Source organism: Myotis yumanensis, unplaced genomic scaffold (genome assembly GCF_028538775.1).
Source record: "Myotis yumanensis isolate MYYU_CA2020_CCGP unplaced genomic scaffold, mMyoYum1.0.hap1 SCAF_7, whole genome shotgun sequence".
Lineage (NCBI taxonomy): Eukaryota > Metazoa > Chordata > Mammalia > Chiroptera > Vespertilionidae > Myotis > Myotis yumanensis.
The window spans coordinates 68829542-69105195 of NW_027223758.1; the positions used below are offsets into that span (position 1 = coordinate 68829542).

At 47.4% G+C, this 275654-nt stretch overlaps 21 protein-coding genes, 2 long non-coding RNA genes and 2 pseudogenes across 33 annotated transcripts; 11 read left to right on the top strand and 14 right to left on the bottom strand.

Annotated features, from left to right (window-relative positions):
- The first annotated feature begins 568 nt into the window (after positions 1-568).
- On the top strand, positions 569-20576 carry ZNF335 (zinc finger protein 335). 3 transcript variants are annotated; one of them, XM_070420828.1, is made up of 28 exons: positions 569-652; positions 1310-1560; positions 2894-3134; positions 3972-4049; positions 4297-4602; positions 4703-4843; positions 5940-6086; positions 7292-7544; positions 7628-7805; positions 8724-8836; positions 10263-10281; positions 10389-10505; positions 10591-10667; positions 10753-10913; positions 11666-11898; positions 12777-12870; positions 12995-13089; positions 15560-15819; positions 17433-17544; positions 17625-17990; positions 18679-18821; positions 18902-19056; positions 19196-19299; positions 19391-19468; positions 19667-19750; positions 19836-19901; positions 19985-20066; positions 20151-20576. In XM_070420828.1, the coding sequence occupies exons 2-28, from the start codon at positions 1360-1362 to the stop codon at positions 20276-20278; spliced, it is 4032 nt and encodes a 1343-aa protein (XP_070276929.1). In that variant the 5' UTR covers positions 569-652; positions 1310-1359; the 3' UTR covers positions 20279-20576. The 3 variants fall into 3 exon arrangements, with proteins under 3 accessions (XP_070276929.1, XP_070276930.1, XP_070276931.1); XM_070420829.1 differs by having other exon boundaries at positions 4706-4843; XM_070420830.1 differs by having other exon boundaries at positions 4709-4843.
- On the bottom strand, positions 19395-29244 carry PCIF1 (phosphorylated CTD interacting factor 1). Of its 2 annotated transcripts, XM_070420832.1 has the most exons (15): positions 28714-28856; positions 28499-28623; positions 27234-27371; positions 26939-27069; positions 26659-26813; positions 25853-26000; positions 25680-25763; positions 25331-25430; positions 24131-24293; positions 23287-23459; positions 23057-23143; positions 22792-22976; positions 22020-22113; positions 21751-21926; positions 19396-21665 (listed from the first exon to the last, which is right to left on the bottom strand). In XM_070420832.1, exons 1-15 carry the CDS (start codon positions 28835-28837, stop codon positions 21425-21427), a joined length of 2124 nt encoding a protein of 707 aa, XP_070276933.1. In that variant the 5' UTR covers positions 28838-28856; the 3' UTR covers positions 19396-21424. The 2 variants fall into 2 exon arrangements, with proteins under 2 accessions (XP_070276932.1, XP_070276933.1); XM_070420831.1 differs by having other exon boundaries at positions 19395-21665; positions 21751-22113; positions 28714-29244.
- Positions 29245-37846: 8602 nt separating this feature from the next.
- On the bottom strand, positions 37847-48120 carry LOC139014095 (uncharacterized). Its single transcript, XR_011472188.1, has 4 exons — positions 47820-48120; positions 41983-42098; positions 40949-41650; positions 37847-40216 (listed from the first exon to the last, which is right to left on the bottom strand). It is a non-coding gene; the product is annotated as an uncharacterized lncRNA (long non-coding RNA).
- On the top strand, positions 42546-43298 carry LOC139014283 (ubiquitin-conjugating enzyme E2 N-like; annotated as a pseudogene).
- On the top strand, positions 47156-57730 carry PLTP (phospholipid transfer protein). 3 transcript variants are annotated; one of them, XM_070420836.1, is made up of 17 exons: positions 47159-47237; positions 47713-47736; positions 47826-47942; positions 48026-48125; positions 49196-49324; positions 49607-49762; positions 50916-50979; positions 51059-51122; positions 51828-51919; positions 52879-53055; positions 53144-53203; positions 54785-54952; positions 55050-55117; positions 56519-56561; positions 56663-56726; positions 56808-56884; positions 57297-57730. In XM_070420836.1, the coding sequence occupies exons 3-17, from the start codon at positions 47837-47839 to the stop codon at positions 57426-57428; spliced, it is 1500 nt and encodes a 499-aa protein (XP_070276937.1). In that variant the 5' UTR covers positions 47159-47237; positions 47713-47736; positions 47826-47836; the 3' UTR covers positions 57429-57730. The 3 variants fall into 3 exon arrangements, with proteins under 3 accessions (XP_070276936.1, XP_070276937.1, XP_070276938.1); XM_070420837.1 differs by having other exon boundaries at positions 47180-47293; XM_070420835.1 differs by having other exon boundaries at positions 47156-47227; positions 47713-47942.
- On the bottom strand, positions 57545-63422 carry CTSA (cathepsin A). The gene is made up of 15 exons (XM_070420838.1): positions 63326-63422; positions 62971-63155; positions 62686-62797; positions 62409-62459; positions 62234-62320; positions 61850-62005; positions 61449-61540; positions 61001-61085; positions 60357-60448; positions 60197-60275; positions 59974-60113; positions 59217-59292; positions 58442-58531; positions 58165-58269; positions 57545-57889 (listed from the first exon to the last, which is right to left on the bottom strand). The coding sequence occupies exons 1-15, from the start codon at positions 63377-63379 to the stop codon at positions 57806-57808; spliced, it is 1488 nt and encodes a 495-aa protein (XP_070276939.1). The 5' UTR covers positions 63380-63422; the 3' UTR covers positions 57545-57805.
- NEURL2 (neuralized E3 ubiquitin protein ligase 2) lies at positions 63409-65475 on the top strand. Its single transcript, XM_070420839.1, has 2 exons — positions 63409-64473; positions 65238-65475. Exons 1-2 carry the CDS (start codon positions 63732-63734, stop codon positions 65351-65353), a joined length of 858 nt encoding a protein of 285 aa, XP_070276940.1. The 5' UTR covers positions 63409-63731; the 3' UTR covers positions 65354-65475.
- A 2026-nt stretch (positions 65476-67501) lies between these two features.
- SPATA25 (spermatogenesis associated 25) lies at positions 67502-68570 on the top strand. The gene is made up of 2 exons (XM_070421599.1): positions 67502-67556; positions 67939-68570. Exons 1-2 carry the CDS (start codon positions 67502-67504, stop codon positions 68568-68570), a joined length of 687 nt encoding a protein of 228 aa, XP_070277700.1.
- A 645-nt stretch (positions 68571-69215) lies between these two features.
- ZSWIM1 (zinc finger SWIM-type containing 1) lies at positions 69216-72249 on the bottom strand. 4 transcript variants are annotated; one of them, XM_070420844.1, is made up of 2 exons: positions 72183-72249; positions 69216-71241 (listed from the first exon to the last, which is right to left on the bottom strand). In XM_070420844.1, exon 2 carries the CDS (start codon positions 71094-71096, stop codon positions 69726-69728), a length of 1371 nt encoding a protein of 456 aa, XP_070276945.1. In that variant the 5' UTR covers positions 71097-71241; positions 72183-72249; the 3' UTR covers positions 69216-69725. The 4 variants fall into 4 exon arrangements, with proteins under 4 accessions (XP_070276945.1, XP_070276942.1, XP_070276941.1 ...); XM_070420841.1 differs by having other exon boundaries at positions 72029-72200; XM_070420840.1 differs by having other exon boundaries at positions 72022-72200.
- Positions 72250-73747: 1498 nt separating this feature from the next.
- On the bottom strand, positions 73748-90126 carry ZSWIM3 (zinc finger SWIM-type containing 3). The gene is made up of 2 exons (XM_070420845.1): positions 89972-90126; positions 73748-76169 (listed from the first exon to the last, which is right to left on the bottom strand). Exons 1-2 carry the CDS (start codon positions 90124-90126, stop codon positions 74237-74239), a joined length of 2088 nt encoding a protein of 695 aa, XP_070276946.1. The 3' UTR covers positions 73748-74236.
- A 407-nt stretch (positions 90127-90533) lies between these two features.
- ACOT8 (acyl-CoA thioesterase 8) lies at positions 90534-98413 on the top strand. The gene is made up of 6 exons (XM_070420847.1): positions 90534-90714; positions 91992-92128; positions 93589-93814; positions 95685-95842; positions 96290-96484; positions 98167-98413. Exons 1-6 carry the CDS (start codon positions 90596-90598, stop codon positions 98283-98285), a joined length of 954 nt encoding a protein of 317 aa, XP_070276948.1. The 5' UTR covers positions 90534-90595; the 3' UTR covers positions 98286-98413.
- SNX21 (sorting nexin family member 21) lies at positions 96812-103983 on the bottom strand. Its single transcript, XM_070420846.1, has 3 exons — positions 103428-103983; positions 102792-102949; positions 96812-99490 (listed from the first exon to the last, which is right to left on the bottom strand). The coding sequence occupies exons 1-3, from the start codon at positions 103687-103689 to the stop codon at positions 98816-98818; spliced, it is 1095 nt and encodes a 364-aa protein (XP_070276947.1). The 5' UTR covers positions 103690-103983; the 3' UTR covers positions 96812-98815.
- Positions 103984-108020: 4037 nt separating this feature from the next.
- Positions 108021-111071, top strand: LOC139014100 (troponin C, skeletal muscle-like). Its single transcript, XM_070420848.1, has 6 exons — positions 108021-108128; positions 109811-109862; positions 110009-110152; positions 110248-110362; positions 110494-110630; positions 110898-111071. Exons 1-6 carry the CDS (start codon positions 108126-108128, stop codon positions 110927-110929), a joined length of 483 nt encoding a protein of 160 aa, XP_070276949.1. The 5' UTR covers positions 108021-108125; the 3' UTR covers positions 110930-111071.
- Positions 111072-112252: 1181 nt separating this feature from the next.
- LOC139014102 (uncharacterized) lies at positions 112253-122131 on the bottom strand. Its single transcript, XR_011472189.1, has 3 exons — positions 120752-122131; positions 115803-115871; positions 112253-115689 (listed from the first exon to the last, which is right to left on the bottom strand). It is a non-coding gene; the product is annotated as an uncharacterized lncRNA (long non-coding RNA).
- Positions 119779-122736, top strand: TNNC2 (troponin C2, fast skeletal type). Its single transcript, XM_070420849.1, has 6 exons — positions 119779-119887; positions 121319-121370; positions 121517-121660; positions 121756-121870; positions 122001-122137; positions 122563-122736. Exons 1-6 carry the CDS (start codon positions 119885-119887, stop codon positions 122592-122594), a joined length of 483 nt encoding a protein of 160 aa, XP_070276950.1. The 5' UTR covers positions 119779-119884; the 3' UTR covers positions 122595-122736.
- A 2668-nt stretch (positions 122737-125404) lies between these two features.
- LOC139013505 (small ribosomal subunit protein eS1-like) lies at positions 125405-128033 on the bottom strand (annotated as a pseudogene).
- A 634-nt stretch (positions 128034-128667) lies between these two features.
- On the bottom strand, positions 128668-132170 carry UBE2C (ubiquitin conjugating enzyme E2 C). Its single transcript, XM_070421600.1, has 6 exons — positions 132010-132170; positions 131545-131572; positions 130742-130828; positions 129934-130138; positions 129547-129606; positions 128668-128916 (listed from the first exon to the last, which is right to left on the bottom strand). Exons 1-6 carry the CDS (start codon positions 132108-132110, stop codon positions 128858-128860), a joined length of 540 nt encoding a protein of 179 aa, XP_070277701.1. The 5' UTR covers positions 132111-132170; the 3' UTR covers positions 128668-128857.
- Positions 132171-132993: 823 nt separating this feature from the next.
- DNTTIP1 (deoxynucleotidyltransferase terminal interacting protein 1) lies at positions 132994-150264 on the bottom strand. The gene is made up of 13 exons (XM_070420851.1): positions 150101-150264; positions 149410-149480; positions 148079-148175; positions 144218-144316; positions 141145-141213; positions 140848-140904; positions 140536-140594; positions 139370-139415; positions 137338-137396; positions 137189-137249; positions 134915-134986; positions 133456-133511; positions 132994-133348 (listed from the first exon to the last, which is right to left on the bottom strand). The coding sequence occupies exons 1-13, from the start codon at positions 150203-150205 to the stop codon at positions 133210-133212; spliced, it is 990 nt and encodes a 329-aa protein (XP_070276952.1). The 5' UTR covers positions 150206-150264; the 3' UTR covers positions 132994-133209.
- A 4348-nt stretch (positions 150265-154612) lies between these two features.
- WFDC3 (WAP four-disulfide core domain 3) lies at positions 154613-166255 on the top strand. Its single transcript, XM_070421601.1, is given in 7 exon segments — positions 154613-154752; positions 155438-155569; positions 156268-156325; positions 156327-156391; positions 161874-162005; positions 163182-163355; positions 166116-166255. Coding segments are annotated over 7 exon segments (666 nt in total). The 5' UTR covers positions 154613-154673; the 3' UTR covers positions 166142-166255.
- Positions 166256-191847: 25592 nt separating this feature from the next.
- SPINT4 (serine peptidase inhibitor, Kunitz type 4) lies at positions 191848-193528 on the bottom strand. Its single transcript, XM_070419515.1, has 2 exons — positions 193414-193528; positions 191848-192029 (listed from the first exon to the last, which is right to left on the bottom strand). The coding sequence occupies exons 1-2, from the start codon at positions 193526-193528 to the stop codon at positions 191848-191850; spliced, it is 297 nt and encodes a 98-aa protein (XP_070275616.1).
- Positions 193529-204538: 11010 nt separating this feature from the next.
- WFDC13 (WAP four-disulfide core domain 13) lies at positions 204539-218269 on the bottom strand. The gene is made up of 4 exons (XM_070421602.1): positions 218182-218269; positions 215857-216007; positions 214595-214656; positions 204539-204698 (listed from the first exon to the last, which is right to left on the bottom strand). Exons 1-3 carry the CDS (start codon positions 218267-218269, stop codon positions 214617-214619), a joined length of 279 nt encoding a protein of 92 aa, XP_070277703.1. The 3' UTR covers positions 204539-204698; positions 214595-214616.
- LOC139014650 (protein WFDC10B-like) lies at positions 218022-225313 on the top strand. Of its 3 annotated transcripts, XM_070421603.1 has the most exons (5): positions 218022-218100; positions 218209-218287; positions 223683-223777; positions 224214-224355; positions 225068-225313. In XM_070421603.1, exons 4-5 carry the CDS (start codon positions 224265-224267, stop codon positions 225199-225201), a joined length of 225 nt encoding a protein of 74 aa, XP_070277704.1. In that variant the 5' UTR covers positions 218022-218100; positions 218209-218287; positions 223683-223777; positions 224214-224264; the 3' UTR covers positions 225202-225313. The 3 variants fall into 3 exon arrangements, with proteins under 3 accessions (XP_070277704.1, XP_070277705.1, XP_070277706.1); XM_070421604.1 differs by lacking the exons at positions 218022-218100; positions 218209-218287 and adding an exon at positions 218489-218556; XM_070421605.1 differs by lacking the exons at positions 218022-218100; positions 218209-218287 and having other exon boundaries at positions 223616-223777.
- Positions 225314-243655: 18342 nt separating this feature from the next.
- WFDC9 (WAP four-disulfide core domain 9) lies at positions 243656-246151 on the bottom strand. Its single transcript, XM_070421606.1, has 3 exons — positions 246067-246151; positions 244275-244416; positions 243656-243746 (listed from the first exon to the last, which is right to left on the bottom strand). The coding sequence occupies exons 1-3, from the start codon at positions 246149-246151 to the stop codon at positions 243707-243709; spliced, it is 267 nt and encodes an 88-aa protein (XP_070277707.1). The 3' UTR covers positions 243656-243706.
- Positions 246152-256127: 9976 nt separating this feature from the next.
- On the top strand, positions 256128-257274 carry LOC139013507 (WAP four-disulfide core domain protein 10A-like). The gene is made up of 2 exons (XM_070419516.1): positions 256128-256186; positions 257184-257274. Exons 1-2 carry the CDS (start codon positions 256128-256130, stop codon positions 257272-257274), a joined length of 150 nt encoding a protein of 49 aa, XP_070275617.1.
- A 3207-nt stretch (positions 257275-260481) lies between these two features.
- WFDC11 (WAP four-disulfide core domain 11) lies at positions 260482-266324 on the bottom strand. The gene is made up of 4 exons (XM_070421607.1): positions 266231-266324; positions 262600-262755; positions 261448-261584; positions 260482-260524 (listed from the first exon to the last, which is right to left on the bottom strand). The coding sequence occupies exons 2-4, from the start codon at positions 262703-262705 to the stop codon at positions 260507-260509; spliced, it is 261 nt and encodes an 86-aa protein (XP_070277708.1). The 5' UTR covers positions 262706-262755; positions 266231-266324; the 3' UTR covers positions 260482-260506.
- Positions 266325-275654: the final 9330 nt, after the last annotated feature.

Sequence of the window (275654 nt, forward strand, 5' to 3'; positions counted from 1 at the left end):
TCCCAAATCCTTTTACTTGAAGTGACCTTGGACCAGCCACATCCCATCCCAGGACCTCAGTGCCCCCACCTGCACAACAGGAATTACAAGTTCCCCATCTGCCAAGACACATCAAACCTAATCGAGAAGGTTGCGATTACTAGTTCGGTGAGAGTATTCAGTAACCGGCAAGAGCCAGGAAAAATGACTGATAACACTTATTTCTCCACCTCCAAGTCAAAACCTCCCGGTCGCTGCAAGCTTTTCTGAGCAGTTCCGGGAAAGGCGTGGTCAGCCACTGGGAGCCACGCCCCCGGGCAGCAGGGCGGCCTTCGCCGCGCCCAACTCTGCGGCCCAAGGTAGGAACCCAACAGTGGGACGTACCGCTCCCTTTGTAACCCTCCACCAAGAGAGGAAGTAGTCCCCCGACCCGTAGCGGGCTCCGTCACCCATACTAGGCGACAAATAAATCCTAGCCCCTCTCCAGACTCAACTATGACTTTGTGCCCTCAGGGACACCTTCCGGCACACTGGAAACCGGTCTTTCCCCAGGTCGCCGTAGGAAGTAGTTCCGGCTCAAGCTAAGCCGATGGGTCCCTCCGCAGCAGGCAAAATAAGATGGCGACCTCGTCGATGCCGGAGTCGGAGAGAAACGCGGTCACGGAAGCGTCAGGTGAGCGTCGGGTAGAGTCAGGTCGCCCCACTGCATCCTGCCGTGAAGTGGACCCACACTGCGGGAATACCCGGCAGCAAGGTCCCGGCCGGCGGGGCTGTCCGAACAGGGCCCTGGGGTCCCAGGCCCTTTGGTCGCTCTCGCAGTTGCCTGAGCGGAAACCCGGCGCCGCCACAAGATGGCGTCGGGCCTGGAGCGCAGGCAGCGCCGGGGACAGCCCCGAGTCGCCAGGCCCCGGGACCGTAGCTGTCAGCCCCCTCCGCAAGGAAGTAGGGGAAGGGGGAGCGAGCCACTGACCAAGGGGGCCTGTGGGCTGTACCACCGACCCTGCACCCGGGGGAACTCGGAATGCCGAAGGGCGGAACCACTGAGCCCTGACGGGACCCTTAGAGCGACCCACGCCGAGAAAATCGTGGAGGGGAGGAGAGAAGGGTTATACCGCCATTGACCACCCTCCCGGGGGTGGGGAAGGGCCCTGGGCTGGGAAGCAAGGCTTCTCGGTCCCGTTTTCCCGAAGCTTCCCTCTCTACACACGAGAAAGACCCGCCCGGTCGGAGACTCAGTCTGTTCGTCAGCGCAATGGGCGCACGGGTGCCGCTGGGTGGGCCGTGGTTGCCGGCGGCAGTGACGGGGCCCACCTGTCTCCTCTTCTCTCAGAGTGAAGGCCCCGGACCCTGCGCACCCTGGTCGGGCGGCCCCCCGAGCCCATGGAGGAAAACGAGGTGGAGAGCAGTAGTGACGCGGGCCCGGGGCCTGGCCAGCCCGAGGAGCCCTCTGAGAGCGGCTTGGGTGTGGGCACCTCGGAAGCCGTGTCCGCCGACAGCAGCGACGCCGCGGCAGCCCCGGGGCCGGCGGAGGCCGACGACTCGGAAGTGGGGCAGAGCTCGGACCGCGGCAGCCGCTCTCGGGTATGGGCCGTGCTGGCCGGCGTGGGTGGCGGCGGGGGCCCCGGGCCGCAGTGCCTGGCAGCCGGGGGGAGGCAGCCGGCGAGGCCGGCTTGTAAGGAACATGTGGTTTGGGTTGACTGGGAGTCCCGAACGTGGGTTTGCTCGTTTCCACCTCAGACCTTGTAGAGCACATACCACTCTCTCCCACTTCGTACAGAAAAGGAATCGGGGCACCGAGTGCTGGCAGAGCCAGGACTCAACTAGAGGCTGTGGTCTGACCCGCTGTCCTCACTCTTTGGGAGCCGGGTCTCCTGGTTCAAGTCTTGCCTCTGCCTCCTGTTTACGGAGCATCTCTTTGAACCTCAGTCTGCCTGTCTGTAAAACGGAGCAGGAATGCCTACTTCGGAGCGTGCTCTGTTTTGAGCTCCCGCCAGACATTCTCTTGGAAACACTTTGTAAGACCATTTCCTCCCGGCTCGGCCACTTCCCCAGCCCCCTCCCTAGTGTGATCTTCAGCAAGCTGCCCAATTTCTTGATCTCAGTTTTCTCACCTGGAAAGTGGGAATGATGAATATACCTACCTCAATAGGGTTTTTGTAGGGATTAAATGAATTAACAGTTGCAAAGCTATTAAAACAGTGCTTAGCACATGATAAACACTCAAGTATTAGCCATTACTGTTGTTGTTATCTGCAAGACAGTGACCAATTTCAAGACATCACATTATAGAGGTGCACAACAATGGCCCCCCTTTGGGGTCCAGGGTTTCATTAATTCAGCAGAGATAGGCCCACCATGTGCCCAGCTTGGGTTGGATCCTGGTGATACAGCAGGAACAAGACAGATGTGGTCCCAGCCCTTATAGAGGGTACAGTCAGGCCTGGGAGGTGTTACACTACACAGTAAATGGTGATGTGATGTGGGGACACAGGCGACTGCAGCACTGAAGACGGAGAGGTCCTAACTTGGCCTTCAGGTCAGGGTCAGCCTCCAAGCAGAGGTACCAGCTAAATGGCAGGGAGCAAGCTGGGTAGGATGTAGCTGTGGTGTGATGCTGGGAAGCCTTTCAGGCAGTGGGAATAGCTTATTCAGAAGTGCAGTGGAAATAGCTGTGCCTGGCTGTTGTGTGGGGTATGTGGGGACCTTCATCTGACCAGAGCCAGGTGCTTGGGACTTGTTCTTGGGGAACTCTGCAACCAGAGGGCTTCTCTCACTAGTACTCAGTGGGGCTGAGGGTGTGGGTAACTCTGCTCACCATGTCCTTGGGCCTAGGAGCTCTACCTAGCAGGTGGCAGCCTGCCCTGCCCCATCTCTGGCTCCTAAACACCCTCTTTCCCTGTTTCCTATCCCCCAGGAGGAGGTATCTGAGAGCAGCTCAAGCACGGACCCCCTGCCCCATGGCTACCTCCCTGATTCATCTTCTGTGTGCCATGGGCCAGTGGCAGGGGTGACAGGTGGCCCCCAAACTCTCGTGCACTCCAGCGCACTCCCAGACCCCAACATGCTGGTGTCCGACTGCACGGCTTCTTCCTCAGACCTGGGCTCAGCCTTTGACAAGATAATCGAGTCCACCATTGGGCCAGACCTCATCCAGAGTAAGTCAGGGAGAGGGTGGCAAGAGTCAGCCCCCTGGGGCTTCCCTGCAGAGTCCAGAAGAACCATCTCTGCTTATCCCAGCTGTGCAAACTCGGGAAAATAACTCTCCTACTCTGAATGTGTCACATGGCAACAGTAACTCCTGCCTCATAGCAGTAAAATGGTGTGAGGATTTAATAAGGCAGCACAGTAAAGTTCTTAGCATAGTGTCTGGCATGTAATAAGTGCTCCTTAAATACAGAAACAGTAACACCTAACTTTATACTGAGGTCTGTTCTAAACACTTGATATTCAGTAGCTCATTCATCTTCCCAGGAACCCCAAAACGTAGGTGCTATTATGATCCTTGCAGTATAGATGAGAAATCTGAGGAACAGAGGATGTAAAATAATTTACCCACAGTCACTAGAAACTGTTGGGCCATGAGCTCAGACAGTCTGATTCCAGAGCTCATGATTTCCCAAGCGGTACCTGCTATTAACGATGCGTGTAAAGGAAAAGCCCTGGGATGGTCTGGAAAGCCAGCCCTGAGGAACTGGGACTGGAAGCGGGCCTTAACCTTGGGGAGGTTCAGAGAGGAAGGAGGGGGACTCCAGGTTTAGTGGTCAAAGGTGGGGCAGCTGGGATAGCCATGGCATCTGTATGACTGTAGGTCATCATGGCATACAAACCAGGCTTTCCAATAGTCCTGCCCTGGGTGGATGGGGAGGGGGTAGGCATCTGAGGCTCAGAGGGATGATGCAGCTGGTTTGCGGTCACCCAGGTGAGCCAGAATGAATTGGGCAATGACAATTGTCATTGTCAGCTGGGAATTCCCTCCCCACATCTCTCTCTAGGCTGCATAACTGTAACCAGTGCTGAGGATGGTGGGGCCGAGACCACACAGTACCTGATCCTGCAGGGACCAGATGATGGTAAGACGCCAGGCTCCAGACCCAGGAAGCCCTGCAGTGGGCTGGACTAGGAGAGGAAGGCTTAGCCACAAACTCACTGTGTGATCTGGCCAGTTTAGCCACTGCTCTTGGCCTCAGTTTCCCCATTGTTACTCTTGTAGGGAGTTGGGTTCTAGGATCCCTGGGCCTGCCTGAGAGGGACAGCTGTAGCTCATGGCCAGCCTGCCCCTCCATTTCCCTTCCCTCTGATTCCCTCACCAACCCCCAGGTGCCTCCATAGCATCGCCAATGTCCAGTTCCACCCTAGTCCACAGCCTGGCAGCCATTGAGGCCCTGGCCGATGGCCCCACATCCACATCCACATGCCTGGAGCCATCTGAGGAGGCACGGGGTTCACCCAGCTCCCCAGCACAGCCTCCCCCAGCCTCTGGCACCGAGGAGCCAGATCTACAAAGCCTGGAGGCCATGATGGAGGTGGTGGTAGTACAGCAGTTCAAGTGCAAGATGTGCCAGTACCGGAGTAGCACTAAGGCCACACTATTACGCCATATGCGGGAGCGGCACTTCCGTCCAGGTACGTTGATAGCAGCCTAACTGGCTGGGACTGCATAGGTGGGGATAGGGTGCCGAGAGGCAGACATGGAAGCTTGTCTTACCTCCCCTCCACCCCCAAGCAGCAGCAGCAGCAGCAGCAGCTGGTAAGAAGGGACGTCCACGGAAGTGGGGTACCTCGACCAAGACCCAAGAGGAAGAGGCACCAGAGGAGGAAGACGATGATGACATTGTAGATGCCGGTGCCATTGATGACCTAGAGGGTAGGCCACATGGCTCCCAGGTCTGCTACCTCCACCCCCATCAACAAATACTGGGCTCCTCTGGCCCTCATGGGGAGCCAGGAAAATAGAATTGGCACAGATGCAGCCACAGGTGCTTCCATATAAGACAGAGGAGTTGGGTTCTGGGATCAGAACCTCTGTGTGTAGTTGTGTAGGCTGTGCACTGAAAAAGCACCAACCACAACTAAGAGGGCCACGTTCACATTTATCCAACAGAAACAGAATGCAAACCACATATGTACTTTTCTTTTTTGTAGACATTTTTTGGTTAATCTCCCCTGATGGATATTTCTTCTATTGATTTTTAGAGAGAATCGGGGCGGGGAGAGGGGGAGAAGAAACATCGATGGGAGAGAGATGGGCTGGGGAATGAACATGAACAGGCAACCAGCAATCAAAAGAGGCTGACACTCTAACTGCTGAGCTACACTGACCAGGGATGGATGGATGGATGGATGGATGGATGGATAGATAGATAGATTGATTTTAGGTAAAAAAGGGTGGAATTAAGTTTAATTTTATATTTTATTTACCCAGTATATCTAAAATATTATTTCAACATGCAATCATTATAAAATATTATTAGTTGTTTTACTTTCTTTTTTTATATACTGATTTTTAGAATCTAGTGTGTATTTTACACTATGCCTCAGTTTAGGCTAGGCACATTTCAGGGGCTTGATAGCCACATTCGGCCAATAGCATCTGCATTTTCATAGACTGTATCTTGCACAGTCATAGTGTTTATAGACTCGAATGTTTATTTCAACTATTTCTTAACAGTGTCTGTAAGGTGTCTTTAGGAAGTGGTGCCTTTTTCTAAATCATGTCAAAGTGCTGTATAAGCCAATGGTAGGTGTCAGGAAAGGTGCAGAGGAAGGACTGCAGGAGCCTGGAAAGGGATGTGCACAGTCAGCTATGGGGAGGGCTGTCTGGAGGAGGCATCACTGGTGGGCATGAAGGAGGAGTGGGCAGGTATGGGGACGTGGGCCTCTTTCCGGGGGAGCAGGGCAAGGGATCAGAGCTGAAAGGGTGGGTCCAGCATGATGCCCACCTTCTCTCACTGTCCCCACAGAGGATAGTGACTACAATCCAGCAGAGGATGAGCCCCGCGGCCGACAGCTGCGGCCCCAGCGCCCCACTCCCAGCACACTGAGACCCCGAAGGAGGCCTGGCCGGCCCCGGAAGCTGCCTTGCCTGGAGCCCTCAGACCTCCCAGAGGGTGAGACTTGGTCGTGGAAGGGGCCTTGAGGGTGAGGCTGAGGGGTGACCTCCTTTCCTGCTTGCCTCTATGGAGTCCTGGGGACAGTGTACTGTGCAGAGCAGCATGGCTCAAACCAGGGTGGCCAGCTGGCCTCCTGATAAAGGGGAAATCCCTCTGAGACCAGGCTTGAGAAACCCTGAGTTAAAAGGTACCTCAGCTTTATGAAAAGATTGTTCGGTGGTACGTTGTCACAGAGCAGGAGGAGGTTGAGGCTTTATAGCTGAACTAATAAGATAAGTTTTAAGTATTATTATTGAAATAACAACAAAGTTGAGGCCTGAGACTGTCCAAGGAGCACAAGCTTAGAGCATCACAGCCTGGGGCACCTCATGGGCATTCATGCCAGCTCTGCCATTTACTGGCTGTGTGACCTGTAGCATGTTACTTCGCCTCTCGAATCCCCTTTTTGTAAATGCAGGTGACGGCACCTGTCTTAGGATTGCTTTGAGGCATAAGTATACACAAAAAGGCACATGGTAGCTGTCTTTTTACATGCAGTTTGGAGGAAATTGTTTTATTTTTTAGTCTCTTTTTAAAATAACTTTTTACTGAGATATATGTTTGGAAAAGCACACCTAAAGTGCATAACTCAGTGAATTTTCAAAGTGAACACACCTGTATAACCTAGCACCCCAATTAAGAAACAGAATGTTACCAGCATTGTCTGTATCATTTTTAATTTTTAAAACATTGTATTGAGATATTGTTGATGTGTTTGAATATATAATACTCCTGTCTGCCCTCCAGCCACCCTAGAGAAACCAATGTTAAAGTGCTGCTGTTGCTTCCCAGACTAGAATGTTCTCATGAGGTCACTAGATAAGCAATTATCATCTTCATTTGCCAAATGGGGAAAATGAGACACAGAGAGGGACTGGCTTTGCCTAAAGATACACAGCAAGTCAGTGACAGAGCTGAACCTAGCACGCAGGTCTCCTGACTGATAGGTCCCCCGGTCTCTGACTGCTGCCCCTGACGGTCACACTTACGTCGTGCTGTGCTGCACTCTAACCACCTGCGGGCTGCGTCTGTGCTGTGACCTGACATGCCCATTAGTGGATGGTGGCCGTGTGTGTGGGGAAATATTTGGCTGGCCTGTGTCACACCTGTCCACCTCTGTCCTGGTGTGTTGTTGCTGATCTGTGATCTGGCATGTCTGGCAGGTATGGAAGGAGAGCCTCTAGTGAGTTCCCAGAGTGGACAGAGCCCTCCAGAGCCACAGGACCCCGAGGTACCCAGCTCCTCAGGCCCAGGACACCTGGTGGCCGTGGGCAAGGCCGATAGGGTTCCTGTGGAGCCCAGTGTGAGCCAGTCGGACGCAGAGAACGCAGCACCCACCTGCCAGGAGGAGCCCGACACCCCACCCCGCCGACGTGGCCGACCCTCCCGGCGCTTCCTAGGCAAGAAATACCGCAAGTAAGGGGAACAGAGATGGGGGTCAGGGACGCAGCCAGACAGCCCCAGCCCAGCCAGACCTCTCCTCAACACCCTCCTGGCAGGTATTATTACAAGTCACCCAAGCCGCTTCTGAGGCCCTTCCTGTGCCGCATCTGCGGCTCCCGCTTCCTGTCCCATGAGGACCTGCGCTTTCATGTAAACTCCCACGAGGCCGGAGACCCCCAGCTCTTCAAGTGCCTTCAGTGCAGCTATCGCTCACGCCGCTGGTCCTCGCTCAAGGTGCGCTGCAGCTGGAAGGGGAAGGGGAAGGCACAGGGCACGGGAGGAAGGGAAGCTGGATGAGAGAAGGCAAGAGGGAGTGGAGGTAGAGGGCCTTCCCAGGCACCCTCTCCTGCTGGGCACGTGTCTGGGCTGCCACGGGCGGTTTTGCAGATCACACACTGCCCAGCAGCATGGCATCTTCAGGTGTGCTGTTTGTGTAGTGGACTTCATAGATTTGCTTGTTTACCACCATTGCCAGCAGGTGGCAGTAAAGTTGGTTTTATCTAATTCAGTGTGTTAGGAAGTTTTCCAGCAGATGGCAGTAATGTGTCTCATGAGAGGGGCCCAGGCCTTGCAGGCCACTCATTTCATCTTGGGGCAGCCCGAGGAGGTCCCTGGTAGGTGTCAACAGTCCCATTTTACTGACCAAGGAACCACAGCTTGGCTGGACCAAAGTGAGGCAGCAAGTTGGCCATCATTGGGGGTGGGGGGTCCTCAAGGAAAAATAGCCAGAGCCCCTGTGCTTTCTGCACACAGCGCTTCCTCAGACAGGGACCTTTGACCTGGAAGTTTTCTCTGGAAACCCAATGGTGGGGGCAGGGGTGGCTACCCCATCTTGCAGTGGGGAGGGCATAGGCTGTGGAGTTGTGCTGCCTGTGTTCAACTTCAAGTTCACAAGGTCACTGTGGGACCTCAGCAAGTCACTTCTGTCTGAGCCTGTTTCCTCCTCTATCAAGTGGTCAGCAGAACAGGGCCTGGTGCAGAGCAGGTCTGCTTGTTGGGGTGGGTCCCCAGCCCTCATAGGCCCCAGCGCTGGCAGCACTCCCTCTTTCTTCGAGCCTGCTCCCACAGCAATTCTAGAGCTGTGGGCACAGGTGAGGTGTGGCAGGAGGGGAATCTGAGCCCCAATCCACTATCCCTATGCCTCTCTCCCAGGAGCACATGTTCAACCATGTAGGCAGTAAGCCCTACAAGTGTGATGAATGCAGCTACACCAGTGTCTACAGGAAAGACGTCATCCGGCATGCAGCCGTGCACAGCCGGGACCGGTCAGTGGATGTGGGTGGAATGGGGACAGGGTGGGGAAGTGGGAGCTCAGAATAATAGTGGTTCCAGTTAGTACCAGCTCAGGGCCAGGCCCATTCACAGCACATTGGGAAGGCAAGGCGATTTATCCCTGATCACTTTTCTCAGACAGAGCAGGAGCAGGGCCTTGAGGTTCCTTATTTAGTCTCTTCCCTGCTACAAGCTTTAATTTCCCTTCTATAAAATGGAGACAGACATTATTGAGGGGATCTAAAGATTTTCAGACTCCTGGTCAACACTCACCTTTCATGGTACTGAGAGAGCAGACTTAGGACAAGTACATGGCGAAACAAAAAACCTTAGGAGCCTAGTGATGGCTCGCTGAATTAAAATTAGGTCTGCAGCTTCAGGAAGTTAGCTTCACAGGAAGGAGGACCCGTGAGCAGAGGTTGGATACAGGGATTCACTAGGTGGATCTGTTAACAAAAATTCCAAAAATTAATGAAGAGATACTTTTATTGTGTATGATTTGCAAATCAGAGAACACAGTCCTCAGTATGAACCAAAGACTTGCAGGGTTCTTTAAAGGAGAAGGGTTGCCCTAACCTGTTTAGCTCAGCAGATAGAGTGTCGGCCTGCGGACTGAAAGGTCCTGGGTTCCAGTCTGGTCAAGGGCACATGCTAGGGTTGCGGGATCAATCCCCAATAGGGGACATGCAAGGGGCAGCCAATCTATGAGTCTCATCATTGATGTTTCTATCTCTCTCTCCCTCTTCCTTCCTCTCTAAAATTAATAAAAATATATTTAAAAATAATTTAGAAAGTAAAATAAAAGGAGAAGGGTTGCTAGTGAAACAAAATTATAAACTTAGATTATTGGTTTTGTTTTTTCATATTGATATATATAAATGTGTCAAATCAACAGTTTCCCCATCTTACATCATTCATTTTTTGATCAGTCATGGCAACTGGATTTTTCAACAGTCAGCTGACTGGTCAGCAAGTGGGGCTGTGATGCAAAAATCCAACTGTGGGGCCACATATTATGTTGTAAAAGTTCTTACAGGTCCTCAGATCTGAAACCATGTGTGTGGGAAAGCCAGCTCTCCAAGGTGCTTACAGATTTTCTTAAGACAATAAAAAGGAAGGGGAGTTCTGTCCAAATAAGGTTGGGGACACCAGGTCAACCGACTAGTACAATAGCATTCTTTCCTGTGGGACTTCTCAGAACTTTAAAATGCAAATGTATTTTGTGACAGAGGAAGAATACACCATTCCCAAATGTAGTGAAGTGCAGACCTTATTTACAGTACCCTCAGCATTTCCCCCAGCAAACTAAAAGAAAGGGTCTTGGGTGGATAGTCGGGACACTCAGGGCTGAGACTGGGTCTAGGCGTATTGGGTGGGCTTGGAGAAGCAATGGTCTAACTCCTGTGCTTTCTTCTCCAGGAAGAAGAGGCCAGATCCCGTAAGTCTGGGGCCCTAGCCTGGGAAGGGAGCCTGCTACAGAGCTGCTGTGGGGACGGGGCCAAGAAGCCAGATCTCACCATCTGGCTCCTTCTTGTCCCTCCTCAGACCCCGAAGCTGAGCTCCTTCCCCTGCCCCGTGTGTGGCCGTGTCTACCCCATGCAGAAGAGACTCACACAGCACATGAAGACACACAGCACTGAGAAGCCCCACATGTGTGACAAGGTAGGTGGGGCCACGGGCTGGGCAGGGGTGGGGGCAGGAGGCCTTCCTGGGTGATCCATCACCCAACTCAGCCCATCCCTTACAGTGTGGAAAGTCCTTTAAGAAGCGCTACACCTTCAAGATGCACCTTCTCACACATATCCAAGCTGTCGCCAACCGCAGGTATGTCCCTTGGGAGGCCTCTGGGGCTGGAGCAACCCCCACCTCCACCCCACTGCTGAGCTGCCCTCCCTCTGACCACCCCCAGATTCAAGTGTGAGTTCTGCGAGTTTGTTTGTGAGGACAAGAAGGCGCTGCTGAACCACCAACTGTCCCATGTCAGCGACAAGCCCTTCAAATGCAGCTTTTGCCCCTATCGCACCTTCCGCGAGGACTTCCTGCTATCTCACGTGGCCGTCAAGCACACAGGTCAGGCCAGTCACCCCTCCCTGTCAGCCCTCACCTTGCCCTGGTCCTCAGTCAGACCTCTTCCTCCTCCCCTGCAGCCACATGAGCAGCTGGAACCCCTCCATTGTAAAGGGAATCCCCTTTGCGGGGGCCATTCTAACCTCAGCTCCAGTTCCAGCTCAGCTCACTGCTCTCAGGGTTGCCCTGGGCCGTCACTTTCCCTCTCTGAGCCTTTCTTAGCTGTGAAATGGGGGAATAGAACTACCGCTTGGTGGTTATAAAAGTGAGTTCCACTTGTTCCCTGAGCCCTGTCTGTGCTGGGCGCTGGGCTAGAAACGGGTCTTAGAGAGGCCCTGCCCTCAGGACATGAAACAGCAGAAACAGCGTCAGTCCATGCTTGCCCCGTGGAAGGTGTACAACAGTTAGTTTTTATTCTCCTTGGTTCCCAGCCCTCTGGCAGGCACCCTAGGGAAGATTAGAGAAAGGAAGTCAGGGGCTCCTTCACCAGATTTCTGTCTACCTGGGAGCTGGTGATACACAAGAGGAGTGTGTGATCATATGACCTTGAAAGTAGGCACTGGCAGGAAGGCTTGAGTGCAGAGGGCGAACCAGGTTTGTTTCTGTCCTGGCTCACCACCATGGAAAGCGCATGTGTTTGTCTGAGCTCAGGAAGGAATCCGGGAGTTGGAGAGGTCCTTGGGGTGGTGAAGGTTTCTCTGGGAGGATGGGTAAGGGGGTGGGTAGGCATAAGCATCCCCCACATGTGCCTACAGGGGCCAAGCCCTTTGCTTGTGAGTACTGCCACTTCAGCACACGGCACAAGAAGAATCTGCGCCTGCACGTACGGTGCCGGCATGCAAGCAGCTTCGAGGAGTGGGGGCGGCGCCACCCGGAGGAGCCCCCCTCCCGCCGTCGCCCATTCTTCTCTCTGCAGCAGATTGAGGAGCTGAAGCAGCAGCACAGTGTAGCCCCTGGACCAACCCCTAGCCCCCCAGGACCTCGCGAGGTAAGCTCAGCCAAGCAGACAGCAGACAGAAAGGGCTTGGGGCCTTCACCAGGATGACAGTGTGATGTCACCTCTCCCAGCATCCTCATTTGCACAGTGGGCACAACAAAGTGATCCCTGCTTCTCTGGATTGTGATAAAGGGCAGCTGAGGCGTAGACATGCCAACCCTAAGCTCAGAGTAGGGGTGGCTTTCCAGTGCTAGTAATAGAGAGGGAAAATAGCAGCAGCTCAATTGTGGTGATAGTTTATTTTCTCGTATAAAGGAAGTCCAAAGATCAGGGCTGGTGTGGCGTCTCCATGGTCTGCCATCAGGGACCAAGCTCTCTATTAGGAAAACCCCTTCCATCTTTGTGGTTGCCTCATGCTTCATTAAAGCTGTAGGAGCTCCAGCCTTCCTAGCCACATCCTAGGCAAGAAGCAGAGGAAAGGATCGGGGAAGGGCAAAAAGGATGTCTGCCATCTATCCACGTGTCTTCCTTGTGGACTTTACCAGAAACTCCTGTTCAGCCATGTGACCACACTTTACCTAACGGCAAGAGAGGCTAAGAAATAGTCCTGTAGCTGAGAATGTAGCCTCTTCACTCCCCCACCCAAAGATGGACCATCACAATGTGCTGATAGAACACAGGCTCTGGAGTCAGTCTTGTGTTCAAGTCCCAATTCTGCTACTCACTAGCTGTGAGATCATAAGCCAGATATTTCACTTCTCTGAGCCTCAGTCAGTTCATCTATAACATTGAGCTGTTAATTTAAAAGTGGTTGTGAAGATGAAACAAGCCAACATATATAAAATGCTCAATACAAAGGAGGTGCTCGGTACATGGCACTGGAATCTGAGCTGCTCTCTCTCAGGATTGGCCATATCCCCACCCTGCAGGTTCCCCCAGAGGTAGCCCCTTTCCAGTCACCTGAGACCCCCCCACTGCTCTGTTCTGACACCCTGGGTGGCGCCACCATCATCTACCAGCAAGGTGAGCTCTGAGGAAGGGTGGGAGCCTGGGTACTGGGCATGGGCAGGGCTCATGCTAGAAGATGGGGGAGGGTGTTGGTGCCAGTTTTCCAGCCTTTTCTAAGTCTCAGGTCCTACCAACCCAGGAGCTGAGGAGTCAACTGCCATGGCCACACAGACAGCTTTGGATCTGCTGCTAAACATGAGTGCTCAGCGGGAGCTGGGGGGTGCCGCCCTGCAGGTGAGCCACCTGGGGACCTCCTCTTCACTAGACATGGGGAGGAGAGGAGAGTGATGAAGCAGACATGCCGCACCCAAAGGGAGCTCCCAGTTAGTGGGTGACACCCAGCGGGCACGTGCACAGGAGGAGCAGCAGCTATGCCAAGGAGGCTTCAGGAGGGCAGGGAGGTCAGAGGATCTCCCACTCCATTCTCCAGAGTCACGAGCAACCTCTGCAATACTGAGCCGTGTTCACTGCTTCCCATGCCTTCTGTGGTCCTGTTCTCCTAGCTCTGTGGCCACCCTGTTGTGCCTGTGAGTCTGAACTAGCCTCCCTCCTAACCGAGTGCCCTCATTCATGACACCTCCTACAGCCTGAGGACTCTGGGGCTGTCTCCATCTCAGACCTCTGTCTTGTCCATGCACCTCAAGCCCACACTCTCCCCTGAGTTCGTCATCTCCTTCCTCTTTCATCCAGCTGCTCAGGATCCCCTTTCCCCCATCTCCTCTCCCTCTGCACCTCCTCGCACTTCTACAAGGCAGGGAGAAGTTTGTGTGCCTCCGTCTCCCAGCCTCTTGAAAAGATGTAGAGTATGTATTTGAGATGATAAACTTCAATAACTTGGAGCAATAACATGCTGCTAGGGGCTGGGAGACAGACAAAACTCCATGGAGGAGGGAGCCTGGTGTAGGATTTAGCTTGAGGCATTTGGGGGTGTAGAGAAGTTTTACATTTTTATATAGTTAAGTGTATCAGTCTTTAATCGTATTTGCCTTTAGTATTCATCCCTAGAAAGGCCTCCTTCACCCCAAGACTATATAAAATTCATTTGGACTTTCTTAGGGTTTCATTTTTTCACTTAAATCTTCACTCTATTTCATTTTTGGTGTATGCAGAAAGGTCGGGAACTAACTTAATATTTTTTCCAAAAGTTGTCCAGTGCAGTATATCAAATAATTTTCCCCAGTGGTTGGAAATGTCCCCTTTATCATTCTCTAGATTCCCACACACACTCGCCTGTCTGCTCTTCTCGTGCCAGTATAATCCATTTTTTAAATTACAAAACTATATGCTGTAAAAAAACAAAATGAACATTATGTTCTACAATAAGGTGAAAGTTTTTAACATTCCTCCCTTCCCACTGTTAGCAGGTTAATAAGCATTTCTCCAGTTTTGTCCATGTGCACACTAACAGACTTTTTGTTCCTTAAAAAATGGGATCACACTGGTCATCTCATCAACAGCCTGTTTTCTTCACTCGGCAGTGTGGGGGGCTCAGCCTGACAGGCACATACAGGTCTTCTCAACATCTCCACATCCTCCCATCAGACAGGTGTCCTAACATTTACCTCGTCATTCCTTTATTGGTTGGGTTGTTTACAGTTTTTCATTAACTCAAGGCAGTGCTTTAGTGCACATACATTTTCATGTACTCATAACCTTTTATTTAAAAAAACAACAACAAAAAACCTCCTAGAAGTAGAATTGGTGGGTCTGAAGGTATAAAGCCTCACAAAAAGATATGCCAACTTATATGACCACCCCTAGAGCATGTTTCTCTACGCTCCTGCCAACACTGGGCATCATCAGGCTTTATAAATTTCTTCAATGTAATAGAATTATACTTCATGGTCATAATTTATAATTTTGCAATCATAAATGAGATTGAACTTCTGTATGTTCATAGACCATTTTATTTCTTCTCTGACTTACATGTGGGTGTCCTGTATCAATTTTTAAATTAAGTTGTTAGTCTTTTTTATTATCGCTTTGCAAGAGCTCTGTATGTAAAAGAAGTCCACCTTTTATCTCTCATATGAATTGTTAAATCCCAATCACACACACTCCAATTTCTTTGTTTCCTGATTTCATTTTATGATTTGTTTTATTGTAGCTTGTAGCATATTTCTTTCATAATTAGACAAATCTCCCTACCCCAGGATTATAAAATTATCCACATTTTTTCTTCACATATTTAGAGTTTTATTATTATATTTAGTCTTTAATCCATTTGAAGCAGACTTTGGAGTGAGATCTAAGATCGCACTCTGACTTCATTTTTTTTTCTTAGAGTGGTTTGCCACTTGTCCCTCTACCCCAAGATTTCTCAACCTTGGCACTTTGGGCCAGATGATTCTTTGTTGCAGGGCCATCCTGAGCATCCTGGGATGTTTAGCAGCATCCCTGCCCTCTACCTGCTGGATTCCTGTTGCACCCCGCCTGCCCCCAATTGTGACAACCAAAAAATGTCTCCAGACATTGCCCAATGCCCCTGGGGGGCAGTATTGCTCTACCCTGTTCTTCTTAAGTGTAATTCCAATAGCTGGGTGGGATCTGGAAAGGCAGACTGTGTTTCGGTAGGAACACAAAGTTGGGGTTGTGCAAATGAGTACTAGCAGCACTGGGTCTGCCCAGAGCCTGGGTGAGCTTTGAGATAGAAAAGAGCCTTGAACACTAGCTTACCTGCTCAGAATGCATTGTGCCGTTGCAGGTGGCTGTGGTGAAGTCAGAGGATGCGGAAGCACGGTTAGCATCCCCTGGTGGGCAGCCCTCCTCAGCAAGTGCAGCTCCACAAGTGGTAACCCTCCACGTCGCAGAGCCGGGGGGTGGTGTAGCTGCCGAGAGCCAGCTAGGCCCCTCTGACCTACAGCAGATCACCCTGGCACCCAGTCCGTTCGGTGGGGCTGGGTACAGTGTCATCACAGCACCCCCTATGGAAGAGGGGACATCAGCTCCTGGCACACCCTACAGGTAAGGCCTGCCACCTGCAAGGTCCCCTTCAGCCAGTTGTAGTCATGCTACGGGGAGTCAAGAGGTCCCTGTCCATTCACGCCTAGTTGGCAGGAGGTAAAAATCCTAATCTGTATATATAAAAAGCCAGTGGTCAGAATGCTGTAACGACCAGAACAACCGGTTGCTATGACCACCGGTCACCATGATGCCCACTGTGGCCAGCATACCGGCCTGATCATGGGTGGGGCTGGCAGCCAATCGCCTGCGGCCCCTCCCCCTGGCCAGCCCCGCCCCTGATGAGACCCCTACCCTGATCAGGGGCAGGGACGGCCAGCCAATCGCCTGCGGCCCCTCACTCCAGCTGGCCCCACCCCTGATCACCCCACCACCACCACCAATTGGGGTTGGGGCTGGCCAACCAACCACCCACGGCCCCCCCCACCCTCCCCCGCCAGCTGCTGGCCCTTGATCAGCCCCCACCACCCCTATCAGCCTGTGCCCCCACCCCCAGGCCAGCCCCGTCCTGATCAGCCTGCCACACCAATTGGGGGTGAGGCCAGCCAGCCCATAGCCCCTCCCCATGGCCTGCCCTGCCCCTAATTGGCTGCCCCACCCCAATCAGGGGCAGGGCCCGTTGGCCAATTGCCCATGGCCCCTCCCCCCGGCCAGCCCAGCCTTGCTTGGGCACTGATCAGGGTGGGTGGGCCGGCCGGCCAACCTCCCACTATCACCCGGCCCAATCCGCCCCAATCATCGGCTGGACCCCACCCATGCACAAATTCGTGCACTGGGCCTCTAGTGCATACATAAAGTGATTGGACCATAGGGGAGTCTTATCTTTCTCAGGAGGTCAGAAGTGATCTTTTGGCTCCTTAGATGTTCCAGGCACTTGAAATTTGTGAACTCACCTATACACCATTCCTGTGAGATCCACATTTCCCTCGTTTTACAATGAGGAAACAGGCTAAGGAGGTTTAACTCTCCTGAGGTCAGCCACATAAGTGAGGATTTTAGCCCTGCTCCCTTTGGTTCCAAAGTCCTTGTGCTCTTTGTTCTGAACGATTCCTGAAGGTATTTTCCAGTTCTGACCTTTGGAATGAACTCAGGCCCCTTGCTGGCATTGGAGGCCTGGCATCTGCTCTTGGCTTCCTCCACATTGAGCGAATTGGGGGCAGAAACGTTTATATTTCATATGTTGACCAAACCCCTGGGCAATCTGAGGAAGCCCTGGATCCAAGCACCAAACTGTGTAGTTGGGATGGGAGTCTGGATAGCTAGGCCTGCACCTGGGCAGTTGTCTCAGCATCTGCCCTCTACTCTTGGGCTGTGGGTCCCTGTCAGCCCCGCCACTCCAACTGGACCAGATTTAGGCTGGAACCCTCAGGCCATCCACCCCCCCCTCCCCACCATGCCCATCAAGGGGCAGGATTACCAGTGGTGAGCAAGACAGTACTCTGCACACGGCACAAATGACAGAAGAGACAGTAGAGATTCGGCTGGCAAAGGGCGGAGCCAGGATTTAATCCAGAGGTCCATCTGTGGTGCAATCACCCCTTGGTTGATGACTTTGTTGGGGCCCTCCATCCCCTCCTAGTACCCTGACTCACCGCTCCCCTCCTCTCTGCCTACAGTGAGGAGCCCCCAGGGGAGGCAGCCCAGGCTGTGGTTGTGAGTGACACCCTGAAAGAAGCTGGCACCCACTACATCATGGCAGCCGATGGGACCCAACTGCATCACATCGAGGTGAGGCTGTGTAGTTCACCACGCCCCATTTCCTTTCCCATCTCTCCCTCCCTCGGTGCCTCATGTTCCCGTCTCCACAGCTGACTGCAGATGGCTCCATCTCCTTCCCAAGTTCTGATGCTCTGGCCTCTGGAGCCAAGTGGCCTCTGCTGCAGTGTGGGGGTCCACCCAGAGACGGCCCTGAGCCCTCATCTCCAGCCAGAACCCACCCGGTAGAAGACCCCCAGGGCTCTGCCTCCCCACCTCCTGCAACTAGTAAAGCCCTGGGCCTGGTAGTGCCCCCTTCCCCACCATCTGCAGCGTCAAAGAAGTTTTCCTGCAAGATCTGTGCCGAGGCCTTCTATGGCCGAGCTGAGATGGAGAGTCACAAACGGGCCCATGCTGGGCCGAGTGCCTTCAAGTGCCCAGACTGCCCTTTCAGCGCCCGCCAATGGCCTGAGGTCCGGGTAGGTGCTGCTCCCTATGCCTCTGTTGTCACAAACCTTGACTGAGCACCCCTCCGAGCCAGCCCTCTCTAGTCAGAGATGACTCAGCAAGTTTCTCAGGCTGCTCAGTCTGGGGGAAGACCAGACATGACTAATGCCTGACAGTGTCCCCAGAGTGAACGATGCACGTGTCCTGGGGACTTGGGATGCTAGGAGATGTCATGGAGGAGGTGTGCCCCCATGCGTCATGCTTAGGGAAATTCGAGTCATTTAGAATATGGAGGGTGGAGTTCAGGGGACATTCTGGGGCAGGTTCATGATCCAGTTTGGGGGCCTCCCTCCCAGAAATCCCTTCACCCAAGGATTTCGTTTTCAGATCCAACCATACACTGAAGCCTCACACTACCTCAGTGAGGGAGCAGGGCCCAGGGCCCTAGAATGTCAGGGCTGGGAGAAGTGGTCAGAGGTCCCTTCGTCCGTACCTGTACACTAGGGGTAAGCTGAGTCTGAGAGCAGGGACAGGATTTTCACAGTGACCTAATGACAGAGCCTCTGGCTTTCCCCAGGTACACAGCACCAAATCTCAGTCTGGTTTGTACTCTTTATCCAGTTCCTCCCAGATCCACCTCAGAGGATAGGTTCCCTGACCGCTATCTGTGGAAGCTCTGTCTGGACCCAGCTGATGCCCCCTACTCTGCCCCTTCCGCAGGCCCACATGGTGCAGCACTCAAGCCTGCGGCCCCACCAGTGCAGCCAGTGCAGCTTTGCCTCCAAAAACAAGAAGGACCTGCGGCGGCACATGCTGACCCACACCAACGAGAAGCCTTTTTCATGCCACCTCTGCGGGCAGCGGTGAGGCTGGGTAGAGATAGGCTGGGGCTGCTGGGCATGCATGGTAGGGCCACCCCTGAGCCTTCGTCCTTCCCCTGCAGTTTTAACCGGAACGGGCACCTCAAGTTCCACATCCAGCGGCTACATAGTCCTGATGGGAGAAAGGCAGGGACCCCTACTGCCCGGGCCCCAGCTGGGACCCCCACCCAGACCATCATCCTGAACAGTGATGACGAGACACTGGCCACACTGCACAGTGAGCTGCCCCAGGGGACCCAGGGTAGACCAGGGACTTGAGCCACTGCCCTAGAAAGTACCCTTGGGCCATGGTGGGGCCAGGGCATTTCAGACTTCCCGGGAGCCCCTGAGTGGAACATCCTCCCCTCTCTGCCCAGCCGCACTCCAGTCCAGTCATGGGGTCCTGGGCCCAGAGCAGCTACAGCAGGCACTGGGCCAGGAACACATCATCGTGGCCCAGGAGCAGACAGTGACCAATCAGGTGAGAGCCTGCACTGGGGGCCCAGCCTGCAGGTCAAGGGAAGGGGTGGGCACATGGAGAGCTGAGGCTAGAGCTGGCTTGGCTGTGGCAGGAGGAAGCCACTTACATACAAGAGATCACCACAGCAGATGGCCAGACGGTACAGCATCTAGTGACCTCCGACAACCAGGTGAGCTACTGCTGAACACCTCCGCTGTGAGTGCCCCTCGCCAGACCCCACATTGGGGAGAAGCAAGACTTTCCAAACCACCCTTCCCGGGATGAGTGTTTACAACTGCCAGTGGTGTCCCTGGCCCCCCTGCTGTACCATCCTCACTGAGCTCCTGATGAGCAGGGCCCTAGCTCCTGCCTCCTCTCCACCTTTCAGGTACAATACATCATTTCTCAGGACGGAGTTCAGCATCTGCTCCCTCAGGAATATGTTGTGGTCCCAGAGGGTCATCACATCCAGGTAGGCCAGGCCTAGGGTGAAAGTGGGATGTGAGGAGGATGGACAACCTCCTTCTAGGATCACCAGGTTGGCTTCCTCTCTCCAGGTACAGGAGGGCCAGATCACACACATCCAGTACGAACAAGGAGCTCCATTCCTTCAGGAGTCCCAGGTAGGGCCCTTGGGAAACCAGGTGAAGCTGGGGCATGGGTAGAGCTCTTCCAAGGCCACGTCTCATTGGCTTCTCCCCTCCAGATCCAGTATGTGCCTGTGTCCCCAAGCCAGCAGCTCGTCACACAGGCCCAGCTAGAGGCTGCAGCACACTCAGCTGTCACAGGTATGGTGCTGGACCCTGAAGACCATGGGGCCCGGGCCTAGCTTCTGGGGCCTCAGCTCACCATCCTTTCCCCTCCCCTGGCAGCGGTGGCTGATGCTGCCATGGCCCAAGCCCAGGGCCTGTTTGGCACAGAGGAGACAGTGCCCGAACACATCCAACAGCTGCAACACCAGGGCATCGAGTACGACGTCATCACCCTGACCGATGACTAAGCCCCAGGGGCACAACACAGACCATGGATATTGGGGCTAGCCCTGTTGGGGGTGGAGGGAATCCACCAGGACTCACCTCCCTGCTCCACGTAGGATCTCCAGATACTGAGCAGCCAGCATCCTGTCACTCCAAGGGAGCCAGACCTGTGCTGTGGGGGTTGGGGTGGGGCAGCTATGGGCACCAGCCAGGACATGCTGGTTGCCCCAGCCTGCAGGCAGGCTTTGGGAAAGAAATTTATTTTTGTTTGGATGGACCCACTGGCCTTACTCTCAATAAAGGGACCAGAGTCCAGCCCTAGCTGGCTCACTTTGTCCACTTGCTGCTACAGCCTGAAGCAGGCAAGGACTTGGGGAGAAGGAAAGGTGGAGCCTGTTACAGCCACAAGTGGGGACTGAGGTGGAGGCAGCCTATCTGCAGTGCGTCCAGCCTGGCCTCTGTAAGTACAGTGGCCCCACACAGCCCGTGAGGGCCCCCAGCTTCTCCCCCTGGGCCCCGAGGAGCAGCCTGTGATGGCTCTGAGCTATGTTTCCTCCGGAACCTTGACTTGAGTGTAAAACACACCTGGCTGCCCAAATACTGTGGTGGTTCCAAGGCCAGCAGGGGTCTAACTTTCTACCTGGGCATAGCTGCCAGCCCTCAGCTCCCCACATAGATCAGCACAGGCTCAGTTCTGGGAGTTAGGGACTTACCAGATAGATGGTGCAGGGCTCTGGACTCCAGACCTGCTGGGCACGGGCTGAGGCCACCAGGGCCCCAGTTGTGGGGACAGCAGGGTGAGGAGTTAGACCCTGGAGCCCTGGGGTGGGGTGTTAAGGCCCAGGGGTCATGAGGTGAACCTGGACGTACAGAGGTGTGATCCCAGAAGGCTCCAGATTCCTCAGCTTTCTCTGCCCTCAAAACCCTCACTCGTTCTTACTGGAGGGTTTCTATATTTACTTTTACAAATGAAACAAGGTGGCACAGAAGGTGGGGAGAGGTATGGGGCCTATTTACAGGGGACTTGGAGTTTGAGGTGGGAAGTTGGGGCAGGGGGGCAGGGAGGGGGAGCCTTGGCAGAGCCATAATCTTCCTATGTCATTGGCAGCCCAAGAGCCGAGTCCCAGTCCATACTAGCACCCTGGGGCTCCTCCTCCCCGCAAGATGTGTTAGGTGGGGTGGGACTCGCGGCTAGGGCCCTGCTCTCGGCCTGAGTCCCGGTCCTTAGCCTCCGAGGAGGAGGAGGAGGAGGAGGAGGAAGAGCTGGAGCCATGGCTTCGGCCTGACTGCCGGTAGGCGGTGCTCAGCTCCTGCAGCTTCTCGGCAGTTGGCCCCCACTTGGCAAAGCCAGGGTCGTTCTGCAGGAAGAGCACGGCTGTGTTGTGGACCACCTTGTAGTGCATTTCTTCCCTGTGGGCAGAGGCAGCAGCTCATGGTAGGGCTCTGCTGGCCCAATCAACCCAGCCTTCTCCCCCAGCCCTCCCTGGAAACCCACTTCTTGCAGACGTGTTGGGACCCACTGCGGTACTCATGCTCAAAGGCGGGCAGGACCAGCTGGTGGCGTTTGAAGCGGCTCTGCTCCATGCGGGTGAGCGCCGGTGTTGGGGGTTCCCGCCACTCAGGGATGAACACGATGAAGGACAGGGGCTCCGGTGAGCTCTCAAGAAGTTTCTGTGGGAGGTGGCACGGGGTGGATGTCAGCGGCTGCCCTCCAGGTGCTGGCAATCTTGCTTGCCATCCCCCACCCCCGAACAGCATACCCACCTCGAAGTGAGAGACCATGGCATCCATGAGCTCCTCGCAGAATGGAGGGTTGGCCTCAAAGGAACCACTCAGCGGGGAGAAGTCCAGGCAGGGCCTGGGGACAGAGGTGAGCATTCTAAGTCCCAATCCCTCAGCCAGAAACAGGTGCTGCCCCCACACTTAGGCAGCCACATTGAAGAGATGGCCCTGATGAGGCCAGAGGCCAACATTCGTCCTTAATTTGTCCTGGGGCAAGATGTGGCCATATCCATCGAACATCTGAGGACAGAGGCTCAGGTTTGGTGACCCAAGTCCACCAAGCTGATTAGAGGAGGAGCTGGAGCTCAAATCCAGCTCTGACCCCACTGCCACCAGAGCACGCACCACACCCAGGAATTCCCTAGCTGCTGAGCTTTCCTTATTGCTGGCATGGCCCTGTCTTCCTGCTGGAGACATCATCTCCTGTGTTCACCACCACCCCACCCCCACCCCCCCAATTAGTCTGTAAGGCTTCTGAGCTCTGTATCACCATTTCTCTTTCCTCCCAGTATTCCAAATATGGGCTAATTGGCTAAGAAACCCACAGGCTTGGTTGGGGGTAGGGGGTTAATAGGCTCCCAGAGGTTCAGGGATATGTCCAAGGTCACATATCTGGTGTGGTGAAGGCAGGGACTACCCCGAGACTGCCTGACTCCAAAGCATTTAGAAAGCAGCTAACCAAGGTGGGATCTGCACTGTGACTGACAGTTTCCCAGGCCTGGGCAGGAGGGGCCCAGTAGTCCCTGGCTCTCACCCGCGGGAGCCAAAATAGCCATCTGTGTCGGGGAAGGCAGAGCAGTACTGGCGGAAGTAGCAGTTGAGGGGTGAGGCAAAACACTCAAAGCTGACACTGAAGAGTCGGTGGAGGGCCTCGAAGACGTGCACTGGCAGCGATCCCTGCAGGCCTGTCCCCTCGTAGAGGCCCACGCCAAACATCATCTGCAGAGTGGCCACAGTCAGCATCTGGCGCTCAGTCTCCCCGTCCAGAGGAGCCCTCCCCTGCTACCCCAGACCTATACCTGGTACCGTCGGAGCAGACACCAGACTCGGGGCAGGAACTTCTCAAAGGCAGAGTCATCAATGCAGCTATAGCGGTAAAGGAGCCACTGTGGGACAAAGCAGGGGGCTTCAATTGAGCGCAGGTGCCTCCCTTGTCACTGGCCTCTTGCTGAGGACTCTGGGTCAAGAGAGATCCAGCCCTCCCTTCTCCCACCTGTGGAGACCCGCCTCCCCTTCCCCCAGCTCTTACCAGCTTACTGAAGTAGTTGCGGCTGACCTTGACCATCTCTCCCTTATACCGGATGCAGACCACATTATTCTCTATATGCATCTCCACACTAGGCATGGGGGGCGCAGACACAGCTAGCCGTACTGGGTAGCAGTATACCAGGCGGGGCTCCACCTCTGGGGCCTCCACCTCCTCTGTGGACGGGGAGAGCAATGAGGGGCCACCCTGGACAACCTGTTCCAGTGTGCCAGGGGCTGCCCACCCCATCCCAGTGACCAAGGGAGGTACATCCCACCCCACTGAGGAGTAAGTGCAGCTCCGACAGTTCAGTAACAAAGGACACGGCCAGGTGATTAGTAGGGGCAAGCACTGGTGGCCTGTGTCAATGTGCTCTGTACTGTACTGACGACGCAGGCCCCCAGTGTGCCATGCCTTGGGGCCTGGCAGGCAAGCAGGCTCAGATGCCATGCGGAAGTAGAACTGCATCACCCTCATCACAATAGTTACAGTACCTCACTTAGGGGTCTTTGGGGGCCAACCACTTTAAGTTACCACTGAATCCTCACATGATCCTACTGGCCAGGTATCATACCTCAATTTGAGAAAACGGGCTTACAGAGTTGAACGAAGGTCCAACTAACTAGTTAGCCCCTGCCTGTCTCTCTCTCCCACTTCTCATTACTTCCTCGTTTCCTAGAAGAGTGCTGAGAACCCTGGCCAAAGGACACTGCAGGTCATGTCCCAGACCCTGCTGGAGGAATGAGCCACCCCAAACCAGTTATGCCTTGAGGCTGTCTCACTTGTCCCTTCAATCAGGGCCTAGGATAGAGCTGATGGATACGGTCCCTTCCACCTGGCTTCCTACCTGGGATGTTGTTTTCCTTGAGGATAGCAAGGTGCTTCTCTCGGATCCGTTTGACATAATCCAGGGAGATGTGGTAGATCTTACTGCAGATGCCTTCCACAGAGTCCTTGGCCGCGGCCGAGACGTGGGGGCCACACTGTTTGCGCAGATGTTCCAGGCGATCCTGGAGGAGACAGGGCTCTAGTGAGCTGGCAGGCAGGGGAGGGCTGCTGGATTGCAGCCGTCCTCATTTAGAAACAGGCTCTGCTACTTTATTAGCTGTGTCATTAGGTCTCGGAATCTTATGTCTCACTGTTAAGGGTACATGAAATACTTACCTAGCAAGGCAGTTGGACTATTAAATATGGTCATTCCTGTTAAGGGCTTAACAAGCCCCTGGCATATAGCAAGTGTCCAATAAATGCCATAATTTAATGTTGGGGTTACACTGTGCCAGATCCCATGCTACTTGGTAGGGAAACGGACAACTGGGCATAGTCCCTGTTTACAAAGCATTTGTAGTCTATTGGGGAGAAAGAACATTATAAAATGGGATCCTTCCTTGATTATTGTAGATTTGAAATTTGAGCTTTTAATAACTTGCAAGAATAATTGTGGGCATTTGTAATTTTGCTGAGTCACATGTGAAAGTCGGATGAGTGAAAATGAGTCACTCTGGCTACTGAGCACACACCTACCTTTGTCAATCTCTACGTGTCAAGTACACAGTTACTATCGTGAAGTGCGAAACCTTGTCTCTTGTGAAAAATAGTCCTGAAAAGAGAGCCCATTGCTAGTGCTGATGGAGAATTAAAGAAGAGATGGGTTTGGGCCAGGAAAAAAAAATGTTTTGGACACATTAAAGTAGGGAGTTGAATTGAATCTTGTGGTAGCTCTTAAATATATGAACACACACATCCAAGAAAAGACCGTTTGTCAGTCTGTTTCCAAAAGATGTCAATTGTTCATTAAGTTGTAAAGGCAGCCACTGATGGTAGCCAAGCACAGAATTCCATTAAGAATCTTAATGGAAATGTTCTTTGGGAGAAAGCCAGGAGCCTAGACAAACATTTCCATTCACATGAGTTTGGGGACTGATGAGTGTCAAAGGTCTGCTGAGCAGGTTGCTGTGAGGCCCTGCCCAGCCTGGGCAGGCAGAGTGGGCTTCTGGGAGGAAGTGGCCACAGAGCCTTTCCACTGACCTTACCCAGGGCCACTCACCATGTAGTCCTCCTTGGAGGCTGAGTGGTCCTTCCGCAGCCAGCTGAAGGTGTCCTCCACGTTCCACTTGACCACCTTCCTGCTGTCAGGGGATGCACTCCTGCCAGGGGGCACGTGGGGGACCAGCAGTTAAGGGTCTGCTCCAACCTCCTTACTCCTCTCATCCCACTTCCACCGGCATTCAGCCATCAACTCCTGGACTTACATCACAGCCTTTCTTTTGCCTTTAGGAGCTAACCCCACTTCTGCCACCAAAAGCAATGACAGCGCTGTTGAGTGAAAGCCAATGGCCTGTGAAACCAGCCCCCCATCACAGACCCATCCTGCTGGGGGCAGGGGAGAGCCAAACCTGGACTCGATGAGCCGCCTGGCCGCCTCTGCGTATTTAAAAAGCAGGCGCTTGGCTTCCTCCCGGAACTTGATTCGGGATAACCTAGATTAGAGAGTGGACAAGTTAGAGCCCTTCTATACAGAACTGGGCACAAACTAAATAGCCCTGGGTCATCAGCTGTGGGGCTATACCTGATGGGAATGTCATTCATGATTTCACGAAACATGGAAGGCGACACAACTGGCTCACAGTTGCTTGGCAACATGGGGTCAGAGCCTTTGTCCACGACCTTGCGTTCCAGCATCCAGCGGTTGAAAGATTCCCGAGGGGGCTCAATGCCTGCAGAACAGGAAGACTGATGATGGTCTGAATTCAGGAGGCATTGTGTGGGCATTGGAGGTGCAACAGGAAATAAGACATGACTGTTATTACTGTCAGGGGCTTCCATTCTAAGCAACATCTGACAATCACTAGTTTTTTAAAGTATGTTAATAAGTGTTACATAAGGTAAGAAAGTGGAGGGGGGTTCTATATTTCAGCAAACTTAGGCAGATTTATTTACTAATTAAAACTACCATTTATTGCGCACTTTCCATTCCACTTACTCCTTACAGTAATCCTGTGAGGTACAGTTACTCTTTTTTATGTGCTTTTACGGATCATAAAAAGGCTCTGAACAGTGCCTGGCAAATAGTAAGCATTCTGCAAGTGTTAATAATTGTTTCTTGCTTTGTTACTGACCTCAGCCACCCTTTATGTAGGCACTGTTATTGTCCCTATCTTACAGATGATGGAACCCAAGTGCAGAGAGGCTAAGTGATGAGCCCAAGCTCACAGAACCAGCACTTAGTGGAATGGACTCCAACAGGTCTGTCCCCCTACAGCGCATGCTCTCGACCACTGGGCTCGAGTGCCATCCCCAAGCCCAACTGGCCAACCCCTGCTCCTGCTAAGGGTGGATGAAAACAAAGGAGGCCGTGGCCCAGGAGACAGCTACCTTCTCGCTGCTGGCACAGCTCCCGGTAGTGCTGCCGAAGCTTCAGGATGAGCTGGGAGCGGAGCAGCTCCACCTCAGGATGCGGGGGCAGCACCTCTGAAGGGCCCCGGTGCTTGATGACAGCATTGGTCTGGATATCTAGATCCCAGTACACCCTTGGGGGATGGAGAGGAGCAATGAGGAAAGTAGAGAAAAGGGAGGAAGGGCACCCTGCCGTCACCCCAATCTCAGTCCCAGGCACCAACAATGGGTGCCCTCAAGCCAATCAACAAGGACTCACTCAGTGGGTCGGAGGAGAGCTGCCTGCTGTTTATCTTCAGGGGATGTTCCCCAAATCTTCAGTGTTGGGGTTCCTGGGATGCTGGGGGAACTGGGCACCGATGGACCTGTGGGTGTCACAGGGATTTCGATCTGGAGCAAAAGAGTCAAAGGCATCAAGTTAGAAGAGTTGGCTGATGGCTCCAGCGCTGTATACACTGGGGAGCTGTGCACTGGGCTCCCCTCCTGACTAACCTGACAGGCCCAGCCCTTGCAGGGAACCTGCTAGCTGCCTACCAGGAAGCTGAGACACTCACCTTGGGCTTCTTCACACCATTGCCGCTTGGCTGCTCTTCTGAGAGCTGCCGCTTTCGGGACTTGTTCTCAGCTGGAGGGGTTTCCACCAAGCTTGAGTCTTGGGGCAGTGGGGTCGCATTCAGCCCCAAAGGGTCCGACTGGAGGAGGGAGACCAGCAGAGTTGCAACCAGAGCCAGCAGCTTAGGAGTCCCAGTACTGCGGAATCCTGATGGCCCCCCACCCCCTGCTCCTACTCCTCAGAGAAGAACAGGGGGCTGGGATGCAGAACACTGGGTACTACTCCTGCCTGCTACTTGCAACTGTGTGACCTTGGGAGTTACTTCCCTTCCTAATTCCCTCACCTTCAAAATGGCCATGATACCTCACCACTGAGATGATGATTAAACAAGTCAATGAATATGACCAGCTTAATGTGACATCTGGCATGAGGTCAGCACTCAATGTGTTAGTTTTTTCCTTAAGAACCAAAATGAAAGTCAGGAATGAAGAGAAAATTCAAGAGATGCTTGTTTTTTAAAAAGCAAGGCCCTGTGGTGGAACTCCTTTGGTGACAGAATATGAAAGTGATGGTGGGCAGTGGGGCCCTGAAATCACACCAGGTACAAATCCTGCTCTGCCTCTTACTGGCTGTGAGGTCCTGAGCCAGTCATTTCGCCTCTCAGCCTCAATGTCTTCATCTGCAAAATGGGAATGCCAACTGGCTTGACTGTTTCCAAGAAAAGAAAGGCTGCCCAAACTGACAGATTCAGAAGCCCGTGCTCCCACCAGACTGCCCGTGCCTCCCTTACCACAATGACATCGAAGTTCCTAGAATGCACATGCCCTCCCCTTACCACTTTCCCTTAACCAGTCTTCTCATCTTAACCACTAATTCAGAGAAGCATTCAGAAAACCCCACCCCACCCCCAGACCCAGTCAGGATCCCTGATGTACCCTAACATCCTCCTTCACAAAAGTGCCACGTTGTAATCCTACTAGTCCCCTCCAGTAGATCCCTGAGTTCAAAGGCAGGACCATGTCTATCTTGTTCACCCAGCATCCCAAGCACAGTGCCCAACATGTAGTACAAGTTCAGTATCACACACTATTCTAGTCAGCTGTTTATATGCCAGTTTCCCTATATGAGTCTAGGTTCCATGAGATGGGACTGTTTTGTTGTCATTGTACCCCCAGAACTAAGCACATAATAGTGTTCAGGGTACATTTGGGGAAGATCCAGATGCCAGAGGCTGCTGTGAGACCCCTACCCGAGGCTGGAACTTACAATAACGTCATGCTGGCCCAGCACAGGCATCTCCCATAGAGACTGGTTGGTGAATCTGTTAAAGTAGTAGGGCCGGTTCTCCCTCCTGCTCCAGCACTTCTCCCAGCCCGCATGTACCAGCTCCTCTGCAAACAAGTATGGAACCCAGCCTGGGTCAGGGCTCCTCCTGGGGCACCCTCTGACCCCGCCACCCTGCCACTGCCCCTTGCCAGTACCTGGGAGGTCCTGCACCAGGCGGATGGGCTTTGGAGAAGAGGGCTGGCTCTGATTGGAGGTGCCCGGGGAGTGACTCAGCAAGGATGCTTCCTCCCGGGGGCTGCCGTGGTTCTCATTGGCCATCTCAGCACCCACACCGGACCTGCCACACAGAGGACCAAAGGGTGTCAGGGCCATCAGGGCATGGAGGTCACTTCCACCCACCACCCAGCAATTACAACCTAGAGGGCCCCAGTGACCTCCTGCAGATGTGGAGATCAATCCCGTCCCGTCCTGGAGGGCCAGCATGGTGCCCTAGGAGCCCTGGAATCTAGGCTGCAGTTTCCTCAACTGTAAAATGGGGTACTCCTATTGCTCCTTTCACCTGACATATGCTTTCTCCAACTGTCTGCCTGCCTTGCCCCTAGGTTCTCATCCTCCAGGAAGCCTTCCTTGACTCTTCCCTCCCCAAGCAAGGCAGTCAGAGCCCCTCCTCAGGGCTATAAACATCTACATTGTAGCACTCAGAGCCTGTGGTCTATGAGCTGGGTTTTCCTCCCCATTAAACTGTCACAGCTCCCAGGACTGGGAATTGGGTCCAGTTTAGCGCTCTCCAGAGTGCTCAGCAGGGTACCTGCACCCCGCAGGAGGTCTATTTATTCTGAAAATATTTACAAAGCAGCAAGTGACAAGACAGAACAGGGTCTATCTTTGAGAAGCTGTTCCCACAAGAAGGAACTGTAACTCCTCTTTCCGCTCCTATCCAGTAAAATCTAATTGGCACAAAGCACAGCCCAGGAAGGGATATGACATCTAAATAGATGCTTCATTTTACACTACAGGGTGGGAAGCAGGAAGAAATCTGTTGCTAAAGACCCAGTGGAACCAAGAAGGAATATTGAATTCAGTCCTTCATAATCTCCAGGTGAAATTTTATTTCAATACCAGGAAGGAGGTCAGCTCCTTCAGATGTGTATTATCTACTAACCCCACCCAAAATACACCCAATACATGTCTTGATGAACAAGTAGTTCCCAACCTGGCCATTAGACTCCTAGATGGCCAACTGTGACCAGACTGGTGATCCTCATGGTGTTTTCAATATGTCACAATACCCCAAAGAAATCAAACATACCCACCAAAAGACCACAAAGGCACATTTAAACATCAGTTATCTTTGCTTGCTGAAATTTTATCAATTCACTGTGGTCACACTGATTATCTCATGCTGATCAGAAGCTCTGATTGGCTGTTGACAACATCATAGGAATCATTGGGACATTGATTTTATTGTACACTCAGTCGTAGACATCTTTTGTTAATTTGGAAAGGGAAAAGTAAATGGTTGTTTCATTGGTACAGTTTGGCAAATAAAAATGCAGGAAGCAAAAGGACATCCATACAACAAAAAGGGGCCATGATAACAAAAAGGTTTGGAATCACTGACCAAGGGGAGAAAAAGCTGTAGTTGCCTTGGTTCTCTGTGGAAGAGGGGTTCCTGGTGCCTTGGGGCTGAGCCCACAGGTCTCAAGGCTGAACGAGTTCCCTCTTTTTCTCACCCTCCAAGGTCTGCAATACTAGCATGAGAGGATTTTCTTCTCCGGCCGGATGGACCCCGAGTCACAGGGTCCCACAGAGGCAGGGAAGAGGCCTGCAGAAAGGCTCAGCACGTGGGTGGGCTGGTCAGCAGTGGAGTGAACGGGGGCCCAGGGAATTCCTTGCATCAGCAACTGCAGAGCAAATAGAAGAAAAGAGTCACAGACCTGTAAACACTGCAGAGCAGGGACAACAACAAGATGGGCAAATTGGAAGCCTCCAGGACAGGGTAGGACACACTGTGGGAGAGCTGGGGACTCGGGGAATAAAAACGGTACTTCTCAAGCTTTCCAGCCTAACAGGTTAGACATGCAGTCTATAGTCGCATAGAGCTCCGTGTTGATGAGGGCCCTGGGCCTAATTTAATGTTCCACTGTCACTGTCTTAAAATTTTTAATAAATTTTTAACAAGGGGCCCACATTTTCATTTTGCACACTGGACCCTTCAAATAAATTTGAAGGGCAAATAAAAGTATCCTGCCAACTAAAGTATCCCTAAGACGCCCTAACCAGTTTGGCTCAGTGGATAGAGCGTCGGCCTGTGGACTTAAGGGTCCCAGGTTCGATTCCGATCAAGGGCATGTACCTTGGTTGCAGGCACATCCCCAATAGGGGGTATGCAGGAGGCAGCTGGTCGATGTTTCTCTCTCATCAATGTTTCTAACTCTCTATTCCTCACCCTTTCTCTCTGTAAAAAATCAATAAAATATATTTTTTTAAAAATAAATAAATAAAGTATCCCTAAGACAAGAGAAAAGTGAACAACCACACATATCACAGATTGAGGGCAAGTTCAAAGCCACCCACACTTCTTTGAACTAAGTCTTTAACGAACACACACACATGCAAATGAATTATGTAACAGTGTGTTCATCTTTATTGAAAACTATTTTCCCCAAGAAACACTGTGTGATACTGATGCACCAGTCACATTAACTATGCAGAGGCAGCACAGCAGCACAGCTTAATGAAGCCAAATGGGGACACTGCATTTGGCAGTGTTCCCAAAACTGGCTATGCATAAGAACCACCAGGTGGCTTGTAAAAAAAAAAAAAAAAAATCAGATTCCTGTCCCTCACTCCACATCTCAGGAGTCAGAAATGGGGAGGGGAGGTACACAAGAATTTGTGTGTGTTTGTTTTAAATGAACGTGAAGAGCAGGAATGAGAAATGGGATGACCAACCTTTTTGCTTTATACCATTTCAAATCTTTAGCAATTCTTTACAATTAAAATTTTAAAAAAATAATAAAATAAATTTTTTTAAAAATTTCCCAGCTGATTTGGATGCAGCAGATCACTTATCAAAGTACCAGTGGGGCCCGACCGGCATGGCTCAGTAGTTGAGCATCCACCTATGAGCCAGGAGGTCACAGTTGGATTCCTGGTCAGGGCACATGCCTGGGTTTCTAGCTCCATTGTGCAGGAGGCAGCCAATCAATGATTCTCTCTCATCATTGATGTTTCTATCTCTCTATCCCTCTTCCTTCCTGACAGCAATAAAAAAAAATTTTTTTAAGTACCAGCTGGCGTTGGGCAGACCCACGTTCCAGAACCTTCTGCTACTTTCCGATTTATAAGCCGCACTCAACCTCTATGGTCTCTATGCCTAGAGTCTAGCATATTTACACTCTCAGTAAGAGACAAATATTATTAAGATGGCGTTTTTAGCCAAAACCGGTTTGGCTCAGTGGATAGAGCGTCGGCCTGCGGACTGAGGGGTCCCAGGTTCGATTCCGGTCAAGGGCATGTACCTGGGTTGCGGACACATCCCCAGTGGGAGGTGTGCAGGAGGCAGCTGATCGATGTTTCTCTCTCATCGATGTTTCTAACTCTCTATCCCTCTCCCTTCCTCTCTGTAAGAAATCAATAAAATATTAAAAAAAAAAAAAAAGGTGGCGTTTTTATTGATTCTGTAGCTCGCTGGCCGCCAGCATGCCGCAGTTTGACGGCCAAGCAGTTTAAAGATAAACTGTATCTACGCAACCAAAGAAACCCATCGGAACATAGAGTCCATTCCAGGATTGGAGAAAGGTGGGGCGGGATCATCTCAGTAATACACCAATCAGAATCCTCCAGCCCAGTAGGGCGGGGTCAAAGGACTTGCAAAGTGCGCAGGTGCGGGGGGGCGCGCGAAGGAGGGGCGACCCCCAGCGCGCGCGCACACCTTCCCCGCTCCCCCCACCCCAGCGGGGGCGGGCTGTTTGGCCCGCGCGCGCCGGCCCATCTCCCGGGCTCCGCCCCCCGCCCCGCCGCGCGCTCCCGCCCCCGGGCTGAGGCGACTCAGAGTCAGAGCCCGACACAAAGGCGGTGGCGGCGGCGGCAGCGGAGGGGCCTTAGAGGCCGCTCCGCCAGCGCTCTCCGGGCCCACCTCCCTCACCCAGGCCACCAGCCCGGCCGCCCACCCTCAGGCCTAAAATGGCGGCGGCGGCAGAGACGAAGCAAGCGGTGGCCCCGAGTGAAAAGCGTCGGAGAGGTCACCACCGTCCGGCTTCGGACTCCCGGATCCTGGCACGGCTCGCAGCGGTACCATGGCTTCCTGGCGCTCTTACCTGCCCGAAGCGGACTCGAGGGGATGCGGCTATACGTTCTGCTCGGCCGCCCGTTTTGCCGCCTCCGCCTCTCCCTCCCCAGCGCCGCTCCCGCCATCTTGTGTCCCGGGCCGGGACTCCGCGCTGCGCATGCGCTGGTACCGCCTCTGAGGGACCTCGCCGCTCCCGGCCGCCATCTTGAGTGTGGCAGGACCGTCCGGGTCCTCAAACCCGCTTCTTTTCGGCCCCCTCCTCTACCTCCCGTGTTTCCCTGCTCTTCCATGCGGGTCTGAGGAGGGGGAGGCAGCTTTGCGGGCCCTGGGGTGTGGATAGAGGACGCGACGGACTCACAGGCACGCTCCCTGCCTCAGTTTCCCACGCGGGCACGCCCGCTGGGCGGAAGGACCCGGGTGGACGGCGCGCCGGCGGGAGCGGATTGAGTGTGCGCACCAGGGGGCGCGGGCGGGTTGGAAACCCACGGAGGCGCCGGCGGAGTCCTGGTGACGTAGGCTGTGAACGCGACGGGGCCCGGGGTCCTAGCCCCGGGGCTGCTCTGCCACTTCTGCCTGTCGCTTGCCCTCTCTGGGCCTCTGTTTCCAAATCCAGGAGGCATGCACATTGAACCTCCCATAATGAGGCTGCACAGCTTATAAGTGCCTTTGACTAAAAGAACAGCTGTGGGAGATAATAAAGATGGCTTTGCTGGTTGCAACTGGCTTATTCTATATAAAAGTATTTGACACTGTAGCCCGGCCGGTGTGGCTCAATGGTTGAGCGTCTACCGTCTACCCACGAATCAGGAGGTTCATGGGTTCCCCGTCAGAGCACATGCCCGGGTTGCGCTTGATCCCGGTAGGGGGCGTGCAGGAGGCATCCGATTGATGTTTCTCATCCATGTTTCTATTCTGCCCTCCCTCTCTGAAATCAATTAAAATATTTTTTTTTTCTCTTACACTGTAAAATAATGGCTTTGGACAAAGGTGAGAAATTGTCTACTAAATGCATCTTAGGGACATGCCAACACTGACAATTATGGTCACTGGTTGCTTTGCAAATCTTCACTGAGACCAGCTACTCAAACGAGCTACAGAAGGTGGACGGACCATCAGGAGACTAGCGGTTACTAGGTCCGGCCCTCAAACCTGTCCCATGCAGAATTCTTCCGTAGAGGCCCGCAGGCTCACTGGCTCCACCTTCTGGTCCCAAGTGAGCCGACTTGGCAGTGGAAGACAAAACGGCCGCCTGCTATTGTACTTGAGCTTCTCATCTGGAGCCAGAGGCTGCAGACACCCACCTGGGCAGCCTTTCTGGTGTCCATAGTGTCTGGCCCCAGGCAGCTTGGTGAGGCTGGGAGTGTCAAAACTGGAGGCAGTAGTAGGAATAGTAAATAAGAGCTAGGTTTCTCGCCCTAGCCAGTTTGGCTCAATGGGTTAAAGTGGCAGCCTGCAGACTGAAGGGTCCCGGGTTGATTCCGGTCAAGGTACAAACAGGTTGCGGGCTCTATCCCCAGTAGGGGGCGTGCAGGAGGTAGCTGATCAAGGATTCTCATTGATGTTTCTCTTCCTCTCTGAAATCAATAAAAATAAGTTAAATAAATAGATAGCCCAAGGCGGAGTGGCTCAATTTGGAGCATTGCCCCATACAACAGGGTGGAGGTTCCATTTGGTCCGGGCACATACCTGGGTTGCAGGGGACAGCTGATTGATGTTCCACTCACGCTGATGTTTCTCCCTCCTTCCTCTCTCTCTAAAAATTAAGTTCTTTTCAAGAATAGTATATACACAGCCCTGGCTGGTGTTGCTCAGTTGGTTGGAGCCTTGTCCTGTACATGGAAAGGTCATGGGTTCGATGCCCAGTCAGGGCATATATCTAGATTGCTGGTTCAGTCCCCAGTTAGGACGCCTGGGGGAGTAAACCAATGTTTCTCTCTCTCCTCTCTAAATCAATAAACATGTCAAAAAAAGAAAAAGAATAGCACACATACAGAAGTGTGCACAAAACAGAAATGTAAAACAATGTGCTTGTCACAAAATGAACAAAGTTATTGTCAAGCAGAATCCCCCAATGGGGCAATCTCCCCACTATTTCTGTGATAATCACTTCCTTGTGTTTACAGGTTTGTCACCTAAGCCAGCACCCTAAACACTAATTTTGTTTGCCTGTTTCTTCAACTTGATATAAGTGGAATTATACAGTCCTGTTTTGTGCCTTTTGCTCAACATTGCATTTCCAAGACCCATCCATGTTGTTGCATGTAGCTATGATTAGTTCATTTTCATTGCTGTGTTTTGTCTTCCACTGTACATCTACTCTACTATTGGGGGTATTTGAAGCTTTCTACCTCATGTCTGTCTTCTGAATTATTATGGTAGTCTCCCAGCTGGTCTTCTGTTCTTCCAGCCTTGCTTCTCTCCTAGTGCATAATCCACCCAGCAGTCACAGGGCTCTTCTGTTTGATCATATTGTAAATCTGATCAGGTCACCCTGGGCTTAAAACCTTTGAGTGTCTCATCAATGACGGCGGGATTGTCCCAGACTTGGCTCACAAGGCCACAATTACAAAGAGATACCATGTCCGTGCGTTTGTGATGGGCTGTGCCAAGCACTTTACATACAGTCACGTTATTCACGACCTAGACCTTCAAGCCATCTCCTCCGTCCAGTCCCAGCCATCTTGAACTACCTCGGTGTACCAGGTTGTCTCTTGACCCTGGGCCTTTGCATGTGCTCTTACTCTCTTCGGTCTCACTCAGCCTTCGAGTCTTAGCTTACATGTCACCTCCACCAGGCAGCCTTCCCTGAACTTAACCTCCACCAAGGCTAGGGCAGGTCCCCTCTTCTGTACATCCATATCGACCTGTGCTCTGTGTCTGTTGCTTTTTTTTTTTTTTGAGAGAGAAGGAGGGGGCAGCGCCGCCGAAGCCTCGGTTGGCCTCGGATAGCCAGTCCCCCGCCGCCGCGCGTAGAAAAATAAAATAAAAAAATAAAGAGAGAGAAGGAGGGAGACAGAGACAGAAACATCGTGAGAGAGTAATATTCATCAGTTGCCTCCAGTACATGCCCCAACTGGTATGTGCCCCAACTTGAAATTTAACCCGAGACCCTTTGGTGCATGGGACGATACTCCAACCAACTGCACCACACGGGCCAGGGCTATGTCCATTTTCTTCGTCCACTAGGCTGTGGCAGCTTAAGGGCAGGGCCAGGGCTAGTGTTCCCCTTTGGCCTCAGGCCCAGTGCCATGCCTGACACTAAATCTTTGTGGACTGTGGGCAGACTACACTGGGTTGAGTCTGGGTGACCTTTTCGGGTACCCCCGTTTCTATTCCAGGCTCTGGTTTCTGTGATGGGAACACCAAGGCAGTGCCCTTTGGGATGCCAAGAAAAGCATGAGCTACCCAGTTTGGCAGAGTCCCTGTATCCTCCACTCCTGAAATGGGGGTGAGCAGTTGAGCAAAGATCCTGGGGCTTTCAAGCACTCTGTCAACTTTTCTGGACTAAGAAGCCTCTCTGGAGAGCAGGGCTGGGTTGGGAGAGATGGTTGGAAAAGCCAGGCTTCTCCAGCGATAGCCAGTCCTGGCTGGGAGCCAGCCTCAATGCAGGACAAAGCAGAAAGAGAAATGTACAGGCTGAGGCCACCACATATCTTCACATATCCTCGGTGCGGAAGGGGAGCACCAGCATGACCCTGCTCCAGGCTGCCCCGTCCAGGCTGGCTGAGCCCCATACAACCCGTAGGCCCTGCTCTGCAGTTTCAGTTGCATGAAGGCAGTTTCCAAAGGGAGTGGGCCTGGCTCCAGGAAGGCGATGGAAGAGAGGCTTCCACCCCAACTGTGGTTTCTGCAGGGAGTGGCTCGCTGGCCATTCTGGGGCCACATGAGAGAAGCCATTTAGGCCACAAATAGATGAGGGGAACGGGGCGTCTCCTCTGGTCTTGCGGCCCCTGTCAGTGTCTGATGTGGTGCCCTGCTCCCTTTCACTTCCTCGCTGGGCTGGGCCCGATGTGTCCTGGAACCTTGAGAACCAGCGCTAAGTAAGGCAGGCTGTTCGCCCTCAGGGAGTCCACACAGGAGTGGGAGAAGCAGACACATAAACTCTTAGCTGCAGGGAGTCTGTCCAGGGGGTGGGCATGCAAAGGAGACTTCACAAGAGGTGACTGGGAGCTGGACCTGCTGAAAGAATAGGATTTTCCAGGTGGCAAGGAAGGGGGAGGAGGCGGCCTGCGCCAGATCCTGGAGGTGTGGACAGGTACCGTATGTTGGGAGAATGAGTGAGCCTGAGCACAGCCAGGGACCGGAGGAGGTAGAGGTCAAACCAGGGCCTTGGAACCCCAATACAGTTTCTGTCCTGGGTTAGCGCTCAGCCTCCCCAGGTGGTGGTCAGCACATCTCAGGATCGGGGTGGAGGCACCTGTAGTGTCCCGCCATCATCCTGCCCACTCCCTCTGACGCCCACTCCCTCTGACGCCCATTCCCTCTGATGCCCATTTTTCTATTTTTGGCAGAGTGACCACGAGCCATGATGTTTACACCCATATGAGCCGAGTCAGCAGATTTAAATTTCAGACTTCTTCAAAAAAGAAGTCAGGGTAACAGCTAGCAGCTTCCTGAAATTCTGAGATCAGAGGAAATATTGACTTAGAGCCCTAGTGGGGGTTGGAGGGAGGATACCAACTGAGCTGGGTCCCAGTTGAGGGGTTCCTAGGACACTTGGCTTCTAACCCAGAGATCTCAGCCCTGGCTGGGAAGAACCTTTGAACAGCTTTATTGGGATGTAATTTGCATACCACTAGATTTGCTGTCACCAAAAGACAGTTCAGTGATTTTGAGTAAATTTACACAGTTGTGCAGTCATCACAACTCAGTTCTAGATTCCCGTCACCCAGAGCTCTTGTGACTGTTTACAGTCAACCCCTCTCTGCATCCACCGTCCCAGGTTAACCACTAACTGCTTTCTGTCTTGATAGAATTGCCTTTGCAGACCTTTCCTATGAATGAGATCATATAAAATGTAGTCTTTATGTCTTGCCTCTTTTATTTTGCATAATGTATTTGAGATTCATACATGTGCATAGCATGTATCAGGAGTTCATACTTTGGATATTGTTGGACAGTATCCCATTGTATAGATATATGCATTTTGTTTATCGGTTTACCAGCTGGTGGACATTTGGGTTGTTTGCACTATTATGAATAAAGCTGCCATGAACATTCCCGTACAAGTGTCTGTGTGGGCATACATTTTCCTTTTTGTTGGGTGGACGATACAGGATAAGGATCGGGGCACCTTATCGGGACCTCGGAGTGGAATTGCTGTAGAATAAATTTATGTTTAACTTTATAAGGAACTGCCCAATGTTTTCCAAACCCGTTGTCCTATTTTAACATTCCAAGCAGTAGAGTATGAGGGTTCTCGCCAATACTTGTTATTGTTGGTCTTTTTTATTATGTCCTGCTGAGGAACTTTTTTTTTAAAGAACAGTTTATTGATTTTTTTAGAGAGAAACATGGGTGTGAGTGCTCAACAACAATCAGCTGCCTCCTGCACGCCCCCAACCAGGGATCGAGCCAGCAACCCGGGCATGTGATCAGGAACCCAACTAAGAACCTCCTGGGGCACCAGCGAGGGCCTGCTGACAAACACTCACTGATACCCGGGCTCCATCAAACCAATTAAACCAGAATCTTGGGGTTCGGGGCCCAGGCATAGGTATTCAAAACATAACAGAACAAAGCCAAAGCCGCACTACCTAAAAGCTGCTCGTGTGCAAAGGGTTGAGAACCAGTGGCCTAACTTTAGGTCTGATTTCTGTCCTCCGGGCACTTAGGGGAGCACATGCTGGCCAGCGGCCTCTCCCACCCCAGGAAGGATATGGGCTTGGGGTGGGAAACAACCTGCCGCCCAACACCACAGGCACAGGCCCCGTGCAGACGCCCCAGAGGAAGGGGCCTGGGATTTCCGCGAGGAGCCAGCGGAGATCCTGAGGGGGAGGGGTGTCTCCCACGACCTTAGGATTGTTCAGGCTCCAAAAGAGATTAAGAAAGTATGACATTCCTGGCTGCAGACCAGCTGCAGATAACCCCAGAGAAATGCCAGGAGATGGTGGTGCCAGCAGGAACTACAGGAAGCTTAGAGGCTCAGGGGATCCTCAGGCCAGGGCCACACAGTCTGGGATACAATCTCTTCCTTTCAAAGGGTCTGCAGATAATAACCACCATGTTCCATGGACCAGACCCTGCGCTGGGGCTAGGGATACAGCCATGGAGAAGTGTCAGGCTCCCACCCCAGGGGGCTCACAGTCTCCTGGAAGAAGCAGACAAAACAGAGTTGAACAGAATGCCGGGTAATGATGCTGGAAGGCTCTCGGTGGGGGCTACATTTAAGTAGAGGTCTGAGTGAATGAAGAAAGCTAACTGTGCAAAAATCTCTGTGCAAAGGTGTATCTGGTAGAGGGAAGCGTTCATGGAAAGCTTGAGGCTGAGTGAGTTTGGTGGTTTCCAAACAGAGGTAGAGGGTGGAGTAGTAAAGAGGGAGGAGCTAGCTAGACCCTTTCAGCGGTCATGGCCAGAGTCCAGCTTTTATTTTGTGTGCAATGGGGGGAGGGGGCAATGGAGGGTTTTGAGAGGGGTGGTAAAATGCTATACTTTCTATTTTTAAAGATGGCTTTGGTTAGTGCAGGAAGACTAGAACTATAGGGGCAATAGTGGGGCAGGGAGGTGGGGCCAGTTGTCCAGGTAAAAGATGAAAATGGCTTGCACTAGTGCCGTGGTCGGCAAACTGCGGCTCGCGAGCCACACATAGCTCTTTGGCCCCTTGAGTGTGGCTCTTCCTAAGCCTTAGGAGTACCCTAATTAAGTTAATAACAATGTACCTACCTATATAGTTTAAAAAATTTGGCTCTCAAAAGAAATTTCAATCGTTGTACTGTTGATATTTGGGTCTGTTGACTAATGAGTTTGCCGACCACTGCGCTAGTGTTGGTGCAAATGGAAGAGAAGGTATAGATGTGGGACATCTTTGGGAGGTGGAGACACAATTATTTACTGACATGTGGTAGAAAGAAAACAGGAGTTAAACATGACTCCTATTGTTTTTGACTCAATCGAGCATCTGGGTGGAGGGTGTGCCATGATCTGAGATGGAGAAAACAGAGAGGAGCAGAATTTAGTACTGAGGGTGCGGTGGGAAGGGGGTGATGAATTATGGATCTAGCTGGGTGAAGAGAGGAGGGAAACTGGAGGGCTAAGATGTCCTCATGATTCCTGGATGGAGGGCTGGCAGTCCTTGTCAGATCAAAGTCTGTTTATGTCCGCATTTGTGTAGTATTAGAGCCTCATGGAAAAATTTTCAAGATGCTGGGACGTGTTGGGTGCTTCTTGCAGTCGTTAGGAAGGCCCTGCAAAAAAAAAAAAAAAAAAAAGAGAGAGAGAGAGACACACACTCAGGCTGAAGATGGTGGCCCATTCTTCTTAACAAAAGAAAAAGTCATGCCCAGCTGGCATGGCTCAGTGATTGGGTGTTGACCTGTGAATCAGGAGGTCACGGCTCTATTCCCAGTCAGGGCATATGCCCATGTTTTGGGCTCGATCCCCAGTGGGGGGTGTGCAGGAGGCAGTCGATCAATGATTCTCTCTCATCATTGATGTTTCTATCTCGCTCTCCCTCTCCCTTTCTCTCTGAAATCAATAAATATATACTTTTCAAAAAGAAAAAGTCAGACCTCTTGCTGCTCCCTCCCTTCCTGTTACTTGGAAATGTTATTACTGGCTTATGAACATCTAGATAGCATTGTTACAGACCTTCCACCCCTTCCTCAACGTAAGGAGAAGCTGGGAGCCCCATGCTGAGTGAATGACTCATAAAAACAAAGACGGGAGGCTGAGAGGGCCATCTCCCAAGGGGCCCCATGAGTGAGAGTCTGCTAGCAGGCAGGCTGCAAGGGGCATAGGAACTGGGAGGCAGGTGGAGTGTAAAGAAAACAGGAGAAAGAAATCAGAGAGGCCAGTGAGCTGATGGAGGTCAACATGGGAGCTGAGTGGTAGAGGTGCCAGGAGCAGGGCTTGAAAAGAACCCAGGAGATGGGGAAGCCACGCCCTGTGAGAAGCATTAGAATTCTTGAGTTTCAAACCTGGAAGGGCCTTCGGGGACCAGGTGGCTGTCTCCTTCGACAGAAAAGAGGAACTGGTCTGCAAGGAGGAAATGGGAAAAGGCAAATGGGAAATGGGAGAAGGCAAAAGACCAGGTCTCCAAGGTTTAGACGCCACAGAAAGCTGTCAACAGCTCTGAACTGAACTCAGAAAGCCATAGCCCTTTATTTCCCGTCTCTCCATTTGGTAAATGTCTGCCCCCCAAGGGGAGAGTTCTGTCCAGCTGCTTTCTTGAAACAAGTGGTCATTCCACCTGTTTGGGAGATATAATCTCCTAGCCTGAATCTGCCCCCTCCCCAACCCAACACACTCCGCCCCTAGTTCTAACTGGGTCCCCTATCACAGGTGCCCAGGCTCACCCATGCTGACCAATACAGGCACATGCATTGCAATGCTCATGGGCTCAGGCAGAGGGAGAGGGTGGAGGTCAATTCCTGAGGGATGGCCAGGGTGGGTGTTGGGGGTGGGAGAAAGGTCGGGATGGGAGATGGGCTGACGCAGCTTCTCCAAGCTATGCAGAAATCCAAAGAAAACACAGCTGGAGACAGGGCGAGGGAGTGGGGAGCCAGGCGATGCATGTTGACATCTTGGGCAGAAATCCAACTTGGTGTCCTGTGGTCAGTGGAACCGTGTTTACTTGCTTAGACCAGTTACTTCCTCCTGCTTTATCTCAGTTTCCCAATCTGCAAAACAAGGGCCGTAATAGCTATCTCAAAGGATTGCTGAGGATTAAGTGGGATCATTAAAGAAGAGAGTCCAGGGGAGTGGTTAAGAGCATGGGCTCTGGAGCCAGACTGACTTGACCAAATTAATGTCTCTGGGTCTCAGTTTTCTGGTCTGTACAATGGGATGATGATACCTACCTTATAGGATGTTATGACATTTAAGTGAATTAATATTTGTAAAGTTTTTGTTGTTAAAAAACTAGTTAAGCTCTGGTAGGTGTGCTCAGTGGTTAGAGTGATGGCCTGTGCACTGAAGGGTCTCAGGTTCTATCCCAGTCAAAGGCACATACCTGTGTTGCAGTTTCATCCAGGTTGGGGTGCGGGCAGGAGGCAACCAATGCATGTCTGTCTGTCTGTCTGTCTATCTCTCTCTCAATCTCTCTCCCCTCCCTCCATTCCACTCCATCTAAAAGCAATAGAAAAACATCCTGGGGTAAGGATTGAAAAAAACACACAAAACTAGTTAATAGTAATAACCAGAGACATGTACTGAGCACTTTGGTGTGCTAAGTACTAGGTTCAGCACTTTATATACTTTATTACATTAAAATTTCCTACCAGAGAGGTAGGCAGGCACTAGATCATTCCCACTTACAGATGTGAAACCTGAGGCCCATAAAGAGAGTTACTTTTCTTTTAATGTATTCTTTTTTAAAATCCTCACCTGAGGATATGTTTACTGATATTAGAGAGAAGAAGGGAGAGAGAGAGAGAGAGAGAGAGAGAGAGAGAGAGAGAGAAAGAAAGAGAGAGAGAGAGATTGGCTGCCTCTCACAGGCACCCCAACAGGGGACCAAACCCACAACCTGGGTCTGTGCCCTGCCAGGGAATTGAACCCACAACTGTTCAGTGCATGGGACCTTGCTCCAACCAACTGAGCCACACCAGCCAGAGAAAGAGATCCTTCTGAGGTCAGAGGCCAAAGCTGGGACCTGACAAGACGGCCAGGCTGCCCCGCAGGGTTACCAAGGAAGCCCAGCGTTTGCTGGCAGAGCCAGTTCCTGGAATTAAAGCAGAACCAGATGAGAGCAACGCCCGTTATTTTCATGTGGTCACTGCCGGCCCCCAGGATTCCCCCTTCGAGGGAGAGGCTTTTAAACTTGAGCTATTCCTTCCTGAAGAATACCCGATGGCAGCACCTAAAGTACGTTTCATGACCGACATTTGACATCCTAATGCAGACAAGTTGGGAAGAACACGTTTAGATATTTTGAAAGATAAGTGGTCCCAGCGCAAATTCATGCCGTTCTGCCATCCATCCAGGCTGTGCTCAGTGCTCCCAATCCAGATGACCCAGTAGTCAATGACGTGGCGGAGCAATAGAAGACCAACGAAGCCCACGCCATAGGAGCAGCGAGAGCAGGGACTACCAGGGGTCCTCAAACTACGGCCCGCGGGCCACATGCAAATACAAATATTGTATTTGTTCCCGTTTTGTTTTTTTACTTCAAAATAAGATATGTGCAGTGTGCATAGGAATTTGTTCATAGTTTTTTTTTAAAACTATAGTCCAGCCCTCCAACGGTCTGAGGGACAGTGAACTGGCCCCCTGTTTAAAAAGTTTGAGGACCCTTGGACTAGGCTATATGCCATGGGAAATATTTAAATAGATCTGACCATCAAATGTGCATCACTTCTGTTCTGCCAAGATTTCTTCCTGTTTTGTTTGCATTTAATGGACACAGTCTTAGAAATATTACAGAATCAAAGCCCAGACATCTTTCAGTCCTTTGGTGACTAAGTGCACATTAGCAAATCTAGGTCTTGTCCTGATTCCCTGTTATTAAGCACGAGCAGAAGCTAAAAGTGCCATCTGGATTGTTGTGAAGTGTTTACAAGCAGTGAGCCCTCTCTGCTTTTATTCACTTCCCCCCATCGTGGTTTAGTAGAAAGCACTGTGAATGAAGGTGGCTGCCAGGGCTAGCTGCAGGGGGTGGGTGTTTTTCTTTATTTTATTGTTGTTTTGAGGGGGAAAGTTGTTTAATTTTACCTTTATGAGCTCCTTTCCCCCTGTTTATGGTGATCTGATTGCACTGGTTAAAAGCAGCTAACCAGTTCTTCACAAGAGGCCCTAACCATGTCTCACTTTATTTAGACGCTGTAGATGGACAAGCTTGATTGTTTGAACCAAAAATGGGAACATTAAACAAACACCAGGGCCCTCACTAACCACACTGTGACTTTGCTGTCAAATGCGGAACCCTCCCTTCAAGAAGAGTTTGTGACCATTTTATATGGCTTGTCTGCAAACTTCTGTAAATCTTGTGTTTTAGTAAAATATTTTTTGTTAAAAAGAAAAAAGAGATTTACTTTTTAATTGACTCTAGAACAGGGAGTGGCAAACAGCCCATTGGCTGAATCCAGCGAACAGGGTGTTCACTTCAATATTGTTGAGGGCTGCTTCCACACTACAATGGCAGAGGTCAGCAGCTGTGACAGAGACTGTAGGGCCTGCAAAACCTAAAATATGCTCTCTGGCCCTTCACGGGAAGAGCTTGCTGACCTCTGCTCTAGAAAGTGACAGTTTGCCTGGGACTGGACTGAACCAGGTCTGTCTGGTTCCAGAACTCCTCGCTGCTTTGTATCCTGTTTTTGGTTGTTTCTTTGTTTGCAATATCCCTGTGCTGGCTGCACAACAATAGGCTTTCTTTCCTGTCCCTTTGAGGGAAGTCTCCCCTTCCCTCTCCGGAGCCAGGAGTGAAAGTGGAAAGGGGTTTGGAGAGTCTGATCTCTCCATCTTCAGGCAAAGTTTTGGGAGAACAGAGAAACCCAAATAAGGGAGAGAGGCAGACTGAGTAGGCAAGTTCCTGGAATCAAGGTCAGTGACTGCACCTTGTTGTCCCTCGGTCCAGGCCAGGGCTGTGTTTAGAGTCAGCTGGCCTGAGACTGCCAAGGTGCAGGAGTTGAAAAAGAATCCCAGGCTTGTGTAGGTTTCACCTGCTCCCAGGGACCTTTGAGGGCTCCAAACCAGTTCAGTCACTCAGCAAATACTCAGTACCGGCTCTGTGCCAGGCCCTGTTCTAGACACTGGGAATAAATAGAGACTCGGATCCCAGCTCTCCGGAGACAATGTCTCCATTAGCCAGTAACTTAATAAACCAATATTAAATTGTAACAAGATCTATGAAGAAAATAAACCAAGCTGATACGATTGAGAGTAACTTCTAAGTGGGCAGGGAGGGCCTCTCTGAAGAAGTGCCATTTAAGCTGAGACCAAAAGGGCTAGGGGCGAGCTGTGGGGTGATTAGGTGGAAAAGCATTCCAAGCAGCAGGAGCAGCAAATGCAAAGGCTGTGCGCAAGAATAACTCAAATTGCGTGTTCAAGGAACCAAAGGCCAGGGTGCCTGGAGCAGAAAGAAAAAGGGTGAGAGTGGTGCCAGGAGAGACGGGGTAGGCCCTATTACATGTGGGGAAGTCAGGGCAAGGAAGACGGAGTTTATTCCAAGTGAGATGGAAAGCCACCGGGTGGGTGATGGCTAATGATGCTGATGATTGTAGCTAACATTTTTAAATTTTTTTAATTGATTTCAGTGAGAAGAAGGGAGAGTGAGAGAAGGATAGAAACATCAATGATGAGAAAGGATCATTGATTGGCTGCCTCCTGCACTCCCCACACTGGAGATCAAGCCCTAAACCCAGGCATGTGCCCCAACCAGAATTGAACCTTGATGTCCTGGTTCATGGGTCAACACTCAACCACTGAGCCACAATGGCTGGGCTGTAGCTAACATTTTTTTTGAGCCCTTACTCAACACTAGGTGCTTAGTAAGCCCTTTAAATGCATTAACTCATTTAATCTCATAAGCAATCCAGATGAGGAAACAGAAGCCCGGAGAGGTTAGACCATTGGTACAAGGTTACATAGCTACATTTATAGCCCGCTGGGGATGCAGCGGGGGACAGTCAGTTGCAAGGGATAAGATCTTATACGAGACAACAATGACACAAAGACAGAGCTTGCGCTGCATTTAATGAGAGAAAAGAAAACTAACATCCACCAGGTTTCCTCCAGGAAGAGCGAGGGTTACTAGAGTTCAAACGGACTTTGCAGTACTTCCTCCTCTGGATATCCTTAGCACGTTCTCTTACACCCGTTCTGCCTTGCTTGCTTGCTGTCTGTCCCCTAATCATAACAGCTGGCATGATGTGGTGCTCATGGTGTGCCATGCGTCATGCCCAGCACATGCACTATGCCCACTGAGTTTATTCTTGCAATAAGCTTATCGTTTCCCTTTTAGAATGAGGAAATTGAGGCTCAGAGCTGCTTACGTGAGGAGTCCAAGACTTGGTACTAAGAATTTATAGCCTAGGATTTGAACCCTGGGCGGTCAGACACAAGAGTCTAAGCTTTTAGCTACTGGGCTATGATCACCCACCTCCCACCTTTCCCTGAACAGTGAGTCCATGGGTTCCCGATAGAGGCCACAGGATGGCCTTCACCTTTAGTTGCCTGAGGAGGGTTAACGATAGTGCCCATGTCACAGGTTCAGAAGCCAAATGAGTTCATGTGATCTAGGGAGGCCAATGTTCTGGTTCGCCTGGGACTGGAGGGGTTCCCAGGAAGGGAGACATTCTGTTTCTTTCTTTTCTTTTAGAGAATTTTTATTAGAGTTTATTTAAGCCACGCTGATGACATCCTGGGAAGCAAGATCTCAAATGCAAGTTGGGCATGAGCGCTTGTCGCTCAATACGTATTCAATGGATGTTAGTCATTATTACTTCTCCTTTCCTCTGTGATCAGTTTGACAATCAAAAGGTAGCAAGCACCTACTCTGCCCTGTCCTAGGAGCTGGGAACACTGTAGGCGGTAGATCTTCAGAGGGAGATGGGGGCGGGGATGTTATTGTTCAGAGAACCTAGCTCCAAAGGTTCACACACAAAAATTCACAGTTCCCGGGCAAATGCCAAACCTTCTGGGGTGATTCCAGCAGCCTGTGTGGACTTGCTTGGACCCCGTGGGAGAGGTTGCAGGGCCCTTTACGTCCCCAGGTAGTGACACAGAGACAGTTGGGGGATTGTGGGTGGACAGGAGGAAAACATGTGCCTTTGGCATTGACTTTCTGGCTTGCCCGGGGCTGTAATAAGGCCTAAGGGGCAGTTCCTTTTATCACACACATTTCGCTACAGAGGGAACTGACTGCCCCGCGAAGTGACTTGCCCAGGAACATGCAGGAGGAGATGGGCAACTGGAATCTGAACCAGCGAAGCAGGGACGGCTGGTGCCGGTGCCAGCGGGCAGACCCCTGCACTTGCCTCCATCCACCCGGCTTGGGTCCCCCGCTTGTCTTGACAGCGGCCGGGCTTGTCACGGGGCTCTGTACAGCTCTCTCCACTCTCGGGGCTGCCAGCGTCCCGCCCCATCCCCTCCCAGCCCACGAGCGGGGAGGAGAGAGCGGGAAGGGGAGGGGGGTCAGAGGGCCGGGCTTTATAAAGGCGGCTGGACCCGCGCGGCCAGCCAGACCCGCCGCCCAGACCTCCAGCGCTGACCGCCGCCCCACGTGACCGCGCCGACCCTCCCGTCCCAGCTCCACAGCAGTGAGTTGGGGTGCGTCCCCATCCACCCCCAGACCTTCGCCGAGCAGCGCGGTCTACTGAACCCAGGTGGGGAGGAGACCCCATGAAGGAGGGCGCTGAGATGGGGGTCACCAGGCAAACTCCTGATGGTAGGGACTTAGGACCCAGGGGAGCTGGCAGACCCTTCCGCCCCGCTCCCCCCTCCCCCGGCCCCCCAGGCTCGGGGTCATGGAGACTGCAAGCTACCCCCCAAGAATGCGCGTGCAGCCGTTCCCATGGTAACGTGCTAGCCGTGCCCGCCCTCCGCTAAAGAAAAGGAGAGGTTGTTGGGGAGACGCGGGACTGTTCCCCGGAAGGTCCAAATTCGTCACGGAGCGGTTGCACGAGGGAACCAAGGATGCCCGCCCCCCCCGCCCCCCCCGTGCCCCACATCCTCTGGAAGCCAGAGCGCCAGTCGCTAGCCTCTCCAGCCTCACTTTCTGCGTCTGTCAACACTATTGGCCCAGGTTCCCCGAAGAGCCATCTCGAGGGTAACGATCCGGACCAGCCCCGCCTCCGGTTGGACCTCCGAGGAGAGATTAGGGACCTGGTGACTCCCGTGACCCCACCTTACCCCCAGGCCCGCTCGTCATGGCCCGCTTCGCAGCCCTCTTCTTGGCCCTGCTGGTGGGAGCTCACGCCGACGCCGAGATTCCCGGCTGCAAGATCCGCATCACCTCCAAGGCGCTGGAGCTGTGTAAGCGCGGGGCGGGCGGGGGCGGTGGAGGGTGGGGTCACCCCAAGGTGGGCGCAGGAGCCAAGGCCTTGCTTCTGCCTCAGTGAAGCAGGAGGGACTGCGCTTTCTGGAGCAAGAGCTGGAGACCGTCACCATCCCGGACCTGGGCGGCCACGAGGGCCACTTCTACTACAACATCTCCGAGTGAGCAGGGGCCACGGGGCGGGGCTGCGAGGGTGGGGCGGGGCCAACGGGGAGGCGGAGCCTAACAGGATGGGCCAAGTCGATGAAGGCTAAGCCTGCCGGCATTGGTGGGATCAAGCAGGTGGGCGTGGCCTAGGAAATGTGAGCGGGACCAGGAACAGCTAAGTCAGTGGTGCTCAACCTTGGCTGCACATTAGAATCACCTGGGAATCTTTTTAAAATCCTGATTTCTGGGCTTCATCCTCCGGAAAGTCTGTTTCTTTGTTATGGGGTGGGGCCACAACATTAGTAACAAAGAAACAGAATTTCCGGAGGACGAGGCCCAGAAATCAGGATTTTAAAAAGATTCCCAGGTGATTCTAATGTGCAGCCAAGGTTGAGAACCACTGAGCTAAGTGGAGCTGAGGCGTGGTCAAAGAGCACCAGAGGAGTCTAGAAACTCGCCAATGGATGGGAGTGGGGTTTAGGGCACCCGGGTGGAGCTAATGGGAGAGGTCCGGGGAGAAGAGGAAGGCCTGTAGTTTAGGACGATGGCGACAGGTGGATTGGATCTTAGGTGATGGAGACAAAACCCAGGGTGTGGGCGGGAAGGGAGTGCCAGCAACAAGGAGAGATGAAGCTCACTTTTTTAAAAAATGTATTTTATTGATTTTTTACAGAGAGGAAGGGAGAGGAACAGAGAGTCAGAAACATCAATGAGAGAGAAACATCCATCAGCTGCCTCCTGCACACCCCCCAGTGGGGATGTGCCCGAAACCACAGTACATGCCCTTGACCGGAATCGAACCTGGGACCCTTCAGTCCGCAGGCCGACGCCCTATCCACTGAGCCAAACCGGTTATAGCTTGAAGCTTACTTTTAACACCTGAGTCAGGAGGAGCCCATCTTTGAGCTACGCTAGCCCAAGTTGAGCCACCCGAGTCCAGGGTGGGCACGTGAGGAGCAGTAGGATAATCCATTCCACCCATCCCAGTTTCCCCAGGCTCGGACTGGAAGCGGAGGGGCTGAATTTCTCGGGGTTGGGCGGGATCCCCTCTTGGCTTTGAATGTGACCCTGAGGCCTCCTGCAGGGTGACGGTCACAGAGATGCAGCTGACATCCTCTGAGCTCCATTTCCAGCCAGAGCAGGAGCTGGTGCTACAGACCAGCAATTCCTCCTTGGGGCTGCGCTTTCGGAGACAGCTTCGCTACTGGATCTTGTGAGGACCTGGCACCCTCAGGGGAGTGGCAAGTGGATCAGGAGGGCTGGGGATGGGGGCTGTGGGCAATCCCTTAGCCTTTCTGAGTCTCAATTTTTTAATCTGTACAATAGGGACAGTCATACCCACTTCGTAGGGATTGATAAGGTTTGGCAGAATGGTAAATGCAAAGGTGAAGCCTTATTAAGAGGTATCATGATGTATGGGGGTGGGGAGCAGGCAGTGAAGGCCTGGTTGACTCCAAGGTTGTGTGAAGGTTAACCCTGCTCCCCCTCCCGACAGCTATGATGGGGGCTATATCAACGCCTCTGCCCAGGGCATATCCATCCACACCGCTTTGCAGCTCTCCCGAGATCCCACTGGCCGGATCAAAGTGGCCAACGTCACCTGCCAGGCCTCTGTCTCCAAGTTGTATGCAGCCTTCGAAGGAACTTTCAAGTAAGCCCCATTCCCAACCCCAGTGCACCCGTTTTGGGCTCCACAGCCCATCCACCTAGTGCAATGCAAAGCGCACAGGCTTGGGAGTCAGACCAACTGGGTCCAAATCTCAGAGCGCCATCATGCCCTGGCTGTGTGACCTTGGCAAGTCCCTAAAGCTCTGTGCCTCAGTTTCCTCATTGGTAACATGAGGATGATAATCAAATCTATTTTATAAGATGTTGTGAGGCCTGTTTGTGTTAATATATGTAAAACTAGAACAGCACCTGGCACCTATATATATAAAAGCCTAATATGCAAAGTGTCCCCTCAGGAGTTTGATCACTCGCTATGACGTGCACTGACCACCAGAGGGTGGTGCAGAACGAAGGAAGGCCCCAGCAGGCAGCCGGCTGCGCTAGGGACCCTACCCGTGTACAAATTTCATGCACTGGGCCTCTAGTATAATAAGTGGCTAGCCACTTAACCGTGAGAATAAATGTGCACGGTTGGACATGAACTGGGTGCTAAATATTTGGTGGCTCTTACTAGTTATAACAAAAATAATAACATAGGCTCAGGTTTGGGGCTGAGAAGGGGACTTTATGCTGGTTCTGGTACAGGGTCAGGGAGAGGGGATGGTAGATTAATCATATAGTGTAAGTACACTGTCGATTTTTTACTTATTCAACAAGGTGTATGCCAGTCCCAAGGATTCAGAAGAGAGCAGAGGCTAGTTGGAGGGGAAAAAATTTTGTCACTGGGGCCTTGAAAGGGACTAAGAAAGTGCTCTCGGGGTTCAGAGGAGGGCAGTCTGGGGAGACTGCCTAAAAGAGGAAGCATCTGAGCCCAGACTGGGAAATATGGAATGGGGGCATTGAGGGTAGAAGGGAGCACATGGGAACCACATGGAGGTGGAGATGCACAGAACAGGTTTGAGGAACTGTGGCTAGATTCATTTGGCTGGTGGGGGGCTGGTGTAGGAGAGGTCTTGAGAATCAGGCTGAGGGGATTTGGGCATGAGTCATGGAAAACCTCTATTAAAGCGCTGGTAATTCAGTCAAAGTTGATGTGTCCAACCCCCTGCCTCCATCTCCCTGATCAGTGACTTTTCCTGGACCTAGACTGGGATAGGGGCAAGGTCTGGACTCACGGCTCTATTCTCTCCTCACAGGATAGTGTATCAATTCCTCTCCACATTCGTCACCTCAGGGATGCACTTCCTCCTCAACCAGCAGGTGTGGACAGTGGCAAGTCTGGGGGACAGTGGGGGTGACCTCTCTTTCAAAGACCCTGACTCTGGTGCCCACCTCTCAGATCTGCCCAGTGATCCACCATGCAGGGATGGTGCTGCTCAACTCCCTGCTGGACACTGTGCCTGGTGAGTTGGTGCTGGCGGGGGTGAGGGGTGGGGGGCTCTGGGTCAGGCCCTGGGGCTGGAATGGGGGTGAGAAGGAGGCTGGGTGCACAGCTGGCATGCAGTACTTCAGAGTAAATCCCTAAGAACATGGAGCCCCAGCTGCAGAGGTAGGTGGCCGCTGCTGAGTTACTGCATGACCCAACGTAAGGATTCACATTTCTCTGGGCCTTGGTTTCCTCATTTTGCTGGTGAGGCCTCCCCCTGGGGTTGCTGTGAGGATTAACTGAGGGGCTGGTTGTCAAGGTCCTCAGTATGTGCTTGCTGATCACTGGGACCCTACTTGTGTCCATCACCTGGCACTTAATAGGTGCTTAATTAATGTGAATTCTCTTTTCGTCAGCTGTGGGGATGGGCAGCGAAGGAGGAAGCAGGGGAAACCATGAGGGAAAGGAATCCCTTGCCATCTTGGTTAGGGATTTGATGAAACCCCTGTAGTAGTAGTAGTAGTAGTAGTAGTAGTAGTAGTAGTAGTAGTAATAAAAATAGTAATAGCTGCCATTATTGAGCACTTATGCACACCAGGCACTAAGTGCTTTCCACATAAAACTAATTTGATCCTCGTAACAACCGTGTGAGGGAAGTGTTTTATGGATGAGAAACTGAGGCCCACACAGCTTAAGCACCTGGCCTCACCCAGCTTAGAGTAACGTGCGCTCTTCCTCACAGTGCGAAGTTCTGTGGACAATCTCGTTGGCATTGACTACTCCCTCGTGAAGGACCCCGTGGTCTCTACCAGCTATATGGACATGGAGTTCCGGGTGAGCTGCCCAGCTGGTGCGTCTGTCACCAAATTCCCTCCTTCTCCCCAAAGTTGCTAGTTTCATCTTCCTAAAGCACAGCTCTGATGAGCCATTCCATTGCCGGGAATGCTGCAGCTCCCACTGCCTACAGAATTAGCTCCATCTCCTGGGTGTGGCATTGGAGCCTTTAGTCTTGTCTGGCCCCCCCTTTCTAACTTCACCCTGTTCCCCTTTCTCAAATATGTCCCTCGATTCCTACCTCAGGGCCTTTGCTCAAGCAACAACTTTCCCCACGTCCCCTGAAGGAGTTGGGCATAGAACTCTGTGCACATAATCTCATTTCATCCTCTCATAATCCTGTGAGTCAGGTACCCATTTCGGAATGTGGAGACTTGCTCAGAGGTGATGTCACAGCACCTTTGCTCCTCGTGTGGGACAGCAGTTTCAGAGCACAGACTCCAGAGCTGGAATGCCTGAAGTTCAGATACTAGCTCTGCCACTTTCTAGCTGTGTGACCCTAAGCAAGTGGCTCTCCTTTTCTATGGGAATGGAGCCCACAACCCTGGGCTTGTGCCCTGACTGGGTATCGAACCCTGCCCTCTTGGTTCATAGGTCGACACTCAAGCACTGAGCAACACTGACCGGGCTGTTTTGATTGATTTTAGAGAGAAAGGGATAAATTGATAGAAACATTGATTGGCTGCCTCCTGCATGGCCTCTATCGGGATCAAGCCTGCAACCCGGGCACGTGCCCTGACTGGGAATCGAACCATAACCTCCTGGTTCATGGGTCAATGCACAACCATTGAGCCACTCTGGCCAGGCCCATTGCCTTTTAGGAAATGTACTTATGGGTCCCCCAAGGACAACAACTGGGTCCAACTCCCCACCACTCCTCAGTGCCTAGCCCTGGGCCTGGAGACATCCCTGTGCGGGACCAGTTTGCCTGGGTCCTGACCCTGATCCCCCTCCTCCAGGGGGCCTTCTTTCCCCTGGCCCAGGGGAACTGGAGCCTGCCTAACCGGGCAGTGGAGCCCCAGCTGCAGGAGGAAGAGCGGATGGTGTACGTGGCCTTCTCTGAATTCTTCTTTGACTCTGCTTTGGAGAGCTACTTCCAGGCGGGGGCCCTGCAGCTGTCGCTGGTGGGGGACAAGGTATGCCAGGGCCTGTGTGTGGGATGAGCAAGAGGGGCTTGTGATGGAGCTCTGATGACCCTGCCTCACCCCTAATTCTCCTGACCAGGTGCCCAAGGACCTGGACATGCTGCTGAGGGCCTCCTACTTTGGGAGCATTGTCCTGCTGGTGAGTGTTGGTGGGACGGAGGGAGGTGGCCAGGGTGGGTGGGCACACCACCCGTAGGGGACCAGTGAGGTGTGCAGGTGGAGGCCCCAAGTGGCAGCCATGGAGTAGACAGAAGACCTGGCCTCTAGCCAAGTCCCCTCACCTGGCTGAGCCTGTGGCCAAGTCTGTGCAGGGGGTTCACTAGTTCCTGCTCCGTCTGTCCTTCATGAAGCCGTGATGAGGACGAGCCGAGAACCCAGCTCTCCAAGGAAGTGCAGGGGCTTTAATGACTGATGTTATTCTTTTTGCTTATTTTCCTTTACTTAAGGGGGATATCCTCACCAGAGGATATTTTTTTTCATTGATTTTTTTAGGGAGGGAAAGTAGGGGGAGAGAAACATGGACTCTAATGTGAAAGAGACACATTGATTGGTTGCCTCCCGCACATGCCCCAACGGGGCCAGGGACTACCTGCAACCAAAGTACCCGAGGTACGTGCCCTTGGCTGGGAGTTGAACCCCCGACCCTTCTGTCTGCAGGTTGATGCTCTAACCCAGGGATCCTCAAACTTTTTAAACAGGGGGCCAGTTCACTGTCCCTCAGACCATTGGAGGGCCGGACTATAGTTTAAAAAAAAACTATGAACAAATTCCTATGCACACTGCACATATCTTATTTTGAAGTAAAAAAACAAAACGGGAACAAATACAATATTTGTACTTGCATGTGGCCCGCGGGCCGTAGTTTGAGGACCCCCTGCTCTAACCGCTGAGCCAAACTAGCCAGGGCAGGGAGCTTAAAATTTAACAAGGAATATTTCGGTGTCCTTGGTTCAGTTTTATAAATGATGGAGCTGATATTTGAACCTGGGTTATGAATCTGGGATTCCTGGTCATACTGGCATTCACTATAATGTACAACCTCGTAGGGTTGTCATGAGGATTAAATGAATTAATACGCATAAAGCAAGTATAACAGTACCTGGAACAGAGGAAGTGCTCACTGAACACTAGCTGCTGTTACTATTGCTGTCATCACCATCATCCAACGTATGGCCAGCACTGTTCAGAGCATGGACTCTATTGCCAGGCTGCCTGGGTTTGCATCCCAGCTCTGCAAGGAGTAACTATAACCTCGAACAGGTTACTTAACCTCTCTGTGCCTTAATTCCCCCATCTCGGGAAAGAACACCTGCCTCACATGGTTATGGTGAGGTTTAAATGAAATGTCTGGTTACGAGTAAGCACTGTTGATCAGCGTGGAAACCCAGTAGTGTGTCTACACTGCCCCCTAGAAGAAATAGCACAGCAGTTTGGAGAAAGGAGACACGGCAGGGACTGGGACATGGACTGTCTCCCAGGAGTGTGGATGGGCAATGGGTCATGAATACTGAGAACTGAAAGCAGAGGGAGAAGGAAGGAGACATTCCTAGAAGACATTTGTGTGAGCAAAGGCAGAGGCTGGACACAATTCTGCAGGGTTGGGAAGCTACTCCTTTTTCGTATTTGTCCTTTGGGCTCTCGGAGGGCAGACCTTGAGTCCCCCACCTCCGGGGCTCACCTGGGAACAGATCGGGATTGACCCTCCCTCCCTGCTCCATAGCAAAGCCCTGCGGTGATTGACTCCCCGTTGAAGCTGGAGCTGCGTGTTGTGGCACCACCGTACTGTACCATCAAGCCCTCCGGCACCACCGTCTCTGTCACTGCCAGTGTCACCGTCGCCCTGGTCCCACCCAACCAGCCTGAGGTCCAGCTGTCCAGCATGATCATGGTGCGCGCATCACAGTGAGGGCTGCGGAGGGTTGGAGAGAAGTGGGCTGGGTACCTGCCTGGTGAGTAACACGTTCCCCCTCCCCACGTTCCCCCAGGACGCCCGTCTCAGCGCCAAGATGGCCCTCCAGGGGAAGGCGCTGCGTGTACATCTGGACCTGCGCAAGTATGAGATGTCTGAAAATCTCGGGCAAGCCCTTAACCTCTCCGAGCCTCAGTGTCTTCAGGATAATCACATCTGCCAAACAGAGCTGGGGACCTAAAATTCTCTTACCAATAAGCCACTGAGGAGCTGTGGTCTTTAATACAAAGAAAGTGCTAGTTTGAGAGCTGACCAAACTAGCCCAGTAAGATTAAGTGACATGCTCACAGTCACACAGCAGAGCCTAAGAACATGGGTTCTGGCAGACACCCAGCACAACTTAGCTTTGTAATTTTTTTTTTAAGTTATTGATTTTAGAGAGAGGGGAGAGAAACACTGATTTATTATTCCACTTACTGATGTATTCATTCGTTACTTCTGGTATGTGCCCTGACTGGGGCTCGAACGCGGCATCCTGGCATATTGGGATGATGCTCTAAGTGAACTACCTGGCCAGGACTTTAACTTCTTGAACACATTTAGTGTGTGGCAGGGAGTAAGCACCATACTTTTTTTATTCATTATTATTTTTTTATTTCTATTGATTTCAGAGAGGAAAAAAGAGGGAGATAGAAACAGCAATGATGAGAGAGAATCATTGATCAACTGCCTCCTGCACGCCCCCTACTGGGGATTGAGCTGGCAACCCGGGCATGTGCCCTTGAGCGGTATTGAACCTGGGACCCTTCAATCCGCAGACTGACGCTCTATCCACTGAGCCAAACCAGCTAGGGCAGCACTGTCCTTTTCTTTTTGTTAAATAAAGATAAGCAGCACACGTCCTTGCAGTTTGCTCAGTGGTTAGAGTGGGACCATGCATGGAAGTGTTTGATCCCCGGCCCCCGATCCCCGGCACCTGTTGGGGCACATGCGGGAAGCAACCAATCGATGTTTCTCTCTCTCCCCCTAAAAAAGAAAAAAAAAATCAATGGAAAAATATCCTCTAGTGAGGATTAACAAAAATAATAATAAGCAACACAAGCTACCAGCAGAAGTCTGGCATGTAGGAAGTGCTCAACAAATAAGCAGCAGCCAATGTGGAAAAAAAGAGACCTGTAAGAAGTGGCTCACCAAAAAGACACATCTGGATGTCCTGTGAGCATCGACCTATGAACCAGGTCAGGGTTTGATTCCTGGTCAGGGCACATGTCCAGGTTGCAGGCTCGATCCCCAGTAGGGGGTGTGCAGAGGGCAGCCGATGGATGATTCTCTGCCATCACTGATATTTCCAGCTCTCTCTCCTTCTCCCTTCCTCTCTTTGAAATCAATAATAATAAAAAGGAATACACACCTGGAGTGGCAGAACCCCCTGGAAAGGTGTAGAGGTGGGACACCTGAGACTGAAACTCAGGGTTCTGGTGGTGAGGACTGGGTGGCCTAGTGGAGGGGATTTATGCTCACCAGGCATTTCTTTCTCTCCCACAGGTTCCGAATCTACTCAAACCAGTCTGCACTGGAGTCGCTGGCAGTGAGTTGGGAATGGTGGGTGGGCCGAGGCTGGGGTCAGGGTGAGCGGCTAAGGCAAGCCCACCCGCTCTTCCCACTGACTCTGCCCCACCTCCCTCCCAGCTGATCCCGCTGCAGGCCCCTCTGAAGACTATGCTGCAGTTTGGGGTGATGCCCCTGCTCAATGGTAGGGTAGCGGGTACGAGGGAGGGAGGGGAGGAGAGGGACCTGGGTGGGCCCAGACTGAGCCAGCTGTCCCCACCCACAGAGCGGACCCGGCGTGGGGTGCAGATCCCACTACCCGAGGGGATGGACTTTGTGCGAGAGGTGGTGACAAACCACGCGGTGAGTGGGGGCACAATGGGGAAGGAGGCACAGCCTTCCTCTCCCTCAGCAGGTTGCGAGTGCAGCCCAACCTGATATCAGCTCCTCCCTCATCAATTGCTCCCTCCCACTGTAATCTTACATCAGACCCCTCCAGCTCACCTTGGTTACTCTTCCTGATTCCAACTCCAATGCCTACTAATCTTTCAGGTCTTAGCTAAGAGGTCACCTCCTCTAGGAAGCCCTCCTTGAGCCCCACGGGCTGTATTCCTGCAGCCTCTCCTTCAGCACCTTCACAGCAAGTTATAACTGCTTTGCTGGGCCATCTGTCCCACTAGATTGAGAAGCCCCTCAAGGCCAAGACTCTCTTTATCTCTAAACTCTGGCCTCAGTACTGGAATGAACAGACTTCCTTCCCTGCCCCGCTGCACAGGGCTTCCTCACCATCGCGGCTGACCTCCACTTCGCCAAAGGGCTGCGAGAGGTGATTGAGAAGAACCGGCCTGCGAACACCATGGACTCCGGGGTACCCAGTGCCCCACCACCCTCCACAGCAGCTGTCTGAGCCCTCAACCCTGCCCCTGGCAGCTGCATTCAGGACCAATGCCTCTTATCCCCTCCTTCACCCCCTCATAGCTTACAGGACCCTCTTTAACCCCCAGTGCCACAGAGAAGAAGAGGTTGTAAGTGGTACCAAATTTAATTCCATAATCACACTCAGTCCATCAATTACAGTCCGTCCAACCTCCCAGTGGGATGTCCTGAGCTCTACTGTGTTCCTGGGGCGGCATCAGTGCATTAAGGGCATTGTTTAAGCAGGGAGGGGACCAGGCCCTACCCGTCAGGAATAAAGTGCTAAGTCCCTCACTGCCCTGCAGGGCATTTTGCATTAGGGAGGCCTCCCTTCTAGCAGGAGAGGCTGGAGGGGCTGCCCCGTGGTCATCAGTATGGCTGCTTATTCAGGAAGCGGGAGAACATGGTGAGGGCAGCCTGGGGCTTGTCGGTGGGGACCATGTGTCCAGCGCCCTGAGGAACAAAGCTTTGTAAGATTCCCTCCCTTGCCCTGGGGGCTTCCTTCATCCCATTGGATCCCCCTAGCCAATGAGGTTCCTCCTCCACCCACCCTGCCCCAAACCTTCCAATCTTCATTCCCCTACTCTCCCCCACTGTGAGAACTTGCCCTTGGGGGGTCAGATGGAACCCAGCATAAAAGGAAGTGGGAAGGAAAGGGAAAGGACGGGTGGGTCCTGCCCCATCCCTCTCGCCCCAGCTAGCCCTCCCTTGCCAGGCCCAGGCCCTACCTTGATGGTGAGAAAGGCGATGTTGGAGAACTCCTTCACGAAGCCCGCAATCTGCTCCCCACTGTCCCCGTATTTCACTAGCCAGGGCCGGCGCTGTACCTCCATCTGCCCCAGCAGGAGAGAATTAGCAGCCGGCAGCCACCCACCATCCCTGCTCACAGACACGGAACCTCGAGACCTTAGGGGCTGGGAACTCCTCCAGGTTTGCCCCGTCTGCCAGGAGTGCTCACCCTCCCCCTGCACCAGCCTCACCCTGGGCCCGACATCCCTGCCTTACCTTCTGGTTGAGGGAATCCACAAACCACTCATCCCCCAAGAAATTGCAGGCCATGTCCACATCTCCATTGTAGAGCAGGATCCGGTATTTCTGGAGCAGAGCAGGGGAAAGTGGGAGGTCTGGAACAAGCCCAGGTCTCGACCCTTACCAGGTTCAAGCCCTTCCCCTAAGGGAATTCAAGGGGCCCAGCTAAACAGGATGGACCAGGAAATGCTTGTGCTTTCTGACTGCCTTCCTACGTGTCCAGTGCTCTATGAAATGCTTTACCTATAAAGGTAGATGCCATTATTAATCCCATTTCACAGCAGGGGAAACCGAGTCTCAAGATACGTGAGAAACGTGTCTAGGGTCACATGGCTAGTAAAGAAACTTGCACCCAGGCAATCTGACCCTCTGCCCACACCCTAACCACTGTGCATACAGACCTGGTCCTAACCTGGCTCTGCTAGTGTCTCCTAGGTGACCTTGGACAAGACCCTCTCCCACCCTGGACCTCCATTTGCCTATCTGTAACACAACCTGACTAGCTTTTCTCACCCTAAAGGCTTCTTGGCGAATGCAGACCCCTCAGCCTCCTACACCAGAGCAGTATGGGGTGGGGCCAAAGCCAGATTCAAATCCTGACCCTCCCAACTATAGGACCTCAGGCAAGTGACTTCACTTCATGGAGTTTCAGTTCCGCCCCCCCCCCCCCCCCTCCCGTTTCCTCTGCCTTGCCACACTGCTCCAGGGCCCTGAGGCTGCTGGTGCACCCAGCTGTGCTGCCCCTACTCACCTGTGGGGCAAGCAGCTTAAGGTACTGGGAATTCATGCTTTGGTAGAGACGACGATACTGTATATTCACAAGGAAGCTTCAGGAGCACGCGGGCAGGCCCCGGGAAGACCAGGCAGGGGGAGAAAGAGAGTCAACAGATCAGACCTCCTCTCCTATCCCCAGGCTCTAGCCTAGGAGGCAGGCAGCTGGGACTCAGTCCCCTCCTGGGGCATGCCACTTCTCTAGCTGGGGCTGGGATTCAGAGGTCCTCAGTCCACTCCATTTAGAAATGCATAGGGACACTTTGGTTGTCTCAATGACTGGATGCAACTGGCATTTAGAGCACAGTGGCTCGTAGGTGTGGGAACTACTGCATGTAGCAGTAGGGCAGGGGCACTGACCAATCGAAAAGGGACCCAAGTGGCCCCTGCTGTGCTGCTCGTCACCTTTACTCACAGGGGGTCAACCGAGAGCTGAGATGCTGGGGATGGCATTGGAGTGAGGGGGGGGGGGGGGGGAAATTGGGAGTGTGTCTACTTACTAAATGCCATGGAAATAACCCTTATTTTAACAACCACATAGCCATTTAAGAATGAACTGGATGAAAATCAACTTAGGGTTTAAACACCCTGTAAAACAACTCACTGTTGCCCCGAATGCCAAAAGATCCCGGGGAATTTTTCTGATGCCCACAAGCCCCAGCAGGCTGCCCGCCCCAGCAGGCTGCCCGCCCCAGCAGGCTGCCCACCCCCAGCCATTAGCAGCCACAGAACCTCACTTGCACATGTCCCAGCCAGGCAGTTGCTCGGGGATGTGGAGGGCCTTCCGCACAAAAGGGTTGTTGAGGTAGGTGGAGGTGGCTGTGGTGTTGGTGCAGGGGGGGTCCAGGTGTACCCTATTCCCAGAACGCAGCAGTGCCTGGGGGCACAGACAGAGTCAGGATCTTCGCTTCCCTGCCCTGCCCCTCCCGCCCCCAAGAGGAAGCCCAGACCCTTGCACACCTGATGCAACATCCGCTTGATTGGCAGGCGAGTGAAGATGTTGCCAAAATCCTGGACCACGACAGCATCCTTCTCATACCTGCAAGACAAGTGGGGGGATAGGTGCTTGAGCCTCAAGACGAGGCTGCGGTTGGCCCAATGGGCACCCAGTAGCTCTTACCTTACATGGCCTGGCACCCCCCCAGCACACGGGGCGTAGAGGTTGTAGATGTTGAGACCAGAGCTGGCCACGATGTGAGACACTTCCTGGAGCTGCAACGGCACACCGAGCCGCCACGCTTTACGAAAACCTGGCTTCCCCGCGACATCATCAACTTTTCCCAAGACTGAGCGCTTTCCTACCTCATCCTGTCATTACCCTCCCCCTACTTTTTTCACACATAGGGAAACTGAGGCTCGGTGGAAGGAATCAGCCGGACCTGGGTTCAAATCCTAGTGCTCCTACTTCCTAGCACTGTGACTTCAACGTTCCGGCCTCAGTTTTCTTATCTGGAAAATGTGAATAATGTAACTCCCTTGAAGATTGTATGATGTGCCCTGACACTGTTCAGCAGTCCTGGCACAGGGCAGGTGGTTGGTAAGAGAAGACCTTTCCCTCCTGGGGTGACAGGATTTACCCAGAAAATCACAGGAAGGGGTGATGGTTGGCATCCATATTCATGTGTCCCAGAGAACCCCAACTGCTGAAGGACGCAGGATAGGACAACAATAGGGGCGGGGGCAGGGAGTCCCCCAGGAGGAGATGTGGTCCTGTTCCCAAACTGGGGGCACCAGGGATGACACGTGGTGGGGGCAGGACCTTACACTGTTCACACATTCTGGGTCTTTGTTGTCGTAGAAGTTGCACTTGTTTTGAGAGCAGCAGTGGGTCTGCAGGGAAGACCAGAGCCTATATAGGAGATGAGAGTGAAAGTGCTTAGAGACCCACCGTGGGCAGGAAAGGCAAGAACCCCACTTTCTCCTTCCAACCTCCCGTGGTGACCAGACCCCAGGGGAGGAGGAAATATGTCACCGGGTGTGGTATGTAGGTCCCCAACCTAGCTGCCCCTGGGCCATCCTTGGTCCCTTTAAATTCTAACCTCCAGTCTTAGGCCTTTTAGCACCAGACCCTTCTAACAATCCCAGCCCCCATCTTCTGCTCATAAACCAGGGTAGGGCTCAGGATATTATGTGCCTGGAGGACAGACCTGAGATCTTGTGACCCTGTCCCACCCTGAAGATTGCCCAGCTTCCCCCTCCCCCCTTCCCATACCTGTTCCCCAGGAGGCCATGGTAGTAGGCAAAATAGACGAGAGAGTTGTCATTCTGTTCATAGGAGGAGAGTCCGTTGCCCACGGCCAGCCCCTGTGAAACAGTCAGGGCATCCAGCTCAGCGGGAGGGTGAGGAGAAGGAGCCACCCTTGACCTACACCCAGACCTTCAGCAATATGGAAACTGAAACCCCGGGTGGTTTGTGGGGGTGTGTGGGTGGGGGAGGCCACACAACATAGAGAACAGAGCTGTCAGCCTGATGAGTTTCCTGTCACGGGAGGCAGCTCGGGGTAAGGGTGTTATGAAGGAGTCTGGGTTGGATGGGGAAGTTGACCTGTTTGACCTCCCTGACCAGGAAGCTAGGACCACCTTTCCCCTTTCCCTCCTGCAGCAGTCTTGCACCTGAAGGTTCATGCTGGGGTCCTGCATGACCAACACAGCCAGGGTGGGGATGTAGATGCCGGCATAGCTCTCTCCCGTCAGGAAAAGCTCATTGTCCTTGTACTCCGGGAAGAGGCGGAAGAAATCTTGAAGGGCCTCAAAATTACTCTGTGCGACCTGGGGATGGCAGGATGGAGGGGATCCGGAGACTTTGGTATCTGAGCTGGAAAGAATCTCCAGATGACACCAACCCACCCTGTTTGTGCAAGAGGAAGTGGCTTCACAGTGGCAAGATCACACCAGGTAGCATTTAACAGCCAAAAATGGACTCCAGAGCCATGGTCTTTCCCTGTATCATGCCACCCTTAGAAAGCCAGGGAGGCTGGGCACACGGGCAGGACTCACCTCAGTGTCATTAGTTGCATAAAACTTGTCCTTGGAGTAGGAGAAGCCCACCCCGGCTGGGGACTCGAGGTACAGCACGTTGGCAATCTAGAGGGGAGGAGGAAAGAGCTGAAGAGGGCGCCACACCCCGTCCAAGGGCCCAGACATCCCGCAGGACCCACAGCACCGCCCATACCAGGTTCCAAGAATAGGGGTTGTACTCCAGGGTGACACCATCTGGTTGGACCTGAGAAGGAAAGATATGGCTGATTAAGTCCCAAGAGCCAACTGGGTGGAGGCAAAGGGCCACCCTGTCAAGCCGATGGTACAGAAAAAGAAACTTAGGCTCAAAAAGGGCACATGTTGGGAAAAAAGACAAAAGTCCTTTTCTCCCTGTTCTCCCTCTTCCTTTGGGAATGTGCCCTCCCTCTTCTTTTCCTGGGTCATGGAGGAGAGAGCTGCTTTCCACTCACCAGGAAGGGGCCGTGCTCGGTGAGGAAGCCATCTAGGGAGCTGCAGCCCGGCCCTCCGTTGAGCCAAAGCACCACAGGGCTGCTCTTGGGATCCTTCTGGGACTCCACGAACCTGGGAGGGGTCAGGCCTGGGTGGGTGCAGGTGGAGGGGCCTCTCCCAGCCCTCCCTGCTGCCCGGCTCCCTCGGGGATCCTCAGAACCCCCACCCCACCCCGCAGTCCTCTCCCCGGGTGGGCGTCCCTGTGCGCCCCCCTCCCTCCCGCCCGGGGAGGGAGAGCCGCGGACCAGTAGTGGAGATGCTTGGAGCCCGAGCCTTTGAGGTAGCCCGAGTACTGGCGGAAAGATGGTTGCTTGGCCAACCCGGGCAGACACTGGATCTCGTCTTGATCGGGGGCTGCCTCGCCTCGGGGCGACCAGAGCAGCAGCAGCAGCAGCGGGAAGAACAGCGGCGACGGCGCGGCTCGGACCATCTGCGGAGGAAGCGGCGCCAGCTGTTTACCGGCTCCCTGGCTGCGCGCAGCCGTCCCCCGGGAGGAGCTGGCGGCGCTCCCCGGCCCCAGCTCTCAGCCGGGCCTCCCCCGCTCGCTCCGCGTGCCGCCGGGGAACCCGGGATCCCTCCCAGCCTCCGGCGTCCCCTCACCTCTGCTCCCCCGCGTCCTTGTTTTCCAGGAGCAGTCGGGCGCCGGGAAGTCATGTGTACCCTGAGTCACGTGTGCCCCGGCGTCATGTGACGGACAGCCTCGCGGAGCTCCGCTGACCCGGGAATGGAGGGGGCGGGACGGTCCGCGCCCAGTCAGGGTCGGGGGCCTCGCAGGTCACCTCGCGGGTGCCCGCGATCAGGTGACTTGGGTGTGGACGGCCGGGATCCCCCAGCCTTTCCTGGGCTGTTTTAGGCGGGATGGCTGAAGCAAGCGGCACTAGGACCCCCCGGACAGAGCCTCGGGGACGGGAGTGGGGGAAATACCTCCCGTGCCCCCGCGGTCACCTTCCCAGCCAGCTGCCCAAAATAGTCCCCGGCGCCCACAGGCCCGCCTCATGGCGGGGAGATGGCCGCTGTCTCCGACCCCATGGAACTGGGTGCGCCCTGGGGACCCGCGCGCCCCGAGCCCTCTCCCACCCGCTTCCACCGGGTACACGGTGCCAACATCCGCGTGGACCCCTCCGGGACGCGGGCCACACGCGTGGAGAGCTTCGCTCACGGCGTGTGCTTCAGCCGCGAGCCGCTGGCCCCGGGCCAGATATTTCTGGTCGAGATCGAGGAGAAAGAGCTGGGCTGGTGCGGCCACCTGCGCCTCGGCCTGACGGCACTAGACCCCGCCAGTCTGGCGCCTGTGCCTGAGTTTTCGCTGCCTGACTTGGTCAGCCTCGGCCACACCTGGGTCTTCGCCATCACGCGCCATCACAACCGCGTGCCCCGAGAGGGCCGCCCGGCTGCAGAGGCAGCGGTCCCCAGCCGACCCCCAGCCCTCCTGGTGGAACCGTATCTGTGCATTGAACAGTTTCGCATTCCCCGCGACCGCTTGGTGGGCCGCAGTCGGCCCGGACTCTACAGCCATCTCTTGGACCAGCTCTATGAGCTGAACGTGCTGCCTCCGACAGCGCGCCGCAGCCGCCTGGGCGTTCTCTTCTGCCCACGCCCGGACGGCACCGCCGACATGCACATCGTCATCAACGGCGAGGACATGGGCCCCAGCGCCCGGGGGCTGCCAGCTGCCCAGCCCCTCTACGCAGTGGTGGACGTGTTTGCCTCCACTAAGAGCGTGCGCCTGGTCCAGCTTGAGTATGGCTGTAGGTATCCCACCACCTAGATAGCGACCCCTCCTGGCCCAGTGTGCGGACCTGAACTTGCTAGGCTTCCGAGCCAACTAGCAAGGCCTTGGTCTGTCCAGCATTAAGGTGGGGAATCTGACCCCATATTATGCCACTGCTTGTGATCTTGGACCTCAGTTACCGTCTTGGCTGTGAATGATTAGGATGCCTTCCAAGTTCCCTTCTGGCTTTGACAATATTTTCTGTATTAATCCGAACTGATTTTAGATTCTGGGCCTCTGAGAGTTGTGTGCTCTTTTATTAAACAAATGTTCCTAGATTTGGGCATACCAGTTTAAAGGCATCACAGACCCCAGATTGAGAGCTTCTTAATCCTGAGGTTTGGTTCATTCTAGCCCCTGTAAACCCTTTATTTGGACCTCTGATCACATTTTATGTATTCAGTGAACCAGAGCCCACTCTGAGCCAGGCCTGTGCTGGAGGCTGGAGTTGCACAGCTAAATCAGACACTACCCCTGCCCCCAGAAGCTGCTACGTGGGGGGGGGGGGAAGGGAGGGTACTGAGTGTTACATTAGAAGTAAGGCTGCAGCATTGTGAAAGTATTGCAAAAGAGGTGCTTATCTCAAACACAGGTGCAGCCCCATGAGTCACAGGGATCTAGAGAGTAGAAGGGAATTGCTCAACTTAACAACAAAGGGGGGACCAAGACCTAGATGTTTTGGGACTCAGCCTTAGACCTACCCTCCTGTTCAGGTTGCCTTTGACCATCTTCTTTCCACAGTGCCATCCCTGCAGACCCTGTGCCGCCTAGTGATCCAGAGGAGTGTGGTGCACCGTTTGGCCATTGATGGGCTCCAGCTGCCCAAAGGACTGAAGGATTTCTGCAAGTATGAGTGAAGGCCTGCAGCCACCCTGGAGCAGTGTCCAGGGTCGCGTCCTGGCCTCAGAGCTGTGGCTGGTCTGAGATGGCCATACTGCTGTCAGCCAGAACCAGAAATAAACAGAGCCAATGCTGATCATTAGAGGGTCTCCTTACCCCTGAGGCCTGTGAGGAGCACTTCTTTTAGAATGACTAAAAGGGTTGGTTAGCAGGTCAGAGCAAGAGAGAGCATGTTATTTTTAATTTTAAAAATTCGTTCACTGATTTTTCAGAGAGGAAGGGGGAAAGAGAAACATCAATTTGTTGTTGTTCCACCTATTTGTTTACCCACTGGTTGATTCCTGTGTGTGCCCCAACTGGGGACTGAACCCACAACCTTGGTGTATGGCAGTGATGGCGAACCTATGACACTCATTTTTTTAGTTGATTTTTCTTTGTTAAATGGCATTTAAATGTATAAAATAAATATAAAAAATATACATCTTTGTTTTACTATGGTTGCAAATATCAAAAAATTTCTATATGTGACATGGCACCAGAGTTAAGTTAGGGTTTTTCAAAATGCTGACACGCCGAGCTCAAAAGGTTCGCCATCACTGGTGTATGGGGGTGACTTGGTGTATGGGGGATGACTTGGTGTATGGGGGTGACTTGGTGGATGGGGGTGACTTGGTGTATCAGGGATGATTCTCTAACCAACTGAGCTACCTGAACAGGGGAAGAGAAAGCATTTTATTTTATTTTAAAAATTCGTTTTAGAGAGAGACACTTCAATTGGTTGCCTCCCGCATGCACCCTGACCAAGGATTGAACCTGCCACCCAAGTATGTACCCTGATTGGGAATCAAACCCGCCACCTTTTGGTGTACAGGATGACGCTCCAATCAACTGAGCCACATTGGCTAGGGCAAGAGAGAGCATTTTAGACATCATCTAGACCAGTAGTTCCTAGCCTGGCTACTCATCAGTTTATAGACTCCATCTCCAGAGATTCTTAGATTTGTTGAAGTTTGGGCCTAGACATTGTTTTTGTAAAAGCTCCCCTCGAGATTCTAATATACAGCCAGAGTAGAGAAGAACAGAAGTCTCAACTTTGGCACATATTATAACCACTTGAGGAACTTTGGAAAATACTGATAACTGGGTCTGAGCCCTAGAATTCTGCTGTAATTAGTCTGAGATGAGGCTGGGCATCAGGATTTCTAAAAGCTCCCAAGGGAAACTAATGTACAACCTGGTGTGAGAACCAGTGCCCTAGACCAGTGGTCGGCAAACTGCGGCTCGCGAGCCACATGCGGCTCTTCGGCCCCTTGAGTGTGGCTCTTCCACAAAATACCGACTTCTGCGCATGGGCCACGAAGTTTCAATCGCACTGTACGTGTGCGCCCGCACGTGGTATTTTGTGGAAGAGCCACACTCAAGGGGCCGAAGAGCTGCATGTGGCTCGCCAGCTGCAGTTTGCCGACCACTGCCCTAGACCAGTCAGTGGTCAGCAAACTCATTAGTCAACAGACCCAAATATCAACAGTTCAACAATTGAAATTTCTTTTGAGAGCCAAATTTTTTAAACTTAAACTATATAGGTAGGTAGATTGTTATTAACTAAATTAGGGTACTCCTAAGAATTAGGAAGAGCCACACTCAGGGGGCCAAAGAGCCGCATGTGGCTCGCAAGCCGCAGTTTGCCAACCACAGCCCTAGACCAACTACTTCATTTTGTTGATGGGAAACTGAAGCCCAGAGGTCATACAGGAAATGAATCGATGCAGAGAATCCCTTCTCTCACACTACAGCCACTAGACTCCATTATTTGTATCCCTGGTCATTTGGTTCCATACAAATGGTCTCATCTAGTTCTCACAACTTCTGGTGAGGTAGTGGGCAGTCATTACCCGCACTGTACCGATGAGGATATCAAGGAACAAAACTGTCTAGGAGACTCGCCCAAGGTAAAGGCAAGAACCTAGAATGCCCAGATCCTGGTTTAGTGTTCCTTTAACCCCATCCCATTGTCTTACAGAGGTTCTAGAATGAACAGGTCAATGTTGTGAGGTAGATTCCAGGTACAGAAGGGAGGGACTATGAGGTGACATTCTAGAAGGGTGGGGAGGGGAGGGGAGAGGGCAGAGGACTATTTCCTCACAAACAGGCGCTTTGGGGTAGCCATGTCCTATTTCATGTCTCCACAAACTCATCTAGCTCTTCTGCCTTCCGGCCAAGGTGAGAGAGGGGCTCTTGGAACTGGAATGGGTGTAACTTCCCCTGAGAACTTGCTTCCTGGCTCTGGGGAGGTGGTGGTTTCTGCTAAGCATTTTGGGGCTGGCCCCCAAGTCAGTTCTTATCAAAGAAAATCCATTCCCAAAGTGCTTGCCAATAGCTACCCACTTGCTCACTCACTCATTCAACAAACACATCTCCATCACTTAGAGCTGGGGACAGGGGTGTGGATGTTAGTATAATCTAGTTCCCAACCACTAGACAACCCTCTTCGGCTGGCCTTAATTGCTCCTGTTCCCAGTGCTCTGCTCCTATGCCCTGCCCCTCAGGGCCTCCTTCTCAAAGAGACCAAGAATAATAGTCCATCTCATTCCTGTCTCTGCAGGTGAGACTGCTTCTAGAGGCTCATCTCTTGGCCCCTATAGTCCTGTAGAGCCAGTGGTGGTGGCCTCTGGTGGACGAGGCCAACTGAACCAGAAAACTGAGCAGGTGGTACCTGCTGTCCAGGCCTGGGGCCCAACTCTGGCAGTGCCGGAAGCCAGGGGCTGCCCTGGGGGGCCTAGCTGGGAGACACTGCGGCAGAAGGAGTACGGCCGATACTGCCACAAGTTCCCCCATGTGAAGCAGCCTGAGAGCTTGGGCTGGGAGGATGGCTGCTCCAGAAGCAGAGCTCCCCACCTGGGTGGCTCCAGCAGGCCTGGGCCCCTACTACTGTGCGGGCTATCACCAGGAGTTGTGCCGAAGCCCTCTGAGGCAGGGGGAAAGGAGGCCGGCTCCCAGCCCGACATCTGCATCCTTACCCTGGCCATGATGATTGCTGGCATCCCCACCGTGCCGGTCCCAGGCCTGCGGGAAGAGGACCTAATCCGGGCGGCTCAAGCTTTCATGATGGCCCATCCAGAGCCAGAGGGGGCTGTGGAGGGGGTGCAGTGGGGGCAGGTGCATGCCCGCACAGCCTCTGGGCACATGCCCCTAGTGAGATCCAGGAGGGGCCAGCCTCCTGGCTCCTGCTTGTAGCTGATGAAATAGCGTCAGACACAGAGGGTGGCTTCTCCGTATGATTTTTGGGCAGATAGGGTTGGGGGTGCCTCTGGCAGGGATGGGGATAGGGTGGGTGATTGAGCCACTCTGATGAATACCAGACCCCAGGAAGTTTCTCTAGATACCACCGAGCCAGGAGACAGGTCTTGTCAGAGTAATTATAATGAAAATTACCTGAGGTAGGGGCCCTGCTTGGAGAGTGGAGGTTTCTTCTGTATTGTTTTGGGACTTGATCAAAACTTCTTGTACAAAGTCACAGGCAATGTGCATTTCCTCTTGCCTTACATTTCCCAGCCTGCTGAGGGCAGGTGATGAGACCACAGGCAAGGAAGGAAAATTAATACTTATTTGAGCACCCACTGGGCATCAGGCCCATTATATGCCCACTCCTTTAATCTTACCAGTGCTGTGAGGATCTTCATTTTTATAGACGAACAAATTGGGGCTTAGACAGATGACTTGCCGGAAGTCCCATAGCTAATAAAAAGCAGACCAGGTCTCAAAAATCAGGCAGGCAAGTAAGGAACCAGGATTTGCATGTAGCATTGGACTCCAAAATCTCTATTCTTTCCATGACATTTCCTAACGTGCCTTCCGCAAGATAAAAAACTAGACAAGTGCTAAAGTAGGCAACATTCAACTTTAATGACCTCAGGATGGGGCCGGGGTAGTAAAAAGACTGGGAACCTGGCTGCACCAGCTCCTCTGAGGGGCCTCTTCCTCTGGGAGTCAGGAGAGTCATCTCATGACTGGGGTAACTTATCCCAGACCTTGAACTTTACCCACTGTCTGTACCTCTTATCTCAGAGCAGGGGTCACCTGTTTTGTAAGGCCCTTGAGCTAAGAATAGTTTTTACCTTTTCAAAAGGTTGTAAAAAACAAACAAAACCAAAACCAAGTACAATAGACTGTATATGGCCAGCAAAGCCTAAAATATTTACTGTCGGGCCCTTTGCAGAAAAGGTTTGCTGATTCCCGTCTTAGGAAATTTTAGACATGTTGTAGGTAGCAGGAGGCAATAGAAGACCTCTGTTTTGTCCTGGAGGGAGCGTCCAGGGAAGTACAACAGCAAGTGTGTGTGTAGGGGAAGATGTGTGTACCTGTGTGTGAGCATCTCTCAGCACAGGGTAATCACACCTGGACCTGCTCATAAGGGCCGATCCAGATGTCGGCCAGTCTCCGCAGGGTGCTGTACCGCAGTTCAAACTCCTCCTGGCTGCAGTGTTGTAAGAGCTGACCCACCTGCTCAGTGAGGAGAGCCACAGCCAAGTGCTTATCCAGGGTCTCACTCCACTTGCTGCCCAGGATGTCATCCAGACTAGCAGCACTGTCTGCTGTCCACTGAGGTGGCAGCATATTAGGCTGGAGCACCTGGTGCCGGGCACTGAGCATGGCCAGGATGTGGCGGCAGGGCAGGTGGAAGGCCTGGTTAAAGTAGCAGTTGCAGCTGGCAGGGGGCTGGGGCTGCACTCTATGGGTGTCTTCCAGGATTTGTACATTCACTTTTTCAGAGCCAGAGCCAATGAGCTGCATAGATTTCTGGACCACGGCAAGCTCACCCAGGCAGAGCTGGGCTGCTGGCTCTGTGCAGATGGTGTGGAGGGAGTGCTGGATGCAGTCTTCTACCAACTGTTCCACTTTGGGGCTCTTGGGGCTGACGTCCGAGGGGGCACAATTGCTCTGGGGACTCAGGCCCAGGCTGAGGACTGCCTTGTCCCCAGAGTTCTGCTGCATGAATCGGAGCAAGGAGGCTATGCCTTGTTCCACAGATGGGGTGGTGCCAAAGAACTGGCTGAGGATGTGGGTGGTGACCTCCAGGCCCTGGAAGTAGTGGCTGCTCTCGGCTTGGCTTCTCCGACGGTGGGCCAGCCAGATGCGGTCATTGAGCAGCCAGTATGAGTGTTGCTTGGTCAGCTGGTCTGGGGGGATGCAGTTGCTCAGGAGTGCATGTAACTTCCTCAGGTTGCCAGCAGTGGCTGAGCACATTGTGCTCTGCAGGGCGGTCAGGAGCACCTGCTTCACAGGCTGTTCGAGGGAAAGCTGATAGAACTTGTCCTGGAGGAACTTACAGATATGGAAGGCTGAGGGCAGGACCTCAGCTTTGGGGAACTCCATAGCTAGGATGGGCAGAGGGAAGAAGTAGGGATCTACCAGGATAGTACAGACTTTCTCCCAGGCTGGGTTAAACATCTTGAATACCTGGAACATCTGGGTCAGGCCTTCAGCATCCTCCTTGGCAGGAATGGCAAAGTAAACTGTCCGGGCAAGATGACCCTCCAGCTGCACCTGAGGGCCATCCACCAGGAAGGTATATAACACCTTGCCTGTTGGGTTATAGGTCCGGTGGATAAATAAGGTATCAGGGAAATGGGCAAAGATGTCCTGCATAAAGTTGCTCTGATAGTTGAGGGTATCTAACTTGGCAGGCTTGCTAACCTGGTACAGCAGCATAGATGGGCTTGGGTCCTCAAGGAGGAGCTCATTCAGCATTGTCAGGGCCATGGGGGAGATGGGAAATGTCTAGATGCCAAGGTCAAAATACTTCTCTGCGAGGCTGCTGTACAGGAGGCTCTCAGTCTCTCAAGCTCCAACTAAGTTGAGGCTTGAGGCTGGACTGTATTTCCCAGATCTTGTTCCAAAGAGGGCCCTATGGAGAGGAACACAGGTTTAAGGAGATAGTGGAGGCATGGCTCTTCAATTATCCTTCCAGACAATATTTATTGAGCGCTTACTGTGTATTAGCACTGTTCTGGGGGAAATAATACAATAAACATGTAAACAAATAAACGAGGACATATCAGATAATGAAGATTACAAAGACCACAATTCTGGGTAACAGCAAGTAAACTGGGGGTGGAGGGAAACTTTAGCTAAGGTGGTCAGGGAAGTCCTTTCTGGGGGAAGGGAGGATGACATTGGAGCTGAGACCTAAATGATAAGCTAGCCATTTGGTTCCCTAAGAATGGGTGTGAAGGGGAGTGCTGCATATAGTCTGTTTTTTAAAATAGCATTTTAAATATTTGTACAGCACTCTATAATTACCTTTTGGCATCCATTCTTTCATGTGGTCCTGGTGTATACAAGAGAAATGCAATTGCCCCAAATTTGCTGTGTGATCTTGGGCAAGTCAGTGACACCTTCTGAGCCTCCATCTCTTCAGCCTTAAAACAGGGCTAACAAATATGCCGCTATGTAAACACCGACATGAAGAGCGAAGTTCTAGTCAAATGTTTCCACTATCTGACCCCAAAGCAGGTTACTGTCCTCATTTTACAGATGAGAAACTGAGGCTCAGAGAGGTTAAATGACTTGCCCAACATTATTCCGTAAGTAGCTGGACGCTGAGTCGCTGGCTCGGGACCCTGACTGCTTTCCAAAGCACCTGAGCTCCATAAACCAGGGACAGAGCAAGGACGCGGCCTCTGACCTCTCACCTCCAGCCCGATGGGAGGATGTGGATGTCAGGCTCTTCCACACGGAGTCCGGCCGGAGCCAGAAGAGGCGTCAACCTCCCACCCCCTTGGGAGCCGTGTCCAGGCCGACCGTGAGCAGTGGCCTTACATCGCCACCCCTTCCGAAATCACTCACCCACAGGCTGGCTCAGCCGCCATTTCTCCCTATTTGACCCGGTCTCTGGCTCTGACTGACCTCTAGACTCACCAACCGCGGCGCCAGTTTCCTGTGACTCGGGCCAATAGCCTGAGGAGCTCACGTTAGGTCTTTCGAGCTCGGACCAATCGTAGCCCGGCAACTTGTGGGCGGTGCTGTTGCCAGGGTTACGAGGGGGCTCGGCTGGCGGTAACCAATAAGAGCCTGAGAATATTTGCTTCCAGGAGAGTCTGAGACCTGAACCTGGAACTCTGGAACCTTCTGTGTGTGGAACCGACTAGAAGGGCGTGTTACTATGGAAATGCCCTCAGCGGCCGAAAATGAAGTGGAAAATAAATAGTTGTGTTTCAAGAATTTTCTTCTTGTCTAGTCAAATTCCAAAGGCCCCGCGTGTGTGTGGGGGGGAGGGCGGTAGGAAAGGGTGCCTGTGTAGCTGTACTGAGTCTTCTGCCGTGGGGAAACTGAGGCCCAGGTTTCAAGTTCCGCCTCTGGGTCGGGGGTTAGGAGCCCAGCCCTTGGGTTAGAAAACCCAGATCTCCTTGAGAGAGCTTGGTGTTGCCCAGCCAACCCCTCCCCGTGTTTTACAGAAAGATCCGAAATGCAGCTGTGACTTGTTACGGTCATGGTGAACCAGTGCAAGAACCAAGACGACTGCCACCTTTGACCTCAGTTCCCCTGAAGATGGTTGGCTCTAGGTGATTAAGATTACAAGCTAGCAGCAACAAAAGTCAGTGTTGATACTTGTAACTGTGGCGAAATGTTCCGTTTATATAAATCTAGAGGGGAAACTAGGCCAACACTGATTTTTGCAGGTGAGGAAACCCAGGTCAAAGAAACTAGGGACTTTCCTACAGGCTCCCTGCAAGCTGCGGGCAACTGATTAGAAGATTCCGGTTTCGCCCGGCCCAGGTGGCTCAGTGGATGGAGCGCCGGCCTGCGGACTCAAGGGTCCCAGGTTCGATTCTGGTCAAGGGCATGTACCTTGGTTGCTGGCACATACCCAGTGGGGAGTGTGCAGGAGGCAGCTGATCGAAGTTTCTCTCTCGATGTTTCTGACTCTCTGTCCTTCTCCCTTCCTCTCTGTGAAAAATCAAAATATATTAAAAAAAAAAAAAAAAAAGATTCCGGTTTTGCCTGGCCCGCGTGGCTCAGTGGTTGAGTGCGGACCTGTGAATCACGAGATCACGGTTCCATTACTGGTCAGGGCACATGCCCAGGTTGCAGGCTCTATCCCCAGTGTGGGGTGTACAGGAGGCAGCTGATCAATAATTCTCTCTCATCACTGATGCATCTCTCTCTCTCTCTCCCTCTCTGAAATCAATAAAAATATATTAAAAAATAAAATACATAAAAAGATTCCGGTTTCTTCCCTCCCTATTTGGCCTCATCCTGTTGGAATATGAAGCAGCCTGAAATCAATGTTGAAGGGTTTGGTTGGTAGGAAGGGGATGAAGTGGTGGATTAAGTCTTTGAATTTGGGGCATCAAGTTGTTTTGCTTCACAACCCCCACTTGATTCCGTCCCTATTCAAGCAGCACACATTTCCCTTGATTTTATTTTTAAAAAAACACCAAAAATCTTTAATATGAATAAAAATAGACACACATAACAGATTCTTTGTGAAGAGCAGCAATAATCAAGGATCACCCTCCTCCCCTTGTCCCTGAAAACAAGCCCTTTTATCCGGTCCATTTCATCTCACCCTATCCTGGGTCATGAGGTTCATCTCTGTAAAGTGAGTAAGATCTGTTCTCAGGGATTGGGGGAGACAGAGGGATGACCTTTCAACATGGAGACAACTTTGGCCTTAAACAATGAATGGGGCTCCCAAAGCATGCCAAAGGTAGGGCAAAAAAGGGGGAAATTCAAAGGACTGTCACAATGGGATCCTCTTCTCTCTACTGTAACAATCTTCCTAGCTCTACCTAGGAAGGCAATGGTTAAAATCCTGACCCCTAGCATGACCTGCCCACTGTGAGCGCTCAGACTCCCAAGGAGAGGCGTCTGTGGTTCAATGCGCCACAGCAAGTGCTTTAATCATGAATCGTGGCTCCAGCAAGAGGGAATCCCTCCCCTTCCTCCTGTTTTCCCCAGAGAAAAGGAAGGCGGCCCACATCCTTGAAGTCCCCTGGCTGCTGAGTGGGCGCAGGTGGCTGGTAAGGATCAGCCCAGATGTCCACAATCTTGCGCAAGGTGGAAAAGCGCTCCTCCAGCTCTGGCCCCTCACTCTGCATTAGCAGGTTTGCTAGTTCCCTGCTTAGGTCCTGGATCATGTCCTTCCTTCCTGGCTTCCCAGGCTGGCCTGTGTTGGGGACCACAACAGGGTCCCGGAGCTCCCCACTAGGCCCAAGGAGGTGCTGGTACCTCTTTTGCCACCGGCGGCAAACCATAGTTTCACCCACTGGCTTCTGACTGTTGTGTAGCAGGGCCAAAATGTGTCGGCATGGCAGGTGGTACCGTTGTTGAAAGGAACAGCTGCAGCTACAGCCATCTTTGCTAACCTGGTGAGAGTCCTCCAGCAGCTTAATGTCCACTGAGGAGCCAGCCATATCCATCAGGTGGGTCGAGTTCTGTGCCACCTCCCATTCATTGTAGCACAGCTTATAGGCCAGTTCGAAGCCACTCTGGTGCAAGGTGTCTAGCATGCCACCCTGGAAGGGCTGCACCTGTGGCTGCTGCTCCACCTGCACCTGCTGTGGGGGTGGCTTTGTCTCTTTCATGGGGGGCCTGCTGAGGCTCCCTCCACAGATTTCAAAAGGCTTCTTGGACTTTGGTAACATGCTTGCTGTCCGGGCTTTCTTTGACTTGGGAGGAGCTGTGGGCAAGTTTTTCACACCTTTGGTATTAAAGAAGTCGATGTAATCCACAAAGTGGAGGATGCAGTCCAGCAGGGACTGCTGTTTCCTAAAGAGATTGGACACCTTGCTGGTGACGATGTCTAGGCTGTCCATGTAGGTGTTACACGCATGCAGACCCTTCCTGACATGCATGTACCACAGCAGCTCACAGGAGAACCAGTGGGTCTGCAGGAAGCTGAAGAGCTCCTCATCCAGTAGGGCTTGGGACATCTGACAGAGATTCTGCAGGCTGGCATCAGAGGTGACAAACACAGCCTCCCGTAGGGCTTCCTTCATGAGAATCTTAAAGGATAGATTTGCCGAACTACGATGCAACTTCTTCTTTAGGAGTCGGGTTGTGTGGTAGATGGAAAGGAGAATTCGGGCAGCAGGGAAGATTTCCTGCAGGATGGCTCGGTGAGGGAAGGATGGGTCCACAAAGATTACCTTGATCTTGGGCCAATCTGAGTTGAACTCTGTGAAGATACCCAGCATCTTGGCCACAGATGTGGCTGTCTCGGCCCTGAGCACAGCAAAGTGTACCACTCGACTCTCTCGCTCCTTGTTCTCCACCAAGAACGCGTACAGGATGTGGCCCTGGGCATTCTCCACCCGGTGCAGCAAGAGATTCTCTGGGAAGCGGATGAACAGGTTGCTCATCTTGCTGCTCTGAAAGCTGAGCCGGTCCAGGTCTTGGCTGTTGCCTACACTGAGGGAGGCCATGGAACCCTCATCCACCTTAAGAAAGTTCTTCATCACTTTCGCTATCTTGGCCAGGTCAGAAGGAGTGATCCCCTCCCGCTCTGGCTTTGAGGCTGCTTGGACCTCATCTAAGCAAAATGAAGGTTCAGCCGGGGGCTTCTCAGCCCTGGTAAAGTCTTTTTTAAATGTGGGCTGCTCTGGCTCAGGTTTCTGCAGATACGTCGTCTTTTGAGATTCAGCAGTGTCTCCTTCAGGATCCGCAGTTTTGGAGTCAACATGTATATGCTGGGTGTTGAGTTCACTGATAAATAATCTATCCAGTTTCTCATTGTACTGCAGGAGCAAGTATGCTGGGCACATGTCCGCCTCTGGCGTTCTCTTCCTGTTTGACTGGATCCGACTACAGACAAATTTCACTTGCACATATCTAGGGAAAGTAAAAGGGACAATGAGAAAGGTGCTGACCACCCCGTTTCTTTTACAGGACAAGGCCCTCTTGGACTTGGACTTACAGTGGCTGATATATTTTCTGGAGACCACAGTGCAGTGTACGATGTAGGGAAGGAAGATTTATGTTTACTCTCCAATCCCAGAGTATGCAGCTCTTTTTTCAAGACCCTATGTAGCTAAAACTCCTTTCATTTTCATCTACTGCAGTTCTAAGCCCCAACTCCTTTCATTCACTCTGTTGCCCATCTGTAGCTGCCGACAATTCAATCAGAGCAAGATACAAAGGAAAACAGATAAGAGGCAATAGCAGAGTACCTAACTGGTTACTGTTTAAAATGTTCCCTTCTGCCCGGCCAGTGTTGCTCAGTGGTTGAGCATCAACATATGAACTGGGAGGTCAGGGTTCGATTCCTGGTCAGGGCACATGCCCAGGTTGCGGGCTCAATCCCCAGTAGGGGTCTTGCAGGAGGTAGCTCATCAATGATTCCCTCTCATCAATGATGTTTCTCTCGCTCCGTCTCCCTTTCTTTCGCTGAAATCAATCAACCAACCAATCAATAATCTATACATATAAAAGCCAAGTGAAAAAAAATAAAAAAGCCAAGCGACCTGAATGCCAGAACGACTGGAACAACTGGTCCCTATGATGTGCATGTGGCTGGCCAACCGGCCCAATAGGGGAGTGGCCCCTCCCCCCAGCCGACCTGGCCCCCAATCGCCCCCCCCAGATCGGGGGTGGGGCCAGTTGGCCAACTGCCAGCAGCCCCCTCCCCCCAGCCCTGCCCAATGGGCCCCCATGGGAGGGGGTCAGCCGGACCCCACCCATGCATGAATTCATGCACTGGGCCTCTAGTACTGTATAAAGATCTAAACTTAAAAAAAAAATGTCCCCTTCATTCCTACCTTTTGGGAGCCACTGCCTACTCCAAACAGCAAAGATAAAAATGACCCTTCCTGGCTGGTGGTTCAGTTGATTTGAGAATCATTAAGTACACCAAAAGGTTGGGGGTCCAATTTCTGGTCAGGGCACATAACTAGGTTTTGGGTTCTATCCCTGGTCAAGACTCATCCGGGAAGGCAAGCACTCGATGTTTCTCTCCCCTCCACCCCAACTCTCTCTCTAAAATCAATGAAAGCCCAGGCCCATGTGGATCAGTTGCTTGAGTGATGTCCCTTACACCAAGAGGTCACTGGTTAGATTCCAGGTCAGGGCACATGCCCAGGTTGCAGGATCGATCCTCAGTAGGGGGAGTGCAGGAGGCAGCTGACTGATGTTTCTCTCTCTCTAAAATCAATAAAAACATATTTAAAAATAAATAAAATAAAATATTTTTAAAAATAAAAATAAATAAATTAAAAAGCATACCCTCAGGTGAGGATTAATAAGTAAAAATAAAAAAGTGGCCCTTGGGAGTCAGGAGTAAGGTTAAGTCTGGGCCTCTTCTCTAAGACAGAAGATCTCTGTTCATCTTTCATTTAAAGGAAAATGTCCACATCCTAAGAGGTTTTGAGAACCCCTGGGCCAGATCATCTTTAGGGTTCCTGCTGGTTTTCCCATTCTAGGAGGAAAGTGATGATTCAAAGGAGAAGGGTAACTAAATTGATTATCTGCTCTTTCTTCCTATCACCTTTCAATCCATGCTTCAAGGCCCAAATCAAGTCCCACCTTCTCCAAGGGGCCTTTGTGGATGCCCTCAAACCATGGTAATTGCTCCTTTCTCTGTATTTATAGCATTTATTTAAAATAAAAGGCTTAGCAGCTTCTCTGGATAGCAGTATACCTAGTGGTTAAGCAGTGGAGACACCAGAGGCTGACTCCTGGATTTGAATTCCAGCTCTGCCACTCAGAAGCTATTTGACCTTGGGCGATTCACTTCACCTGTGTGTGGTTTCCTCATCATAAAATGAAATGATCTTATTAGGGTTGTTATGAGAATTAAATAGGCCACACTTCTCTAGTGTTGACAGAAAGTTTTTAAACCTCCAGTTGGAAACAACAACGGATTACGATATAGAAATAAAATCATAGTAACATTAGTGCTGGATTTCCTTAGCCCCTGCTACCTATTCACCATATTGAAAATGCAAACCCCTGAGTTGCGGTCTCCACGCTTTAACCACTGAGCAACCGGCTAGGGCTCTTTTATTTATTTTAATAAAAAGTCAGCTACTGATATCACAGCTCTTATGCCTTGTGACATTCACCTGGGTGTTTATGCAGTACATTCCAATGGGATGGGGCTGTCTAGTTATTCCTCAATGTTTTCCAAGCACCTAACATAATGCTCGCCATTCATCAAAGATCTGCTGGATAAATGACTCATGGGCCACTGGTGGGTGGAATGGGTCGCACCCCTGCCTCCTCAGGAAGTGTCTTGACCCAAAGACTAGAGGAGGGGAAAAAATCTCAGCCTCTGGCATGACCTGACACAACCTGGACATTTCATCAATCCCTTTCCAAACACCCTATGCCAGCTGGTCCTGCTTGCTCACCCTGTGGGGCAAGCTTAGAAAAACAGGATATGCCAGGACCACAGTAACAGGGAGGGGCCCAGGGCCGCAAATGCACGTGTATGCACAGTGCTGGGCCAGCAACACCATCCCCACCTTGGGGCCATGAAAGGGCTGGAGCAGCCCTGTAGTATGGCACAACCGTGAAGGATGACTGTGGTGTGGCCGCTGCCTATGTCTCCAGCTTCGTTTACCACCCCTTCACCATCTTGTTTTTGTGTGTGTAGTCAAGCTGTCTACAGCTTCCCATGTTCACTATGCTGTGTATCACCTCTATGCCTTTGCTCATGCTTGTTTCAGTCTGGAATGCCCTTCCCACCAGTCTTCATCTCAAAGCTTCCTCATTCTTCAGGACTATCTGCAAACATCACCTTCTCTAGGGAGACCTCCCTGAGCCTTTAGATTGGGCCCTTCCCTTTTGATGGCTCAACATCCTAGCATAGCTCTAGCTCATCAAATTATATGGACTTGATGTGCTCTTAGCACATTTGTTCAACTAGTCCAGAGAAAGATAATGATGAGTGCCAACCATAAAGCTCTTTCTACCTTTCCTGGTTCCATTAATGACACCAATTCCCAGTGTAGAAAGCTTGGCATTCTTTTTCTCCCCGCCCTCCCTTTTTTTAATGTTAGAGAGAGAGAGAAACATCGATTTGTTGTTCCACTTGTTTATATATTCATTGGTTGGTTCTTGTATGTGCCCTGACTGGGATCGAACCTGAACCTTAGCGTGTCGGGACGGTGCTCTAACCAACTGAGCTACCTGGCCGGGGCTGGCATTCTTTTTAATTCCTCATTCTCCATGTATCTATACCAATATGTTAACCAGACTTTTAAAGTCTATCCTACCACTACTATACGTATTAAAGATTATTATATGTCAGGCTACATGTTACTCTCTAAAATACATAATTTTATACAATGAAAAGGGTCCTATTATCCAAATTTTACAGTTGGGGAACCAGGCTTAAAGAGGTTCTTCTCAAGGATGAAAATCTGGAATTTAACCCTCCAGTTAAAATGGAAAGATATGGGATTTGAACTAAGCCTGCTTGGATACAGTCTGCGTAGTTAACTATTATGCTGCCTGTTTTCTTTCTAAATATTTCTCCTTTCTCTGAATTCTCCTTTTACCTTCCTCAACTTGACCCTCAACACATTGGTTGTTCAGGTTCAATAACTCCCTTAAAGATCTCTAACCTTACTGTCCTCGTTGGCATCATGCTTTTCAAACTCAATGGGTACTAGGTTGAAGCCTCTGTTATTTTCTTCCTGCTTCCCTTAAACTTTTTTTTTTTTATTGAGGTATAACTTACATACTTTGAAGTACACATCCTTTTGTAAGAATTCTTTGTTTTAGTTATTTTAATCTGAACTTATTTCTTTCTCTCAGGTTAAAGCAAAGATTCCCTTCAAGACAAGAATAGGGTTTTATATAGTCATTCGTTGGTATCTGCTAGGGATTGGTTCCAGGAACCCCAAGAATATAAAAATCTGCATATGCTTGCCCTGGCCAGTGTTGGTTAGTGGTTAGAGTGTTGGCCCATGCACCGAAGGTCATGGATTTGATTCCCAGTCAAGGGCATGTACCAGGGTTGCACGTTTGATCTCTGCCCCGGTCAGCACATGTGAAGGAGGCAAACAAACCATGTGTCTTTCTCACATCCATGATTCTCTCTCTCTCTCCCCCACTCCCTCCCTTCCTCTTTCCACTTTCTCTAAAAATCAATGGAAAAAATATCCTCGGGGGAGTATTAACCAGAAAAAAAAAATCCACACATGCTCAAGTTCCTTATATAAAATGACGTAGTGTTTGCATATAACCTATGCACATCCTCCCACTTACTTTATATCATCTCTAGATTACTTATGATACCTAATACAATGTAAATGCTATGCAAATAGTCAGTGTACTGTATTATTTAGGGAATGACAAGAAGAAAAAGTCTATACATGTTCAGTACAGCCACAATCATCAACCATCAAAGGCCTGACTACATAGTACATGCCAGCAACAACATACCTTTTTTCCCCCAAATATTCTCGATCTGTGGTTGGTTGAATACATGGATGCAGAATCCACAGATATGGAGGGCTGACTGTACTTTTAAAAATATCCCTTAGTGCTTATCTCTAAGAGTGCTCAACCAGGATCTAAAGGGAGTCATCCAATTTTGCTGATTCTTTGTAATCTATGTTGTAGGTATTTGTATTCCCCTACTTACCTGTGACCCTAGTGTACTCCCAGCGCCTGGCACTGCACCAGGCACAGACTAGGGACTGTAAACACACATACTGAATGACCTTAATGAATGTGTACGATATAGAAATTCTTCCTATAACATGAGTAGAATACTAGGAAGTTCACTGGGAGAGTTTGGTCAGATGACCTGGCTTCTAGTCTTATTAACCATAACTTTGAACAAATCCTTGCTTTAATTTCAAACATTTACTAAGTCCTACTATGTACCAAACACTGCTAATTGCTCAGAAGGCTACATACACTAATTAGATATTCCCTACTCTCAGTCTAGTGAACAGAAAAATTATTAGATGGCCAATAAAGTCGATATTAAGTGGTGAATGATTAAACAGAGGTACAAACAATATACTTAGACAATGGAACCTCAGTTCTCAAACTTAATTTGTTCCGGAAGGCTGTTGGAGAAGTCATTTGTTCGAAAACTGGATCATTTCTTTCCCATTAGAAATAATATAAATTGAATTAATTGATTCCAGACTCCTAAACGATTCCCTGTTTTAACCTTTCTTTTTTTTTTTTTAAACATTTTTAAAAATATATTTTATTGGTTTTTTACAGAGAGGAAGGGAGAGGGATAGAGAGTAAGAGACATCGATCAGCTGCCTCCTGCACACCCCCTACTGGGGATGTGCCTGCAACCAAGGTACATGCCCTTGACCGGAATCGAACCTGGGACCCTTGAGTCCGCAGGCTGACGCTCTATCCACTGAGCCAAAACGGTTAGGCATTAACCTTTCTTATATACAGTACATGTCTAAACTCTATTGTTGTTCTCACAACTTTCCTTTTCACTTTGCAGTTATCACTAACCTTTTAGGACCCATGGTGACCTACTGTACCTATCTATATATATAAAAAGCCAGCGACTGGACGCTATAACAACTGTAATGACTGGTAGCTATGTTGCCCACCGGCTGGCCCTGCCCCTGATCCGCCCCCCAACTCTTATAAGGGGCTGGGCCAGCTGGGGTGGGGCTGGCCAGCTAACCTCCCACAGCCCCTCCCCTGGCCTCTGACCCCCAATCGGCCTCCGCTACCCCATCTGGGGGCGGGGCTGGCTGGCCCACCGCCCACAGCCCCTCCCCATAGCTGCCCCCCCCCCCCCCCCCCATCAGGGGCGGGCCTGCCGGCCAATCACCCGCGGCCTCTCCCCTCAGCTGGCCGGGCCCTGATCAGGCCTGAGTTGGGCCGAGTTGGCGGACCCCACCCATGTCTCTAGTTTAATAATAATAAACAGTTCGATTCCCCATCAGGGCACATGCTTGTATTGTGGGCTTGATCCCTAGCAGTGGGTGTGCAGTAGGCAGCTGACGGATGATTCTCTCGTGTCACTGATATTTCTCTTCCTCCCTCTCCCTTCCTCTCTGAAATCATTACAAATAACAATAATAAACAGCAACAAAAGCAAAAAAAAAAACCATGAAAATATTCACAGCACAATTTCTTGAGATGTTAGCAATGCGAGGTTTAATAGTAAACTTACTCATACTCTCAAATGTTCTCCTTTGTCACATGAGAGACACACGTGACTGATCATACAGGTATCAGCATGAAAGGGTTGTTGGTCGAGAACTGAAGTTCTGTTTGACAATCAAAACATTTTTTCTGTTAACTTGGTCAAGAACCAAATTGTTTGAGATGGGAGATGTTCCAAAACCAAGATTTGACTATTACTGAATAGTGCTCACCTTGACTATGGAAACTAGAACAGATTAACTAAAACTTCTGATTCATTTCATATAAGATTTGTATCCTTGTTGTGTGTAAACTGCACTGAAGCAATGAATACAATTTTTTATAATTGTATAGGAACAATTATACATCTTGTTCCTATATAATTATATATCTTGAGTTAGGAACAAGACTCAGTCAGAAGATCTAATTTAAATTCCAGCTTTACCACTTAATTGTGTGAACTTAGATAAGTCACTTCACTTCCTCTAAGCCTCCAAATCCTAATCTACAAATATGAAACTAATAAGAGTACTGGTTTATAAATAATCAGTACCTAGTCCAAGAATAATCAGAACCAGTAAAAGTGAATGCATTTAAAAGGCTGACAGGATCTGTTGGTTGCCATCCAACATCCCTTTGTCCTCTTCTCCCTTCTGAACAGAAAGTCGTTCCCTTTCCCCATAGAGCAGCAGTTCTCAACCTGTGGGTCGCGACCCCTTTGGCGGTCGAACGACCCTTTCACAGGGGTCGCCTAACACCATCCTGCATATCAGATGTTTACATTACGATTCATAACAGTAGCAACATTACAGTTATAAAGTAGCAACGAAAATAATTTTATGGTTGGGTCACAACATGAGGAACTGTATTTAAAGGGCCAGAAGGTTGAGAACCACTGCCATAGAGCTAACTGCTTCAGGCTTAGTCTAAACTGATTAAAGTAATCTTATTAGAAATGGGCATGGAGACTGGCCCAATTCTGGACAAAGAAACATGGTAGGAAATCTGCAGGACACCAAGGAAGGCTTTTTCTTCTGGATGTGACTCCTGCACTTGTGCCTGTGGGAAGCCATTCTGAGGACAAAGCTGAGACCTGCGGATGGCGGAGTGGAATGAAGCAAAAAGCCTGGGCCACGAAAACAATCCCCTTCAAAGGGCCACCTCTGGGCTTCTAAGAAGTAAGGCATTTTGAGATGGTTTTCAGTTAATTGAAGCCAAAAACATCTTCAGAAACAACATTTCATAGTAAGTAGTAGGAAAAAATATTTGAATGGAATTTTATCTTAAAAAATGAGACTACCCTGGCCGGTTTGGCTCAGTGGATAGAGCGTTGGCCTGCGGGCTGAGGGGTCCCGGGTTCGATTCCGGTCGGGGGCATGTGCCTTGGTTGCGGGCGCGTCCCCAGTGGGGGGTGTGTGGGAGGCAGCTGGTCCATGTTTCTCTCTCGTGGATGTTTCTAACTCTCTATTCCTCTCTGTAAAAAAATCAATAAAATATATTTTAAAAAATGAGACTAAATGCATATAAGCATAACCAATGGACATAAGACACTGGGGCTAGGGGAGGCCAGGGGAAGGTCAAGAGGGGAAAAAAAGGAGACATATGTAATACTGTTTGTAATACTTTAAGCAATAAAACAAAACTTAAAAAAAATGAGACTAAAATTATAAAATTAATATATTTAACAAGATATAAGTGATAATGGCAGCTATATGGCAATTCTTAGAATAACTGAAAGTTTAAACTGATGCTTGGCTGGTCTGGCTCAGAGGCTGAGCGTTGACCTATGAGCCAGGAGGTCATGTTCTGTTTTCTATCTCTCTCTCCCTCTCTGAAATCATTACAAATAATAATAATAAACAGCAACAAAAGCCAGTCAGGGCATAAGCCAGGGTTGCAGGCTCACTCCCCAATGTGCGGTGGGCAGGAAGCAGCTGATCAATGATTCTCTCTCATCACTGATGTTTCTAACTCTCTCTCCCTCTCCCTTCCTCTCTGAAATCAATAAAAATATATTTAAAAATAATAATAATGAAGTGTCAACTGTTACCCTTGCACTGAAGGGTTGAAGGGTTGCTGATTTGATTCCTGGCTGGGGCACATGCTCAGGTTTCAGGTTTGATCCCCAGTCAGGGGCGTGAGGCAAATGATTGATGTTTCTCTCTCTCTCTTTCTCTCTCCTTTTCCTTTCCTCTCTCTCTCTCTCTCTCAAATCAATAAAAATATATTTTGAGCCGAAACCGGTTTGGCTCAGTGGATAGAGCGTCGGCCTGCGGACTGAAAGGTCCCAGGTTCGATTCCGGTCAAGAGCACGTACCTGGGTTGTGGGCACATTCCCAGTAGGAGATGTGCAGGAGGCAGCTGATCGATGTTTCTTTCTCATCGATGTTTCTAACTCTCTATCTCTCTCCCTTCCTCTCTGTAAAAAATCAATAAAATATATAAAAAATATATATATATATTTTGAAAAACTAAGTATCAACTGTTGTTTTTTTCATGGTATATTTTCCCCTTCTGTCTCACATTTGCAATATGTAAAGGTTGGTTTTACCAAAATATTCCTGGGCTTTATCATGTTTCCCAAAAACCTAACTTAATTTTTTGCTATGTAAATTCCTTGCTTTTCAAGTTCCTATAACATCATCTTCTTTGCTTGATTTCCCTTCTCCATTTGTTAACTGATACAAGGCTGAGGGTGATGTGTAATTTCAGGTTGGCAATCATTTTTATTTGCATTGTATTACCCTGATGCTTACCACATCTATTCATTAGCCAGAAATTGACTACCAAAGATGTTGATGGGACTGGTGAGGATAAGCAGGAAGGAATGAGTCAGTACTGACTCATTTTGTAAGTGGCCAGTGTATTAGCAAGATTTATGTGTTATGATTTTTGCTTTCCTACGCAGCCTTGTGACTATGGACACATGGAAAATGAAAACTCAGCCAACAGGGCTTACAGTTCAAAGGATGGGCTGAGGATTAAATAAAACAATGCCTGTAAAGTTCTTCGCAGAGTGTCTGGAATGAATCCCAAAAGAAGTTTAAAAAGGTAGCTATTGCTAATTTAGTCTCCCGCCTCTGCCGCAGCGAGAGGAGCTGCCTCCACATCTGCAATGGATGGTCATTCGGAACCGCTCCAGCTTCCCGATCCAGACGAAGACGTACAAAACTGAACCCAATAATCTGAAGGCCCTCAACTAACTCCCTGCGCTATACCGGCCTGACTCGCTTAAGACAGTGGGTCATCATGAAGCAGAGATCGGGCCAGCGAAAGCCGCCACCTCCGACGTTCGGACCACCGTTGCCAGGAATGCGGGGCCGCCAGAACGCATTCAGCACGGGATCCACACGAACAAGCCCGCGGATCTGGCCTGGCAGCCGGCTCAGCGCAGCCGCAGCCGCAGGGCCAGCGCCATCCTGCGCAGCCAGAACCCCCTGATGGTGAAGAGGAAGTGGGCTGCCCCACCAAGAGCGCCTGAGCTCCCCTCCCCCCAGAACAATAAAGGAATCAGCCAACTTTCCTTAAACAAAGGCGGGGGGGGGGGGGGGGGGGGGGTGCTATTAAACTGAAGGGCAATGAAGACAGATATCAGAATATTTCATGGATTGTTCGAAGAATATCAATCCCCAAAAAGACAACAAAAAGCCCCACAACAGCCATGTATAAAAATATGGGATGGGATGGGAAACTGCGTCTAAAACTATAGAATCTACCCAGTCACTGGGACTTTCGGTCATTTAGTGGTAACGCCCACAGTACATTTCTTTGGCTCTCTTAAATATCTACCACTTTCCATCACCTACTACAGTTACATCTTTGCCAAATGTCTACTTAGCCTCTGTTTCAGCCACTACATGTATTTCCTTTTACATATATATATATATATATATATATATACACACACATACAGTGGGGCCTTGACTTACGAGTTCAATTGGTTCCATGACGGAGCTCGTAACTCAAATTACTCGTATGTCAAATCATAAAGTGAACGAGTGAGACACGTGATGCTGGGCTGATGTTGGGGCGTTCACTGTGATGTTCGCTGAGCCAACTAGCGGTGGGGTATCTGAAGCTGGCTCGTAACCTGAATTTTAGCTCGCAACTCAAAGCAAAAAATCGGCCAAGAGACAGCTCGTATCTCGAAAAACTCGTTAGTTGGGACACTCGTAAGTCAAGGCCCCACTGTATGTATATAATAATATATATATATATTATTGCAGAGAGGAAGGGAGAGGGAGAGAAACATCAATGATGAGAGAATCATTGCTCAATCAGCTGCCTCCTAAAAGGGATCAAGCCCTGACCGGAATTGAACCTGGGACCCTTCAGTCCGCAGGTCGATACTCTATTCATTGAGCCAATCCAGCTAGAGCTTTTCTTCTTCTTTTTAATGTTTTTATTTTTAGAGAGAGAGGGATAGAGAGGTAGAAACATCGAAGAGAAACATTGATCGGATGCCTGCTGCATGTCCCCTACTGGGGATCGAGCCCGCAACCTGGGCATGTGTCCTGACTGGATCTGCACGTGGCTGCCCGTGACCTACTGGTTCGTGGGTCGACACTCAACCACTGAGCCACACCGGCTGGGCTACATGTATTTTCTTATTTAATTTTTACTATACTCTCCTCATTTTACAGAGGAATACACCATGTGGCAAAGGTTAAAAAAATCTTGCCCAAGGTAAAGGGGTGAAGCCTGTCTTTCGGACTCCAGAGCTCTCACTTTTTAAAAAAATATATATATTTTGCCCTAACCGGTTTGGCTCAGTGGATAGAGCGTTGGCCTGCGGACTGAGGGGTCCCAGGTTTGATTCCGGTCAGGGGCATGTGCCTTGGTTGCGGGCATATCCCCAGTGGGAGATGTGCAGGAGGCAGCTGATCGATGTTTCTCTCTCATCGATGTTTCTGGCTCTCTATCTCTCTCCCTTCCTCTCTGTAAAAAGTCAATAAAATATATTTTAAAAAAAATAAAAAATATATATTTTATTGATTTTTTTACAGAGCAGAAGGGAGAAGGAGAGGGATAGAGTTAGAAACATTGATTCAGCTGCCCCCTGCACACCTCTTACTGGGGATGTGCCCGCAACCAAGGTACATGCCCTTGACCAGAATCGAACCTGGGACCCTTCAGTCTGCAGGCCAACACTCTATCCACTGAGCCAAACCAGTCAGGGCAGAGGTCTCACTTTTAATCATTTTGCCAGCTTTTCTTAAACTTCCAGGAATCACAAACCACTTTTTACATCTGCCATGGCCACCCATATAACATTTGCATTATTATTTTCGAATGGTTTTCTTTAAATCAGCTCACTTTACTCTATTTAATAGGATCTTTATGTTTGGGTACTAACATTATAGTTACTATAAAATAATCTCACCTGTCCACTAGTAATATGCGTATTTGGTTGCGAGAAACGTTGCACTCTGCTAAATTATCTCCTAAAACCATTTCTTCCACCCTCCTGGCAGTTCCACATGAGAAGTGTTCATTCCACACATCCATATACCATTCAAAAAGCCCAACACAGCGTACAAGACTATTCTTTACAACATCCCAACAAACAGCCATCTGTCTCTGCTGGAGGCCAGGGCTGCTCACTAATTCACTTTCTCGTAAACTAGCTCATTCCACTCAGCGGGTAGAGACCACCATTTACCCATCTTTGTATCCCAGCTCAACACCTACAGGCAAACATTTTACCTCTTACTAGAAATAATAAACAAGTGGGATTAAAAACCTGTTACAACCCATTGGTTAAGTAGGACAGTTAAGAGCTCTGGCAATAAACAGGCTGGCCCGACCTTCAGTCCTAACACCTAGGTCCTAGGTCCTTTCTTATAGATACTAGTTTCTTGAAATCCTACCCTACTCCCTGCTCCAACATGAACCCTCTTTTTTGCCAATTCCCATTTTTCTTGGCTGTAACCATTCCAAATTCAGACTTCCCTGGTTCACACCAGGTGATTTTGAAGGTGGGGGTGATTTTTGTTATAGGTTCTCTTATTATTTTCCTCTTCCAAGTCTTTTAAAAATATATATATTTATTGATTTCAGAGAGGAAGGGAGAAATAGAAACATCAATGATGAGAATCATTGGTCAGCTGCTTCCTGCACGCCCCACACTGGGGATCCAGCCGGCAACTTAGGCACATGCCCTGACTGTGAATCAAACCGTGACCCTCTTGGTTCATAGGCCGATGCTCAACCACTGAGCCACGCCAGCTGGACTGTACATCTCTTTTAAATATTTATCACATACTAGTCAGTTTACTAGAGTCCAACTCTATCCCATCTTAAGCTTCCCCTCAAATATGTTTTTAGTGATTTAGAGAGGAAAGGAGAAGGGGAGAGAAACATTAACACGAACAAGAAACATCAATTGGCTGCCTCCCTGCCTCCTGTACGCACCAAACTTGCAACCTGGACATGTGACCGTCCAGGAATGAACAGACAAGCCTTTCAGTGCACAGGACAACACTCAACTAATTGAGCCACACAGCCCGGGGCTATCCCGCCTCAAGCTCTTTGAGGGTAGGCGGGCTCCTTATTCATCTTTGTTATCTGTACCCAGCACAGCACTGGCTTCAGAGCAAGGGAAACAACACAACATGCCTCCCTAGACGGGAACTTTGGCCAAACATCCCAACACAGAGGCCTCAGATGTACTCTGATGTTCAATTTGTAAAAAGTGGAAAAATTCACCTAAAGCCTGGATTTGACTTGTCTTGCCCCAAATTCTGGCAACAATAATGGATCTTTATTTTCACACGGCAGCCATCAGCTGGAGTTGATTAGATAGGCCCTGCTCTCCATGTTAGCGCATTCACACTTCTGTTGTCCCTAGCACAAAGACCTGGTGTTGGTTGTTAATTTCATCCTTTTTTCTTATAGTAAAATTAGAAGTAAACTTTCTTCCACTGCGTTGTTTCACCTGAGCCCTGAATGCATCTGAGTTTTCAACCCTCTAAGCCTGTTTTCTCATCTACTAAATGTGAGATAACATTTATCTATAATTCTCTGTACATGGGGGAAAGAATGTACAGACCAGAGAACGCTGCTTGCCATGCGACACTGAAAGTGTTTGCGAAACGGCTGTTCATCTCAGGAGCTCAAGAACTACTTCAAAACCGAATGAATGGATGAACCAACGAACGAGCAGAACTAACGGACAAACGACCACATTACTGCTTTGTAAAGAGGAGACTGGTGAAGGAAATGATCGCCAAGGCATTTTTATCCATTTGTGAAGGCCATATTTTGTGTCTGGGATACCGCAGGTGCTCAGGAAATGGGACAAATTGCAGTTATTATGAATTCCATAAAAGCTGTGAATGTAGGTGAGTGAGTGAGTGAGTGAAGCTGAAGTGGGATGGTCAAAAACTAATGCCTGTGGAGGTTTTGCTCTCCTTTCACCAGGCATCCAGCAGGTGCTTAATGACTGCTTGTTGAATGCGCAGAGAAACAAGGGCTCAGTTGCACTCCCTCCTCCAGGTGACAGTGGGCCTCCTCCCCACCCTCCTGCGCCGCCCCCACCCCATCCTTACAGGATGTCCTCACGGATGGAGGTGCCGTGGTTGAGGTTGTGGCAGCGGACGGAGACGCGGTCCCTGAGAATGAAGGAGCAACTGTTCTCCTTTTTGTAGAGGCTGAAGCACTTCCTGAAATCCTCGTAGGTCTTGAAGCAGCTGCCCAGCTCCATGGCTGCCCCCTCAGCCCACGCCAGGGAATGGCCCTAAGATCAATACCAGGGTCAGAGGTCACACTATGAGGGTCTACAGGCTGCCGTCGGTCCAGAACGCCTTCGAGCTCGGCCCCAGTTGGTGGCCAGCTATGAAGCTCAGGAGCCCCAGGTCTGAGGCGATAAAAGAGGCTGGGGTCGCCCTTGCTATCTGACTGAGGGGAAATGACGCTAATCCCTCTTTATCAAGCCCTGGGATCCGCCCCTCCAATCACACACGGAATTCTCAGACTGGCACTCATTTTCTCCAATAGCTAGAGAAAGATAGCCACGCACCCGCAGACTGACAGGAGCATTGTCCAATCATAATTTGCATCCCTTATTCTCAGGGCTTGCAGACTTCCGGTTACTGGAGTGATCTGCGGGAATCTGCCAGTTCGTACACGTCTCCGCGCGTCGGGTTCAGCGCAGTCTCCGGCAAGTGATTGACATGTCGTCCCCGCAGGCCCCGGAGGATGGGCAGGGCGGTGGCGACTCCCCCGGGGATCTTCGCAGCGTCCTGGTCACCAGCGTGCTCAACCTCGAGCCGCTGGACGAAGATCTCTTCAGGTAGCCTGCCGCATCTGGCCCGCACCCCGCATTGGGACAGATGCACCTGATCTCGACTGCACCACCCCGTAGCCTTCTGCTCATAGTCTCCTGGAAGAAGATGGGCTCTGCGTGGGATGCAGGCTCTGTCGCCATTGGGGGAGAACTTGTCCCTGACAGCTGCCCTAGCTGCCTGGGCTTACTCCCTCTCCAGGCCGGGTCTGCGCAGCGCTACCCTCAGGAGGCCCTGGCCGTCTGGGCAAATAAAGTGGTGACCTTAGATATCCTTCTCAGCAGCTTCCCATGTCTCTGGGAACCAGTCTAAAAAGGGGTGCGATTAGTCCAAGGGCTAATCAGGTTTAAAACGTACCCTCAGCTCCTTGCATATTCACTATCCTTTCCCTCTTACAAAACCCATCCCCACCACCACTTGAGGTGTGGTAGCTCCGTATTCATCCTGAGGCCTGAGCCATTTTCCTTCCCCACACACCTTCCATTCTTGACTGCAGCTGGGGATTTTACAATTTGAGCCTCCAAGGCTCCTATTGGCTTATTGGGAGCTTTTTGGGGTGTTAACTTCTCTTCCCCCTACTTAAGAAATTACAAATAACTTCCTGGAGGGCTATTTACAATGCACTATATTAAAATGCCTAGCTGGTTTAGGCCTTGGAAAGCCAGAGACCCAAACCCTTCAGCCTCCATAAGGTTCATGCACTCGGCAAGCCCCTTTCACCTCTGGGCCCCTAGTTTTCTCATCTGCACACTGGAGGGATTACACTTGAAGACTGAGGGCCTTTTGAGCTCTAAACCTAGTTCTTGGGTTGTCAAAGTTGGGGGGTGTAAGTGGCAGGCCTTGATGCAGCCCACCCTAGCTCTTGGGGCTCATTGTAGTCCCAAGGCCGTCAGAGGCTTCTGCCTTACCCTGGTATGGGCAGTGAAGACATACTAGACTTGGGGTCAAAAGACCCAGCTACTGCAAAGGATTAGCAATGTTTACCTGGGTGACCTTGCTAAAGTCACCTTCCCTCTCTGATCCCTATTCTCTACTAAAATATGGGGGTTGGCTCCTCATCCTAAAGTCCACAGAAGGGTTAGGCAATCCCCAAGGCCTTGAAGATGTATGCTGTCATGTAGAATGATGTAAGAATATTTGGGGAAAGGGTCCAGGGCTTTTACCATATTCTCAAAAGGATCCCAAAGTCCAATAAAGTTACGAGATCTGCACTAGAAGCTCAATGATTGTCACAGGATTTTGGCCCAACCTTGAAGTCTTTCCTGCTTTCTCTTTCTCCCCATAGAGGAAGGCATTACTGGATACCCACAACCAAGCGGCTGTTTGGGGGTCAGATCGTGGGGCAGGCCCTGGTGGCTGCAGCCAAGTCTGTGAGTGAAGACATTCAAGTGCATTCCCTGCACTGCTATTTTGTTCGGGCAGGTAAGCACCCCTCCCTGCCCCCAACCCAGCCCTGGAGGCCCAGCAGCCACTTCTTCCTGGCCTTGGGGGGCTGACTTAGGGGAGAGAGAGGACTGGGAGGAGACAGTGGGGGAGGGAGTTAGTTGATCTCCACCCACAGGGAAGCCTGGAGAGGAACAAGGCCTGGGTGGAGCCAAGAAGAGCCTTAGACCTCACAGCTGCTTGTCATCTGGCCCCAAAAGACACAACACTGGCTTAACTACTCCAGTGGGTCTTTTGTTCATTGTTTTCAAACCTCTAGTAAGTACTATGCTGGAATCCTGAGCAGTGCGGTAACCTCTGCTAGGACTGTGGAGGTAGGCACCTTGCCTTGGAGAAGGAAGAGCACCAGCCTGGGAATCCAGAGACAGTGGGTCTAGTTTCAGTACTAATTAGCCATCATGCCACCTTGAGCGAGGTTACCCCCCTCCTTGAGGCTTGGTTTGCTCATCTCATCAGAAAAATGGATGAGGGCGGGACAAGTGTGTTTTCTCCAGATGATCTCAACAGCTGCTTGCAGCTTAAAGGAGCAAGAAAGTAATCTTTTAAAACCCAGGCCCTCCTTTGAGAAACAAAAATCTCACTTGCTATCCCTCCCTTTCCCTCACTCCTAAGGCAGATGTCCCCAATTTTAAGAGTCACACTGCCTTCTGCATAGTCCCATCAGCTGAGAAGAATGTATGAAACTTAACAATATGAGATTCATATTAAGAAAACAATAGTGAGGTTTTCCCCTTCCTTTTACAAATATAAAATATAGTGTGTGTGTGTGTGTGTGTATATATATATATATATATATATATATATATATATATATAAAATCTTTTCATATTATATCCCCATTCCCCTCACTCCCATTCTTTTATTGCTGGACCCTCCCTGACAGTCATTGCTATAAAGTATTTGAATACTTACCCTGCATTCTTACCTTTAAGCCAATTGGGAGCAAAAGTGTCCTCTATTTCTTCAATTTGGTTGCAAACTCCAAAGTGCTAACCTTTTGATATTGCAATCCTTCTGTGTCCCAGATATTATGCTAACCACTTTACAATTATGATCTCATTCTTATAAAAAGCCTGAGAGGTATGAACACCATGATGATCCTCATTTTATAGATGGGTAAACTGCTCAGAGAGGTTAAGTGTCTTTGGTAAGGTCACACAGCTAATTAGCTAGGATTTGAATGCAGGGTATCTGGCAATGTCCCTTCTGTTCTGCGCTGTTGAGAAAGAAGAGTTCCACTTGTACTGGGAGCATCCTTATGACAGGGTCTGTTGTTCTCTCTGTATCTGCAGTACATGGGCCTTAGCAGGCCTCAGTCAGTAGCGACCAAGCAGAAAAGGAATGGAGAATGAGTAGCAGAGGTGCCTGTCCAGCCATGGTGATGATGACAGGGCCTGTGGGGCTCACTCGGCCTCACCATGTCCCTGTGCCCCCTACAGGGGACCCGAAGGTGCCAGTTTTGTACCAGGTAGAGCGGACGCGAACAGGGGCGAGCTTCTCAGTGCGCTCAGTGAAGGCCGTGCAGCATGGCAGGCCCATCTTCATCTGCCAGGCCTCCTTCCAGAAGACCCAGCCCAGCCCCCTACAGCACCAGTTCTCCATGCCCTCGGTGCCCCCACCGGAAGAGCTGCTTGACTACGAGACCCTCATTGACCAGTACTTAAGGTGAGAGACCGGGAGGCTCAGGACAGTGTTCAGACTGCAGTTGCTTCCTGTTCATGGGTCATGGAATCCTTCAGTGCGTCTTGACTGTTTCAAAATATGGACTAGGAAAGATGATATCGGAATGTATTGTGTATAGTAAGGGTAAGAATCCCTTTGTGATAGGTTAGTTTCAGTTGTGTGTGGGTCAGGATGTAAAATGCGGGCTTACAATTCAGCCAATTCAGGTACAGTGGTTTTACTGGTTGTTAAAATATTGAACTCCTTTTTTTTTTTTTTTTTTAACTACTTGGCAAATACTCACCTCTCTAGTCCCTGAGTGACTGCCCCTTCAAGGTCACATGATCCGGCAGCCTAGGAGGTAATGCCTGGCAGGGTGAGGGTTCCTGCTGCCTTTGCCTTAGTGTGTGTGAAATATCTTAAATGTCACCTGGTAAAATATATTTCTTACTTAGAGCACAGTTGATAAAGTCGGGGAAATGCCAGGGCAAGAGAAAGAGCTCTGGCCTCTGACAGGACAGACACATGGATTCTGGCCAGGGCTGTGCTCTGTTAGTGCCCATTTGCTCTGGGACTCTGCCCAACTCCCCAGCCTCTCAGAGCCCTGCTTCTTCATCTGAAAAATGTATGTTTCTGCCCTGCCTACCTCTCAGCTGTATGAGGGAGAGTGCCTTGGTCTTTGCTGGCTGGGAAGGCAGCAGGGTGTGATGGGGCAGATGTGAGTTTGAACCTGGGAAAGGTCTAGGTTCAAATCTAGACTGTCTCTGCTAGCTGTGTGAGTTTGGGCAAGTTGCTTTCCCACTCCGAGCCTGTGCCCTCAATTATAAAATAAGGCACTTAAGTGTTCAGTAAATTGTAGTTATACAGTTGACTGACAGGAATAAGCTTGGAGCCTGGTTTACGGTCGGAGCTTAAAAATGTTTGCTGTAATGTTCTTAAAGGTCCCTAAATCTAGAGCTGTGTTGTCCAGTAAGAAAGCCATTAGCTACACAGGATTAAATTAATTAACATTAGGTAGAATTAATAGTTCTGTTCCTCACTATTAACCACACTAACCACATTGCAAGCACTCAGTAGCCACATGTGGCTAGTGGCTACCACCGTGGACAGTGCAGATACAGAACATTCCATCATGCCTGAAGGTTCTATGGACAGTGCTTGAGAGGATAGGGCTGAAAATGGAAATCCTGGTGCACACTAGGGTGGTGGCTGTTACTGGGTGAAGGGGCTTCCCTGGAAATGGCTCTTTTCCCCATGGACACAGTGTTCCCAATTGCTTAGGGTTAGGTAACTCAGTCCCAGTTGGGCAGCCTGGTTGCCAAGTGTTTGGAATAGTGAAGTGGTTAAGAGTGTGACCCGAGTCAGACTGCCTGGACCCAAAGCCTGCCTTTACTTCCTGAGCAAGCTACTTGGACTCTGTGCTTATTTCATGTCATCAAGTCGGGGGGGTGGGGGGGGTGGGGGGGGGTGGGGAGGAGCGACCATTACAGCTGTCTCACATGGTTGTTGTGAGGAATGGGTTAATGTGGGTGAAATGCTTAGAACGGTGCATATTGGGCTGCACCTCATGACTACATGCATTATCTTGTCTTCTCCACGATGTTTATTATCAGGTAGGTTACTGTCATTATCCACATTTTGCAGATGGGAAAATGGGCTCAGAGAGATTACTAACATGCAGAAGCCACATAGCTCATAAGAGGCAAAGAATGGCTTCAAATACTTGACGCTCCTGCCTGCCAGAGGAGAGGGAGACTTTCAGGCTAAGTCTGGACTCCTTCTGGAGGAAGGAGGGGAGTCAGAATAAACAGTTCCGAAGATAAGCTTCCCCTCTCTTTGGGTCTCCTCAAGTCCCTCAACCCTTTACTTTCAGGGACCCTAACCTCCAAGAGAAGTACCGAGTGGGCCTGAACCGGATTGCTGCCCAGGATGTGCCCATTGAGATCAAGCTAGTAAACCCATCCAGCCTGAGCCAGCTGCAGAACATGGAGCCCAAACAGATGTTCTGGGTGCGAGCCAAGGGCTATATTGGTAAGAGGACCTCCTGGACTGGAAGAGAACACTCTCCAGGGGTCTAGGCCTGCATATTATGTGCTCCGTGTGGCCTTGGGCATGTTACTTCCCCTCTCTGGGCCTATTCCTCATCCCCATGATGGGGAATTTGGCTCATCTTCTCACCGGGGCCCTACTAGGCCTTTGCATGGGGAGAATGGGAGGTGACTGTAATCCTAATGTAGGCCCTTTCTGGGGAAGGCAGGCACACTGCTAATCTTAAGGTGCCTGTGTGGGAGATTTGGGGACTGAGGGCTCCATCCCTGCCTCCCTCTCCCCCATCACATACACCTTGGGCCAGGTGCCCTCGTGCAGTGAACAGTCTGCATAGCTGTGCACGGCAGCCCTTGTCTCCCCCACCTCCCTGCAGGTCCTGAGCTGTAGAGGCCAGGAGCCCAGGGCTGATGGGACCGGGACCTATTGCAGGGGAGGGCGACATCAAGATGCACTGCTGCGTGGCTGCCTACATCTCGGACTACGCCTTCCTGAGCACAGCACTGCTGCCCCACCACTGTCAGCATAAGGTGCACTTCATGGTCTCTTTGGACCACTCCATGTGGTTCCATGCCCCCTTCCGAGCTGACCACTGGATGCTCTATGAGTGTGAGAGCCCCTGGGCTGGTGAGTGTGGGGCCACAGGGGACAAGGGCACTGGCCTTGGGGTGGCAGGGAGCCTGCTTTCTTGGGTCATGCTGTTCCCCACCCACATTCTATGGGGCACTGCACAGGTCACTTTCTCTCCTGCCCACCTAGGCTTTGGCACCCTTATCTTCAAAATAACAGGGTGAGGCTGGAGGACGGGACACATAATCAGCTCTTAATTTCTGTAACTGCTGGGAATATGGTCTAATTTATCTCAGAGACCCCAGTTCTAGTCCCAGAATCACTTCAGAATCTCTGTCTGATCTTGGACAAGTCCTATCTCCTCCCCGAGCCTCAGTTTCCCCATTTATTTATTTTTTTAAAAATATATTTTATTGATTTTTTACAGAGAGGAATAGAGAGTTAGAAACATCGATGAGAGAGAAACATCAATCAGCTGCCTCCTGCACACTCCCTACTGGGGATGTGCCCACAACCAAGGTACATGCCCTTGATCAGAATCCAACCTGGGACCCTTGAGTCCGCAGGCTGACACTCTATCCACTGAGCCAAACGGGTCAGGGCAGTTTCCCCATTTAAATAAACAGAGTTGTATTAGAGGAGTAGCCAAACCTGGTGGCCACTTCAGGGAGCTTTTTAAAAATTGATTTTCAGATTCTAAGATTCTGACTCTGCAGGTCTTAGAAGAGGTCCAGGAAACTATATTTTTAAAGAAGCTCCCTAAGTGATTCTGCCGATTAACCTGGTTGGCTCAGGGCACTCTACAGTTTATAAAGGAACCTCTGCTGGGACACTCCTCATCAGAGACACAGAGAATCCCAGGCTCATTCATCAACGTCTGCTGCCAGGGCCCTGGATTCCTTTCCAAAGAAGTACTTTTCAAATGAAAACTGTTTTGTAAAACAGAGACAAAACTTAAGGGGCTCTTTATACTCAGGGAAGGGGGACTCTTAAGTACCAATAGCATCAAAAATAAACAAAACAAGCAAACTAACCAACAAACAAAAAGTACCAATAGCATCACAATACAGGGTCAACAACCTTGAAGTTAGGATACTTGGTTTTGGCCTGATTCTTACGGCCAAGTTCCTGAGCCTCTCTGAATTCTAAGCTCATCATCCAGAAAAGGGGACAAACCCTTCTTCACTTGGCTGTTGTGAGGACTAAGTGAGCTGTACTACATGGAAGGGGCCCGGCAGCTCCCTTTATAAACACCAACTCAGGCCCGAGGCTGACAAGGGAGAGGAAATCTGCAGGTGCGGAGGAAGGGGTGGCCAGACTTCATGGCCCCAGGTCCTCTCCCTTGAGCTCCTTTGTCCCCTGGGGGTTGGGGATGCTTTTCATATAATACCAGCCTGGAGGGACTGGTTGATTTATTATAAAGGGAACTAATGGGTTTCCTAACACAAGTGGCCAGAGGTCGGTAGATCTGCTTAGCCAAGCTACTGACGGAGACTGTTCTCAGAACTCCCCCTCTGTGATTGTGAGGAAGCCTGAGGACATGTAAAGTGCTTTTAAACTGTTCTGTGGGGTTCCCATGGCTACCCGGATGATGACTGAACACATTAGGCTCATAAAGGGGCACAATACGCAGTGTGCCCTTGTGTGGGGCAGCCCAACCTGGACTGCACCCTTCTTAAGAAGCCCGCTTGGCTGTGCTAAAGGAGAGAGAAGGCTGTTCTTACCCTTCTCACCCGCAGGTGGCTCCCGGGGGCTGGTCCGTGGGCAGCTGTGGCGTCGGGACGGGGTGCTGGCTGTATCCTGTGCCCAGGAGGGCGTGATCCGAGTGAAGCCCCCGGTCACAGAGAGCAAGCTGTAGCCAGAGGTACCGGCTTGGCCTGGGGCTTCAAGGATCTCCCTTCTCCCCCCACTCCTGAGGCGAGGCAGGAATTACAGTTGAGGGCTGGGCTTTGTCCCTCACCCAATAAAGAGACTGCTACCACTGGACCTGCTGGCCTTTATTCCCTGGGCCAGACCTGCAGCCCTCCCTCCAGCCATCAACTCCAAGACTCCAGAGTCCTGGCCCTTACTCGGCTCCTTCACTGGCTTGGAGGCCCAAGGAAAAGGGAACACTGACCCTGGCCTGGGGCACAGCCCCCAGCTGTGCATTTGCTGAAGAGAGCGCACCAGACTTCCTCCCTGCACCATCCCAGGTCCCAGACATCCCCAGCCAAAGCTTTTCCTGGCCCCAGCCCAACAGAAGAGCCACGTTTCCTCAGTTTGCTACAAATTCTGTGTTACTCCTAGGGGTTCCCAGCTGCTGTTCAGGTCCTCATCCCTCATCGGTCCCCCACCGCTGCCATCCTGGGGCAGTGCCTCTCCCCAGGGTAACCTTAAGTCTAGGCAAGATTAGTCCAGTACCTCCTTGATGAGCAATTCTTTGAGACTGGGGGGTGGCGTGGGGGTCAGGCCTGCCTCCTGCAGGACCTGGAGCCGCGCCTCTGATTGGCGTTTATCCAGGCCCAGGCGCCAAGAGAGCCGGACATGGGCCTCCAGAAAGGGTGCTAACAAAGGATGGGGGCTCTTGTCCCCCAGCAGCTGAAGGGCCCTCTCACAGCATGCCCGGGCCTCCCCAGGGTCCTCCATCTCCTGGTGGCACACAGCCAGCCCAGCCAGGGTCAGCAGAGGGCGATCTGGGCTGGTGAGGGCGCCCAGCTGGGCCTGAAGCTGCCAGGCATTGGCCCAGAGCGCCAGAGCCTCACGGTAGAGGCCAGTGCAGGTGAGGCTCTGTGCCCTCCGCAGCTCTGGCAGCACGAAGAAGTCCTGTAGGTCTGGGGCATGGCGCAGCTCGGGGACTGCCTGCAGGTGGCTCAAAAACTGCTCAAAGGCCCGGCTGCGGCGGGCAATGGTCTCTGCAGTGAAATTCCGGCGCAGGCGCTTACGGGGGAAGGAGATGGCAGCCATGGGGCCCCGGAACTGCCGCTGCAGGTTTCGGTGCAACCGCTCAAAGTCTGAGTAACGGCGAGAGATGTGGGCTGGCTGGTGATCTGGTGGCCCTGGCCCCATCACGGCGAGGGTGTAGAGCTGCAGGGAGGGTGGGGGTCAGGGCAGGTGCAAATTGTCCAGGGGCCCCTTCCTTCCCCGTACCCACACTTCCAGCTGTTGCCCCCCCTTTCCCTTTACCCCTAAGACTGGGCCCAGGAAGGTGGGAGCTGCTGGGGTAGCAGCTAGGGAGCCCAGTCCATCTTACCTGAGGCTCGTCTGAAATGACCCAGGCCCAAGGCAGCACGGGGAGAGAAAGACAAAGATGAACTTCAGTGCCTGGAGCTGCTGCCCTTTTGCCCCTTCCAGAAAGTACTCCCTTCCATTAGGGCAGTGAGCTCTTCTGACAGCCCCTCCGGAAAACCAGGGGTTTGTGGAAACCCAGGCCAATCTCAGCCTCTGAGCCAACGTTTAGGAGCTTTGTTCTACTCTTGACACAGCTCCCATATCCCTAGCCAGGTTATTCCAACCCAGACCTGGAAGACAGGTCTTCAGACACCCCAGGAATGACCACGTGAAAAGTACACTGGGCTCAGACTCACATTCTCACCCCAGGCCAGCTACTCCTCACCGAGTGACGTCAGCCAAGGCAGTCCCCCTCCAGTCAGTTCCTTCTCTAGTGAATGACGTGTTGGCCCAGGTCAGTGTTTACCCAGGTGTGGGATGTGTACAAATGTTAGTCCTGAGATTTTTAGGAGGTATGTGCTGGAGTAAATACACTGAATCACAGGCAGGAGGTGATTCCCCCCTAGTCCTCTTTGACTCTTTCTGACTGCAAATTGAGCACTTTCACAGTCTCGGCTCCATTTTCAGAAAAGAACCAGGAAATGGATCTTGGGTCAGGGCCTTCAGGCAACAGCATCCAGACAGGGCTTAATGACTTTTTCACTGCTTTTATTTTTACGGGTATCTTCTCTTTATGGCAAGTGAAGCTTTCCACATACAGTATGCTATGTCTTTTAAACTTACTTAAGAAAAAGATTTATTTAAATAAAAATGTTAAACAGAGACTGGTACAAGCAGCATTCAGATGGGACAAGAATTGTGAAGGTGGTACTGGAATCGTGGTTTGGGGAAGAACACTGAAGGAGATCACCATGAGACTTCCCCCAGGTCTAAGAACCCAAACATGGATTAATCTATAAGAATGCTAAGCCAACAGGTTTAAAAAGGGGATTAGGAAACCTCCTTTAGTATGTTAAAGGCATACTAACAACGAACCCAGATGTTTTTCTTGAATTTGTTCTGTGAAACTACCAGTATTATAGCCACCTCTGGTCAATTAGGTTTGCCTGTTCTATCCTTTTCTCAAAGATTCACAGTATACTTTAATATTAAGGATTAAAATGTCAAACAGTAAAGAAATTTTATTTTACTCTTCAACTCTGCATTCCCAAAACATAATGACTGCAAAATCTTTCTTTTAGTGAATAGTTATTAACATTCCAGGAAACTTGTTTTCTTTTTTTGTTAATCGTTACCCGAGGATATTTTCCCATTGATTTTTAGAGATAGTGGAAGGGTGGGGGAGAGATGGAGAGATAGAAACCAGGTCCAGGGATGTGGAGCCTGCAACCGAGGTATGTGCCCTTGACCAGAGTGGAACTTGGGACCCTTCAGCCTGCTCTATCCACTGAGCCAAACGGCTAGGACAGGAAACCCATTTTCTGTAGAACACACTTCAGTAAGAACTGGTCTATAATGATCCCTTATGTTACTTTGGCTTTGATTTTTATTTTTTTGGCACCAAACCATTTTATATCCATTATCTCATCTGTATTGTGCATGGACCTACAAACCAGGAGGTCACAGTTTGATTCCTGGTTGGGGCACATGCCCAAGTTTTGGGCTCAATCCCTGGTTGAGAACGTGTAGGAGGCAGCTGATCAGTGATTCTCATCATTGATGTTTCTGTCTCTCCCTCTCCCTTACTCTCTGAAATCAATACAAATATATTTTAAAAAATAAAACATAAAAAGACATCCCCTAAGTCACACAGCTGGGAAATGGCCTAGCTGGGATTTAAAACCAGGCTGACCTAACTCCACAGCCTGAGCTCTAACCCCCCAGGAGAAGTTCAATCAGAATTTAGGGTCCCCTCTGGACAAAGGAGGTGCTTTGTTTCCCCAGACACTGGGCAGGGCATACTTGGCCATCCTGCTCTATCTTGTCATTCTCCTCCCAGAGTCACCCCCATACTGCCTTGTTTCGCAGCTGCTCCTTGATAATTGATCCTTGGGGTCCCCTTCCTATGCATGATGCCTGGCCAGGACTTTTGCCACTTAAGACTTGATTATCAATCCCTGCTCAAATCGAGGCAGTCACCCCGTGGGTGTGGCCCTTGTTTACTAATAGCAGCAGGGAGGGGTGGAGAGGTCCAGATGTGGGACAGGGCTCCAGGCCCCCTTCCTGCTGAGTCAGAAATGGAGGAGGGTGGTGAGGAGGAGGGAAGTGAGAGGAAGGGAGCTGGGGCCGCCAGGAACAGCCAGGTCAGACTGAGTTTCAGGCTGGCCGAGAGAAGACCTGGCAGACCTCACTTTCTATGTCAGTTTCTCCTTTCCACAGAGAAGAAACAGGGACTCCAGATTCTCCCCCACATTGCTCTTCACTAAAGCGCCCTAAATGGAGCCCTTACAACAAGATTATTCTCTACAGGATGGGTGCTTGAGAACTGACTGACCTGGGGTTGTAAGGAGGCCACAACAGGCCCTAGATGCCAGGCATTTTCAATCCAAAGGCAAGTAATAATAAGGGAGCTAATTTTTTATTTTATTATACATTTTCTTTGAGCACTTCATAATGCCAGGCACAGGGCTAAGGGCTTTCTGGGCACTGTCCCATTTAATTCCTGTGACTGTTCTCAGCATTATTCCCATAGATGAGGAAAAGGTCATCAAGGTTACACAACTCACCCAAGGTCAAACAACTGGGATTTAAATCAAGTTCTGCATCCAAAACCCATTAAAAAACAACAACAACAAACACTAACCAATGCCACTTGGGTCTCAAACCTGATCCAGATAATATTCTTCCCTCTGTACCTTGCATCTTGCTACATTTTGCAAAACTTTGGGGGGTGTGCGTAGGGGCACACACACCAGTTCTCTTATTTTCAAAACCAGGAGAGGAGACAGGCCCGCAATCCTTTTTTACTCAGTCTCAAAGAAGCTGTCATTTCCCTGAGGACTTGCTCAAGTTACATCCCCATTCTGCCCTCAGTTTCTCCGTCTGTAAAATGGGGGCAGCCATTTACAACTACACGGCCAGGAAGTTGGAATCTTCCCTACTTTGTCTTAGATAGACTTGTAGACTCACAACCAGGGGTTCCTGGACCCGCACTCACCACGTACTTGGAAGGGGGGTCCTTGACCACGTTGGCACTGGTCACCTCGAAGAGCAGCCGCTGGGGCACCAGGGTGTTCCGGGACTTCTTCCAAAAATCCTGCCACTGCCGTGCCAGGAGCTGACTGCTCCGCTGCCCGTCAGGAGAGGGGTTCTGTTCTGCATGAGCACATGACCAGTCACATCAATAGGCCGGGGCCGGGGTCGACATACACCATGGGCCATGACCTCACGCCTCCCAACAGGTGACAATAGCTTTATCCCCATTCGTCATAAATGGAAATTGAGGGCCAGAGAGAGGCTGGATGCCAAACGCCGTGCTTGGCAGAGAGTAGGCGCTAAATAAATATCTCCACCCCAAACATCCCTAGCGCATTCATTACATTTCTATCCCCGACTGTACATGGATGCCCAGCAACCCTGAGATGGGGTGACTCCCCACCGGACACCGCGAGGGGAACCTGGGTCAGAGGCGTGGTGACTCTCCAGGCCACACACCAAGTGGCGGCTGGGACCCTTAAAGAAGCGCCGACATTTCGGAGTTTAGCAGCATCAACTCGGAGCCCCCGTTCTCGGGGCTCCACTGAGTGGGGGCCCAGTAGCGCTCCGGGGGTCCCGCCGCCTCCTCCGCACTCGCCTGCGTCCTCTCCCGACGCCCGGTCCCCGAGGGGCAGCGGGTCGGGGCCGGCCACCTCGTCGTCCTCCTCGTCCTCGTCCTCGTCGTCCTCGGCGCTGGTGAAGCTCAGGGTGCCGCTGAGGCGGGAGGACAGGCCCTCGGCGTCGTCGTCCTCCAGCTCCGAGCTCTCCGGGAACTGCTCGGCCTCGGGGCCGGCGGCCGCCTCCGCGGGGCCCTCGCTGGCCAGGGCGTGCCGCAGCCGGAGCAGGAGCCGCGAGGCCATGGCACCCTGCGGGCGACGCCGGCCCGGGTCCGCGCGGCGGGAGTCAGGCCCGGCCCCCGCGGAGGGGCGGGGCCCCGGTCGGGGAGGAGGCCGCCGCGGAGCACCCGCCCCAGCCCGCCCGGGTCCTGGGAGCCCCAAGACTCAGCTCCCGCCGTCCTCCCCGCTCCCGCGTCGCCGGGGGCCCCGGGACCTTCCCGCGTCTCTCTCGCCCCTGGTGCGTCTCTACCTTCTGAGCTCCGGGGCGCGCCGCTCCCCGGGGTCCGGGGGCCGCCTGGGGCGCCTCCCTGAGCCGGCGGGGCTCCGCGGGGCCCAGCCGCTCCGGGCGCCGCGCCGCCGCTTCCTGCCCCCGCCCCGCCCCGCCCGCCCGGAGCCGCCGGGAATCCGAGCCCTGCGCTCCGGGAAGACTTGGAATCCTGGGTAGGCCCGAGCGAGCCCCAGCCCGCGGGGCACCCCTCCTGAGCCCTCCCACCCTCCGCGGAGACCCAGGCCGGTCCCAATCTACCCCAGTTCCCAACCGGCGCTCTCACGCTCCTAAGGCATTAGACGGTGGAAGCCCATCTATCCGGTGGGATCACTGAGGCCAGGAGCAGACATGTGATCTGGGTTGGAATCTGACCTTGCTGGCCCTAGGTTTTCTCCTACATAGAACAGGAACAATGAACACCAGTGCTGATTTTGCAGCTCTTGTATGGACCCTCCCTAGTCCAGTGCCTGGCACAGAACACGGACTTGGAAATGATCAGTTACATGATTTCATTTCTGCGTCGTTCACAGACTTTTACAATCTCACGCGAGCCTCACACATAGAAGTAGGCCAACGGGGAAACAGACCCAAAGACTGTTGCCCAGCCACACAGCTTGCCAAGAGGTTTGAGCGCGGGGCTCCGAAGCGCAGGCCTCCTGAGTTCCGAATCCTGTTCTTTTCCCATGAAGCAGGCAGGGTGATGTCAGCAATTCCGCTGGAGGGCTGTTTTATCTTTTTAAAAATATATATCTTATTGATTTTTTTACAGAGAGGAAGGGAGAAGGATAGAGAGTTAGAAACATCGATGAGAGAGAAACATCCATCAGCTACCTCCTTCATACCCTCCCCTGGGGATGTGCCGGCAACCAAGATACATGCCTTTGACGGGAATCTAACCTGGGACCCTTCAGTCTGCAGGCCCACTCTCTTATCTACTGAGCCAAACCGGTTAGGGCTGTTTTATCTTTTATCCAGAGGACAGCAGCAGGTTGAGAATTTATTGTTGCTGCCTGTCAGAAGGCCCAGATGGCAGGCCCTACCAGGGCCTAAAAGGGCAGATATCGCTAGTCATACTAGGGAACAAATAAAGCCAGGCAGTAGTCCCTATGCATTTTGAATGGCACAGGAGAGGAGTCCAGGGAAACAGATTTGGTGGAAAACACACTCCCTGCCCTCCCCGCGTGCAGAAGGGGCAGGGCTCCCATTTCTTGAGGTTCCATAGCGTCATACATCCTATTCTAGGCACATTACAGGAGGTCACATCTCACCTCACAACATCTTGGGGAGGGGGTTGTTTGTTACTGGACAATACTGTTTCATTGTCAAGATGAAGACGCCCAGCCTGTGTGGCTCAGTGGTTGAGAGTTAACCTATGAACCAGGAGGTTTGATTCCGTGGTCAGGGCACATGCCCAGGTTGCGGGTTCCATCCCTGTGTGTGGCATGCAGGAGGAAGCCAATCAATGATTCGCTTCATTAATGTTTCTCTCTCTCTCTCTCTCTCTCTCTCTCTCTCTCTCCCCCCCCTTCAGTTCTGAAATCAATAAATATATATATTTTTTAAAAAGATGAAGAGACTGAGGCAAATTGAGTTTCCCCAAGTCCACAGCTAGAAAACAGGGGAGCTGGGATTTAAGGCCAAGTCTGTGTAATTTCAAAGCTCTAAGTAGTCTTCATTCAGCTTACCAGCAGGGTGCTGGGGCAAAAAAGCACAGTTCATTCATTCATTCAGCACTCATGCATTCGCCAAATGTTGGCTAAATCTTAACTTGTACTTTGGCATATGCCTCCTAGTCTGGATACAAAGCAAAAACCATGGGTTGTTGGGAAGGTCACTCAGAAATCTGGACTAGCACTTTCATTTTCCAGATTGGTGAACGGAAGGGGCTTACCCTGGGTCATACACACAGGGCCAGAACAAGGAGATCTCTGGATGTCCTGTATTCTCCACTATTCTTAGATTCTGTATGAGTGTCTTCCTACCGTCTCTGAGAGAAGGTCATCAAATTTCTGCTTGCATATATTCAGTAACAGGAAGCTCATTACCTCCTGAGGTTGCCTGTTCCTGTTGTTGTTCAACCATGACTCTTAAGAACTTCCTCCTTATATTGAACCAGATGCCATTCAGTTCAGTTATCCTTACAATACTTTATTGAACGAGTGCTGGGTGCTGGGGAATGCAATGGTGAACAGGACACCGTCTCTGGTGGAACTCGGAGCAGGTCGTGATTATGTGGCATGCTCAGTGCTATGACTGAGGAGACCCCCCTGGCCTGGGTGTAGGGGAGAAGTGATCCTGGAGCAAGTGATGTTAAAACTGAGAAAGATGATAGGGAAGTAGGTAGATGAAGAAAGGGAAGATGGGAAGTCCTGGAAGAAAAAACCCACCATGTGTAAAGGCCTGGAGGCATGAAGGGTGATGCTTGGAGCTGTACTTGAGTCTGACCAGGGGTAAGTAGGACCTTGCTTGGCTGCACTGAGTTTGGACCTTACCTATTTCCCTGAATAAACGAAAGAGCAAATCAATGAACAAATGATTGCCGAGAGTTCCACACTCTCTGTTCCAAAGGGATCAACTGGTTCTAATGGTTGTGTCCACATTGGAATCCCCTAGTTGTTGCTGCACCTTGGCCCGCTGCCTGGCTGGGGGAGGCCTTATTTAGCCTGGCCTGGCTCTGCTGGGCTTTCATTAGGAATGTCTATATATAGGGGAAGAGGGCAGCCAGTTGCCACTGTCCATCTGCCTTCCTTGGTATCCAGCCCCCCTTGCACTGGCCCCAGAATCTGCACTCGGTTGTCTCACTGCTCTTTCTGTTGACTTAGCCATTCACCATGAGCACTGCCTACCCCCCAACACCCAGCCTGGACCCTGTGGATTCTCAGGCAGGGCTCCCTTGGGACTTAACCTGATCTACCCAGCCCTTCACTCTCCAGACGGCCAGCTGAGCACCTCCAGACTTCTTCACTGAGCTCTGGCAAGGGGCCACCTACTCCATCATCTACTTAGAGAAATTTCCCCTGGTCCCCTTTCTCCCCAAGAATTTCAGTCCCCAAAATCCTTTCCCTACAGAAGGTAAACTTGAGCCCTAACTGGTTTGGCTCGGTGGACAGAGTGTCAGCCTATGGACTGAAGGGTCCGGGGTTCGATTCTGGTCAAGGACATGTACCTTGGTTTCAGGCTCCATCCCCAGTAGGGGGTATGCAGGAGGCAGCTGATTGATGTTTCTAGCTCTCTACCCCTCCCCCTTCTTCTCTGTAAAAATCGATAAAATATATTTTAAAAAAAGAAGGTAAACTTGAGAGAAGAATCTGCTTTCAATGTTGATTTCTCCTCCAAGTGCACACCCTGTTTCCTGGACCCCTACAGACATTTCTCCTGGATGGGTCCATCAAGAACTGTCTGTCCCAACTTCCCCTCAGTCAATATTAATAAGAATCACCAACATGACTCTAGTCCTTTATGATTTACAAAGCTCCCCAATAATAGTTGCTACCTCATAGGGTGAGTACTAGATGAGATCATGTGGTTAAAATACTTAGCACAGCCTGTGGGATGTCTGAGACGTTCAATAACTATCATTTCCCCCTCCTCCTGCCCTCTGCCCCTTACCATGGTTCAAAGACAGGACATTCCACTTGCCAAGTGCCAATCCTATGTAACGGGCACAAGCTAGGTGATTTATACCCAGGCTGTCATATGCCACAGTCTCTCTGAGGGAGGTTATGACGATCCCCACCTCACCGATAAGAAAACTGAAGCTCAGGGCGGCACTGGGTTTTGGACTTCAAGGCTGGTGCTAGCCCCATCCTACCTGTACCCTTACTTTCTCTATTCTGATTGTCCTTACCCGTCTTGGAGCAAGTGTATTTTTAGAAGGGAGGTCGCTAAGGCAGTGGAGCAAGGCAGGTTCTCCTCACAAATCTAGAACGTCAAGGCCTGCCACCTGCTCCGAGGCTTCAATTTCTCTGCAAGGGCCCTTGGCTAAATTAGGTAATTGGTAGGACACTGGAAGGAGGGGGAGCTCTCTCACCCCAGGATCTGATTGGCTAGGGCATCCAGTCCTGGGGCGCAAGGAGGTGGGAGGACAGGGTGCCCCTACAAATCCCAGGGGCTGGAGCAGGCCAGAACATCTTTGGGTGGTGGAGTGCAGAGGCAGTGGCCTGCAGCAGAGGAGTCCCTGTGAATAGCAACCATGGTAAGGACAAGAAGGGACTTCATCCCTTTGCTTGCTGGAGCGTTTCTGGGCCTCGTTCAGGCCAGATCTGGGTGCTCTGTGGGGCAGTAACTTGGACCTTTGAAGATGGAACATGATGGTTCCTAAAACCCAGGAGGAAGCCTGGGAAGAAAGCCTTGGACTTCTCTCCAAAGGGCAGGGCTGGGATGTGGTAGGCATTGATCCTTAGGGCTTGCCAATTCCCTGCAGACCTTCTGAGACTTCCAGCAATGTTGGCCACAGAACTGTGAGGGGTGTATGTGTCTCAGCTTGTGTCTACCTTAGCTCAGTAGAGATGGAGACCCCCAGGGCCAGAGTGAGTCAACCCGGAAATTGGTGGCCAGGACTTGCTGGAAGCCTGGCCAAGCCCTCCATGGCCAGTGAGAGAAAGGCTCCTCTGGAGATGGGAGCCCTGCAGGGCCTTGAGCCAGCTCAGGTGCAGGAGCCCAAGAGCTCCAAATTGATGAGGAGGGGCAGAGACGACAGACCAGAGTTAGGGAGACCTCAGCCTCCCAGAGAGGGTTTCTGACTTGGAGCCATCACCTTCCTCTGAGATCCCCCTCCCCACTGCAAGTCAAGGAGTAACTAAACGCTGGAGGACAGCTGTTGTTGTCCTCACCAGACTAAAATTAGCTTGTCCTCCTGGCATGGGCAAGGAGGGAAGGAAGGTGGAGGGCAAGGAGGAGGGCCAACACCCATCGAGCTCAAGAACGTGGATGCTTCTGCCCTTCTCCACCACCAGCTGCAGCCCAAAGCCCCTACCCAAATGCCTTGGCTTAGATGTGATCAGAACCCCCCCCCCCAATATTATTTTCACCCCACAAGGGTCCCTTCATGTTCTGCCCCCCATGAATGGCATTTACTTTTGTGACTGCACCATATGAAGGACGCTTAAAATCTCCGTCTCTGGCCCTAGCTGGTTTGGCTTGGTGGCCAGAGCGTCGGCCTGCAGACTAAAGGGTCCCAGGTTTGATTCCAGTCAAGGGCACATGCCTGGGTTGCAGGCAGGATCCCCAGTGTGGGGCGTGCAGGAGGCAGCCCATCAATGATTCTCTATCAACATTGATGTTTCTATCGCTCTCTCCCACTCCCTTCCTATCGGAAATCATTAAAAATATATTTAAAAAAATCTTCATCTCTGCAAATTCTCGGAGGGGAGGATTGATGTGTCTGACTCTGCTTGGTGGTCCCAGTGCCTGGTGTATGGGCTTGACGCTTAGTAGGTGCTGGATAACCTGGTGCTGCGTTACGGACTTGAGAACATTTATTGAGCACCTATTCAAGTACTAGGCACTGTTAGGAGCTGGGAAAATGGGAACATCTTGCTGGAATGGTGTCCATTTTAAAAGGTCCTTTCACAGCCCTGATTCCATTTCATCCCTGAAAAGCTTTAGAGAAGAGGTGAGGGGATGAGGGGACATTAGGTAACTTGCCCAAGGTGACTGGGGGGTTGCTGACTTGACCTCTGCTGACAAGTGAGAAAGCCTTGGGCATAGTCTGTGCCCTCTCTAGCTCTCCAAAATGGCTGGGGCTGTGGGAGCGGCAGGAGAGGTGGCGGGTTTGGAGCTGTTCTCCTGGAGGACCGAGGGGGCTCCAACAGAGGTGGGGGTCGAGGGGGACCGGGTTAAGGTAAGACTGCACCTCTGACTCTGTGTCTCCTGCAGACGGACCAGCAGGCTGAGGCCCGGTCCTACCTCAGCGAGGAGATGATTGCTGGTGAGTGGGGCCGGGCAGGATGTCCGGCTGTCTGTCTGTCTGTCTGTGGGGGTGATGTGTGCTGGGGCGTTTGGTTCCCCCGGGGGTGGGAGGGTGGTAGATGCGAGGCTGGCTCACTTCAGCCCTCTGCCTCCTTCCCTTCGCAGAGTTCAAGGCCGCCTTTGACATGTTTGACGCCGATGGCGGCGGGGACATCAGTGTTAAGGAGTTGGGCACGGTGATGAAGATACTGGGCCAAACGCCCACCAAAGAGGAGCTGGACGCCATCATCGAGGAGGTGGACGAGGACGGTGAGCGCGGAGGCCTCGGAGGCAGGGCGCCAGGGTGCTGGGGGGAGGCGAGCACCCCCGGGGGACTCGGGCTCACGCCCCCCTGCGCCCCGCAGGCAGCGGCACCATCGACTTCGAGGAGTTCTTGGTCATGATGGTGCGCCAGATGAAAGAGGACGCGAAGGGCAAGAGCGAGGAGGAGCTGGCCGAGTGCTTCCGCATCTTTGACAGGTGCGCTGGGGTCCTCGTCCGTCCGGCGACAGGACGCGGAGGTTCTCGGGGTGAGGGTCTGGGAGGGGGCGCCCCGCGGGGGCGGGTCGAGCGCCGCCGGCCTTGAGCCCGCCCTGCCGCTCCGCCCCCAGGAACGCCGACGGCTACATCGACGCGGAGGAGCTGGCGGAGATCTTCAAGTCCTCTGGGGAGCACGTGACCGAAGAGGAGATCGAGTCCCTGATGAAAGACGGCGACAAGAACAACGACGGCCGCATCGACTTCGATGGTCAGGACCGCGGGAGCGTGGGGGGCGGGGCCCGAGCCGATCGGGAGCCTCGGGAGTGGGGCGCGGCGCAGCCTTAGGGAGGGGCGGGGCGGAGCCTGTCCGCTTTCCCCCTTCCCCCTCGGCGGTAGGGACCGCCTCCGGTTTCGTGCAATTCATCGCTTCCCCCCTCAAAGCACCCCCCGCCCCCGGCCTGGCCTGACTCTGCACCCCGGCGCAGGCTCCTTGCCCTGAGGGGACCCCTGACGCCTGTTCCTCCCCCTCCCGCAGAGTTCCTGAAGATGATGGAGGGCGTGCAGTAAGAGGTCGGCCCTCGCTCCGCCGAGACCGCGCGGCCCTCGGACGTAGGTGCTCTCCCCCACCCGGTGTCATCCCCGCCCGAGAGCCGTGGTGCGGCCCCTTCTCGGATCCCCTTCTGGAAGGAATAAAAGCAAACGTTGCAAAGCGCGTGGCCTGAGTGAGGGGAGGACCGAGGAGCGGGTGTCAGGGGCCGCCTGTCTGGGCGCGCTCGGCACGGTCGCGGCCGGCCACCCGCAGCTGGCGCTGGGCGTGAGCAGCTCGGCGGCCTGGCTGCCTCGGCGCAAAGGGGAGGCCGCGGGGGTTTCGATCTGAGTCAGGATGAGCCGCGGTCCGCGGGTGGGGTGAAGGCGGGGCAGGAGGCTGGACTTGGGGCGGGGTGGAGTGTTGACACTTTCACTCCCCACTGTCCCTTCTTTCTGGGGCGCAGGCCACTGGGCTGGGAGTCGGGCATTGGGTGTCCATCCATCCCAGGCAGCCTTATTCCCGCTTGACCTGTTCCACTCGGTCTGTTCTGAGCGCTTCTAGGTCTACTGGTGATGGCAGGGGAGGGTGGAGGACTCAGCCAGGAAGGAGGGTCTGACCTCATCATCCATCTCCACCCTGGATCTCTGCCTCCGCCTGGTCCCCCAGCTTCCGGGCCCCTCCAGTGCGTTCAACAGAGGGCCATCAGCATGATCTAGCTAAAATGAGATCTGGCCTGGCCACTCCCCTGTGGAAAGGACTTCAAGGCTCCCCATTGCTTCTAGAATCAAATCCAAATCCCTTCCTCTCCCTCCGTCCCTTGCTTCCCACAGCTGCCTTTTTCCGCGTGGGCTCCAGCCATCCTGGGCAATTTCTCATTCCTGCTATGGACAGTGGGGGTGTACTTCCAAGCCTTTGGGCCTTTGCACATGATGTTTTCCTTTCTTGGAATGCCCTTCCTCCTCTAATAAGTCTGGCAAATTCTTCAGCCCAGTTCAGATATCATCTCCAAGATACCAAGACCCAGCTCAGACACCATCCTCCCTTCCTTTGATGCCTGCCCTCATTGGCTGTGAGCTAGCTTCCATAGTTCTCTGTACACAACCCAATTATAGCAGGCACCAGGTCACAGCTAATCAAGTGCAGTGGTAGCTTAGCTTTCGTCAGGTGACCTGCGTTTGAATCCCCACTGCTGGAGACAAATTAAACCACTCTGCTTCAGTTTCCTAACCTGTAAAATGGGGATAATGATGGTACTTACCTCTCAGGGTTGTGAGAACGAGTTAATGTGTGCAAAGTGCTGGCACATAGTTTCAGCGTTTAATAAATAGTATTATTAATATCATTATCATCATTCTTTTTTTTGAGAGAGAGAGTTTTTTTAAAAAATGAGTTTATTTGAGCCAAACTGATGACAATTGCCAGGAAGCAAGATCTCAAATGCTCTGGCTCATCATTTTTGAAACATTGAACTCCACTGCTCCTCATTGCTACAGCCCTTCCTCTCCAACTTCTTTGTGTTCTCACCTCCCGTTCATGTTTCCCAGTTATTATTCCACTCAGGGTCAGTACTGGGGGTTATAATCATCACGATTGGTGCCTACTGTATGCAGTGCCCTGTGCCTTGCAGGCCTTGTCTCATTTATCCACACAACCCCAGAGGCACATGATCTAATTATCTCCATTTTTTTGAATTGATTTTAGAGAGGAATGGAGGAAGAGAAACATTGATTTGTTGTTCTACTTATTTATGTGTTCACTGGTTGAGTATTGTTGTTGTTGAGTCTTTTAAACATATATATATATTTATTTTATTTTTTTTCAGTGAGAGTTAAATAGCAATGCATGTTTTATTTTTTTTAACTGTACTGTGAGTACATAGGTCCTGATTTTACTAGTCTTTATACCTTAAATACATATTATTTAATAGCTGAACAAAGTAAAAAATTCAATTATTGAATTAGCAGAATTTTTTCTTCTTGAGCTTCTACTATGTCTTTACAAAGTGGTATTTGCTCATATGCACATCCAAAAGTTTTAAATACTGTCAATTCTGTAACTTTTTTAGTGTTTCCTATCTAGACATATTCACTACAATATTGCTCTCCACTGTTTTTGGTTTTTTTCAGATAACATTTTTTAAAAATTAAATCTTTATTGTTCAGATTATTACAGTTGTTCCTCTTTTTTTCCCCCCCATATCTCTCCTCCACCCAGTTCCTGCCCCACCCTCTGCCCTTACCTCTCCCACTGTCCTCATCCATAGGTTTACGATTTTTTCCAGTCTCTTCCTGCACTCCCACACCCCACTCCCCCCAAGAATTGTCAGTCCACTCCCTTTCCATGCCCCTGGTTCTATTATATTCACCAGTTTACTCTGATCATCAGATTTTTTATTCACTTGATTTTTAGATTCACTTGTTGATAAATATGTATTTGCTGTTCATAAATGTATCTTTACCTTTTTCTTCTTCCTCTTCTTAAAGAATACCTTTCAGCATTTCATATAATGCTGGTTTGGTGTTGATGAACTCCTTTAGCTTTTTCTTATCTGTGAAGCTCTTTATCTGACCTTCAATTCTGAATGATAGCTTTGCTGGATAAAGTAATCTTGGTTGTAGGTTCTTGCTATTCATCACTTTGAATATTTCTTGCAACTCCCTTCTGGCCTGCATAGTTTCTGTTGAGAAATCAGATGACAGTCATATGGGTACTCCCTTGTAGGTAACTGACTTTTTTTCTCTTGCTGCTTTTAAGATTCTTTGTCTTTTGCCCTTGGCATTTTAATTATGATGTGTCTTGGTGTGGTCCTCTTTGGATTCCTTTTGTTTGGGGTTCTCTGTGCTTCCTGGACTTATAAGTCTATTTCTTTCACCAGGTAGGGGAAGTTTTCTGTCATTATTTCTTCAAATAGGTTTTCAATATCTTGTCTTCTCTCTTCTTCTGGCACCTCTATAATTCGGATGTTGGTACGCTTGAAGTTGTCCCAGAGGCTCCTTACACTATCTTCATATTTTTTTATTCTTTTTTCTTTTTGCTTTTCCGGTTGGGTATTTTTTGTTTCTCTGTATTTCAAATTTTTGACTTGATTCTTGGGATCCTCTTATCTGCTGTTGGATCTCTATATATTATTCTTTATTTCAGTCAGTGTATGCCTAATCTCTAGTTGGTCTTTTTTCATATCCTCCAGGGTCTCACTAAATCAGTGGTTCCCAAACTTATTTGGCCTACCGCCCCCTTTCCAGAAAAAATATTACTCAGCACCCCCTGGAAATTAATTTTTAAAAAATTTTAATAGCAATTAAACAGAAAGACATATGTATTAATGTTTCTACCTCTTTCATAAAATATAGTAAAGAAAGGTGTAAATTAGAAACATTGACGTTTGAAATTATGAAACTATTTATTGAACTCAGAATAGAAAGGTAATACAAAAGAAGTTAAAACAAATGCACCTGTGGCCATCACCGCCCCCCTGGATTGCTGCAGCGCCCACCAGGGGGCGGTAGCGCCCACTTTGGGAATCACTGCACTAAATTTATCAGTGGTTTCCAGAAAATTCTTGAAAAACCTTATAACTGTGGTTTTGAACTCTATATCCAGTTGTTTGCTTTCCTCCATTTCTGTCATTTGTGACCTGTTTCTTTGTCTCCGCATTTTTTATGCTTCCCTGTGTTGGTAGAGTGGCTTTGTGTGCTAGGTGTCCTATAGGGCCCAATGGCTCAGCCTCCCCAATTACCTGAGGTGGACACTCTTGGTGCACCCCTTTGTGGGCTGTGTGCTCAGTCTTGTTGTAGTTAAGCCTTGATTGTTGTAGGTATCACTGGAAGGAATTGACCTCCAGGCCAATTGGCTGTGAGAATCAGCCGTGGTTATGGTGGAAGAACTTCTGTGCTGAAGACACCCTTCTGGGGCAAGACTTGCTTCAGTGGGGCTTTGGTGCTCATTGAGTCTGCCCCCTGAGTGTGTCCCTTATGGATCTGAGGAGTTGTATTCTGGATGGTCCCACTCTGACCACTGGGTACACTGGCTCTTGGATCTAAGGAGGTGCTAATTTAGCCTCTGCCTGAGGCTACCCAGCAGGAGCTACAGAGAGATCTGCAGATTCCTTTTCCTTGTTTGGGGTTTGGAGGTGCCCAGATGAGGCCCAGCTGTGAAGCAATGCAAGCTGCTGTGGGGCCTTGGGCCTTCTTTTGGAAGTTCTGGGTCTGTCTGGCCCAGCTGTAGTTTTTTAGGTAATTTTAGATTGCAAAGGGCCAGGCCATTCATATGCAAAAGCCTCTGTCGCAACCTGGGTGGGTCGGGGTCTCAGGGAATCAACAGGGTGGAGCAAGCAGCTATGGCTGATCCTCAGCCCTGCCCTAAGGGGCCCTGCGTTTCAGTGTCCCTGTAATCATTACAAGCACCTCTGAGGGAAAGCCGCCCTCAAGTTCCGAGTTCTGCCTGCGGCCAGACAGTCCAGTTTCTCCCAGTATGAGTCCTGGGTCCCCAGAGACTTCCCGGACCTGGAGTTCAGAGAAGTCGGGGGCTTGTGACTCCCTCCCGATTCAAAAAGACAGCCGCGTCCTCAGGTGCCAGCCCCTTTCCACCTGCGCTCGTGCCTCTGTACCTCTGCACTTTACTTCCACAGCTCCTCTGGGTCTCAGTGTGCTTTTCTCTTTCCTTCTAGTTGTAGAATTTCCACTCAGCCAGCCTTCCTGTAGTTCTGATGTCCATTTTGTCTTTTCGTTGTATTTTTGAAGTTGTTGTGGGAGGCAGCAATTTCTGGAGTTTACCTATGCCGCCATCTTGGTTTCTCTCCCTATATATATTTTTATTGATTTCAGAGAAAGGAAGGAAGAAGGAGAGAGAAACATCAATGATGAGAGGATCATTGATCGGCCTGCACCAGGGATGTGCCCTGAGGACACTTACCTACTGAGACACATGGGCGGGGCCTTTTTTGTTGTTAATCCTCAACCAGGGATATTTTTTCAATGATTCCTAGAGAGTGGAAATGAAGGGGTGAGAGAGAGAGAAACATCGATGTGAAAGATACTCCTAGATGGGTTGCCTCCCTAAAGAAGCTCGGGGATCAAACCTGCAATCCAAGTACATGCCCTTGACCAGGAATCGAACCCTCGACTCTTTGGGCCTCAGGCTGACACTCTAACCACTGAGCTAAGCCAGCCAGGGTCAGGACTACATCGTTTTTCCTGTGTTCTTTTTCCCAAGCATATGGCCTTTACCATGTAGGCACTCAACTGTATGAAGTGAATAGGAATAATAATAGTCATACTTTTTAAAAAAATTTTTAAAAAATATATTTTATTGATTTTTTACAGAGAGGAAGGGAGAGAGACTGAGTCAGAAACATCGATGAGAGAGAAACATCAATCAGCTGCCTCCCGCACACCCAGCGCTGGGGATGTGCCCGCAACCAAGGCACATGCCCCCGACCGGAATCGAACCTGGGACCCTTCACTCTATCCACTGAGCCAAACCGGTTAGGGCTGTTTTATCTTTTATCCAGAGGACAGCAGCAGGTTGAGAATTTATTGTTGCTGCCTGTCAGAAGGCCCAGATGGCAGGCCCTACCAGGGCCTAAAAGGGCAGATATTGCTAGTCATACTAGGGAACAAATAAAGCCAGGCAGTAGTCCCTATGCATTTCGAATGGCACAGGAGAGGAGTCCAGGGAAACAGATTTGGTGGAAAACACACTCCCTGCCCTCCCCGCGTGCAGAAGAAGCAGGGCTCACATTTCTTGAGGTTCCATTGGGTCATACATCCTATTCTAGGCACATTACAGGAGGTCACATCTCACCTCACAACATCTTGGGGAGGGGGTTGTTTGTTACTGGACAATACTGTTTCATTGTCAAGATGAAGATGCCCAGCCTGTGTGGCTCAGTGGTTGAGAGTTAACCTATGAACCAGGAGGTTTGATTCCGTGGTCAGGGCACATGCCCAGGTTGCGGGTTCCATCCCTGTGTGTGGCATGCAGGAGGAAGCCAATCAATGATTCGCTTCATTAATGTTTCTCTCTCTCTCTCTCTCCCCCCCTTCAGTTCTGAAATCAATAAATATATATATTTTTTAAAAAGATGAAGAGACTGAGGCAAATTGAGTTTCCCCAAGTCCACAGCTAGAAAACAGGGGAGCTGGGATTTAAGGCCAAGTCTGTGTAATTTCAAAGCTCTAAGTAGTCTTCATTCAGCTTACCAGCAGGGTGCTGGGGCAAAAAAGCACAGTTCGTTCATTCATTCAGCACTCATGCATTCGCCAAATGTTGGCTAAATCTTAACTTGTACTTTGGCATATGCCTCCTAGTCTGGATACAAAGCAAAAACCATGGGTTGTTGGGAAGGTCACTCAGAAATCAGGACTAGCACTTTCATTTTCTAGATGGGTGAACGGAAGGGGTTTACCCTGGGTCATACACACAGGGCCAGAACAAGGAGAACTCAGGATGTCCTGTATTCTCCACTATTCTTAGATTCTGTATGAGTGTCTTCCTACCATCTCCGAGAGAAGGTCATCAAATTTCTGCTTGCATATATTCAGTAACAGGAAGCTCATTACCTCCTGAGGTTGCCTGTTCCTGTTGTTGTTCAACCATGACTCTTAAGAACTTCCTCCTTATATTGAACCAGATGCCATTCAGTTCAGTTATCCTTACAATACTTTATTGAACGAGTGCTGGGTGCTGGGGAATGCAATGGTGAACAGGACACCGTCTCTGGTGGAACTCGGAGCAGGTCGTGATTATGTGGCATGCTCAGTGCTATGACTGAGGAGACCCCCCTGGCCTGGGTGTAGGGGAGAAGTGATCCTGGAGCAAGTGATGTTAAAACTGAGAAAGATGATAGGGAAGTAGGTAGATGAAGAAAGGGAAGATGGGAAGTCCTGGAAGAAAAAACCCACCATGTGTAAAGGCCTGGAGGCATGAAGGGTGATGCTTGGAGCTGTACTTGAGTCTGACCAGGGGTAAGTAGGACCTTGCTTGGCTGCACTGAGTTTGGACCTTACCTATTTTCCTGAATAAACGAAAGAGCAAATTAATGAACAAATGACTGCCGAGAGTTCCACACTCTGTTCCAAAGGGATCAACTGGTTCTAATGGTTGTGTCCACATTGGAATCCCCTAGTTGTTGCTGCACCTTGGCCCGCTGCCTGGCTGGGGGAGGCCTTATTTAGCCTGGCCTGGCTCTGCTGGGCTTTCATTAGGAATGTCTATATATAGGGGAAGAGGGCATCCCAGTTGCCACTGTCCATCTGCCTTCCTTGGTATCCAGCCCCCTTTCACTGGCCCCAGAATCTGCACTCGGTTGTCTCACTGCTCTTTCTGTTGACTTAGCCATTCACCATGAGCACTGCCTACCCCCCAACACCCAGCCTGGACCCTGTGGATTCTCAGGCAGGGCTCCCTTGGGACTTAACCTGATCTACCCAGCCCTTCACTCTCCAGACGGCCAGCTAAGCACCTCCAGACTTCTTCACTGAGCTCTGGCAAGGGGCCACCTACCCCATCATCTACTTGGAGAAACTTCCCGGGGCCCCCTTTCTCCCCAAGAATGTCAGTCCCCAAAATCCTTTCCCTGCAGAAGGTAAACTTGAGCCCTAACTGGTTTGGCTCAGTGGACAGAGTGTCAGCCAATGGACTGAAGGGTCCGGGGTTCGATTCTGGTCAAGGGTATGTACCATGGTTTCAGGCTCCATCCCCAGTAGGTGGTGTGTAGGAGGCAGCTGATTGATGTTTCTCTCTCATTGATGTTTCTAGCTCTCTATCCTTTTCCCTTCCTCTCTGTAAAAATCAATAAAATATATATAAAAAGAGAAGGTAAACTTGAGAGAAGAATCTGCTTTCAATGTTGATTTCTCCTCCAAGTGCACACCCTGTTTCCTGGACCCCTACAGACATTTCTCCTTCTGGATAGGTCCCTCAAGGAGTGTCTGTCCCAACATCCCTTCAGTCAAGAGTAATAAGAATCACCAGCCAGCACCGGTTTGGCTCAGTGGATAGAGTGTTGGCCTGCGGACTGAGGGGTTCAGGGTTCGATTCCGGTCAAGGGCATTTGCCTTGGTTGCGGCACATCCCCGGTGGGACCATGTGCAGGAGGCACCTGATGGATGTTTCTCTCTCATTGATGTTTCTAGCTATCTGTCCCTCTCCCTTTCTCTCTGTAAAAAATCAATAAAATGTATTAAAAAAAAAAATCACCAACATGACTCTAGTCCTTAATGATTTACAAAGCTCCCCAATAGTAGTTGCCACCTGATAGGGTGAGTGCTAGATGAGATCATATGATTAAAATGCTTAGCACATGTAAAAAAAAAAAAGAAAAAGAAAAGAAAAAAAATGCTTAGCACAGCCTGTGGGATGTCGGAGACGTTCAATAACTGTCATTTCCCCCTCCTCCTGCCCTCTGCCCCTTACCATGGTTCAAAGACAGGACATTGCCAAGTGCCAATCCTAGGTAACTGGCACAAGCTAGGTGATTTATACCCAGGCTCTCATATGCCACAGTCTCTCTGAGGGAGGCTATGACGATCCCCACCTCACAGATAAGGAAACTGAAGCTCAGGGCGGCACTGGGTTTTGGACTTCAAGGCTGGTGCTCACCCCATCCTACGTGTACCCTCACTTTTCTCTATTCTGATTGTCCTTACCCATCTTGGAGCAAGAGTATTTCTTGAAGGGAGGTCGCTAAGGCAGTGGAGCAGGGCGGGTTCTCACAGGAATCTAGGACGTCAAGGCCTGCCACCTGCTCCGAGGCTTCAATTTCTCTGCAAGGGCCCTTGGCTAAATTAGGTAATGGGCTAGGATACTGGAAGAAGGGGGAGCTCTCTGACCCCAGGATCTTATTGGCTAGGGCATCCATTCCTGGGGAGCAAGGAGGTGGGAGGAGAGGTTGCCCCTATAAATCCCAGGGGCTGGAGCAGGCCAGAACATCTTTGGGTGGTGGAGTGCAGAGGCAGTGGCCTGCAGCAGAGGAGTCCCTGTGAATAGCAACCATGGTAAGGACAAGAAGGGACTTCATCCCTTTGCTTGCTGGAGCGTTTCTGGGCCTCGTTCAGGCCAGATCTGGGTGCTCTGTGGGGCAGTAACTTGGACCTTTGAAGATGGAACATGATGGTTCCTAAAACCCAGGAGGAAGCCTGGGAAGAAAGCCTTGGACTTCTCTCCAAAGGGCAGGGCTGGGATGTGGTAGGCATTGATCCTTAAGGCTTGCCAATTCCCTGCAGATCTTCTGAGACTTCCAGCAATGTTGGCCACAGAACTGTGAGGGGTGTATGTGTCTCAGCTTGTGTCTACCTTAGCTCAGTAGAGATGGAGACCCCCAGGGCCAGAGTGAGTCAACCCGGAAATTGGTGGCCAGGACTTGCTGGAAGCCTGGCCAAGCCCTCCATGGCCAGTGAGAGAAAGGCTCCTCTGGAGATGGGAGCCCTGCAGGGCCTTGAGCCAGCTCAGGTGCAGGAGCCCAAGAGCTCCAAATTGATGAGGAGGGGCAGAGACGACAGACCAGAGTTAGAGGGACCTCAGTCTCCCAGAGAGGGTTTCTGACTTGGAGCCATCACCTTCCTCAGAGATCCCCCTCCCACTGCACTTCAAGGAGTAACTAAACGCTGGAGGCCAGCTGCTGTTGCCCTGGCCAGAAAAAATTATGGCATGGGCAAGGAGGGAAGGAGGGTGGAGGGCAAGGAGGAGGGCCAGCACCCATCGAGGTGAAGAACGTGGATGCTTCTGCCCTTCTCCACCACCAGCTGCAGCCCAAAGCCCCCACCCAAATGCCTTGTTTTCGATGTGATCAGAACCGCCCCCCAAATATTTTCACCCCACAAGGGCCCCATCATGTTCTGCCCCCCATGAATGGCACTTACTTCTGTGACTGCATCATACGGAGGACGCTTAAAATCTTCTCTGCAAGTTCCAGGAGGGGAGGATTGATGTGCCTGAATCTGCTTGGTGGTCCTAGTGCCTGGTGTATGGGCTTGATGCTTAGTAGGTGCTGGATAACCTGGTGCTGCGTTACGGACTTGAGAACATTTATTGAGCACCTATTCAAGTACTAGGCACTGTTAGGAGCTGGGAAAATGGGAACATCTTGCTGGAATGGTGTCCATTTTAAAAGGTCCTTTCACAGCCCTGATTCCATTTCATCCCTGAAAAGCTTTAGAGAAGAGGTGAGGGGATGAGGGGACATTAGGTAACTTGCCCAAGGTGACTGGGGGATTGCTGACTTGACCTCCGCTGACAAGTGAGAAAGCCTTGGGCATAGTCTGTGCCCTCTCTAGCTCTCCAAAATGGCTGGGGCTGTGGGAGCGGCAGGAGGGGGTGGCGGGTTTGGAGCTGTTCTCCTGGAGGACCGAGGGGGCTCCAACAGAGGTGGGGGTCGAGGGGGACCGGGTTAAGGTAAGACTGCACCTCTGACTCTGTGTCTCCTGCAGACGGACCAGCAGGCTGAGGCCCGGTCCTACCTCAGCGAGGAGATGATTGCTGGTGAGTGGGGCCGGGCAGGATGTCCGGCTGTCTGTCTGTCTGTCTGTGGGGGTGATGTGTGCTGGGGCGTTTGGTTCCCCCGGCGGTGGGAGGGTGGTAGATGCGAGGCTGGCTCACTTCAGCCCTCTGCCTCCTTCCCTTCGCAGAGTTCAAGGCCGCCTTTGACATGTTTGACGCCGATGGCGGCGGGGACATCAGTGTCAAGGAGTTGGGCACGGTGATGAGGATGCTGGGCCAAACGCCCACCAAAGAGGAGCTGGACGCCATCATCGAGGAGGTGGACGAGGACGGTGAGCGCGGAGGCCTCGGAGGCAGGGCGCCAGGGTGCTGGGGGGAGGCGAGCACCCCCGGGGGACTCGGGCTCACGCCCCCCTGCGCCCCGCAGGCAGCGGCACCATCGACTTCGAGGAGTTCTTGGTCATGATGGTGCGCCAGATGAAAGAGGACGCGAAGGGCAAGAGCGAGGAGGAGCTGGCCGAGTGCTTCCGCATCTTTGACAGGTGCGCTGGGGTCCTCGTCCGTCCGGCGACAGGACGCGGAGGTTCTTGGGGTGAGGGTCCGGGAGGGGCGCCACGCGGGGGCGGGGCGAGTGCCACCGGCCTTGAGCCCGCCCTGCCGCTCCGCCCCCAGGAACGCCGACGGCTACATCGACGCGGAGGAGCTGACGGAGATCTTCAGGGCCTCAGGGGAGCACGTGACCGAGGAGGAGATCGAGTCCCTGATGAAAGACGGCGACAAGAACAACGACGGCCGCATCGACTTCGATGGTCAGGACCGCGGGAGCGTGGGGGGCGGGGCCGGAGTCGCGCGGGAGCGTGGGGCGGGGCCCAAGCCACGTGAGGGCGTGGGGGCGGGGCCCTAGCCGCGCGGGGTCGTGGGGGCGGGGCCCAAGTCGCGCCGGGACGTGGGGGCGGGGCCCAAGCACGTGGGGGTGTGGGGGCGGGGCCTGCGCCTCTTGGGAACCTCAGGTGCGGGGCGCCGCCCGGGGCAGCCTTGGGGCGGGGCTGGGCGGGGCGGGGCGGAGTCTGACCGCGTTCATCTGGCCGCGGGTAGGGACCGCTGTAGGTTTCGTGCAATTCATCGCTTCCCCCCACAAAGCACCCCCCGCCCCCGGCCTGGCCTGACTCTGCACCCCGGCGCAGGCTCCTTGCCCTGAGGGGACCCCTGACGCCTGTTCCTCCCCCTCCCGCAGAGTTCCTGAAGATGATGGAGGGCGTGCAGTAAGAGGTCGGCCCTCGCTCCGCCGAGACCGCGCGGCCCTCGGACGTAGGTGCTCTCCCCCACCCGGTGTCATCCCCGCCCGAGAGCCGTGGTGCGGCCCCTTCTCGGATCCCCTTCTGGAAGGAATAAAAGCAAACGTTGCAAAGCGCGTGGCCTGAGTGAGGGGAGGACCGAGGAGCGGGTGTCAGGGGCCGCCTGTCTGGGCGCGCTCGGCACGGTCGCGGCCGGCCACCCGCAGCTGGCGCTGGGCGTGAGCAGCTCGGCGGCCTGGCTGCCTCGGCGCAAAGGGGAGGCCGCGGGGGTTTCGATCTGAGTCAGGATGAGCCGCGGTCCGCGGGTGGGGTGAAGGCGGGGCAGGAGGCTGGACTTGGGGCGGGGTGGAGTGTTGACACTTTCACTCCCCACTGTCCCTTCTTTCTGGGGCGCAGGCCACTGGGCTGGGAGTCGGGCATTGGGTGTCCATCCATCCCAGGCAGCCTTATTCCCGCTTGACCTGTTCCACTCGGTCTGTTCTGAGCGCTTCTAGGTCTACTGGTGATGGCAGGGGAGGGTGGAGGACTCAGCCAGGAAGGAGGGTCTGACCTCATCATCCATCTCCACCCTGGATCTCTGCCTCCGCCTGGTCCCCCAGCTTCCGGGCCCCTCCAGTGCGTTCAACAGAGGGCCATCAGCATGATCTAGCTAAAATGAGATCTGGCCTGGCCACTCCCCTGTGGAAAGGACTTCAAAGCTCCCCATTGCTTCTAGAATCAAATCCAAATCCCTTCCTCTCCCTCCGTCCCTTGCTTCCCACAGCTGCCTTTTTCCGCGTGGGCTCCAGCCATCCTGGGCAATTTCTCATTCCTGCTATGGACAGTGGGGGTGTACTTCCAAGCCTTTGGGCCTTTGCACATGATGTTTTCCTTTCTTGGAATGCCCTTCCTCCTCTAATAAGTCTGGCAAATTCTTCAGCCCAGTTCAGATATCATCTCCAAGATACCAAGACCCAGCTCAGACACCATCCTCCCTTCCTTTGATGCCTGCCCTCATTGGCTGTGAGCTAGCTTCCATAGTTCTCTGTACACAACCCAATTATAGCAGGCACCAGGTCACAGCTAATCAAGTGCAGTGGTAGCTTAGCTTTCGTCAGGTGACCTGCGTTTGAATCCCCACTGCTGGAGACAAATTAAACCACTCTGCTTCAGTTTCCTAACCTGTAAAATGGGGATAATGATGGTACTTACCTCTCAGGGTTGTGAGAACGAGTTAATGTGTGCAAAGTGCTGGCACATAGTTTCAGCGTTTAATAAATAGTATTATTAATATCATTATCATCATTCTTTTTTTTTGAGAGAGAGAGTTTTTTTTTTTAAATGAGTTTATTTGAGCCAAACTGATGACAATTGCCAGGAAGCAAGATCTCAAATGCTCTGGCTCATCATTTTTGAAACATTGAACTCCACTGCTCCTCATTGCTACAGCCCTTCCTCTCCAACTTCTTTGTGTTCTCACCTCCCGTTCATTATTCCACTCAGGATCAGTACTGGGGGTTATAATCATCACGATTGGTGCCTACTGTATGCAGTACCCTGTGCCTTGCAGGCCTTGTCTCATTTATCCACATGACCCCAGAGGCACATGATCTAATTATCTACATTTTTTGAATTGATTTTAGAGAGGAAGGAAGGAAGAGAGAGAAACATTGATTTGTTGTTCCACTTATTCATGTGTTCATTGGTTGAGTCTTTATTGTTGTTGTTGAGTTTTTAAAAAAATATATTTTTTTATTGATTTCAGAGAAAGGAAGGAAGAAGGAGAGAGAAACATCAAAGATGAGAGGATCATGATCGGCCTGCACCAGGCATGTTCCCTGAGGACACTCCCCTACTGAGACACAGGGGCGGGGCCTTTTTTGTTGTTAATCCTCAACCAGGGATATTTTTTCATTGATTCCTAGAGAGTGGAAAGGAAGGGGTGAGAGAGAGAGAGAGAGAGAAACATCGATGTGAGAGAGACTCCTAGATTGGTTGCCTCCCGAGAGAAGCTCGGGGATCAAACCTGCAATCCAAGTACATGCCCTTGACCAGGAATCGAACTTGGGACTCTTTGGGCCTCAGGCTGACGCTCTAACCACTGCGCTAAGCCAGCAGGGTCAGGACTGCATTCTTTTCCCTGTGTTCTTATCCCCAAGTATATGGCCTTTATCATGTAGGCACTCAACTGTATGAATTTAATAGGAATAATAATAATAGTCCTACTTTTAAAAAAATTTTTGAAAAATATATTTTATTGTTTTTTTACAGAGAAGAAGGGAGAAAGACAGAGAGTCAGAAACATTGATCATCTGCCTCCCGCACACCCCGCACTGGGGATGTGCCCGAAACCAAGGCACATGCCCCTGAGCGGAATCGAACCTGGACCCTTCAGTCCGCAGGCCGACTCTCCATCCATTGAGCCAAACCGGCTAGGGCAATAGTCATACTTTTTATTAAAAAGTATCACAAATAGGATTTTTTATTTTGTCATAAAAACTCTGGATTCTTTATTTAATTTAATTTAATTAATTTATTTATTTTAAATATATTTTATTGATTTTTTACAGAAAGGAAGGGAGAGAGATAGAGAGTTAGAAACATCGATGAGAGAGAAACATCAATCAGCTGCCTCCTGCACATTTCCCACTGGGGATGTGCCCACAACCCAGTTACATGCCCTTGACGGAATCGAACCCGGGACCTTTGAGTCAGCAGGTTGACGCTCTATCCACTGAGCCAAACCGGTTTCGGCCAGATTCTTTATTTTAAACAGCTTCTTGGACTTGGGGTTCAAATACATCAGCTCACTTCACCATGGAACGGACAAATAGACTGACAAGGCTTGTCTGTCTTTTCCAATACTATCTGGGATCAATTCATTGACCACTTTTTTCAAGTCATTTGTCTGCATGTCTCGGGTCATGATTTCCAGCCAGCATCGTCTGCATTTGGCAGACCTGTTAATGCTGAACTCTTTTTTAAAAAAAATATATATTTTATTGATTTTTTACAGAGAGGAAGGGAGAGGGATAGAGAGTTAGAAACATCGATGAGAGAGAAACATCGACCGGCTGCCTCCTGCACACCCCCTACTGGGGATGTGCACGTAACCTAAGTACATGCCCTTGACCGGAATCGAACCTGGGACCTTTCAGTCCACAGGCCGACGCTCTATCCACTGAGCCAAACCAGTCAGGGCAATGCTGAACTCTTATAAGAGGCTTCCTAATATGACTTTGCATTCTTTAGTAAAACCAATACTGAATAGATGGAGCAAATAACCATCAGTAGTCTTGACATCAACATGGGCTTCAATCATGGTCTGCCATTTTTTGACCATGGAGCACATTTTGTCACAGGTAAGATCCATGCCATGGAAATTAGTTAGGTAGTCTTTGCCCTGCACATCTTCAGTAATTAGCTTGAATTTTTAAAATGCAACTTCATCATTCTGTAGATCAGCTAGGGCCTAGCTGATCAGTGGTCGGCAAACTGCGGCTCTCGAGCCACATGCAGCTTTTTGGCCCCTTGAGTGTGGCTTTTCCTGAGCCTTAGGAGTACCCTAATTAAGTTAATAACAATATACCTACCTATATAATTTAAGTTTAAAAAATTTGGCTCTCAAAAGAAATTTCAGTCGTTGTACTGTTGATATTTGGCTCTGTTGACTCATGAGTTTGCCAACCACTGAGCTAAGCTCACTTCAAAAACATGGACTTTGAGACCATCAGATGTGATTTTGGTTCCTTGAATTCTCCTGACTAGTGTTTTTCCAATATTTCTTATATTGAATATAGCTGGTGTTTCACATCATACCAATCTTCCTTAGAAAATCCATCAGCCATTTTCTTCTTGGCTCCAAACTTCTTGCTGCCTTTTGTAAGGCAGCAAGAACAAGTGTAAGGCACTTGTTCTTGCTCACTGCCATGGTGCTGCTCAAAGAGCCAAAAGGTCAATACACCTGGACTAACTGTACTAGGCTTCTTGTTGCAAGTGTAAACAATCTAAATCAAACTGACTTACACCAAAAAGGGATTTGTTGGTTCATGTAACTGAGATGCCAAGGTATGAGTTGGAGGCTAGAGTCTCAATGTCACCTCTCTCCATCTCTCAGGTCTTTGTCTCTGCTTGGTTTTCTTGCATCTGCAGCTGTCTCCACCAGCAACTCCGGCTGGCTCCCTGCTCTTTTAGCAACCTAATAGGTGAAATAATTTCACTTTCTTCTAGTGATAATTCCAGGGAACACTGATTGGTCCTGAACTACAGTGTAGAGCTGGGTCCTTGTGACTGCTGCAAGGTAAGGCCACGTGACCATCTGGGGGACCTAACACCGTAATCAAGCACCAGATGGGGAGGCTTCCCAAGGCAGGCAAAAAATACGTCCACCTTGCTCAGCTGAATGGCTCATTGGGTTGAGCACCAAAAAGTTGCTGGTTTGATTCCGATCAGGGCGCATACCTGGGTTGGGGTTCAATCCCTGGTTGGGCACATACAGCTGTTTCTCTCTCTCTCTCTTCCTCTTTCTCTCTCAACATGTTCTCAGGTGAGGATCAAAAAATTTTAAAAAATACACACACCTTGGCCAGCATTGACTAAGGACCATCTTAGTACCAGGTTCTGAGCTCCGCTCTTCTCAGACATCCTCTAACTGAGTGATTTACTAGTTGGAGAGCATTAGAATCACCAGGAGAGATTGTTGGGGCCAAGAATTTGTATTTCTAACAAATTCCAGGTGATAACTGTGCTGCCAGGACTCCTGGAGAACACTGCTCTATACTCTGAGCTAGACCACAGCAATGACAGCACTTGGGAACTGATGAGAAATGTAGAAGCTCAGGCCTTACTCCAGACCAACTAAATAAAAATTTGCAATTGGCCCAGCCAGGCGTGGCTCAGTGGTTGAGTGGCGACCCAGGAACCAAGAGGTTACCAGTTGATTCTTGGTCAAAGGCATATGCCCGGGTTGTGGGCTCGATCCCCAGTGGGAGGCGTGCAGGAGGCAGCCAATTGATTCTCTCTCATCATTTGTTTCTATTTCTCCCTCTTCCTTCTTCTCTGAAATCAATAAAAATGTATTTTAAAGAGCTAGGAGCACAATTTTAGAGATAAGGAAACTGAGTGAGGACACCAAGTTCTACCAGATCTGACAACTCTCACACGTGGCTTGGTGGGGTTAGAGGGCAGAAAGGAGGCTGGGATAGCAGGAGTAAGAAAAGGGGTGGGTGAGAGCCAAGAATTTGCATTTCTAACAAATTCCAGGTGATAACTGTGCTGCCAGAAGGGCCCCCCTGTTGTCCTCTCCCCCAGGCCTGCACAAGCAGCTGCAGGCAGAGCTGACCCCAGTTTGGGTAGAGGCCGAGACCTGGGCCATGTTGGAGCACACCTGATGCTGTCTGTCCTCTTGATCTTCTTGCAGGATCTGGGCCATATCCATCACCTCAGCTCCTTCTTCCCTTTGCTGGGTCCTCCTGGCCAGGGATCCATAGGCCAGTGGAAGGATGGCCTGAGGGGCAGGGCCACTGGATAGAGTAGCTGGAGGGGAATGAGCCCCGTTGGAGCATGGGGGCCATCTGTGAGTCAGGAGCTGTCTTGAGTGCTCTGACAGGGAAGGGGCTTTCTGTGGCTGCCTCTCCAGATCCTGGGCTTGCTGTGGGGTGACTTGAGCCTTCTTTTTCAGGGCCAGAGCATCTACTGTCATAAGGTAGGTGGCTGGTCCTCTGCACCCCACCCCCAGACTGGTTCAGCCTCATCTGCAACACATCTAGGACAGCCCCAATAGTCACTAACATTCCTAGTGCATGTCACAACTCCAAAGAAATAGGCATTTTGTGACACCCATTTTATAGACGAGGAAATATATGTAGAGACATAAACTAAGGTCACAAAGGAACAAATACTGGTCACTCCACTGCTTGGCCCTACAGCCTGGACATCCTGAAGGACAAACGCTTCTCCCTGGAGAGAGGAGCAGGGCCATGAGCCCAGATCCTAGGAGCCTGACTCTGCCCCAACTCTAGGGTAATTACAAGGCAGAAACTTGTAAAAAAAGAGAAAGCACCCCCAAAATTCAAAATGTATTTATTTAATATATTCATCACGGGGCTCAACCAGAGACTTAATTTAAAAAACAGACACAAAACAAATATGACACCACAGCTGAAGATAGAGTTCTAAACAGAAATCAAGGCAAGGACAGACCATCCAAGGAAAAAGTAAGAAGACGGCACAAGGAGACAGGCTGGACAGCCCAGGTCAGGGCTCTTGGCTGGAGACCTGCTTTGCGTAGTTTTCCTGTAGGTACTTCTTGAAGGCTGAAGAGAACAGGCAGATCTTGGTGAGTGATGGGGAGAAGGGCAGCAGGGATGCAAAGCGGGTGGAATTTGGGGAGTTCCCAGAACAGATTCTCCCTCTGTTGCCCACCCAGTCAGATCTGCTGGATGGACTCTGCTTCCTGTGACACTGGGGAGGGGACCAGGGGACCTTAGTGATCAAGTAATTTGCACAAAGCTTTGCCTTCTATTTATAAGGCCCCTCAACCTGCCTTGGCCAGGGTCTCAGTGGTTAGAGCATTGGCCTGTGCACCAAAGGGTCTCAGATTCCCAGTCAAGGGCAGGTACCTGGATTGCAGGCTTGACACCCAGCCCGTCAGGAGGCAACCCATCTATGTGTCTCTCTCACATCGATGTTTTTCTGTCTCCCTGTGCCCCCGATCCCTTTTCTGCTCTCTCTGAAAAAAAAAATCCTTAGGTGAGTATTAAAAAAAATTAAAAAAAAAAAAAGTCCCTCAACCCACATTAATTTTCTGATTTTATATCAAGCAGGCAAAGCAGAAACACCAAGGCAGAGGTAGGACCGGCTTCCCAAGTCACCGAGATCCTTTTTGTTTGAGGGAGACTTGCAAGGTTGGGGAGGGGTCACCCAGTGGCGGAGGAAGGACCCACCTGTGGGGTTTTTCCAGAGCTCTGCAGCATGTGTGTTCAACGGGCTGTCGATGTTGGGTTCTGTGGGTGAAGAGAACAAGATCGGTCAAGGGGGTAGACGAGGCTGCCTGGGGGAGTCCTGACAGGTTCCCCGGTTGCAGGGGGAGGAGGGCTAGTCTTAGAAGTCACCTCCTGGCCCTGACCAGTTTGGCTCAGTGGGTAGAGCGTTGGCCTGTGGACTGAAGAGTCCCAGGTTCGATTCCGGTCAAGGGCATGTACCTTGGTTGCGGGCACATCCCCAGTAGGGCGTGTGCAGGAGGCAGCTGATCAATGTTTCTAACTCTCTATCCCTCTCCCTTCCTCTCTGTAAAAAATCAATAAAATATATTTAAAAAAAAAAGTAGTCACCTCCTAGCAGGCTCTGGATGGAGAGCAGGATGGTCCTGACGTCATACAGGGCAGACCACTTGTCCTTTAGGATGTCCAGGCAGATGTTACCCTGGGTGTCTACGTTGGGGTGGTAGCAGGGCGTGAGGAATTTCACCGTGGGCGCGTTGTACGGGTAGCCACTGGGGAACTCTAGGGAGAGCTTATACCTCAAGTCTTCATATACCTGGCATTGGAGGAAGAGGTGGGAGTAAGCTTGCCACCCTGAACCTCATATTCCAGCCCAAGCCCCACATAAAGACCTTGCTAGGACCTTTTAGCTTTTCTAGGACTTGACAGAAGACAAACTCTTATGCTGGTTCTGGTAATTTCTCTCATCTGGTGGGGACATCAGGGATCCTTTGGTCCAAGGGTTGTAAATTGGTGCCCTGAGGGTTACCACAGCTTGCTTTTTAGTCCATTTAGAATATTAGTTGCTAACATGTAAAAATTGGGAGATTTGGGGCAGATTTGAAGTCCTGACTTCTCTTAAATCAGATAAACAGCAACGGGATGCTGCTGTCATGAGACTTGTGCCCTCTCATTGGCCAAAGTCCTCACTTGTCCTCCATTCTTTTCCTTGCTGTCTGGCCCCCTGAGAATCTAAGATGGACAACCTTGCTTTAAAGCCACCTTCTTGCTGTACAGAAGGGGGGACCAGGACCGAAGGCTCAGAGCACAGGGGCGTGCCCCGCAGGCCTAATGGCTGGAAGCAGATCTGGCGCATGATTTCACCTCCCACGGCTCCCCAGACCCAGCATCACACTCCCCCACCCCAAACCACACTCACTGTGCCAGCTGCTCCATGGATGGTCCCCACCCATTTGAAGAGATTGTCTGACTCAGGGAAGGCAGAAATCCCTTTGTCGCCAGACGTCTGGGGAGGAAACACAGAGCTCTCAGGATAACACTTCTGGCACAATGGGCAAACCCCTTAACCCCGTCACATTCTGATCCAAAATAAGGCCCTCAGACCAAAGTGACAGGCTTTCCTGAGCAAGTGCTGAGACTCCTGGGGGCTGAGCATGCCCCCTGGGGAGGAGTGTGGGGGTTACAGTGGTTCAGGGCCAGGCTAGGGAGGGAGGGGTTTTGCAGGGGAGCAGAAGGCTCCCTGCACCCAGCCTTGTTGGTTGCTGGGAATTCCCTTCACCGTGGGACTGAGTGCCAGTTCTACTGTGCAAAGCCTGCTCGGACTAGGGAGCTAGACATACAAGGATCTGAGTGGGATATTCAGGGTCAATGTGGAGAAAGGACACCTAGGATGGAAGCATCTCCAGGAAGGGCGGGTGGAGAGCTGGGCGGGGTGAAAGCTTAGGGCAGGGAAATAGGGCGAGGCCTCCTAGGGCTCCAGGGAACCGATTTTAGAGACAATTTCATTGTGGGGAGATGGGGTTAGGAGTGGGGACCGCTGGGAAAAAGGTGTCGGTGAGGTCTATGAGCCAGTTCCCAGAAGGGAGCAGACTGTACTCATTGTTTTCCCCCTTCACTCCGTGTCTAGCAAAGAGCGTGAGGTGGGGAAGGAGGCCACTGAGGAAGGAGTGCAAAGTGGCAGGTGGACCAACTGGCTGGGCATCCGCGCGGGCGGCCACTCACCATGAGGGTCATCAGCTCCTGCTGTAACCTGCGGACAGAGCGTCTGGAGTCACCCGGGAGCCCGGATGGGCCGGGGCTCAGCGGGTCCATACCCCCCGCCCCCCCCGCGCCCCATCTCTCCGGAGGAGCTGCCAGGATCCCCTCGCTGAGGCGGGACTCCGCTCGGGGCACCCCCCACCCCCCTCCCACCGGAGGCCTGGCGAGCCCCGCTCTCCCCGCTCTCCGGCTCCTCCGGCGCTGTTCTAGCGCTCGGAGCCCCCGCTGCTCCTCCGGCGTCCCTCCCGTGCCCAGACCTCGAAATTCCCACCCTCCTTTGGGAGGGTCTCTAGGGGCGGCCGGAGCTCCTAGCGTGCCCCCCAACTTCCCATATCTCAGTCGTTCCGGGGCGACCGGGTCCCGGAAGCCTGCGCTCTGGGCCCACCGGCCCGGGCGTGCCAGGCCGGGCCTCCCCGCCGCACCGCTCACCTCTTGCCCACCGGGCCCCGGGCGGCGCCCCCGCTGGGCTCGGCTCCTTTACGAGCTGCGGCGACGCTGGCGGCGGCTGGGTCGCGGTTTTGGGAGGCCATCCGGACAGCGCTGACGGCGACGCGAACTCGGAGGACACGACAGTAACTGCAGGGCTGCGGGCCCACCCGCCCGCATTTGAATTGAACGCTCCTGCAGCGCTGGCCAATCAGAGACTCGCTTGGGTTTGATCCAGCCAATGGGGCGCTCCGAGGGCCGTCACGGTGAAACTGCTAGACGCACCCCGCAGCGCACCACTCCCGAGCCGCGGGAATCCTGATTCCGACGGACGATTGGCTGGAGAGGCTGCCATTAAAACGAGTCTGCAGTGGATTGGTGGCTTTTGGAAAACGGCGACCATTAAAGGGCTAAGAAAAGGTCCACGTGGGACGTGCCCCTTTAGGTCAATCGCCGGTTACGGGCCACAACTCCCAGCACTCCCAGCCCGGAACCCTACTGGGGGAAGAGGGGGCCTCTAATCTTGCCTGGTACCCTTCCTGGAACCCGGAACCCCTGCCTCTCTCCCATTATGTCCTGGGCCCATGGCGAGGGGAACAACTTGAGGCTGATGGCAATCTAGCAGTGGACTCCCTATTAGAGAACAGATTCATATGCTGCCTTTCTACATAATATAGTGTTTTAACCTATAAAATGGGGGTAATGAAAGCCACTCTGCATTTTCTTCTGGTCTGTCATGAACCCACCATGGTGCCACCCCTTACATTCTGCTACTTCCATGCCTTAGTTGGGTGAAGAAATAAGAAACAGGGACAGGGAGGTGTGCAAGGTATTCCTGGGGTCATCTCATGAAGCACGAAGGGCAGCAGGATCTTCCTGGGTCTAACCTGGGGTGGGAGAGGGTACCTGGCCCTTTCCGCTACCCACTTCTAGAGTCCCAGATGTTTTGTCAGCCCCCGCAAGGCAGAACACAGCAGGCTCATCATCTGTGTTTATTACAAACTGTTTAATTGCTTCTTATCCTAATGACTTTACAAATATAGAAGTACATGCCAGTCTGGGGGTGCTCTGTAGTGAATCACCCCTGTGAGGCACAGCTTAATGCCGCTTATCATCCATCTGGGAGCAGTCTCAGTGGTGGCCTCAGCCACAGGGAAAGAGGGTCAGGAGGAAGGCTGCCTAGTGTGGCCAGGCCACCTGGCTTCAGGTCTGTGCAGGTGCTTCAACTGCACGATGCTCATTCTCTGTGCGTTGAGTCTCCATGTACTTTCGCATCTTCTCAACTATCCAGGAGGGCAGGACAAAGGATTTCAGCTCCTCTAACTTCAGGTCCAGGCATCCTCTGACAAAGACATTGAGGAAAAAAGTTGAAGACAGGATGTAGGCCCCAGCTCATCCCGGGGGGTACTGTAAGGCAGGGGAGAGAGTAGGGGACAGATCTGGATTTACCTGTAATCATCGCTGGCAGCGAGGTCCCGGATGTCCTCTTCAATGAGGAGGTAGGCCTGGACCAGGAGCAAAGGAGAGTGATTGTCATCTTTGATTCATTTCTGTGTAACTCAACCACACGTTATTAAACATTTGCTTAATGTAAGGGCTGTAAGGGAGGGGGGCATAGTTATAACTTAGTAGGGGAGAGTAAATAGGGACTGACCGGGGAACAGTTCCTTGAGGCAATCTTTCACTCAAATAGGAACTACGGGTTGGGGAGTGGAGAGTGGTAACTATAACTTTCTCCTCTTTTAAAAAAGGACCTTGATCCTGGCTGGGTGTGGCTCAGTGGTTGAGGGTGGACCTATGAACCATAAGGTCATGGTTCGATTCCCAGTCAGGGCTCATGCCCAGTTGTGGGTTCCATCCCCAATAGGGGGTATGCAGGAGGCAGCCAATCAATGATTCTCTCTCATCCTCGATGTTTCTTTTCTTTTTTTAAAAATATATTTTTATTGACTTCAGAGAAGGGAGAGGGAGAGAGAGAGAAACATCAATGATGAGAGAGAATCATCGATCGGCTGCCTTCTGCACGCCCCCCACTGGGGATCGAGCCTGAAACCTAGGCACATGCCCTTGACTGGAATTGAACCTGAGACCTTTTAGGCCACAGGCCAATGCTCTATTCACTGAGCCAAACCAGCTAGGGCTCATCATTGATATTTCTATCTCTCTCTCTCCTTCTCCCTCTCCCTCTCTGAAATAAGTAAAAATATATTAAAAAATAAAATAAAAAAGGATCCCAAGGTACTTAACAAAATGGCAAGAGAGCTAGAGAAATATACAGGCAAAAAGGAAACTGGAGGAAGCTATGTTAACTCTGGGAACCAAGATTACTTGGTTTTGAACTTTGTGGCAGAAGGGAAAACTGTCTAGTAACTGGGCTGTATTGCCTTGGGGCCTGTAAAGCTGCTGGCACAATGCCATGGGCTGCAGTGGGTGACAGCTTTCAATACCAGAAAGGAGATGGCATACTGGTTTGCAAGGCCATTAGATTCTAATAGGAGCAATCCCTGCAGAGGGACTAAGCACTGTGTTGAGAAAAGAGTCTTTAATGGTGCCAGGTGCAGAATGTTGTGATTGATGAGTGAAATCTGTCAACAGGCACAAGGGGGAAGTAGTAGTGTGTCTTGTACCTGCCATTCTTCTGCTTAGCTAATAAAAGCTATGAATGAGGAATGAGGTGAGAAGAGGCTGAGGAGGTGCTGTGTGGGAGACCTAGGGACAGCAAAGGAAATCCAGGGATTCCAGCCTGCTCTTCAGCATGAAGGACCAGGCCCTCTCTGCCCTCACATGCCTGCCTTTCTACATTCATCAGGCTTTGAGAATCTCTCAGATTTGGAGGTGAGCTGCCACCAATAGCCAGAACGCTGGGCTGTGTGGGTCTTTGGCAATGGCATGAGGGAACAGTGCTCACCATCTTCCCTCCTGTTGCCCGCATGTGATGTTGCTCGGCCAGCCAGTGCTTGTCCTGGGGATCAGCTGCGTACTGAGGGATGAAGTCACAGGAGACATTAGTCTGGTGTGAGGGGCTTTCCTTATTTGCTCTCAGATCATACTCCGGGCCCTTGAGCAGTTCTTATGAACACGACCTTGTCCTAGCTGGGTGGATGCAGAGGGCTCACCAACCTCTTCAGAAAAAGTGCAGTTGAGCCCAGGAAACCAGGAGCGGGACCCAATTTCCAGAGATTTAGTTACCATCTAATTCCCCAACCCCTTTGTTTCTCAATACACAGCATCTCAGGCAACGGGTCTGACTCTTATTATAGAGCGCTACTCCTCTCTGAAATAATGATTTGAGGAAGCTTATAACATATGACTATTATGGTGACCATATCTCCTAAAACAAAAACCAGGACACTTCATGCTCAGGGGAAGGAAGGATAGCATCACATTTAAGAACCTGGTTTTGGAATTAGACAAAAAAGGTTTAAAGTCTGGTTTCTGCCACTTATTAGACAGTATAAACCTGGGCAGTAATTTCCTTGAGACTCAGTTTCTTCATCTGTGAAAAAGACAGTATTAATACTTATAGGGTTGTTGTTAAGAATAAGTAAAATGGGCCTGCTTGCATGCCCAAGCCTTCCCCCTTTCTTTCCCCACAGAGATTCATCTCCTAAACTTTAAGGGACCCCACGAGGCTTGCAATTAGGGCAACAATGGTCAGTGACAATTCATCCTGGGCAAACCCCCTAAACCTGTCCCCAAAGCCCCCTTTTCTCTGACTCCTTAGTAAGCCAAAGAAGCCCATCCTAGGCTCATTTCCCCAGCCCTTTCTTGTTTCACTGTCCCCAACTTTAATAAACGTCCTCTTAAAAAAAAAAAAAAAAAGAATAAAGTGGTGCAAAAAAAGTGCTAAACATAGTTAGTATCTGACACATAATAAGTGCTCAATATAGACAGGTTTTATAAAACAGGCAGAACATTTGAAATAGAGACCAACTGGGAAATCTGTATGGTTACTAACTTTGAGTTTGAATAATTATTTCACCTCCCATCCTATATAATATAAGGCTAATATGCAAATCAACCAAACATTAGAAGACTGGTCACTATGATGTGCACTGACCACTAGAGGGCAGACACTCAATGCAGAAGCTGCCCCCTGGTGGTCACTCAGCCAGAAGCCAGGCTCATGGCTGGCGAGTGCAGTAGTGGGAGCTTCTCTCGCCTCTGCAGCAGCACTAAGGACCCCCCTCAGGGGATGTTCAACTGCTGGCTTAGGCCCGCTCCCTGAGGGGACATTCCCCGAGGAGTCCTGGACTGTGAGAGGGTGCAGACCAGGCTGAGGGACCCCCATCCCTCCAGTGCACAAATGTTGTGCACCGGGCCTCTAGTATAATATAAACATCAGTCAAAAACTTAAAAGTGTGCATTTTCTGACCCAGAAAAATCCCATTTCCAGGGATTTACCCTTCAGAATCACCCATACATGTACACAAGTTTGTTTTGTGCAGCATTGTTTATGATAGCAACTGTTGGAAAAAACTTAAATATCTAACAACAGGGGAGTAGTGAAATAAATGATGGAATATTTATTCTAGGAATTCTATACAGCCATTATGATGAAATGAAGGAGCCCTGGCTTGTGCACCTAAGGGTCATGGGTTTGATTCCCGGTCAAGGGTAGCAGGTTCGATCTCTGCCCTGGTCAGGGCTTGTGAGGGAGACAACTAATCAATGTCTCTCTTTCACATCGATGTTTCTCTCTCTTCCCCTCCTGACCTCCCTTCCACTTTCTTAAAAGAAAAAAAAAAATCAATGGTAAAATATCCTCAGATGAGGATTAACGATAAATAAATAAATAAACAAAAATAAGGGAGACCTAGTTTAATAACATGCACAAGAGCTCAGGTTTTGCTGAGGACAGACCTGACTCACTAGTTACTACTGAGTGATTCTGAGCAAGTCACTTAGCCTTTCTCAGCCATTCCATCTTAAAGGAAGTTCCATAATGTAAGTGTGGCACCTAAAACCAGGTTTGGTACACAATAAACACACAAGACAAGTAACTATTATTGAGGCACAGAGTTGTTGTATAAATTATAAAAGGTAAAGGTCGAGGGCAACTAGAACCCAGATGCCTTGACTCCCAGATCGGTGTTTGCCCCAAGCTTCTCTGTGCTGTGTACAGTTCCCAATGTCACATATTCCCCTGCAATGGCCTGCCTGACCCCCAGCTCTCACCTACCTTAAAGAGGTGTGGGTGCTTGATGTAGATTCTCCCTCTGGTGCCCCCCATCCCCAGGGCTCTGAAATATAACAGACAAGTGTAAGGATTCCAGCAGTTGTAGTCCTAGGGGTGGACTCCTTCCTCAGTGCCAAATCTCTAAGACTTACTTGTTGGCTCGAGATCCTAACACAAAGGTGGTAGATTCATTCAGCCGAGCTGGGTCCCACTACACAAAAAATAGACAGGCTGGTGAGGGTGAGGTTTATCTGATGGGCAGGAAAGAAACATTCCTCTCCCTTCCGTCTACCAACACCACCCTTATTCCATTATTCAAAACAGTTGATTCAAGAAACTGAATATTTACACTATGCTAGGCCCTGTGCTAGATACTGGGGATAAAGAGACAAGTAAGATAGTTTCTGTTTTTCAGGGTCTACAGACTTATGTGTATAGAATCTCAAAGGCTAACACAGGCCAAATAAATGAGGCATGCGGCCCGAGGGCCATGAGTTTGACATGCTTGGTATAGATAATTATACCATCATGAGATGGGCAATGATATACAGGCGAGTGTAGGTGGGAGGGGTGCCAAAGAGAAGGATAACAAGAAGGCTTCCTTAAAGAGGTAATTGGCAAGTTGATTCCGGAAGGATGAGCACAAGTTAGGGTAGGGGGGAGGAAGAAAGGCAGGTGAGAGCTGGTGTGGGAACCTGGAGAGACTATAAACCGTTCTGTGTTGCTAAAAGAGAGAGCACAAATTAGGGCATGGCAATTAATGAGGCTGGAGAGAGAAGCAGAGAGGGCTGAAGGCCCTAGTACATTTGCTCATTCTGGAGGCTATGGGGAGTCACTGAGGGCCTCTGCACGGAGGAGCAGATCTGCTTTAAAGATAGCTCACTCTTCTGCAGTGTGGCTTCTGGATGTGAAGTGGCAGGCTACAGGCAGCGGGGACAGCTCAGTTTTGAAGGAAGATGAGGGCCTGAGCCAGGATAGCAGTAAGGATGAAGAGGAGGGAATAGCAACTGTGATATATTTAGGAGGTGGAAGCATCCAGGGTGGAAGGAGAGGAAGAGGCAAAGATGACTAAAGTAGAGACCATAAAAGACAGCTGAGGAAAGACTCTAATATCCATTTTGGATATTTGCGTTTGAAATGCCACGGAAATTCCAGGCAGGGAGATCTAGTAGGTAGTAGGATATATAAGTTTTAAACTAGAAAGGGAGTGTGGGACAAACCAAGAAGTATGGTAGGTTTAGTACACTGGTCCTTGAAGCCACAGGAGTGAATTATTTAGATCATCCAGAGAGGAACTAGATGGAGAAGTGGGCCAAGGAGGGAACTTTGGGGAATGCCCTTTGTACGGGTCATTGCTGAGCAAGAACTCCCAAAAGAGAAAAGATGTTTGGGAGGAACGGAAAGACCCAGGAGAATGCAGGACCACCTGCTTTAAGGGAGCAGAGTTTTAGAAGAAAGGTGTGGTCGCTGTGTGAAGGCAAAGGGCCAGCATGACAAGAGATAGGCCATTCATACTGGCAGCCTCAACCAGGACAGTGGAGCTTTCACCTACCTTCCTGGCTTCCACATGTGATTTTACTTAAAGAGAGGATTCTACTGCTAAAAGGGCTTGTAAACAATGTTCCAAAGGCAACAGAGGCTAATGGTTAACAACACAAACTCTGGTTTCGACGGATCTTATGTTTGAGACTTGGCTCTACCACTTACTGTATGTGACTGTGAGCAAGTCCCTAAGCCTTAGTATACACTCAAGTGTATTAAGCACATAAGATAACTAAATAAAATATAATTTCTGCCCACAGGGAGTTGGCAGGAAAGGAAGCTCCTCATCTATAGAAGGGTAACAGAATTTATTGCATGAGGTTGTTATAAAGATTAAATGAGAGAAGCCATGTGAAGATTGAGGGCCGTGCCTGTCACATATAAGTACTGGAAACATCACGAGCTTTGACAAGGAGAAGGCTTCAGCAGACTCAGTCTTCCCTTCATTTACCTCTAACTCCAACCCCTGCTTGGGCTCCTTCTGGGAGGCCAGCGTTGTGGGTAGGGTAAGGGGCAAGATGGCTCTGGAATGGCATGCACACACCCTTCACCACCCCAGCCTCTTTCCCTCCTGCTGGGCCCAGAGCCTTGACTGAGTCTCCCCCTAGGATGGAGGTCGCTGCCATGCTCACATAGTCATACCTTGGGGCCTTCTCGGCGAATTGGTTCACAGGATTTTGGTTTCCACCTGATTGGGGGACAGAAGAAAGGTGACTTCTCTAAGTTCAGGTCCAGGATTGGTAGAAAGCCTGATGCTGGTGGTGGGAGTTCCCCCCACACTCTCACTTTAGCCCTGAGTGTACTTCTTCCAGGTAACCCATTAGAGGGGGCACAAGGGGAGAAAAGCACTGGACTAGAAGCCATCCTAGGACTAGATCTGATATCAAGTCCAAGAACCTCTTTGAATTGCAGTTCTCATCTGTCAAAAGGAGATTCCAACAGCAATGCTGTTGTGTTAGTGAGGAATGAACTTGCTCAGGTGGGACACAAATCTAGGTCTGATGATTACTACTACTCCATCTCCTAAGCCAGGGCACCAGCTATCCCCATCGCTTTTAACCAGACCAATAAGGCCATGTAAAATTTTGTTTGAAAAAAGATTCTGGCCCCAGCTGGTTTGGCTCAGTGGATAGAGCATCAGCCTGTGGACGGAAGGGTCCTGGGTTCGATTCCGGTCAAGGGCACATGCCCGAGTTTCGGGCTCAATCCCCACTAGGGGGCATGCAGGAGGCAAACGATCAAAGATTCTTTCTCATCATTGATGTTTCTCTCTCTCTCTCCCTCTCCCTTTGGGGGGGGGGGCGATAAATAAATATATATATATATATATATATATATATATATATATATATATATATTTCTGTTGCTTTAAAAATCTTTGAAAATGCCATCCTAGAGGGAATGGAGTAGTTTTGCCCCTTAGAAGCTATATGATGTTGGGCAGATAATTCTGAGTCTATTTCCTTATCTGCAAAATTAATTATACCTTCATTAGAGGGTGGCTGTAAGGATTAAAAAGTAGATATGTAAGGAGTTTAGACCAGTTATGGCACATTATAAACATTCAATATATACCACCAACAAAGAAAGTCTGGTGTTTAATGAAGCTGGCTGAACTGTTCTGGGGCAAAAGTAGGATAAAACACCCTCCTCCTTGCTGCTTTCTTTTCCTACCCCCCAAACCCGGGTGACCCTCCTCCATGGTGACTTAAACAGATCTCACTTCTACAGGGACAGAACTCTGGCCGCTTTTCCTCCAGGCCCACTCCCTCCCGTTCCTCCCTTCAGCTCTATTGGTCCCTACTCACACCATGCCAGGGGCTGCCCGGTCATTTGACTGGATGTGTCCAGGAGGCCGTCCCTTCCTCTGCCACAAAGAACAACTGTCAGAGCCTGACCCCGTGGAAGCCCCACCCCACCCTATTGGCAGGTCCAGGGTCACTGGTGGAGATGGTTTTTCCAAAGAGACGAAATGGTGCTTGAGAGTGAACAGGAAAAGCAAGTGTTTCCAGGGTTCCTGCCTCTCATGCTAGAAAGGCCCCAGGCTGCACTGAGGAAGCCTACCACCCTCCCTGGGGCTGCGAGGCCTTGCCCAGCCAGAAAACGTGGGGATGGTTTACCTTTTTGGGAATGGGACTTCCTCGATGGGCACCTTCCTCTTCTGCCTGCCGACCACGCTGCAGAAAAAGGAAAGGGAACCAGTGGAAGGCCAGTATCTGGGGGCTGCAGGTTCCTTGGGATTGCAGAAGACAGGGCCCCTGGACCACCCCCTCCACCCCCTCCCTGAGCCAGGCCTCAGAAACCCTCCCAGCAGGATGCTATTTGAACCTGGTCCTACAAATGGGTGGCACATGGAATGCTCCTGCCTCCCAGTCTGGTCATTGTTCCCTTTTAAGCCCCAGGACAGTGACTCTGACCTTTATCCCTGGAAGCTCATGGGTCAATCTGGGTATAACTTTTTCTCCATCTGAGAACAGTAGTTTTGCCTGAAAGGAAAAGATTGTGTTAACAGTCACTGTTTTGATGGGAAGCCTCTCTGCCTTCATTTTTACAGACATACTCCAAACTGGGTGACAGCTGTTTCATGGTCAGTACAAAGGCACTCCAGGATATGCACATAAGCACATATTAATTAACCGCCTGCCCCCCCCCCCCCCGCAACTTCAGTATTAATGATCATTGTTGAAAAACTAGAAAATGTAAAAAAAAAAAAAATCATCGAACCTGACATCTCAGTAACCACAGAATACTGTTAACATTTCAATGTAAATTCTTCCTCACTTTTTTCTTTTTCTTATTATATTTTATTGATTGTTTTTACAGAGAGGAAGGGAGAGAGATAGAAAGTTAGAAACATCAATGAGAGAGAAACATCAATCAGCTGCCTCCTGCACATCCCCTACTGGGGATGTGCCTGCAACCAAGGTACATGCCCTTGACCGGAATCGAACCTGGGACCCCTCAGTCCGCAGGTTGACACTCTATCCACTGAGCCAAACCGGTTAGGGCTCTTCCTCACTTTTTTCGATGTAAATATATACTATGTGTGTGTTTTAACTAAATGCATTGATATACTATATACTCCTCAGGAAGCTGCCGTTTTCATTTAATAATATTAGGTGCCTAGGAGGTAACTGGCTGAGGAAGCAGCAGGAAATAGCACAGTAAGGTCCTTACTTTTGTGCAGCTTATATTCTGTGGGTGATGGGAATAATAAGCCAATAAATAAACATATAAACAAGCTGACTCAGATCATGATAAGTGCTCTCAAGAAAAAAAAAACCACAGACAGATGTGACAAGAGAATCGCCAGGAGGGCAGGCTCCGTGAAGCAGGTGATCAGGGAAGGCCTTGTTGAGAAGGCAGCCTGAGCTGACGTGTGGATGAGGACGAGCACTTGAGAGCCCTGAGCACTGCCTCTGTCCGGAAACACTTTTCTACTGGCTCCTGTGGCCACACTTGCCTGGTTTTTCTATTTCTCTAGCCGCTCTCTCTTAGCCTTCTTTGCTGGCTCGTCCTCCTAGATCTGGTTCTTTTCACTCTGTCCTCTTTCATTAGATATTCTGTCTGCTTTCATCTATGCTCATAGCTTCAATTAACATCTATAAACTGATGACAGCAATTTTTTTTTATCTTCAGCTGTAGCCTCCCCTTTGTGCTCTAGACTTATATATCAGCCTGCCCATGTCTACGCATGGATGACCCAAATGCGCTAGGTCCAAAACAAACCCCATGATTTTCTCCTCCAAAAGTGAAGAGTGCACAAGTCTCAACGCACACGTGTTATTTCATACCTGTCCACTTAACTATGAAAGCAGGAACGCTGCTTGTTTGTTTGCCATTTGTTCTCATTTGTTTGTTCATTCATTCATTCACTTACTCACTCTCTTAATCATTCTACAAATACTTAATGTACTAATATTAAGAATCATATTCTAGGGCTAGGAATACAGCAGTGAACAAGATCAGGCCTCAACTCTTATAAAACTCAAGATTTTAGCAGAGTTGGGGGGAAGGGAGGCAGAAAATAAACAAACGAACTATTAATGATTTCAAGTTGAAATAAAGAGTGGAAATAAAAACGTGAAGTGATAGAGAGTAACTGGCGGTGGGGAAGGAAGTGAGATGGGGCTACTGTAGATGGAGCCAGCTATGTAGAGTTAAGGGAAGAGTACGTGGGACAGTGAGAGCAGCAAGTGCAAAGGCCCCGCGTTGGTGTGCTGGAGAAGCAGGAGTTCAGTATGGCTAGAGTACAGTAAATAGGGCAGGTGGGAGGAGGTGACATCCAAGAGGCAGGAGCCAGTCCACATAGGGCTCTGTGGGTCACGGCAAGGCATGAGGGTTTTATTTTGCCTGCAAAGCGAAGTCACTAACATGTTTTAAAGAGCAGAGTGAGACAATTTGATTCATCTTTAAAAGGATGGATCTGGATGCTGTGAGAATAGAATGGAGGAAGTAGCTCAGGGCTGAGACATACATTTGGGAATCATCAGCAGTTAAATTTTTAGGCTTCAAAGCCCAGAATGAGAATGGGCCACAGAAGAGAAGGGGTCTGAGGACTGAACTCAGGAGTGCACCAATAGCCAGAAGTCAGGTAGAGAAGAGGAGCTGGCCCAGGAAGCTGAGGGGGTATGGTCAATGAGGCTGGAGCCAAGAGAGGAGCATTCTAAGAAACATGACATGATTCACTGTGACAAATGCCACCAAGAAGCGAGTAAGCTCTCACTGACAGCACGGAGTTCTTCTGCCCTTTCAGAGCTGAGGCCCAGGCCCTGATCTTGCTCTTTTTCGGAGGCTGTGCCTGAGCAGCTAGCCAGCCAATCCTCTTCTTCTTCTTCTTCTTCTTCTTCTTTTTTTTGCCAGCCACTCTTCTTATGATAATTACCCTTATAGACATGAACTTAAACCAGCCTTTGTGGCTTTGATTATGAAGAAATTTCCATCTCTGACAGCTAATGGTTTCAGTCAAGCAGAGTCTGGGTGATGCTGACAATTTCTATTAATAACAGCAGCTGACACATGCAAACAGGTCCACTACTATCTTGGGAACATAGCCATTTACAAACCTGATGTCATGCCTCCTGACCACACCCCGAGAGGCAGGGAGACAGAAAGGGTCATAGTCCCCAGGGGCTGTGACAACTTCAAGGATCAAGTCACAAGTACTTGCAGAGGTGAGATGGGCCTCAGCTATTCTAACTCTTGCTTGTTCTAAGCCACAATTTCTTCATCTGTAAACTAGGGATTAAAATATGTCTTCCGTAAAGAGTTTCTTCTGAGATGTAAATGAACAAATGATATGAAAACATTTATCACAGTTCCTGGCATGTAGTAACGATTTCCCTCCCTATCTGTCAGCAACACCGCCAAGCCCTACCTGGAAGTAAGTGGCTTCTCCAGCATCCCCCCCCCGATGATGGGATCACACTTCTTAGTGGCGATCCCAGGGCTAAGCCCTGTGCCTACATCTCTGGTCCTGTTTGGTCTCACCTGCTCCAGGCAGCTGCGACAGGCCTCCTGGATCAGCTGCTCTGCATCCACTTCTTCCCCAACGTTGTCTCGCACATTCAGTGCTGCCTTCTGGAAGAACTAGGGAGAGGTACAAAGAGCAAACTGAACATAAAAGAAAAGCTTTTAGCCCTGGCCGGTGTGGCTCAACTGGTTGGGTGTCATCCTGTGCACCAAAAGGTGCTGTTCGACTCCCAGTCAGAGCACCTGCTTGGACTGCAGGATAGATCCCAGGTTCGGGGCAATGCAGGAGGCAGCCGACCAATGTTTCACTTTCACATTGGTGTTTCTCCCTCCCTCTCCTCTCTTTCTTTCTCAAAAATAAAAATATATAAAAAGAGAAGCTTTTATCTATCTCCACCATCTTGGAGCCTGAGGAATTCTGCTGGGAACAGGACTTCTAAAATGACAAATATGTCTGGAAGGCTATGGTCCAAGGCCATTTTTGCTGGCTATGAGCAGGGTTTCTGGAACCAGGCGGCGCACACAGCTCTTCCTAAAACTGTAGGTGTTTATGCTCAAGGTGAAACTGAATACTATCTAGACAAGAGATGTGCTTATGTGTACAGCTAAGAACAGTGACTCCTGGTGGCAAACCAAAGCAAGCCAGAGTCATCTGTGGAAAGGAACTCTGCTCATGCAAACAGTGGCGTGGCTCCTGCCCAATTCTGAAGCAACCTTTCTGCTAAGCCTTTTGGGACACAGAATCCATGTAATGCTCTAGGATTTAAACTTATTGAAAAGTAAATAAAAGTGAACTTGTTCTCTTGTACTTTTGTTAAATGGTTTAAACACAAAGAAATAAACAGAAGAGAAGCTTTTACCATATCTCATACAGAAGGGAAAAGTGATTCTGAGTATGGCTTTGAGATCAGACAGATTTAGATTCATATTCCAGGTTCATTTCCCCACTCTGTCCTCATTTAAGGAGGAGCATAATCACAGAGGGACCCAAAGGATGGTCATTACAGCATTAATGTGTAAATAGTGCAAAATCAAAGAATAACTTAAATGTCCAGGTATAACTTAAATAAATTATGGCACAGCCCATACCATAAATATGCAAATATTAAAAATCACAGTAAGAAAAAAAATCACAGTAAGGACATATAGCAAAATATATTTTTGACATGAAAGGTGACTACTTGAGGGATCGAACTAATACTTTGTCCTGGAGACATGACTTGGGCTCTCATTGTGAATGTGTTCTCAGTCCTTGTTTGGGGCCTCACATCACCTAGTTTTCAGGCTCAAGCTCTCCCTCTTACCCAGTGGTGGAACCTTCTGCTTTCCCTTTCCCCAGTCAGTTGGAGCTGCTGGTATCCTGAGACCCTGGCCAGGCCCCACTCCTCCCATCCTACAGATGTTCCTTTGAGATTGGACAAAGTCAGATTCAACCAGGACCTTCTAGTCTGGATCTTTTCTGAACACTGTCAAACAAAGTGATCAGATGAGGTCAAGTCAAATCAAAGCTGTGATGTAATCAATTTATTTGTACTTTGTCCGAACGCAAGTGCGATAAGGAGGTATCTTTACTGACTATAAAGAGGGAAGCCTAGTGCCAAAAATTGTATTTATCCAGCATTTGTCCAGGGGAGAAGGTTCCTGAATCATGGTATCCATTATTCGGATAAGCAACAAGAAAAGGGCTTTGGAAGCAGGCAATCACAGATTAAATCCTGGCCTAGCCTTCCCTTACTGGCTTCATTATTTCTGCATGTGTAAAAGTGTGGAGGTATGAGAATACATGGTGCATTCTGGGACATACAACAAGTAGTGATAGTAATGACAGGGAATAAGGGGTGTGTGGCTGGGGTCTGATCACTTTGGGCCATATATGCCATAAGGAATTTGAATTTTACCCAGAGACAGTGGAAAGTCACTGAGGGATTTTATTTATGTACTAGAGGCCCGGTGCATGAATTCGTGCCGAGGTGGGGGGTCCCTCAGCCTGCCTGGTGATCGAGGCCTATGGTGGGGGGGCTGGCCGGCTGGGGGGAGGGACCATGGGAGGTTGGCTGCTGGCCCCATCCCCAATCAGGGTCCCATGGGGGCTGGCCTGGCTGGGGTGAGGGTGGGGTGATCGGGGGTGGGGCCGGCTTGGGGAAGGGGCCACAGGCAGTGTGCCAGTCAGCCCCACCCCCAACTGGGGTGGGGTGGGCCAATGGGGGATGGGGCCAGCTGGGGGGAGGGACTGCAGGAGGTTGGCCAGGCGGCCCCACCCCAAATTGGGCCAGTTGGCTGGCTGCAGTGGGTGTCATAGCGACCAGTCGTTCTAGTCACTGGCTTTTTATACATATAGATGCATGCATACATGTATGTATTTATTTATTATTTGTAATGATTTCAGAGAGGAAGGGAGAGGGAGAGACAGAGATAGAAACATCAATGATGAGAGAGAATCATCTATCAGCTGCCTCCTGATGGGGACTGAGCTCACAACCTGGGGATGTGCCCTGATTGGGAATTGAACTGAGACCTCCTGGTTCATAGGCGGATGTTCAACAAGTGAGCCACACCAGCCGGGCACTACTTTTAAAATACATAAAGAATTGGACTCTTTCCCAACATTTGCACTGCTAACACTCAAGCCACTATCATCTCAAGTCTCCTAACTGGTCCTCCTGCAGTATATTCTCTATACAACAGTCAGAGTAACTCTTTAAAAAATGTTCAGATCACATGCTCTGCTCAAAACTCTCCAAGAGCTTTATTTTACTCATAATAAAATACAAAGTCCTTACAATGGCTTCAAGGTTCTGCATGAGCTGGGCCCGTTATGTCTCTGATCACCTCTCCTACTCCTCTCCCCTGGCTCAGTCTGTTCCGGTCACACTTGCCACTTGGGTGCTTTCAATGTAGCAAGCACAGTCCTGTCTCAGGGCCTCTGGCCTGTTCCCTCAGCTGGGATGGCTTCTCACCCACGTTTCTGCTTGGCTTGTTCTTTTCTCACATTTTTCAAATCTCTATTTAAATGACCTTTTATCATAGGACTTTCCCCATCACAATCTACGAAATAGCACCTCTGTTCCCCATTGGTCGCTCTCTTCCCCTTCTCTCTGGCATTCCCTAACAAGGTACAAATTTGCTAAAAGGGGGCAAGGACATTGTCCATATTGTTCACTGCTACATCCCCAGTGCCTAGAATACTGTCTGCCATTATGGGAGACGCTCAGCAAATACTTCTTGAATGAATGAGTAAATGTAAGAGGAAGGAGGTCTAGAAAGAAAAAGAGTTCAGTTCTGACTATGCTGGGTTTGAAGCATCTGAGAGGCATTCAGGTAGAATCATGTAGAACTTTATTTACGGTCCTAGAAAATAATTTTGTTGTTGTTGTTGTTGTTAATCCTCACCCAAGGATATTTTTCCATTGATTTTTAGGGAGAGTAGAAGAGAGAGGGAAAAACAGAGAGAAACACTGATGAGAGAGAAACAAACACATCCTGCACGAGCCCCAACAGGGCCTGGGCCAGGAAGGAGCCAGCAACCGAGGTACATGCCCTTGACCAGAACTGAACCTGGGACCCTTTGCTCTATCCACTGAGCCAAACTGGCTAGGGTGAAAAAGAATTTAAATAATAATAATGGTGATATTATAAGCACCTGTTACGTTCCAAGCACAGTTCTGAGCACATTACACTTAAGTCATTTCCTCCTCACAACAGCTTGGCCAAAGAGGTGTTCAAATTACCCCTAAAGAGAGAAAAAAGTTCTCGGGGGTTCAGAATGGGAAAACTATAGATATCTGTGTGTACCAGAGAGAGCCAAGGAGATAGTGAAGCAGGAAAGGACTGCTCATGAGTCTTTCTCCCGTTTAATGTTCTACTTTTGTGTCCCCTCACCTTCATGTACTTGTTGAACACAGTCTGGATCTCCTCGTTGATGCTAGGCTGCAGCACAGCTCGGAGCAGGTCCATGGAGATAGCAGGATCTGTGAAACTGCATTCAGGAGGGAGGCACAGTCAGGGGACATATCCCAAACACAACCTTTCTTAGTCTGCCCAGCTAGTTATTGACATAGGATCCTTTAATGACAATAATGGATAGTTTTTGCTGAAAACTAGCTATGTGCCCAGGTTCTCTGTAAACTACATAGATGCATGCCTTCATCTCATAACTCTATGAAATGAGTATTGTTTTAAAAAGTGTTATGAAATACTGTATAATACTTATATAGAAAAGTCTATACACATTAACAAAGAGTGTTAGTGAACATCCATGCAATCACTATCCAGGTCAAAAAATATAATCAGCATTTCAAAGGCCCATCTTGTGCTCTCTCCCTTCCCTCTTACTAACTATTTAATGATACAATTTTTATTAATTATTACCCTATTACCACAGCGTAATAGTACCCTATGGATACTATTAGCCACACTATTTTTTTTAAGTAATTATTTAGTTTTACTTTTTTTTTTATTTTTATTTTTTTATTTTTATTTTTTTTTTATTGCTTAAAGCATTACAAAGGGTATTACATATGTGTAGTTTTACTTTTTTTTAAAATTTTATTGATTTTATTGATTTTTTGCAGAGAGGAAGGTAGAGGGATAGAGAGTGAGAAACATCCATGAGAGAGAAACATCCATCAGCCGCCTCCTGCACACCCCCTACTGGGGATGTGACCACAATCAAGGTACATGCCCTTGACCGGAATCGAACCTGGGACCCTTCAGTCCACAGGCCGACGCTCTCTAGCCACTGAGCCAAACTGGTCAGGGCTATTAGCCACGCTTTTAAAAAATATGTTTTTATTGATTTCAGAGAGAGGGAGAGGGAGAGGATAGAAACATAAATGATGAGAGAGAATAATTGATTGGTTGCCTCTAGCACGCCCCCTACTGGAGATCGAGCCAGCAAAACCACCCCCCCCCCCCCCCCCCCCCCCATGTACCCTGACCAGGAATCCAGGAATTTAACTGTGATCTCCTGGTTCATGGGTTGGGCTTAGGCATTGTCTCATCTATCCGGACCCCTCATTTTGAATAGGAATTCAGAGGGGGAAGTGACTTGCTCAAGGTCACACAGAGCCACAGAATCTGAGTCTCCTCTTTTCTAGCCCAGTGCTCTTTCTACTGCGTGACGATCTCTTCTCAGCCTCCACAACTAGGGCCCCAAAGCTGCCTTCCAGGACCGTGCCTGGGAGGCAAGTCCCATCCAGAGCCAGCCTCACCTGGTGGTCATCTGTGAGCGGCGGCCCCTTCGCTGCACCTGCCGGTGCTTTATCATTATGTTCCACGGATTCTGTGGGGACCAAGGGAGCAGGTGTCACCGAAGTCTGTGACACTGGGGTGAAGGTGGAGGGTGAGTATGAAGCTGAACCCAGACAGCCCTGCTTCCCAGGTGTTTTCACCACTTCTCCCCCCTCGCGGTTGATCGGGGCGGGCAGTGGTTGGAAGGCCCTGCCAGGGAAGAGAAACTCAGGGAGAGATTCCTGCCTCAAAAGCCCCTGCCAGGGAAGAGAAACTCAGGGAGAGATTCCTGACTCAAAAGCCCCGACCCCACCTTTCCAGGGCCGGCTGGAGGCAGGGAACCAGTGTGTACCGAGGACCTACTCCGGGGGCCGGTGATGTGTGCTGGGCGCTTGGCCGCATTTCTATCCCATCCCCACCACCTTGGGAGGCAGACACTCATCACCTCCGCCTTATAGAAGAAGAAACGGGGCCTTGACCCGACTGCCCCACGTCACCTAGCGAGGAGGGCGGCACCAGAACTTGAATCCTGGTCGTCGGAATGAGAAAAACGCCCACCCGCCTCGGCAGCTCCAGCCACCGCGTTCTTTTGCCCGCGGGCTAGGGTCCCGGGAACCCGAGGCCCTGCCGGCCCGAGCCCAGGCCGCCCGGCCTCCCTCGGGGCACTCTCACCGTGAGAACCAGCGGCCCCGCTGCGCCCGCATCTCCCAGCTCCGGGCCGCCCCGCTCTGCCCCGCCGGGTCCCCGCGGCTGCTCGGCGTCGCCAGTGGCCCCCATGGCGCCCCCGGTCCTCACAACTCCAGCCCGACTCTGCCAATGGGTCGGAAAGTGGCCCCGTGACGTCATTGGAACGCGCGGCCGCCTGCTTGAAAGCGCGACGCGGCGAACAGCGGAGTTACCATGGGAACCAACTGCCGCTTCCAGCCCGGAGACCCAGGAGACCCAGTCAGACTGGGTGGGTGGGGCTCGCTCCGGGGAGTGGTCGCTTAGCGATTGTGGACTCGGGGTGTTGTCAAGAATCGTTCTCCGGCTGAAGTGCGGGGCAGAGAAAGGGGAGCAGGTTTCCAGGGGTTGAAGTTGGGGAATTTAGGGGAGCGTTTCATACAGCAGCGTCTGCAGTTCAGTCTGAAAACTGTAGACTTTAAAATGCCCTGTACTGAGCCCCCAGAATTGGAGTGGACACGGAACCCCCACGACAGGAGGCCCCGGCCAACTCTAGCACTCACCCACCGGGTTTTTTTTTTTTTTTTTAAATATATTTTTATTGATTTCAAAGAGGAAAGAAGAGGGAGAGTTAGAAACATCAATAATGAGAATCATTGATTGGCTGCCTCCTGCATGCCCTACATTGGGGATCCAGCCCTCAACCTGGGCATGTGCCCTGACCAGAATCAAACCTGACCTCCTGGTTCATAGGTCTACCCTCAATCACTGAGCCATGCTGGCTGGGCATCCACCAGGTCTTAACAGGCTTCCACCCCAGGGGCTGCCTCTTGAGTCTGAAGGCATCAGAATAAAGGCTGGGACTTGGATGGTGGATTCCCCCAACCCCAAGGAGCTGGACTTCTCTCTCCAGACTCTGATTCTGGGATGGGCGGGGAATGCAGGGGTTTAATAGCCATAGAGTTCCCCAGAGCTCCCCTTAACTCTGCCTTAGATGTAAGGAGGCCCTGAATAGAATTGGATTGATTTATGAGTGGTAGAGAAAGTTACTTTTTCCAAGTCACAACACAAGGTAGTAGAAAGTGCGTGAGTTAATTTATTTTATTTTACTAGAGGCCCGGTGCACAAAATTTATGCATGAGGGCGGGGTCCCTTCAGCCCAGCCTGCACCCACTCTAATCTGGGACCCCTCGGGGGACGTCCGAATGCCGGTTTAGGCCCGATCCTGGGCCTAATCTGGCAGTCGGACATCCCTCTCACAATCCAGGACCGCTGGCTCCTAACTGCTCACCTGCCTGTCTGCCTGATTGCCCCTAACTGCCCCCCCTCCCGCCAGCCTGGTGGCCTCCAACTGCCCCCCTGCCAATCTGGTTGCCCCTAACTGCCCCCCCCCCACCAGCCTGGTTTCCCCCAACTGCCCCCCTACCTGCCTGGTCACCCCCAACTGTCCCCCCCCGCTGGCCTGGTCACCCCCAACTGCCCCCCCTGCTGGCCTGGTTGCCCCCAACTGCCCGCCCTGCCGGCTTGGTCACCCCTCACGTTGCCCCTCACACCCCCCCAGCCCCCCGCTGGAATAGTCTCTGCCAATGGCCCCCCTGCTGGCCTGGTCACCCCTCACTGCACCCTTCTGCTGGCCTGGTTGCCCCTCACTGCCACCCCTGCCAGCCTGGTCACCCCACGCAGCCTACTGTTTGGTTGTTTGGTCGTCCCTCACTAACACCCCTGCTGGCCTGGTGGCCCCACGCAGCCTGCTGCTCAGTCGTTTGGTCGTCCCTCACTAACTCCCTGCTGGCCTGGTGGCCTCACACAGCCTGCTGCTCAGTCCTTTGGTCGTCCCTCACTAACCCCCCTGCTGACCTTGTCGCCCCACTCAGCCTGTTCGGTCATCCGTTGGGTTGTTTCGGATGTGACGCGACCCCTGGCTCTTTATATATATAGACGAGAGGCCCTGGTGCACCCTCTCCAATCCGGGACCCCTTGGGGAATGTCCAACAGCCAGTTTAGGGCTGATCCTGAGGCAACCAGGTTGGCAGGGGGGCAGTTGGGAGCAAGTTGGACATCCCTCTCACAATCCAGGACTGCTGGCTCCTAACTGCTCACCTGCCTGCCTGCCTGATCGCTCCTACTGGCCCCCCTGCCAGCCTGATCACCCCTAACCACCTCTGCCTGCTGGCCTGGTCACCCCCAATTGGCCTGCCCTGCCAACATGGTCACCCACAACTTCCCCCCCACTGGCCTGGTTGCCCCTAACTCCCCCCCCCCACCAGCATGGTCACCCCTTTCTGCCCGCCCCCCCCCCCCCCCCGCCAGCCTGGTCACTCCTTACTGTCCCCCCTGCAGGCCTGGTTGCCCCCAACTGACCCTCCACCGGTCTGGTTGCCCCCAACTACCCCCCTCTGCTGGCCTGGTTGCCCTTAATTGCACCTCCCTGTCGACCTAGTTGCCTCCAACTGCCCCCCCCACCCCCGCCGGCCTGGTCGCCCCTCACTGCCCCCCCTGCCAGCCTGGTCACCCCTCCTGCACCCCCTGCCAGACTGGTGGCCCCACACAGCCTGCTGCTCAGTCCTTTGGTTGTCCCTCACTAACCCCCCTGCCAGCCTTGTTGCACCACTCAGCCTGTTTGGTTGTCCGTTTGGTCGTCAGTTCGGTTGCGATGGCCCCTGGCACTTTATATATAGAAATTGCTGAGAGAGAGGGAGAGAGAGAGAGAGAGAGAGAGAGAGAGAGAGAGAGAGAGAGGGAGAGAGAAAACATTGATTGACTCCCTCCCACAGGCAGTCTGACCAGGGATTGAACCCAAAACCTGGGTATGTGCCCTGTCTGTGTGGGTTTTGCAGTTAGCAAGATCTGAGTTGAAATCCAGCATGGAATGATGATTAAGAACTACGAAATTGGACTGCCTACCTTTGTTTTACCGTTTACTAGCTGTGTAACCCACGTTTCTCCATCTGTAGAATGGAGATAATAGTAACAAACTCATAGGTTGCAGTGAGGATTAAGTGAGTTAATTAATATAAAGCACTTAGAACTGTGGCACAAGTAAACCCTCAAACAATGCTGTCATTACTAGTATTAAATTCCAGCAGCCACCACATAGTAGCTTTAGGACCCTGGGCCATTTTCCTCAGTCCCTCTGAGCCACTTTTACCTCGGCAAGATTATTGTGAGGATTAAACTAATGTATATAAAGAACATAATAGGACATCAATCTCTATGCTCCAATATCAGCCTTAAAACAATAAGGCAAAAGACACACACACACACACACACACACACACACACACACATGCACACACCACAAAACAAAAACAAGGCAACTTCCTGACACTGAACTCTTTGGCACTATTAAGGAGGATTTTATCTTGAGTCTTGGATGTTCCCTGCCCTTTAACCTCACTGGGCTAAGCAGTGCCACTGGACACTATTAGATATCATGGCTGACCAAAGTCATAAGCAGATAGATAAATAAAAATAAAAATAGAGGCCCTAGCTCAGGGGTGGGCAAACTTTTTGACTCGAGGGCCACAATGGGTTCTTAAACTGGACCGGAGGGCTGGAACAAAAGCATGGATGGAGTGTTTGTGTGAACTAATATAAATTCAAAGTAAACATCATTACATAAAAGGGTACGGTCTTTTTTTTTTTTTTTTAGTTTTATTCATTTCAAACGGGCCGGATCCGGCCCGCGGGCCGTAGTTTGCCCACGGCTGCCCTAGCTGGTTTGGCTCAGTGGATAGAGCATCGGCCTGCAGACTGAAGGATCCTGGGTTTGATGCCTGTCATGGACACATGCCTGGTTTTCAGGCTTGATCCCCAGTGGGGGGGCATGCAGAAGGCAGCCGATCAATGACTCCCTCTCATCATTGAGGTTTCTGTTTTTCTCTCCCTCTCCCTTCCTCTCTGAAATAAGTAACAATATATATATTTTAAAAAAGAAATAGAGCAAGAAGAGATAAATAAAGGAGATTATATGGTCTGGATTTACTTGAATCATAGCAACTATTCTTGGTGGTTCTGTCACATAGCCTTCATACAGTCCTAGGACGGCCTGTGTGGGCCAGAGGGACCAAGATGTAGGTTTTGGTGCATTTGAATTAGGTCTGAGCAGACTCAAAGGTAGCTCTTCGAAGATTTTTGAGTTTCTAAGTATCTGTTTTCTAGGTTGCTAGGATGAGCAGGAGCCACAGTGCATTTCATTAACTTTGGTTGTTTTCTTATTAAGTCCTGTCATTGTGTCCTCCCAAGGCCCTGCAGGGCTCTCTCTGATCCTCGATCCAGTGGCCTTCCCTCCAATTTCCCAGGTTCATCACCATTGTCCAGGGCTATTGCGTATGGCCCATTACAGAGCTTGATCACCACCCTGTGCCCTTTGGTAGTGCCAGGAATTTTCCCACAGACCAACAACCAATCATTTTTCTTCTTGTCAGAAGAGGCTGTCCTTGGCGACTATTATAAAAGGGCAAACTTTGGGGCTAGATTTAGGCCAGTCTCCTAGTCCTGCTTTCGTCCAGCTGATACTCTGGGCCAGGTGAACACCTCCGGCCTGACCTGGACTCTCATCTCAACTCTCAGCATCATCATCATGTTGAGCTCCCTCTTCCTCCTGAAGGCACTTCTTGCTCTTGGGACCCTGACATCCTGGGTGGCTGCAGGAGAGCATGGTGAGTCATCATCCCTGGCTACCGTAACAGGAAGTGACCAGAGAAGTCGTCCCCTGCCTCCTCCCAGGGTGAGGGGCCTCATTTGTGGACGTGGCCATCTCCGTAGGACGGGACTGGATGCAGAGGTTCTGGGGACAGCGAGGGTGGGTTGCCCAGGCTTTCTTCACCCTCTCTGGCTTTCTACTAGAGCAGCGGTTCCCAACCTTCCTAATGCCTCGACCCTTTAATACAGTTCCTCATGTTGTGGTGACCCCCAACCATAAAATTATTTTCGTTGCTACTTCATAACTGTAATTTTGCTACTGTTATGAATCGTAATGTATATATCTGATATGAAGGATGTATTTAGGCAACCCCTGTGAAAGGGTCGTTCGACCCCCAAAGGGGTCGCGACCCACAGGTTGAGAACCGCTGTCCTAGAGAGTCATACATGAGAACAGGATCACCCCAGCCTTTCTTTCTCTCTCTCTGTTTGCAGAATGGCTGGTCCTTTAGTAGTGGTGTGTGTGTGTGTGTGTGTGTGTGTGTGTGTTAGTGGTTGTGTGGGTGGAGAGGAACATGGTTGCAGAGATATTTACACAGGAGTGTTTGGAGAGGTTGAAAGTTCTTGAAGTACATTTGGCTTCCATTCCCCGTTTCTTGAGGCCTGGCCTGTTACACCAACCTCCCATGATATCTTTTGCAGTGAAAGAAGGAGAATGTCCTCTTGACAAGAACCCGTGCAAAGATTTGTGCCAAGGGGATGAACAGTGTCCGGCGGGGCAGAAGTGCTGCGGCACAGGCTGTGGTCAGGTCTGCCGAGGAGGCATTCTCAAGGGTCCGTTGGAATGAGGGGCAAAATCCAAGTGTGCTTTCTGAACTTGCCTCTGGGCTAGGAAAACTCAGAGAACTTCCTGCCTCCTACTTTGGCTCTTGAAATCTAACTTGCCTAGAGCACCTCTTCTTTCTCCTTTTGGGGTCTCTTCTCCTTTAACACCCAGTGCCCCCAGTCCCTTGTCAATCAGGGAAGAACGTGTGACCAATGATCTCTGTCTTCCACTTTGAATTCGGGGTTCTAGTGAAGGCTGGAGGGCAGAGCTGTGAAGGGAAGCCTGTTTAAGATCGGGTGAACGGAGTAAACCCTAGAGCCAGGCAGACTTTTGTAAGCCTTAAATCAGCCTTAAATAGTTCTTTTAAGTGTTAAATTTTAAGGCTCAATTTCCTCATCTGCAAAATGAGGATACATGTTTGTACCTTTTAGAATTGTTGTGAGGACCATATGAGAGGTTTCTGGCACAAGTAAATGTCACAGTAAATGTGAGCTATTATCCATGCTGTCACTGTCTCTGCTTTAGCACCAGGGTGGAGAGTCCTAAATGAAGCTCAGGGCTTCCTTCTTCTGATTGTCTGGTCTGCTATGACCTTGGGTGTCACCAGGCACCATTCTCTCTCTCTCTCTCTCTCCCTCTCTTTCCCTCTCTCTCCCCCTCTCTCTTTCTCTCTCTCTTTGTGTGGCTGTCTCCTTTTCTGCTGCAGGGAGGAAAGGAGATTGTCCTAGGATTGTTCGGAAACAATCCTGCTTTAAAAGGTGTGTCAGGTGTCAAGAAATGCTGCAGGTTTGGTAGCAGCAGGAGCTGTGTCATCCCGATCTCTAAACAGAGTGGGGTCAGAAACCTCGCTCTGTACCCCAGGCTGTGCTTGGCCTCCTCATTTCTTTCTCAGATATGCACATGCCATTTCGTTGTTGGTTTTCCTTTATTCTGAAAAACAATGAAGTGCCTCCTAGATCCTGAGATCTTTTCTAAGAAAAGATATAGGAAGGGTACCCAAGCCATGGTGGTTTGTGGGATGTGGGCTCGGCAGGCAGAAAAGGCTGCCAGAAGGGAAATCATGGCATATCTATACTGAGTGGCCAGATTATTATGACCACCCCATCAGTACTTCATTGACACTTGCAAAAATACTGAATATTGAAAACTTCCTAATACTCTCAAGGTTTTATTATTATTATCATTTGCATAACTGATTCACTTCATTGTACTGATGGGGTGGTAATAATAATCTGGCTGGTCATAATAATCTGGCCACTCAGTGTATATTTGTGGGCAGATTTGAAAGCTGTTGGGTAATTTCCAATTCCTGTTGTCAGTTGCAGTATTCTCTATGAAAATCGTAGCTGGAGAATCTGCAAAGAGGCAGCAAAAAGAATCTTGCTACCTATACAAGGCAGCACCGCCCTCCCCCCCCCCCCCGCCCCCCGCTACTGAGATTCCATGCTGCCTCTGTCCACACACAGGATTGCTGTCTCCTGTTGGAAATGGGTCCTATTTTATTCTGATTCTCATAAAGAGGTGTCTGAAAGAGATGTCTTCTTTCAAACTCTTACAGGGTCCCCATGAGCGAATTCTCCATTTATACATTATTTCTGTATATATTTATTGAGTATTTACTATATGCCAGTGTTATATTGTAAATCAGAAGATGCCTTAATCAATAAGCCACATTTATTCGGAGTTTTTTTCATTTTGCTAGCACTATTGGGCCCAGAGGAAATATTGCTTCTCAAATTCTGGGGCCCAACCTGGTGGAAGTCTTTCCTATTTATACGTTTTTCAGCTCTTTGTCTCCCAAATTTGGAACGAGACTTCCGGACCTTCTCAGAAAAAGTCCTGTTTGCTGGGCCAGGGCCGTGAGACCATATCGCAAGGCCTGGCCTGGCACCAGGACTGACAACTCTGTCTGGGGCATAGTTCATAGCCTCTCTGGAATGGGGAGTAGTCTTATTTTTCCCTATTATTTAAGCAAGCAAACGTTCACAGAAGCCAGAATAGCAGGGTTAAAATTTTAAACAGCAGTTTTTACCCAAGATGGAGGTTACTATGCTTCACCAGATCCAGCGATGGGTTCTGGGTAAATTGTGGTGAACAAAGAAGATCCAGTCCCTGCCTTCGTGGAGCTCATAGACTAGTCGGGGAGAAAGAGGCTTAACAGACAAGCATGAAATAAGTCTGTAATCTCAAACCATGACAAGGACATGGAGGAAAGAAAATTAAAGGGCGTTGAGAGATAAAATAACCGGGAGCTCACTTTAGTTTGGGTGGTCAAGGGAGGCCTGTCTGAGGCAGCGACATTTAACCTGAGACCTGGAGTTGAAGTTAGCCAGGTCAAGGGTGTGATGAACGAGAGAAGCAAGCGCAGAGGTCTTTAAGCTGAGAAGGATCTTGCCACATGTGAGAAACTGAAAGAAGCTGCTATGGTTGAGACAGGGAGCAGGAGAATGACTCCCGGTGAGGACAGAGTGCAGTTGGACTAGGGAGGCGGCAGTGGGGATGGAGAAAGGTGACACAACTGAGAGAATTTGGAAGTAGAAGTGAGAAAACTGTCTGCTAGTCCTCGGCTCCTCCCCATTCCCTGAGCGGCCCCCAAAAGGCATTAGAAATGGATGGTGTGTCTCCCCTGCTAGCCCCTCTTATGTCCCTTTTTTCAGATGGTCATGGCTCCTTTTGTTTGCTTGTGCTTCCAAATATGTTTTATTATCACATTGTCTAGTCCCCACTTCCTCCCTTCTAAATATTGAGGCTACTTTTATTGGAGAGGTGTTAGATGTATATCTTAACTTAGGGAGATCTGGCTTTTTTTTTTTTTAATCCTCACCGGAGGATATTTTTCCATTGGTTTTTAGGGAGAGTGAAAGGGAGAGAGAGAGAGAGAGAGAGACAGAGAGGAAAACATTGATGTGAGAGAGACACATCAATTGATTGCCTTCGCACATGCCCCAACCAGAGCTGGGGATCGAGTCTGCAACCTAGATACATGCCCTTGACTGGAACCGAACTTGGAACCCTTCAGTTCCCAGGCCTCCGCTCTTTCTGCTGAGACAAACTGGCTAGGGCAGATCTTACGTTGTATCTTTATGACTTCCCATTTTCTAAGTGTACTTCAAGGTGTTTTCTAGTTTTAAAGTATTTTTTGATAAGTTAATACTCAGATTACTTTATTATCTTCTTTGCTGTCTCCAATAGGATCACATTATGCCTTCCAGTATGTTTTCTAAAGGAACTGGAACCTTCTCTCCCATGAGTACATGTGGCCGCATATAACACTGAAAAAGCACAGATTTTGGTTGTCAGAGGTCTGAGGTCTGGGTTCAAGTGGGAGGCTCACCAGTCACTGGCCAGTGGGTCCCTGGCCAAGTCTCTTCTGCTTCTCCGAGCCTCAGTTCCCTTCGCTGCAAAATGGAAAGAATAAGCCCCGCAGGTTGGGGTAATGATTCAAAGTGTGTACAGTGTTTGGCCCTCACTATCCATGAGCTCTCTTCCATTTGCCTCTTCAGGTGCACCGGTCGGGGTGCAGTTTCTAATGAGCCCTTTCATCGGAAACCAGGGTAATTTTCTCCTCCCCTGAGCACATCTTCTCTGAGACCCAGCCACTCCACACCACGCGACAACCTCTTTCCTTCCAGCCAGACCTCCCCAGGTGGCAGGCCCCTTCCCCGTGCCCAGTTGAGTTGTCTGTGCCTGGCGTAGGCAGCTCTCTTGGGCAGCCTGCCCATAAGAGAGAATAGAGGGTTGTGCTCCTTGCCAGGACTCTTGAGGTCCAGCCCTGGAACCAGAGCCTGGGCATCTGTCTCAGGCGGGTCCCTCACTGCCAGCTTGTAGGGCCTGGTACAATCTGCCCAGTGTGTGGAGCTGGCCATTGTATCCAATCTAAAGTGAGTTCCTGGTTATTCTACCTCTCCGCACCCTTTAATTTTCCTCATGTCCTCGTCACAGTTTGAGATTATAGACTTAATAAATCAGAGCCATGAGCATAGCTCTATGCTGAGTCCTGTTTGCCCCAGTGAATCACCAAACCTAGGATGGTCTCAGGGGCTCCTGACACACTGGTTTGTTTCTGTTTTCCTAACTCCTACCACTGTCTACCACCGGGTCTTCTCTTTTGGCAGAACTGGGCTGAGTGAGTCCCAGCGCTTGTTGATCTGTTTTGGGGTGATCCTTGTGGAATTGGGGGATCATAGTGATGTGGTTCAAAGGGCACCATGGTGATGTGGTTTTGGGACCCAATTCTGCCCTCTTTGATCTCAGGTCAAGCCCTCTTTTCCTGGATGTCTGTTTGCAAGAGAAGAGGAGTAGGTTTCAGAGCTCACAGGGCCCTTCTTGGCTCAGGATGTCCTGGGATTTCACTTTTCTGCCAGCAGCTGCCCTCATTCCCAGGACCAGCGTAGAGACCAGACCTCTACTCCCTTCCAGTAGCAGAGTGCTCCTGACGTTGGTCGCTTCAGGGCCACGCTCAGCAAAATGGTGAAATCTGGGAAGTGTGCCACTCTAGGCACCACTTTCTAAGGCATATGAGAAGTTTACGTTGCTGGTTGTATTCCACCAGGGAGATTTTACCGCGGGACAAAAAGCTTTGTTCTTTGTTAACTAGATTTAATGTTTGTCAAGCAGGTGGGAGGTATGAGGAGGTATCTGGTGGTTATAGTGACCTTATTTCTGAAATAAAAATCAGGACATGTAGTTTTGATGTGATCTGATAGTGGCACAGAATATTTGAAATAGGAGCTGTTCAGGAGAACCCAAAGGTGCAGGGTGATTATACCTTGATTTTTTAGCTACGTGTGTTCTTGCTGGAGGCCAAACACTTGCTTTTTCCATCATGGCAGACTTCCTGGAGCCAGCCATATGCAAATGTATTACATGTTCTTACTCAGAGGCACCGAGCCAATCCTGCCTTGGTTTTCTGCAAAGTCTTTAATCGCCTGTCACTTTTTTCCATTTAAAAAACTTGAAGTAAACGCTGAGGTGAATGAGTCACGGCGCGTTGGTTTGGTTTGGTTTGGATGTGACCTCTCTGGGTGTGCCTGTTCCCAAGGACCTGGAGCGGTGTCTGCGTGCTTTACAGATGATGTAGCAGCAGAAAGAGTGCTTCATAGCGGGCCGGGAGGCTGAGTTTTGTCCTGCTATGCTGCTGACTCACTCCGCAGTTCTGGGCAAGCCCCTTCTCTTCTCTGAGTTTCGTTATTTCCATAGGGACGGTGAAGGGACATGTCAGGGATGTGTGTCTGTACGTGGCAGAAAGTTAACTGAACAGGGGTTCATTGTTCTTGCATAAGGAGAAGCCCTGAAGCAGGTGCGAGGGATGGGGTGGCAGCTCCATGACGCCAGCAAGGGTGAAACAATTGCTTTCTCTTTGCGACCTGGACTTCTCCTTATCCTAGTTGCCTCCCTGTGCTGTGTCAGCCTTTGCACTGGAAGAAGGCTGAAGCGAGGGGCAGTTTGAAAGGTGTCGTCTCTACATCAGGAGTGCACAAGTAGGCCCAGCTACGCCTCAGTTTGTGGCCACCCCTAGTTATAGGGGAATATGGGGAAGCAAGTCATTTTAGCTGGCTGGGCTCATTGCCTCTCAGAACAAACCTGGGGTTCCGTTAACCAGTGTTTCAGTTATCTGTTGCTGCATGCACACCACCCCCAACCTTAGTGTGGGTTAGGTGGGCAGCTCTTACAACACATGGTGCAGCTCTTACACCACTTCTATGGCTGCATGTGTCTGGGGGTTCCGTGGGGAGCCCGACCATGGCTGGGATGCCCAGGATCCTCTCTTCAGCCAGGTTCTCTCTAATGGGGCATGGCATCAAGCTGCTACATAGCGCGGCGGCTGGCTTCCAGGAGGGAGTGTTCTGAGAGGACAACCTCACTATGTAACTGTGTATCCAGCCTCTGCTCACACCAGTCACACTTGCTGATGTCCTGTTGGTCAAAGCAAGTCCCATGGTGGAGCCCAGAGACAATCCGGGAGAGGGCTATACGAGGGCAGGGATCCCAGGAGGTGGGGCTCAGTGGGGCCACCAGTGTACATGTCGATGACCGTCAGAAAGTGGGTTAGACCTCAACAGTGTTTTTCAAACTGCAAGTCTTGAAAGGAATTTAGTAGTTGATGGCCTGCATTAAGAAAAGGAGACACAGAATATAAAGTATCAGCATCACAGGTCCATGAGTGCACCGGGATATGTCCATTCTAAACACACATCTGTATTAACGTACATATGGGACAACATGAAAAATGTACTAGCATTTGGTACTCAAGAGTCACAGTAAAAATAGCTGGAAACACCTCAGGGACCCAGTGCTCTGATTCTATGGCAGAGTTTGGCGGTGAATGTCCTGCCGACCCCCTTCCATGCAAGGAGCTGTGTGATGGAGACGAGTCCTGTCCTCAGGGGCAGAAATGCTGCAGCACCGGCTGTGGACACAGCTGCCGAGGAGACATTATGGGAGGTATGTTGACTTTTGGGGGAAGGACTCCCTGAGTGCGCCTTGAGCCCAGAGTCAGTTTGGGAGGGAGTCATCTGTGGCCTTCTTGCCGTTCCCTTCCCGGGCGGGATCAGAGTTCTCACCCTTCCTGTCCTCCTGGGCCCCTCCACCCAAGGCAACCCCTCCTCCTAGGGCCAGTGGTCCTTGTTGGCATTAATAACTAGGGGACACATATGTAATACCTTCATCAATAAAGAACAAAATAATAATAAAAAGAGAAAAAATAAACCTCCAACCCAGCAAAAAAAAAAAAAAGTAATAAAAACATAATTAGGGGAATCAGGTGGGGCAGCAGGACAAATCCCCAGGCTGGGAGCCAGGCAGCGTGGCTTCTGGTCTTGCTTCTGCTGATGATTTGCCCTGTGACTTTGGGCAAACCAACCCCTCTTTTTGAGCCAGTTTCTTTACCTGTAAAATGAGGGCATTGCCCCAGATCATGATTTTCTGACCTAATTCTTTGCCCAAAGCTTCCCCACCTCCTGAAATCTTACTTGGAAGGGATATAAATGCAACAGATAAAAGCATTCCTGATGTGATTTCTTTGTTTCTTCAATATGTGTTTTAAACAAATGTATGTTTTGAGTGCTCCTGCTGTGCCAGGCACCGTGGAACTCCATTTCAGAAGCACCGGCCCAGATGTTGTCTTTAGACAGCATTTACATCCCCGGGCAAGGGTCAGGGCTTGGGGACAGATTCTTGTCCTTACGTAGCATATAGCCTATCAGGGAAGGTAGACAAATGAGTGAATGATAGTAACGTTGGATGAAAGGAATGCAAAGCACAAACATTGTCTAGGGTGGCAGAAAAGCCTAGTGACCCTGTGGAGCCCAAGCACCTGGGAGGGCAGTGGTCTGGGAGCCTTGCTCCTTCTGCACTCTGCCCAGCCCCACCCCCACGCCCACAGAAGTGTCAAACCCCCAGCTCTCTTTAGGGAGCTCCCTGTGGGACCCTACTGGAACACTTTTGGTCCAAGTGCTCTCTTGGGGCCTACAGATTCTCAGATCCTCCAGCTCAAGGTTTCCCAGCCAGGTCTTTGCTTCTGGGATGGATTTGCTGGGAGCCCCCATGCCTGAGTTCCAGATGGAAACTCAGAGTCAGTGGAGCCGAGCGTCCTCTTTACCTGTGTCTGCTTCCCCACAGGACGGGCCGGTACTTGTCCAAGAGTTTTGGTGGGCCTGTGCATTGTCACCTGCATGGCGGATGAGAACTGCCCAGCCGGAAGCAAGTGCTGCAAGTCAGGCTGCGGGCGCTTCTGTGTCCCGCCGGATATGCTGCGCCAAGTTGGCCAGGAACCCAAACGGGACCATGAATTAGGTGAGTACGGTCTTACATCCTCAAAAACAATGGACGTAAACTGTGGTGTGTGAGGCACTGGCTTAGGTGCTGGGTTGGGACTTCAGAAGGCCAAGACCAAGTCTCTGCCCTGGAGAGTCTAGTTCATTGATGATACTCGTATCAGGGGTGACACGCAAACTCATTTTTTTTGTTTTGTTTTTTATTAAATGGCATTTAAATATATAAAATAAATATCAAAAATATGTCTTTGTTTTACTATGGTTGCAAATATCAAAAACTTTCTTTTTTTTCCTTCCCCCATATCTTTTTTTTTAAATTAAATCTTTATTGTTCAGATTACATTTGTTCCTCTTTTTTTTCCTCCCCATAACTCCTCTCCTCCCAGTTCCCGCCCCACCCTCCGCCCTCACTCCCCACTCACTGTCCTCATCCATAGGTGCACGATTTTTGTCCAGTCTCTTCCCGCATCTCCCATTCCCCTTTCCCCCACAAGAATAGTCAGTCCATTCCCTTTCTATGTCCCTGATTCATTATAATCACCAGTTCATTCTTTACATCAGATTATTTATTCACTTGATTCTTAGATTCACTTGTTGATAGATGCATGTTTGTTGTTCACAATTTGTATCTTTACCTTTTTCTTCTTCCTCTTCTTAAAGGATACCTTTCAGCATTTCGTATAATACTGGTTTAGTGGTGATGAACTCCTTTAACTTTTCCTTATCTGTGAAGCTCTTTATCTGACCTTCAATTCTGAATGATAGCTTTGCTGGATAAAGTAATCTTGGTTGTAGGTTCTTGGTATTCATCACTTTGAATATTTCTTGCCATTCCCTTCTGGCCTGCAAAGTTTCTGTTGAGAAATCAGCTGACAGTCGTATGGGTATTCCCTTGTAGGTAATACAAGGGAAAGAGTCTCTTTCTCTTGCTGCTTTTAAGATTCTCTCTTTGTCTTTTGCTCTTGGCATTTTAATTATGATGTGTCTTGGTGTGGTCCTCTTTGGATTCCTTTTGTTTGGGGTTCTCTGCGCTTCTTGGACCTGTAAGTTCATTTCTTTCACCAGGTGGGGGAAGTTTTCTGCCATTATTTCTTCAAATAGGTTTTCAATATCTTGCTGTCTCTCATCTTCTGGCACCCCTATAATTCTGATATTGGTGCGCTTGAAGCTGTCCCAGAGGCTCCTTACACTATCTTCGTATTTTTGGATTCTTTTTTCATTTTGCTTTTCCGGTTGGGTGTTTTTTGCTTCTTTGCATTTCAAATCTTTGGCTGGATTCTTGCGCTCCTCTGGTCTGCTATTGGGTATAATATTCTTTATTTCAGTCCGTGTATGCTTAATTTCTAGTTGGTTCTTTATCATAGCATCGAGGGTCTCATTAGTTTTCCTGAGGCTCTCCTCAAGTTTATTGCAAGCCCTCAAAATTGCGTTTTTTAGCTCTATATCCTCCATTTCTGTCATGTTTTTTTGTCTCCCCATTTTTTATGCTTTCTTGGTGCGCCCCCTTGGGGTCTTTGTGCGCAGTCTTGTTCTAGTTAAGCCTTGATTGTTGTAGTTAATACTAGAGGGATTTGACCACCAGGCCGACTGGCTGTGAGAATCAGCTGTGTCTGCAGTGGGAAAACTTCTGTCCTCTGGGGAGGTGCTAATCTAGCCTTTGCCTGAGGCTATCCGGCAAATGGCTCTGCGCAGGGCTTGGGCGGGGCAGGTCGCAGGGGATCAACAGGGTGGGTGGAGGGAGCAGTTATGGCTGCTCTCAGTCCCGTTCCCAGAGGCACTGCTTCTCAGAACCCCGGCAACTGCTGCAAACCTCGGAGAGAAAGCTGCCCTCACGTTCCAACTGATGCTAGACAATCCCGCTTCTCCCGTTTGAGTCTGAGTCCCTAGAGACTCGCCCGGATCTGGAGCTCAGTGTCTGAGACTCCCTCCTGATTGAAAACGACAACTGCGCCCTCAGCCACCAGCCCGCTTTTCATGCGCACCTCTGCACCTTTAAATTTTCCACACTGCGCCTCCTCTGAGCCTCGGAATGCTGTTGTCTTTCCTTCTAGTTGAAGAGTCTCTCCTCAGCCAGCCTTCCTGTGGTTCTGGGTGATGTCCGTTCCGTCTTTTAGTTGTATTTTTGAAGTGGTTGTTTGCGGCAGCAGTCTCCGGTGTTTACCTATGCCGCCATCTTGGTGGTATCTCTATCAAAAACTTTCTATATGTGACATGGCACCAGAGTTAAGTTAGGGTTTTTCAAAATGCTGACATGCTGAGCTCAAAAGGTTCGCCATCACTGGGGAGAGAAAGATCAGATGTTCCAGGTCGTATATCACAGAACCCTTGCATAGACGGTATGGGCTTATAGGCTTTCAGATCAGGTGGGGCTCCTTGGAAGGTCTTCGTGCTGGCAGGAGGAGTTGACGTGGGCCCTAAAGGCGAGGCAGGATGTGATAAAGGGAGGACAGCCCAGAGAACATGCTGGACAGACAGTCTGGCGATTGTTAGCAAAGGCACAGAGGGTGAAATGTATGTGACATGTTTGGGGAGTCGGGGTGCAGGTGGGAGGTGAGAGTGGGCAAAGGAACAGGCTGCTGTTGTTACAGGAGAGGTGAAGTTGACATCTGAATGATAAGAGTCTTCAATGCCAGTTTGGACTAGATTGTGTAGGAAGCAGGGAGCCGACTAAGGTTTCCGAGAGCAATTTGTGCCAAGCTTCTCTCCGGTGGAGGGGAAACACCTGGGGACCTGCAGCCTGGAGGGCACAGTTGTGACTTGACGTTTCTTCTTCTTGCAGAGACCCTGGTGCCCTCCCTGTCCTGATGTATCCTGAGCTTCTCTGGCGACTCCAAGAGGCTTGTCCTGGAAGCCAGGAGAGGTGCTGTCCCAGGAGGGCTCATTGCCTGCTTCTGTTCCTGCTGCTGCCTGAGCATAAGAAATAGCCCAGGGGTTGGGGAGTGGATGTGTGGTGCTTCTAGTCCCCAATAAAGGCTGGTGCCGATCCTCTTGTCTGTACTTTTTAAAAAAATATTTTTATTTATTTCAGAGAGGAAGGGAGGGAGGGAGGGACGGAGGGAGGGAGGAAGGGAGGGGGAGAGAGAGAGAGGAACATTAATGATGAGAGAGAATAATTGATCGGCTGCCTCCTGCATGCCCCACAATGGGGATCGAGCCCACAATCTGGGCATGTGCCCTGACTGGGAATCAAATCATACCCTTCTGGTTCATAGATAGACGCTCTACCACTGAGCCACACCAGATGGGCTTGTCTGTACTGTTTGAGGACTAAGGTGAGGAAAGAGAGCTAGGGGTCTAAGCATGGCTGTGGAATTATGGGACTATTTGGGAAGGATAGGTGATCCATTCTTTCTGAGAACACTGAAAATAGTTGCTGGTTGGGTGTGGCTAGCAGGGAGATGGGAAGATAAAACTTGGTGAGTTGCCATAGATCACTCTTAAACTTCAGGAGTAGGACAGTCAGACCTTTCTTTTATCAGAGAACATGGGTTGGGGATGGAAGTGGGCTGAGGGGCCAGTTTATTATAGTCACTTGGACCTCCTTCCTTGGGGCACAGCCCTTGCTCCAAGGCAGGCCATTTGTTCCTCCAGGTAGCGTTACTGTAGAAAGGAGATGTTTTTAGGTTCTTGGAACCAAGATAATTAAAAAAATTTTTTTTAAAAATTAATTTCAGAGACAAAGGGAGAGAGAGATAGAAATGTCAATGATGAGAGAGAATCATTGATTAGTTGCCCACAAACCGGACATGTGCCCTTGACCATAATCGAATCTGGGACCCTTCAGTCCACAGGCCAACACTCTATCCACTGAGCCCAACTGGCTAGAGCAGAATCAAGATAATTTTTAAAAATTACATTTTTATGAAAAAAAATTACATTTTTATGTATATAAAATGGATCATTTTTTGTATCTTTGAGACAGTTTATGTCATCACATATATTCTTTTACTAGAATCCCATGAAAATAGCTAATTTAGTTAGTCAACCCTTGTTGGATGTTAGTATCCTTGTACCTATAAATCTTGGCCCACCTTTACAGGTAAATCTGGGTAAAGTCTTAGTAGCAGAATTTTAGTTTTTTAAATAGAACTAAAAACAAACAAACAAAAAATAGGCCCTCCATAAGTATTTATTGAATGAAAGAATGAAGGTAATTCTCAAGTCTCTCCGATAGGAATTTGTTGGGCTGCAAGTAATAGAAACCTAACTCACAGTGGCTTGGCCAGTGAAGACATTGGCTTTTCTCACATTGGAGTCTGGAGAGAAGCAGTGCGGCTAGTTCAGCAGCTCAACCACAGCACTGATGACCAGACTCACTCCTTCCTTTCCCACCATCATTATGTTGGCTTTTGTCCTTGTGCCCTTCACCTTGTGGGTGCAAGATGGTTGCTGCAGCTTTAGCTGTGACAGCAGGAAGAAGGTGTGTATAGAGGACAGTGACAGAAAGACTACCACAAATAGTCAAATACCTCGAGAAGTTATCTCAAATGGTACTCTCTTTTTAGAGAGTGGAAAGGAGGGAGGAGGGGGAAGAGAGAGAGAAACATGGATGTGAGAGACACATTGATCGGCTGCCTCCTGCATGCTCCTCAACTAGACTGGGGACCAAGCTTGTAACTGAGGTACATGCCTCTGACCAGGAATCGAACCCACAATACTCTAACTGTGCTGGGCCAGCATGGCCAAGGGTGAACCTGAGGAGGGTGGTGAAGGATTGAAGAAAAGACAGACAAGAGAATACAGCTGGGGCTCGGTGGGTCTCCCGTGCCTGGATGAGGACACAAAAGACCCAGCCTGCAAGCGGGTGCTTTATTTTATGGTCTGATTAAAACAAGGGTAGATTAACATGTATATAAATGTTCTTGTTTGGCAACACTTGCTGCACCTCCCACAGCCCATTAGCTACTTAGGAAGGAATTAGGGAGGGCTACAAGGTCAGACTTAATTAGGCTAGGAGAGCTCTGCCCTCCAGGCTGGGACTTGTTTGTGGCCCTGCCACAGGTCAGCCCAAGGCTTGACCCTAAAGCCGCTCCCTACATCTAACCACTGAGCACACTGACTAGGGCAATGGTGCTCTTCTTTTTTTTTTAAAATCCTTATTTTAATCTTAACCAGAGGATATTTTTCCATTGATTTTTAGAGAAACTGGAAGAGAGAGGGAAAGACAGAGAGAAATATCGATGTGAGAGAAACACATCGATTGGCTGCCTCCTGACGCACCCCAATGAGGGCCTGGGCTGGGGAGGAACCTGCAACCAAGGTACGTGCCCTTGACCAGAATCCAAGGTCTCTTTGGTCTGCAGGCTGATGCTGTATCCACTGAGCCAAACCGGCTAGGGCTGTGGTGCTCTTCTTTTAATGACAGAGGCCATTTCCCCCAGAAACCACCCCTCCCCAGACTTCCTTCTTATCTCATTGTCCAGAACTGTTGCTGTAAGAGAGGCAGGAAAAGCAAATGTCTGCAAATGGAAATGGGAAAATGTGACTGTCTTAAATTAATCCTGCTTTGTCCCCGAGGCTGAGGGATGGGCCGGGCCGGGGGGGTGGGGGGCGGCAGTAGGTAATGAACTGTATGTGCCATACTGAGTCAAAGGACATATGCAATTAAAATCTGGACAGAAATTGCTAAGTAGGCAGGGTTTTAAAAACTATATATGTATTTTATTGATTTCAGAGAGGAAGAAAGAGGGAGAGAGAGAGAGAAAAACAACAGTGATGAGAGAGAATCATTGATCAGCTGCCTCCTGCATGCCCCCTATTGAGGATCGAGCCCACAACCCAAGCATGTGCCCTGACCTGGAATCGAACCATGACCGCCTAGTTCATAGGTGGATGCTTAACCACTGAGCCATGCCAGCTGGGCAGCAGGCAGGGCTTTTATAACAAGGAGAGAAAAGGATATCAGTGCTTATCTTGGATATTGCAGAAATGCTTTAAGGGAAAAAGGTGAAGTGCAACTACAATTTTTTTTTAAATCACTGATGAGTTTTTGTGGCCCCTTTCCTGACTCTGTTTTCACACTTGAGTGTGAAATTCCAGTTTCCACTGGGTTTAGAAATTCATCTCTTTGAGTAGAGTAGACATATGTCAGTGTTGCCTGATCTGGAAAAGGTGTCTAGCCTGACCACGCGGTGGCCATGCTAGGGACACCTATGGCTCCAGGCTCATGTTGCAGGGAACTGGGAAGCGCTGGTGTCAGTGTGGTCAGCTGCAGAACACTTTGACAGATTCCCTCTTGACCACTATTTTGCTTTTCATTTTATTGTTTATTAAAAAAACAAAATGAATACATGCACATATAGTGAAAAAATATCAGCAAAGAAGAGCTTTCAATGAAAATATAGTCTGGGAATCTTAAATAATGTAGGATTATTTTCTGCTGAGGTGGGGAGCCCCAAGCAGCTCAAGCTGAGCACCAGGAGAAGGGTCCTTTCTAGATCTTTCCTTCTCACCTGGGGCAGCCCACCTTTGTTCAAGTTGAAGCTGCAGACCTGCTTACAGGCAGCAATGACAGGAGAGAGAGGGAGAGAGAGAGGTCGCTGAAGGGCTGAACTAGAAGTTGCGATTTTGTTGGAGGCAGAGGTCAAGGGTTGGTAAGGGTGAGGGTGTTCAGTGAGGGCTCAAGACCTATTTGAAGTGGTGAGGGACTCAGATGCTCTCCCCGCCCCCGCCTCCCCGGAGTTTTGAGTGGATTCTTCACTGGGTGCTTTTATTCTCAGAGCCATCAGAGGGCAGCAGAAGTCTAAATCATAGACCATTTCGGGGCAAGAGAAACGGGGGTAGAGGGGTGGTGGTGGGGTGAGGGGGGACCAACATATTCTAGAAGCCTAGTTACATACTGATCACTGAGTTCCTCCCAGCCTTTCCAAGCCACTTGGAGCACTTTAAGGAAACATTATGTAGCTGGGTCTATACTCCAGATGCCTGCTGAATTGCACTTAATAAATTAGGACCTAACATTATGCCATCCCTTTTCATGTGATGTGGAATGCTTCTGCTGTTTTGCTAACATTATCTTGGGGACATTATCCATCATGTTGTATCAATGTATCTTGTACAACACCAAGGAGCAAATTCTTTGTGGGGCTCAAGGTCAGGAACAGTTTCTCTCTCACGATGAGCAATATGAGAATGGGCAGAGAAATCACTTATTGGGCATCACTAATGTTGCCAGGCCTGTGATAGGTGCTTTCTGGAGCCAATGTTTTTATTTTTGTCTTGGCTACCAGGAAACCAAGAGCACTCAATTCTTTGAATATGTTATGCTCTATTGTAACTCAAGGTTTGCACATATTGTTTCCTCTGATGGGAATACCTGTCCCCCTGTGTCTAATTATGCTTCAGATGTCAGCTCAAATATTACTTTCTCTGCAAAGTATTTATGAATCTATGGATAGACTAAGTTCCCCTCATCCACCTGCTAATGACATGCCTTTCTTGTGGAGCATGGATCACAGTTGGTCATCAGATGCTTGAGTGGTTATTTGGTTGTTTGCCTCTTCTCCAGATTGTCAATTCCATGAGGACAGGGTATGGACCTCTTTTCTCATTACCTTATTCCATGCCTTATCCTCTGGTATTGGGCCAATAGTAGATGCTCAATGAATGTGTTGAATGAATGAAGAAGTAGAAAAGATTACATCACATATAGAAAAAAATTCCCAACTGAGTGTCAAGGTACTAAGACATAAATCAAGCATGTCAAACTCAAAGGCTAACATGGGCCAAATAAACAAGGTTTAAGTTTATGTGGGCTGCAAAAAAACAAAAGCTTCAATTTTCATAGAGACAAAGGTTTATTTAGATAGAGATATGTTAAATACAAAGGGCTGAAATAAGTAATCCTTAACATAGAACATTTTAATAAAAATTAATATTTTTTCTTGAACATTAACTTACCAGACACTGAATAACTGCACAAATTAATAAGCATAAAGCAAATAAACTCATTTTTCTTGTTCTCTGAAAGCGAAATATTTCCCTTTGCACACACTAAACAAGTCAGTACAAGACTAATGACGTGGCAATTGGCTGCTAGAATATTCGCTGCTAGTATTAGTGGAGAGAAATGGTGCGCCTGCAGGTAAGGCATGTAAAGGAAATGAATGCAACATGATTATAGTAATTAGTGAACATTGTAGTTCGTTAATAATTATGTATAGCAGGATATTGTAAAAATTAAGTTACGAAATTTTTATTAAAACATTTCTTACATACCATTATATTGGCTGGGCTGCAAAAATATTCATTGTGGGCCGCATGCTTGACATAAATGAAACTATGAGATACTGTGAGACATATGTCAAGTCATCTCACATTTCAGATCTTCAGATCCAGGATACAAAATAGGTCAAGCTGAATTAGATGATCTTTTAGGTCACTTTCTCCTCTCAAAAACCAGGATATTCATAGAAAGATGAGTGAAATTGAGATAAAAGCACAGGGTGGGAAACAGTAATAATATGGGACAGACATGGGGGATTCAAATATTGGGTGGAATTAAGATTTTAACCATAAACATTGCATGTCCTGCCTACGTCAAGGGCCTGAAAAATACACATGGTACTTGAGGATAATTACTCTGTAACAGGAGGTAGAATTAAAGAAGTTAGAAAGTAGTCAGGTCATGAATGAATCTGACTAGAAGGCCCTGGCATGATGGGACTGGTGTCAGGCTGCTGAATACAAAAATGACAAGGAGAGAGTGATCTCTCAGATCCAGTGAGGGCCAGACTTAGGAAAGATTGGAGGTGTTCTCCTGATCTATTTATTTCAGTAAAGGAGATGGAAGGAGAGGGTTGAGTAGGAAAGAGATCAGAGTTGTGATGATCATGGGACTTCCCCTTCTCTACCTCTTCTCTGCTCCCAGATGTGAAGGCAAAATGCATTCAGTATCTCTCTTTTTTTTTTTTTTTTTTTTTTTTATTTTCCTCTTAAAGTATTACAAAGGGTATTACATAAGTATCCTTTCCCCCCCCCCCCCCCCCCGCCCTTGACAAACCACTACCCTCCCTTACCCCCCAGTGTCTTATGTCCATTAGTTATGCTTATATGCATGCATACAAGTCCTTCGGTTGATCTCTTACTCCCCTCCCTCCTGCCCCCCAACTCTCTCTGGCCTTCCCACTGCAGTTTGACAATCAGTTTGAGGCAGCTCTGCCTCTGTATCTATTATTGTTCAAAAGTTTGTAATGGTCTTTATTATCCATGAATGAGTGAGATCATGTGGTATTTTTCCTTCATTGACTGGCTTGTTTCACTTAGCATAATGCTCTCCAGTTCCATCCATGATGTTGCAAATGGTAGGAGTTCCTTCTTTTTAACAGCAGCATAGTATTCCATCGTGTAGATGTACCACAGTTTTCTAATCCATTCATCTACTGATGGGCACTTAGGCTGTTTCCAGATCTTAGCTATGGTGAATTGTGCTGCTATGAACATCTGGGTGCATATATCCTTTCTGATAGGTGTTTCTGGTTTCTTGGGATATATTCCTAGTAGTGGGATCACAGGGTCAAATGGGAGTTCCATTTCCAATTTTTTGAGGAACCTCCATACTGCCTTCCATAGTGGCTGCACCAGTCTGCATTCCCACCAGCAGTGCACAAGTGTTCCTTTTTCTCCACATCCTCTCCAGCACTTGTCGTTTGTTGATTTGTTGATGATGGCCATTCTGACAGGTGTGAGATGGTACCTCATTGTTGTTTTGATTTGCATCTCTCGGATGATTAGTGACTTTGAGCATGTTTTCATATGTCTCTTGGCTTTCTGAATGTCCTCTTTTGAAAGGTGTCTATTTAGATCCTTTGCCCATTTTTTGATTGGATTGTTTATCTTCTTTTTGTTAAGTTGTATGAGTTCCCTATAAATTTTGGAGATTAAGCCCTTATCAGATATGACGTTGGCAAATATGTTTTCCCACGAGGTGGGTTTTCTTGTTGTTTTGTTGATGGTTTCTTTTGCTGTGCAGAAGCTTTTTATTTTGATGTAGTCCCATTTGTTCAGTTTCTCTTTAGTTTCAACTGCCCTAGGAGCTGTATCAGTGAAGAAATTGTTTTGGCATATGTCTGAGATTTTGTTGCCTTTGTATTCTTCTAGAATTTTTATGGTTTCCTGTCGTACATTTAAGTCCTTTATCCATTTTGAGTTTATTCTTGTGTATGGTGTAAGTTGGTGGTCTAGTTTCATTTTCTTGCATATGTCTGTCCAATTTTCCCAACACCATTTATTGAAGAGACTATCTTGGCTCCATTGTATGTTCATGCCTCCTTTGTCAAAAATTAATTGAGCATATTGGTTCGGGCTAATTTCTGGACTCTCTATTCTATTCCACTGATCTATATGTCTGTTCTTGTGCCAGTACCAGGCAGTTTTGAGAACAGTGGCTTTGTAATACAGCTTGATATCTGGCATTGAGGTCCCACCTACTTTGTTCTTTCTCAGGATCGTTGCAGCTATTCGGGGTCTTTTTTTATTCCAGATGAATTTTTGGAGAGTTCGTTCTAGATCTTTGAAGAAGGCCATTGGTATTTTAATGGGAAGTGCGTTGAATGTATAGATTGCTTTGGGTAGTATGGACATTTTAATGATGTTGATTCTACCAATCCAAGAACATGGTATGTTCTTCCATCTGTTTATGTCTTCCTCTATCTCTTTTTTCAACGTCCTGTAGTTTTCTGAGTAGAGGTCTTTAACCTCTTTAGTTAAGTTTATTCCTAGGTATCTTAATTTTTTTGGTGCGATGGTAAATGGGATTGTTTTTCTGATCTCCCTTTCTGAAAGTTCACTGTTGGTGTATAGAAATGCCTCAGATTTCTTGGGGTTAATTTTGTATCCTGCTACATTGCCAAATTCATGTATTAAGTCTAGTAGCTTTTTGATGGAGTCTCTAGGGTTTTGTATGTATAATATCATGTCATCTGCAAATAAGGACAGTTTTACTTCCTCTTTTCCAATTTGGATGCCTTTTATTCCTTCTTCTTGCCTAATTGCAATGGCTAATACTTCCAGTACTATGTTGAACAGGAGTGGTGAGAGTGGGCATCCCTGTCTTGTTCCTGTTCTTAGGGGAAATGGTGTTAGTTTTTGTCCATTGAGTATGATGTTGGCTGTGGGCCTGTCATATATGGCTTTTATTATGTTGAGGTATGATCCTTCTATTCCCACCTTTCTGAGAGTTTTTATCAAAAATGGGTGTTGGATTTTGTCGAATGCTTTTTCTGCATCAATTGATATGACCATGTGGTTTTTTTCTTTCAATTTGTTTATGTGATGTATCACATTTATTGATTTACGGATGTTGTACCATCCTTGCATCTCTGGGATGAATCCTACTTGGTCATGGTGTATGATCCTTCTGATGTACTGCTGGATCCGATTTGCTAAGATTTTGTTGAGGATTTTGGCATCTATGTTCATGAGGGATATTGGCCTGTAATTCTCTTTCATTGTGATGTCTTTACCTGGTTTTGGTATTAGGGTGATGCTGGCTTCATAGAATGAGCTTGGAAGCGTTCCTTCCTCTTGAATTTTTTGTAGTAGTCTGAGGAGGGTAGGTTTTAGTTCTTCCTTGAATGTTTGGTAGAACTCCCCTGTGAAGCCGTCTGGCCCTGGGCTTTTGTTTGCTGGAAGCTTTCTGATGACTGCTTCAATTTCTTCCATAGTTATTGGCCTATTGAGGTTTTTAGATTCTTCCTGATTGAGTTTTGGAATGTTGTATTTTTCTAGGAATTTGTCCATTTCCTCCAGGTTGTCCAGTTTGTTGGAGTAGAGTTGCTCGTAGTATTGTTTAACAATCATTTGTATTTCTGTGGGGTCTGTTGTTATTTCGCCTCTATCATTTCTGATTTGGTTTATTTGGGACCTCTCTCTTTGCTTCTTGGTGAGCCTGGCTAGGGGTTTGTCAATCTTGTTTATCCTTTCAAAGAACCAGCTCTTGGTTTCATTGATTTTCTGTATTGTTTTTTTGGTCTCTATTTCATTGATTTCTGCTCTAATCTTTATTATCTCCTTCCTTCTGCTCACTCTGGGGTTTTCTTGTTGCTCTCTTTCTAATTCTTTGAGTTGTAGAGTTAGATGATTGACTACCATTTTTTCTTGTTTTTTGAGATAGGCCTGTAGAGCTATAAACTTCCCTCTCAGGACTGCTTTCATTGTGTCCCAGAGGTTTTGGATTGTTGTGTTTTCATTGTCATTAGTGTCCAGGATGTTTTTAATTTCTTCTTTGATGTCATCGGTAACCCAATCAATATTTAATAACATGCTATTCAGCTTCCAAGTGTTTGAGTATTTTGGGTTGTTTTTATTGTAGTTTATTTCTAACATTATGCCATCGTGGTCTGTGAAGAAGCTTTTTATGATTTCAATCTTCTTGAATTTGTGGAGACTTTGCTTGTGACCCAATATGTGGTCTATTTTTGAATATGTCCCATGAGCACCTGAGAGGAATGTATATTCCGCAGCTGTGGGGTGAAGTGTTCTGAAGATGTCAATTAAGTCCATCTGATCTAGTGAGTCATTTAGGATTGCTGTTTCTTTGCTGAGTTTTTGTCTAGCGGATTTATCCAGTGATGTCAGTGGTGTATTAAAGTCCCCTACTATGATTGTATTGTTGTCGATCTCTCCCCTGATATCTTCCAGAAGTTTTCTTATGTATGTGGGTGCTCCTGCATTGGGCGCATATATGTTTACCAGGGTTATATCTTCTTGTTGTATTGATCCCTTTAGTATTATGAAGTGGCCTTCCTTATCTCTGGTTATGGCCTTCACTTTGAGATGTACTTTGTCAGATATAAGTATTGCTACCCCAGCTTTCTTTTCCTTTCCATTTGCGTGAAAGATATTTTTCCATCCCTTCACTTTCAGTCTGTGTGAGTCCCTTCTAATGAGGTGGGTCTCTTGTAGACAGCAGATGTATGGGTCATGTTTTTTTATCCATTCAGCCACTCGATGTCTTTTGGTTGGAGCATTTAGTCCATTTACATTTAAAGTTATTATTGAAAGGTATTTGTTTGTAGCCATTTCTTTTTGTGTGTGTGTGTGTGGCTGTTTTCTTTCTGAGCTTGATATTTCTTCTTTTTAAACCAGTCCCTTTAGCATTTCTTGCATGGCTGGCTTGGTGGTGATAAACTCCCTTAGCCCTTTTTTGTCTGTGAAGCTTCTTATTTCCCCTTCAATTTTGAATGATAGCCTTGCTGGATAGAGTATTCTTGGATTCAGTCCTTTGCTTTGCATCACTTTGTAGATTTCCGTCCATTCTTTTCTGGCCTGATGTGTTTCTGTTGAGAAATCATTTGATAATCTAATGGGAGATCCCTTGTATGTTACTTTCCGTCTCTCTCTTGCAGCCTGTAAGATTCTCTCTTTATCCTGAACATTTGCCATGGTAATTATGATGTGTCTTGGTGTGGGTCTTTTCGGGTTCACCTTGTTTGGGACTCTCTGGGCTTGTGTGACTTTTTTCTTCCCCACCTCAGGGAAGTTTTCTGATATTATTTCTTCGAATAGGTTTTCTAATTTATGTTCATCTTTCTGTTGTTCTGGCACCCCTATTATTCGTATGTTGTTTCGTTTCATGTTGTCCCAAAGCTCCCTTAGGCTCTCCTCCTGTCTTTTAATTTTTTTCTCCATTTGCCGTACAGTTTGAGTGTGTTTTGCTTCCTTGTCTTCTAATTCACTAATTCGGTCCTCCGCTCCTCCCAGTCTACTGTTGATACTTTCAATGGAGTTTTTTATTGAAGCTATGTCACTCTTCATTTCTTCTTGGGACTTACTTAAGTTGTTGATTTTTTCATCTGTTTCTTCTAGCTTCTTGCATAAGTAGTTGAGTTTTTCATCTGTTTCTTCTTGCTTCTTGAACATGTGGTGCATGTACTCTAGGAACCTTATTCTGAATTCTTTTTCCGTCATGTTGCATATCTCTGTCTCACTTAGCTGCTTTTCTGGCGAGTCCTCCTTTTCTTTCCTTTGGGGGTTTCTTTGCCTACCCATGTTTGATCTCGCTGACATATGTAGATGTTGAGGTGTTCAGTGGCTGCTCCCTGGGTGGCAGGGGCTCCTTGGGTTGTGGTTGCTGCTCAGACGGTTGCGGTAGCAGCTGCTTTCCAGTTGGCAGCAGCTCCTCTGGTGGGTGTTGTTCACAGCTGTGTTGGCTCTTCTGGCTGGTGGGGGGAGGCTTCACGTACAGTTGCTGTTCCACAGACAGAGGGTGTGGTGATCAGGAGGCTGTGGTGATCAGGAGGCTGCGGTGATCAGGGGGCTGCTGTTGCTTGGATCTGCTGCGTTGATTTAAAGGCACAAAATACAACAGAGCAAGGCACAACGTACCAGGCACTGAACACAAGTATATTCACAATATTAATAACTCCAAATAAAGGTGACCACCCGAATTAAGAGAGTTAGGGGATAAGGGAGAAAGAAGAGAAGAAGATAAAAGAGAGAACAGAAAAGAAAAATAAGAAAAAAACAAACAAAAAAGGAGTGCAAAAATAGAATTGGGAAAAAAGAGGGGGGAAAAAAAGAGAGCGAAAAAAGAGAATGAAGTAGAAGTGGGGAAGAGACTCCCCGTATGAGGAGCAAACTCCAATAGAACTGCCACTAATCTCAACAAATTCCAGCAACAGATCCCTGGAGATGAATGCAAACTACAAACCACCAATAATATCCAGAGGGGTAAGGGAAAACAGAAGCACAAAAATAACTGGGGTGGGGTGGGGGAGGGAAGGGAAAAACCAGCAGAAAAAAAAAAGAAAAAGAAAAAGAAAAAGAAAAACAACCTCACAACCAGTCCTAAAAAAGAAGAAAAAACACAAAACAAAACAAACAAACAAATTAAAAAAAAAAAAAAAAAAAAAGCCCAATATATTCAACAATCAAGAAAACAATAGAAAGATAAGGGAGAAAAAAAATGGTTGGAAAGTGAAGAAGGATAAAGAATAGGTGTATAAGGATTTAGAGCAGTAGATTGGAAATAGGATATATAAGTAGGGTGGAATTAGACAGGGGGTAAAAAGAGGGAATTGGGAAAGTCTGGAGCAGGAATAGGGTAAGAGAAACAGGACACCAAAAGGGGAAAAGTAAGGAAGAGGGTTTTAGCAAAGAGGTGGAATTGAGATAGGGAAAATTAATGCTAAAGGAACGATGAAAATAGAATGGAGAACACTAATCCCAAAAGAAAATAAAGAGAAAATAAAATGGCACTTTAAAAAATGGTAAAATGGTAGGAGTAATAATACTGGTTAAAAATAAAAATGTGGTAATTGAAAGGGTAAAATCAGGTGATGGAAAAAGAAGAAAAAGAGAAAAAAAAAATTGGTTTCTTAGTAAAAAGGTGAAAAAATTAAAAAGAAAAAGAAAAAGAAAAAGAAAAAATTTGCAGTAGTGATGGTCTTTCGGTTCTTCTACTCTTCAGCCTGGTTCGCCTTAGTCCTGCCAGGTATTTAGGAGAGTGTTGAGTTTGCCTGCATTACACTGTTCCTCCGTGTTGTAAATCACAGTCCTGATTTTAAAGCAGGCCGTATTTGTGATCCAGTCTGCCTTAATTTGTATTCCCCTAAGAGTCAGTTTGTGGCTCAACCTCTGGGTGGCAGTGTTTTTGGGTTCTGCATTCAGTATCTCTTGAATGACAGCCAAACTTGTGCCACATTCCCACATCTGCTCCATCAAATCCTTTCTCTTTGGGGCCCTTGGAACCAGAAATAAACCATTCATAAACTACTTCTAATTTCTCTGTCATATATAATTAAAATTTTCCCTTTCGCCCTAGCTGGTTTGGCTCAGTGGATAGAGCCCCAGCCTACGGACTGAAGGGTCCCAGGTTTGATTCCTGTCTAGGGCACAAGCCCAGGTTGCGGGCTCTGTCCCCAGTGGGCGGCATGCAGGAGGCAGCTGATCAGTGATTCTCTCTCATCATTGATGTTTCCATCTCTCTTTCCCTCTCCCTTCCTCTCTGAAATCAATAAAAATATATTTAAAAAAATAAAAATTTCCCTTTCAGTTTCTATAATGATCAGACATGACTTGGGGAAGAGACCAGAGTCAGGACTATAATATTTTCATTCTGTCTTTGGAGTATATCCTAAGACCTTGTTTTATCTTTTAATTTTTGTCCTCCTTTTATCAGGACTATCCCCTCAAAATGTTTCACTCGAATGTAACATGGAAGCTGTTTGGGTTTCATATAGGTTTAAGTCCTGTGTGACTTCTCTTATGTAGAAGTTTTTTATAGGAGGGTATGTAGTTCTATGGGAAGGCCTACAAATGTCATCTGACTCTGTGCCCTTTCACTGATGTTTGTGTGCATTTGTGTATGTCTTCCTTCAGCACCACAGACAACACACATGTACCTTTTTTTTTAAGAGGCAAATTTAGGACTGAGTGAGAAGGAAACTTGGGTAACTCCCAGAAGAAACCTGAAAACCTGAGGCTAATTGGACTTTGGGTAGTTAGTGTCTCCAGTTCTTTGTCTTCAGAGAGTATGTTACTTATAGTAATTCCTTGGAATACTGGAATATAGTTCTGAAATACATTTCAAGGAAGTTACACTCGAGACTTCTTCATATAACAACTGGAGGCCCAGTACACAAATTCGTGCACAGGTGGGGTCCAGCCGGCCCAACCCCAATCGGCAGATCAGGCCTGGGTCTGTCTGGAGGAGGAGATGGCGGGAGGTTGGCTGGCCGGCCCACCCTGAACTGGGGATGATCAGGGCTGGGCAGGCTGAGGGGAGGGGCCACAGGTGATTGGCCAGCGGGCCCCATCCCTGATTGGGGTGGGGGGCCGATTGGAGGTGGGGCAAGCCATGGGGAGGGGCTGTGGGTGGTGGGCTGGCCAGCCCTGCCCCCGAATAATGTGGGGGGCTGATTAGGGGCCAGTGGCCTGGGGGAGGGGCCGTGGGTGGTTGGCCGGCTGGCCCTGCCCCTGGTCGGAGTTGGGGGGCCGATTGGCTATGGAGCTGGCTGGGGAGAGGGGCTGTGGGCAGATCGGGGTGGTGAGGGCCTATTGGGGGTGGGGCCGGCCAGGGGGAGGGGCCGCAGGTGGTTGGCGGCTGCCCCTGCCCCTGATAGGGGTGGTGGTGGCCCATCTAGGGTGGGGCAGGCCCTGGGGAGGGGCTACAGGAAGTTGGCCAGCTGGCCCCGCCCCCTATTGGGGTAGAGGGGGGCGATCAGGGGTGGGGCCGGCCAGGTGAGGGCCGTGGGGGGCGTTGGCTGGCTGGCCCCACACTCCATCGAGCTGGTTCGCTGGCCATAGTGGGCATCATAGCGACCAACCGGTCATTCCAGTCGTTACAGTATTCCAGTCACTGGCTTTTTATATATATAGATGTGTTTCACAATAGTCAGAGGGAGGAAAATCTTCAGAATCCATCAATGAGCACCAGGTAAGATGTATGATGTCAGGGCTAAAACTGTTTTATATGGACTCAGAATGGTGTGGGACACTAGACTTTGACTCATTACCCAGAAGTGACCTTCTTGTTTCATTTGTCCTTATTTATTTATTTGTACAGGAGTAATTTCTGGGTCAGGGGCTAGGGCGACATCTCTAACCTATGCTTTCTACCAATTCCCAAGATTTTCCCAAGGCTATGCCCATAGTCCAGAAGCAAGGGTTGCCATGGTTGGGATTGAGCTAGAATGCTCACATGTGGCCTTATCCTGGGCTGCAGTTCCTCCTATTGTGTATGGACCTTAGAATACTGGCCGAGGCTGCTCATATCACTGGACTTATTTGTGAGGCTGGGCCCTTTTATGAGGATTAGAAATAGGGGAGTCAGGGAAAAGGGGAATGACCCTCTATACTCTGACTTGAGGTTCAGTTTGGTTCAAGACTTGTAGTTCCCAGATGTGAAGTCACAATTTATATATTATTGGCACCTGGGTCACTGGAGACATTTCCTTAGAATAGGAGCATTGTTGGGGATTGAATGATCATTGATTTGGGGAAGATGAAATAATTCAATGATGATTATTTTAGTGCCACTTACATAGAAATTCGATGAAGTAGGTGACAAAATACAGAAGCAAATTAAAATTTGGCAGATCATGACAAGAAGATATGAACAATGACTGCCTTTTTACAGACTGACTCATTACATGGGTAGGTTGGTGCCTATAGAGAGGTCCTTTGTAGTTTACGTTGGAAGAACCTAGGATGGAAGAGATGAATGAATTTAGATCAGGGCTGACACAGAAAATTTTCAGTGAAAATTTTATATATGTAATCAGCAGGAAAGGCAAATCTGGGCAAAGAAATGAGCAAGAATTTTAAATTAAAAAATAAACCCCTTCCAAAAGTAGTCTAATTTATTTACTCAGAATAATTTTGTTATAATTTTTCATAAAGAATGTTCCTTCTTCCTTTTGTCACATTAAGCATTTGGTCTTCCTTCTGTCACATTAAGAATTTGGTCTTCCATCACCCCAGTCCCTGTTGATAAATAAATAAATGAATGAATGAATGAATGAATGAATGAATAAATAATTAAATTTAGTGACTGATATGGTCATTGGTAGACTCAGTGGGTCCTACACATCTTAGCAGAACTTTATAGCTGTTTTTAATACTAGTGTCCCTCCTGATCTATAAGTCTACCCAGAAGATATTAGTGAGCAAATATAATGCCAACCTCTGACAATATACAAATGAATAAAGTGATGTCTTTGCTCTTGAGCATAAGGCTGTGGTTTCACCCCTCACTATACCATACTGAACAGAGATACTTGTCTTCCCCTGCTCTCCTGACACTCTCCCAGCCTCTCTTTCAACCGTGCAACAATAAGGTGTTGGACAGGACCCAAAAGACCTGAGGCCACTATGAGGATAGTGCAGTGCTGGGTGGGTCTAGAATAGATCCATGTCCTCCTTCTGAGTGAACTTGGAAAATCATTAGCCTTCCTGGGCTTCAGTCTTCACAATTTCGAAAGAGTTTTGTTGGACTAAATGACCCAAGACATTGAAATTTGTGCCTATGACTGACTGTCCCCAACTCAGGTATAATTTTTCTCCTTGCTCAATTTCCCCTGGCCTTGCACTTGCTTTTTCTTGAAACAAACAAACAAACAAACAAACACCCCCGGTTCCTAATATTTAATGTCACTGGAGGTGGGGTGAGGAGTTGAGAGACTTACGCTTCAGGAATACAATAATATTCACACAGATGTTTCTGTTTAAAGTTGTTCCTGTTGCCTGAACAGCCAGAGAAGATGAAGGGCTCACACAAAAATGTCAACGTGTTGTAGTAGAATCTGGTCAAAACTAGCTTACAGGTGCCGCGCTTTGGGGGATAGTTGCAGATTTCTGTGCACGAAAATTCCACAGTCAGGTTTTCATCCCCACTGATAAGTGGGCATTCTTCTCCTCATGGATTCAGACTAGTAATGCTCATCAACCCATGTAAACCCACAAGATTCTTTTTTTAAAAAAATACATTTTATTTATTTTTTACAGAGAGGAAGGGAGAGGGATAGAGAGTTAGAAACATCGATGAGAGAGAAACATCGACCAGCTGCCTCCTGCACACCTCCTACTGGGGATGTGCCTGCAACCAAGGTACATGCCCTTGACCGGAATTGAACCTGGGACCTTTCAGTCCGCAGGCTGACACTCTATCTATCCACTGAGCCAAACCGGTTTTGGCCCCACCTGATTCTTTACCACTGGGAAAGTTCCCTGAGAATAAGTTTCACTGTATATGTGATACGAAGCAGTGATTCTAGACTATCACCGGGGTCAATGCCTCAGGTAAACAGTTAGAGAAGGACAATAGGCAGCTCTATTACCTTAGATATGAAAGCAAGAAAGAAGACCCAAGGCTTCCTCTATCCATTACAGTATCCTTTCTTCATATTAAATATATATCCCACTTCCTGACTCTCCAAATGCTTTCCCATGTCACTGGAAGTGAACATCTCATCTGTTCTCCCAAGGACATAGGTCAGAGCCCTTCATTTTACCTCCACAGAATCCCTGTAAGCACACAAGCTAAGAGGGGCTTTCTACACCTACCCCCGAAGGCTTAAAATGTCCTGCCTGGCCAAAGATCTTCCTGTTGTCCACCAATGTCTGTCCTCTCCATTCAGCCCCACTTTTTGGTTACCCATTCAGACTCACCTGGTCTTACTGAGACCATGAAGATAGGTGGTTAGAGCAGGAACAATGATGACCATATTGAAGGCAAAGGAAGAGTTAATGTCAGTCTTCTTGAAGTCTACAGCCCTTGTTTATAACCAGGAATTTGCCCCATTTACCTATTGTAATTTGAATCAAGCAAATTAATTTTAAATAGAATGCGAGTGCCCTAAGCATGCAAATGATGGCCTCAGCCTCATATCCATGGAGTGTAACACAATGGTCCTGTATACATGTGTTAAATAGAATAGAAACTCATCTAACACACACACACACACACACACACACACACACACACACTCGTAAAGGAATTTTCTGGACACTCTGACATCAATCCAATTTTCATAATCCCCACTTCTCTTACATTGAAATCCCTTTGGAAAATACTTAAGTGAGTTCTACTTTTTTCTTTCTTTCTTTTTTAATCCTCACCTGAGGACATTTTCTGCAATGATTTCTAGAAAGAGTTGAAAGGAGGGAGGAGAGAGGTGGGAGGTGGGGGGAGAGAAACATTCACATGAGAGAGACACATTGGTTGCCTCCTGCAATCTAGATATCTGTCCTTGAACCTGGCTGATGATGCTCTACCACTGAGCAAAAACAACCAGAATTACGTTTATCTTTCTGCTTCTCCAATCCATAATAGATGGAACTCAGTTTAAGTCCTGGAATCAGGTGCTCTAGAGCTACATTTTGAGATAAAAGGAGAACTTGATTCCTTCTTATTGGCAGCTACATCACCCAGGCTGCCTAGATCTCCTTTTCCTCCACACCGTCCTCCTGGGTCGTCCTTCCTATTGTGCCTTACCTCCAAGATATCCACTTTCGCACAATTGTTTTCTGATCTTTAGAGGGAACATGAAAGCGGAAAATGTACGGAGAGGCATGGACAAGATGAGGAGCAACATAAATAAGTGGATCAACTCTGGCTTCATGGTGTTGCAGAGAGCAGACAGAAGCATCCAGAACTTGGCTGAAATTATATCTTGAGGGTGGAGCTTTTTTTTGGGAGGAGTTGAACCCATATCTCTGAGTTCACTTCTCCAGGGCCCAAGCCTGGGCAGGGTTCCGTTGCATCCGAATCAGCTGAGTGAGCAGGACACAATGTGCTTGGGTGCCTAGCCATGTAGCTTGCAAGGTCACGGTTTATCAGAGCTCTACTGCTGAACCTCAACCTTGGCCTCTCTCCTCCATATCTAGGGATCATGACTACCCATAGCTCAGGATATCAGCATCTCTATAATAAGCAGCTGTAAATAACTTATTATCAGTGCTTTAATATACAGGATGGGGCAAAAGTAGGTTTCCAGTTGTTTGTATGAAAAATAATTAAAAATAATAATACAAGATTAAACTCTGTGTTTCATGTTCTCATAGCTGTAAACCTATTTTTGCCCCACCCTGTATAAATGTAAAAATGTGAAAGTTAACATAATCTCGAATCTAAGAAACTGGAACAAAACCAGCAAAATAAATAGAAAGGAAGTAGACAGAAGAGATTGATAAAGATAGTAGGTGACATTAGTGGATTAGGTAAACATGTAAATTGCTAAATAAAATAAAAAGTTTGTACTTGAAAAACACCATTAAAATAGGCAGAACTTGGACAAGAATAGCTAAGAAAAACAGAAGAAATAAACATCTTCCAAAACAGAAATAGACTCATAGATACAGAGAACAAACTGATGGCTACCAGAGGGGAGGAGGTTTTGGGGGGTGAGGTTTGGTGAAAAAGGTAAAGGGATTAAGAAGTACAAATTGGGCCCTGGCTGGTTTGGCTCAGTGGATAGAGCGTTGGCCTGTGGACTGAAGGGTCCCGGGTTCGGTTCTGGTTAAGGGCATGTACCTTGGTTGCGGGCACATCCCCAGTGGGAGGTGTGCAGGAGGCAGCTGATCGATGTTTCTGACTCTCTATCCCTCTCCCTTCCTCTCTCTAAAAAATCAATAAAATATATATTTTTTAAAAAAAGAATTACAAATTGGTAGTTACAAAATAGTAACGGGGATATAAAGTACAGTATAGGGAATATAGTCAATAATATTGTAATAACTATGTTTGGTGCCAGTTGGGTACTAGACTTATTGGAGGGATCACTTCACACATTATATAAAATGTTTAACCACTATGTTGCTGTACAACTGAAACTAAAATAAAATATTAAATGTCAACTGTAATTGACAAATAATAAAGAAATAAACATCATCAATAATAGGAATGTGAAAAGGATAGAACTCAAACATGAAGGAGATGAAAACTTCACTAGGAAATAGTTTGTAAAAGTATTAAAAAAATCTCCATACAATGAAATTACTCAAATGAACCCAGTAGACAGTAAAATGCCTGAGTTCATTAATAAACATGCATGACTTGGCTCAGTGGAGAGAGCATTGGCCTGCCGACTGAAGGGTCCCGGGTTTGATTCCGGTCAAAGGCGCATGCCCGGGTTGGGGCTTGATCCCCAGTAGGGGGTGTGCAGGAGGCAGCCAATCGGTGGTTCTCTCTCATCATTGATATTTCTGTCTCTCCCCCTCTCCCTTCCTCTCTGAAATCAATAAAAATGTTTTTTAAAAAAGTATTAGAGAAAAAAACAAAAAGTTTTCTACATCACTTTCTTTATTGAATTAGAGTAAGTAAAGAAAGTCACTTCTCTTAATCCTTCCACCCAATCTTCAACCTCCCTCCCCCCACATGCTTAGAGACCTATCTTTAGGTATCAGTATTCTTTGCTTCTCTAAATGCTAGAATCTCCTTTTTGATGGTAAATTCTCTTTTAGCCATCTATTTACTTGTGTCTCCAAAGATGGGAACAATTCAGTAGTATATTTTATATGGAAGATGGAGGTCAATTAATTAATTAAGTGGGTTTCATTGAGAGAGCTTTTATCTTAATTTAAAAATAACAAAGTCATAATTGAAATCATGCTATGCAGATGGATCTTGCTGAGCTTTTAAAATAGCTATATGGATTATATCAATGTATCATAACATTTTTATATTTAAAAAATATATTTTTTATTGATGTCAGAGAGGAAGGGAGAGGGAGAGACAAAAACATCAATGATGAGAGAGAATGAACAGTTGGCTGCCTCCTGCACACTCTCCAGTGGGCCTTCTTAAACCAGAGACCTTTTGGTTCCTGGGTCGATGCTCAACCGCTGAATTACACCAGCTAGGCTAACTTCTTTTGTATTAATGGCCAATTAGGTTGTTTTTGATAGATAATTACAGATAATGCTGTAGCAAATATTGTTGTACATGAATCTTTATGTAAAATTATTTCTATGGCATACATTTTTAGAAGTGGGTTTTTTGTCCGAAGGTAAGCATTATAAAATTCAGCAGATATTACCCAATTCATCACAGCCTTGCCAACACTTCTTTTTGTAGTAAATCTAATGAGTGCAAAGTGGCAGACCATTGTTTTAAATTACATTTCCCTAATAGTGGGGATTGGAATATTTTAGCCTGGGTATTGGCATGTTGAATTTGTGAATTACCTCTTCTTACACTTTGGTTATTTTTGCCTTGAGATATCTTTTTTTCTTAATGATTTATAAGATACTTTATAAATTCTGAGTCTTAATAGTTACATTTGTTGTAAATGTTTTCTTCTGGGATATTATTTGTCCTTGAATACTGCTGTGGTTTCTTCAATTGAGTACTTTTAACATTTATGTAATTACGTACATACTAGAGGCCCGATGCATGAAATTTGTGCAAGGGGCTCAGCCCTCGCAGCTCAGGCTTCGTCCAGAAGGTCGTCCGGGTGGTGGTTCTGCTGTTTGGCCATCTGGTCTAATTAGCATATTATGCTTTTATTATTATAGATATTTATTTAATTAAATCTGTCATTCATAAACTCAGGCTTCTGAGTTTTCTGCCTTTATTAGAAAGTCCCCCATCACTCCAAATTTAGCAAAATGTTTTCTTATATAAGTTAATAATTTTATTTTTTACATTTACAACCTTAATATATTTGAAATTTATTTCTGCATATGATGTGGAGGTAGGGATCTAATTTGACTATTATACCAAATAAATAACAAATTATATTATCATTTATTGAGAAATATATCAAAATTTCCCTTGATCTGAAATGCTAACTTTATCATATTTAAAAAAAAATACTATTTTATTTAAAAAAATCTTTAATGATATTCTTGATTTACTTGGATCTATTTCCAGATTTTCTAGTTGATTTACCTATGAAAGTTCCTATTCCTAATGTTTATTCCTCATTGTTGGGCCAGGTGGGAAGAAGTCTAGAGATTCCTTGCTCCTTGGTTCCAACAGAGTCAACGTTTTTGTCTAACTTGTTAACTCGCCTAGCTCCCAGTAATAATAAGAATGGATATTAAAAATTATCTAGATTCGCTCCTTTTTCCATGGGCGTGAAAAACGAGAAAACTCGTGAGCGGTCCTTAACAGATGGCGCGCGAAACACTAGAAAACTCGTGAGCGGTACGAAAGGTGTTAGTAGAACTGAATCAAAAAGGACCAAGGCTATAATGATTTGAATAAATATCTCCTAGGATGCTGGACACCTTGGTGTTTTGTATAAAGTGTCTCTCTATTGTCATATGTAAATATGGCAGAAAATGTTCGGCCCTTCTGTCTCTGGGGGAGAGAAAGTAAGATTTTCTATTTCAGTGGAAGGCACAGAGTGTGAAACTTCAGATGAAAGAGATGTGAGGCAGCAAACAAGGAGGGTCATTAACTTTCATTTTATTTTTTTGCTGTTGCATTTTCTGCTCTCTCTGGTAGAAAACTAATAATGGGAGGTTCTGGAGAAATGCTTGAGGCAACCATGTACTTAGTAGCAATCCATCAAGAGAATAAGGAGTCTGTATTGGACCCGGCAATTTCATTGTAGGTATATTTCACTCCCAGTTGTGCCTCTTTTCACAGTGTTATCATGTATACCTTAATCCACACTTATGGCCTCCATGGAAATTCTCTTGGTAGAGCAGAAAAAGAAGGGTTATATTTGATCTGAAGTGAGTGAGCCTGACCGTAAAGGGGGATATGGTTGATGCTTCACTGGAGGGACTCTGATGCCCTAGAGCATGTATAAGGCATCGTCCTAATGGGTAAAGTTTTATGGAAGCTAGAAGGCATGAAAGCCTGAAAGATGGAAAGATTAAAACCTACCCAGGAAGTCCCAGCATGAGCTCATTTTCTTCTGTCTAGAATGTTCAATTAGGTTACCCTATGTATAAAGAGACTAGTTAAATAGAAGTTCTGGTCAAAGATAAGGAATATGGAATGTATTTGGAGGGGGGATCTTATTAAAACTAGCTACAGCCTTATAAGGTGTAGGACAAATATCTAAAGTATTGTTCCTTGCTTGTGTTGTAGAATTAAGCAAAAATTTTTCCGTTTTTACCTTTTGCTTTATGTAAGACTAGAGGCCCGGTGCAATTCGTGCACTGGGGGGTGGGGTGTCCCTCAGCCCAGCCTGCACCCTCTCGCAGTCTGGTAGCCCTCTCGCAGTCCAGGACCCCTCGCTCCTTACTGCCCGCCTGCTCGCTGCTCCTTAACACTCGGCTCACTGCCACAGAGGCAGGAGAGGCTCCTGCCACTGCTACTGTGCTTGCCAGCTGTGAGCCCAGCTTTTGGCTGAGCAGTGCTCCCCCTGTGGAGTGCACTGACCACCAGGAGACAGCTCCTGTGTTGAGCGTCTGCCCCCTGGTGGTCAGTGTACATCATAGCGACCAGTTGTTCTGGTGGTTCAGTAGTAAACGTCGCTTAGGCTTTTATTATATAGACTAGTGGCCTAGTGCATGAAATTCTTTTTTTTTTTTTTCGCTTAAAGTATTACAAAGGGTATTACATAAGTGTCCTTTTTTCCCCCCCGCCCTTGACAAACCCCTACCCTCCCTTACCCCCCAGTGTCTTATGTCCATTAGTTATGCTTATATGCATGCATACAAGTCCTTCGGTTGATCTCTTACTCCCCTCCCTCCTGCCCCCCAACTCTCTCTGGCCTTCCCACTGCAGTTTGACAATCAGTTTGAGGCAGCTCTGCCTCTGTATCTATTATTGTTCAAAAGTTTGTAATGGTCTTTATTATCCATGAATGAGTGAGATCATGTGGTATTTTTCCTTCATTGACTGGCTTGTTTCACTTAGCATAATGCTCTCCAGTTCCATCCATGATGTTGCAAATGGTAGGAGTTCCTTCTTTTTAACAGCAGCATAGTATTCCATCGTGTAGATGTACCACAGTTTTCTAATCCACATGAAATTCTTTTTTAAAAAAAAATTTATTGATTTTTTACAGAGAGGAGTGGAGAGGGATAGAGAGTTAGAAACATCGATGAGAGAGAAACATCAACCAGCTGCCTCTTGCACATCTCCTACTGGGGATGTGCCCGCAACCAAGGTATATGCCCTTGACCAGAATTGAACCTGGGACCCTTGAGTCCGCAGGCTGACGCTCTATCCGGTGAGCCAAACTGGTTAGGGCATGTGGTGCATGAAATTCTTGCACAGGGGGGTGGTGTCCCTCAGCCCAGCCTGCATCCTCTCCAATCTGGGACCCCTCAGGGGATGTCCGACTGCCGGTTTAGGCCCGATCCTGACATTCCTCTCACAATCTGGGACCGCTGGCTCCTAACCACTCACCTGCCTGCCTGCCTGATTGCCCCTAACCACTTCTGCCTGCCAGTTTGATCTCCCCCTAACCGCTCCCCTGCTGGCCTGATTGACACCTAACTGCTCCTCTGCCTGCCCGATTGCCCCCAACTTCCCTTCCCTGTAGTGACCCACCTCCTCCACCTGGACCAGCCTCCTCCGCACCTCGTGAAGCCATGGGATCCCCAGGCCTCACCATGCGGAGCGGTCGCCGGGCCCCGTCTCTGCTGTCTCATTGCCATCTTGTGGTGGCCATCGTGTGGTGGCTATCTTGTGACGATGTCGCATGCGAGGCCCACCTAGGCTTTTATTAGTATAGGTGGGTTTGTTGGTGTAGAAACTTGCTACTTTATACACTGGTTGCAGAAGTTCCTAACAGGATTCAGTGAGTGCTAAAAGAGAAGGGACTGTATATTTTGTACAATGTCCCTCATTTTGAATTTATCCAATGTTTCCTCATGATTCGAGCACAGGTTTGGCACTTTGGTTCCACTAATGAGCTCAACATGAGAGAGGAGGTGATACAAACCTATGCAAATGTGGTTGATCACATCTGAAAGTGTCACTATTGTGTGCATATGTGGGGAATAGTTCAGGAGGGAGAAGGAAGCTAATGGACAGGATCAGGTGACATTCCAGCTCTGCATACGGCAGGGGGAGAGATATTCAGAGAGGACAAAGGCTGACACAAGGTTCTCTCATTTTAATGGTTATACAGGAAAGTCAAAACTAAAGTCAGGAGAATAGCAAACAGATGGGAGTTTCAAGGAAATATTACAAAGATCATAACATTTGTCAGAATTTTCTTATGTCTGTCTTCAGATGGTATATCAGGCATCTCCAGCGGCAACAACCTGCTTTGGCTTTAAATGGCCCCTGTTTGAGCAAAAACACAGAAACAAAACAAAACACAACAGATTTATCTTATAGCTTTTGGAAAGTCTCCATGGATTAATTTGTCCTTTTTATCTCAGGGGAAACCTAAAGGATGCCATCTCTTTCAGTTCCACTGGTTAATCTCTCATTCTTTCATTTTCTCAAAACGTAGTTATTGCCTACTATGTGCCAGGCACTACAAAGATTCACTAGGAGTATTAAATTAGTAGAACAAGATTTCTGCTTTTGAGTTACTCCCAAGGCCACTCCCTATCTCCCTCTCCTGGGAATCAGCCATACCATAGCCCTCTCGCGCTCTTCTTCTAGTTCCTGTGACTGGGGAATGGTCAAATGTGGGCTGGGAGCCAGCTTAGTTATATAAAGCACCATGTTGCTATGGAGAGTTTAGGGGTCTGAAAGTATGATGATTAGGATTGGGTAACCTTGTGCATGTAGGATGGTCAAGTCCTGGGTAACCATCAGATCTGGTTAGAAACCTTCTTATGCCGCTTAATAATGTGACCTTGGGCCAGTCAGTTACCTCAGCTCGGTTTGGTTTCCTCATCTGCCACATAAAAATAATAACACACCCCTACTTTAGGGTGATTTTAATTTTAATTTGGACCAATATACGTAAATTGCTTAGTGCAATGTCTGGCACAGGGTAATTGTCCAATAAATGGTTATTATTTTCTCTCTGGATTTTGATGTCCTAACTGCAAAATGACAAATGACCCTGAGATTCAACCCAACTATAAAACCTTTCTGTTAAGACAGTTCTCCCTCTTCCCCTTCCCAAATCAGGGTTTATCTTGGGGTCCCAGGTCTCTCCTTTTCCTCTCCCCAAGGACAAAGGACAAAATTGGATTCCTTACGGTACTTTGTACTCTTCCTCACAGGCTATTTGACAATCTATTTTAAGATTGTAGTTGTTAAGGTTGCCATCGCAGCCAGAGAAGATAAAACTTTGACATCTTTTGGAGGTGTAGTTGTAGAAATATTTAAAGTGGACTTCATAGCAGCTGCCAGGTTTCAGGTCCATAAAGCAGGGATCTGCACGAGAGGTTCTCATTGAGTTGGGGGAATTTGTTAGGACTCAGCAAGCGATCTTGTTTTCATGGGCCCTTAAAAATTCCTCACATTAATCTGGAAATATTCCCATATTCAAAATCACCGAAGGACATCTGGTTTTCTCTTGGAATTAGGATTACTTGGTAAGGTTGCCTTTGGACATGGAAGCTGATTACATCTCCAAGTTTTGGCAGTGACTGGGAGAAATAGTGAGCAGTGGAAAAGGAGCTTCTGCCAGAAGCTTGTGCTAAGTTATATGGTTCCCATTTCATTTTATTTATTTTATCAAAGCACAATCTCCTGCTTTTCTGTACCTTCATCTTTCTCTCTTCTTAACTGCACACATAGGACATATAATTGAGAATGCTGACTCTCCAGTTTTCATATATTCACTATCCTATCTACACCCCAAATTTCAGGCAACTGTGCCTGCTGCTGTCCTCAAAGCAAGATACAAATCAAGATGAATAACCTTGAGGGTGATATTCTTGCTTTCAGATCCTGTCATCTTTCCCCCTGTTGCCTTCCCAGAGACAAACCTTCTGTTTTTATTGACAAGAGTCACAAAGGCAATGGCCAAAATAGCAACAAGAGGGTTGTATTGGCAACTCAGAGATTATTGTTTATCTTACCCAAGTAGCCAGCCTGGAGTTTACTCTCTGGTAAAAGTAGCTATTTAGGTACAATTACATGCATACTATCATTTCATACAAACATCCTCTGAGGCAGGCATTGCCTTGATGTACATTTTACACAAGGGGAACTGAGGTTAAGGGATCGTAAGTGATTGACTCAACCAAGGGCACACATTTGCTAAGTGGCAGGGCCGGAATTTGGGCTCTCTGCCAGTGTAGACTGTACCACCTCCCATGTTCTGGAAGCACCGAGTCTGTACACATTACCTGTAGAAGAAAGCTTCATGGCCTTTCACCTCCACATTGTGAGCTCCTCTAAACAGGGACCATTTGTCCAAATGTTCTTTATGTGTCCAGAGCCCAGATATTGAAAATGCCTCATTTTTTTTTTCCAGTTTCAACCTCCTTTTCATCTAATCTCAATACATACTCTTGATTGGTCTGGGACCTTTGAAGTTTGTCATGAAACCCCTAACTCAAAATACTTCTAATCTTTGGAGCCCCTATAAAAGAGAACCCCACTGCAAAGGACTTATTGGCACCCTAGTTTGTTTTTTTCTCATCAGACATCCACGAGACCCCTAGAGTAAGTAGTGTCCTGAATCAGAGGACTAAATGTCTGTGGATATTGACACAAAAGGAGGAACTTCCTGAACCAACACTTTCCCCCTACTGCTTCCTCCCTCATTCATAATTGTCCTTTGAATTTATATTCTACTTCAAGTTTGTACCTTTGAGATCTCCACATATCCGCTCAGTAAGTCTAACAACACCACCCATGAATGGGGTAGCCAGTAAGATGAAGACGAAGAGCTCTAGAAGAAATCTCAACTCAGCAGGCTTCATGGCGCAGCAAGCAACGGGTAGCAGAGTGTTGGTATTAACTGATATTGTATTTTGGGCTTGATATTTGAGAGGGCTGAGTCCACTTACCCCAAGGGCCAGGACTGGGCATTACTAGGTGTTGAATTGAACAGTGAATGCTTGGGTACCCAGCTATGAAGCTGAAGGTCCCAGGCTGATTAGACCCCTGATAGTGAGTCCCATGTTCATGTAGAAACCATAGAAACTAAAGGACTAGGAGCCTCTGTATATATTTAACCACAGAGGGTAGAACCATCAGGGCAAAAAAGAATTGCTTCCTTTCCTGTCTTCAACCTTCTACAACAAGGGAGAGACTGATCCTGGTGCAACAGAAAGCATGTAATGAGCACAATAATAATAATAATGATAGTAACTAACCCTTATAGTACAATACTTTCTTCCTGCTAGGCACTGTTTTAAGCAATATACATACTAAATCATTGAATTTTCACATGCACCTCAATAGGGTAAGCAAAATTATTATCATTACAGATGAAGAAGGAGAAGCTGAGGTTAAGTTATATGTACAAGGTCACTCATGTATTATGTTGTGGAAATGAGATTTGAATTTACTACACTTTATTACCTGGAAACATGGGATACTTTGGTCCTGTTTTCTTGTAAGACTTTTGAAATTTTGACTTTCACATTGACACTCTTAAATCACCTGAGGTTGATTATTTTGGATAAGGTATGGAATAAAGGTCAAGGTTCATTTTTTCAATAGTTCCAGACCATTTATTGATGGATTCCTCTTGTATTCAGCTGTATGATAATGTCACTTATGTATGCGGGATTATTTCTGAGCAGCTCTTTTTTTTTTTTTTACTCCACTGTATGTTCCTTCTCTTAAATCACTTGAATAAATATATATACATTTTTAATTTTGAAGAGTTTGAGAAGTATTTGTATTAATTCTTCTTTAAATGTTTGGCAGAATTCACTTGTGAAGCAATCTGGTCCTGAGTGTTTCTTTATTGAAATTTTTTTGGTTGCTGATTCAATTTCCTTACTTGTTAGTGTTCTGCTCAGATTTTCTATTTCTTCATGATTCAGTCTTGGTCAGTGTTTCTAGGAATTTATACATTTCTTCAAGATTACAATTTATTGGCATGTAAGTGTCCACAGTAGTCTTTTATGTATCTTTATATTATGTGGTATTAGTTGCAATGCCTCCTCTTTCATTCATAATTCATTTGACCTCACTCTCCTTTTTGGAGAGTCTAGCTAGAAGTTTCTCAGATTTATCTTCTACAAAAAGTAACTCTGAGTTTTATTGATCTTTTCTATTGTCTAATTCACTTATTTTTGCTCTCATTTTTATTATTTCTTTTCTTTTGTTGACTTTATGCAGTTTCTTTTTCTAGTTCTTTGCAGTGTAAAGTTAGGTTGTTTATTTGAATCTTTCTTTTTTCTTAATGTTGTCATATGTTGTATAAATACTTCAATTTTAGAAGTGCTTTTGCTGCATAAGGGTTAGTATTTTCCATTCCCATTTATTTTGAGATATTTTCTAATCTCTCTTTTGATTTATCTTTTGATCCACTAATTGTTCAGGAATGTGTTATTGAATTTTTACATACTTGTGGATTTCCCAATTTTTCTCCTGTTAGTGATTTCCCGTTTCATACCATTATGGTCAGAAGAGATATTTATTGTTACTTCAATCTTTTTGATTAAAAAAAAACACCGGTTTTGTGGTTCAACACATGATCCATTCTGAAGAATGTCCTGTGTACATTTGAGAATTAATTTCTGTTAGGTCCATTTGGTCTAAAGTACAAGTCCAATATTTTTATTTTATTTTATTTTTTACTGATTATCTGTTTGGATGATACATCCATTATTGAAAATGGGGCATTGAATTTCTCTACTATCTCTATTATTGTATTTTTGTCTATTTCTCCCATCAGATATGTTAATATTTGCTTTATATATTTAAGTGCTTCATTATTGGGTGCATATCTATCTACTATTGTTATACCCTCTTGATGAATTGACCCCTTTATCATTGTATAGTGACAGTCTTTGTCTCTTGTGACAGATTTAAAAATCTTTTAATTTGTTTTTTTACTTTTAAAATATGTTTTTATTTGATTTCAGGGAGGAAGGGAGAAGGAGAGAGAGAGATAGAAACATCAATGATGAGAGAGAACATTGATTGGCTGCCTCCTGCAAGTCCCCCATTGGGGTTTGAGCCTACAACCCAGTCATGTGTGATCTTCTGGTTCATAGGTAGATGCTCAACTACTGAGCAACACCAGCTGGACATGACAGATTTTAAATAAAACCTGATTCTACACAGAGGAAGGGAGAGATCCCCAACTGGGGATTGAACCTGCAGCCTGGGTATGTGCCCTGCTTTGGAATCAAAGCTGCCACCATTTTTGGTGTACAGAATAGTGTTCCAACCAACTGAGTCACACAAACCATGGCTCTTGTGACAGATTTTGAAGGAAAGTTTATTTTAGCTGATATAAATATGCCATCCTTGCTGTCTTTTGGTTACATTTGCCTGGAATATCTTTTCCCTTCTCTTCACTTTCACCCTATCTATATATGTCCATAAAGCCTTGAGTATTTTTATGCTCTATTGTTAGTGCATTCATGTTAAGTCTATGAATGATATATTATTCATATTCAGCATCCTCCCAGGGGAAAGAAAGAAAAACCCCATTCTGTCTCCCAAGTCTCCTTATTGAGTTGGTGTAGCCCTACCAGAAAGTGAGGGTTTGTTGATCTTTTACTCTCTCTGCTGGGATGGATTGGAAAGAGAACTCCCAGCAGTAATCTGCAATCTTACCTAATAATAGGCAAACATGTAAACTGACCATCCCTCTGGTACGCTCACCAGCCAATCAGGAGAGTATGCAAATTTACCCAACAAAGATGGTGATTAATTTGCATACATAGGCTTGAAGTGGCGGAGCGAAGACAGAAGGCTCCGGCCGGAGTAGCAAAGGCCTGGGTCCTGGGTGCCAGAGGAAAACCGGTGCCGGGGGCCAGGGGAAGGGAAGGCCTAGTGCACGAATCTCTTCGTGCAACGGGCCTCTAGTATATCCATAAGCATGGTTGTCTTTCTTGGCCTCCTTTATTCTGGCCATCATGTAGTCAAACCCTGGTCCCCCAGCTTCCCATCCTTTATCCCCTCGCTGAGAAGAGTTGGACCCACCTATTAGAGTAACTTCTCCCTGATTTCCTATCCTGTCACTTGTTCTTCAATAAATTAATTAATGTGAAGCATCCCTTCAAGATTCCATCCTGGAGGGTCAGTTTGATTTATTCCAGGTACTTTCCAGTCTACCCATGTTCCCCTCAAAGCAAGTCATGCTGCATAGATTTCATTTGTTGAGGAAAGTGTGGTAATTTATTTATCTTTTTCCTTAATGTACTTCCTTATATCTCACCCTTTTCAGTACATTCTCAATATTTCAATATTGATGATAATCATAAAATCTCATAGTTCTTTAACAGTCAGGAGTGTACAAAGTATTTTGATGCTCATCAGTTTATTTGATCTTTCTCTTGGAGCAATCCTGTGGAAGGAGAACAGCAGAATTGTTTATGCCATTTTCCTAAACATGACACAAGGCTCACAGGGGCTGAGTTGGAAGTGATGGAGCCAAGCAGCTAAAGGTCCAGGTTTTGTGGAGTTTGAACAATTTTGGGAACCGTATTTTAGAAAAACAATGCATAACTATGAACACAAAATTAGGTCTGGAAGTGAATATTTATTTGGAATGAAAAAAAATTGCAACCAATCACAGGCTTACAAAAACTTACAGATATATCAAACATCAGGAAGCCCAGAAAAATTACATATTTCATTGTTATTACCTAAAATAATAATACTAATAATATTATTATCTTAGATCTGGAAGCAATCTGAGTGCCCTTGTAGATGAATGTAATATACAGTGAAATATTATTTAACCATAAAAAGAATGAAATATTTCCATTTATGACAACATGAATGGATCTAGAGCAGTGGTTCCCAACCTTTTTTGGCCATGCCCCACCTAAGCATCTCTAAAATCCTGATGTCCCTTCTGTGACATATAATTCTTATTATTTAAAAAGTGAATTCCTATTCACGTGGAGGAAGCTTAAAAGGCAGTTAACTTGGTCTAAACAAGCTTCTAAAGAACATGGCATCCATGAAAGAGAAAAATCAAAGAACGAAAGGACAGTTGAAGTACTGAGAAATTGTTAAAATAATAATATGAAATGATATGGAAAAATAGCAAATAAAGTTTCAAAACATGTAATAGAGAACTGAAATGCATAAATATGTCACAATATATATTTATATACTGTATATGAGGCCTGTAGAACCATAAAAATGCAAAAAATTCACTGTAATAACTCATTCTCAAATTTTCCCCTTTAGAAATCAAATTGCCCCCCTTCCTGCCGGCCCCTGCCCCAGGGGAACCATTGGGGACCATTAATCTAGAGCAAGCATGTCAAACTTGCCTCATTTATTTGGCCTGTGTTAGCCTTTGGGTTTGACATGCTTGATCTAGAGGGTGTTAGGCTAAGTGAAGTAAGTCAGACAGAGACAAATACCATATGATTTCACTTACATGTGGTATCTGAAAAACAAAACAAAAGAACAAGTAAAACAAAAAGAAACAAATTCAGAGATACACAAAACAAACTGGTGGTTATCAGAGAGGGGAGATGGTGGGCAAAATAGGTGAAGGGGTACTAACTTCCCTATCTACATATATGTATAGAAGGCTAAGTGACCATCTGATCGACTGACTGTCTGACCGGCTGGTAGGTATGACACTCACTGACCACCAGGGGGCAGATGCTCAATGCAGGAGCTGCCGAGTGACAGCAAGTTTGCAGAGTGCCTTCTCGCACTCCAGGACCCTTTGGGAGATGTTGGAGAGCCAGCTTTGGCCTGATCCCTGCAGGCCAGGCCGAGGGACCCCACCTGCTGGAGGGACCCTGCTCACTCTGCAGACACCCTTAGAGCTGTGGCACTGCCCCAGGTGTGGCAGCTGGGGAGGGACCATGGAAGGTTGGCTCCAGGGTGTGTCCGGCCCACCTCACTCAGTCCTGACCCACCCTGCCGGCCACCTTCTAATTAATTTCCTTTCAATGAGCACAAATCCGTGTACGGGGCCACTAGCTATAAATAAGTAAGTCATGGGATATGATGTACAGCATAGGGAACATTATCAGTAACATTATAATAACAGTGTGATGGCAGATTGTAACTAGACTTATCCTGGGGATCATTTCATAATGTATCTATATATATAAAAGGCTAATATGTGAAGTGTCCCCTCAGGAGTTTGACCGGGAGACTGGGAGTTTGATCGCTCATTATAATGTGTGCTAACCACCAGGGGGTGGCGAGGAATGAAGGAAGGCCCCAGCCGGCAGCTGGAAGGCCCCAATCAGCCCAGATTGCCAGCTAGGCCTAGGGGTCTTACCCGGGCATGTGATTTCATACACTGAGCCTCTAGTATAAATATCAAATCACTAAGTTATAAACCTGAAACAAAGGATATTGTATGTCAATTATACATCACTTTTAAAAAAGAAAGAATATATATTTATAACACCTTTATTTATACTTTGTGGCTGATTATTCTATGTTGCTTCTTATGACAATGGTTTTTATATCTTATTTCTATGGAGAGAACAGAAATGTAACTCAGTCTTTGCTCTAACATGGTTGATTAAAAATTTAAAGTTATAGTCCTGGAAATCTAACATGCAACATAGTTATTACAGTCAACAGTACTTTATTATAATCTTCAAAGTTGCTAAGAGACTAGATTTTAATAATTTTCACTACAAAAATAAATAATAATTATGTGATATGATGGAGGTATTAGCTAATGCTATGGTGGTAGTTATACTGCAATATGTAAATGTATCAAATCAACATGATATATACCTTAAACTCACACAATGTTATATGTCATTTATATCTCAATAAAAGTAAGTTATTGATTGTTTAGGAAAAAATCTTTTTGGGTTCATAACACTGGTAATGCCACATCTATAATTTTCTCCATAGTTTCTGGCTCAGGTAGGGCAAGCCAATGATGAGGGAGAATCATTGATCAGTGGCTTCCTGCACGCCCTCTACTGGGAATCGAGCCTGCAACCTGGGCATGTGCCCTCACCAAGAATCAAACCATGACCTCCTGGTTCATAGATTGATGCTCAAACACTGAGCCATGCCATCTGGGCTCTAACTCATTGATCTTGATCTAATGGAGTTTCATTGTAGCCTAATAGCCACTCATCCAGCTCTACCAAGTCCTCACCAGCACCCACCTTGTGCTTATCCTGGGGTCATGATATGGCTATGAAGCCTTAAAGGCTGGCTCCAAGCAGTTGCAGTTTAGCATCTGATGGATATTTCTCCTTGAGGTCAAATATGGGATCAATTTGCTTGATGTGTGCAACCAAGGGCAGATTGTCAGTGGAGGTTGTCTGGATGTGAACGCAGTAGTACATTCAGACCACCGCCCGGGTTGGGACAGTGCAGCCTAACTCCATGCTTGGATGGGCTGCTCCTTCCCTCCTCATTCTAGGTGGAGATGGCACTGAGCCTGGGGAGGAGAAGGTGAGGGGCCTGAAGCTTAAGCTTCATGAGGTTCATGGTAAATTAGCCTTCGGGAACAAGCTAAAAAAACTATGTGCAAGTCAGATCTTACTGGGGAGAGTGGTCTCACATTTAATGCTTCTCAATACCATCCTGACAGTGAACTAAGAAAAATAAAATTGTGGAGACCTGTGGGGAAAAGGGGGCTACTTAGTCTTTTCTCCCCCGTCTGGATTCCTTGAACATTCATGGATTACACTATGTTGCGCCTCCAGAGAACTACTGCCACTTAATTGTGTGTTGTCAGCCTGTGTTAATAATCCATAAAGAAGTAGCCCAGAAAACTTCCTGGAATCTAACATGAAGCTGCCATGGGGTTGTTCACCTTACCACACAATGTTTTCTCTTTGAGAACATGGGGAAGAGCTGTGTCTTTTGCCATTTACCACCATGAATAGTTTCATTTTTCTTGAGTATCTTCTTGGGTTAATCTCAAGCCTAGTCTAAACTTTGTAACTGATTGTGCTCCCCTTATCCTGCTGTTATTACAAAAGCTGAGAGCCAATTTTATGACATCTTATAACGAGTGTCTATGATCCTATAGCATGCATTTGCTATACTATTCTCCTTCATGGTTCTACCAGACTTTATGATCCCTTATATTTCCTTTGCTCTGTCTTCTTTATATAAACTAAACTAAATTTTTTTTTTCCATACTATGTATTTTGAATTTTGGTAAGCTGCCTTAAATTCTTCCAAAACATATATAATACTCTTTGTAATACCTTAAGCAATAAAACAAAATTTAAAATTTTTTTTCCAAAACAAGGTTGAATATCAATAAATAAATGACTACAACTATAAATTGATTTGAACTCAAGTCTTCATATTAAATTAAATTCAAAAAATTTCCCCCCCAGGATACCATGCTTCTTTGAAGGTGGAAAGCGTGGGATGAACTCTGGGGACACAAGGTTGCCCTTGATTCATTAGTTTCATGGTTGGGTACCTGGTACATCCTGTTCTGCACCAAGGGCTGAGAGGTAGTGAAGTGGGGGAAGATGGGAACTAAATGCAAGAAGAGCCACCAAGAATTTAGGTCCTAATTTAAAAGAATAGTCTCAGTTCAGAGATTTCTTCAACTTTCTCATAATACCATCAAACAGGCGGTTCATCTGAATCCTTCTTGGTGCTTTCCTCAATGTTCCAGATAAGTAGAATAGGTGTTAAGAGCAGCACTCAGACCCCAGGATGGGCTACCTTCCTGCCTTAGCCTTTACCCTGAAAAACCGTTACAATATTGTGAAGCTAGCCCTAGTCAGTTTTGCTCAGTGGATAGAGCATTGGCCTACAAACTGAAAGGTTCCAGGTTCGATTTCAGTCAAGGGCACATACCTCGATTGCAGGCTCCTCCCCAGCCCAGGCCCTGGTCCAGGCACATGCAGGAGGCAACCAATCAATGAGTTTCTCTCACATCAATATTTCTCTGTCTTTTTCTCTCTTTTCCACTCTTTCTAAAAATCAATGGAAAAATATCCTGGGGTGAGGATTAAAAAAAAATATTGTGAGGCTAGACCAGCCGTGGGCAAACTACGGCCCGCGGGCCGGGTCCGGCCTGTTTGAAATGAATAAAACTAAAAAAAGAAAAGACCATACCCTTTTATGTAATGATGTTTACTTTGAATTTATATTAGTTCACACAAACACTCCATCCATGCTTTTGTTCCGGCCCTCCGGTCCAGTTTAAGAACCCATTGTGGCCCTCGAGTCAAAAAGTTTGCCCACCCCTGGGCTAGACTTTACATTAGGATTTCCTAATGCCCTAGGAGGTGTTCTTTCCTTATAGTCAGAACCCACAATTTTGTTCTTAATTGAGGAGGGAGCACCTAAATGAGGAGAAAAGACTGATGGGATGTGGGACCTATCTCTGACACTCCTGAGTAGGCAGTTTTCTGAAAAGTGGTCCAGGGGAGTAACTAGGTACTCTGTGTTTGATCAGAGCTTAATAAACTGACACTAGTTGATGATGGGAATAGACAAGCCAATGGTACAGATTCACATGAGTCAGGAAGCATCTGCTTGGAAGAGGACCACTATGAAACTACTGCTATCAGAACTTCATGGAATCCCAACCGCTGCCCCAGCCACTACTGATAGGTCGTCTTTCTTTCAGCAAAAGAGTTTCCAGGTAAGTTTTTGAAAGCTGGGATATGAAAGAGGGCAGGTGACATTCTAGAACAGGATTGTGTTGTGAGTACATGCTACATACAGATGGAGGAGTTCTGCCTATTAGGATATGGACACTATGTAATAAGAGGTCTGAGAACAAGGGAAGTGTATTACATGCTTCTATGTCAAATGCTGTGCCAGGCCCATTGAACTAGCTAGGACAAAACAAGACCCAAGATACTGTACTTTGATTCTACCAATGCCCCCTTCTTTCTAAGTGGCCTGAATCAGTCTTCCCTTTCTCTGGTCCTCATTTCTTCTCACTTTAAAATGGAGGGGTTAGAGCAGGTGATTGCACAGAATCCTTCTGGTTTGAAGAGTGTGGGAAGAAGGAGTGTGAATTGTGTCTGTGTCCAACCCCCTCACCAAAACAACACCTTCAGATTTTTCTCCTTTAGTCCAGTGTGCTGAGAACCCAATGAAATTGGGCGTTTCTCTGAACAATCACCCAGATACTACTTTGAGACTGACATCCTCAACTGCCAGATGTCCACAAAGGAGGACGTGGTGGTTATAACTATAGTTTTTTGACCAGAGAGCCATACGAGGGGAGCTGTTCATTCTCAAAGTAGGAATCTCACAACATACAAACGTTCAGAGGCTGAGAAGTGTCCATGGATGAAGAAGCCAAAAGGTAAGAATTTGCTATGGGGAGGGACTTACATGAATAATGGCTCAGAAGTGAGGATTTTCTTTGCTTTTCAAATGAATGGGGCATCTAGTGCCAGTTGTTTGCAAAACTTGGGAAGAATCATGATTAAAATTCCAAGCTTCTCTTCATATCTCTTCCTGTTAAGGCTGCTTGAGTTATTGTGTTGCTGTCCTTGGCACTTCAGGGATTTCCAAACACAGGAGCTCATCCTCATACCCTCAATTTACTGTTCACCCCACCACCTCATCCCTTGTGCACATCATATGAATATTATATGCCTGTGGTGAATGAAGGCATTCCAAGCAGAGGCCCCTGACCAATTGAGTTTTTAACATTTGAGTTCCAGAAAAAACTCCTTGATCTGTTGTGAAGAAATCCACTTCTCAGGAACATTCTTAGATATGTTCCAAGGGTCTTACTATATCTTGCCCCTCACGCATATTGTACACACCCCAAATATTTCTCCCTTAGGACTGTGTCCCTGGCCTTCTTATCTTTCCCCCATCATGTATCATATGGAAAGTGTCCAGGCTGAGTCACTAAAAGCAGAGCACATAAAGCTAATTGGGAATAGATCTAAGTTGATAAACTCTATACAGGTAATTTCTTCCTAACTTACTATGACTTCTTTCTGCTCCCTTGGTCACTGCAGATGCAAGATGTTTTGTTATTAATGTTATTTGTGAGCCTAATACTATCTGCTGACTTTAGGTTAAACAGCTCTCTCCACCACTGCTCCAAAAGATTCCCTGGGTTTGTCTAATGGGGAAAGTGTCTACACTCAACTCCTTTCTTGATCATCCAAATCCCAGGAGCAGGTTTGATTCCTGGATTCAAGTTTTCTGTAGCAACTCAGCCATACTGGTACACTACTATACTCATTATTTGTATCTCGAATCACTAACATTTCCCCTAAAACCTTCAAGTTTCTTCATACCTCTGTTATATAGCTTCCTGTATTGTAGTCAACCTCCATCTAGGATCTTTGACTGAAACAATTCCTCTGATATAGTCAGACATTCACTTAGTTCTGGTTGAACTGAAGAGGGAAGTTTGTTCCAATAAGAATGTGTTGACAGGACACAAAAGGACTTAGTAAAAGTTTTCATCAGGAGAGTTCCAGATTCCAACCAGGGCTAAGCCTCTGATCCCTCCCTTTACTCTTCGTTTTGCTTTTTCAGGCAAGAATTTCTTTCATATATTCAACCTCTAGCCACTATCACCACAGCGAAGGTCTTATTAGCACCTTCCTTCTTTAACATGATTTAAACAGTGGGATATAAGAAGGATACCCTTCTGTATGCTTCTGCTTCAATCTTCCTAGGTCCCCTCCATCCTGACATCACAAACACTCTTTATAATATCATCATTTTCATTCATTCAGAAGGGACATTTCCCTTTTATGAAATGCAAAGTGTGAGTACATAGGATGCGTTATGCATTTGTAGTATTTAAGTTAATCTTTTTCTTACAAACGTTATCAAAGCAGTATTATTATACATCTATATTCTTCAGATGGCCTCCATGTGGACAGGTGTACTTCCTCCATATTTCCTGGCTCTTTGACTTTGGTCTTGTTCCTGTTACTGGCTTTGGCCAAGGGATATGATCAGACATGACATGTGCTTGCAGGATTGGATTTCCTCCGTTGACGTCTGCATTTTGCCATGAGAAGAGTGATTCTTGAGATGCCACTGGTCCAAGAAGAATGAGAGACACATGAATCAAAAGTAGAGCCACCCTCAGCCTGGATCCAAGCTCAGCCAAACCCAGTTTAGATTATTTGAACATCTATTTTCCTGCTGATGTGTAAGAGAGAAAATAAATCTTTACTGTTGCTTGTCACAGAGGTTTTATTGGGAGGAGATTGTTAGTCAACAATACTGACTAAAATACCCGTGCAATAAATTCTACTGTAAACATCACCCACAGGAATAATATAAAAGAAAGGAGAACATGGGAGATGGAAAAGAACTAAACTAATTACACAATTTTAATATTAATGACATTTATATTTCTAAACATCTATTATACAAGGAAGAGAATAATGTGGTCCTCTTTGCTGATTCGAAAGCCATGGCTGATATTGATTTCTTCCTCACACTATTCATCCATATTCCCTTTGCTTTCAGCCAACAATGTGTTAGCTGGTTGGTGTTGTTTGTTTGTATGCTTTTTAACTTGGTAGAATGGACAAAATAGATTTTAAAGCAAAGGCTGTAGTAAGAGACAAAGAAGGACACTACATAATGATAAAGGGCACAATCCAACAAGAGGATATAATCCGTATAAACATTTATGCACCCAATATAGGAGCAACTAAATATATAGAGCAAATATTGATGGACGTAAAGGAATAGATAGTAACATAGTCATTGTGGAGAGTTTTAACACCCTACTGACATGAATGGATAGAGTTTCCAGACAGAAAATCAGCAAGGAAACAGTGACACACTAGATCAGATAGATTTAATTGATATCTTCAAAGCATTTCACTCCTAAGTAGCAGAATATACATTCTTTTCAAGTGCATATGGAACATTTTCTAGAATATACCACATGTTAGGATATAAAACAAGTCCCAATACATTTAAGAAGATTTAAATCATATCAAACATCTTCTCTGACCATAATGGTAAAACTAGAAGTCAATCACAAGAAAAAAACTGAAAAGCACACAAAGGCATGGAGGATAAATAATATGTTACTAAACAATGAATGGATTAACAATGAGATCAAGGAAGAACTCAAAAGATGTTTCAAGGAAGAACTTGGAACAAATGAAAATGAGAACACAACAACCCCAAATCTATGGGATACAATGAAAGCAGTCCTAATAAGGAAATTCTTAGCATTACAGGCCTACCTCAAAAAACAAGAAAAATCTCAAACAATCTAACTTTATACTTAACTTAAAGGAACTAGTAAAAGAACAATAAAGTCCAAAGTGAGTAGAAGAAAGGAAATAATTATCAGAGCAGAAATAAACAAAATAGAGTCTAAGAAAACAATACAAAAGATCAGTGAAACGAAGAGCTGGCTCTTTGAAAAGAGAAACAAGATTGACAAACCTTTAACTAGACTCATCAAGAAAAAAAGAGAACTCAAATAAATAAAATCAGAAATAAAAGAGAGAAGTAACAACTGACAGCAAAGAAATATAAAGGATTGTAAAAAAAATATTACCAAATGATGAAGAAATTAAGCAACACCCCTCCCACCCAACAACCCACAAAACTCATAGACACAGATAACAGTATGGTGATTAGCAGAGGAAAAGCGGGGTGGGGAGGTAAAGGGGGGATAAATGCTGATGGTGATGGAAGGAGACTTGACTTGGGGTGGTGAACACACAATGCAATATACAGATGATGTGTTATAGAATTGTATACCTGAAACCTATGTAAGTTTATTAACCAATGTCACCCCAATAAATTCAATAAAAAGTAGCCTTGCAACAACCAAGTCCTTTTTGCCAGTATAACTTTCTTGTTTCTCTTCTTTCTACTTGAGTCTTTCATTTTGTACATCTTCTTAGAGTACCTTTCTGTTATATTGGATGTCTCTTAGTTTATGAATCATTGAATAAAGCCAATAAGATTCTTTAAATTAAAAAAACAATAATTAGTACATATCTTGGAATTCTATTTCTTCAGAATTGTTGGAACTAAATACTAATACATTAAGTTAAAATATCTTCTACTAGAGGCCCGGTGCACGAAATTCGTGCACTGGGGGTGGGGAGGTCCCTCAGCCTGGCCTGTGCCCTCTTGTAGTACGGGATCCCTCGGAGGATGTCTGGCTGCCGCTTAGGCCCAATCTGGGACCCCTCGCTCCTTACCACCCACCTACTCTCTCCTTACCACTCGACTTGCTGCTCCTTAGCACTGCCATGGAGGCAGGAGAGGCTTCTGCCACTGCCACTGCGATCGCCAGCCATGAGTCCAGCTTCTGGCTGAGTGGTGCTCCCTCTGTGGGAGCACACTGACCACCAGGGGGCAGCTCCTGCATTGAGCATCTGCCCCCTGGTGATCAGTGCACATCATAGCAACTGGTCATTCTGGTCGTTCCACCATAATGGTCACTTAGGCTTTTATTATATAGATAATATTAAAGCCTTGTAAAATTCTCTGACATCCTGATCTTTAATTAACCATTACTATTTAGACATCAGTTTAAAACAATGCTTTGCAGGATAATTTTCTGTGATGATGGAAATGCTCTATGTCTGCAATGTTTAATACAGTAGCTATGAGCCACACGAGGTTCTTTTAAAAATATTTTTATTGATTTCAGACAGGAAGGGAGGGGGAGTGAGAGAGATGAAAACATCAATGATGAGAGAGAATCATTGATGGGCTGCCTCCTGCATGCCCCTTACTGTGGATCGAGCCCACAACCTGGGCATGTGCCTTGATAGGGAATTGAACTGTGACCTCATGGTTCATAAGTTGAAGCACAGTTACTGAGCCATGTTGGACTGGGTGCCACACAAGGTTCTTGAGCACTTGAATGCAACTAGTGAGACTGTGGGGCTGATGGAATATTTTATTTTATTGAATTTTAATTAATATAAATTTACATTTAAGTGGCCTCCTGTACCAGTGCCTACAGAAACGGACAGATCAAGCTCAGTTAATTAAAACAGTGATAGTTGTAGTTTGAATGGGCTAACCTTAATGAGAGAAGCTTGGCTCACTAGGTAAACTTGAACCACACGGTTGAACTAGGTTATGGTGGTAAAGGAACTGCAGAATTTTCTGAACAATGTTTCCAGCTTTGGACCAGGGACATCAAGGATCAGCCTGATTAGAAGGTGTCACAGAAGAGAGGAATAGGATTGTGATAAATTTATCTCAGGAAGAGTTCATTTGGAGGGGGTGTGATTGGGGGAAAGTAGAATTGTAGACTAGGTAACCACAAATTTCCAAGTTGCTAACATTCACATAGGATTTTCATAGGAAAACATCTCCTACAGTTGCTGGAGGTTTAGCAGAGGAATTGAGATCTTTGTTCAATTAGCTGGTCCTTCATCACATAGTTTAATCACATTATCTTTTAAGGATAGAATACTTTCCATAACTATGCTTTGTTTTGTCTTAGAAGACATTTGAAAGATCAGAGACATGACACTTGTCTTTTTTGGGAGCTAATTTTTTTTAATTAAAAAATATTTTTATTTATTTCAGAGAGGAAAGGAGTGGGAGAGAGAGATAGAAGTATCAATGATGAGAGAGAACCACTGATTGACTGCCTCCTGCATACCCCCCACTGCGGATCACAACCTGGGCATGTACCCTGACTGGAATTGAACTGTGACCTCCTGGTTCATAGGTCGACACTCAACCACTGAGCTACTCCTGGCCAAACCCATTTCTGATTTTAAGAGCTAAATTATATGGGACCTAGACAAATTTTTTAAGAGCTTAGAATTTAAAAAATTGTACAAAATGAAAGACTCTTAGGTAGCCCGAGCCAGTTTGGTTCAGTGGACTGAAGGGTCCCCAGTTGGATTCTAGTCGAGGGCACATGCAACAAGGGTTGTGGGCTCAATCCCCAGTAGGGGCATGCATGAGGCAGCCAATCAATGGTTCTCTCTCATCATTGATGTTTCTATCTCTCTCTCTCCCTTCCTCTCTGAAATCAGTAACAAATATTTACATACCATATATAAGACCCTTAGGTAGAAAGGAGAGGAACAAGGAAGTTACAATGGCAAAAAGAGCTTGGTTATTGCAAGGTCACTTTTTATTTTATAGAATTTAAGGTGAAATGTACACTAAAGTTTCTTTATAAAACAGGAATTTTGGATAAAAAAATTAAAGGGATATGAATAATAATAGTAACATTCTCCTTAGACTCTTGCCAAACCCTGGGGTATGGGCTTTGCCTGTGTTATCTCATTTCATCTCATGACACACCTGAGGGAAGGTGCTATTTGGCTTCATTTCCAGAGACTGGGGAGTTGGAGACACCCCATCACCACTTCAGTAAAGGCAGAGCTGGACTGAGTCCCTGAGTAGCCAGGATCCTTAGCTCTTACTCTGCCCCAGAACCCCTCACGAACAGAAATTGCCAAATTTCTATTTTGTTTTTGTTGTTGTTGTTTTCTCAGCCTATTCTAAATGTTTAAAAGCAAATATAAATTAGTATTTAAGAAAAAAATGTACAAGAGGCTGAGTCCAGCAGGCAAAAGTGAAGCAGGCAGTGGATTCCTGAGGGGTTCTGGGCTATGCAGTGAAGCTTTTCTTTGTGAGAACAATTCAGTAAAGGTTAGGATTAGTCTACTTCTTGCCAGCCTCCCTTGCATCCCATTTTGAAAGTCAGAATTGTAGCCTCAGTATGTGCACGGCATGGTGTTTGGTTCTAGTGTTCTGTGGTAAAGACATCAGACAGTTCCTGTTTTTATGAGACTCATATTCTAGATAGAAAAAATATTAAATTAAACAATTACAGTGCAGCGTGATAAGGGTTAATATAGGGGTAAGATAGGGTGCTGTGAAAGGACAAAGAGAATGACTCATTTCATTTAGGGCTAGAGCTCATGTTAGGGTTAGGGTTAGGGCTAGGCTTAGGGTTAGGGTTATTTTCATAGTTAGGGGTAGAGCTAGAATTAGGGTTAGGGTTAGGTTTAGGGCTAGGGTTAGGGTTAGGGTCTATATTAGGGCTAGGGCTAGGGCTAGGTTTAGGGCTAGAGCTAGGGTTAGGGTTAGGGTTAGAGTTAGGTTTAGGGTTAGTGTTAGTGTTATGGTTAGGGCTAGGGAAAGGGTTATGGTTATGGTTAGGCGTAGGATTAGGTCTATGGCTGTGTTTAGGGTTAGTGTTACTGTTAAGATTAAGGCTAGGGCTAAGGCTAGGGCTAGGGTTAATGTAAGGGTTAGGGTTAAGGTTAGGGTTAGGGTTTGGAACTGGGTTTTTAGCTGTACATTGGAATTACCTAGAGACTTAGTGTTAGAGTTGGCGTTAGGGCTAGGGCTAGGTTTAGGTTTAGGGCTAGGGTTAGGGTTGTGTTAGAGTTAGGGTTAGGTCTACTGTTAGGGTCAGGGGTATGACTAGGGCTAGGGTTAGGGTTAGGTTTAAGTCTAGGTTTAGTGCTAGGGTTAGGTTAGGTTTAGAGTTAAGATTAGGGCTAGGTTGCCCTAGCTGGTTTGGCTGAGTGGATAGAGCATCACCTGTGGACTTAAGGGTCCTGAGTTCAATTCCAGTCAAGGGCACATGGCAGGGTTGTGGGCTCAATCTCCAGTAGGGGGTGTGCAGGAGGCAGCCAATCAATAATTCTCTCTCATCATTGATTTTTTTTTATCTCTTTCTCCCTTTTCCTTCCTCTCTAAACTCAATAAAAAGAAATAAAAATAACTGAAATAAAGAGTAATATACAGAGATCCAACAGCAGACAAGAGAATCCCAAGAATCAAGTCAAAGATTTGAAATATGAAGAAGTAAAAAATACCCAACTGGAAAAGCAAAAAGCAAAAAGAATAAAAAAATATCAAGATAGTGTAAGGAGCCTCTGGGACAACTTCAAGCATACCAACATCTGAATTATAGGGGTGCCAGAAGAAGAGAGAGAGCAAGATATTGAAAACCTATTTGAAGAAATAATGATAGAAAACTTCCCCTACCTGGCGAAAGAAATAGACTTACAAGTCCAGGAAGCACAGAGAACCCCAAACAAAAGGAATCCAAAGAGGACCACACCAAGACACATCATAATTAAAATGCCAAGAGCAAAAGACAAAGAGAGAATCTTAAAAGCAGCAAGAGAAAAAAAGTCAGTTACCTACAAGGGAGTACCCATATGATTGTCAGCTGATTTCTCAACAGAAACTATGCAGGCCAGAAGGGAGTTGCAAGAAATATTCAAAGTGATGAATAACAAGAACCTACAACCAAGATTACTTTATTCAGCAAAGCTATCATTCAGAATTGAAGGTCAGATAAAGAGCTTCACTGATAAGAAAAAACTAAAGGAGTTCATCACCACCAAACCAGTATTATATGAAATGCTGAAAGGTATTCTTTAAGAAGAGGAAGAAGAAAAAGGTAAAGATAAAAATTATGAACAACACATATCTATCAACAAGTGAATCTAAAAATCAAGTGAATAAAAAATCTGATGAACAGAGTAAACTGGTGAATATAATAGAATCAGGTGTGGGAGGTGTGGGAAGAGACTGGACAAAAATTGTACACCTATGGATGAGGACAGTGGCGGGGTAAGGGCAGAGGGTGGGGTGGGAACTGGGTGGAGGGGAGCTATGGGGGGAAAAAAGAGGAACAACTGTAATAATCTGAACAATAAAGATTTATTTTAAAAAAAGAAATAAAAATAAAAATATTAGGGCTAGATCTAGTGATCTATTGGTGAGGATCTATTAGTGAGGATTAGGGTTATGGTTAGTGTTAAGATTAGGGCTAGGGCTAGTGTAGGATTAGGGTTAGGGTTGTGTTAAGGGTAGGCCTGGGGATAGGATATGAATTGGGGAATCTTCCATGGAGATTTTTATTTAATATGAAAGTTGAAGCATGAGGGGGAGCTCGTTGGAAAGTGGAATAAGACATTGTTTGGCTGAGAGAAGAGCTGGAGTCAAAGCATAGAGGGAGAGAGTCCTCTAGAGTCTTGGACAAAGACCAAATTTAGTGAGGCAGGTTTCCAAGTGTGGGTTAGGGTTAGGTTTAAGTCTAGGGTTAGGGTTAGGGTTAGTGCTATGTTTAGGTTTAGGGTTAAGATTAGGACTAGGGCTAGGGTTAAGGTTAGGGTTAATGTTATAGTTAGTGCTAGGGTGAGGTTTAGGATTAGGGTTAGGGTTAGGCTGAGGATTAGGGTTAGGGTTAGGGTTAGGATTAGGGCTAGGGTTAGGGTTAGGGTTAGGGTTAGGGCTAGGTTTAGTGTTAGGGTTAGGGCTAGAGTTAGGTGTAGGGTTAGGGTTAAGGCTAGGGTTAGGGTTAGGGTTAGGGTTAGGGTTAGGTTTTGGTTAAGATTAGGTCTAGGGTTAGGGTTAGGTTTAGAGTTAGGGCTAGGGTTAGGGTTAGGGCCTAGGGATAGGGCTAGGATTAGGGTAATGGTTATGTTAGGGTTAGTTTTATGGCTAGGGCTAGGGTTAGAGTAGCATTTGGCTTTAGGTTTGGGTTAGGTACAGGGTTAGAGCTGGGGTTAGGGTCAGGGTTAGGATACATTTAGGGATAGGGTTGATGTTCATGTTAGGTCTATGGCTACTCTTTGGTTAAGATTAGTGTTAAGATTAGGGCTAGGTCTAGTGTAGGATTAGGGTTAGGGTTGTGTTAAGGGTAGGCCTGGGGATAGGATATGAATTGGGGAATCTTCCATGGAGATTTTTATTTAATATGAAAGTTGAAGCATGAGGGGGAGCTCTTTGGAAAGTGGAATAAGACATTTTTGGCTGAGAGAAGAGCTGGAGTCAAAGCATAGAGGGAGAGAGTCCTCTAGAGTCTTGGACAAAGACCAAATTTAGTGAGGCAGGTTTCCAAGTGTGAAAGTTACGAGTTCTGAGTTGAATTCCAGGGAAAGGGTATCAATGGAAAAACTCATTGGAAACAGGAAAATGAAAACCCACTCCGCAGAAGTGAACGGAGCCACCAAGGTGGCAATCCCTTTATAAGAAGGCATCTCTAGTTCCATCATTGACCAGTTGGCTAATGCTGAGCATATTACTTTAATTCTTTGATCCTCAGTTTCCTAGTCTGTAAACTGGGTATTACCGTTGCTGTGAGGACCAAATGAGATGAAGCAAAGCCATGGCTAAAATGTTCATATTAAAAATAATGTTGACAACACCGATCAGAGCCCAGGCTTCATAGAAGACTGTAATAAGGTATGCTTGGGCTGCCCTCCATTCCAGCTCACCATAAGAAGCTCAGCACTACCCTTTGTGAGAACAAGATCAACATTTTTTCTCAGGCCCTCACTGGCACTACCATCTCCTTCTTCTTTTTTTAAAATATATTTTATTGATTTTTTCCAGAGTGTAAGGGAGAGGAATAGAGAGTTAGAAACATCAATGAGAGATAAACATCGAACAGCTGCCTCCTGCACGCCCCCTACTGGGGATGTGCCCACAACCAAGGTACATGGCCTTGACTGGAATCGAACCCGGGACCCTTGAGTCCGCAGGCCAACACTCTATCCACTGAGCCATCCATCTCCTTCTTCACCTGATCTTCCCAGAAACACCAGGCCCCCAGAGCAGTAATGGTCAGTTGAGAGGAACCATTCTGCAGAGGAGAGACTGCAGGATCAGGGAGAGCAAACACTCTAATACTGTATCTCACAGATGTTACAGTTAATGTGATGCCTTGGAGGGGACAGGCTTAGCTGATCCTACCAGAAGATAACAGGATGGGGTGCTGATTCCATAGAAGACACACTCAGGTTTATGGCAATGTTTTTATGCGTGTCCAAAGTGAAGTCCTGCCTCTTCGGGTAATGTGTTGAGATGAGGCTTACTAAGGCTCATATAACCACAGTCATGTAACCCTGAAACGGCTATAAGAATAGTCTATATAGTCACACCAGCCAGCCTTTCCCATGGTTATAACACCTGGGTTCTACCTCAGCTCAGTATCTCCCCGCTGAATGGGCCCTGGATTATGAAGCAATGCTGATGCATCCACTGATGGCCAGTGCGTGGCCTGAGTAGTTAATTATGTACAAGATGCAGAGGAAATTAGCACGGCTGACTTCCCGAGGCTTGAGCGAGAGTGAAAGTGTGCACACACACTTATACTCCTCCATTAACCTCCACTTGCTACCATTTATCCAGCTCCTTTGCGTGGTGTTAATAAAAGAATAGTCTAAGTGAAAATACCATTGTTCTAACTTGGAAACTCTGGTGGCTTCAGAAGGATTATTAGAAGATCCTAAGCTGCTCCTTTTCCCTACAAACAGTCTGAATCAAAATCCACCAAGTTATGAATAGTTCCTTTGTTTTGGGGTGGAGTGACAGAGGGCTCTATTTTGCGCACCTTTCTTGGGACATTGGTAAAGTAATAAAAATGGTCTTTTTTTTTTTAAGAGGAAAAACCTGGAACCCAGAAAGAGTGAGTTGCTGGCAGCTGCTAACCTTTGTAGACTCCTTGTAACGACCAAGTTCTTTCATTTCACGTGGCCTCATGTGTTCTCACAAAACCTGAGGCACCGTGTCCTCTTCATCTTTGACATGAGGAAGCTGACAGGTTCAGAGATGGAAAGTGGGCTGACCAAGGCCACCTAGAGTGTGAAGAGCTCAGCTTGACTTCCAACTCAGGACACTGTTAATCTGGAGGCTGGCAGAGCCTCTTCCCTGGCACAGGCTCAGACCTGAGTGCCCTGTGTCGTGTTGCTAAGAGCCCCTCCCCCTTCTGCCCCGCCCCTCCCCCATGTCTCCTGCTCTATGTGGCATAATTTGCCCTGGATCACATTCTGCCCCAGGGAGTGAGAACAGCCCTAGGAGGGGGATAATAGAAAAGGGACACAATCTAAATGACAAAGGCTATTCTGACCTTATGGGAATATTGGTGCCCCTGCAGAGGCTAGGGGAGGAAAACTGGGAGAACGCACACCAGGAATGCCAGGCTGAACCCTGATACTTACAAAATGCCCTTGGAAACATGCCTCATTTGCCCATCTTCCTTTTCCACGATTTGCCCTTTGATCTGTGGGAGAAAAATATTTTCAAATATTATCTGGTTAAATTTTATTCTTATAGATATAATATTTTATTTTCCATTACTTCCATCTTTAAGACTAGATAGTGAAGCTAAGTTCTTCTGCCACAGGGAAAGTAAAACCTTAAAGAACTCAGTGGCAACTCGGAGTCATACTTATTTCTGTCTCTGATGTGGAGCCTTGAAAGATGTGGGTTTTAATTGCAAGGGCCAGTCTCTGAAGACAGAGATTGCTAAAATTTCCTGAGTAATAATTACATAGAGCTTGTGTGGATTATCTATTTTACTCTCATTATTATTGTTCTAGTCTTAAAGATGAGAAAGTTGATGCCCAGAGAGAGGTGAATTAACTTGTCTGAGATCATTCAGCTAGGAAGTGGTAGAGCCAGGATTTGAGTCTAGTTCTCTGGCTCTGGGCCCATACTTCATCACTTTGTACCTTGTCTCATATGTAGGGTATTGTGTTCAGGGAAGGGAACCAAGCAGAGAATAAAACATTTTAGAAGCTCACTGGTTGAGTCTCCTGCCTTGTGGGTCTTTTGAGACCTCATTTGAGACTTAGAATCTTGCAAGTTTGAAAAAATGAGTCCCCATTTTTTGCATGAAAAAAAAAAAAAGGCAAAAATGGGGAATTGTCTTACTCAAGGTCATAGAAAGATAGTTGCAATATAGGATTGGAAACTAGATGTCTCATCAACACTCTAATGCCCTTTCTCTGCTCTTCATTCAGCAGACTTTGGTGAATTTTCCTGGTGATTAACCAAAGCTTCCCTTGGGCTGGAGGATCTCTAAAACCCAGGAATACTAGGGGCCAAAGGATGATGTTTGGTGAAAGAGGGCAAGCAAAAACACAACAATTTGCTTTTGGATTTTGGTGACAGATAGATACAGTGTCCTAGACCCCAGGATAAAGCTGGATGCTGGGACAGGACAGTGTCTGTGAATGGAGGGGTTTGTGGATGTGTTCAGAGAGTTAGATTCATAGATTCATCGAAGTGGTGATGAGGAGAGAAGGATTATGGAGTTCAGGGATGGAGGAAGACTCTTAATCATGACATTTATGGAAATTATTCTTGGTAAAGAGAGGGAGAACGTTAGAGAGAATGACAAAATGGCTGGTAAGATAGTCTTCTGTTGGGCTCCCACCAGCAGCTCCAGGGTCAGGCCTGGGCACGAGAAGCTCCTTACTTTTTATTGATTAAATTTTTGTTGAATGTGCAGACTGTCCCGCAGAAGGCAGAGCAGCACTGAAGTCCATGTGGGCAATCTTCCTGCATTGTACAGAAACGAGTACAGTTTTCAGTGGCCACTCTGCACGGCGGAGGCTCCAAAATATACTCTGGAACACAGAACAGGAAAGAAAGGGCCTAAACAACAGCCTGGAGTAACATTCAGAACTCCAGAAGCCCAAGGAGCTGCCAGGAAACCAGCCACCCTGAGCTCCCTTGAGTGGCCACAGGAAAGTGGAATAAGATTTTTTTTCCTTAGCTGCTGCCTTCTATATAGTTCTCAGCAGGGAAAATCAGGGCTTGGATATTTGATCAAAGACACAGTTTGTTAGAACCTTACATCCGTTGGTTATTCACCATCCTTGCAGATCAGATGCCCAGTCCCCAGAAACTTGGTTGGGTCCAGTTCAAGGGAATGAATGGTACTTATGGTGAGCAAGAAAGGGGTATGTAGATGCATTTGCACTGATTCATTATGTGGTCTCAAATGAGTCATAAAGCCTCTCTTATAGTTTAGCCCAGGGTCAACTTAGCATGTGTTATTTGTGTATAGAAGAATGAATGGAAGGGAATGTTTTGGGAAAGGATGAAGACCACACAGCACACAAAAGGCACGGGCATCAGAATGCTAGAACCCAAATCACAGATGAGTTCTGGGTGTGACTTCTTTCCTGGGGAGAAGAGTGGGTATTTCAGAGTGGGGTCAGGTTCTGGGGTCAAAGATCAGCTTCTCCTTCTTCACAGATCTTTGCTGTTCAGGAGAAGACTATGAATCTTCATGCTGACATCTCATTCCCCTTAGCCGCCAGTACTCAGATCAAAGCCAAGATTACCTCCACCAGGAGACTCTGTCCCAGGCCTTCAACTCACAATCTTCTCTTTGTTTCTGATTTCTAAGGCATTAAGGATGGGCCTCATTAAGGATGGGCCCCATTAACCTCTTTATGTAAGTCCAGCCAGGCCTTAAATTTTGTATCTTGTGACATGTCCCTTCTTTAGGGCAAATGTCATAGGTGGGACATTCTATAAACCCCTGTTGATGTATTAGTCTGCAGGTATTTGAAATTAGAAGTGGGTCTGTGGGATATCAAAGCTGGTCTCAAAAAAATAAGTGAATAAAAGTGGGGCTGTAATTACAACAGCAAATGGCACCAGAGATGGGGTGAAAGAAGCCCAGACCCAAGCCGTTGACAATCTGAGTCAGTGCAAGAAACTGGAACTGGTTCCCATTTTGGAGAGGATGGGTTTCGGTGGAAGAGCATGGGGAAGGAATCCATCAACCAGGATCTCAGAAAGATCGACCTTCTCAAGTTTTGACTGCTCTTCTGGGTATCTAGTTGCAATACTTGCCAGTCTTACAGAGAGCCTGTTTGTGCCTATATCCAAATTTTAGTTCTTGATTCTCCAATTAACTCCGCCTGGGATACCCCCATTCTCTTGCAGCTTGCTTAGCCTTCCTCAGTCATACAAACTTTCTCTGAGACCCTAAAACGGGATTTTGTCTATCTTGACACATGACATACCACGCGTATTCCTGCTCTGAGCCCCCAATATTGTGAAGATGTCCTCAGAAACATGCAGGCATGATGAATAATAGTTCATTTTCCTTTTGGTATTGGTCAAGGTCAACATTACTGTGACCAGAGCTCTTGTTAGGTTGAGCTGGTCAATGGTGGCTCCTGAGATGGATTATATTTACTGAGTAATAATTTTTATAGAGCTTCAGATTGATGCTAATCACTGGTAATTGTGTGGGTACCTCTGAATTTTTAAACGGTGGAATAAAATGCAAGGCTTTCCTTTCTTCCTAAAACATCTTCTCAAACCAAGATTATGTAGGTTCCAGTTTGAGTTCTACCAACTTAATTTTCCGCTCTGCTTTAATGCTTGAAAAGTTGGCCCAAACATCCATGAAGGAAGCAGGGCAGCAAGAATCAGCTGGCTGATGAGGCTGATAACATTTGCTGTAGTTAATACTTACCGAGCATTGACCATGGTCCAGTAAGAGTGCTCTATGTCTGCATCATTAGCTCAGTTTCTCCTCCCAACTACCCCAATATCATTATATTCATCACAAAGATAAACTCCGAGGCCCAGACACTTTGCCCAAGATCACTCAGTAAGGAGCAGAGCAGGTATTCCAACCCAGATCTTAAATGACAATAAAATCTGGACTCTTGAATATACGGTGTTTTCTCATGAGGTACGCCCATGAATTGGCCCTCAGATCCCCCCATCTCTACAGATGCTTCTTCCCTCGCCTGGGCCGGGCCCCAGCACCTACTCATAAATTGTTGCTTGGGACTCGCAGGCACCAGCTGTGGTGCTAGATGAATCACCAGCAGGAGTTGAAGGAGCAGCACAGGCTTCATGCTGCTGGCAGGATGGTGGTAAGTCCTGGCTGAGGACTGCTGGGTTTGAACAGGCGCAGTTTAGGGGAAATGAGAGGGAAGGAGGGAAAAGAGAAGGCATGCTGTGATTGGCTTTTTACAGTGTATTCCGATCTATCTGGAGGGTTTGGCAGAAATCCAAGTACCTCCTGACCACACCCACTCCAGGATGTGGTAGCGTTTTCAAATCTACACCCTTCTCATCCGCCTAAGCTTAACCTTGTTATTTCCCTCATCCAAGTCTTGGTAATGTTCTTTCACAAAACTTTGTAAGTTTTCCATGTCTTTGTTATATTTATTCCTAGAGGCTTGAATCTTCAAATGAAATTGTAAATAGTATTGTAACTCTTTTTTAAAAAAATATATTTTATTGATTTTTCACAGAGAGGAAGGGAGAGAAATAGAGAGTTAGAAACATCGATGAGAAACATCGATCAGCTGCCTCCTGCACACCCTCTACTGGGGATGTGCCCGCAACCAAGGTACATGCCCTTGACTGGAATGGAACCTGGGACCCTTCAGTTCGCAGGCCGACGCTCTATCCGCTGAGCCAAACCAGTTAGGGCGGTATTGTAACTCTTTGGTTATTTGTTTTCATTTGTTATTTTCAATAATATAATATTATCTCAGCTTCAGGTGTACATCCAGTGACTAGACATTTATATAACTGAGCAAGTGATCATCCTGATAAATCTAGTACCTAGATATACAATTATGTGTATATTTTCTGTATTGCTGGGGGGTGTAACACCAGGTACCATAGAGAGTTATTACAATATTATTGATAATATTCCCTACGCTATACTTTACATCCCCATGACTATTTCTTCACTTTTTTTTTTTTTTTTTTTTTTAAATTAAATCTTTATTGTTCAGATTATTACATTTGTTCCTCTTTTTTCCCCCCATAACTCCCCTCCTTCCAGCTCCCACCCCACCCTCCACCCTCACTCCCCACCCACTGTGTTCATCCATAGGTGCATGATTTTTGTCCAGTCACTTCCCGCATCTCCCACACCCCTTTTTCCCCCAAGAATAGTCAGTCCATTCCCTTTCTATGTCCCTGATTCTATTATAATCACCAGTTCATTCTGTACATCAGGTTATTTATTCACTTGATTCTTAGATTCATTTGTTGATAGATGCATGTTTGTTGTTCATAATTTGTATCTTTACCTTTTTCTTCTTCTTCCTCTTCTTAAAGGATACCTTTCAGCATTTCATATAATACTGGTTTGGCGGTGATGAACTCCTTTAGCTTTTCCTTATCTGTGAAGCTCTTTATCTGACCTTCAATTCTGAATGATAGCTTTGCTGGATAAAGTAATCTTGGTTGTAGGTTCTTGGTATTCAGCACTTTGAAAATTTCTTGCCATTCCCTTCTGGCCTGCAAAGTTTCTGTTGAGAAATCAGCTGACAGTCGTATGGGTATTCCCTTGTAGGTAATTGAGCCTCTTTCTCTTGCTGCTTTTAAGATTTTCTCTTTGTCTTTTGCTCTTGGCATTTTAATGATGATGTGTCTTGGTGTGGTCCTCTTTGGATTCCTTTTGTTTGGGGTTCTCTGCGCTTCTTGGACCTGTAAGTCCATTTCTTTCACCAGGTGGGGGAAGTTTTCTGCCATTATTTCTTGAAATACGTTTTCAATATCTTGCTGTCTCTCATCTTCTGGCACTCCAATGACTCTGATATTAGACCGCTTAAAGCTGTCCCAGAGGCTCCTTACACTATCTTCACACTTTCGGATTCTTTTTTCATTTTGCTTTTCCAATTGGGTGTTTTTTGTCGAATCTTTGGTTTGATTATTGTACTCCTCTGGTCTGCTATTGGGTATAATATTCTTTATTTCAGTCCGTGTATGCTTACTTTCTAATTTCTTTATCGTAGCATCGAGGGTCTCATTAGTTTTCGTGAGGTTCTGCACAAATTTATGGCAAGCCCTCAAAATTGCGATTCTTAGCTCCATATCCTCCATTTCTGTCATGTTTTTTTGTCTCCGCATCTTTTATGCTTTCTTGGTGCACCCCCTTGTGGTCTCTGTGCGCAGTCTTGTTCTAGCCAAGCCTTAATTGTTGTAGTTAACACTAGGGGGATTTGACCCTCAGGCCGGCTGGCTATAGGAATCAGCTGTGCGGAAAACTCTGTCTTCTGGGGAGGCGCTAATCCAGCCTTTGCCTGAGGCGATCAGCAAATGGCTGTGCGCAGGCTTTGGGCGGGGCGGGATCAACAGGGCGGGCGGAGGGAGCAGTTATGGCCACGCTCAGTCCCGTTCCCAGAGGCTCTGCTTCTCAGAACCCCGGCAGCCGCTGCAAACCTCGGAGAGAAAGCTGCCCTCAGGTTCCAACTGATGCCGGGTAATCCCGCTTCTCCCGTTTGAGTCTGGGTCCCTAGAGACTCGCCCGGATCTGGAGCCCAGAGTCTGAGACTCAGTCCCGACAGAAAACGACAACCGCGCCCTCAGCCACCAGCCCGCTTTCGCGCGCACCTCGGTACCTTTGTATTTTCCACACTGCGCCGCCTCTGAGCGTCGATTTGCTGTTCTCTTTCCTTCTAGTTGTAGAGTCTCTCTTCAGCCAGCCTTCCTGTGGTTCTGGGTGATGTCCGTTCAGTCTTTTAGTTGTATTTTTGAAATGGTTGTTTGCGGCAGCGGTCTCCGGTGTTTACCTACGCCGCCATCTTGGTCGACCTATTTCTTCACTTTTTTAACCCCCAAACTCCCTTTCATATGGCAACCATCAAAATGTTCTTGCCCTAACGGGTTTGGCTCAGTGGATGGAGCGTTGGCCTGCAGACTGATGTTTCTAACTCTCTATTTCTCTCCCTTCCTCTCTGTGAAAAATCAATAATTTTGTTTCTATTGTTCTTATTTATTTATTTTGGTTTTTAGATTCTACACACAAGTGAAATCATATGGCATTTGTCTTTCTCTGTCTGACCTTATTTCACTCAGTACAATACCCTCTATGCCCATCCATCTTTTTTTCAGTTTACTACTTAAAAAAATCTTTATTGATTAAAGAGAGGATGGGAGAGGGAGAGAGAGATAGGAACATCAGTGATGAGAAAGAATTATTGATAGACTGCCTCATGCACAATCAGGGATAGAACTCACAACCCAGGCATATGCCCCGACCGGAAATTAAACCATGACCTCCTCATAGGTCAGTGCTTAACCACTGAACCACTGTGGCCAGGCCAGTTTACTATTTTTAAGGAATTTTACATCTATGTTCACAACGGAACTGGGCCTGTAACTTTCCTTTCTCATATAGTCCTTGCCTGGTTTTGTAGCAAGTTTACACTGACCTCAGGGAATGTGCTGAATCACAGTATTCCCACCCCCCTTTTTAAAAAAAAATAATTTAATTCTTTGGAATTTTTTGTTCAAGATAAAGATAATTAGTTACTTGATTCCTTAATTCCATTTTTTCTTGCACAGATATGTTCATGTGCACCTTGCTATTGTCATTCAGTAATATTTCCATAGTTCCCTTTTCTTACTTACGGCTGCATTCTATGCCTCCACATGTTCACACATCTTAGTCATTCAACCAATCTGCCATATATGGGCATTTATGTATTTTCCAAGATTTTGCTATTACAAATGTGATGCAACAAACAATTATGTGTATATTTTCTGTATTGCTGGAGGTGTAACATCAGGGTCAAGTTCTAAAAGTGCAATTGCTGGTTAAAAGGATAAAGTCATACGTAGTTTTGTGACATATTGCCAAATTTTACTCCATAAAGGTTGTACCATTTTGTATTGCTACCAACCTTGTGAACATGTGTTTCCCATAACAAAATGTGTTGTCATGGTTTTGAATGTTTGCCAAAATGATAAGTGAAAATGTTATCTCTGTAGCTGTTGAGGTTCATTCATGTTGTAATATGTATCAGTACTTTATTCTATCTGAATAATATTCCATTGTATGAAAACACCACAATCTGATTCTCCATTCATTTGTTGATGGGCATTTGGGTCGTTCCCCCCCCTTTGGTGATTGTGAATGGTGTAGTAAGAGCATTTGTGTACAAGTATTTTTTTAGTACTTATTTTATTTTGGGGGGTACATACCTATGAATAAAATTGATAGGTCATATGTATAACTTTATATGTTTAACTCTTTGAGGAAACTGCAAACTGTTTTCACAGTGGTTAAACCATTTAACATTTTAATCACTGATGCATGAGGGTTCCAATTTCTCCACATCCTTGCCAAGACTTCTTATTTCCCTTTCATTGGATTATAATTATCCATGTGGGTATGAAGTGGTTGGTATATAATTGTGATTTTAATTTACATTTCACTAATAACTAATAATGTTGAGAATATTTTCATGTACTGGATGATAATTTTTATATCATATATATATATCAGGGGCCCGGTGCACGAAGGTTCATGCACTGGGGGGTGAAGATGGGGGGGTGGAGAGGGGAGTCCGTCAGCCCGACCTGCACCCTCTCCAATCTGGAAGCCCTCAGGGGAGCTCTTTCCAATCTGGGAGTTTCTGTCTGTCTTTGCAATCATATGAGCGAATTGTCTGAGACCCCCAACCCAGTTTGGTTTGTTCTCACAGAATAATAGAGGCATTTTTTTCCTTTGCTCCATTGGTGGAGATTTCCTGGAAGTTTTAGGATATCTTCCCTTTAATTTTTCCTAGACACTCTGATTTTACTTATGTCTCTCACCTTTGCTTTCCCTCCATCCCCCACCGCAACAGTAATGTGCTCCAGGCTCACTTTGCTCTAGTGTCTAGGACAGGTCGGCAAACTGTGGCTCATGAGCCACATGTGTCTCTTTGGCCCCTTGAGCTGACCACAGCTCTTCCTAAGCCTTAGGAGTACCCTAATTAAGTTAATAACAATGTACCTACCTGTATAGTTTAAGTGAGCCACATGCATCTCTTTGGCCCCTTGAGTGTGGCTCTTCCTAAGCCTTAGGAGTACCCTAATTAAGTTAATAACAATGTACCTACCTGTATAGTTTAAGTATAAAAAAATTTGGCTCTCAAAAAAAATTTCAATCGTTGTACTGTTGATATTTGGCTCTGTTGACTAATGAGTTTGCTGACCACTGGTCTAGGAGATCTGTCTACCACCAGAGCTACGATTCCCAGCATTCCTGGTGCTCCCTACGCTCTGGGTTTTCCCTGACAAAGGGAGCCATGTCCCCCCAAGCTGCCGGCTCACTTACTCTGCTCTGTGTATGTAAATTACCCACCATCTTTGGTGGGTTAATTTGCATACTCACTCCTTATTGGCTTATGGGCATGACTTGAGTGTAGTGGAGGGATGGTTAATTTGCATGTTTCTGTTTTTTTTTTTTAATTATATAGGATTTATTTATTTATTTATTTATTTAATCCTCACTCGAGGCTATTTTTCTATTGATAGAGAGAATGGAAAGGAGAGGGAGAGACACAGAGAAAGAAACATTGATGCAAGAGAGACACAACAATTGGTTGCCGGGGATCAAGCCTGCAACTGAGGTATGTGCCCTTGACTGGAATCAAACCTGGGGTCCTTCAGTCCGGGGGCCAACACTCTATCCACTGAGCCAAACCAGCTAGGGCTACATTGCATCTTCTTTATCCATTCATCTGATGATGGACTTAGTTTGTTTCCATACCCTTTTACATATACAACTTTTTTTTCTTTAAAATTTTTTGTAAATTATTTCCTAATTAGAATATTAAAAATATTATATTATTAAAGAAAAAAGTTCTGTTTATGAAAGGAGAGGGTTAGTTATGTGACAGGAGGGGCAGTGTCTGCAGAAGCCCAAATCCTACATAGAACAGGCTATGGGGAGGGACAGGCACAGGGGAGGACACAAGGACTCCTTGCCCTGCCCTGGCCTGGCTAGTGGAGGCAGGGAGGAGCCCAGAATAACCTGCTCTTTCTTACCTTCTCTCCACACACCAGCTTCCAGGAAAGTCTGTGCCAGACGGAGAGCCTACTGCTCTGGCCTGAGTCATGCTAACCCAGGCTCTGCTGCCCATCCTGCTTCTCTGTGTTCTGCTGCTGCAGGCCCAGGGAGGACCCCGTAATAAGAACAAGATGAAGAGTAGGTGATGGGCTGGTGGGCTGGGATGGTGAGGGGAAAGGAGGGGCTGTGTCCAGCTAAGGATGACCTGGGACTTGAACCTTTTAGCACATCCAGCTCTGACCACAGGACTCTGAAGACTCTGGGTCCTTTCAAATCATGGCCCTCCAGCTCCGTTACGGGGCCCTGGGACTAGTGATGGGGGTCGAGGGCAACCTACATCTTTTTATTCTCCATTCTCAAAGTCCAGAGACATATGGTGCATACAATAGTGAAAGGTGCACAGAACTGAGAGTCAATTCTTTCATTTATGCACATATGTGACAGGTCAATATCCAGACATGTTTTGGGGAGTAGGTCTAGAATGAAAGAACTTTTGGAAAGGAAATTTTGACATGTTTCAGACTTCACTGAGTTCTCAGAGTCAGAGTGTAGATTCTATGGGGGTGGCTTCACCAAGGCCGTGAATAATATGAGACTAGCGTCCTGGCTGCAGGAGTATGGAAGGGGTCCAGAAAGCCCAAACATTAAACCTTATTGATGGAGAATGGGGTTAATGGATTGAAGATACTACCAATCAGCAGGATTTGGTAAGGGGCAGAAAGGGAGTTCCCTGAAAAGTCCAAGAGTGTCATGAGTGGGACTTGGGTTTTGGAGTCATGATGAGACTTTAAGCTTGAGAGGAGTGTTTTGTGTGGCCTGGTTCCATTGACCTTGCTCCTGTTCCTTTTAGGTGTCAAGGCCTGTCAGAAGCGGCCCAGTGTATATCTTTGCAACAACCACTGTTCATATTTCCTAAAGTGTCCCAATTCAGATACCATATGCTGTTCAACCTACTGCGGGAACGTTTGCATGAACCGCCTGTGAGTGGGTCTGTGTATTCTGTTCCCCTAACCCTCTAAAACTGTGCCTGCGACCTTAAATCCTGGGCAAAGGGCTGTCAACCTCCTCACTATCTGGATGGCTTTTTTTCTGTCAAATAAACCATAACAAATGCCCTAGGACCGGCCTATTTTATTCCTAGTGCTTGTGATCATTGAGAACCCAGTGCAGACCCCAGCACGCCCCCATCTCTCTGGATCTGGTCCCTGATCCCTCTCCCCTTGTCATGCTTCTCTACTCTCTCTCTCCCTTTGGCCGATGCACTCCTGCCAGGTCCCCGGAGGCCCAGCCCTCTCATTGCTCTGCTCACTGAACGAGTACTCCCAGGGGGAGAAACTGCTCATGGGTGGCATCCCCCAGTGCTAAAGAGAACATCCTCACCCTGGAGTCACAAGGGCCAAGTTAATCATGAGCTAGGTGGAGGCTAAACCCTGGGGCACAGAGTCTGAGGCCCCCAGGGAGACCTTTTCGTTAACTTGCCCCATCCCTGTCCCTTTCTTCTCCCTCTCCTTGTGAAAATCAGGTGACTATCCTACATAATAAAGAGGTAATATGCAAATTGACAGGCCATTCATGGTATGGCTAGAGGAGGATGTTTCCTCTGAACTCCCTGTTTGCTCACATCTTCTCCACTGTGGTGAGACCAGAGGCATGGAAGTGAGTGCCTGTGCCAACCCCATGTTTCCCCACTTCATCCTCCACCAGTATGGCCACTCTTAACATGGGGCCTGGAGTGAGTGTCAGGACCTACGACTCCAGTGCCTACCATTCACTGAGCGGTCCCTACCTATCCCAAATCCTCCTCCTTATGCCCTCATTCCCTCTCTCTTTTTAAATCAGGAGTGATCCATGGGGGTGGTTCCATTGTGATGCTGCTGTGGATTAATGAACACAGGTGGCTATGAGTTTTGTCCGTGGTCTCATGGTGAGTCAGTGAGAATAATCACTGGGTACAGTCTTCCTACCTCTCTGTGCAATCACAATTATTCTGAAATGGTCATGGGGCTAGATCCAGGGACTGAGTCCTGTGTGGCCAATCGGGACTTGGCATCAAGTGTGGAGAACTCAGGCAGGCAGCCCATGCTGGAGGCAGGTGTGCAGTGTGACACTCCAGTCCAGTGCTTCCTGCTGGGCATCAATGCAGGAGACATCAGAGGAGGAAATCTGCCTCCATCAGGCCAGAGCCTCTGACCCACCTCAGAAGCATCACAGGGCTCCTGGTATTAAGGATCTTCTCCATCTGTACTAAGAGCTGCTCTTGGGCCGGGGGGCCTTGGGAAAGAGGTCATGACCAACCACCAGCACAGCCATCATCGGAGTGGGTAGGTGGGTAGGGATGCTCTACAGCAATTCTTATTTGGTTCTTTCTCAGATTCCTCACTCTCCAACCGTCTTCCCACTGCTTAGCCTGCCTCAAACACCCTCAGAGAAACTATTAAGGGAGGCAAGGTTACATGAAAGGTCCTTGTTCACATCTTTCTCACCCCAATAGCATGGTGGGTTCTGCTGCATGGCTACTCAACCACGAAATGTGCCTTTAGCCTCAGCCATGAGGCAGGAGACCTTGATGAGGATAATTAGCTCTGTATGTCTCTTTAATAAATCTTGCCTTAAACTCAGAGTAAGTAGCTGCCTCCTCCAAAGACATAACCTTCTAAATAACTCCTACTCAGTGATCTACATTCTGATACTGAGGAAGGGCAGTCTCTAAGTGCAGAGCACTGTATATCTCCATTGTGTGTTGTTTAAATGTCTTAAATCTTTCTAATTTTTGTTCTCTTTGACTTATGAATAATTGAGAAAAGTATATTGAGGGCTCTTCACACAGCCATGGATTTTCCAGTTTATGCCTGTAATTCCATTGATGTTTGCTTAGTACATCCTGATTCTATTGATTTAGGTAAATATGAATGAATTCCTGGTGGGTTGAATTTTTTATCATTATATAGTGACCAAATATACCAAGCACTGGGACAGCTAACAGTGAAGGAAGGAGGAGATATCCTCTTAGAGGAGGCACTGCTCTGTAAGATTGGATAAAGCACAGAATTGAGGCTTTTCCTCTTGGAGGGAAGGGAAGACGTGAAAGGGGTCTAGTCCCCAGCTTTATTGTGTATTCCCTGCAGAATTGGTCTCTGTCTTGCTTTATATCAAGTCTACTGACCAGTAAAGGTGTCTCTCAGTCAAAACCAGTTCATAAAGGCTGGGAGAGGCAGCCACTTCTTCAAATGTGCAGACAAGAAAGCAAACTTACAGGAACATGAAAAATCAAGAAAGCATGACACATCCAAAGGAAGAAAACAAATTTTCAGTAACCAACCTAAAAGAAATGGAGGTCTTTAAATTGGCTAACAAAAATGTCAAAATAATTATTTTTTAAAGCTCAGTTATAAAAGAACACAGATTCACAACCAAATGAAAAAATTTTTTAAACAACGTATGAACAAAATGATAATGTCATCAAAGAAATAGAAATGATTAAAAAAGAACAAAACAAAAATACTGTAGGCAAAGAATACAATAAATAAACTGAAAAATTCACTAGAGGGGCTTCAAAAACAGGCTTGGTCAAGCAGAAGGAAGATCAGTAGACTTAAAGACAGGTCATTTTAATTATCTGGTAAAAACTGAATTTAACAGCACATTCAAAGGATTATATAAGATGACTAAGTGGAATTTATCCTTAGGATGGAAGGAGGCAACATCTACAAATCAATCAATGTGATTGACCACATTAACAGAATAAAGGATAAAAATCATATGATCATCAATAGATACAGAAAAAACATGTAAGAAATTCATCATCCTTTCATGATTAATTTCTCTACAGTAAAGGTCTTATATGACAAGCCCACAGCTAATATAATAGAAATTAATATCATACTGAAAGCTTTTCCTCTAAGATCAGGAACAAAACAAGGATGCCCACTCTTGCCACTTCTATTCAACACAGTACTGGAAGTCCTAGCCAGAAAATTACACAAGAAAGAGAAAGAAATGAAAAGACATTCAAATTAGAATGGAATAAGTTAAATCGTGTTTGCAGATGACATGATAACCTATACATATATAAGCCGAATATGCTAAGTGTCCAACCGTTTGACTTGTTTGACCAGTAGCTATAACACACACTGACCACCAGGGGGCAGATGCTCAAGGCACAGGCATGGAACAGACTGATGAATCTCAGAGGGAAGGGGGGTGGGGGGAGGCGGGAAGAGATTAACCACAGATCTTATATGCATACTAGAGGCCCGGTGCACAGATTGGTGCACCAGTGGGGTCTCTCGGCCTGGCCTGTGCCCTCTTGCAATCTGGGACCCCTCGGGGGATGTTGGACTACCAGCTTTGGCCTGATCCCTGCAGGCCAGGCCAAGGGACCCCACTGGTGCATGAATCCATGCACCAGGCCTCTAGGATATATAGAAAACCTCAAAATTCAGTTAAGTTGCAAAATACAAAATCAACCAAAAAAAAAAATCAATTCTGTTTTTATACACTAACAACAAACTATCAAAAAAAGAAATTAAGAAAACAAAATTATTTCTAATAGAATCAAAATTAACAAAATACGTAGAAATAAATTTAACCAAGGGAATGAAAATTTGTACACTGAAAACTATAAAACAGTGATGAAAGAAATTAGCAAAGACACAAAAAATGGAATGATACCTCACATTCATAGATTGGAAGAGTTAATATTGTTTAAATATCTATGCTACTCAACATGATATAGATTCAATGAAATCTCTATCAAAACTCCAAAGACAAGTCTCACAGAAATAGAAAAAAACAACAACAACACATAAAATTCATGTAGAGCCACATAAGACCCCAAATAGCCAAAGCAATTTTCAGCAAAAATAACAAACTAGAAGAACCACACTTTCTGATTTCAAAATATATTACAAAGCTATAATAATCAAAACAGTATGGTATTCTTTTAAAAACACAGTATGGTATTGACAAACACAAAACACATACACATACAGACCAATGGAACACAATAGAAAACCCCAAATGAAATCTACACATTTATAATAAATGATTTTTGACAAGGGTGCCAAGAACACAGAAGGTGGAAAGTATAATCTCTTTAGTAAATGGCATTGGGAAAACTAGATATCCATGTTCAGAAGAATGAAATTGGGCCCTTATCTCACAATAAATGCAAAAATTAACTCAAAGTTCCCTAAAGCCTTCAATGTAATACCTGAAACGTTAAAATTACTAGAAGAAAATATACAGGTAAATGCTTCTTGACATTGGTCTAGGCCAGGGGTTCTCAACCTGTGGGTCGCGACCCCTTCGGCAGTTGAGCAACCCTTTCACAGGGGTCGCCTAAGACCATCCTGCATATCAGATATTTACATTATGACTCATAATAGTAGCAACATTACAGTTATAAAGTAGCAAGGAAAATAATTTCATGGTTGGGTCACAACATGAGTAACTGTATTTAAAGGGCCAGAAGGTTGAGAACCACTGTGATGATTTTTTTGGATATGACCCAAAAGCACAGGCAACAAAAGTAAAAATAGACAGGATTTCAAACAAAAAACCTTCTGCACAGCAAATGTCAGAGACCAATTCCAGCATGTCATAATTTCAAGAGTTTCATCGAAAGGTCGATAAGGCCTGGGGACTCAATAGGGTTGAGTCACACATGTAGTCACTTGTTGAAATGGCTGAAGGCATTTCCCCAAACCTGAATAGGAAACTGATTGTGGTTGCCAGACAGCTAAAAGGCATCTTAATCTCCATGTTATTGCCTCTTACTGGCCAAACACCTGAACAGCTGTAGGCTAATTCCCCCATTCTGACAATGTTTCTGTATACCTTTTGAAGTGTATATCTGTGCCTCGCCTCAGGACAAATTGTGTTAATAAAAAGCATGGGTTTCTGGGGGTGGAGAGAGAACCTAAGACCTTAGTCTTAGACCTTAGAACTTAGCTCCTTTAGCTAAGCTCCTCTGACCCCCAAATGCCTTTCAAAATTATATCTCGTCTCCGGATTCTTATTTAACATCTATGCACAGCCTTCTCCAGGTTCCTGAACCCTTCTTGATACTGGGACAAGAACCCCGGCAAGCAAAGGAAACAAACAACAAGAGACAACCTACAGAATGAGATAAAATATTTATGAACTGCATATCTAATAAGGTGTTAATATCCAAAATATATAAGGAACTCAAAGAATTCAATAGCAAGAAAACAAACTAATTAATAAATGGGCAAAGCACTTAAATGGACAATTCTCAAAAGAAGACTTACAGCCCTGGCCAGATGGCTCAGTTGGTTGCAGCATCATGCCATACACCAAAAGGTTGCAGGTTTGATTTTGGTCAGGGCACATACTTAGCTCGCAGGTTCGATCCCCAGTGGGGGCATGTCTGGAAGGCAGCCAATCAATGCTTTTCTCACATCAATGTTTCTCTCTCTCTCTCACTCTCAATTTATCCTCAAGTAAGGGTTTGAAAAAAAAAAAAATGACATACAAATGGCCAACAGGTACATGAAAAGGTGTTCAATATCACTAATCAAATACAAATCAAAACCACAACGATCTATCATCTCATACCTGTTTGAATGGTTATTATAAAAAAGATAAGAAATAGCAAGTGTTGGCAAGGAGACTCTGTACACTGTTAGTGGAGATATAAATTGGTACAGCCTGTTTATGGAAAACAGTCTGGAGTTCCCTCAAAAATTTTAAAATAGGCCTACCATTTGATCTGGCAATCCCCCTTCTGGGTACATACAAAAAAAAAATGAAATCAGTGTTTTGAAAAGACATCTTCACTCCCATTCATTGCAGCATTATTCACAATAGCCACCATAAGGAAACAACCTAAGTGTCCATCAATAGATGAATGGATAAAGAAAAGGTGGTATAGATCACATTTATACATATCACGTATATATGAAATCCTAAAAAGTTGAAGCTGATACCAGAATGGTGGTTGCCAGAGACTGTGGGATGGGAGAAATGTGGAGATGCTGGTCAAAGTGTACAGCCTTCAGTTATAAGATGAATAAGTTCTGGGATCTAATTACAGCATGGTGACTGTGGTTAGCATTGCTGTATTATATACTGGAAATTTTCCAAAAGAGTAAAACTTAAATGTTCTCACCACAAAAGAAGGAGGTGACTGTTGCCATAATCATTTCACAATATATGCCTATATAAAATCATTATTATTATTTTTTTTATGATGTTCTCTTTTTAATTCTTTTTTTAAAAATTAAATCTTTATTGTTCAGATTATTACATTTGTTCCTCTTTTTTCCCCCCATAACTCCCCTCCTTCCAGCTCCCACCCCACCCTCCGCCCTCACTCCCCACCCACTGTCCTCATCCATAGGTGCACGATTTTTGTCCAGTCTCTTCCCGCATCTCCCACACCCCTTTTCCCCCCCAAGAATAGTCAGTCCATTCCCTTTCTATGTCCCTGATTCTATTATAATCACCAGTTCATTCTGTACATCAGGTTATTTATTCACTTGATTCTTAGATTCATTTGTTGATAGATGCATATTTGTTGTTCACAATTTGTATCTTTACCTTTTTCTTCTTCTTCCTCTTCTTAAAGGATACCTTTCAGCATTTCATATAATACTGGTTTGGTGGTGATGAACTCCTTTAGGTTTTCCTTATCTGTGAAGCTCTTTATCTGACCTTCAATCCTGAATGATAGCTTTGCTGGATAAAGTAATCTTGGTTGTAGGTTCTTGCTATTCATCACTTTGAATATTTCTTGCCACTCCCTTCTGGCCTGCAAAGTTTCTGTTGAGAAATCAGCTGACAGTCGTATGGGTATTCCCTTGTAGGTAACTGAGTTTTTTTCTCTTGCTGCTTTTAAGATTCTCTCTTTGTCTTTTGCTCTTGGCATTTTAATTATGATGTGTCTTGGTGTGGTCCTCTTTGGATTCCTTTTGTTTGGGGTTCTCTGTGCTTCCTGGACCTGTAAGTCTATTTCTTTCACCAGGTGGGGGAAGTTTTCTGTCATTATTTCTTCAAATAGGTTTTCAATATCTTGCTCTCTCTCATCTTCTGGTACCCCTATAATTCTGATGTTGGTACGTTTGAAGCTGTCCCAGAGGCTCCTTACACTATCTTCGTATTTTTGGGTTCTTTTTTCATTTTGCTTTTCCGGTTGGGTGTTTCTCGCTTCTTCGAATTTCAAATCTTTGACTTGATTCTTGCGCTCCTCTGGTCTGCTGTTGGGAGTCTGTATAATATTCTTTATTTCAGTCAGTGTATGCTTACTTTCTAGATGGTCCTTTATCACACCATCGAGGGTCTCATTAGATTTCCTGTACATCTCATCAAGTTTATCGACAGACTCTAGAAGCCTCTTGAGAGACCTCAAAAGTGTGGTTCTGAACTCAATATCCTCCCTTGATAGTTTTGTCCTGTTTCTTTGTCTCCGCATTTTTTACGCTTTCTTGGTACACCCCCTAGTGGTCTTTGTGCGCAGTCTTGTTGTAGTTAAGCCTTGATTGTTATAGTTAATACTAGAAGGATTTGACCACCAGGCCGACTGGCTGTGATAATCAGCTGTGTCTGCAGTGGAAGAACTTGTGTCCTCTAGGGAGGTGCTAATCTAGCCTTTGCCTGAGGCTATCCGGCAAATGCCTCTGTGCAGGGCTTGGGTGGGGCGGGTCCCACGGGATGAACAGGGCGGAGGAGGGAGCAGTTATGGCTGATCTCAGTCCATACCCAGGGGCTCTGCCTCTCTGTCCCAGCAACAGCTGCAAACCTCGTAGGGACCGTAGCCAGACAGTCCTGCTTCTCCCGTTTGAGTCTGGGTCCCTAGAGACTCACCCGGATCTGGAGCTCTGAGTCTGAGGCTCCCTCCGGATTGAAACAGACAACCATGCCCTCAGCCACCAGCCCACGCTGCTCGCACTCTGCACCTTAGTATTTTACTTCAGCACTGCGCCTCCTCTGATTCTCGGTTCCTCCTAGTTGTAGAACTTCCACTCAGCCAGACTTCCTATGGTTCTGGATGATGTCCGTTCCGCCTTTTAGTTGTATTTTTGAAGTGGTTGTTCGAGGCAGCAAGCTCCGGCGTTAACCTATGCCGCCATCTTGGTTTCTCTCTCTAAAATCATTATGATGTAGACCTTAAATATATACAATTTTTATTTATCAATAACACCTCATTAAAGCTGGGAAAATTTGTTAATTTTTTAAAAGTTTCACTGGGTTTTCAGAACTAGACTAACAGTTTATTTTCTATCAGAACTTTGAAAATATATTTCTACTGTCATTAGGCTTCTGTTGCTACTCTAGCCAAATTGTTCTTTTTTTCTTTTCTTTCTTTTATTTTTTTACATGCATTAAACATTAATATTTCAAGAAAAAAGATTTTAAATATGATAATTTACCAAAACTGTGTTCATAGTATAATATCATAAAAGTTGTAGGAACTATTAAAAATCTGCAAATAACAGGATTACTTCCATTATATTCTAAAATATTTTTTCCTCTGGCTCTAAATTATTCTTTTTGTTTGTTTTTTACTTCAGTTACATATTTCATTTCTAGGTGTTCTATTTGGCACGTTTTCAACATTCTGGTCATTTTTATATTCTCTTTAACTTTAGTCATGCTGTTATTGCCAGCATCATGCCATAAACCAAAAGGTTGCAGGTTTGTCATATTTTAATTCCTTTCCTTTCCATTTATTTCCTAGGCATTTTAATTTTGTGTTCTGTATGCAATAATCCCAATATCTGAAGTCTTTGTGGGTCTCTACTGTTTCTCTTGACTTTTCTTCTTTTCTTGTTTTGTAAAACTGTGTGTGAATTTTTCTCTGTGAACCTTTATATTTAATAGAAGCTTATGTTTTTTATTAATTGATATTGATCTTGATATTGAGGGACAGAGAGAGAGAGAGAGAGAGAGAGAGAGAGAGATACATCAATCACTTGGCTGCCTCCTGCATACACCCCGACCAGGGATCAAACCACAGTCTAGGTATGTGCCCTGAGTAAGAATCAAACCCACCACCTTTCCGTGTATGGGAGGATGCTCCAACCAACTGAGCCACAACAGCCAGAGCTTTGGAAACTTAACTTTAATGGCACTTTATCTGTGGAATTTCTTGGAATCCTGTATTTAAAGGAAGCATTTTCAAAACCAGTTTGTTAAACCAGTCACAAAAAAGCACCCTATGGTATCTGTTTTTTTATAATATTCCACTTATATGAGGTTCCTAGATTAGTCAAATTCATAGAAACAGAAAATAGAACAGTGGTTTCTAGGAGTTGAGGAGAGGGAACTGGAGAGTTATTGATTAGTGGGTACAGAGTTTCAGTTTTGAAGATGAAAAGAGTTCTGCAGATGGATGGTGGTGAAGGTTGCACAACAATATGAATGTACGTAATGCCACTGAACTGTGTGCTTAAGAATAGCTAGGATGGTTAACTTAATGTTGTGTGCATTTTACCACAATTAAAAATAATTGAAAAAGAAAAGGGACTTTTTGTTTCTGCTCAGAGGTGTAGAGAGCTGAATAAAGTCCCAAACTTACATGGACAAAAAGCTGGGCAACTTTTCTTGAGCTCACCAGAATGCTGAGGTCACAGGGCAACCAACCCCGTCAGAATCTAGGGGAAGAGAAGCACCTGCAAGGAGAGAGAAGCATGAGAAGTGATGACCAGCGGGGCGTGCAGCCAGGCACCAGTAGGTAGAGTTCACTTAGGATGATTGGCAAATTGCTGGAACAAAAGAAAGTGAAGTCTCCTGGGCTGCAAATACAGGCAGTCATACCCTCTTGTAGACTTTTTCTCCAGGAACCCCACTGAGCACTTAGAGAGAAGGTATTTAGAGATCTGAAAGTCTCCCTTGTGATGCAGACCTGGGGAGGGGAGAGTAGGCAGCAGCCACTATGGATGGGGCAAAAAATTCCAACTGGAAGCTTTCCTTTCTTTCCTACTGACAAAGCGTTAATCTTAGGAGGGAGGAGCGACACTGTTCAGAGCAGAAGAGAAATCTCGATGCAGCTGCGGGGAGGGCAGAAATACTAGCCAGGTTCGGAACTTTGTCCTGGGCATCTAAGGAAAGGCAGGATCACTAAGAAGACAACATGCCTGAAACCCAGGGACAGTGTCTGCCTAACACCCAGACTTAATCAGAACAATAGAGAACGGACCCCCAGCCACCACCACCCCACTAACCCCCAGACTAGGAACATTTAGTAGCAAGTAACCTGCAAGAGCTGGTCATTCACAGAGAACACAGAGCTGAGAGTGGAGCAGTCATCTGGAAACGGATCATCTGGTAAACCCAGCTCCACCCTAAACACAGGTACTTGTGTTCTGAAGATGGAATTTGAAGTCACTGGTGCACTCGAGGTAACCACAGCAACAATAAACCAATAAACCGCCAACTCAGCTCTGAATGAGATGAACACAAATGTCCATACAAAGGCCTCTGGAAGGGAAGGCAAACCCATTTCCAGAGATAAAAACTATTTCCTGGTTCTGATTCCTTCTCTCTCCCGCTATAAAAAACTGGGAAATAAGTAATAGCAGGCAGATTGGGAAAGAAGACTAGAATTCAAGCGTAATGCTGGTGATGAGTTTACTGGGATATTTTTGATCTGGAGCCCCCTGGCTAACCTAGAAATAAGGGTGCAGATAGAGAGAGCTTCAGGAAAACCCTATAATATTGGTTTGATGCATGGAGAGGGGAACTTAGGATGCTCAGAAGAGGTTCAGAAATCTCCTAGTTTCCTCCCTCCCTCCCTCCCTCCCTCCCTTCCTTCCTTCCTTCCTTCCTTCCTTCCTTCCTTCCTTCCTTCCTTCCTTCCTTCCTTTCTCTCTCTCTCTCTCTCTCTCTCTCTCTCTCTCTCTCTCTCTCTCTCTCTTTCTTTCTTTCTTTCTTCTTCCTTTCTTCCTTTCCCTTAAGAAATCCGATGGCAGTGATGGCACCAGCTGGTATGGGGTCTGAAGGAAGGGAAATCTTCCTCTCTTGGATGTACCTGTAATTCTAAAAGAGTGAAAGGATCCCCACTGCTGTTGGATAAAATATTCTGTATGTGTCTGTTAGGTCTAGTTGGTCTAAAGTATGGTTCAAGTCCATCGTTTCTTTGTTGATTTTCTTCATGGATGATCTATCCATTGTTGAAAGTGGAATTTTAAAGCCCTCTATTCTTACCATATTATTGTCTATTTCTCCCCTCAGATGTTAAGTACTGTCTTAATCTATTTAATTGCTCTGAACATAGTTATATGTTCTTAATGAATGGACCCCTTTATGGTTATATAAGTGCCTGGTTTGTAATTGTTACTGTTTGGGGCTTAATCTATTTTGGCTAAGTATAGCTACACCTGTTCTCTTTTGATTTCCATTTGCATAGGATAGCTTTTCATCCCCTCATTTTGTGCCTATGTTTACCCTTAAAAGTAATGTGAGTCTTTTGTAGGAAACATATAATTAGTTCTTGTGTTTTTAGTCCACCTATTACTAATGCCATTCTATTCATTATTTTCTATTTTATACTTCCTGTGCTCCTTTCTTCCACTCCTGCTGACTTCCTTTGTGAATTGATGATTTTAGGTAGTGGTATGTTTTGTTTACCTTCTGTTTATCATGTGTGAATATTGGGAGTTTTTGCCATAAAGCTTACAGAAAACATAAACATGAGCCTATTTTCTTTATGCTGATAACAATTTAACTTCAATCTCATATAAATATCCTTTTATTCCCCCCTTTTTAAATTTTGGATGTCATAATTTACATCTTCTTATATCATGTATTCCTAAACAAATTATTGTAGCCATAGCAAATTTTGTTTTTTCTCTAACTTTTCTGTTAGAGTGAGTGGTTAACACACCACTATATTACTACTGTATTATAATATTCTCAATCTGACTATATACCTTTGCCAGTCTGTTATATATTTTCACATGTTTTCATGTTACCAATGAGTGTTTCTTTATTTCAGGTTGAAGAATTACTTTCAGCATTTCTTATAAGGCAGGTCTAGTTTGATGAACTCCATCCGTTTTGTTAGGGAAAGTCTTTATCTTGCCTTCATTTCTGAAGGACAACTTTGCTGGGTAAACTACTCTTTGTTAGTGGTGTCTTTCAGCATTTTGATATATCACCCCATTCTCTCCTGGCCTGCAGGGGGTCTGCTGGGAAATGCACTGATAGCCTTATGAGGATTCCCTTGTATGAGAAACACATTATTCTCTTGCTGTTCTAAAATATTTCTTTCTTTGATTTATTCAGTGTTGAAGAAAATCAATTTGGATTGAAATTTGTGGGTGACTTATTAGCTTTATGAACTTAGCTGTCCAAATATCTGCCCTACTTTGTGCATTTCTCAGCCAACATTTCTTTAAATAAGCTTTTATCCCTTTCTCTTTCTCTTTTTTTCAGCTGGGACTCCATTGATGTATAGATTATTTCTTTTAATGGTGTCCCATAAGTCCTGTACACTTTCTTCATTCCTTTTCATTCTTTTTCTTTTTGCTCCTCTGACTGGATCATTTCAATTGATCTGTGTTCTAGCTAAGTATGTTTTAGCTGACCTCTGCTTGGCCAAGTGTGTTTTTGAAACTCTCTATTGAATTCTTTAACTCCAAAATTTCTATTTATTCTTTTTTATCTTCTCTACGCCTTTGTTGAACTTCTCATTTTGTTGCAGTGCTGTTTTTCCGATATTGTTAACTTGTTTATCTGTGCTCTCCTCTAGCACTCTCAGGATCTTCAGAACAAATTGTTGGATTCTTTGCTGGGCAGTTCCTGTATCTCCACTTCTTTGGGGCCACTTACTGGAGGTTTACTGTATTCCTTTGGTTCCCTGACTCTTCACGATCTCTGTAGCCCTGCTTAGGTGTGTGAGCATTTGAAGTAGTCACTGCTTCCATACGTTATTGACTGACTTCAGTGAGGGAAGACTTTCACCTGCAGGAGGAGACAGGTGGAGCGTGCTGTGACCTTGGGTCTAGTGGTGCAGGGTCCCCGAGGGCATGTGATGGCACTGAGTCCAGAGGGGTGTGATGTCGCTTTGGCTCAGGCTGCAGTGGCTGCAAAGGCTGTGGGGGTCCTCAGAAGCACCTCCAGGTCCAAGGGAGGCAGTGGTGGTGGCCAGAGCTGTGATGTGCTTACACTTAACTGCAGGTACCAGTGTAGTAGGAGGGGCCAGTTGCAAACACATGCAGTGATGGGGTCCAGAGCATGGAGCAAGGGCCAGAGCCAACTGTGGGCTAATTGGCAGCCGCAGGGGCCCTGGCAACTGGTGTACACTCCTGTGGCTGCTGGGCCTCACCAAGGGCTCTTGGCAGTGGAAGCCTGTGATGGGAATTGGACCAGGGGTGTGCAGTGGTACAGCTGGAGGGGCTATCTGCCAGTGAATGCAGTGATACTGGCCACCAAATGTAGACAGACAGGGCCTGATCCAGGACTACAAGCAGCTGCAGGGACCTGGCTGTCAGTATGCTCTTCCATGATGGCTCAGTCCCCCTATCCCCAGCCCTGAATGTGGGGACTGCAGTGGCGGCTGGTGACAGGTGTTAGGCTGGCAGCATGCAAGTACACAGCTGGAAGATCTCTCCTGCCCACCCACACTGCCCTGGGCATCAGCTAGAGGGGCCTAGATTGGCATCTTTCAGTCATGCAGCCTCACAGGCCTGGACTGGCTGCCAGTAGAGCTCTGAGACTCCAGCAGGGGCGGCGGGTAGGGAGCAGCGAGGGCCTCAGATGCTGGTGTCAGTGACTGCAAATGCCTGGGGTCCAAAAACCAGTGACATCTGTGGGATGTCTGTGGCGGCTGGGCTGCACTGCTGGCCATGAGTCTCCCCAGTGCAGAGCAGGTCACTGTTTACCGCTGTCACTCCTACCAGGTGCTGCTGCCCATCGATCGCCCCTGCTTTTCTCCCTCACGGCCAGCTGTCTGTATAGGTCTCAGCTTTGCCCGTCTGGGTGGGGTGAAATCAAAGCCAGACCTTTGTGTGGCTCCTGGGGAGGCTGAGGAAGTGGGCCTCTCACCCCACTCTTCCTTTCCTGATGAGGGGAACTCTCTCCAGCTGGGAGGTTTCCTCCTGGCACCGAGCAATGCCAGCGTGGGGAATGGGATGCTGCCGGCAAAATGTAGCTTTTCTTCCTTCTCTTCCCAGGCGGGTTTCTCCGTGTTTTTCTTCCACTGTGTTGCTGAAGATTCCTTTTCTAAACTTCATTGTTGAGAGTATGACAGGTGTCCCCTTTTTGCTGAAGCTTTCTACGTGGACGCCAGACTCTCCTGGAGCCACGGGTTCATAGATAACTGTCCGACTGCTGATCTCTCTGGGGCGATGGAGACAAAATGTCATCATTTTGTTGATATAACTCTGTATCCATATTTTTTGATATGTCATATATTCATTTTTCAGTGCAAAATGTTTTCTATTTCTTATCATGATTTCATTTTGACCCATGGTTCCTTAGAATTGCTTTGCTTAATATTTAATCAGATGGAAATTTCTTCTACTTTATTTTATTTATTAGTTTGATTTCAATTCATTGACATTTGTTGAGATGGTTTTTAAAGAAAAATGTATATATTTCACAGTCATTCTGAGTTCTTTTTTATGTAAGTTGATTATATGGAGTCACCTTTTTATTTGTAATTTGAATCCTCTGTATTCTGCTCAGCCTCTGTGGCTCAGGGGTTGAGGATCGACCTATGAACTAGGAGGTCACAGTTCGATTCCACCTCAGGGCACATGCCGGGATTACATGCTTGATCCCCAGTGTGGGGCATGCAGGAGGCAACCAATCAATGATTCTCTCTCATCGTTGATGTTTCTATCTCCCTCTCCCTTTCTCTCTGAAGTTAATGAAAAAATATTTTTAAAAATCTGCTGTATTCTTACTGATTATTTTTTTGGGGGGAGGGGGCGGTTCCTATTGTTAAAGTGTAGCCTGGCAATGGCGGGCCAATTTACTTGGGACAAATCCTTCCAGTAATACTAAAATGAGATCCCCTGAGGGACTCCCAGCCCACGTCTTTGCATGCCAACCACCTCCTACTTCTGCAGCTTCCAGCGTGGGTCAACTGCAGGCTTTGAAACAACACAGTCAAGTGCAAAGGCTCTTGATGTTCTTTAGTGCACCTGGGGTTTAATGAGAATGTTCTATCTACCAGGTGGCCCCAGAGTTTTTCTCACTGCTTTTTGTTGGTAACTGCTCAGCTGAAACAGTTCACTGATTGTGTCCTGAGGCAATCACCCCCTGCTTGTCCAGGAGAACACTAGGACCTGTCCTCTTCCACCCTCTTCATGAAAACTCTTTCTGCCCAGTGCCCCTCCCCACCCTATTCCCTACTACCCCCTATTTTAAGCACATCTCTGGCCACTGGCACAGATGTATTTTAGGAAATTCAAGCACAGAGGCATTTGAGAATGAGATCTGTATATCCATTTGCAATCAACTCAATGAGTGAACTTGGGTAGGTTCAGCCACTCATCTGTGCCTGTTTGTTCTCCTTTGCTGAATTTATCAAACAATACTTATGCTCTGAAGCTTTTGTGGGTATGATAACAGGGACCAAAAAATGAAAACTTGACAAATTGGGACATGCTAAGGTCCTAGAGCTTAGTACAAATTCATGATCTAACCTTGTTCACAACTTCTATATTTCATTCTGTCAAGGAGGAGAAAGAACTTTTCCTTTTAGGTATCTCAATTTCTCATCATCCCTCAAGGTAGGACCAAGCATCTCTTCTTCCAGGAAATCTGATCCCATGACCCATAGTAACCCCTCTGTCTTCTACACCTTAAAGCACTGACCACATATCCCATGGATCCCTTCTTAGCATGCCCCATCCTGGTTCCTACTTATCTGCATCATAAGACTTCACCCTTCCTTGGGTTATATGCCAACAGAGAGAGTTCGTGACACCTCCACTCACATGGAGTGGCCCTTGTCGCAAGCCTGGGCACATGGTAGGCTCTCTATAACCCCCTGAAGGTTGCTTACTCTTTCCAGGAGCATTTACATTTGAAAATGTCCCTGTTGTATCCCAAATGATTGGATAAATAATGGTAACAAATTAGGCCTTGCCTAAGAAGAGAATCTGATGAGGTCAATGGCATTTTCTTTCAATTCAAGACCAGTGGTGCTGTCACCTTTAAGGAAGGTTGCACTTCCAAGGATTAGTTAAAAGTAGCATCAGCTTGTGGGAATCTGCTAGGACTACCGCCTGAGATAAGTGGAGAAAGCCTGCACCAAGGGACAATGCTTTCTATAGCTTTAAGAACATCTACATATAAGCAGTTTCCCACAGGATTTTAGTCAATAAACAAAAAGAGATAGAGCCAGGAGTCTTGGCTAAGGAGATCAAGCCTCTAAAGGCAAGAAGGCAAAGAGATCTGTAGGGGGAGGCAGGGGTTATCCTCTCAGGTAAAAGAGAAGAGGGGGCAGCAGACAGTTCCAGAGCTGTACCAGAATGTGGGAAGCCACTTATTGTCTTCTCTAGCTGAGAGGTGTGGACAAGGAGCCCGGAAGGCTGGTGACCCTTGCAGCTCTGGCAGAGGTCAGTGCTATGCACCCACTGTTTAGTCCAGACAATGGTAGCTGAAGCAATTTCCCCACCAGATAGTCATGTAAATCTTTACTGATAAGATAGCCTGCCTGTTACTGGAACTTGCCTGTGTAAGGGTTGTGGGTGTATCCCAAACTCAATAAAAGGATGGCGAGGCCTGAGCACCAGTGGAGTCTGTCCTCTTGGGATGGGCTCTTGCCTGGCCCCCCAATTTCCAAATTGTTTCCTGTCTCCTCTCTTTCATTTGTGAGCGGCCCCTCTTCCAGATCCTGAACCCTGAACCACGCGGGATGTGGGGGAAACACATTACATCCTGGGGTTTGGATAAATCAGGTAGGCCTGCAAGTGGAGAGTGGGAACCCTGGGGCTAGGATGAAGAGGCAAGGGTCACCAGGTTGGATTGGATACTGGGACTGAGGAGGCATAGTCTCCTGCCACCCTTGTCCCCAAAGTTTGGGAGTCCACAGTCCTCCAGAACCGCGTGACGAGGGAAAGATGCTTCCTAGAACCTACCCCTTTCTTGAAGACATATGCAGACATTTCCACAGACAGCACTACAATGATGACCAATTGGACATTCCAACTATAATTGGCATTTTGTTGCACACTCCTCCACCATGGAAACTCTCATGCAGTGTTTCAATTTCAACTTTGATAAAACCGAGAAAAATATACACGAGCAGCTGATAAAACTGAGGAAAAAATACACGAGCATCATCTCCCAGAAGGAGAGGTATGTGAGGTTTTTTTTTTTTTACTGTTATTGGCACCTTCAAGGCCCCAGGACACACTCCATTGATTTCTCTTCTTCCTCTCCTTGCTCAGTGATCTGGGTGACCCTTTGGTTCTTTGAGAAAAGATCCAGCTCCCACCCCCCTAACAAACCAGTCACTATAAAGTCTCCCCCAAAGAATTTGAGCTCAGAAAACACAAGTCCTGAAACAGTCCAGAACAGTCACAGTTTGGGGAAGAATATGGGCAGGAAGGCCTGCCTTGCATTGCCTGAAATCTCAAGAGTAATATTACCCAGGTAAAACTGCCCAGAAGACAGAACTGACCTGGCAGGAATCGTAGGGTACTGCGGATTCTGGAAGCTCAGGGTACCCACTCTGAGGAATTAAACACTTTCTCTAATGACAGATGCCAGCTTCTCACCCAGGGAGGGAGGGGTGCTTGTGCAATTGGACAGAGGGATGCAGAGCCCAGGGTCTTAGACCTTGGTTAAGGAGTCTGGCTCAGAGACTGCCATGTGTTCCCCAAATTCTCCTTTCTGTTGTTCTTGGGCATATAGGTAAGCAATATTTCTCAGTCTCCTTTGCAAATAAGTGGGACCATATGACTACATTATGGCAAACAGAATGTGGATAAAAATAATGAACTCCACTTGTAGACCTGGCCCTTAAAAACCTTCTGTTTGAGCCTCCATGCTACCTTTCTTCTCCCCTCTGCTGGCCGGATACAGAGGAGGCCCTGGGAGAGGTGGTGGAGCTATAGATAGATGGAGCCAGTGTTCTTGAATAATGGTGCATGTGGCTGTTTACTGACCATTCTTAGTGAAACGTATAGTGAATGAGATAAACTTCCTGTGTCAACCCCATGAGATTTTTATAAATATCTGTGTTTTTGCTAAAGCCGTGGGCTTACTTGCCTAATACCTAGGTCTAACTGAATGTAGAGTTGGCTGCCCGTGCCCATGATGGGACAGAACAACTGATGGGACCTTTGGGGGTTATAATAAGAGAAATTGGGTCACATGGATGGAGTACAAAAGAAAGCAGAGCCCTCAGGTGGGTATAACGGTTTATTTGGCAAAGACTTGAGCCTTCTCAGGATAGAGAGGTCAAGGAAAGAACAGAGAGGAGCCCATGGGTATTGCAACAGGGAGCCAGGCTGCACTCTTCTCAGACCTTGGAGGCATCCTCCTGCCCCACTCGTGAGGAGCCAGCTCAAACGTTGGATTTCTTTAACAGTGTTTTATAGGGTTCCCTGGAAGAGAAAAGTTAAGTGGTAAAAAGTCATGGAACCCCAGTGGACATTCATTCCCAACCTTAATAACACCCTTGTTCCCCGTTAATGGGAACAGGCATTGTTTCTGTAAGATCAGGAATTACCCACTTTTAAGCAAACTTACCCAAGAGGTTTGTCAATTGAGTGCAGAACTGGAGACCAGGTCTCCTTGGGCCTGGCTGAGACAGGGGCCATTGAGAGGCCCGACTAAGGCAGCAATAACTGGGGCCTTGGACAAAGGTAGGATTAAACATACAGAAGGATGATGTTTCTGGGGAACTTAATGAAAGTGAAAAAACGAGTAGAGGCCCCCATGTTGGTAATTTGGTTTACTTTGCAGTGAGTGGCAGCCTAGGTGTGGAGATCTGAGGGCATTGCCCTGTGCTGCCTGTCTCTTTGACCAAGGATTTGGGTGACTGCAGTCTTCTGTTCCAGGTCACATCTTCTGAATGGGAGTGAGGAAGCACACCCAGGCCCGCCATTCCCCTCCCCCCACAACCAACTCACTCATCGTTCAAGCAGATGTTTCCACAGAAGGTCCAGCAGCATGTAGAATTTGGTTTTAAACATCCATGTACCCTAGTGCATCTTACGCTGCAAAAATGTAACGGAGGCTGTACCCAGCACTGCTTAACTTCTTTTATTTCAGCTGAAAGCAAGATGATAGGATTTGACAGGGTCTATTCATTCACAATTTGGTGAAGAAACCCTTCTCAAGCTTAACAATCTCTAAAGTCTGGAACCTGAGCTCCAAGCCAGGAAGTATTTCTCTGCCTTACAAGAAAATCCCTCCCTTGAATGCTAGCTAATGTCTTTTTAGAAGAGATTATCTTTGCATGATGTGACTTCCATCTTTCCAGGTGTCCCCATAGCATTGCAGGCCTTCAAGCCCTCTCCCAGCTCCCTAACAATAGGATCTAGGACACCCTCCCCATGTCTGACACCACCTCACCAAATCTATTCTCATATACCCTTAGGTTTCAGGACCTGCAATGTCCTCTGGCTCCAATTCCCACAATGGAAATTTGCAGAATGGAAAACTGAGCTGGGGGAGACTAGGAACCTGCCTTTCCCCTCTTCTGTTCTCTCTTTTTGTTTACTTTTATTTTTCACTGTATTCTCTATACTGTACTTTATATTCCTATGTGACTATTCTGTAAATACCAATTTGCAATTCTTAATCTCTTTATCTTTTTTCCCCAACCTCTTCTCCCCGCCCCCCCCCCCCCAACCCTCCTCCCATCTGGCAACCACCAAAATATTCTCTGTATCTGAGTCTTTTTCTGGTTTGTTTGTTTGTTTATTTTGATTGTTAGAGTCCACATATAAGTGAAATCATATGGCATTTGTCTTTCTCTGTCTGACATATTTCACTGAACACAATATGTTCTAGGTCAGCGGTTCTCAACCTGTGGGTCGCGACCCCTTTGGGGGTCAAACGACCCTTTCACAGGGATCACCTAAGACCATCAGAAAACACATATATAATTGCATATTGTTTTTGTGATTAATCACTATGCTTTAATTATATTCAATTTGTAACAATAAAAATACATCCTGCATATCAGATATTTACATTACGATTCATAACAATAGCAAAATTACAGTTATGAAGTAGCAATGAAAATAATTTTATGGTTGGGGGTCACCACAACATGAGGAACTGTATTAAAGGGTCGTGGCATTAGGAAGGTTGAGAACCACTGCTCTAAGTCCATCCTGCTGATACCAGCTAAGCATTAAGCCTCTCCCCAAATTCCATACCTTTTACTGGTCAAGAACCTTCCCTCTCTGTCCCTCCATTATTCCCATTTTCTTATCAAAGACCCCAAACTTTGACTCACTAAGGACCTCCTATTCCTCTTGTCTATTTTTTCTTGGTCTAAAATATTTTTCCCATCAACCTAAACGAATGTGTTAAAATATTACCCTTTTGGTATTCATCAAAGGCTCACTCAGATCAGGCACAGAGATTCTGAAATAGGGGCTCAGAGGGAACCTCTGTGCTGGTGTTTCCACTACCCAAGGTGGTCTGACATTGGAAAATATCACTTCCTGTGAGCTAATGAAATGTAGACAAAAGCTACATTGCCTTTCCAGATCCCCAATATTGCTTTCAGATCTGGGAGAGGGAGCTTGAAGGGATGCCAGATTGGGAACACCCTACCTAATCCATCTTGGATGTCTCTGCTTTCAGAAGGGTTCTGGTCCTTTGAAGGCTGAATCTGGAAACTGGGCCCTGAATCACTTATGCTGACTTCCCAGGCCTGGGCAGAACACCTCCTCCCTCATCACACACCTAAGTTCCAGACACCTCCCAGCACAGGCAGAAGCATCACAGCCCCACAGATGGACATGATGAGGAGGAGAACCCGGGGCTTCATGGTCGTCTCTGTGTGTGTTTGGGTTAAGTTCTGGCACCAGACAGGTCTTCTCCAAATGCTGCTAGAGGTAGAAAAGGAATCAGGGAGAAGAGGACAGGAAAGAGAGAGAAAGTGCTTGTGAGTATTGTGTTATTGTTTCTCCTAATTTCCTTTGCACCCTCAGGCACCTAACAACATATCAAGCTAGGCATTGGCTTCCCCTGACTCCTTTCCCATCTCACATTACATACAGCTTCCTTTCCATATTATTTTCAAATGCATTGCTATTTTTCCCATTACAAAGCAATAAATATTCAAATTTTGTAATTTCTAAGACAAAAAAAATACAAAGAGAAAATGAATAAGCGTTAGGAATTCTACTACCCACAGAAAACCAGTATATTGTATCCCTTCATCTTGTAGTGATTATTTTTATAAAATTGGATTAATAGAACACAGTGAGTGTACTGATTTTTTAAAAGAGCATTTGTAACCACATGATCTAATTTAGTCAAGACCCTAAAATAAAGAATACCAAAGGGATTCCAGTGTGAGTGATTAGGTGGGTTACTCTACAGTACTTGAGAAAAGATGATGGCCAACAACTGTTCAAGGGACTCCTAAATCTCTCATCTGCATACATGGTGTAAATGTCACATTTAGGCATGTGAATCATTGACTCATTGACTTTGAAGCAATTTGGATTTAGGTGACTTGAGAGATAAGAGCAAGAAAAGAAGATTGTGGAGAGAAAAAATAAAGAGAGAGAGAGAGAAAATCCCTTAAATTGTAAGAGATCGGTTGTTTGGGGGGCTACCATTCTATGACATTTGTATATGACCTGCAACCTACTCCATTCCGAACCCACATCCTTGCCAACTTGTCTTAGCATAGCTTGATGAAGGAAAATTGTCACGTTAAGGTGTTTAGGTTTCATTTACCACTGGGCAATCTTACCTAATAATAGGCATACATGTAAATTGACAGTACCTTCAATACGCTAACCAGCCAATCAGGAGAGTATGCAAATTAACCCAACAACAATGGCGGTTAATTTGCATATGTAGGCTCCAAGCGGGAGAAGCAGTGAAGCCTAAGGGCTCCAGTGCTGGAGCAGCGAAGCTTGATGGAAGCCCTGTGTGTTTATGTCTCCCATCAGGCCCCAGCAGCCCCAAGCCCCGCCACCTCGGTGCTGGGGCTGCTGGGGGCCAGATTGGAGACACAAACATGCAGGGGAGCCTGGCACCCAGCATCCCCAAGCCCCTGAGTTGGTGCTGGGGCTGCTGGGGGCTTGATTGGAGACACTAACCAGCAGCCCCAGCACCCAGCAGTCCCAAGGCCCACCACCTTGGTGCTGGGGCTGCTGGGGGCTGGATCAGAGACACAAACCCTGCGAGCCCTGCACAGGACGGGTGCTCTGCTCCAGGCGAAGTGCTTTCCCTCCGACCCTGCTCTCCCTGGGAGTCCAGCGTGGAGGGTGCTCTCCCTGGGAACCTGGAAATCCACCTCTGGGGCAACTGCACAGCAGCCATGCCTGGCGAGCCACAGAGAGGGTGACCTACCCATGCGGATGTGTACGCTGGCGGAGGCCATGCAGCTGCCATAGTTGAAGTCATCCTTGATGTAGGAGTGGGGGTAGCAGGGATCAGAGTCGGCCAGGTTGGCAATGGAATCCCAGCTCCCCACCGAATGACTAGAGCACATGGTCCTCAGTCACTTCCTGAGCAGCAGTCAGCCCCAACCAGGGATCAAACCCGAAACCTAAGTAGGTGCCCTGGCAGAATGGAACCCAAACCTTTGCTGTAGCAGACGAGCTCCGACCCACAGCAGGGGCCAGGGCACCCAGAGGGGTTTTGTTGAGGGGCCCTGACAGGCAGCGCGCAGCACAGTGGGTTAGAACCTCCTCTCGATACAGCAAGGTTGCGGGTTGGATCCTTCTCTGTCAGGGCACAGAGAAGAAGCAACCAAAGAGAGCATAATAAGCGGAACAACACACTGGTGTTTCTCTTGCTCCCTTCCTCTCTCTAAAATAATCAATCAATAAACATTTAAATAAAAAATAAACCCTCTGGCTTGCAGAGTTGCTAAAAAAGTTAGAAAGTGAAGTCCCATCCCTTCCCACTCATTCAACAAATACTTCATATGCTCCTTCAATAATCACACTGGGGATGGGTGTTTGTTGGTTTGTTTTGGTTAATCCTAACCTGAGGACATTTTTGCATTGATTTTTTTTTTTCCAGGGAGTGGAAGGGAGGGAGAAAGAAACTAATGTGAGAGACATCAATTGGTTGCCTCTTGCTGAATCCCCGACCAGGGCCTGGATTGAGCCTACAACCCAGGTACGTGCCCTTGATTGGAATCCAACCCGGTACCCTTCAGTCCGCCTGCAGAAGCACTATCCACTCAACCAAACCAGCATTTTTTGTCTTTTTAAGTCGTCCCCTAAGAATATGTTGGGTTTTTTTTTCATTGATTCTAGAGAGAGAGGAAGGGAGAGAGAAAATTCCCCAAGCATTCTGACAGAGATGGAACCCACAACCTGTGTATGTGCCCTCACCTGGAATCGAACCCATTACCGGTTGGTGCCTGGGAGGACACTCTAACTACTGATCCACACTGACCAGAACCTGGAGGTACACTTAAAAATTTTTTTCAGATCTGCCCTGGCCAGGTGGCTCAATTGGTCAGAGTCTCAACCTGTACACCAAAGGATTTCCTGTTGGATTCTAGGTTAGGGCACATACTTAGGTTTAGGTTAGATCCCAGTGAGTCAGCAGGTGCAGAAGCAGCCTACTGGTATTTCTCTGTCACATGGATGTTTCTCTCTCTAAAAATGAATTTTAAAAACATCCTCAGGTGAGAATTAAATATATATATATGTTAAAAAAATTTCAGATCTAAAATTTTATTGGTTCTTTTAAAAATTTTATTTTTCATTTACAGTTCACATTCAATATCCTATCCAATATAATAAAACACTCATATGCAAATTGACCAAATGGTGGAATGACTGGTGGCTATGAACTGACCACCAAGGGGTAGATGCTCAATGCAGGAGCTGTCCGCTGGTGGTCAGTGTGTTCCCACAGGGGGAGTGCCACTCAGCCAGAAGCGGGGCTCACAGCTGGCGAGTGCAGCGGCGGTGGCGGGAGCCTTCTCGGCAGCACTAAGGAGCAGCAAGCCGTGTGGTAGGAAGCAGCAAGCAGGTGGGCGGTAAGGAGGGAGGGGTCCCAGACTGCGAGAGGGCACAGGCTGGGCTAAGGGATTCCCCCCCACCCCCAGCCCCCATCCCCAGTGCACAAATTGCGTGCACCGGGCCTCTAGTGTTTACATATAAGACTATAACTTATTTGGTGAAGCTCCAGGCCAAAGAAACATATTTGAGCATGGTAGTCTTCCAAAAATTCTATAAATCACTTGCAATGTTTTGCGCAGGAAAGCCAATGAGCATAGACAGTTCTTGAGTGTGGCTCAGAGTGTTCTTCCGATCCTCTGAAGGCACCAGCACAGAGCAAGACAAATGTGCAAAGCAGATAGCCTGTTAACCACTTACAGGTGAGGATATAAGGTCTGAGGTAACTGGACAAAGATGAGCATGGATTGGGATGGCTTCTGGATTTCTGGCACCTGCCTTTTGCACAAAGAAGGAGGAAGACTGGCACACAGTGACAGAAACACAATAATTCCAAAGCTCTTTATTGGTATTCAAAAAGATCATCTAGACCTGAGTTGTTCAAAGCTCTGAAGTTTGTTAATTTAAAAGGCCTCCTGCTTAGTTCAGTTTTCTGAGTTTCCTACTTGCCCTTGAAGGATTATCAGTACTTGGGGATGCCCAATCCCCTTCTTTGCACAACTCAATGTACTAAGTGATCCCAGAGAAGAGAAACATCACCACGTTTAGGCTGAGTACTACTCACATACAGAGTTCTGGGTGAATTCTTTAGCCACCCTGAGGTAAAGAATAGACAACGAAAAGGTCTCTGAGTATCACAGAAACACAGAACTACAGCTCCCCACAACATTCCGGATTTGGGGGCTTTCCAGATAATGTTAAAGGGGAGAAAGTGTTGAATTCGAGTCAGGAATGCTGGTGTCTTGTTTCATCTCTGCCCTTTTTACCTATGGGACCTCAGGCAGGTCATATCACCTCTATCTCCACGTCTTATTTGAACAACAGAGACAATGATCCCACCTCACAGGAATAATGTTGACATCACCTGAGCAGGGAACACAGCCAAGCAAGCCACAAATTAAAGCTTATGCCTCAACACCCTTGCCCCACCTACCTCTAAAGGTCTCTGCGTTGAGTGTCTGCAGTTACTGGCTGACAGTTCTTTTAGCTGGACTCTTCTTACATGGGGAGAGGAAAGGAGGTTGTGTCCTGGAACAAGGAGAAGAAGAGCTGAAAAGCAAAGGTCAAAGGCCTAGAACTTAATGACTTGGTAGTGGCAGATCTTTACGTTCTGCCCAGGAACTGCATGTTGGCCATATCACCAACTGTTTCCTTCAATACTCACCCATCCAGAAGTACTGGATTTTCTTTGATGTGAGCAGTGTCTCCTACTAAACTAGGAGGAACATTGTGTACCTGGGTTGCAGCCACCCCCAACAGACCGCAGTCTAGAGTCTTTATCTAATGCATATGAGTCTATCCATAGATTGGGAGTGGAAGATGGTCTCTATATCTGTTTTGCTTTGACTTGTGAAGGCAATTGAAGGCCTCAGCCTCTTCTGTATTGATTCTCCTTTGCTAATTAAAGCATTTTATCATCTCCCACCACATGCCGTGTGGCTTTTATGTGGATAAAAAGAGACCAAAATGGAAGGACTTTAGAAAAGATAGATTTGGTTCACCAGATATCAAAGAGGGACATTATATTGGGCATACGTTGAAGCTCACTGGAAAACAGAAGAGTTGAGGGGACAAGGGCCAGGGACTACCAAGGGCACAGACCTCCTTCTCCCAAACCTTGTCCACAGGTATGTTTTATACAGACAAGAGATATTCATATGTAAGTGATTTCCCCGGGGCCTTGTTGGGTGTCTTGAGCAGCAAGAAATATTCACCAGGATTCCGGAGACTTGGCTGAGGAGAGTGGACCAGAACAGACAGAAAAGGCAGAATTTAGGGACTTAGGGACTGAAAACAGTGCCAAACCTCAATAATTGAATTATGGATTTCTACATATCAGCCTCATGCTCTGTGTCTGGCCCAGAAGTTAGGAGATTTTGATGGTTTGTTTGAGGTGCACAGACACTGACAAGTACCAAGAGGCTTCTCTCAGGATTCCTTCTGTTCCTGGTTCTGGATAATATATATGGACCTGCAGAAACCTATGCAGAATTTAGAACAATATTTTCTCATGTAAAATGCAGTCTCCTGGAGAAACCATAATGTCAGCATAGGTAAACACCTGAAATTGCTGCCTTGCACAACCACTTCAAAACTACAACTAAAGACAAAACAGACATCACCTAGAACTACAGGAAGGCTGGCTGAGTAGAAATTCTACAACTAGAAGGAAAGAGAAAAGCACACTGAGACTCAGGAGGTGCAGAAGTAAAGTGCAGTGGTACAAAGGCGCAAGCTGAAAGAGCTGGCAACAGTGGATGCCGGTGTCTTTTTCAATCAGGAGGGAGTCTCAAGCTCCCGACGGCCCTGACTCCAGTTCCGGGCGAGTCTCTGGGGACCTAGACTTATACGGGGAGAAAGTGGACTGTCTGGCAGTGGGCGGTACTCGAGGGCAGCTTTCTCAGAGGTGCTTGCAGCGATTACTGCAGAACACTGAGACCCGGGGGCCTCTTAGGGCAGGACTGAGGACCAGCCATAGCTGTTTGCTCCAACCTGTTGATTCCCTGAGACCCTGCCCCACCCAAGCTGTGAGCAGAGGCTTTTGCATATGAATGGGCTGGCCCTTTGAGATCTAAAATTACCTAACAAACTGCAGCTGGGTCAGAGAGAACCAGAACATCCAAAACAAGGCTCAAGGCCCCACAGCAGCTTGCATTGCTTCACAGCTGGGCCTCATCTGGGCACCTCTAAACCCCAAACAAGGAAGAGGAACCTGCAGATCTCTCCGTAGCCCCTGCTGGGTAGCCTCAGGAAGAGGCTAAATTAGCACCTCCTTAGAGATCCAAGAGCCTGTGTACCTAGTGGTCAGAGTGGGACCATCCAGATTACAACTCCTCAGATCCATTAGGGACACATTCAGGGGGCTCAGCGGATAGAGCGTCAGCCTGCGGACTGAAGGGTCCCAGGTTTGATTCCAGTCAAGGGCATGTACCTGGGTTGTGGGCACATCCCCAGAAGGAGACGTGCAAGAGGCAGCTGAATTGATGTTTCTCTCTCATCGATGTTTCTAACTCTGTATCCCTCTCCCTTCCTCTCTGCAAAAAATCAATAAAATATATTTTTTAAAAAACCTGATGAACAGAGTAAACTGGTGAATATAATAGAATCAGGGGCATAGAAAGGGAGTGGACTGACAATTCTCAGGGGGGAAAGGGGTGTGGGGGGTGGGGGAAGAGACTGGACAAAAATCGTACACCTATGGATTAGGACAGTGGGGGCGGGTAATGGCAGAGGATGGGGTAGGAACTGGGTGGAGGGGAGTTATGGGGGAAAAAAGAGGAACAACTGTAATAATCTGAACAATAAAGATTTATTTAAAAAATAATAAAAAAGTTTTAAGGGGAAAAAAAAGCAGTGTCCTCTGAAAATAGAGATAGAGGAAGACATAAATAGATTGAATAACATACCATGTTCATGGATTGGTAGAAGCAACCTCATTAAAATGTCAATACTGCCCAACGCAATCTATAGATTCAATGCACTCCCCATTAAAATACCAATGGCATATTTCACAGACCTAGAACAAACTCTCCAAAAATTCATCTGGAATAAAAAAAGACCCCAAATAGCTGCAGCAATCCTGAGAAAGAAGAACAAAGTAGGTGGGATCTCAATACCAGATATCAAACTGTATCACAAAGCCATTGTTCTCAAAACTGCCTGGTACTGGCACAAGAACAGACATACAGACCAATGGAATAGAATAGAGAACCCAGAAATCTCCCAAACCACTATGCTCAATATTTGACAAAGGAGGCAAGAACATACAATGGAGTCAAGACAGTCTCTTCAATAAGTGGTGTTCGGAAAATTGGACAGATGCATGCAAAAAAGTGAAACTAGACCATACACAAAAATAAACTCAAAATGGATAAAGGACTTAAACATAAGACGGGACACCATAAAAATATTAGAGGAATACACAGGCAGCAAAATGTCAGACATATGCCAAAGCAATATCTTCACTGATACAGCTCCTAGGGCAATGGAAACTAAAGAGAAAATAAACAAATGGGACTACATCAAAATAAAAAGCTTCTGTACAGCAAAAGAAACCATCAACAAAACATCAAGAAAGCCCGATGCATGGGAGAACATGTTTGCCAATGTTATCACCAATAAGGTTTTAATCTCCAACATTTACAGGGAACCCATACAACTTAACAAAAAAGAAGATAAACAACTCAATCAAAAAATGGGCAATGGCCCTAAATAGATATGTTTCAAAAGAGGACATAAGAAGGCCAAGAGACACATGAAAACAAGCTCTAAGTCACTAATCATCAGAGATGCAAATCAAAATGACAGTGAGGTACCATCTCACACCCGTGAGAATGGCTATCGTCAACAAAGGACAAGTGTTGGTGAGGATGCGGAGAAAAAGGAACCCTTGTGTACTGCTGGTGGGAATGCAGACTGGTGCAGCCACTGTGGAGAACAGTATGGAGTTTCCTCAAAAAACTAAAAATGGAACTCCCATTTGACCCAGTGATCCCACTTCTAGGAATATATCCCAAGAAACTCGAAACACCAAACAGAAAGGATATATGCACCCCTATGTTCATAGCGGCACAATTCACCATAGCTAAGATTTGGAAACAGCCTAAATGCCCATTAGTAGATGAGTGGATTAAAAAACCGTGGTACATCTACACAATAGAATACTACGCTGCTGTAAAAAAAGAAGGAATTCTTACCATTTGCAGTAGCATGAATGGAACTGGAGAGCGTTATGCTAAGCAAAATAAGCCAGTCAGAGAAAGATAAATATCACATGATCTCACTCATTTGTGGAATATAATGAACAACATAAACTGATGAACAAAAATAGATCCAGAGACAGAGAAGCATCAATCAGACCGTCAAACCTCAGAGGGAAGGTAGGGGAGCATGGGGTTGAGGGGAGAGATCAACCAAAGACTTATATGCATGCATATAAGCCAAACCAATGGACTCAGACACCAGGGAGGGAGAGCATGAGTGGAAGGTGGGGGAGTAAAGGGGGAATAAGGACACATATGTAATACCTTATTCAATAAAGAAAAAAATAAGATATAAAATGCAGTGTCCTACAGAATTTGAGGAAACTGACACTCATCCTCTGTTGAGTGAAACATACTTATTTAAAAAACAAAAGGATGAAATTTGCAAAAACATGGTAGATTTTGAAAGTACCATGATAAGCAAAATAAGTCAGATGGAAAATCACTCATATGCAAGATATAAAACAGAAAGCAACAAATGAACAAACAAAACCAATAAACAAATTCATAGATAAAGACAACAGTATGATGGTTATCTGTGGGGAAAGGATGTGGGGAAAGGATGAAGAAAATGAAGAGGTTCATAATATATATGGTGACAAAAGAAGACTACTAGACTTTGGTTGTGAGCACACAATGAAATATACGGATGTAGTGTAGAATTATACCCTTGAAACTTATGTAACTCTTAACTAGTGTTACCCCAATACATTTAGTTCTTTCAAAAATTAAGAATTTATGAGTAAATGCTCAACATGATATTGTCTAGATAATGAGTAATTGCTCCAACACAAATGCTTGACAATAGGTATTTATTTTAAAGGAGAGCTGTACAATTATGGAAAACCATGTTTTGTGAAACATTTACATAATTAAATGAGGGTGGGACAAGATGGGTAACGAAAGGTGGATGATTCCGCCCACTGGTGTGGCTCAGAGGATGAGCACTGCCCTATGAACCAGGAGGTCACTGCCCGATTCTGGTGAGGGCACAGACCCGGTTGCAGGCTCCATCCCCAGAAGGGGGTGTGCAGTAGGCAGCAGATCAATGATTCTCTCTTATCATTGATGTTTCTATCTCTCTCCCTCTCCCCTCCTCTCTGAAGTCAATAAAAATATATTTTTTAACAGGTTAGTGGTTCAAGATGTGAGGAGAACAGAATTGTTTATCTTAAATATGCAAACAAACAAAAAAGATAACACAGTTGACCCTTAAACAATATGAGGGTTAGGGGTGCAAACACCAATGCACTCAAAATTCCACTTACAACATTTGATTCCCCAACTTAACCATAGTTGGCCCTTAAGCATCCACACATTCAACCAATGGCAGATGTAAAACAGTATATTGTTTTTATTCTGGGTTTGAAATGCAAAAATACTGTTTTCAATCCACAGTTACTGAAAGCTGCAGATGAGAAATCCAAGGATACCCAAGGGCCAACAGTATTTATGGAAAAACCCGAGGCTAAGTGGACCTGTGCAATCCAAATCCATGTTGTTCAAGATCAACTATACAACAAGACACAGGTTAATTCTACACAATGAGATTATCATCATTTTTAAGTTATATATATTTTTCTGTTTTCTGTAAATTCTTTTATAATTAAAAAATAGAAATAGATTACAACTTGCAGGAAAAAAAGTTCTGTTTGCAAAAGGAGAGGGTTAGTTATGTGACAGAAAGGGCAGTCTCTGCATGGAACAGGCCATGGAACGGGCAGGCACAGGGGAGGACACAAGGACTCCTTGCCCTGCCCTGGCCTGGCCAGTGGAGGCAGGGAGGAGCCCAGAATAACCCGCTCTTTCATACCTTCCCTCCACACACCAGCTTCCATGAAAGTCTGTGACAGACGGAGAGCTCACTGCTCTGGCCTGAGTCATGCCAACCCAGGCTCTGCTGCCCATCCTGCTTCTCTGTGTTCTGCTGCTGCAGGCCCAGTGAGGACCCTGTAATAAGAATGTGCCATGTAAGTGATGTGCTGAGTGGCTGGGATGGGGAGGGGGAAGAAGGGGCTGTGTCCAGCTAAGGACGACCTGGGACTTGAACATTTTAGCACATCCAGCTCTGACCACAGGACTTTAAAGACTCCGGGTCCTTCCAAATCATGGCCTTCCAGCCCTCTTACTGGGCCCTGGGACTAGTGATGGGACTGGAGGGCAACCTACATCTTTTTATTCTCCATTCTCAAAGTCCAGAGACATATGGTGCATACAATAGTGAAAGGTGCACAGAGCTGAGTCAGACAGTAAAACAAAACAACTATCCCTTGATTTATACACATATGTCACAGATCAACATCCAGAGATGTTTATGGGAGTGGGTCTAGAATTAAAGGATATTGGGAAAGCAAATTTTGGGGTGTAAAGCGTCAACTTAAAATTATTATTAGAGGACCAGGATAATGACAGTGGAAGAAAAATATTACAAATGTTATGTTGAGGGGAAGGGCAGACAGTGACAAGAGGAGAGGGTGGAGAGGCAAGTTAATCTTCTCTGGACTCTGCAAATTCTGGACAGTAAGGGGAGGGGTTACAGAGGTCTTAGACTGCTCTGAGTTCTCAGAGTCAGAGTGTAATTTTTGGGGTAACTTCACCAAGGCCATGAATAATATGAGAGACAGGGTCCTGCCTGCAGAAGTATGGAGAGGGTCAGGAAGCCCAGGCATTGATCTGTATTGGTGGAGAATGGAGGTAATGAATTGAAGATACTATTAATCACTAGGATTTTGTGAGGGGCAGAAAGTGAGATGCCTAAAAAGTCTAAGAATGTCATGAGTGGGATGTGTCTCGGGTCTTGAAGGAGGCTATTCATTTTAAAAGGGTGCTCTGTGGCGGGGTTGGGGGAGTATATTGACCTTGCTTCTGCTGTTTCAGGTACACCACCACCCAAAGACATCAAGGTCTATAAGAAGACATTCAATGTATTGTTGTCCAGACGTGTCTGTAAACAAGACCAAGATTGTCAAGCAGGTGACACGTGCTGTTTAAGCCTCTGTGGGAGAATTTGCATGAGCAAGCTTCTCTGAGTGGGACAGGGGGCTGGGCTATACATCCTGTTCCCCCAGCCCTCCATTTAACACTAAAGAACAAAGACCTCAAATCTCAGGCACAGGACTGTCAATAGCAATGCCACCCTCCTCACTGTCTGTATGGCTTGTTTCTGACAAATAAACCAGAGCAAATGCCCTAGGACCTGCCTATTTTATTCCTAGTGCTTGTGATCATTGAGAACCCAGTGCAGACCCCAGCATACCCCCATCTCTCTTGGTCCTGGTCCCTGATCCCTCTCCCCTTGTCATGCTTCTCTGCTCTCTCTCCCTTTGGCCCATGCACTCCTGCCAGGTCCCCAGAAGCCCAGCCCTCTTGTTGCTCTGCTCACTGAACCAGTACTCCCAGGGGGAGAAACTGCTCAAGGGTGGCATCCCCCAGTGCTAAAGAGAACATCCTCACCCTGGAGTCACAAGAGCCAAGTTAATCATGAGCTAGGTGGAGGCTAAACCCTGGGGCACAGAGTCTGAGGCCCCCAGGAAGACCTTTTCTTTAACTTGCCCCAGCCCTGTCCATTTCTTCTCCCTCTCCTTGTAAAAATCAGGTAACTATCCTATATAATAAAGAGGTAATATGCAAATTGCCATCACTCCAACACACAAGATGACCGCCCCATGTGGTTTAAGATGGCCGCCCCTATGTGGACACAAGATGGCCAGCAGGGGAGGGCAGTTGGGGGGGATCAGGCCTTCAAGGGAGGGCAGTTTTGGGGGACCTAGGCTTGCAGGGGAGGGCAGTTGGAGGGGACCCAGCCTGCAGGGGAGGGCATTTGGGGGGAATCAGGCCTTCAAGGGAGGGCAGTTGGGGGATCCAGGCCTGCAGGGGATGGCAGTTAGGGGTGACTGGGCTGGCAGGGGAGGGTAGTTGGGGGGGACCAGGATGCAGAGGAGAGCAGTTGGGGGTGACTGGGCTGGCAAGGGAGGGCAGTTAGGGGTGACCAGGCTGGCAGGGGAGGGCAGTTGGAAGCAACCGGGCTGGCAGGGGAGCAGTTAGGCATTGATCAGGCTGGCAGGAGAGTGGTTAGGGGGTGATCAGGCTGGCAGGCATAAACGGTTAGGGGCAATCAGGCAGGCAGGCAGGCAAGTGGTTTGGAGCCAGCAGTCCTGGATTGTGAAAGGGATCCCAGATTGGAGAGAGTGCAGGCTGGGCTGAGGGACACACACACACACACACACACACACACACACCCGCCCCGTGCATGAATTTTGCGCACCAGGCCTCTAGTCTCTTTATAATGAAGAAAATGAATCCCAGAGTAGTTAAGTGACATGCCCAAGGCCAAAGAGAGTGACAGGCCATTCATGATATGGCTAGAGAAGGGTGTTTCCTCTGGGCCCCCTGTTTGCTCACTTCTTTTTTTAAATCTTTATTGTTGAAAGTATTATATATGTCCCCTTTTTTCTTATTGACCCCTTCTAGCCTGCCCCAGGATTTCACCACCCTATTGTCTGTGTCCATGGGTTATGCATATATGCATACAAGTTCTTTGGTTGATCTCTCCCCACCCACCCACTATTCCCCGCCTTCCCTCTGAGATTTGACAGTCTGTTCCATGCGTCTATGTCACTGGATCTATTTTGTTCAACAGTTTATTTTGTTCATTAGAGTCCATCTATGAGTGAGATCATGTGATACTTGTCTTTCTCTGACTGGCTTATTTTGCTTAGCATCATACTTTCCAGGTCCCTCCATGCTGTCTCAAAGGGTAAGACATCCTTCTTTTTTACTGCAGCACAGTATTCCATGTTGTACACGTACCACAACTCTTTTTATCCACTCATCTACTGATGGAGCTGGAGCTAGATCCAGGGGCTGAGTCCTGTGAGGCCAATCGGGACTTGGCATCAAGTGTGGAGAACTCAGGCAGGCAGCCCATGCTGGAGGCAGGTGTGCAGTGTGACACTCCAGTCCAGTGCTTCCTGCTGGGCATCAATGCAGGAGACATCAGAGGAGGAAATCTGCCTCCATCAGGCCAGAGCCTCTGACCCACCTCAGAAGCATCACAGGGCTCCTGGTATTAAGGATCTTCTCCATCTGTACTAAGAGCTGCTCTTGGGCCAGGGGGCCTTGGGAAAGAGGTCATGACCAACCACCAGCACAGCCATCATCGGAGTGGGTAGGTGGGTAGGGATGCTCTACAGCAATTCTTATTTGGTTCTTTCTCAGATTCCTCACTCTCCAACTGTCTTCCTAGTGCTTAGCCTGCCTCAAACACCCTCAGAGAAACTATTAAGAGAGGCAAGGTAGCCCTGACTGGTTTAGCTCAGTGGATAGAGCATCGGCCTGTGGACTGAAGGGTCTCAGGTTCAATTCTGGTCAAGGGCATGTACCTTGGTTGTGGGCAGATCCCCAGTGGGTGGTGTGCAGGAGGCAGCTGATCAATGTTTCTCTCTCATTGATGTTTCTGACTCTCTATCTCTCTCCCTTCCTCTCTTTAAAAAAATCAATAATATATATATTTTTTTTTAAAAAAAAAGAGAGGCAAGGTTACCTGCCAGGGCTCACATAACAAATGACCCCCCACATCCAAGTCCAGAGCTCCCTACCATGTGGTACACTATGGGTGCCAGGCTCACCTATTCTGAGCCCCTGGCACGAACACCATGTACCATGAATTATACTGGAAACAGTTGTTGTTCTTCCTTGTGATAACTGGTGCCCTGACCTGTGTTCCAGAGAGTTCTCTGTACATGTCACCCTACTCCATGGAACTCAGAGACTACACCTGGACGTCACTGCCTGTTTTGTCTTATTGGAACAACTGTGTGCCTCTGTGTTAGGTAGAGTGAAGAGTGAGAACCCCTAGGAGGCCTTGAATCTTATGGAGACTGAGGAAGAAGCATTCTGTCATGATCTGGGTCTGAATAATAAATCTCAGCCTCCAGAGCACTTAGTCTCAGATTTCCATGGGTTTTGCATTATTTGTTCCCTTCTCATGCTCTAGACACGCTCAGTGCCGATGGGAATACTCTAGAAGATTAGCCTATCAGTTCTAAGGTAATCAGATGGGGAAGGAAGTGTTGGAAGCTTATGTACACTGTGGAATAAGAACCATTTGGGTGTTTTAATAAGGCAATCAAGAGTAGTGGAATGGAGTAGAAAAAAGCCAACAGCCATTGTTGGTAAATGAGTTTATTTGTCAAGGATTTGCTCCTGCGCAGCCCTCGGTGAGAACTGACTGGTGTCTCAGGTTTGAGGTTATGGTTTTAGCTATCTTTCATAGATTTTCTGCAAGAGAGAAAGGGTAGATGTTAAGAGGCTATGAAGCTCTGAGAAATAAGCATTTATTCCCAAGCTTAATATTACCCATCTGCCAGAACATGGGACAGATATACTTTATGTAACAATAGGAATTGTGCACTCCAGAATGGGTAGGAAGCGTGGTATTAGTTGATTGAACAGAGAAGGGTAGAAATGTGAGGCCTGGCTGAGACAAAGGGCTCATTAAAAGGCCTGACTATGGAGGCAATGGTTAGACATCTGGATGAGCCCTAGCTGGTTTGGCTCAGTGGCTAGAGCATTGGCCTGTGGACCAAAGGGTCCTGGGTTCGATTCTGGTCAAGGGTATGTGCTTTGATACTCATAAAGCATTCTGCTTTACATTTCTGTGTACAACTGTGCAATAATCACGAATAAATTTGTATTCATGTGCAAAAAAAAAACAACAAAAACAAAACAAAACAAAACAAAACAAACAAGAAAAAGGGTATGTGCTTTGGTTGCAGACTTCTCCCAGCCTGGGCCCTGGTCAGGGCTCATGCAGGAGGCAACCAATCGATGTGTTTCTCTCACATCGATGTTTTTCGTTGTCTTTCCCTCTCTCTTCCACTCTCCCCAAAAATCAATGGAAAAATATCCTCAGGTGAGGATTAACAACAACAACAACAACAAAAAATTCTGGATGAAAATTAGGAAAAAAGCAAACTGTTGCATAATATACTGAGAGCACAGGCATTGATTATATAATGAAAGAAGCATTGTGCCCCAACCTGTTGTCTTGGCTTATTTACTAGTGAATTGTTTTCCAGGTTTAGGAGATATTTTCTTCTGCTACTTTTGTGCCTGGGATTTGGGGTACATCAGTGCTCTCTTTAGGAATAACAGCATCAAGAAGAGTGTGAGTATCATTGAAGACACCTCTCCCAACTCACTCTCCAACAGATGTTGCCACAATAGGTCCAGCAGCACGTGTAATTTACCCTTACACATATGAAGGTTTTAGAACACTTCTTGTTACAGTCATCGATGTTTGGCTCTCCCCAGCACTCCTCAATTAACGTTCTCTCCCCTAAAATTGAGATGAAACTGTAAGAGTTAGCAAGCATGGGAAGAGAAGCCCTTCAGAAGCTTAACAACCCTTATGAGAATCCAAGCCCAAGTTCCTAACAAGGTATCTACGGTATCTGCCTTACAAAAACATCTCCTGCCTGGCCCTCCTCACTGCCTCTTCACTTATATGTTTGCCTTCTTTGCTCCCACAGGTCCTGTGTTGCAGATGTCGGGCATCCTAGAGGCAGGACTCGGCGTACTTTCAGCCTGTGCGTGCTCTCCTATAAAATCTACACTTAACATAACAGGAGACCTCATGGCCTGAGAGAGCCTCTAGCCTCATTACCATGCCTATTTCACAATGTGAGAAGCTAGACCAGGGAGAGTAAAGAGCAGATTCTCTCTTTTTTTCGTCCCCTCCTTGCTGGCCCTCTGACTTTAATAATTCAGCCTCTCTTCAGATACTTTTCTCTCACTCAATTTTTTGGTCCCCTCCATTGATTCCTCTTTCCTATGATATGACCTCCAACTTTGCCCCACTAAGGACTCATTTCATGTCTCTTTTCTATTTTTTTTTCACATTCTGAAAGATCCTATCACTAAAACAAAGGGTATACTAAGAAATACCCATTTGGTACTGCTCATCCAAGTACACACAGCTAGGACACAGAGCTTCTGAAAGTATGGGAAGATATAGCAACTCTGTATTGGTGCTCCCTCCTCCAAGTTAGCCCGACAGGGGAAATAGTATATCCTCTGACCTATGGAATATGTATAAAAGTGGACAGATACTCATTGATACTTTCAAGGTTGGAAGGGGAAACATTAAAGGACCTCAACTTGGGAATCTCTTAGATCTCTGTGCATAAAAACATTGTGATTCTCTAATACATGACCCAGGGAAGGTAGGGCTTGAATAAAACACAAAAATACCCCTTCACTTGTCCAGAAACAAGCGCAACAATCCCCCACCCTTTGTCTCCAACCCAGCCTTATCACCCCAGTCCCTAGAAGAGACTCTTAAAAACCTTTACTTGTTTTAAAGTCTGATCTTTCCTTAATTTCGCCCAGCACAGACAGTAGCACCATATACAGGAATGTCATGAGTAGAGGTGTCCAGAACTTCATGATGCTGACCATACTTGTCTGAATATATATTGTCAGGAATTTTTTTTCCTTATCAGTTGTTGCTAGAGATGAGGAGATAGAAATAGATTTGTAAAGCAAGAGGAAGTGCTTATCGAATTTCTTTACACTTTGTCTTCTAAGTATTCCCCCTTGCCCTCTACCCATCCAACAACAGGTACACATGTGAGCTAAGCACTGCTAAAAGGTCACCTCACACTCTGTGCCTTCCTGTGCAGAAAAAATAAATTTACAAATGTGTTGCCTTTCCTTTAAAGATCATTCAAATTTAGCATACGAAAGTCTTAAAACACTAAAAAAGTACAAAGGAAATAATGAGATATTTCCAGTAATCCCCCTATATTGGCATATGTTATTCTGTCTATGTGCATGTATATGAATATGAATTGTTTTTGTAAAACTGAGTTCATATCAGGCTTGCTATTATGTATCTTGACTTTTGCTTAAAAATTTGTAACATGGCTTAAAATGAAAGTTTTGGCCAAGACCTGTGAGACAAATCAACTTGTAGGCCTTTTGAAAAGAGAGAGATAGGTGATCCAAAAGAGGTTAAGGAACTCGTAAAACCTTAACTTGTTTTAAAGGTGGAAAATTGTCAGGAATTTGGCATATTTTTTGGAGGAGATCTCTGAGAAGATTTTCTTTAAAGAACATTGTGCTCTCTTCATTTCAAGTCACCAGAAAGGCTTGAACGATACCTCCCACTGAATTTTCTATGGCCCCAAGAGTTTGTGGAGACAGAGTGTACAGGTGTCTAAGTCACACCTGAGAACACAAAGGTCTAAGACGCTGGCCGAAATGACCTATGGCTATAAGAAAGAGGCTACAGCTTGCACTACTTGCACTAATTTGACAGGGCAAATGCAAGAAAGAGCCAGAGTGGCTTTGTGCCAGATTATCCCAGGCAGGCTGCCGGGAGGGCCATATGACCCCAGCAGAAGGAAGTAGAAAGTAAATGCCAGCCAGAAAGGAGCTGGGTTTAGCCATATCAAGAGAACCACAGCTGAGAAACTTCTATCAGTTGGTGTGTGGAGAGACTTAAAGAACCCAGAAAAACATCTGTGACAGAGTCCATTTTAAGCAGTACTAAGCCCAGAAAGCACAAACACGAAGGTGCAATACTACCTGCCAGAAAGAACTGTCTAGATTCCCTTACCTCTTCTCCCTCCTCCATCTTCAAAATGACACTTAGCCAACTGCAGGAGAAGAGAGAGAGAGGAAACTGACCACTCTCTTCCCCAAATGCAGATTTCTAGATGTGGAGGAAGCCCACAATTTTAATTCAAGCTGAGTATCTTGACTATTGCATGGACTTAGGCTTTTATATATGCTGTAAATTTAGGCAGTGTCTAGAAAAGTCAACTTCTATACCCAAGCTCTCCTACAGAGGCAGGGAAAGAAGTAGCTCTTCTGAATAAATTTGAGACAAAGATCAAGTCTCCCACAAATATTCTCACAACATATCATTTATATTTTCCCATTAATCATAAGACACCTAACAATTTGTAATTTCTCTTTCCTAGGGGAAAGAATTAATGTCATTGGGAACTTTCTTGCCAACAAAATTTGGTTAAATGCAAATTTGTCAATCTGGAAGTCCTGGGAAAATGATACTGCCTATCTTGAACCCTAGATAATTATTACCAGTTTTTTCTCCATTGAAATCGGTTTATTCTACCAATAGGATACACATCTTATCTCACTGGAGTTGGAGAGACCTGAGCTTGAAACCCAACCCCAACACATTTAGTTTAATATAAGTTATGATTGGCCAAACACTTAACTTCTCAGAACCTCAGTTTTCTCCATCTGTAATATGGGGGTGACATTAGTATCCACATTGCAAAAATTGAATATATGAAGCACCGTACATATGACTTGGCACACAGAATAGGCAAAATAAATGTTGGCTATTATTATTATCAAACTTAGACTCTTTTCTACATGAGTGAAAGTTATTTCATTTCATTGACTTCATTGTGGTCATTTTTAAAAACTGTTTAACTTATTTGGAATTAAGTCTGCTGAGCGAGTGGGATTCTATCCTTTTTACATTTGTCCTAAATTTATTTGTCTCACAAATACTTCTACTAAGTTACTACTATTCTAAGGACTAAGAGAATACGGTAATGAACAAAGGCAAGAAAATACCCCCCTTCATAGAGCTTATAAACAAGATACACCAAAGAAATACACAATAATAAATGGAGATCAACGTGAAGAAGAAAAAAATAAGAGAGGGTCTAGGACTTGGAACAATATGCAAAATAACTGATGGCTATTATTTTAGGCAGCTCACTGGTGGTAAGAGGTGGGGTCTGAAGCAGGAGATTGAGTAGTGTTCAAAACTATTTCTTCCCTTGCCCGACTGGTGTGGCTCCGTAGCTGAGCATCAGCCCATGAACAAAGAGGTCGTTGGTTCCATTCCCAGTCAGGGCACATGCCCAGGTTTTGGGCTCAGTCCCCAGTAGGGGGCATGCAGGAGACAGCCGATCAATGATTCTCTCTCATCATCGATTTTTCTATCTCTCACTTCCTCTCCTTATCCTCTCTCTCTAAAAAATCAATAAAAACATATTATAAAAAAATCCCTTTCCCCAGTCCTCTCTCACTCCCAACCTGGTGCTTCACATGACTAAGCCAAACAGAAAGGAAGAGAAGAAGCAAAGACAAAGAAGTCTGGGTACTATGAATAATACAGTCACAATGGAGTAATTCTCTTTCCCTGCAAGTGACCAGTTTTCTCCCCCGCAAGTCTTTATTTTTGCTTTGGTGTTTTCAACCAAGCAGAAGATAACCTACATGCATTGGTTGAAATCCCCCAAATGCTCAAAAAAAACAGGCACATTATCTGGAGACATTTTAAAAGGTGCAAAACTCTTTAGAAAGACTGAACTTTTTCTCCTCTTGGCATGTGTGAAAAAAATAAGATTTGAGGCACATGAACCTTTAACTTTTTAATAAAAAATTTGGAAATATTTTCAAAGTTATAAGAGTAAGAACAGTACAAAGAGCATCTGAATACCATTTGTTCAGATTCACCTATTTTAAGAATTTACCCCTAAATACCTTCTCATATAATTTCTTCTATAGAGGAATAGTGTTGGCATGATCTGGGCACTTGATTTGAAAAAGAAACTCATCCTCCCTGGCCTGTGTGTCTAAGTGGTTGGCCCAACAGACCTAAGGGTCTTGGGTCTGATTCTCAGTCAAGAGCATGTACCTGGGTTGTAGGTTCGATCCCAGGCCTAGGACTTGTGCAGGAGCCAACCAATCAATGTGTCCCTCTCACATTGATCTCTCTCTCTCTCTCTCTCTCTCTCTCTCTCTCTCTCTCTCTCTTTCTCCTTCTTACCCCTACCACCACCCCTCCCTTCCTTCCACTCTCTCTAGGAATCAATGAATATAATATCCTCAGGTGAGGATTAATTTTTAAAAAAGGAACTCATCCAACCAAGCCACAAACAAGAGTGTTTGCAGGCTTACACTTACAGCCCTGGGACTCTGATATCCACCTACCTCTGAAGATGTTCAAGTCAGAAATGCTGGTGATTGTTTCACTGGCAGTTCTTCCTGTCCTCTGGGAACCACAGAGCCCCTGCACAGGGAGTGGGCGATGAGCAGAATAGATTTCAAAGACTCAGATTGTAATCATGGTTCTGGTTGTGGCAGATCCATGAGTTCTGCCCCAGGCCATAAACTGATGCGTACAGGTGGTCACTGAATTCCTATTCAAAGAGTACTTGTTTTTTGCTTTTTGTTGCAGGTAATATAGGCAGAAGCAGAGCACTGTGTAGTTGCAGGAGCTTCTTCTTCCCCGACATGCACATTTCATGGGAGTCTGGGTGATTGTAGAGGTGGGGGAGGATCTGTATATCTATTTTCCTCCAACATTTGTGTGATGACTTTTGTAAATAATCCATCTCTAGATTAATTTCTCCACTGCTGACATCAACCTAACACTACATTATCAACGACTCTCAGCTTTTGTGCTGGTGAAAAGAGAGAGCTCTACCAAGAGAACTTGGAAAATGTCATGTAACATGGAGATTTATAACAGACTTAATCTGGGTTCAAATCCTAGCTCCCACTTACTTTGGGAAGTTGCTTATCCAATCTGTGCCTCAATTTTCTCATTTGCAAAGTGGGGATAATAACAGTCCTTGTTAATTTTGTCACCCTGTGCAAACACTTTTGTGTATATCCATCTAATAAAAAAAGCTATAGGGCATATAGAAAACGAGTAACAAAATGGCAGAAGTAAGTCCCTCCTTATTAGCAATTACTTGAAGTATAAATAGATTAAATTCTCCAATCAAAAGAGATTGGCAAATACCCTGGCCTAGTGGCTCAGTTTGTTAGAGCATCATGCCATGCACCAAGAGGTCACCAGTTTGATTCCCAGTCAGGGTACATGCCTGGGTTGTGGGCTCAATCCCCATTAGGGGTTGTGCAGGAGGCAGCTGATCAATGATTCTCATTCCTCTCCCTCTTTCTCTAAAATCAAATATATGTGTGTGTGTGTGTGTGTGTGTGTGTATACACACACACACATATATATTAAGTTACAAGAGACAAAAAAGAACACTCTATCTTAATAAAAGGTTCAATATGGCAAGAAGATATCCTATATAATAAAAGGCTAATATGCTAATCGACAGAACGACTGGTTGCTATGATGCGCGCTGACTACCAGGGGGCAGACGCTTAATGCAGGAGCTGGGCTCACGGCTGGCAAGTGCAGTGGCAGTGGCGGGAGCCTTTCCCACCTCCGTGGCAGTTGGACATCCCCCAAGGGCTCCTGGACCACGAAAGGGCGCAGGCCAGGCTGAGGGACGCCCCTCACCAAATGCATGAATTTTGTGCACCAGGCCTCTAGTGACAATTATAAATACTTGTGCACTAATGACAATCATCAAAATATGTGAAACAAAAACTGACAGAATTGAAGTGAGAAATTGACAGTTCTACAATAAATAACTGGGGACTTTGATACCTGCTTTCAATAATAGATAGAATAACTAGACAGAAGATAAGTAAGGAAATAGAGGACTAACAAAATAAAACAACTAGATTTAATAGACATATACAAAATAATCAACTTAACAACAGAACACACATTGTTCTCAACTGCATATGGGACATTTTCAAGGAAAGGCCATTTTTTAGGCCACAAATTAAGTCTCAGTAGATTTTAAAAGATAGATGTCATCCAACCACAATGGTAGAAATCAATAATGGATGTAAAATGTACAAATTTATTGAAATTAAATAACACATTATTAAACAGCCAATGAATCAAAGAAATCACAAGGAAAATTAGAAAATACTTACAGATAAATGCAAACAGAAATGACACAGCAACAGCAGTGCTAACAGGAAAATTTATATCTATAAATGCTAACACTTAAAAACAAGAAAAATCACGCCCGGCTGGTGTGGCTCAGTGGCTGAGCATTAACCTATAAACCAGGAGGTCATGGTATGATGCCTGGGTTTGGGGTTTGGTCCCAGTAGGAAGCATGCAGAAGGCAGTAAATAGATGATTCTCTCTCATCATTGATGTTGCTCTCTCCCTCTTCCTTCCTCTTTCTAAAATCAATAAAAACCTATTTTTTAAAATAAATAAGTAAATAAAAACAAGAAAGATCTCAAATGAACAACTTAACTTTACAATTTGAACTAGAAAAAGAACAAATTAAACCCAAAACTAGCAGAAAGAAAAAAGTGATAAATATTAAGCAGAGACAAACAAAATAGAAAAACAATAAGAAAATCAGTAAAGCCAAAAGTTTAATTTTTGAAAAGATAGACAAAACTGACAAAGATTTAACTTCTAAGTCTCACTCAAACTAGCATTGAGTTTGCATCCCCCTGTCTATGTCTATTGAGTTTACATAGACAAGAGGAAAATGCCCCAAAGTGGATTTTGTTCTCCCCAAAATCCAGAAAGCTCTAGCAAGCATTATGTCTTTCTTCATGGTGGACCGTACAGGTACAGCAACTTGTCTGCTGCCTCAAAGGGACTATCCATACATGCCCCAGACTAATGGCTCTCTAGAAATTTCGCCAATATGGCAAGTCCTGGACTATTATCAGGTGCATCTCCCACTCTCTGGCATGCACATGATAAAGCACCTAGGATATCTGCTGTTTTCGTTCCTTACTGTCAGCTCGCACAATGTTATCAGTGTGACGGACGGGCATGATGTTCAAAGGAATAGCAAGTGATCAAAGTCTCTTCAGACTCTGACAAAGGGCCAAAGAGATGACCTGTCCTGGGGTAAGGCAGTGAAGGTGTGTTGCTATACATGGGTGAAAGCTACTACTGATTATCTTGGTCAATAGAAATGAAAGAAAAAAATTGCAGGATCAGGTCTGAAGCATGAGACCTGAAAAAGCAGGGGCAAATGTGAAGTTATATGTTTGGTTTCAAACAGACCAGCTCTGATCTGAGTTTCTCTGCGGGCTGTGACTTGGCATTTTAGATAATCAGATCATGGTAGAATTTTGCATTTGCTTCTTCCTCTGCCTCCATAAGATTCAAGTTCTTCCAGGAGTCCTCACTCTTCCACCTAACACAGAGGCACACAGTTGTTCCAATAAGACAAAACAGGCAGTGATGTCCAGGTGTAGTCTCTGAGTTCCATGGAGTAGGGTGACATGTACAGAGAACTCTCTGGAACACAGGTCAGGGCACCAGTTATCACAAGGAAGAACAACAACTGTTTCCAGTATAATTCATGGTACATGGTGTTCGTGCCAGGGGCTCAGAATAGGTGAGCCTGGCACCCATAGTGTACCACATGGTAGGGAGCTCTGGACTTGGATGTGGGGGGTCATTTGTTATGTGAGCCCTGGCAGGTAACCTTGCCTCTCTCTTTTTTTTAAAAAAAAAAATATTATTGATTTTTTAAAGAGAGGAAGGGAGAGAGATAGAGAGTCATGAACATCAATGAGAGAGAAACATCGATCAGCTGCCTCCTGCACACCACCCACTGGGGATCTGCCCACAACCAAGGTACATGCCCTTGACCAGATTTGAACCTGGGACCCTTCAGTCCACAGGCCGATGCTCTATCCACTGAGCTAAACCAGTCAGGGCTACCTTGCCTCTCTTAATAATTTCTCTGAGGGTGTTTGAGGCAGGCTAAGCACTGGGAAGACGGTTGAAGAGTGAGGAATCTGAGAAAGAACCAAATAAGAATTGCTGTAGAGCATCCCTACACACTTACCCACTCTGATGATGGCTGTGCTGGTGGTTGGTCATGACCTCTTTCCCAAGGCCCCCCGGCCCAAGAGCAGCTCTTAGTACAGATGGAGAAGATCCTTAATACCAGGAGCCCTGTGATGCTTCTGAGGTGGGTCAGAGGCTCTGGCCTGATGGAGGCAGATTTCCTCCTCTGATGTCTCCTGCATTGATGCCCAGCAGGAAGCACTGGACTGGAGTGTCACACTGCACACCTGCCTCCAGCATGGGCTGCCTGCCTGAGTTCTCCACACTTGATGCCAAGTCCCGATTGGCCACACAGGACTCAGCCCCTGGATCTAGCTCCAGCTCCATCAGTAGATGAGTGGATAAAAAGAGCTGTGATACATGTACAACATGGAATACTGTGCTGCAGTAAAAAAGAAGGGTCTTACCCTTTGAGACAGCATGGAGGGACCTGGAAAGTATGATGCTAAGCAAAATAAGCCAGTCAGAGAAAGACAAGTATCACATGATCTCACTCATAGATGGACTCTAATGAACAAAATAAACTGTTGAACAAAATAGATCCAGTGACATAGACGCATGGAACAGACTGTCAAATCTCAGAGGGAAGGTGGGGATGAGTGGGTGGGTGGGGAGAGATCAACCAAAGAACCTGTATGCATATATGCATAACCCATGGACACAGACAATAGGGTGGTGAAATCCTGGGGCAGGCTAGAAGGGGTCAATAAGAAAAAAGGGGACATATATAATACTTTCAACAATAAAGATTTAAAAAAAGAAGTGAGCAAACAGGGGGATCAGAGGAGACACCCTTCTCTAGCCATATCATGAATGGCCTGTCACTCTCTTTGGCCTTGGGCATGTCACTTAACTACTCTGGGATTCATTTTCTTCATTATAAAGAGATTAGAGGCCCAGTGCATGAAATTCATGCACGGGTGTGTGTGTGTGTGTGTGTGTGTGTGTGTGTGTGTGTGTGTGTGTCAGCCCAGCAAGCACCCTCTCCAATCTGGGACCCCTCGAGGGATGTCCGACTGCCAGTTTAGGCCCGATCCCATCAGTGGGATCGGGCCTAAACTGGCAGTCGGACATCCCTCTCACAATCCAGGACTGTTGGCTCCCAACTGCTCGCTTGCCTGCCTGCCTGATTGCCCCTAACTGCTTCTGCCTGCCAGCCTGATCACCCCCTAACCACTCCCATGCTGGCCTGATCGATGCCAACTGCTCCCCTGCCGGCCTGGTTGTCCCTAACTGCCCTCCCTTGCTAGCCCAGTCCCCCCCAACGGCCCTCCCCTGCAGGCCTGGTCGCCCCCAACTGCCCTCCCCTGCATGCCTGATAGTCCCCAACTGCCTTCCCTTGCAGGCCTGGTCCCTCCCAACTACCGTCCTCTGCTAGTCATCTTGTGTTCACATGGGGGTGGCCATCTTTGACTACATGGGGCAACCACCTTGTGTGTTGTAGTGATAGTCAATTTGCATATTACTTCTTTATTATATAGGATAGTTACCTGATTTTTACAAGGAGAGGGAGAAGAAACGGACAGGGCTGGGGCAAGTTAAAGAAAAGGTCTCCCTGGGGGCCTCAGACTCTGTGCCCCAGGGTTTAGCCTCCACCTAGCTCATGATTAACTTGGCTCTTGTGACTCCAGGGTGAGGATGTTCTCTTTAGCACTGGGGGATGCCACACATGAGCAGTTTCTCCCCCTGGGAGTACTGGTTCAGTGAGCAGAGCAACAAGAGGGCTGGGCTTCCCGGGCCTGGCAGGAGTGCATGGGCCAAAGGGAGAGAGAGTAGAGAAGCATGACAAGGGGAGAGGGATCAGGGACCAGGACCAAGAGAGATGGGGGCATGCTGGGGTCTGCACTGGGTTCTCAATGATCACAAGCACTAGGAATAAAATAGGCAGGTCCTAGGGCATTTGCTCTGGTTTATTTGTCAGAAACAAGCCAGTGAGGAGGGTGGCATTGCTATTGACAGTCCTGTGCCTGAGATTTGAGGTCTTTGTTCTTTAGTGTTAAATGGAGGGTTGGGGGAGCAGGATGTATAGCCCAGCACCCTCTCCCACTCAGACAAGAGTGTTCATGCAAATTCTCCCACAGAAGCTTAAACAGCATATGTTATTTGCTTGACAATCTCCGTCTCGTGTACAGGGGCGTCTGCACGCATGTATTCTGACTCTCTTCTCACATTCCTTGATTTTTTTGGGTGGCGGTGTACCTGAAACAGCAGAAGCAAGGTCAATATATTCCCCCAACTCCACCACAGAGCACCCTTTTATTTTTTAATTTTTTATTAAATCTTTATTGTTCAGATTACATTTGTTCCTCTTTTTTCCCCCCCATAACTCCCCTCCTCCCAGTTGCCGCCCCACCCTCCGCCCTCACTCCCCACCCACTGTCCTCATCCATAGGTGCACGATTTTTGTCCAGTCACAGAGCACCCTTTTAAAATGAATAGCCTCCTTCAAGGCCCGAGACACATCCCACTCATGACATTCTTAGACTTTTTAGGCATCTCACTTTCTGCCCCTCACAAAATCCTAGTGATTAATAGTATCTTCAATTCATTACCTCCATTCTCCACCAATACAGATCAATGCCTGGGCTTCCTGACCCTCTCCGTACTTCTGCAGGCAGGACCCTGTCTCTTATATTATTCATGGCCTTGGTGAAGTTACCCCAAGAATTACACTCTGACTCTGAGAACTCAGAGCAGTCTAAGACATCTGTAACCCCTCCCCTTACTGTCTAGAATTTGCAGAGTCCAGAGAAGATTAACTTGCCTCTCCACCCTCTCCTCTTGTCACTGTCTGCCCTTTCCCTCAACATAACATTTGTAATATTTCTCTTCCACTGTCATTACCCTGGTCCTCTGATAATAATTTTAAGTTGACCCTTTACACCCCAAAATTTGCTTTCCCAATATCCTTTAATTCTAGACCCACTCCCATAAACATCTCTGGATGTTGATCTGTGACATATGTGCATAAATCAAGGAATAGTTGTTTTGTTTTATTGTCTGACTCTCAGCTCTGTGCACCTTTCACTATTGTATGCACCATATGTCTCTGGACTTTGAGAATGGAGAATAAAAAGATGTAGGTTGCCCTCCACGTCCATCACTAGTCCCAGGGCCCTGTAACGGAGCTGGAGGGTCATGATTTGGAAGGACCCGGAGTCTTTAAAGTCCTGTGGTCAGAGCTGGATGTGCTAAAAGGTTCAAGTCCCAGGTCATCTTTAGCTGGACACAGCCCCTCCTTCCCTCTCCCCATCCCAGCCTCCCAGCTGATCACTTACTCTCTATTTTGTTATTTTTATGTAATCCTCCCTGGGCCAGCAGCAGCAGAACACAGAGAAGCAGGATGGGCAGCAGAGCCTGGGTTGGCATGACTCAGGCCAGAGCAGTGAGCTCTCCGTCTGGCACAGACTTTCCTGGAAGCTGGTGTGTGGAGGGAAGGTAAGAAAGAGCAGGTTATTCTGGGCTCCTCCCTGCCTCCACTGGACAGGCCAGCGCAGGGCAAGGAGTCCTTGTGTCCTCCCCTGTGCCTGCCCGTTCCATGGCTTGTTCTATGCAAAGATTGCCCTTTCTGTCACATAACTAACCCTCTCCTTTTGCAAACAGAACTTTTTTTTCCCTGAAAGATGTAATCTATTTCTATTTTTTAATTATAAAAGAATTTACAGAAAACAGAAAAATATATAACTTAAAAATGATGATAAACTCATTGTGTAGAATTAACCTGTGTCTTGTTGTATAGTTGATCCTGAACAACATGGATTTGGATTGCACAGGTCCACTTAGCCTCGGGTTTTTCCATAAATACTGTTGGCCCTTGGGTATCCTTGGATTTCTCATCTGCAGCTTCCAGTAACTGTGGATTGAAAACAGTATTTTTGCATTTCAAACCCAGAATAAAAACAATATACTGTTTTACATCTGCCATTGGTTGCATCTATGGATGCTTAAGGGCCAACTATGGTTAAGTTGGGGAATCAAATATTGTAAGTGGAATTTTGAGTGCGTTGGTGTTTGCACCCCTAACCCTCATATTGTTTAAGGGTCAACTGTGCTATCTTTTTTGTTTGTTTGCATATTTAAGATAAACAATTCTGTTCTCCTAAGATCTTGAACCACTAACCTGTTAAAAAAATATTTTTATTGACTTCAGAGAGGAGGGGAGAGGGAGAGAGATAGAAACATCAATGATAAGAGAGAATCATTGATCTGCTGCCTACTGCACACCCCCTTCTGGGGATGGAGCCTGCAACCGGGTCTGTGCCCTCACCAGAATCTGGCATGACTTCCTGGTTCATAGGGCAGTGCTCATCCTCTGAGCCACACCAGTGGGCAGAATCACCCACCTTTTGTTACCCATCTTGTCCCACCCTCATTTAATCATGTAAATGTTTCACAAAACATGGTTTTCCATAATTGTACAACTCTCCTTTAAAATAAATACCTATTGTCAGGCATTTGTGTTGGGCAATTACTGATTATCTAGACAATATCATGTTGAGCATTTACTCATAAATTCTTAATTTTTGAAAGAACTAAATGTATTGGGGTAACACTAGTTAAGAGTTACATAAGTTTCAAGGGTATAATTCTACACTACATCCGTATATTTCATTGTGTGCTCACCACCAAAGTCTAGTAGTCTTCCTTTCTCACCATATATGTTATGAACCTCTTCATTTTCTTCATCCTTTCCCCACAGTTAACCATCATACTGTTGTCTTTATGAATTTGTTTGTTGGTTTTGTTTGTTCATTTGTTGCTTTCTGTTTTATATCTTGCATATGAGTGATTTTCCATCTGACTTATTTTGCTTATCATGGTACTTTCAAGATCTACCATGTTTTTGCAAATTTCATCCTTTTGTTTTTTAAATAAGCATTTTTCACTCAACAGAGGATGAGTGTCAGTTTCCTCAAATTCTGTAGGACACTGCATTTTATTTCTTATTTTTTCTTTATTGAATAAGGTATTACATATGTGTCCTTATCCCCCCATTGCCCCTCCCCAACCCCCCACTCATGCCCTCACTCCCTGGTGTCTGAGTCCATTGGCTAGGCTTATATGCATGCATATAAGTCCTTTGGTTGATCTCTCCCTCTTACCCCCACCCTCCCCTACCTTCCCTCTGAGGTTTGACGGTCTGATTGATGCTTCTCTGTCTCTGGATCTATTTTTGTTCATCAGTTTATGTTGTTCATTATATTCCACAAATGAGTGAGATCATGTGATATTTATCTTTCTCTGACTGGCTTATTTTGCTTAGCATAATGCTCTCTAGTTCCATTCATGCTACTGCAAATGGTAAGAATTCCTTCTTTTTTATTGCTTTATAGTATTCCATTGTGTAGATGTACCACGGTTTTTTAATCCACTCATCTGCTGATGGGCACTTAGGCTGTTTCCAAATCTTAGCTATGGTGAATTGTGCTGCTATGAACATAGGAGTGCATATATCCTTTCTGTTTGGTGTTTCTAGTTTCTTGAGATATATTCCTAGAAGTGGGATCACTGGGTCAAATGGGAGTTCTACTTTTTGTTTTTTGAGGAAACTCCATACTGTTCTCCACAGTGGCTGCACCAGTCTGCATTCCCACCAGCATTGCACGATTGTTCCTTTTTCTCTGCATCCTCGCCAGCACTTGTCATTTGTTGATTTGTTGATGATAGCCATTCTGACAGGTATGAGAGGGTACCACATTGTCATTT

What these genes read in the sequence shown, in the direction of transcription:
- ZNF335 (XM_070420828.1), top strand. Translation starts at nt 1,360, where the DNA reads ATGGAGGAAAACGAGGTGGAGAGCAGTAGTGACGCGGGCCCGGGGCCT. An exon ending in CAAGCTGTCGCCAACCGCAG is followed by an intron (nt 10,668 to 10,752) that starts GTATGTCCCTTG and finishes GACCACCCCCAG; the next exon opens with ATTCAAGTGTGAGTTCTGCG. An exon ending in GACACTGGCCACACTGCACA is followed by an intron (nt 19,057 to 19,195) that starts GTGAGCTGCCCC and finishes CTCTCTGCCCAG; the next exon opens with CCGCACTCCAGTCCAGTCAT.
- PCIF1 (XM_070420831.1), bottom strand. Translation starts at nt 29,002, where the DNA reads ATGCTGGCCCTCCAGGACGGGACGGGATTGATCTCCACATCTGCAGGA. An exon ending in GCTCTCCTCCGACCCACTGA is followed by an intron (nt 26,814 to 26,938) that starts GTGAGTCCTTGT and finishes CCATCCCCCAAG; the next exon opens with GGTGTACTGGGATCTAGATA. An exon ending in GCAACTACTTCAGTAAGCTG is followed by an intron (nt 23,144 to 23,286) that starts GTAAGAGCTGGG and finishes TTTGTCCCACAG; the next exon opens with TGGCTCCTTTACCGCTATAG.
- PLTP (XM_070420835.1), top strand. Translation starts at nt 47,837, where the DNA reads ATGGCCCGCTTCGCAGCCCTCTTCTTGGCCCTGCTGGTGGGAGCTCAC. An exon ending in GTACATCTGGACCTGCGCAA is followed by an intron (nt 55,118 to 56,518) that starts GTATGAGATGTC and finishes TCTCTCCCACAG; the next exon opens with GTTCCGAATCTACTCAAACC. An exon ending in GGTGATGCCCCTGCTCAATG is followed by an intron (nt 56,727 to 56,807) that starts GTAGGGTAGCGG and finishes CCCCACCCACAG; the next exon opens with AGCGGACCCGGCGTGGGGTG.
- CTSA (XM_070420838.1), bottom strand. Translation starts at nt 63,379, where the DNA reads ATGACTTCCCGGCGCCCGACTGCTCCTGGAAAACAAGGACGCGGGGGA. An exon ending in AAGGACGCGGGGGAGCAGAG is followed by an intron (nt 63,156 to 63,325) that starts GTGAGGGGACGC and finishes CTTCCTCCGCAG; the next exon opens with ATGGTCCGAGCCGCGCCGTC. An exon ending in CATGGCCTCCTGGGGAACAG is followed by an intron (nt 61,086 to 61,448) that starts GTATGGGAAGGG and finishes TCTCCTATATAG; the next exon opens with GCTCTGGTCTTCCCTGCAGA.
- NEURL2 (XM_070420839.1), top strand. Translation starts at nt 63,732, where the DNA reads ATGGCCGCTGTCTCCGACCCCATGGAACTGGGTGCGCCCTGGGGACCC. An exon ending in GGTCCAGCTTGAGTATGGCT is followed by an intron (nt 64,474 to 65,237) that starts GTAGGTATCCCA and finishes TTCTTTCCACAG; the next exon opens with TGCCATCCCTGCAGACCCTG.
- SPATA25 (XM_070421599.1), top strand. Translation starts at nt 67,502, where the DNA reads ATGTCCTATTTCATGTCTCCACAAACTCATCTAGCTCTTCTGCCTTCC. An exon ending in TCTTCTGCCTTCCGGCCAAG is followed by an intron (nt 67,557 to 67,938) that starts GTGAGAGAGGGG and finishes CTGTCTCTGCAG; the next exon opens with GTGAGACTGCTTCTAGAGGC.
- ZSWIM1 (XM_070420844.1), bottom strand. Translation starts at nt 71,096, where the DNA reads ATGGCCCTGACAATGCTGAATGAGCTCCTCCTTGAGGACCCAAGCCCA.
- ZSWIM3 (XM_070420845.1), bottom strand. Translation starts at nt 90,126, where the DNA reads ATGGAGCTGGGCAGCTGCTTCAAGACCTACGAGGATTTCAGGAAGTGC. An exon ending in TCCATCCGTGAGGACATCCT is followed by an intron (nt 76,170 to 89,971) that starts GTAAGGATGGGG and finishes TACTTTCCCTAG; the next exon opens with ATATGTGCAAGTGAAATTTG.
- ACOT8 (XM_070420847.1), top strand. Translation starts at nt 90,596, where the DNA reads ATGTCGTCCCCGCAGGCCCCGGAGGATGGGCAGGGCGGTGGCGACTCC. An exon ending in CTGCTATTTTGTTCGGGCAG is followed by an intron (nt 92,129 to 93,588) that starts GTAAGCACCCCT and finishes TGCCCCCTACAG; the next exon opens with GGGACCCGAAGGTGCCAGTT. An exon ending in CTCATTGACCAGTACTTAAG is followed by an intron (nt 93,815 to 95,684) that starts GTGAGAGACCGG and finishes CTTTACTTTCAG; the next exon opens with GGACCCTAACCTCCAAGAGA.
- SNX21 (XM_070420846.1), bottom strand. Translation starts at nt 103,689, where the DNA reads ATGGCCTCGCGGCTCCTGCTCCGGCTGCGGCACGCCCTGGCCAGCGAG. An exon ending in GGCGTCGGGAGAGGACGCAG is followed by an intron (nt 102,950 to 103,427) that starts GCGAGTGCGGAG and finishes GTGCTCATGCAG; the next exon opens with AACAGAACCCCTCTCCTGAC. An exon ending in ACCCCCCTTCCAAGTACGTG is followed by an intron (nt 99,491 to 102,791) that starts GTGAGTGCGGGT and finishes CCCTCCCTGCAG; the next exon opens with CTCTACACCCTCGCCGTGAT.
- LOC139014100 (XM_070420848.1), top strand. An exon ending in CGAGGAGGTGGACGAGGACG is followed by an intron (nt 110,153 to 110,247) that starts GTGAGCGCGGAG and finishes TGCGCCCCGCAG; the next exon opens with GCAGCGGCACCATCGACTTC. An exon ending in CGGCCGCATCGACTTCGATG is followed by an intron (nt 110,631 to 110,897) that starts GTCAGGACCGCG and finishes CCCCTCCCGCAG; the next exon opens with AGTTCCTGAAGATGATGGAG.
- TNNC2 (XM_070420849.1), top strand. An exon ending in CAGCGAGGAGATGATTGCTG is followed by an intron (nt 121,371 to 121,516) that starts GTGAGTGGGGCC and finishes TTCCCTTCGCAG; the next exon opens with AGTTCAAGGCCGCCTTTGAC. An exon ending in CGAGGAGGTGGACGAGGACG is followed by an intron (nt 121,661 to 121,755) that starts GTGAGCGCGGAG and finishes TGCGCCCCGCAG; the next exon opens with GCAGCGGCACCATCGACTTC.
- UBE2C (XM_070421600.1), bottom strand. Translation starts at nt 132,110, where the DNA reads ATGGCCTCCCAAAACCGCGACCCAGCCGCCGCCAGCGTCGCCGCAGCT. An exon ending in CGGGGCCCGGTGGGCAAGAG is followed by an intron (nt 131,573 to 132,009) that starts GTGAGCGGTGCG and finishes CTCTGTCCGCAG; the next exon opens with GTTACAGCAGGAGCTGATGA. An exon ending in TCCATGGAGCAGCTGGCACA is followed by an intron (nt 130,139 to 130,741) that starts GTGAGTGTGGTT and finishes CTCCAATGCCAG; the next exon opens with GTATATGAAGACTTGAGGTA.
- DNTTIP1 (XM_070420851.1), bottom strand. Translation starts at nt 150,205, where the DNA reads ATGGGGGCCACTGGCGACGCCGAGCAGCCGCGGGGACCCGGCGGGGCA. An exon ending in TTCGCCGAGAAGGCCCCAAG is followed by an intron (nt 137,397 to 139,369) that starts GTATGACTATGT and finishes TTTTTTGTGTAG; the next exon opens with TGGGACCCAGCTCGGCTGAA. An exon ending in AGCACCCACACCTCTTTAAG is followed by an intron (nt 134,987 to 137,188) that starts GTAGGTGAGAGC and finishes TTCATCCCTCAG; the next exon opens with TACGCAGCTGATCCCCAGGA.
- SPINT4 (XM_070419515.1), bottom strand. Translation starts at nt 193,528, where the DNA reads ATGAAGCCTGCTGAGTTGAGATTTCTTCTAGAGCTCTTCGTCTTCATC. An exon ending in GATATGTGGAGATCTCAAAG is followed by an intron (nt 192,030 to 193,413) that starts GTACAAACTTGA and finishes CCTCTCGTGCAG; the next exon opens with ATCCCTGCTTTATGGACCTG.
- WFDC13 (XM_070421602.1), bottom strand. Translation starts at nt 218,269, where the DNA reads ATGAAGCCTGTGCTGCTCCTTCAACTCCTGCTGGTGATTCATCTAGCA. An exon ending in TCCCAAGCAACAATTTATGA is followed by an intron (nt 216,008 to 218,181) that starts GTAGGTGCTGGG and finishes TCTGTGTTCCAG; the next exon opens with AGTATATTTTGGAGCCTCCG. An exon ending in AAAAATTTAATCAATAAAAA is followed by an intron (nt 214,657 to 215,856) that starts GTAAGGAGCTTC and finishes TTTCTCCCACAG; the next exon opens with ATCAAAGGGCAAATCGTGGA.
- LOC139014650 (XM_070421603.1), top strand. Translation starts at nt 224,265, where the DNA reads ATGCTAACCCAGGCTCTGCTGCCCATCCTGCTTCTCTGTGTTCTGCTG. An exon ending in TAATAAGAACAAGATGAAGA is followed by an intron (nt 224,356 to 225,067) that starts GTAGGTGATGGG and finishes TGTTCCTTTTAG; the next exon opens with GTGTCAAGGCCTGTCAGAAG.
- WFDC9 (XM_070421606.1), bottom strand. Translation starts at nt 246,151, where the DNA reads ATGAAGCCCCGGGTTCTCCTCCTCATCATGTCCATCTGTGGGGCTGTG. An exon ending in GGGAGGTGTCTGGAACTTAG is followed by an intron (nt 244,417 to 246,066) that starts GTGTGTGATGAG and finishes TCTTGCTTTCAG; the next exon opens with CTGAAATAAAAGAAGTTAAG. An exon ending in AACATCTGCTTGAACGATGA is followed by an intron (nt 243,747 to 244,274) that starts GTGAGTTGGTTG and finishes TTTCTCTTCCAG; the next exon opens with GGAACCCTATAAAACACTGT.
- LOC139013507 (XM_070419516.1), top strand. Translation starts at nt 256,128, where the DNA reads ATGCCAACCCAGGCTCTGCTGCCCATCCTGCTTCTCTGTGTTCTGCTG. An exon ending in GTTCTGCTGCTGCAGGCCCA is followed by an intron (nt 256,187 to 257,183) that starts GTGAGGACCCTG and finishes ATTGTTGTCCAG; the next exon opens with ACGTGTCTGTAAACAAGACC.
- WFDC11 (XM_070421607.1), bottom strand. Translation starts at nt 262,705, where the DNA reads ATGGTCAGCATCATGAAGTTCTGGACACCTCTACTCATGACATTCCTG. An exon ending in AAGATCAGACTTTAAAACAA is followed by an intron (nt 261,585 to 262,599) that starts GTAAAGGTTTTT and finishes TCTCAATTTTAG; the next exon opens with GGGAGAGAACGTTAATTGAG.